The sequence below is a fragment of the Pinus tabuliformis genome, chromosome 9 (assembly GCF_031772625.1).
Source record: "Pinus tabuliformis cultivar Carrire ecotype Pingquan chromosome 9, CPIR1, whole genome shotgun sequence".
NCBI classification, from domain to species: domain Eukaryota; kingdom Viridiplantae; phylum Streptophyta; class Pinopsida; order Pinales; family Pinaceae; genus Pinus; species Pinus tabuliformis.
This window is the reverse complement of record NC_142307.1, coordinates 1167884333-1168172690: the sequence shown is the minus strand read 5'-3', so window position 1 is coordinate 1168172690 and position 288358 is coordinate 1167884333. Positions and strand designations below refer to the sequence as shown.

The 288358-nt window shown below is 37.4% G+C and overlaps 1 protein-coding gene across 1 annotated transcript; it reads right to left on the bottom strand.

The window, feature by feature from the left end:
* Window positions 1-88967: 88967 nt before the first annotated feature.
* CCT (RNA polymerase II transcription mediator) lies at window positions 88968-242810 on the bottom strand. Its single transcript, XM_089440468.1, is given in 14 exon segments — window positions 88968-89464; window positions 89667-89985; window positions 115127-115536; window positions 115538-117725; window positions 121019-123534; window positions 123698-124045; window positions 124169-124318; window positions 167321-167428; window positions 167607-167660; window positions 188075-188167; window positions 196799-196904; window positions 238723-238782; window positions 240513-240682; window positions 241766-242810. Coding segments are annotated over 13 exon segments (6921 nt in total). The 5' UTR covers window positions 240641-240682; window positions 241766-242810; the 3' UTR covers window positions 88968-89023.
* Between the last annotated feature and the right edge of the window lie 45548 nt (window positions 242811-288358).

Genomic DNA, 288358 nt, shown 5'->3' with positions numbered 1-288358 from the left:
CTACGAAATCGATCAATTTCAGAGTATCTTATCAAGTGGAAGAACTTATCCGCTGAAGATTCCACATGGGAGGATGAGAATTTTATGCAGAAGTATCCAGAACTACTCAAGCGTTGAGGACAACACTTTTTTGAAGGAGAGGGGCATGTTGGGTCCCTATAATACTAGTGATTACCCTATTACTATTGTAGTTATACCCCTTATTTATATTGTTGTGCCCCTATTACCCCCATATTGTTATTTCTGTGCCCCATAGAATCTCTCTATTGTTATTTTGTGGCTTTATATTATTATTGTTAAGTCAGCTCGATTATATTGTGACTCCTTAGACTCCTATATATAGAAAGGAGGTTTTTTCATTTGTATCATCCAAGAATTGTTCATTTATGTAATGTAAAGGAGGTTGCCCCCTCGAAGAAGCTGAATTCTAAGGCGTTGATCTATCTTTTCTATCTTTTCTTGAGCTGGTTTCATAACGGGTGTACAATATTCCTAGGGTATACTTCCAGCTGAAACCTTTGAATACAGAAGATAATCAAGCTCCACACCCAACAATTTCCCACTTGGAGACTGATTATAGCAACTCCACCGCTGCTTCATTTGCTAGATAATGACTCCACTTTGGACCTGGTTGTTTCTCATCTTCTTCATCATACTTCAAGACCAATTGAAATTGAGCAGATTCTCGGTTTCTCCCTGTTTACAACTTTTGTTAACATATCTGCAGGATTCTAGCTAGTGTGTATCTTTTCCAGCTTCAACTATCCATCTTCCCATGCTGACTGTATGAAATGGTACTTGAGTTGTATATGTTTAGTCTTGGAATGAAATGCAGAGTTCTTTGCAAGATGTATGGCACTCTGACTGTCACTGTATAACCTGTCCAACTCCTGCTTCTTGCCCAATTCATCCAAAAACCTTTGTAACCAAATCATTTCTTTACTAGCCTCTGTAGTAGCAACATACTCTGCTTCTGTTGTTGAAAGTGCAAAAACACTTTGGATTTTTGAAACCAACTGACAGCTATTCCACCTACAGAAAACACATACCCTGTTGTGCTCCTCCTGTTATCTCTATCACCTGCCATATCTGCATCAACATATCCCTGTAGAGCAATGTTTGAACCACCAAAGCATAATTCTTGATTTGCGGTACCTCTCAAATACCTGAGAATCCACTTCACTGCCATCCAATGTTCTTTTCTTGGATTGTTCATGTACCTGCTTACAACTCCCACTGCATGTGCAATATCAGGCCTTGTGCAGACCATTGCATACATTAAGCTTCCAACTGCTGATGCATATGGAAATTTAGACATATGAGCCATTTCTTCCTGAGTCTTGGGACACACCTCCTTACTTAATTTAAAATGGCTAGCCAAAGGCATACTAACTTGTTTTGCATTCTGCATATTAAACCTTTTCAACACCTTTTCTATGTACTCACATTGAGACAATGTTAATTTGCGATTCTTCCTGTCTCTAGTTATTCTCATACCAAGGATTTGTTTTGCAGCACCCAAATCCTTCATTACAAATGAGTTTGATAATTTCCTTTAGAGCACATTTATTTCCTGCATGTTAGAACCTGCAACAAGCATGTCATCTACATACAATAACAATATAATATAGCTACCATCATTTTGCCTTTTGAGGTAAACACAATGATCAGAGTGACATCTAGTATAACCTTGTTCAAATATAAACCTGTCGAATTTTAGATACCACTGCGTTGGAGCCTGTTTTAAGCCATACAAGCTCTTCTTCAACCTGCACACTAGTTTCTCCTTCCCTTTTACCTCATATCCTTGTGGTTGCTGCATATATATCTCTTCCTCCAAATCCCCATGGAGAAAGGTTGTCTTTACATCTAACTGCTCAAGATGCAAATCTTCAACTGCTACTAGACTTAAAATAGTTCTGATTGAAATCATGTTAACAACAGGAGAAAATATTTCATCAAAATCAATACCTTTCTTCTGTGCAAATCCCTTCACCACAAGTCTAGCTTTGTACCTCTGTTTTCCTCCATCTTCTTCCTTCAGCCTGTAAACCCATTTATTCTGCAATGTTGTTTTACCTGCAGGAAACCTGACTAAGTCCCAAGTCTGGTTATGTGCTAAGGAGTCCATCTCTTCTTTCATGGCTTGCTCCCTCTTCTTCCTAGTTTCTACCTACATTGCTTCTTCATAACATTCTGGTTCACCAGAATCAGTCAACAATACATAATATAATGAAGGAGAGTATCGTTCAGGGGGTCTACTTATCCTGGTAGATCTTCTAACACCACTTTCAGGTGTTTGAAGTGCTTGTTGTTGTTGTGGTTGTTGTTCTGGCTGTTGATCATTATGATTTTCAAGCACTATCACTTTTCCTGTGATATCGTCAAGCACTGTGTATTCTCCGTTTTCTTTTTCTTGTTTCTTTTCCTGCAACTGATTCTTATACAAGACCTTTTCATTGAATATTACATCTCTGCTCCTAATGATTTTGTGATTTTCATAATCATATAAGCGATAACCAAAATCATTAACACCATATCCAATAAAGGTACATTTCTTTGATTTTTCCTCATGCTTTCTTCTATTTTCTTTGTTAATGTGGACAAAAGCTTCACAACCAAAAGTCTTTAAAAATGAGTAGTTTACCTTTTTACCTGTCAATTCCTCCTCTAGAATACCACCATCTAAGGAACTTGAAGGCCCTTTGTTTATTAGATAAACAACAGTATCTACAGCATCTGCCCAAAATTGTAAAGGAAATCATGCATGCAATCTCATGCACCTTGCACGCTCCATGATTGTCTTGTTCATCCTTTCTGACACACCATTTTCTTGTGGTGTTCCTGGAACTGTCTTCTCTCTGCAAATTTCATTCTCTGAACAGTACTTATCAAACTCTTTTCTGCAATATTCACCTCCATTATCTAATCTGAGACACTTCAACCTTTTCCCTGTCTCATTTTCAACCAAATATTTCCATTTCTTGAAAGTATCAAATATATCAGATTTTCGAATACAATAAATCCAAGTTTTACTGGTTGCATCATCAATAAAAGTAACATAATAACGAGAGCCACCAAGAGATGATACCTGAGCAGGTCCCCATACATCTGTACGCACAAGCTCTAATTTTTCGCTCTTCTTTTCTTTCCCAACTCTAAGGAATCTGACTCTCTTCTGTTTTCCAAAAACACAATTCTCACTGAATTTTAAATCAACATGCTTCAAACCTGGCAACAAATTTCTTGAGTGAAGAATTTGCATCCCCTTCTCACTCATGTGCCCGAGTCTATGATGCCACAATGTTGTATCTTCTCCTGTAGATGTTAAAGCATTAATAGAATTAGAAATACCATTGCATAAATACAATGTACCAACCTGTTGTGGTAAAAACACAACCCCCCCATTATTGATGTGTTCACTTCAATAATGGGGACCCTTTCTATTAAAATTTTGGCTAAACACCTTTTTGGATTTTTATTTAGTTGATTGCCCTACACTTTTGTTAATTTTTCGTTTTCTTCGGATTCTTGTTTTGATTGCTTTGTTAAAATCGATTTTTTATAAGCTTCCCATTGACGCTTGTTTCGCCTCATTTGGTCAACCAGTTTGAAAATAGTACTCCTTTGAAGTCTCGTCATTTATCTAGCCTAGGTTAAAATGCATAAAATGTAGAATATTGCAATTTGTAAATAAATTAGCTCAATAATGCATTTATTTTAAATATTAACCCCTAGTTAGTTTTTACTAACATTTTTATTTTATTTTTTACTTATACAGCCAAATTATAAAGCATCGGGATTTATAAAATTCACTTCAATTTCCGAATCAAATCCTAATCTTGAAAACCCAAACATTCAAGTGGTTGTAGTTTATTTTTATTATTTTTATTTATTTTTCAAGTGGCTGTAGTTTTATTTTTATTTTCATTAAAATGGCTATAGTTTAGAAACTTAAATTCAAAAAAAAAAATAAAACCAAAATAAAATTTCTGTTTAAAATTAAATTTTAAATTAATTAATATATTAAATATAATTAATTAAATTAAATTGAAATTTAAAACAAAAAAAACATATAATAAAATTGTTTTGATCGCGTCGGGACTTTTGATCGGGTCGGAAGTTTTATTAGACATATTTTAAAAACCCCGATACATACATACCCCCACCGATAAACATAACTCAGAAGGCATCACATCGGGGCTTTTCAATGCATGCATCATTTAAAGACCCCGAGCACCACACTTCCCCGATTGCGAAAAGGCATTGAGGCATTTCAAGGTACATGGCAAGATAGTTTGATTTAATATTAAAAGAATTTTTTATTACCCAATCAGGAGATCGGATCCGAAGCTTTTCAATATGCCAAAGTTTGTGAACCCCCATATCCCCGATTCCCTGATTGCGAAAAGTCAAAGGGGAAAGGGGCATTAACCAAGTTTTTAAAAAATTCATGTTTTGTTTCAACTCATTCGTATGAAAGAGTTAAAAGGAAATGGGCTAATGGGGTAATATTAATATAATATGATAAATAATATTTAATATTAAAATTAATATTTTATAATAATAAATTTTATATTAATTAATTTAATTAAGATATAAATTTTAATTAAATTAATTAAATTAAAATTTAATTATTATTAATTAGTTATAAATAGTTAATTAATTAGTTAGATTAATTAATAATGTTTTATTAATTAATTAGTTTAGTTCATAATTAATAATTAAATTAGAATTCTAATTTAAAATTAGATTTTTAATTAAAATTTTGATTTTTAGCCCAACAACAGAATTTCCAGATTCATGCCAGATTTGACCCATCAACTTTGGAGGCTCATAGATTGAGTTATACTTGGCCAAATGAGGCCCAGGACGGCTCATTGGAAAGAGAAAATCAAGGAGAACATTTTGGAGGAGGTTTCACTAACAGATTTAATCATTTATTGGGTCAAAAATCAGGCAGAAGATCAAGCTCCGGATTTTGAAAACAAAATCAATTTTCTGAGTTATTTTCTTCATTTTCATTTGTCCAAAACCTCTTCTAATTACATATCCATTGGTTAATCATATCTCTGGCCAATTAAACCATCCCAGGCATCAAGAGAAAGCTTATATTTTATTTTCAATTATTTATTTAAATAGAATCTGATTGGATTTAATTTAAATGCCAGCAATGCCATGTTGATTTTATTGTTGCATTTTAATTTATTTTGATTTCTTTTTGCCGGAAAACAGTGGAAGAAATATGGAGAAAAAGATTTCAATCAATGAGAATGCTCCAGCAATTGAAGACCAGAATTTTGAGCAAATAAAATTGGATTTAGCAGATTTCTCGTCAACAAACTCTTCTCTCAAGAATTCCTTCACAAATAGTATAAGCAATAGATTACAAAATGGAATCGGAGCTGCTATTCTCTGCAATACTAGACTTCTAAAAGCACTACTGTAATAGGAATTTAGAGTTGTAGGAGAGATGAGAGAAAATCTCAGATCTAGGGATTATTGAGGATTTTTCCTTTGTATCTTGAATTATGTATGAGGGGCAGAGTTTTCACTATTGTGGCTTTAGCTTTGAAGGCAGAAGTTCAAGCAATGTAAAGGACTGTTGGAGACCAAGATCAGAGAAATGGATGCAATAAATTGGTATTTTTAATACTACTATTTCAAATATCAGTTTCATTTTTATGGTAACAGGAATGTCTCATTTTATTCATGTTTGTGCACTATTGTCAATATGGGTAATTTGTCTCAATCTTGTTATTAGGTATCTCTGTTCTTATGAATTAAAATCTAATTTCTGAGTAACTATTTACTCAGAAATCTGTCTTATAAAACTGATTTATTGAATGGTAATGTGTTGTGAACTATTTCCACATATCATTATTCAATTATTGGATTTACTGATTTGATAATTAATATCATTTTTATGAACTACTTCTTGAATGTTGTTGGTTTATTATTTCAGTTAAGAGGTCTCAATGGGATGTGTTTTGGTAACTATAATATCAGTTAATTGATTTACTTCATTAACTTGATATTCATTATAAACAAGACATATTTAAATCTCAATACTTTAATTATCTTGCTCTTAGTTGGGTTAGATCTATATCTGCCTAATTAAGATAGGATTTAGATTAGTTTCTTTTGCTTGCATCATAGAATAAGCTTGCATTTAGAGTAAATTCTACATTCTTTTAAGTCCTCTCCTTAAAGAGGCAAAACTTTAGTTGTGGCTTGGCTGAACCCAAATCAGCTTAAGGGTCATTCTCTTGCCTGATCAGCAAGAAGAAGTGATCTGATATCCTTGTCTATTGGTAGGTAAAGATACATCATAAACCAATAGCAATAGGGAGAAGGTAACTGGACCTAGTTTAACCAGTCGAAGCCACCACACCAAACGGAAAAGGAGTTGCTTTAAGGTCCGGACCGGGTGGTTATCCCCCATTGTTGTTGCAGCGATTTTCGAAGCATCAACATTTTTGGCGCTAGAAGCAGGGCGTGAGACTTTTTGTCTGTTGGAGTCTATTCAATTTTAATATTTTATTTATTGTGATGGCTCCTCTTAAACTTCCAATTTGGAGTTGTATCCATGGACGGGAATCTTCCAATACTCCACCCGAAGTGGTAAGACTCTTGTCTCAGGTAAAGTTCAATGGTAAGAGAAATTCTTCTGCTTTTAACCATGTCTTTCAATTTATTCAAAATGTTTCAAATTACGATTTTCAAGGAATTGATGAAGGCATTTTATGTAGAATTTTTACTCTCACATTTGCGGCAAAAGCCAGAAGCTGGTGTAGAACTTTTCTAGTTGCTTCATTCCATAGCTGAGATCAATTTGTTACAATTTTCATTTGTAAATTTGATGGCTATAATTATGAACAAGTATGTGAAGAAATTGAATATCTACGAAGGTTTGAAAATGAGTCTGTTAATGATTTTAATATTCGATTTCATTTGAATTGCTTAAGATTTAAAGACGAAGATAAACCTAAGGAATAAGAATCATTAGATTGGTTTGAATATATTTATTCTCTTCCACCCATTCCCAATCCATATGAAATTAATTCAAGTTTTGTTTCATCCCCTTCTAATATAAATGAGAATCCCAATATGGATGTGCAAATAAATTGTGATGAAGTGGTTTCACAAAGCTTGAAAAATATTTCTATTCAAATGCAAGAAGACAACAACAACAATTTTGGAGAAAAAGCCGCCTTGAAATCTGATAGCTACTTTGAAGTATATTCGGAAAATCAAATCGCAAATCAGCAAGTACAACCAGCAATCAAAATGCAAACTGTTGTACAAATTTCTGAATTTCTCCATGATGAACAAATGCCAAAATCAGAGAAGCGAAGCAGCATTCTTCAAGAAAGCATACGCACACAAAGGAATGATCAGCAATCTGAAATTTACAATGAGCATAATGCACAAGAGTTCTCAAACAGAGACAGTTTTAAATGCATTGTTTCAGGTTCACATTTTTCCCTTTATCCTGATATTTTCAATGATGGTAATATTTTTCCTCTTGGTATTAATGATATTTTAGAAATTAAAGAGGATAATTTAAATGAATTACCATTAAATTTTTATCAAGATAAAGAAACAATAATTGATCATTCTTTTGCCGCTAATGAACATGAAATTTTTGTTCCTCCTTGTTTTGGTATATTGGATGAAATCGAAGGGAATTCCAGGCAATCTTGTGAAGTCATTTATGATGATTACTCTGACATTGAGGATGTTGATTTTTATTCTTCTCAAGAGAATCCTCATGATAAAATTCAAATAACATCTGAGGATGAAGAACGCTTCAATGTAGGAATTATCTCAACTATTCCTCATTTTAGAGCAGAAAATTATCTTCATGATTTCACCATTCAAGAAATCATTCCAATTTATGATTCATATGAGGATCAAACTCTCATTCCTATTCATAATCATAATTCATTTTCTATTTCACAAGTTGGAATTCGAAATTACCCAAATTTCATAATTCTAGCCAATCCTTGTGAAAGAGAAATTATTTCAAAACAATCCCAATTGCTCTGTAACATTAGTTGTACAAATAGTGATTTCATTTTAGTTTTTCTTTCACAACTATTTTGTTTAAACTTAGATTTATTTTCTGATTTTATTTTGCAAAATTTTCACACTTTTCGCTGGCATATTGAACACCTTACTATCAAACACTCAATTGATGCATTGCCCGATTGGGAAATTGAAGTTTCATATTATAATCATGAACATCAAAAGATATCAATATTTCAATTTCAATCAATGCTAATGTTTCATCAAAAGCTTCTATTTTTTCAAAGGCAATGTCAACAAGAGAATGTATTTTTGCAATCTAGTCAGCAATTCAATTCAATTAATAACTTTCCATTTCATTTAAAAGATTTCCATCCATTTTTCATTAATTCATTTGAAAAATATTTGGAAATTTTTCTCTCAAAGGAAATGGTTAATAGCTTAACATTTGTACATAACACTAACAATTTTTTCCAGGCCTTTGAATTTGAAAACTCATATCCACAATTCGGCCTGTCATCTCCTCTTTTGAACGTTTCCCAATCATTAATGGAAATCCATCCAGATTTCTATGATCCAATTGGTATTCAATTGGAAATGAAATTTCAAGAGACAGAGATTCTAAATAAGCTACTAACAATAACTGTACATTTTGATTTCATATTTAATTTTCTTAGTTTAATTAGATTTGTATTTTTATTACTAACATTTGAACTGTACATAAACACAGGAATAAAAATGAGAAAATGGCTACACTGGAAATATGAGTATACCTAGTCATTTTCATGTATATAGTTAGAATAGGAGTAGAATTAATTTAGTTAGCGTGTTTTATGTAGTTAATTTATTTGCAATAAAACAAAGCAATCAGCCTTCTCATACATGTTCAGTGGAAACATTTTTCCTTATCAGAAAATTTTAATTCTTGCTTTCCTTTTTGAAATTTCTTATAGCGATATCTCTACTCGGCCTATTTTGAATAATGTTTTGATTAAATTCAATTAAAGTTGCACTTGGTATCAATTGCCTCAAAGCCACTTTTCTTCATTTCGGGATTTCCTTCTAACATTTTCTTTTGGAATTTATATGATAAAGATTGAGGATATAAGAGCTTCATGATCTCATTATCCCATGAAATGTATGACTGATTATGATAAGCTCAATTCTGACTCAATCATTAGTAGTCAATCTAATCTTTCGCTGTAATCATATGAAATTCATATTCCTCGAAATTTGTTAAGGATGTCCATTCTGCTGTGTGCACACCTTCAAATCTGTTTTGATATTTTTCCACAATTAGTGGCTTTATCCCATTCTGATCTTTAGTTTATTATTTGATGCTACAAAACGCATCATATTCATTTACTAAAGGTATTATTGAACAGTCGCTATAACAATACGGATTCTTCTCAAGTTATTCAAAATAAGCAGAGATAATAAATTGTTGTTTCAATTCAAAAGGGGAGCCTATTTTTATATTTCTGGTAAATTTTATATTTCCTGAACATGAATAAACAGATTTTATTTAGGTTGATTGCACACTTAGATTTAGAATAAATAATGAGATGATTTTAAACGAAGAAAAAATTTTGATAAATCAAAGGAAGAATTTGAAGATTTATGAGGTAAAATCTGCAGACAATTTCCTTCCAGGTATGCATTTACAAGTTCGTCCTCATCTCTTATTAGTTTCTCTTTTCCTTAATTTATTTTTGATTCGTGTTCTATTTTATTTACAGGTTTTCATTTGTTTTCAAAAACTTGAAGTAAGCAGTAAACCCATTTCAAATTTGCAATAGGTTCAGGGAAATTTTACTTTTGATTCATTAGAATTTGAACATTCTTTAACTTTGTTTTTATTCACTTAGAAAACCCAATTGAAATTCTAGGAATATCATAAGACCATTCGCATCATAAGATTTCATCGGAAGTAGTTCTTAGCATTTCTTTTGATAACAAATTGTTCATAAAATACCTCCGATGTATTATCTTACTCATATGCCATATCGCATTTCGCATATCAGAGCTTTGCAGTTGAAGTATACTTCCATTATTGTGAATCGCCAATAATCGACTTTACCGATGTTGCGATAAACACATAATCCCGGACCCGATATGAAATTCAAATCAAATTCATAAAAAATATCGCGCCCGTTCAATCGCAATAATGGTAGGAGCATAACTTTAAAGCGGTCGTTGTTTTGAATCCGATACATTATTAAATTTTTATCATAAAGTTATCGGGTCCACTCTTCATCGCATATCGGCGTATCAAGAATTGTTACATCATGTGCTTAAGATTGCCAATTGCGTCGATTGCCGATCGCCGATTAGCCACGTCATTCATCGCATATCGGCATCGCAAGAATCATATTGTGTTACATCGGGTACCTAAAGTCTGCTCATCGCCGATTAGCAGTCGTCGATATCGCAATCGTCTCATCGCATTTTTATTTATGCTCATTTCATATCTCCGAATTTGCGATGTGCGATGTGGGAAGCACAGTGTAAATATGCCTCGACCCCCGATATAATATTTCTTTAATGATGCGATCGCTCCATCTCATAGCACAACTTCTCATCGCATATTTTCATATCGGCGATTCGCCATTGCAAACTTTGATGCGAGAACTTCTAATGCATGCCTCTAAGTCGTTAACATTTAATCAATATATGGCATAGCAATAAAATTGAAGTCTTGCAAATTAAACTTAAATCATGGTGAAGAAACATGTTGTGTGGATCATCCGATGAGGCGATGTGTTAAAGCGAGCTTGGGTAACCACTATGGGAAAAAGGCAATTGATGACAAATTTACAGGATACAAAAATCATTTCAATTTCTCATACATTTTAGTTTTAAATATATAATTCCATAATTAAAAATGGAATTCAAGACCTCTATCTTCATATTTAAATTTTATTATCTTGGATTTGGTCTTGATTTTGGACAATTTATCAAATCAGGGAGTTTATATGAAACTTATAATATTTTGAGGAATAGTCATTACTGCAAATTCTCATTCTCATCTCTGATGCATTTCTTTTAATTTCAATTTCCTTGAACACTAAGCATTCCATTTTTACATTTTACTACTTGCTTTAGTTTAAATAAAATAAACAATGATTTTGGGTTATAGGATTTTGGTTAGTTTGACTTCTTTATGTTTTTAATGATAATTAAAATAAGAAGTCAGTTAGTTTGGAGAAACTGATACCTTTCAGGTAAGATCAAAAGAAATTATCCAATGGTAAGATTCATGTACCCACTTTCATTAATTTCCATTTCGTTGCTTTAGTTTCAGTTTTGTTTTTCTAATATACAAATCTGTTTTGCAGCTCTTCATAAAAACTTTCAATCCTCTGCCGGATCATATTCTTGAAGTCCATACTCTTCTACTGGCTTTATTTCAAGAGGCAGCGATAATCCTCATTGAAACAGCCACACCAGGAAGTTTTTGAACCTTTAGTTTGTTTCTTTAAGCATTCCTTTTTAGAAAATGATTAAGATGATGCTTGGAAACAAGAAGATTCATATCAGATAGAAAGTATTCATTGTGGCTGAATTTTACAATCACTGTTATCTAAAAGCCTAAAGCATTCACAACTCTGCAAGGTATGTTTTTCTAAATCTCAACATAAGAAGGAATGATTACATGCTTATTTTCTTTTTCTTCATATTGTTGGAGACATTGGTATAAACATTCTTGTTTGAGTTTATCTTGCGAAACTTGGATTTTCCTTTCCATTTTTAGAGATTTCTTTGTTTTTATTTTTGTTCGTTGATTTCTTTTCTCATTTTAGCATAAGAATTCTTTTCCTTTGGATTTCAGTTTTGATTTTGGTGACTTTGTCATTATTTATATGGAAAGCCTATTTGTTACCTAACAATGGTCAGGATACGTGGAGAAAAATTGTTAATAGTCACCTATTGGCTTTTTCTTAAATCTCTTAGTAAAGTTTGATTTTCTTATTATAAAGGTAGACATACTTAAGGAAGAAATTACCAATTTAGAGAAGTTGGCAAAGTATCATAAAATCTGAAAATTTCTTTTTCATCAAATTGTAATCATTTTGAGATTTCAAAATTTTATTAGGATCTTTCAAAGTTTTATTATCAGTCAAGAAAAGTTATTTATAACCAAGTAAAGACACTTTACAGCAAAGCACCTTTAACTCTAAAATTGTCATTCTTAACTCTTACGGAGTCAATGATTCTCCCTGTCCCAAAAAGTCTTATTTTTCTAGAGCATAATCTAGAAATATATTTAAACTTAAAAGATAAGAGGTCTCATCGTGAGCCTGCTAACCATGATCATAGGAAAGAAATAGGCTGACATTACCAACATTGCTAAACAAACCAGGGTAATGGCTTATGATTGCAAACAATTATAAGACAAGGGGTCTCATCACGAGCCAGCTTGCTCAGTCCAATTATAACCAGTGAATGGCATTGTCAACTATCTGGCCACCAAACCAGGACAATGGCTTTTAAAGATTTATAATAAAAATAAAAAATAAACATATATATATGGATTTATTTCTAGATCAATAATTTTTAAAGAGATGGGATTCTGAATCATTGATGATTAAAAGGTAACCCTGTCGAAACTATAGATGTTTGCTGGCAGCAGTGGCTCTATCTATGACAAAGGAGTATATTTTAAAAGCTAAGTTGTAAAGTGACCCCTGCTTTATCTCTACAACTAATTAAGGACTGATAAAGAGTTTTGAAATATTTTAATGTATGAGGAATTTTAAGAAAAATTACAATAAGATGATTCTTGCTTTTATTCAAACTAATGAACTTAGTCAAGCATTTCAAGCATAATTTTCTCTTCTTTAATTATTTCTACTTTAATTTTAGGAAAATCTTATTCATATCAAACAGAGATAACTGGTTCTTCTCCCGTGTGTCGCCATTGTTGTGGTAAAAACACAACCCCCCCCATTATTGATGTGTTCACTTCAATAATGGGGACCCTTTCTATTAAAATTTTGGCTAAACACCTTTTTGGATTTTTATTTAGTTGATTGCCCTACACTTTTGTTAATTTTTCGTTTTCTTCGGATTCTTGTTTTGATTGCTTTGTTAAAATCAATTTTTTATAAGCTTCCCATTGACGCTTGTTTCGCCTCATTTGGTCAACCGGTTTGAAAATGGTACTCCTTTGAAGTCTCGTCATTTATCTAGCCTAGGTTAAAATGCATAAAATGTAGAATATTGCAATTTGTAAATAAATTAGCTCAATAATGCATTTATTTTAAATATTAACCCCTAGTTAGTTTTTACTAACATTTTTATTTTATTTTTTACTTATACAGCCAAATTATAAAGCATCGGGATTTATGAAATTCACTTCAATTTCTGAATCAAATCCTAATCTCGAAAACCCAAACATTCAAGTGGTTGTAGTTTATTTTTATTATTTTATTTATTTTTCAAGTGGCTGTAGTTTTATTTTTATTTTCATTAAAGTGGCTGTAGTTTAGAAACTTAAATTCAAAAAAAAAAAAAAACCAAAATAAAATTTATGTTTAAAATTAAATTTTAAATTAATTAATATATTAAATATAATTAATTTAATTAAATTGAAATTTAAAACAAAAAAAAACATATAATAAAATTGTTTTGATCGCGTCGGGACTTTTGATCGGGTCGGAAGTTTTATTAGACATATTTTAAAAACCCCGATACATACATACCCCCCGATCGCCGATAAACACAAGTCGGAAGGCATCGCATCGGGGCTTTTCAATGCATGCATCATTTAAGGACCCCGAGCACCACACTTCCCCAATTGCGAAAAGGCATTGAGGCATTTCAAGGTACATGGCAAGTTAATTTGATTTAATATTAAAAGAATTTTTTATTACCCGATCGGGAGATCGGATCGGAAGCTTTTCAATGTGCCAAAGTTTGTGAACCCCCATATCCCCGATTCCCCGATTGCGAAAAGTCAAAGGGGAAAGGGGCATTAACCAAGTTTTTAAAAATTCATGTTTTGTTTCAACTCATTCGTATGAAAGAGTTAAAAGGAAATGGGCTAATGGGGTAATATTAATATAATATGATAAATAATATTTAATATTAAAATTAATATTTTATAATAATAAATTTTATATTAATTAATTTAATTAATATATAAAATTTAATTAAATTAAAATTTAATTATTATTAATTAGTTATAAATAGTTAATTAATTAGTTAGATTAATTAATAATGTTTTATTAATTAATTAGTTTAGTTCATAATTAATAATTAAATTAGAATTCTAATTTAGAAATAGATTTTTAATTAATATTTTGATTTTTAGCCCAGCAACAGAATTTCCAGATTTGACCCATCAACTTTGGAGGCTCATAGATTGAGTTCTACTTGGCCAAATGAGGCCCAATACGGCTCATTGGAAAGAGAAAATCAAGGAGAACATTTTGGAGGAGGTTTCACTAACAGATTTAATCATTTATTAGGTCAAAAATCAGGCAGAAGATCAAACTCCGAATTTTGAAAACAAAATCAATTTTCTGAGTTATTTTCTTCATTTTCATTTGTCCAAAACCTCTTCTAATTACAGATCCATTGGTTAATCATATCTCTGGCCAATTAAACCATCCCAGGCATCAAGAGAAAGCTTATATTTTATTTTCAATTATTTATTTAAATAGAATCTGATTGGATTTGATTTAAATGCCAGCAATGCCATGTTGATTTTATTGTTGCATTTTAATTTATTTTGATTTCTTTTTGCAGGAAAACAGTGGAAGAAATATGGAGAAAAAGATTTCAATCAATGAGAATGCTCCAGCAATTAAAGATCATAATTTTGAGCAAGTAAAATTGGATTTAGCAGATTTCTCTTCAACAAACTCTTCTCTCAAGAATTCCTTCACAAATAGTATAAGTAATAGATTGCAAAATGGAATCGGGGCTGCTCTCCTCTGCAATACTAGACTTCTAAAAGCACTACTGTAATAAGAATTTAGAGTTGTAGGAGAGATGAGAGAAAATCTCAGATCTGGGGATTATTGAGGATTTTTCCTTTGTATCTTGAATTATGTATGAGGGGCAGAGTTTTCACTATTGTGGCTTTAGCTTTGAAGGCAGAAGTTCAAGCAATGTAAAGGACTGTTGGAGACCAAGATCAGAGAAATGGATGCAATAAATTGATATTTTTAATACTACTATTTCAAATATCAGTTTCATTTTTATGGTAACAGGAATGTCTCATTTTATTCATGTTTGTGCAATATTGTCAATATGGGTAATTTGTCTCATTCTTGTTATTAGGTATCTCTGTTCTTATGAATTAAAATCTGATTTCTGAGTAACTATTTACTTAGAAATCTGTCTTATAAAACTGATTTATTGAATGGTAATGTGTTGTGAACTATTTCCACATATCATTATTCAATTATTGGATTTACTGATTTGATAATTAATATCATTTTTATGAACTACTTCTTGAATGTTGTTGGTTTATTATTTCAGTTAAGAGGTCTCAATGGGATGTGTTTTGGTAACTATAATATCAGTTAATTGAACTACTTCATTAACTTGATATTCATTATAAACAAGACATATTTAAATCTCAATACTTTAATTATCTTGCTCTTAGTTGGGTTAGATCTATATCTGCCTAATTAAGATAGGATTTAGATTAGTTTCTTTTGCTTGCATCATAGAATAAGCTTGCATTTAGAGTAAATTCTACATTCTTTTAAGTCCTCTCCTTAAAGAGGCAAAACTTTAGTTGTGGCTTGGCTGAACCCAAATCAGCTTAAGGGTCATTCTCTTGCCTGATCAAGCAAGAAGAAGTGATCTGATATCCCTGTCTATTGGTAGGTAAAAATACATCATAAACCAATAGCAATAGGGAGAAGGTAATTGGACCTAGTTTAACCAGTCGGAGCCACCACACCAAACGGAAAAGGAGCTGCTTTAAGGTCCGGACCGGGTGGTTATCCCCCATTGTTGTTGCAGCGATTTTCGAGGCATCAACACAACCTTTCCTCCTTTGCTATTACCAAGGATCCTTTAGTGACCTTCCAGGTTTTATCTGTGAAAGTACTTATGCAACCTTCACCTCACAACTGCCCTCTTGAAATCAATTTTTTCTTCAAATCTGGAACACGCCTTACCTCCTTCAATAGCCACTGATTTCCATTTTGTTGTTTTATGAAAATTGTACCCATTCCAACGATTTTACGGGGTTTATCATCAACCAATCGAACCTGTCCAAAATCTCCTTGAACATAATCATGAAAATGTTTCCTATCAGGTGTGGCATGGAATGAGGCCCCTGAATCTACCACCCAGGCATCAATAATATTTTCTAATGAAAGAATCAAAGCATCTTGCAACACATCACCTGCTACATTCACTTCATGATTGTTTTCTTGTTGCGTGTCTCCTTCTTTTCCCTTCCAAGACTTGCAGTCTTTCTTCAGGTGTCCTTTCTTCCTGCATTTCCAGCACACTATCCCCGATCTGGACTTGGATCTGTGTTTTCTTGACTTACAGTGATATCCTGGGATCTTTCCTCTTTCCATTTTTCTTCCCCTAGTCTCTACAGTCAAAGCATTACTTGATGTCTTGTCGGAGCTTTTCCATCGCATTTCCTCACTAAGGATTGCACCAACAACATCATCAAACTTTAAAGTACTAGATCCAAAGACTGAGTTACTAACAACCATAACTAAACCATTCCAACTTTCTGGCAATGAGCACAGCAATAACAGAGCCCTAACTTCATCATCAAAATTTACCCCTACAGAACTTAACTGACTTGTAACTGTATTAAAATCATTTAAATGGTCTGCAACAGATCAACCTTTTGACATCTTCATATTAAATAAACGCTTCATAAGAAATACCTTATTTGAGGCCGAGGGTTTTTCATACAGTTTGGCCAACGCTAACATTAAACCATGTGTTGTCGTTTCCTTTGAAATATTAAACACTACCAATGCCTCTAGGTATGGCCGTATTGTTCCAAGTGCCTTTCTATCCAGAATATCCCATTCTGTGTCTTTCATACTCGTCGGCTTCTTTGTCTTTCCGCTCAATGGTAGGTATGAATCTCTCTGATACAGATAATCTTCCATATGCATCTTCCACAGCTGGTAGTTTTGGCCATTGAATTTTTCGACCCTAAACCTACCATCTTCTACCATTGCTCCCACTCGAACCAAGAACCCCTCTCTCCTGCGATTTTATCAGCCAAATAGACCTTCGGCTCTAATACCAGTTGTTAGAAAATTATATATTACGGAGCAATGGAACACATAAAATATTGCAGAAATATAAACACAGAAAACGCATAAAACAAGAGAAACACAGATATACATGTTTCACCCAGTTTGGGTTACATCCACGGAGAAACAACCAGTCCTTCCTTTTATATTATCCAGCAAAATAAAGAGATACAACCTACAGCAAATCCGTTGTAATACCCTCTTTGCTCTCAATCTCCTCTCTCTTCCTCACTCAAAATATAGATGTACATAGATGCAATACAATTCCCTCATATATAGTGAGGGGGTTGCCTTCTAGGGCGAAAAACCCTAAATTAAACATAACTTCTACCATCAGATCATCCGCCTAATGAACGGCCTAGATTGACTATAAATTACTAGATTTTTACAAGGCAATTTTACATCTATTTTTAGCTTCAAGGGCGCTGCCCCCGAACCCTCGCAGGGGGGGACAAGTCCCCCCCCCGCGTGGAGGGGTGTACAGTCTTCCTAGGGTATACATCCAGCTAAAACCTTTGAATACAGAAGATAATCAGGCTCCACACCCAACATGTCCAATATGCTTCTCATATCTAGGAGAAGATTGTTGAAGGAAATAAATTAATGCATCAAAAGAAGAGAAAGAGGACTCAACCATATATATTGAATTTCCTCTTCAAATCCATCAAGTAATTATTCTTCTCCTTGAATTCATCCATGATGTTTTTAGAAACAAGTTCCAAATATTGTTTCATCATATTAGCATTAATGTCCAACTCTTAACATGTTTACAATAATTCTCACAAGATGAAGAGACAAAAGTTTTTAATTTATCAATGTAATCCTCCAAATGACCTTTAATACTTATTAATTCACTTCTTGTACAAGGATTTGATTGAGGTGGTAGCATAGATTCTATTTGACTTTTCCTTTTTAACAAACTATTGAAGCAAGAGTTTATAATCATTCCTCAAGCCCTAATGTCAGAAAATTGTTTGAGATTCCCATTTTCAAGTGAAGCAACCCCTTGATTGAGTTCAATGCATATGTTCTATAATGAATCAACCTTATGAAGCTTGAAATTAATTTACTATACTGAAGAGGCATACTCATGAAGCTTTGTATCAATGAAATAACCTCATCATGAAGCTTCAAATTAGTATATTGCAATAAAGCAACTATGATTATGAAGGTTGGGTTTAGTGTCCTGCAAGAAAATTCAACATGAATTTTGGTATGAATATCTTGAAATGGTGTCCTTCTATTCCCTAAATTTATTTTGAGTGAGCATACCCAAAATAAATCGGGTATGGAATAATGGAATTTCCCCCATCCCTTCATATCCAAAAATTTTACATAATTATATGGAAGGAAGTTTTGCATCACCCTCGTTTCTCATAGTCAAGATAGTCATTATAGTTTTGATTTTGGATGTAAAGGGAGGGTTTGCATCACACCCTCCCTCTACATTGTGAAGTCATCAAAGATGCTTTTTATTTTAAAGTGGGATACCCATGTGAGGATGTTTAATAACTGTATTAGAGCCACAAGACCTAAAACAAAGAAAGTGGAAATTGAAGTGTTTTTGTAGTTCCAATAAACTTTTAATATAATTTATACATTCAATATTTTAATACTATAATAAATAGAACATTGCAACATTTGTCTTCTACACCCTATGGTTTGGGGGTTGTATGATTGTAATTTTGGAACATATAAATTATCAACCCTCCCTCATTGAAAATTAAGGGGGAGTTTTCCCTATATTTTGTTAATTTAAAACAAATTATCTTAAATTTTCATTTTTTTGTAAAATTATAGACAAAATTCCCATGGATGTGTGGTATTTATCTTTGCATTAACCTAGATAGATGTGTTCAAACCCATCAAATGGGTGAAAATGAGGTCCAATGCAAGTTTTTGGTTATTTTGAGAGCATTGAAATTCTTCTCATAGCATGAAAACATAAATGAAGAGCAGTGATATGCTATTATAACCAACATTTCAAAAAAATAAACTAAACTTTCCTTTAAATTTTATAAAATTAAGGTAAAATTTCTCTTGGATTTTATAGAATTAAGGAAATTAAAGGAGTTGAATTATTACTCATCCCTCCATTAAAAAATGTAGAACAATCCAAAAGAACCATAAAAAATGAATTGTTATACTAGTGCTACAAAGAAACAAAAACAAAAACTAGTCAACCAAAATGATGGGACTACTATATCACCTCCTAAAAATATAAAAAATGTTACTACATTGACATTGAAATAGTTTTAGAACACAACCCTTGAAAAAAATCAATGATAGTAGTATCATCATTTTTCAAAAAATGACAAAGCACACTCTTTTAAATGTTGAGAAACAGAGTGTAATGAAGTCTAGCACTTGATTTATCTTCTTGATAATTACTTGTGAATATTAGATGTCGTATTATTACTTCTTATATCTTCTTCATCAAGAAATTATACAAAGGTTCAATCTTTCAAGAAAATATAGAGATCACAAAGAGACAAGAGACACCAAAATGAGGTTGCTAGCCATGGAAAAATCCACAAGAAGAAAACCAAAAATCCTTCTCTTATAGAATCAAATCAAAATGAGAGATATCCAGGACCAAGGACAAAACCAAATTGTCACCAAGATACCAATTCCAATCGTCCTCCAAGTCACGTCCAAGGTCAAATTCAACGTTGGTCAAACTTCCTCAAAATTGGTCAAACTTCAAATTTTTGGACCCGCAACTAGGGTCGAATTTCAGCCTATGGTTACCTTTGAAACTTTGGCCTTCCACAAAAAAGCATACCTCTCACACGTGTGAACTGCAGTGATCAAAGATTTGGTCGACGAGGGAATATTCTTCTTGTTTTGACTTCATCTTCTCTCCCCTTTGACTAAACTTCTTCTTCTCCTTTGCTAGGTTCGGATGTATTTCTTGTTGTGCGATGTATGTATGTCCCAAGTAGTTCAAACCGTATCTTATATATAACTATCCAGGAGGGTCAAATAGGTGTCTTTTGGAGGACTATGTTGACTTGTCCAATGACGACTGACTTTGTCATCTTGTGGACTTATGCTCAACATAAATTCAAATTCTTTTTTCTTACAAATGTCCAAATGGGACATGACTCAAATATATTTTATTTTGACTCATAATAAATTATTTTTGGCTCTTTTTTCCTCTCTAATCATGAATAACATGCTTTGAAAAAAATATAATAAATACATCAATGTTAAAGTTACATTATGAAGACCAACTCTAGCTACAACTTCAACATTCCCTCTTAACTAGATAGGTATTAACAATGACTCAATAGGATAGTCTCAAGTTGAAATATTCATATAAGAAAGGATCCATATTGATAAGCATCACTGATGATAACATCATCATAACCAACATTGTCAAAATACCAAGGCCTTGATCAATAAGCTCTATCGCTCCACTAGATCATAGCATAATGTTGAGAGACATTCAATAGGACATCACCGCCTCTCCAAGGTGCATGATCCACCTAGGTTCACCAAAATATGTCCTCACAATACCATTTCCTAATCCATTTTCAAAATTCTTAACACAAGGAAATATCGGTCCCCCGACCATTTTTATACCAGATCAATGTACTTGACTCACATATGGTAGTCTTGGTCATAGTACATGTCTCAAGAATGTCAGTCCATGATGCTTATCCAATTCACCATTCTCCATATACTTGTTCATGTATCAGACTTATGGTTGTTAGTCCTAGCCATAATATATGACACATGGAGAATAAAGGTTTCCATCCTCACTCCCTCTCAAATAGGAAGGAGATATCCACAAGTCTAAGCTTGCCTCAAAAAATACTCATCCTTTCTGTTAGGAAGGAACTCCATTAATGCATCGACGACATGTTCATTAGTGAGACAGATATTGTAGCTTCACAGCTCCATTCTACATCATGTCATGAATCATAGTCTTCTTCAACCTTCTTGGTTCTCTGTGAATCTTCATATAACATGTCATCAAATAGTTTATCAAACATTTTATGGATCCAAGCTACTTCGCAACTGATTGTATATACTTCCATATATTGTTCCCTCACAATGAAATAGAATATTTCTTCATTATCTATCAAGAAATCATACCAAATCCCAAGTAAAACCAACCATTAGTAGTATTTGTATTCATCATTATCACTGCCAGCCCAATCAATGTGTTCTATATATCAAGGAACCAATCAGTTGTCGGTACATTGGTGTATCAACAACATTACAACTCTTAAACTTCTTGCTAAATGGTGATGTCATAGGTATATAATCTATCATTTGACCTTCTAGGGGATCTTGATCACAAGCTCCTCTTAGTTTTCTTCCAAACCTTGAGTAATAGTGCATCCATCCAATATATGTTAGATTATGCTTTCAACTCCCTCCGAAGACAATACCTATCATTCAATTTGATTCCAAAGTATGAGGTCTTCTTTAATCACGAGACTCATTTTTCATGTCTTTCAAGAATCAGGTCAAGGTTGAAACACTAAAGAATATGACCATAGCAGGGTTACCTAAGCCTAATTTCAACCCACAAACAAAAATGATGAATCTAGGATTTTGCAAAAAGTGGTGGGCTCTAGGTATAATGAGGTTTATAATAATTATGGATAGGTTTCAAGGGGGAAGGGTCTTCAAAGATAACTGCTAATGTTGAGATCATTGTGAAGAGGAAGAATTTGAAGCCTATATGTGTAAAACTAAAAGTAGAAGTATATGAAGCTCACAATGGGTCAAACAATAGTTATGGCACAGGGTCATTGTATTAGTTATGACATTGGTAAGTAAGTTCCATGGTACGTTGATCTCTAAAAATATACATTAGCACATTGATAAATAAGGTCTATAAACAAAAATGGTGTCATGCTCCAACATTATACCCTTTGTTGGAAAGGCATTGGATAACATTTGTGTTCTAGTGTGCTAAATATAAGGAAATGATACTAAGGGAGGAGTGGTACTAGGATAGTTCCATTCTATCATTGATACACTTCATACATTTCTTTGATCCAAAGCATGAAGGGTGTTCATACAAGTCTCCATGGAAGAAACTGCATTTTCTCATGTTGACATTGTGGTAAGAAAGGGTTTTCACTCTAATTAGAAATATGTTGGGGAGAACGTTTACCATAGATGAGAAACAAGATCTCTAAAGAGAAATTCCATGGCTAAAATATGTCTTGGGATGAGCCTAGGCGACATGCTACCAAATGGAATTTATATTCAAATAGGGAACAAGGCTTACAAGGAGGAGACAGAGTGTGATACAGGGAGTTTAAATTTTCTCAATGTTGAGACGGTAAAATATTATTGTATAGATAAATGTACAACAAAAATGAGATGATGATGCATTAGAATGGCAAGCCCATATAATTAACCTAGTAGGTACCTTTTCACTAACAACATGTCTTTTTCGCAAACTTGACCTTTCATTATTTATTATTTATCATTTGTCCTTAGAGTAATGGCAACGAAGGATGTTGTTGAAAAAAATTATCTCTCCCCCAAGAGGCATCCCCTTCTAATACGTTATTCCATTTAACCAAGATATTCTTAAATTATTTTGGAGCTTAATTTATTCTCTCTAGTGGTAATGATAGCTTCTAATTCTAATAAAAATATTCCTTCCTCATCCATTGTATAAAGTGTTGTTTGTTTGGTTTGATGTTTTCCCAACACTTCCTTGAAACAAGATACATGGAAAACATTGTGGATGTGGATTTTATCTAGAAAATCCAACTCATAGGTTCCTTGACAGATTTTCTTGATAACTTGATATAGTACATAAAACTTGGAAGCTATTTTGTGGTCAATTTAGTTGAAATGTGATATGTGGAGTTGTACCACAACTTTGCGATATGTAGCCATTGGAACCACATTTTCAAATTATATATTACAAAACAAAAGAGTTATGCTTCCAAACATTTATTTACAATTCAGGTTTGGTCATCTTGGGGATGCTAAGATCAACTCGTGCTAAGAGATGTTCCAACTTGTTTGAAGCATTCTTCCGAGAAATTTCTGGTAAATTTTTCATCTATGTTACTAGAAATGATATTTGAAAGTCTATGTAACTCATAAACATTTTTACAAAATAATTTGATAATTTGTTTTATTGAATTTGATTTCTTCGCTCTCATGATGTGTGCCTATATACTTAGTCTATCCACTTCCATGACAATTTTTTCCTTCCCATATGACATGGATAATTTGTTAATGAACTCCATTTATATGTATTCCCACTTTTGGTTTGGAATTAGTATGGGGTGGAGCAACCCTGGGGTAATAACATTTTAATTTTTGTTATTTTGGCATTGATCACATTCTACTACATAGTTCTAAATACTTGTATTTATCCTTTCAAGAAAATATTGACATGCATTATAGTGAGTCTTGAGAAAACCCAAGTGTCCCCTTTCTAGTGACTCATGGGACACCTTAAGAACCTTGGACTTATATTTTAATTTTGTACTTAAGTAAATTCTTCCTTTGTACCAGAGGATATCCTTCTTTCATTCGAAAATGGAATCTTAAAAAGAATTATTGATTATGTAACATGTTTTTGGATTATTTGCATAATCTCTTCAGATTTGATCTAACCATTATGTAAGTACAACCAAGAATACAAGTGGAAACAACTTTTCATCCTTTCATGAGAGAGCATCAATGGTTATATTGTCCTTACCCTTTTATGTAGGTTTTCCATATCAAAGGTGGCAATTTTTTCTATCCATTTTTGTTGTTCTATAGAAAGTGTCTTTTTTCTAGAGTAGACATTGGAGACTATTGTGATATGTATGTATCCAAAGTTTACTTCTAAGAAGATATTGTTTCCATTTGGCTAGGGAATCCATAATGGGGAGAATTTATTTGTCATAGGTAGATTTTAAACATTCCTTTTTATTGAGCTTCCAACTTTTGAGGGTTATAGGATGGACATCCTACATAAACATTGTTCCTATTTTGAAACCCAAAGCGTCAAATTCAATTACAAAAGGTTTTGAAAAAATAGGAATTGTTAAGAGAGGCGTTGAGAACATAATCTCCTTTAATACTTGGAATACTTTATCTTCCCATTGGAATGAATTATTTTCAAAAGGCTTGTTAAGGGAGTCGTTATGTGAATGAAATTTCGAATGAACCTTCCAGTATCCTATCAAAACCAAAAGTAACTTTAACATGGACATCTTAATTGGTTTGGGCTACTCTCTAATTGACTTAATTTTATTGGGATTTACCTTCACTCCTTTTGATATCACATGACCTAAATAGTCTACTCCTTTTCCAATATTACATTTTGATATGTTTACATAAAATTGGTTCTCTTATAAAAGAGATAGGACTTGTTCCAAGTGTTTCATATATTCATCACATGTTTTACTCATTAGAATTTTGAAATAAAAAATGGGCCTCAAAACAAAAAATGCACTAACAAAATTAACTTTAAAAGAACCAATAGGATTCAAGATGATGATGTCATCCCCGGGGGAAATATTTTGGAGGGAAAAGAAGAAAACTAGGTTTTTAATTGTATTTTCATTGTATCTCCCTATAGATTTACTAAAATGTTAAGTGTAGATACATGTTGGGTTTGAAATCCAATGAGTACCCACTCTGCATACTTCTGAGTAAACCCACATCATAAAAAATGAAAATACATGAAAAAAGTGTGTTCAATGTGATTTTTCCATGTATCTCAATTTTTTCAATGTGGGTCTACTCAAAAGTATGCAGATTGCATACTTGTTGGATGTGGAATTGAATCATGCATGCATCAGTTGTTTGCACTTGACATTTGAGTAAACCTACAAGGAGATAAGTCGTAATTACAATAAATAAAAAAAGTAATTTCCTTTCTTTTTCTTTAAAAATTCATAAATATTATTTTATTATTTTCATTAGGAGGCCCATTTTAGATGTCAAAACTCCCCTGGTGTATGGGAGAAAATGTACTTCATGCCTTCTGTATGGTCTTTCGGATAAGACATAACGCTGAGCTAGACCAGAGTGACAGGGATGAGTCTCCCGGGTTGTCCACGGCTCAACTTGAAGGGGCATGCTTCCCCAGTCTAGCACTTCAATCCATGGAGAGAGCTCTAAACCGAATCAATTCTAGCTCGCCACAAATGCATCTGAACTAGGCTTACTCCGGAGAGGGGCTATTAAGCCGTTATAGTCGTCCGCGACAGTCTCCAAAGGTCACACCTAACCGTGCGGGTGAACCGGAGCCCTTCCATCTGATATTCCCAAATCGATGCTCCTTATGGGGGAATCATTTACTAGGTATACGGATCAGATGGATGTTGGGGAGAGGGGGTTTGGGATCAATATTTAGAATCAAGCACGTGAATCCTTGTGGAAGGGTGACAAGGAGGGTTATCAGTATCCCCCGAGGGGAATCCGGTTAATGGGCAAGCCTGGAAAGGGAACTGATTGCCCAGAGAACCGAAAACACCTAAAAGGTCCATAGTCAGTGGATTGAGAATTCACTTTAGTCCATTCTGGCCAAGGAGCACCCGGCGAAATCTGAAGTACATAAAGGAGTGGCTCATCTCCTAGATGGCTTCTTAAACCCAATCCATGTATAGAGTGGCTTTCTCCGCTGGTGCTGATCCACCACTGCCAGTAGACAATCACCCGAAACAAACCTTCCCTGGGATAACAGTACTGCACCTTCCTTGCCTCGGGTAGGGGTTACACCGCTTACCTACTGACCCATCGGGGATTGCGACCGGAAACCAAGCAGTTTATTTCTTATACTGACAGGGGCTTGCCCATTACTTACACTGGACAGATAACCAATGATCAGTTTATTCACCTACCTGGTTCATTGAAGGAATTTGCATTCTTTTGACTCTAACGGAAACACTGTAATCAGCATAAAACCAAGGGGCAGTACAATCACTTTACTTATTCACCCAGGACTCCAATCCCGCCCAGAAAGAACATTCCATACTATTATACCAGCCAACCCCACGAATATGGAATAGAAGGCACTTCCCACAATCAAATACCCTGCCAATTCAACTATTTAGATATTCCCGAATGAATATTTCCGCATCTAAACATTCAAATATATACGGTCAATCGAGCCCATTCCTTCGTTCCCGATCTTGAACATGATAGTGGGCTCTAGATCACCTTATAAGCGAAACCAGATTAGCCCTAGCTAGTATTTCTCGTTGCTTTCTCCCTTCTCCAACCCTTTTGTATGATATGATATGATATGATTCAAGACTTAGCTAACTAATTGTTGCAGAGTCAGTTATCAGGTGTATCATGGTTCAGTCTTTCCATTGTGCGGCTGATTGATCAAGCTATTTGCCTTCAGTGTTGGTTTGGTCGGCCCCGAACCACACTAATGCCAAGAACCCCAGCATTACATTACTGGAATGTTGGGATTGATCTAACTGAAAATGACCTACTCTTTCTATCTATTCATCCGCCGCATCTATACTTAAAAGCGAAGCTAGGATCGAACCTTAACCTTAACCTTCAAGTAGATCCCAGAAAAGGTGTATTCAATTAGCCACCTGACGATGCAACTATATGAGTACGGGAAAGGCGATTCTGAAGCAAATCCTGAATCGGGTTAGCCCCGCGCAGTAACGATTGCACCTGGAATCTCGCTCTAATGACCTACTGTGGGTACTAAGTGCACTCCGATATCGAAAAGTGATTTTCTTTATTAGAATGAGATCCGTATTTATTTCGCCTATTCACCTTTATTGCTCAGGATGGACTGCCTTTGAAAGAAAATGATGTACATAGAGCGACTATTCCTCATTCTGTAGGGTGGCTAAGAACCTAACCTTTGACAAGGTCCAGTGAGTTCATTGGTGCAAGGCCGAAAGAAAAGCATTGGTTGTTCTTGGAGAACTGGAAGGCCTCTCAAAAACCAATTCAAGTTCAAGGAGAATTTGTGCACTCGCTGGGGACAGTATTATATGAGATGCTACAAAAAAGTGGGGCAGAAACAAACCGTTCATAGGCTGTAGTAGAAGAGAAAGCTATGATCCATGCGTGGTATTATCTCTAGACTAGACTGAACTCTGGACCAATCCTAATTCATGGTGATAATGGTGCCTAATTCATGGGGTTGGTTGCAGAACGAACATCTCGACCAAATCGGTTAAGATCGATCGTTTCTCGCTGGCATAGAAAGATTTGATTGTTAGGTCAAGAGATTTTCTTTGAGGTAAAGAGCTGGTAGGGGAGGAGGCGCCGGCTTAGAGGTCTCGGTCAGTGTGGCGTGACTATAGAATCCATCTTTCCTTCATTCATCTAAGTGGGCAAGAAAGCGAGTGAGTTTATCGCCATCTTCCATTTCACCGAGCGAACGTCTCTAAATGAGCTTAGTATCGGCGGAGAAGGAAGCATGAAGAAATCCCGCTCGAGAAACTTCGGGAGGTGATCACATATTCTGTGTTCGACTTCCAGATAAGCTGATGATCATTCCCAGTTGGTATAGTCTCGGGCCTTGTTTTTGTTTGTCTAAGTTCCGCTGCGAGTTTCGGAATATTCCGTCGTGCTAAGAGTTTACTAATTTTCAACCAGCGGATTCATGTGGGTATTCAAACTGGACATAACAGTTCTTCTAGTATTTCCCATCAATGTGACTACAGAATCCGAGCCAACAAGCGTCCGAGAAAGAATGATTTAGTGGCCAACTATTCCTCTTGGTCCACCAATTAAGGATTGGATCGAGAGCACTTTGCTGGTCCGGGCATAATGAGCGAATACTTTTTAGTAGTTGTGGTCTAATATCTCCGCTGATTGAGGCATCGAACCCACATATTAGCCCACGGAATCCTTGGTGCAAGATGGTTGAGCTAAGTGTTCCATGAATCCGCAGCAAACCAAAAAGGTTGGAGAATTGCCCCCCACCCAATAAGTAAATTGAACCGGCAGGGTGCGTAAGCACGCTCGACTGTTAAGGCCGCCATCGCCCCTACTCCTTTATAGGGGTCACTCACTCATTCCGATGCCCACCACCCAATAAGCATCAAGGAAAGCACACTCGACTGTCAAGGACCCGACAGGGGGCTCGACTGATAAGGAGAGGAAAGGCCGCTCGACCATGGCAAACAAGCCGGATTGGGATGGGCTTCATCTACACCGGTCAAATCAAAGTGTATTCTGGATCCTCCAATAGCTCCAGACGCAGAAAGGGCGGAGAACACTTTGAAATGGTGATAGACATCCCTAAAGGCATATGCAGGCAGCTATGACACATTCAAGCATCTATACTATGGAGGTAGCCGGAAGAGACAAAACAGTTGAAGGCACAGCAGCAGAAGGAATTCAATGAACAGCTTCAGGCTATTCACATCCCCCCTCTGAGCTCATTGGAGGGAGAACAGAGCAGGTCTGTATTAAGTGGCTTTTCTATAGATTTTGTAGACTGCTATCTCTACTAGCCGATGCATTACGGGACAAGGAGAAAATAGAAGATGTGGAAGATATTGGAAGAGAAAGAAGGGCACAGTCTTCTACCCCGTATTCTACCTTTACTAATTGAGTTAAGGGGCGCCCCTCTGCGGAAGGATACCTCCGAGTAACAGGAAGGCAGGACCTTTCTGTAAAAGAACTGCTGCTGATCCGCGATGCAAGGAAGGCCACGCCCCATGCATGCCGTTACCACAGCAGTGCTAATGTTGGAAGGCGTATTAATCTACGTGGGCGTTCTAAGATTCGCTTGCCTGCCGTATTGCCAGAGAGCACTTGCTTGAGGGTGCCTCGCTGGGATTTATTTAGGGTGCGTTAGCACGCTCGACTAATAAGGCCGCCATCGCCCCTACTCCTTTATAGGGGTCGCTCGACCAACGGGCCGCCATCGATTTCTTTAGGTTATTTCTTTAGTTAAGAAAGAAAGACTGGTAGGGGATTTCATTCATTAAGCAGGTGATATAGGGCAAGTAGTAGAGTTAGGAAAAACATCCATAAGTAAGGGGGGGAAAGGGTAAGAAGTCGTTGTATCATGTATGCTATGTCATGCCGAGTCTGTAGTTGTATTTCCCTAGGTGCATTCATTCAGTGGTATAGGGCTAGAAGGTCTAGGTCTTCCAATACATACATTGTAGTGATGGTGCATTCGCTGTATGTGATACTGTCTGTAAGCTGGCTTGCTGAATCACTAACTGGGCCTCTGTTGACTAGGGTGAAAGCAGTAATAAAGTGAAGAAAGTAAAGTAAGGATGTTGATTGATCCGGTCCTGAGAAGATGAAATAGCAGTACTTCCTAAGCTAAGCGATTTATTAAGGAATAGGGAGAAGCAGGTCGAGGTCGTATGGTAGTTCGTAAAAAAAAATAACACAAACTTCCTTAGGCAGGTTCGGAACACCTTATTCATGGTTGCCTGGAAGGTACAATTGGAAAGTTAGTTAATTCAAAGGGATTCACTTTGAATTTGTAGTGCCCCTCATGAGTTTGGAAAGAAATTTTTACAACATCTTCTAAACTTATTCTGAATTGGTAGTATCCTAACCTCAAACCTAGTTTTGAGAAATACCTAGGTCCATGAAGTTCATCCAACATGTCGTCTATGAAGAGAATAGGAAATTTGTTTTTTATTGTTATCTTATTCAACCCTCTATAATTTGTTCATAGTCTAAAGGATTGTCCTTTTTCTGAACTAGGACTACAGGAGTTGCATACAAACTTCTGATTTTTGTAATAATACCATGTCTCAATAGGTATTGAATTTTTTTTTCGATTTATGTTTTTTGGTTATGTGGATATCAATAGAACTTCATGTTGACATGTTTTAACCATGGGAAAACCTTGGAATAATTTTTCTTTTGTTTTTGAATTGACTTTTGAATCTCAAGTTATTTGACATTAACTAATTTTGAGGTAAGTGTTTCCATTCGGTGGCATTGTACCATGTATGGTGGTGATCCTTTTCAGATTAACTTCATCATTTGATTGCATAATACAATTTGATTTTGGGTTGGTTGGAATCCACATAACTTCTATATTTCCCATTGATATCTAAACTTTATAAAATATTCTTTATGGCTATCATAATAAGTACTTAGGGTTTGTAGTCATTGGACTCCTAAGACTATGTCTACTCCTCCCAAGGGTAGAATGTAAAACTCAAACTCTAAGTTATAATTTTGAATTTGTAACTTAACGTTGTGGCATTTACCCACACCTATGATTTTTTTTTCCATCTGCTACCATGGCCCTTATATTGGGTATTGGGTATACAAAAATATTTAATATCCTTGTGATATTTTTGTCAGCATGATTATGGGTACTTCCAATATCTAATAGGACCATAACATTGTTATTTTTTGTGTCCTTTTAGTTTAAATGTATGTGGTTGGCTATTTTTGTTATGGTTGATAGTGATACTTGTGATGCACTCTCATTATTTAAATATACAAAAAAAAGTTGAGGATCATCAAATTCTTCCTTATCTAATTCTTTTCACTTCACATTTATATAGATTTTTAGCGTTAGTTCCTTTGAGACATTTATGTCTAGGATCCCATTTTTCTCCGCAATGTTTTCATTTACATTCCTTTATTATTTAGGCTTCAAGATCAAGTTTTCCTTCTCCTCTTAAATGCAAAGTACATAGGATTTTACATATCTATACTCGCGGGGGGTTCCATCCTGAGTAGATCTTATCAAATCATCATAATGAGGATATTTTAAACTTTATTTTTATATATCCTTTGCCTTATGTATTGTTGTTTCCATAATTGTAATAATGTGTAGTTTTAGTTCGTTCTAAATGTTTGGTTTAATAACAATTATATAGAATTGAATCAGTGATTTTGTTGACAACGTAGGTACTCTTGTAAACAATGTTTCTGAGTCACAGGTGAACTCGTCCACATTTCCTTTTCTTTGTGATATCATGAGTTCTATGAAGTAGTTTTCCTCTTTGATATGTTGAAATATTTAAAAAATTAATTAATTAAATTTATCCTAATTTATTGAATAGTTTGTTTTCTTCCACCACATGTACCAATTATGTGTCTCCTTTGAGTTGCATGGATGGATATTTTATTTTTTCACCATTGTTATAAATACCATAGGTTTTAAAATACTTTTCTACCTTGTTAAAAAATATCACACCTTGTTTCTTACTTGTATCATGTGTCAAGGAAGGGATGGGTGGGGGAGGGAATGGACACAATCCCACCAGAAATAAATGTGAGGGATGTGGCCAACCCTCTCCCAAGGTCTTTATTGCAAACACAAGTGCAGGAGGTGGTAGATAAGGTTAATGGGTGCCCCATCCAGGATAGCCCATCATCACTTGTTTAGTCTACATACTGTGGCATTCATGCCAAGGTGTGGGAAGGGGGGGCTCAAGATGAGACCATGTGCGTCATTGCAGGTCTGGTGCATTGTTCTAGTTTATCATTTAAGGAGGTGAAGTGCCTACAACTAGGACAAAAATAAAATTTGGTGCGATTCAAGTTTGAATTCCCAAGATAATCTCTATTATGGCACTCCATTAATTATAGTTATGGTTGTAGGGTCTTGGTTTGGATTTTTGTTGCAAGGAAGCTATAGTTTAAGTTATAAATTAGTTGTTTGGTGTGTTGTCTCTCTATCTCTTAGCTATTTTTATTTTGAGAATGGATCCACTTTGGCTTTTCCATTGATAATTCACTCTCTCCCCTTAAGCACTCACGCTTAGCTCACTCCAGGGCTACCACTACAATTTGGTGTTGGTTTTCTCTCCTAGTCTAGAATCCCCACCATGCATGCCCTCTCATCCCCCCACCCTCTGCCTCTAAGTTCCTATTTTTTCATGTAATTGGTGGGTTGTTAGTCTATTAGAAACCTATCCACGATTTCTACTCCCTCCCCACCCCTATATCCTCCATCCTCATCATGTCTATCCTCTTTATTCCACACTTGTGGGTTTCCTTCTCACCCTCAAACTTTCCTCTCAAGTATCTACCCTATCATTTCCATTATAAATTCACATATCTGAGACTATAATTTGACCTCGACATTCTCTGGAATCCCAGCATGCTTAGACAAAGAACTAGATTGTGCTTGGGTGTTGCTTACTATAGAGAAATGAATTCCCATACACAAGAAAGAGCAGAGGCCTTGGCACAAAGACATAGATACCACACCCTGCCTCAAAATCAGGAAGAGATAGTTGAGGCAAAGCATGGCATCAGTATGGAGAGGTAATTTCTATCAGATACTAGGATTGCAAGTGAATTTGTTGAGTGGATACCATACATTAGACACACCAAGGGAAGAATTAATCAATACATGCACAGTATTGACATCTACTAGAACATGAAAATGTTTCTTGGGAGAATTCTCCTTAACATAAATGAATCTCATCAAGATATATTGATGTAGAGCATGGCATCTATGGAAAGGGAATTTCTATCAGATACTAAGATTGCAAGTGACTTTGTTGAGTGGATACCAGACATTGGGCACACCAAGGGAATACTTAATTAGTACATGCATAGTATTGACATCTACTGGAACACGAAAATGTTGCTTGGGAGAATTATCCTTAACATAAATGAAGCTCGTCAAGAGATCTTGATGATGCTAGATGAGTTGTAGATAATGTGACAATATTTGGATCAACATTTTTAAAGGATTGAAGGTTAGTTGGGCCTACCTCCCAATAATAAGATGCTTACCAGGGAGCAACAAAGAGCCCAATGTTGTCGAAGAATTGGAGTCTCCAAAATCATGTTGATGAATTTTGTCTACTCCATTACTTGTTACTTTTATGTTAGTTGTTTTAGTGATTTGGATAAGGTAGTTTTAGTTGGCCTCAAGCCTGATGAATTACATGTAATATTTTTATTTTCACAAATAGTTTGAATTTTTGAATGCTCAAAAAGTTTTCATTCTGCCACTGGTATGGTTTTCATAGTGGCAGGTTAGGGAAGAATGCAATGTATATTTTTTTTGGTATAAAATGAAATGAAGCTCTTTTACTAGTAAGAAAAAGGACACACCTTGTTTTTCATTGCCATCAAATTTTGATAATTCAATTTTTTCCCTTATCAGGTATGTAAAAACTGGTTGATTTGTATATGATGAGAATTGGTTAGGGATTACCATGCTATGAAGCGGTGTGTTCGCATGTGGATTTGAAGTAATTGAGTAGCTTCAAGGATTAGAAGTGCTTGGAGAATTTGGTTGTGGAGTTGTTTGGTTTTTAGAATTAACAAAGTTTTCCATCATTTCCATTAACTCAATGTGATTTTTACAGACATTGGAAGTTAGCATTGTTTGTTTCTCTAATAAAATATTGTGATTCTCAGTGACCAGGTCTCTTCTTGTAGAAAATCTTGACTCTAAATAATATATATCTCTAAATTGTCATGTGTGTCCTTCAATTCATTCTTAAGTTCTTAATACCTTGCATCCCTCTACTTTTATTTCTCTTCCATTTTCTCCAACTTTGAATTGATTCTTGTCATTCTCCTAGTCACACGTGAGGTACTTTTTTTATCATTTTTGGTTGAACTTTAATTACTAAACTTCCTCGTAATCTTCCTAAAATTTTTGAAATTGTATGGTTAAATTCCATTAATTGAATGTATGATTGTTTTAATCAAATTGTATGAAAATAAGAATATATGCAAACAACAAAAAGATATACAACAATGCACGGAAATTTGGTTAATTTAATTAAATCACATATATACAATGTTATTGTACGAACATGAATGTACGCAATTATAGAACCAGAAAGCTTCAGAGTCATACAACATTGTAATAAATTCATTTGATTTGTACGGCAAGTACTAATTAGCAGTTGAACGGATGGAAATTAATAACTCAACTCGTATGATAGTGGAATTTGGAAGATGTATAACTAGCAACATACGATCAAGAATTAATGGTTGTGTAATGGTGGGTGGTAGTTGTACGAAAAACTATGGGCAGTAGTCGTACAATTTTGACAATGATTTCAATTGGTTGGTGGATAACAACAATTATATAGCGAATGACTATAGGAAGTGGTTGTACAATTTGTATGGTGAATAATGGGTTAGAATGGCTCTAGGAGAGGGGCACCATTAGTCGAAAACCCCCCACTAGACCCCTCCAAACACCATGTAGACAGCCCAATTTGCGGTACGACATCTCACCATCACATGCATCCACGTGTTAGGAAGTTATGTTCATCAGTTCATGCATCTTGGGCGGGTTAGGGTTTCATTCGTCATTTGTTTTGAAGGGTTCTCAATTGCGTTGTGTTATTCTGCTCACTAACAGTTGAACATTTCGACCCCCTGGTACTTGCACGACCCTACTACAATTTTGGTCGCAACAATCATCATTCTTGGTGTTGCAGAGAATGGGTTATGAGGTGTGAAGATTCCTGGTTTGTGTCAGTGTTCAATTGTTATTTGTTGTTTTGTTTGGTTTACTAGGTTGGTTGTTCTTCCTTGTTACACTTCGACAACTGAGGTATTCATCTGTGTTTGACCCTATGGGGGATTTAGCTCAACTTGATCTTGGATATGGTTGTTCCATTCTCTGGATGGTTTATTTGTAGGTAAATCAACAATTTTCAAGAAATTTTGGAGGATTTTTATTTTATTTTTGTTTTCACAAGTTTAACCCCACGACAGTTCACTTGTATGTCTTGCAGCTCATTGTGTGTGAGTTGGAGTTGCAGCTAAGGGTATTGGATCTCCTAGGGTTCATGTCGTGTGCATGCATGGATGAAGCACAACAAATGACTCGAAGGTAGGATTTTAATCCTACCAGCTTCTCTATTTGTGTTTTTAATCACATTCAGCCAGATGGATTTTGGTTGCCTTCGACTCTTTTGCTTCTTGTGCCTTTGTGTTTATGCACTAATCAACTTATTTTTCCTATTTTTTTAAACACATTCGAATTTATGCACCAAATTCAAGACAGAGTTCAAATTTTTACATGTTCAAATTCAGGACAGAGTTTGAATTTTTTCTTGTTTCAAATTTTTGTTGGTTTAGGGTTTCAAATTTGTAATAGTGGTTTAAGGTTTCAATTTTGTAATTTTGGTTTAGGGTTTCAAATTTGTAATGGTTGCTTAGGGTTTTGTTGATTTAGGGTTTGAATTTTTTAATTGTGGTTTAGGGTTTTATTGGTTTAGGGCTTAAAATTTGTAATGGTGTCTAGGGTTTTGCTAGTTTAGGGTTTCAATTTTGTAATTGTGATTTAGGGTTATGCTGGTCTAAATTGTTTTTTCCAGATGCTCCCACATTTTCTACATGTCAATCCAAAAGAAGTAACTATGTAACAGTTTTTTGTAACTCTTTATGACTATTGAGTTGGTATAAATTTTTTTAAGATAAGGGAGGTATGGAATGGGCCTTGGTAAGGGGTCTTCTTACAAGATCAATGAGGTCTTCTTATTTTTTATTGATTATTTTTTATGTTTCTCATTCTTTGAATTCTTATGGTGCCCTCAAGTTCTTTATCTACTTCTATAGAAACATCAATTATATAAATAATAGGTAGGTTCATGCTTATTGAACTAACTGAAATTGTCGAATTAAGGAAGCCATGTTTCAAATGTCTTTGCCCCTAAAATTTAGACAAATAAAAGTCAGAAACTAAAGGCAATGGTCACTGTGTAAGATAGTTTCTTTACCGAGGTTATATTGTTGCCATTGCTCAAGTGTTTAGACTAGTGCATGAATATCCTTGTCATAGTTGTTGTAGCTAGATCTTGACATAGGAATAAGGCCTCTAACTGATATGTCATCATGTGTCTTCTATGTTTAATATAAATTGGTCTTTGGTAGTGTGGCTTCTACGTTGAAACTAATCCAAAAAGTGTGCTCCATGGACATAATAGAGAAAAGGTCCAATTCCTTCCTTAAATGCAGCAATAGCCTAAAAATTAACTTAATTTTACAATTCTCAGGTACATGTTTGATGTTTTTAATTTGTTAACTTAGGATTCTTTGATTGATTATTCTTTATGTTTCTAATTCTTTGAATTCTTAAGGTTCCCTCAAGTTCTTTATCTACTTCTATCGACACATAAATTATATAAATAATAGGTTTATTCTTATCCAACTAACTGAAATTGTTGAGTTAAGAAAGCCCCTTTCCAAATGTCTTTGCCCCTAAAATTTAGACAAAGAAAACTTAGAAAGTAAAGGCAATTGTCACTGTGTAAGATAGTTTCTTTACCAAGGGAATATTGTTTCCATTGCTCAAGTGTTTAGACCAGTGCATGAATATCCTTGTCATAGTTTTTGTAGTTGGATTTTGACATGGGAATAAGGCCTCTAACTGATATGACATCATGTGTCTTATATGATTAAGAACAACATCTATGTCATATAAATTGGTATTTGGTAGTGTAGCTTATACTTTGAAACCAATCTAAAAGGTGTGCTCCATGGCCATAACAGAGAAAAGGTCCAATTCCTTCCTCAAATGCAGCAATAGCCTAAAAATTAACTTAGTTTTACCATTCTTAGGTACATGTTTGATTTTTTTAATTTGTTAACTTAGGATTCTTTGATTGATTATTTTTTATGTTTCCCATTCTTTGAATTTGTAAGGTGCTCTAAAGTTATTTATCTACTTCTATAGACACATCAATTATATAAATAATAGGTTCATGCTTATCCAACTAACTGAAATTGTCAAATTAAGGAATCCCTTTTTTGAATGGCTTTGCCCCTAAAATTTAGACATATAAAACTCATAAACTAAAGGCAATGGTCATTGTGTAAGATATTTTCTTTACCAAGGGTATATTGTATCCATTTCTCAAGTGTTTAGACCAATGCGTGAATATCCTTGTCATATTTGTCGTAGTTGGATCTGGACATGGGAATAAGGCCTATAATTGATATGCTATCATGTTATTATTGTATTCAGGATTTTGTGATCCATAGCATGTGTCGCCTATGCTTAAGAAGAAAATTTATGTCATATAAATTGGTATTTGGTAGTGTGGCTTCTACTTTGAAACTAATCTGAAAGGTGTGCTCCATGGACAAAACAAAGAAAAAGGTCTAATTCCTTCCTTAAATGAAGCAATAGCCTAAAAATTAACCTAATACAGAAAGTGTCTTCAAAATTTCTTACCTAGACTATGGACCATGAACCATGAACTATTATATTGATGATGATGATGATGATAGTGGTTACCGTCCACTGAGACCAAATTGGTCTATCGAACCTATAATATTTTTAATTTTTAATTGTCTGGCTCCTCGTCTTTCTTGGCGAGATTGGTGTTGTAGCTCTCTTTTTTTTCTCTACGGTCTTCCAACTTCCTTTATCTTGCATCTCCTTCATCTCTTCTGGTTCTTGAGACAATGGTGTCTTAGCTTCGCGATCAATTGTGTTCGTTCTTTTGAAGATAGTCGGAGAAGAGGTTTGGTCTAGGAGATCTGCTTTGTTGTTAAATGAAGATTTATTTTGCACGATATTCGAATCCTCATAACTGTTGACACTTGAGGGGTTGTCGAGTGCACTTTTTTGTTGTTGGGCAGGGCTTTCTCCATGCTTGTCTTGAGAGTTGTTTCTGTCTTGCCCAATTTCTTGTGATTCAAAGTTTTCTCTAGAGTATTCTTCTTTGATGACAGTGTAGTGTTCTTTTTGTGCTCCTTCCCACCAAGTAGATCTGTGGTGGCTTTTTTTACCAAGATTTTTCTGGGAGGCTTTTGGGCAATTTTTGGCTAGATGGCCTATCTCAAAGCAGGATCGACATCGGAAGAGGACACTTTCATAATCGAGTTTCTGGTTCCACACATAATCTTTACTTGTTAGGTTTATTTCCGCTGGGAATCCGGCACTGAAGTCCATTTCCACACAAATGCGTGCATAGGTGGTTCTGGCATATTCCTCTGTTTCTGGACACCTGCAGTAAAATTTCCCAATTGCATTTCCAATGGCTTTTAGCGAGGAGAGATTCCAGAGATGCAAGGGTAGGCTTGGCAATCTCACCCAAACTGGTGTTGAGGTTATCACTGCTGTTGAGGGATCGAATGATGGGTTCCATGGCTTCATGAATAAGCATGATTTTTCCCAAAACCAAGGGCCAGAATCCATAATACATTGTCTGCTTTCAGGATTTTCAAAATCTACTATAAAGAAACCCCTAGCATAGGGGTAGATATTAATTTCATCAGAAATTACAGGCTTCCATACCTCCGAGATCCAATTGTGGAGCGATGTTAGTCGCGGCCAAAAACCATTGAACCGAAAAATTAGGGCACTTTCAAAAAACTTCAAAGCCTCATCGAGTGAGGCTTGGACCACCTGGACAGTGGGTGCTGGGGCTTCACTGACAATATGCGCAGGAGCTTGCCCTCCAGGAGCTGATGGCATTGAGCCAGCAGCTATTTTCGCGAAGCTGGGAGCCATATTTTACTTCCCTGTAGAACCCAGCCGTAGAGGAAAAAGGCAAAAGATTAGATCTAGATCTAGTCGGAAAAGATTAGATCTAGATCTAGCTATAGAGGATTAGAACCCAGCCGCAAAGAAATAGCCCAGAATATTAAATCTGCAATCACAAACAATATCAGAAACGAACTCGGGAACAAGACAACCCTAGCTGAATGCGAGATTCAAGTCAAAACGTAGTCGTCATGTGTGAAAGTCGACTGTTAAACTGCTCTGTCAACAATTCTTTTTTCGCTTCGCTATTAGCATGCAAAGAAACAATCGCCGAAAGAATTAGCCTGCGATTTGGTAGAGGCCCACGCGCAGAAGAAACCCTGGCCAGAAGTGCGCAGAAGAAACCCTGGCCAGCTGCGTTCACGGCCAGAAGCGCGCCATGCAACATATTGCATCCTTACAAAATCCACATTGCAATGTGGTTAACAAAATTAAGTCATCATTCCAAAAATCCACATTGTTGAACCTTTCTTTCCTCCCTCCCTTTCCTTGCCAATTGTTTTGAATGTTCCTTATCTTCCCTTTCTTTCTATCTTTCCAGCCTTTCCTTTGCTCGAGCTTCTGCTGCTGCAATCTTTGCAACTCTCTTTTCCTTGGCCAACTCCTCCTTTCTCTTTTTAGATTATTGAATTTCAATTTTTTTAATTCAGACTCAAATAATAAATTAATATAGTCTTCAGAGGTGAGCAACTATGAACTCCTTCCTAAACGAAGACAATTTGATGTTGAGTGCCTTGATGAGGCCTTCAGTCTCTCTATTGGTAGCTTTAGGAACGCACCAAGTATTTTCTACTTTGTTTTCACATGTCCATCAAGGCCTAACACTTTCCTTTCAACCTTTGGGATAACTAATTTCCCCCCATTGTTTTCTTCCTTTTGTACTTCATGTTGAACAGGCTCTTCTTCCAGTGATCCATTGTCCATAAAATAATGAACAAGTCCAATGTTCAACTTTGCTAGTTGTGAAGGAATGCCCATGCTTTCCTCATTGGTGGATGACACATTATGTGTGTTACTATTCATCATGGCCTTTGCCAACCATGATGGTGGGATTACTTGGGTTTGCATGCTCAATTGCTCATTTTTTAATCATCTTGCATTATCATTTGAAATAAAATTTTCGTTGTCATTCACATGATCAACTGTCACATATGGAATATCACATGCAGAATTGGTAGGTGGTTTAATGGGTGTGACAGCCTCCATGCTATTGATAATTGGTTTATGAATGAACTGTGTCTCACTCACATGTTCACCATCATTACAATACTAGAATTTCCCTTCAAAAAGGGCCATTATACCTTCAACAATAGCAACATCTTCTTTCCCATCCACCTGTTCTTGGGAATCAACATGGTCTTTTAAGTTCTCTTCTTATTGACCTTCCACATCAAATGCTTGGCTACAACTAGCATCATGCATAAGAGCATCAATATTCAGTGGCCATATACCAGTCTTCCTAAATCCATCCTTGATATTAGAAGGTGTGAGATCCCTTTTAAATGCTTTACTTGCAAGCTCATCTAGCTCAAACCTTTTTACCTCCACCCCTGGATTCTTTGCCATCCTTGAAGCTCTCTCGACCCTGAAATAGTTCTTGAAAGGCCCAAGTATGATGACATTAAGGGGTTACAATCATGTGAGTGGTATGAGCCTACAATGATAACAGGTCAATGCCCAAATTTTTGGCATCCTCAATTGTTTGCACAACCATGTGGATTCCATGGTCATCTAAAACTAGTACGTATTTGTTCTTAGATGAGATGCCACCTGGTATAGATGCAGCAAAGTGACAAAGCCAATTCAAGAATAGTTCATTTGTCATCCATGCATGGGGGTGTGTAGCCATGCATGCACTTGGTTCACAATCTTGTATATATTTTTTAGTTGAGTTTTACCTTTGAATGGATAAAATCTAGGGATTGAAGAACCAATTGCATTGACACAACAAAGAATAGTGATCCACTCCCTACTCTTAGGAAAAATATTAGGCACATTTCTACTCCCTCTCTTGGCAATTATACGCATACCATAATTCCTTCCTACCTATAAGCTTGTTTCTTCACATTTCCATATAAGGTTTAGGGCATATGAATGTTGCTCATATGTAGCAGAAAGAGTGTCATAGAACTTGGATACAATTGCAGGGCATATATTTAAATCTTTGTCTTTGACAAGGCCCTCAGTTGTATGTAACACAAGGTCTAGATTATTATTTTTAACCCATTCCACCATGATTTACCAAGAAACCCATATTTGACGAGGTTTGGCCTCCCTTGAAAAATTTGATCTACTATGGATTTAAGTTGTATCATCTCTAACCCATGTCCCAATTGGGCCATCTCCTTACACCACTCAACCACCTCGTCCTCCTTCTCTTCAGTCATAATTGTAACAGGTCCTCTACGCTTTGTATGAGTCAACCCATTTACCCAATAATGTATGTTAGAGGTAGCAATCCCATCTTTTCTTACATAGGAATGAATTGAATATCCCCTAAACTCTATGTCATCAATTGCAGCTAGCATATTTTCCTTTTTCCAACCACTTATGGCACTGATCTTTGTTGAGCTTACACCTTACATGGGGGTTGATGGTGACTATGTGGTTAATGGTGAGAGAGCATGATCTTCCACCACACTTTCATTCTCAATGACATTATTGGGAGCATTCACATCACACCCCCTGTCCTCATTTGATGAAATGGATCATAGTTGGGTCCCCCTGGTCCCTCACCTCCTCATGTTCCTTGTACGAGGTGCAATAGAAACTCTTGACATGGTTGCAACAACCTACAGATTTACCATGAAATTCTGATTAAAAAAATGTTGATTTTTCTCAGTAGATCACCAACCATTCATGCATTAAAAATTTCTCAGTGAAAATAAGGCTTATTGCATGGAGTTTGATGTAAATTTTTAAGGTACACAAGTATGATATGCCTAATCCAAAAACAAAATTGTTGATCTCAACATTCACCCAACTGGACCTACTAATCTAACCAAACAATAATCCCAATTCACTACTCATTATACCCTAATTGCTACAAGTTGAAAGAAACAAAACCCACTAGTCAATTACAGGTGCACAACTCTTGCAAATAAGTATAGAATGAATAATATCTCGTCAATGTAGTATTAGTAGAAAAGGTAATTTATTGGGCTTTGTAATCAATAGGAAACAACAAACAGTGCTTTAGCTATGTACTGTAACTTAAATCTAACATTTCCTTTTGTTGAATTCCAGGACTATGTGTGTGGTATGTCATGTGTCCCTAAACAATTCTGGGTTGCAAATAATTGAAAATTGTTTATCTCTGTGGTTAGATGATCAGATGATCAAATAAAAAAAATCCTAGTTTGCAGCTTGATCGCAGTTACTTCTTTGATAGGTAAAATTATAGGTGTGGCTTATAAATGAGGTGTATAAATAATAACATAACTTATACCAGAGAGAATACATCCTTATTAAAAAAAAAAAACAACAACAACAACATATTGATTTTGCTCAGTATTCTTTTTGTACTAGTGCATATTGTCTACAATGGTAATTGGTGAATAGTCTATGTGGAATTGGGCATGTAATTACATAGTTCTTGTCTTTCTTCCTGTGTTTTCTTCCTACAGTTAGGGTGTAGTCTTGATCTTATGCCCTCTTCTACATGAGAATAGGGAGACCTCAATATCAGAATGAGAATAGGAAGAGTGGCAGAGTAATAAGGATTCTTGGGTTCCCTGGGTTCTTGGTTATGTGTTTTAGCTATTCATTTTCTAGGTGCTTTTGCTGATAAAAAATTACCTCTAAGGTGTGTGAATTTTGTCTTTCAAAGAATGCATGATGTTAGAATTTGTCTATAAAGGAATATATTATGTAAATGTTATGGGAATGCTCCTATTTGTTTTGTCTTGTTTCTTCTTCCTACAGGTGATATATTATTATGTAATTTGTCAAGGTTCATCCATAAAATAAAATATAAGAGAAGAGAATATAATACTAGTTATAACACCTTATTGTGTTGCTTGTTCCTATAGGTGGGTTATTTGGGACTTCAACTACAACCTTTGGACCTAGAACGGCATATTGTCTACAATGGTAATTGGTGAACAGTCTATGTGGAATTGGGCATGTAATTACACAGTTCTTGTTTTTTATTCCTATGTTTTTTCTTCCTACAGTTAGGGTGTAGTATTGATCTTAATCCTTGTGTAAACATTATGGGAATGCTCCTATTTGTTTTTTCTTCTTTTTCTTCCTACAGGTGATATATTATTGTGTAATCTACCAAGGTTAATCCATAAAATATAATAGAAGATGGGAGAAAAGAAGACTAGTTATAGCACCTATTTGTGCTACATGTTCCTATAGGTGGGTTATTTGGGACTTCGACTGCAACTTTTGGACCTGGAGCTGTATATTGTCTGCAATGGTAATTGGTGAACATTCTATGTGGATCTCGTGCATCTCTAGTCTCTACACTAGGTGTTATAGACCTGTTACTTCAATGGATGAATCATATAAACAATAACAACAACAAAAGTAAACAAAATTAACAACAACAATATCAACATGATAACACTATTCAAGAAAATTAAACTTGATAACATTGTGCACATAATATGATTGTATGTCTCCAGTAGTTGATGAATAGAATGAATGTAACATTGTGGACACACTCTGATTGTATGTCTCCAACAACTGATGAGTAGAATGAATGTTTCAAATGCAAGTCAGTAAGGGTTGAGGTTGTTTTATAGCTTTCTAATGTAGAATTTGATTGGTAGGGAAGCTTGGCATGGATTTTCATCTCCCAAATTGAAATGTGTATTTTTTATTGATTTGTACATGATCAAATGGTTGATAAACTTTCATGATTGATCCTTGGGCTTTCTTGTGTTTAATCCCTGAATTGAAAGGGTTGGTGTCATTTATTGCATCCTGTGAATTAATTCTTGAATTGAATGGTGCCATTTATTTCCTTCATTAGGTTGAATGGTTGAACACACATGTAGATATGGTTGGCACACATTTCACCTGTTCTTGTGCAGGTATTACCCAGTGATGGGATGTGTTTCGCTAGTGGAAATCAATGGGTGTTTGTTTGATAGGATAGGTGTATTGCTGGATAGAATTTAATGGAATGTTTTGTAGTGCATTTTGACTTAATTGGTCATTCAAATATGGAGGTAGTTGGGATAGGATGTCTTGTCAACTTGTTATGTTAAAGGCCTAGTGTTTGAAATTCGTCGGTTCAATCAATATATGGGCCAATTTTGGACATAATTTAATAACTTATATAGCTTAATATTAACTATTTATGTGCAATTTTTTTATGTTTTATTATGATTTTTTTATGGATGTGTGGGACCAGTACTATAACAACTGTTGGTCCCTGCACAACAATAGAAGTCTTTCCCCTAATAACAAATAATATAGTAATTGTAAATTCACTCAATGTTGAGATAGTAAGATATTAATATATATAGAAACGTAGAGTAAAAATGAGATGGTGATGCATTACAATTAAAATCCCATATAAATAAGCTAGCAGATACCTTTTCACTAATATAATGTCTATTCATAAAATTGATATTTTATTATTTTATTATTACTATTATTTATTTTACTTTATTATTATTTATTATATTTTTTAATAACACAATATCTATAACATATTGATTATATAAGGATCTCATTTAGATGCTCCATATATCATCTCTATGTACTTCTCAAAAGAACCCATCCTAAGAAGAATACACCAGATGAGGAGACCATGAAAGAAGATATGGTGATAGAAGAACATATTTTCTTGCCACATGGAATATCCATGGACACAAGGAAGAGTACTCTCAATAGAAAAAGTAAGTCTATCTTTGCAAAAGCCACATACTCTATGGTTGAGAAAATCTTACAAGATATAGCCAGATCTAAGTGGAGTAGTCCCAATTTGAGAAAGAGGCATATATTTGATGTAAACAAGGGTGAGAAAATGATGATTGATTATAAAGATGTCAAGGAGGGTCTTCTAAAGCAAATAATAAAGAAATTATATTCAAAAGAACAAAAGAACAAAATTCATTAGCCCCTACCTCAGAAAAAGGTGGTTGAAAGTACTAATAGCATTATCACTCTTTATTCCTCTAATGAATAATTTGAAGGTTATTGAAAGTACTAATAGCATTACCACACTTTATTCCTCTAATGAATAATTTGTTCATTGTGGTAACAAAAAGTGCAAGCTTAGAACAATGAACAACGACGGTATAATGATGAAGTATGTGCAATAGAAAGTGGACTTGGTTAGGATCAAGGGTGGAAATCAAGGACGCATGGTAGGAAATATTTTCTCGATCAAGCTATGATGTAAAAACTGATGAAGTTTTATCAATAATATGGCAATACAAGCAGCGCTTAAAGAAACAAAGCCCATTTCAAAGGTTTAAAATTATTTTTATCTCATACAACATTAAGGGATAGAGAATTCCCATAAGAATCCTTCAAAAATATTGGTGCTTTTACATAACCCAAAAGCAATATTAATACAACAGCCTATTCACAACATAGTGACCTTAGAAAAAAGGCTTGTTGATGACTACTTTCCATGGTTGGAATTTTGAAGAAGTTAGCACCAAGGGGAGATTTAGAGGGTTGCTTTAGGGTGATATAAGACTCTTCAAGCAATAAATATCTCATTTCTTCCCTCTACAATATGCATTTTATTTTCTTTGGAGGTACGGAATTTTTATATTGTTATGAATGTGTAAATTGATAAAAACATTTATTTTCTCCATTGATACACTAAAATGAAACTTAATATATACATGCAATTTGGAGTATCAAAAATGAATAGGGCGATCAAGCACATATATTTTGGAACATAATAGAAGTTGGAACTAAACATTTCAAATAGTGATTAAGGAACCTCAAGGGACAAGCATAGCTAAGATAGTAAATACCACTGCATATATCAATACTTTTATTAATCCAGTAAAACATGTCTCTTGTCACTAAGATTTCAATTGTTGAATAATGGATGGTTGATTTATTTCAAAGCGAGAAGGGTCTTGACCCAAATGGATGGCCTATTGAAATCCATGGGGGATCCTTTTAGTTGTTGAGGAAATACTTTTTGATGGCAGTGGAGTCCTTTCCTATGTGGATTTATCTTCCTCATCATCTTTGTTTATGTTCCAAGCTATTTTTTATTTTCCTTTAATTTTCTTATTGGATAATTTCTTCCTGATGGAGTGGGGGGAATATTGGATAAAACATTATCTCACATGTGTGTGTGTAACACACACACATACACACGTGTGATATCACGTTTCATCCAATATTTGACCGCCCCCGCAAGAGGTGATTGATTATTTTACACACACGTGTGATATCATGTTTTACCCAATATTTCCCCCCACCCACTAGGAGGTGATTGATTCATTTCATAGGGACAAGAGCCTTGAACCAAATGGATAACCCATTGAAACATATGGGGGATTTTTTTGTCGTTGATGAAATTTTTTTTTATGGTAGTGGAGTCTAATTGTGTCTATGCCTTTATCTTCCATAGCATCCCTTTGTTTATGCTCTAAGTCATTATTGATTTTCCTTTTGTTTTTCTAATTGACCTTTTCTTCCTCATGGAGGTGGGGAAAAATATTAGGTAAACATGATATCATATGTGTGTATGTGTTTGAGTGAGAGAGAGATCATGCTTTACCTATTATTTCCCTTCACCCTTATTAAATCATGATTTACCCAATATTTACCCCCACTCAAACCATTATGTGAGTTGGTTGGGGAAAACATTGGGTGAAACATATATTCTTGGGTAATATATATATCCCTTGTCAATTGGGGCTATCCTAGTTGGTTGGGAGGAAGGAATGGAATCCTTCCCACCCAGGTTCAATAACCACAAGTGGCATGACAGATGTTGACAATATTGACAGTATACATACATTCCTCATGTGTAATATACATACTATATATATATATATATATATATATATATCCCTTATGTGAGGCGAGTTGGGAAAAAATATTGGCTAAAACATATATACTTGTGATATGTGTGTGTGTGTGTGTTATCCAATATTCCCTCCCCCATCCCACATTTTTTTCCAAAGAAAAATTCGTAATTTTCTTCAAACTGGAAATCAAACAACAAAATTACATTTTGCAGATGCTCGAAAGCATTCAATCAGGTCAGCTTTTCGACCGATGCACAAAAAGAGATAAACGAAAAATAAAAATTACATAAAATTGAAAGGGCTAAGTGTGATAAAAATCACTTATTTTCCCTTATTTTCCTCTTTTTCTCCACCTTTTGCCATACTCCTTGATTAGGAACAGTTGATACTATTTCCAGTTGGTTGCCTTCCACCTTCAAGGGAGCTTCTCTGTCTGAGTCTGAACTCTCAAATGTATGGGTTCGCTTTATGCCCCCTACTTTGTTTTGAATGGGTATGACTTCTTTATGATACTTTTCTACTATGATCTTTGTTTTTTCTACACCTTTTTCACTAGGAATCATTGTTTTGAACTAGTCCTCCATTTTGTCAGAGGGTCTTTAAGTGCCTTGCAGTTTCTCAACTCCTCCATCTAGTTGTGTTCTTTGTTGATTTTGTAGTTATGTGTTTTGATGGTTCTCCACTATTTCTTCGTCCTCATCTTCATAGCGATGTGGATCTAAATACTACCATCCCTTTATCTTTTGGGATTTTTTCTTTTTCATTCTTCTTATTTTTTTAGCTTGTGGGCATGTATTCTGCAAGTGCCCTATATGAAGACAAATACGACATATGAATGTTGTCTTTTCAAAATCCAATGGTCGAGTCCACTTGAAGTCTTTGTGAGTCAAATGAATGTGATCTGGTAGACATTTTCTAAGGTCTATCTCTACACAAATCTTGGAAAAGGTAAAAATATTTTTTTTTATTTCTTTCTGAATCCATCTTTAAAAACTTTCTCAATGAATTTCCAATGCCTTCTAGCACTTGATGGTGCCAGAAAGGTAGAGGGAGATTATGTACCCTCACCCATGCCGAAATTTTTGTAACCACTATTCATGTAGCGTCAAAACCTAGAAACCATGGAGTTAAGAAGAGTCGCGCTCTGCCTCAAAACCATGGTGCCTCATTTAGATAAAATTCCAAATATTTTTGTGTATTGAACTATACAACAAAAAATCCTTTGGAACACACATAAATATCACAATTTGGGGTCCAATTGGTGAATACACATTGATGTAGATCTTCTGACTTGGGACAGAAACCATTAAATCTACATATCACTTCTTTAGATTAGAGCACATTAAAAAGACCATTTACCTCTGGTATATTTACTGTCATGGTTAGTGCATGCTCCATTTGCTCAACAATATATATATATATATATATATATATATTTACTATCATGGTTGCTACATGCTCCATCTGCTCAACAATATATATATATATATATATATATATATATATATATATATATATATATATATATAGTGAGAAAACCTATCATAACTTAGTTGTCAAACCAATAGTGGGGACATCCATCACTCGCTGTTATCTACTAATGGAGGTTAACTCATCACTGCTATTCAAGGAAAACCATGCCACATGTAATTACTTGTTGGTGGTCCATAAGTGGGAAAGATTTCACTCATTCCAGATGCCTCTGCGTCTTAGGCCCTTAACTCATTTCCTTACGTCCAAGGAAGACGATCTCTTAGCCAAGCAGAAAAAATTTTAGGGCTTATATATATATATATATATATATATATATATATATATATATATATATATATATATGTTGAATTGTATAGCTTGGGAGATGCTCCACAAGCCTAGATCTAGGGTTTGTGAGAAGTTTGGTCACAAAAGATCTTTTGGGAAAAGAACATAAGTGGAGGGGTTATAGACCCAGATGGGGTTTAAAATTCTAAAAGAAAATTGAAAACAAAAATTAATTCCTAAGCCTAGAGGATTAAAACCCTAAAGTCTAGATGGTTCCTAAAAGGCTAGAGGAAGCTTATTTAAAGAGGCCTAAGGTTAGGCTAGGATTATCGAATGAGAGGAACTCATTTGATCAAGGAGGCCAAGAGAAGATGTAGTCTTAAGGGAGTCCTAGTTTGAGGGCTGAGTAGGGATGCTAAAGGGAGGTCGTAATCACCATAAAGAGGAAACACAAGAAGGGCGTGGGCATCTAGAGGAGTTGAATCAGCTAGAAGAAGGAGGCAGTTTTTGGTTATTGTCTTAAGTGTTGGATTGGCCAAGCTAGAAGGTATGTTTTTGGAAGAATGTAAGCACAATAAGAGCATGAAAAGGCCACCTCAGTTCAGATCTAGTAGAGAGGTTTGAGGCCCTACTATAGGTTGTTTAGATGGCCATTAGGCCTACTTTTTGGAGGGTCATTAATCTCGACCTACTGTAGAAAGAAGGTCGCATCTCCTAAATTGATTTAGAGGTAGAAAATTATGTGATCATGGCTCAAGATTGGCTAGAGTAACCCTAGTAGAAGGGGGGTGCAGAGATATGAGTATTAGGCCTAGTCTTTTGTCAAAGTTTGTGATCACATCTAGTGATTCTTGGCGTTCTTATGAGGGATCTAAGAAGGTAGAATTGTATGCTTCATGATGGTGAAGTTGTGAAGTAAAAGAGTTGGTCCTAAAGTACTTAGGATAGTAGATCTATCAAGCCCTAGTTTACAACAACATGAATCACAAGTGCAACTCGTCTAAGGTGGAGCGGCTTTGATATCTAGTCGTAGCCTCTAAGTGTTTATTTGAAGTTGAAGAAGAGTTTTTCTAGTGTCTCCTTCATGACTATATTACATCAAGCTAAGGAAGAGGGTTGGAGGACTAATTCTTGGCATTTTAGTGCATAGTTGAAGTGTTAAGTCTCATGCATAGGGTTGAGGGTTTCTGGGTTGTCGAGCCCCAGATTAGGGTTGGTATGTGGTCACAAGATGTTGGTACAACAACCCCAAGGTGGCCAAGTGATAGTGCATGAATAAGGTTGATAAAAGGAAGTGAAAACATAGTTGTTTAGGAAATTTAGGCCAAGTTTGGATGATTGTAGCAGTGGATATAGGTAGCCCTATCTAGGGCCAAAATTGTAGCCTTGATACATGCATAAGTTCAGGATTGGTGGGCAGAATGATTAGGGGAATTTTGAAGTCTAAAATGGGCCTCCTAAGGAAATTATAAAATAATAGTGGAAATAATAAAATAAGATTAGATTGCATCATCAAATTTTAGAGGGAAAAAAGAAAAAGCTATTTTTTCAACTCGTATTTTCAACTTATATCCCTATGGGTTTACTCAAATTTCGAGCGGAAATACTCGTTGGATGCAGAATTTGATTCCTTATCCAAGGAGTACCCATGTTGCATACTTTATATGGACCCTGCTACACAAAAAATGAGAAATAAATGAAAAATGTGATTTCAATCACGTTTTTTCATGTGTTTCTCATTTTTCTTGTAATAGGGTCCATCAAAAGTATTCAACATGGGCACTCCTTAGATGACGAATAAAATTTTGCATCCAACGAGTACTACTGCTTGAAATTTGAGTAAAACCTTCAGAAGATAAATTGAAAATATGAGTTGAAAAAGTAGTTTTATTATTTTTTACTCTTTTTACTTTTTTACTCCAAAAATGGTGAATCATCCCCCATGGTTGACATCATCATCTTGAATCCTATTGGTTATTATAAAGTTTATTTTGGTTGTACATTTTTCTTAGGAGGCCCATTTTAGACCTCAAAATTCCCGTAATGATGGCATCCTAAGTATGCAAATTATCCTTCTATGGTTGATGATTGTTGCTAGGTTGGTGGTCCATGTTTTGGACAATTGTTTGGCAATCCAAGTATAATGAGGAGCAACATTAGGTGGTTGTCACAAGAATCCCTAATTGCGGACTTGTGAAGGAAAATAGGTATGCTAGGAGTGGCAGAGGTATTAGCCTAAGGGTTGACTCTTTGAAGGACAAAACAAGGTAGGAAAGTGGGCTAGTGTATAATCTCTAGTTCACAGTGCAAGAGAAGGATATCTTTAGTGAGAGTGGGAAGCCTCCATTCCCAACTTGTCTTCATTGTAGCAGTAGAGGAAGGCAGAAGTGGGCAACCCAAAATTTGTTTAAAAATAGAGTTGTGAACAACTAACAGAAATCCCTATGTGTTGACATCCTTGGTGAAAAAAGGATTATCTAGAGGGAAGCATTGTTTGGAGACGTGTTCAATGACCTAAAGGACTTGTGATCATTGCCAAGAGGCAGATTGATGGACCAACAAGTCAGTTCATGGTGCATGAATCGAAAGGAGTTTAGGAGCACGCTACATTAATGAGTAGTTCAGTTGTATCTTGTTCAAGGTAGATTGGTTGTCAAAGGACTGACACCAAGCCCTCATTGTATTCTTGTATATGTATGATTGTAAAGGCCATGATCCCTGGTAAGGGAGCCTTAGAATATTGTATTGTAGTATGTTAACATAATGAAGAAGGGTTGAAATTTTTAAAAAATGTCATGTGCACTAGTTGATTAACTAATGTGTGTAAATTTCATTATGAAAAGTAAGATGGTTGTGGCATTAAAGTGTGTTTGAGTCAAAGATTCTAAGACCAAACCCAGATTCTCAAGTGTTGTGGAAATTCAACATGGTATCAGAGCTACTTTAAAGGTTCAATGGATCAGAATGTGCACAGTGGAAGTAGTGTGAGCTAGTGAAGATCGTGTAGACTCAAAGGGAGTCTAGCTTCAGAGGGAGAAACCCTATGGAAATTCAAGATTTGCAGGTTCTGATGAGGCAGACACACTACAAATACAGTGATCCATTCTACATGGTATACTACAATGATGGATGTCAGATGGGCTAGTGTCACCGGATACTTCCAAGTAGTGGAAGGACCTCCCTCGCTAAGAGGGATTGTTGAATTGTGTAGCTTGGGAGGTACTCCACAAGCCTATATTTGGGGTTTGTGAGAAATTTGGTCACAAAATACTTTGTGGGAAATGGAGGGGTCTTATACCCAAATGGGGTTTAAAATTCTAATATATATATATATATATATATATATATATATATATATCCTAAGCCTAAATAACTAAAACACTAAAGTCTAGAGGGTGTTGATAAGTAGTTGTCATTGATGTCAACCCAAGCAGCACTAAGAGATGCCCCACTTTTTTTTGAAAAATAGGACATGGTAATTCATGGAATCTCATGTTAGGATCAATCAAGATAAATTCTCCTCATTGAGACGTTTCTGGTGATATGTGGCACGCCACGTAGTTCTTCACAGTTTGAGAGATATTTGCGCTTGAAGTTGGAGACCCTAATTAATGGGCTAAAACCCCATGGGGTGGTGACATGGCATATTAGCATTGGTTAGTTTGATATTAACATCAAGTTTAAGGGTTTATCAAGATTTATGGAGAAAACACTTTGTGGAGGGCATCAAAAATGTTTTGCATCTACAAAGAGGTATCTCTCATCTATAGAAAATCCCAATTATTTACCAAAATCCTAGAGGCCTCTTACTTGAGTCTCAAGGTCAGTAAAAGTTAAAACATCAAGCCAAAAGTTATCCAATGGTAAACTATTGAAAGCCCTTTCTATTAAAAATATTGTCTATAAAAAGGAGCCTTACCATACCTATTGTGAATGTACTTTAACGTATGATCTTGTGAAGACAACTACTCAAAAATTTCTGACCACCCTTAAGCATCTAATGCAGAAATTATAGGAGGGTTAGGGTTCAGTTGGTTTTATGATTGGTGGTTCGTTTTATTGTAGTCTATCTTGATAAAGAAAGAGCGAAGGTTTTGTTTTGATGTTTGTTTTCATCAAGAATCTATTCAGCCAGAGGAAGACCAAAGATCTTACTTCATTTTGAATTAGTGAATATTATCTATGGCTCAGACTTGTAATTAGTATTCAACGGAGGCTTGGTATTAATTTTGGACCTCTATAGGCAATTTCAATCAAGGTTTATGCATTGCAAGGGTTTCACTTGCAAGAATAAGTCGTGTTTCAGGTCTTTGGCCCTCTTCTAGGGCACAAAATTTATGACAAGGAATAGACATTTGGATTAAGGACTTATTTTGTGTGTTTTTATTTGGGTTATGGGATTTGTTCGGGTATAAAATTTTTTTAGGTAGTTCAATACCTTATCCTTCACATCTGCGAGAATAAGAAAGGCACAAACATTAAAGGAGTATCCCTAATCTAGTGCAAGTTTTTCTAAAGTATCAGTAAATGAAATACCTTCAATATGGGCATCCTCTCTGAAGTTGAAATAGGCTCTGAATCAAGGAAGTCCTAGCCCAAGACTGTGGTTATTTTATTGTACAGTTTGATGACATGTTGAGCAATATATGTGTCATTACACAAAGCATTTGGAGCCCTTTGTTATACGTCGAGCACTTGAAGATTTCTATCAGATTGCAGTGGTATCTTTTGGCCCTCTTATAGGGCTTGATCCTGTACAAAACAAATTACCCAGTGTGGTCTTGATTAGTACATATTCTCTATTGTTGATCAACAGTAAGGATTAAGGACAATACATATATATACAACAAGTGAAGTCTATTTCAATTACACATCCAGATACTTAAATGACACAACAGTTATTATAGAAAAATCTTACAACACTTGTTGTATAAGCCATAATTGAATTCTAGACCAAAAAGCTCTCATCATCCAAGTAGCAGAAAAGTGTTTACAGCAGTGTTATCTATCAATTCAGTGCTACTTGTTGAAGCAAGGTTCTTGGAAGAAATACTATTTCATTATCAAGCATTCACTATAGGGACATCAAGCACAACATGAGAAGGATTGTAGCCTAGGTTGAATTGAGAAACACTCTTTTAAAAGGTATTGCAGTATCACTATAATATCAACACATGTCAAGTAGCATGGGAAGAATGAATCATCAGTCTCTACAACAGTAGAGGAAATATTTCATCATCTACTATAGCAACAATGGTAGAAAGTACACTTCCATCATGTACTACACAAGTAAGGAAATCAATGTTTAATCATTAGCAATTCATTGTATAAAGTCTTGTAAATTTTGTAAAAGGGTTGTACTATTTGTACAAGAAGTCATCTTGTTTGGTACAAGGGCTTGGTTTGTAGTTGGGACAAGGATTTAGGTCTTAGAGTTACTGGTCAGTCAAAGAAATATCGTTGTAGATCACTGTAAATTGGATCATTGTCCCTAGTATGGGAGTCCACGATTTTTTTTGTATTTAATTTTTTCAATTTTAGGGTTGTAGGGTGGTGGCAGGGTAGTGTTAGGGAGGTCGTTGAATCACCTTTAGGTGGGTGCTTGAAAACACTTTAGGGTGGTAGGGTGGTGCTAAGGAAAGTTGGTGCTTTCTAGGGTTTCAGTGCGTCTATTCAGTTGATTGTTGATCAAACCTAAGGCTTTGGGGTGTCCTTCCAGTGGATGCTAGAGAAGAATGATTTTCTAGAGTTCTAGGGAGTTGTATCTTTCTTTTCAGTTGCATCTGAAGATTTAAAGAACTCGTTAGAAACGCATTCAGTGGATTTTGACTTGGAGGGGGTTTTCCACCTAAAAATTCTTGTGTTCATTGTGTATTGTTCATTTAATGTTTTGAATACAACTAAAGAATAACTAATGCTCTGAACAAATTTGATAAAATGCTAATTTATAAGAAATATTGATTCACCCCCCCCCCCCTCAGTATTTCCAACAATTGGTATCAAAGTGGGTTCCTTCAAATAGAAATTTAAAAACTAGAAGGGGATCATGGAGTGGCATAAGCCAAAAATCCTTGTACTAAATGGAAATAACTATGCACTTTGGGTTGGAAAGATGAAGTCATATCTTCAAGCAAGGGTTTGATGTTTGGAATGTTGTGTTAGTTGAATACAAGGAGCCATCAACTAGTCCCTCAAATATTGATAAAAGAAAGGCTTTATGAAATCCAGGCTAAAGCTAAAAATTATCTCCAAAATGGTGTGATAGATTATGTATATGTGAAAATAATGCACTACAAATTAGCAAAAGAAAATTGGGACAGGATTCAAAATACATATGAAGGATACAAGAAGGTAAAGGAGGCCAAGCTCCAAACCCATCGAGGACAATTTGAGCAGCTGAGAATGAATGAAGAGGAAAACATTTCATCATTTTTCCTCTTATGTTGATGAAATAGTGAATTCTTTAGAAGCATTGGGAGAACCCATGGATAACAAGGTAGTTATTCAAAAAGTTCTAAGATCTCTTCTAGAAAGGTCGATGCTAAAGTATTTATGTTAAAGGAAAGGGATGATTTGGAAAAACTCTCCATGGACCAGTTACATGGAATACTAATGACATATGAAATGAGGAAAGAACCAGATGGTCCATCCAATCGAGAAGCAACATTCACAGCATCCAAGAAGACCAGGAAAAACAAACAAGAATCAAGACCAAGCTCCATTTTTTGTGAAGAAGAAGAAGAATACTCAGATGAAGAAATACTTTAACTTTGCAAGAAATATGAAAAATGGAACGGGTAGGTTCAAAGATAAACTTCCTTTTATGTGTTTTGATTGTGGTGAGATTGGTCACTTTGCAGCTAAATGTTCTCATAAAGGGAAGACAAGTCAAATAAGATTCAACAAGCAAGGCAAGAAGAAGATAGCTCCACATCTAAAGAAGGAAGTGACATTGGCAAAGAAAATAACACAAGAAGAGTGATATGTATGGCTAAAGACAATAGGAAAGAAACTACTGAACAAGAAAAAGAAGAAGATAAGTGGATGAAATCACATTTCAAAATGATATGATCAGAGTTGTAAAATATCTAAAGGCAGAAAGAGGAAACGTCAAAATTCTAGAAGACAAACTCAAGATAGAAAAAGAACATGCCAAGAGATTTTATGAAAAGAATGAAGAATCAAAGGAAGTCATTATCATCTTTAAATTACAATTGGAAGAAGCCAAAAAAATTGAAGAATCTCTTAGAAGAGAACTTGAAGATATCAACAAGGTAAGAGAAGAGTTAGAATCATAAATAGTTTACCTACAAAAGGAAGCAGAGAAAAGAGGAAGTGTTCAAAAAAACTTTGCAAATAGTTCTAGAGAATTAGATGAGCTTCTCAATAATAAAAGGGCATATAGTGACAAGACTGGTCTAGGCTACAAAGAAACATTCGAAAATGGTTTAATATCCTCCATGACAAAAAGAGTAAATGGACAAAAAACCTATGCAAAATCTACTAAAAGATCTATCAACAAGGAAACTTCCCAGCAGAACCAAAAGTTGTAACTAGGGAGAAACTGAGATTTTGATCAGTTTCAATTGGTATTCAAGTATGATGATGAAGATGAGAAACATCTAGGTCCAAAGTGGAAGCATTTTCCAGCAAATGAAGCAGTGGTGGAGTTGCTATAATCAGTCTCCAAGTGGGAGATTGTTGGGTGTGGAGCCTAATTGTCTAACTAATTCAGAGGTCTTGTTTCAGCCGAGTGTATACCCCAAGAGCATTATACACCCCTCCACACAGGGGGAGGGGATTATATCTAAAAATAGATGTAAAAAACCCTTGTAAAATATTGTAGTTATATAATCAATATGGGTCGTTCATTAAGCAAGGCAACCCCCAGTTTATATGAGAGAATTGTATTGTGAAGTTGTATCATTATTCTGAGCGAGAGAGAAAGAGAGGAGGCTTTGTGACAGTGAAGAGGAAATTACAACAAATATGATGTAGCCTTGTATCTCTTCATTTTTCTAGATAATATAAAAGGAAGGACTCGGTGTTTCTTCGTGGACGTCACCCAAATTGGGTGAACCACGTATATTTGTGTCTCTCTTGTTTTATGCATTTCTTTATGTGTTTCTGCAACATTTTGTGTATTTCATTTCTCTGTTAATTAATTTCTAACACAAGATATACAAAATCAACAAGAACTCCCTTGGAGAATGGTTCCACGAAGAATTTATCCTCCCATGTATCAACCCATGTTTCATGTTTTTTGTTATTCATGTGGAAATTTTGGACACAAATTTATAAATCGTAATGTTTATGGTTGGAACAAAAGCAACTTTGAAAGACCCTTTAGGAATGGTTATCCCAGAAGTTCACAGGAAAATTACAGGCAAAAGTAAGACATGTTTGATTACTTAAGAAATGAAGTAGAATGTTGTAAATGCAACAATTTTGGACATTTGGCTAAATATTGTAGGTTTACTTCTCCCCCAAGGGAATCACAACAAAATCAGAATGAACAAGTCTAGAAGAAGAAAACTGAAAGATGCACTCTTTCTTTAAAGGTTCAAAGCAAAAAGAATGTATGGTACATTCATAGTGGTTTCTCAACACATATGAATGGAGACAATAATAAGTTTATATCTTTGAAAGAAGGAAAGGATGGAACGATGCCTTCTGGAAATGATGGATCTGCAAATTTTATAGGAACAGGTACAGTCAAACTTGGAAACAAGGATGTTACAGTGAAATATGTACTTCTTATTGAAAATATGAATCATAGTCTGTTGAGTGTAATTCAAATGTGTGATCAAGGACACACATTACTCTTTGACTCAAAGAAATGATGGATTTGCAAATGCTATAGGAACAGGTACAATCATGCTTGGAAATAAGGATGTTATAGCAAAATATGTACTTCTTATTGAAAATATGAATCATAGTCTGTTGAGCGTAATTCAAATGTGTGATAAAGGACACATATTGCTCTTTGACTCAAAGAAATGTGAAATAAGAAGAGAGAAATCCAGCCAACTGGTGGCTACTGCGACGACAACTCCAAACGACATATACACATTAGATGAAGTTGTTAAAGGTTGTTTTTTTGAAAAATAAGACGAGAGTTGGCTTTGGCATAGATGGATGGGACATATAAACTTCGATAACCTTGTCATAATCAACAAAAAGGAAGTTTTGAGAGAAATGACAGTGATTTCAAAACCAACCAGCTTTATATGTAAACATTGCAGGCATGAAAAGCAGACAAGAGTTGCATTCAAGACAGGAATATTCCACATCAAAACCATTAGAATTGATATATATTGATCTGTGTGGATCAATGCAAGCTAAAGGACTGGATGGTGAGTTGTATTTCATGATAATGATTGATGATTATACCAATATGACAGCAGTTAACTTTTTAAAGAAAAAATATGAAGCATTTGAATGTTTTGAAAATGAAACTGACTTGAAGATTAGATGTTTGTAATCAAATAACGTTGGAGAATTCACATCCAAAAAATTTCAACATTTCTTTGAATAACATGGAATAAAAAGGTAGTTCTAAATAGCTAGGACACCACAACAAAATGGAGTTGTCGAAAGGAAGAATAGAATTGTAGAAGAAATGGCCAGAACCATGTTGAATGATTCAAAATTGGATAACAAATTATGGGTTCAGGCAGTTGATACAGTTGTGTACATATTGAACAAAGGATTACTTAGAAGCAATTGTGACAAGACCCCATATGAACTATGGAGAGAAAGACCAACAAATGTCAAACATTTCCGAGTATTTGGAGGCAAATGCTACATCAAAAGGTAAGAATAGAAAACAAAAAATTTTGATTCTTGAGTAGATGAAGGCATCCTTTTTGGCTATTCACACAAAATAAAAGCATATAGATGTTACAATCATAAACTCAATTGAATAGTTGAAAGTGTCAATGTACCATTTGATGAAGTTTGTAGATCAAAGAATGAGCAAGGAAACCCATCTTCAAACAAAATTGAGATGCGAGAGACTGAATTAGAAAAGCTTAAAGAGGAAGCCTCACAACAAGCACAATCAAATAAGGAAACAAATACCAACCACGAAGAGACAAGAGATGAATAGTAAGATGAACAACAAGCACCCTTGAAGACCCCTAAAAAATGGTATCAAAAGGATCATCCTTCAAATCATATCATTGGGGATATCAATGAAGGCATAGGAACCAGAAGCAACCGATAACTTTGTGCACCACAACGAGCCCATCTTTCTCTCTTGGCCTCATTTGGGTCAAAAATCTTTGAATAAGTTGGTCATGATGAACATTAGGTAGATATTATGAATGAATAATTCGATCAAATTGAGAAAAATGATACTTGGGAATTAGTTCTATAACCTAAGGATAAAAATGTCATTGGCACAAAATGGGTTTTCATAAACAAGTTAAATGAGGTTAGACGGGTTACCAAGAGAAAAGATAGATTGGTCTATAAAGGGTATGCACAAGTTGAAGGAATTGATTTCGAGCAGTCATTTTCTCTTGTTTCCATAATGGAAGCCATCGGGATGTTCTTGGCTTATGCATGTTCGAGGAAGATAAAAGTATATCAAATGGATGTGAAGTCATCCTTTCTAAATGGAGAGTTAGAAGAAGAGGTATGCATAGAACAACCTGAAGGATTTCTACTAACTAACAAGAAGGGTTATGTTTGTATGTTGAAGAAGGCATTATATGGTCTCAATTAGGCTCCTAGGGCTTGGTATGCACATCTTGATAAATACATGCATAAACAATGATTCAAGAGAGGAAGTGTTGATAGAAACCTTTATGTAAGAGTTGAACATGATAGCTTGACGATTATTGAAGTTTATGTAGATGATATAATCTTTGGGAGAAATGATGACATGTTAAGCAGGAAGTTTGAAGAAAATATGCAGAGTGAGTTTTAAATGTTATTACTTGGTGATTTGACATTTTTCTTAGGACTTCAGATATCTCAAGGAGATGATGGTATATTCATTTTTCAAGCCAAATATGTTAAGGAAATGTTGAATAGGTTTCAGATGGAAGATTGCAAACTAGTCAACATCCCAATGGTGAAAGGTTGCAAGTTGAGCATAGAAGACTCATCCAATGATGTGGATCATAGGATATATAGATCTATGATTGGCAATCTCCTATATGTAATAGCTTCCAGGTCATATGTGATGCAAGTGGTTAGACAGCTAGCACGATTCCAAGCAACACCAAAAGAATCCCATGTCATTGTAGTGAAAAGGATCTGTTAATATCTTAAGGGAACAACAAAATATGGATTACGGTATCCTAAAGGAAATGAATTAACCATTGCATCTTATACAGATGCAGAATGGGTAGAAAGTGTTGATGATCGAAAAATCACTAGTGGAACAACTTTCTATCTAGGTGGTTGTCTTGTTTCATGGTTAAGCAAGAAGAAATCTTCAATCTCCTTAACTACAGTAGAAGCGAAATAAATAGCAGTAGTTGTTTGTTGTACACATGTCTTCCAGATGAAACAAACCTTGCAGGATCTTCAAGAGAAGTTTGATGAACCCATTCCAATATTCTGCAATAACAACAACGCCATCAGTATCTCCAAGTATCCTGTGATGCATTCAAAAATGAAACACATTCTGATCAAGTACCATTTTGTTAGAGAACAAGTCTCAGATAAGAATATCGAAGTGGAATATATTGGGACAAAATAAAAAATCATTGACATCTTCACTAAACCATTGTAGCGTGAGACATTTGAGTATCTTCGCCAAGAAATTGGGATTCTCCCAAGTTCCCATTAGATTATTCTTTCATATAGTCAAGCAGATATGGGGAGCCAAGGCATGTTACAGGTCCACAGGAGCAAGAAGGTTGTCAAGGAGAGTCACCCTTTTCCATTGATGTCAAAGTGGGAGATACAACAGGTCAGGAAGCTTGGAAGCATGATGTCAGGTGGAGTCATGACCCCAGAGAGTAATGTGTTGCCAACAATGCCAAAGGGGGAGATTGTTGATAAGTGATTGTCATTGATTTCAACCCTTTTGTTGACAAATATGACATGGTAATTCATGGAATCTCGTGTTAGGATCATTCTATATAGGTTATCCTCGTCAATATGTTTTTGGTGATATGTGGCACGCCACGTATTTCTTCATGGTTTAAGAGATATTTGTGTTTGATGTTGGAGACCCTCATTAATGGGCTAAAACCCCATGGGGTGGTGACATGGTATCTTATCATTGGTTAGCTTGCTATTAACATCAATTTTAAGGGTTTTATCAAGATTTATGGAGCAAAATATTTGTGGAGGGTAGCAAAAATGTAGTGCATCTACAAAGAGGTATCTCTCATCTATAGAAAATCCCAATCTATTTACCAAAATCCTAGCAGCCTTCTCACTTGAGTCTCAAGGCAAGTAAAAGTTAAAACATCAAGCCAAAAGTTCTCCAATGGTCAACTATTGAAAGCCCCCTCTATTCGAAATATTATCTATAAAAAGGAGCCTTACCTTGCCTATTGTGAATGTACTTGAACATATGATCTTGTGAAGACAACTACTCCGAAATTTTCAGCCACCCTTGAGCATCTAACGCGGGAATTATAGGAGGGTTATGGTTCGACTAGTTTTATGATTAGTGGTTCGATTTAGTGCATTCAGTCTTGATAAAGGAAGAGTTAAGGTTCTGTTTTGATGTGTGTTTGCATCAAGAATCTATTTAGCCAGAGGAAGATCGAAGATCTTACTTCATTTTGGATCAATGAATATTATCTATGAATCAGATATGTAATTAGTATCCAATAGAGGCTTGTTATTATTTTTGGACCTTATAGGCAGTGTCAAACAAGGGTTGTGTGTCGCAATGTTTTTGCTTGCAAGAATAAGTAGTGTCACAGATCTTTGGACCTCTTCTAGGGCACAAAATTTATGATAGTGAACTGACATTTGGGTTTAGGACTTCTTTTGTGTGTTTTTTATTTGGGTTATGGAATTCGTTTGGGCATAAATTATTTGCAGGTAGGTCAAGACCTTCTCCTTCACATCTTCAACAAGAATAAAGGCACAAACACTACAGGAGTAGCCCTAATCTAGAGCAAGTTTGTCTAGAGTATCAGTGAAATGGAAGACCTTCAATTCGGGAGTCCTCTCTGAAATTGAAATAGGCTTTGAATCAGTGAAGTCCTAGCCCAAGACAACATTTATTTGATTGTACAGTTTAATGACATGTTGAGAAACATATGTGCCATTACACCAAGAATTTGCAACCTTTGTTTTACGTCAAGCACTTGAAGATATCGTCTAGATTATAGTGGTATCTTTCCACCCTCTTATAGGGCTTGATCATGTACAAAACAAATTACCTAGTGTGGTATTTATTAGTACATCTTCTCTATGGTTGATCAATATTAAGGATTAAGGATGATACATATATATAAAACAAGTGAATTTGATTTCAATTACACAGTCAGATACCTAAATGACACAACGATTATTCTAGAAGAATCCTACAACAGATATTGTATAAGCCAGAATTAAAGTCCAAACCAGCAAGTTTTCATCATCCAAGGAGAAAAAAAGTGTTTATAGTAGTGTTATCTATGAATTTAGTGCTACTTGTTGAATCAATGTTCTTAGAATAAATAGTATTTCATTATCAAGCATTCACTACAGTGACATCAAGCACTATATGAGAAGGATTGTAGCCTAGATTGAATTGAGAAACACCCTTCAGAAGTTATTGTGGTATCACTACAATATCAACACATGTCAAGCAGCATGGGCAGAACAAGTCATTAGCCTCTATAGCACTAAAGGAAAGATCGCATCATCTACTATAGCAGAAAGGGCAGAAAGTACAGTTCCATCATCTACTACAGAAGTAAGGTAGTCAATGTTTCATCATTACTGATTCATTGTATAAAGTCTTGTAAATTTTGTAAAAGGGTTGTATTATTTGTATAATAAGTCATTTTGCATTAGGGGAATTTTGAGGTCTAAAATGGGCCTCCTAAGGAAATTATAAAATAATAATGGAAATGATAAAATAAGATTAGATTACATCATCAAATTTTAGAAGGAAAAAAGAAAAAACTACTTTTTCAACTCATATTTTCAACATATCTCCCTAAGGGTTTACTCAAATTTCGAGTGGGAACACTCATTGGATGCATAATTTTATTCCTCATACAAAGAGTACCCATGTTGCATACTTTCGACGAACCCTGCTACACAAAAAATGATAAATACATGAAAAATGTGATTGCAAACACGATTTCAAGGACCTAGTTCATTGTGCAAGAGAAGAACGTCTTTAGTGAGAGTGGGCAACCTACATGCCCTTGACTTATATTCATTGTAGCATTATAGGAAGGAATAATTTGGCAACCCAAGATTTGTTCACAAATGGAATTGTGAGCAACTAGCTAACAGAAGTCCCTATGTGTTGACATCCTTGGTGGAAAAAGAAGAAGCTAGAGGGAAACATTGTTTGGATCTGTGTTCACTGACCTAAAGGACTTGTGATCATTAATAGAGGAAAATTAGTGGAGTTGAAGATTGGAAGCTAAAGGACCAACAAGTGTTTTCTGGATACATGGATCAAAAGGAACTGAGGAGGATTCTACATCAGCGAGTAGGTCAGTTATATCTTGTTCAAGGTAGATTGGTTGTCAAAGGACTGACATCGAGCCCTAGTTGTATTATTGTATTAGTGTGATTGTAAAGGGCCATGATCCCTAGTACGAGAGATTTAGACTATTGTATTTAGTGTGTTAATATAACGAAGGGTTGAAAATTTTAAAAAAATTCATGTGCACTAGTTGATTCACTGATCTATGTAAATTTTGTTGTGCCAAGTATGATGGTTGTGGCATTTAAGTGTGTTTGAGCCAGAGATTCTAAAACCAAACTGAGATTCTCAAGTGCCATGGAAATTAAACACACACACACACATATAGTAAGCCCAAAAATTACTTATGCTTGGCTAAGAGCTAGTCTTCCTCAGACGTAAGGAAACAAGTTAAGGGCCCAAGACCTAGAGGCATATGGAAGGGGTGAAATATTTCCCCCTTTACATACCACCAATGGATAATTACAAGTGGTGTGGTTTTCCTTAAATAACAATGATATTTTGCCCCTCTCCCACCCCAAAATTTGGTATTTTCATGTACATGTACTGGTAGAGAAGATGACAACATGCACATGCACATTGGATAAAACATGGTATCATGTGTGTGTATGATACCATATTTTACACAATGTGTGTGTTTGTGTGCATTTTCATCTTTTCTATTGGTACATGAACATATATATAACCACTGAAAATGCAAAAGTGGCCAATATATATCTTCACTCCAAAGAAAGCCTCCTCTTGGGTCTTTTTCCCCGAGACCTTATGAAGAGTTTTATTTTCAACATACATTTCCATAATGCATGCCTCCACCCAAATAAAAATGTGCAGATCTAGGACATGAATCATTGCCTTGGAAACTCCAATTATGGTTTGGTTCTTCCTCTCAAAAACCCCATTCTCTGGTTTTAAGGTACGATTAGCTCCCTCTTGATCCCTACCTCCTTGCAAAATTCTATTGTTGAAAATAGCAACAAAAAATGCTAAAAATAGAAGTGCCAAAAATAGAACTGCTATAAATAGTATTTCGGGATGCATTCCAATTTTAGTTAGTCCCTAAACTAAAATTGAGAATTTAAATTCGAATTTGATCTTAGCAGTTGTTTGTAAAATAATTAATTAATTCATATTGAGTTAATTAGTTGTAGGAAATCAAACATGAAATCTATGTGAAGACATGCAACAGTTTCTCCATTGATTGAGGAAGTTATCCCTTGATTAAAGGAGATCAGGATGAGTTGTACTTTGAGTTGTAATTAGTTAGCTCAATTATCTGAGTTAAGTTCAGTTAGATTAGTTCCAACAGTTTGTGGAACTGATTGTGAGTTCAGTTAGTTAATGCATGCATGCATGTAACTGCTGTACTTCAGATAACTGAATATTCTCTCAATAATTACTCATGCATGTTAGTTCAGACAGAGACCCAGTTGAGATCAGATGATGGGATAGTGTATTATCGACTGCAGGAATATTCCATGGAGGATATCTCTTACATGCAGAAGGAATTCATTCCTTGGAGATTGCGCAGTTACTTTTGAGTTTGATGAGTGTGTGATGAGGCCAATTCACACAGGTGGCAGCATTGCACCCCAAGAGAAACTGTGCAAGGAAATAGGAGGCTTGGAGGGCTGAGGGAAGGCATATGTTGTGTCTATTCAGTCTGTGAGCTATATTTTTGGATTGTACTGAGAGCAGGATAGCTTGTGAGATAATGCTTTGTGTAATCTGAACATATTTCCACTTGTATGATAATACAGAGATCAGGGTTTTTAACTGAGGCTTTCCCCAGAGTATTCTTTTGTGTTCATGTGTGTTTTCTTTCTCATTCTCAGTTATATGTGTTCTATTTGATCTTGCTCAAAATCGATTAAGCTTCCGCAAGTTTGTTGTAGAAGTAGATCTTGTATTTTGCTTTAGTATATTACATAATCTGTTGATTTATAGTGGGAATTTCTACATGGTATCAGAGCAAAGGTGATCAAAGCGAAGAACAGTATACAAAGAAGGGAGAAGTTCAAAATTTTAAGTTCCTGATTATAGAATTCGAATTCTTATCACATCTCAAATTTCACCAATGGCGTTCAACGGTTTAAGACTCGAGTATGCCCTTGATGGCAGCTCGAATTATATACCCTGGAAGGATCGCATGGAAGTAGTATTAGAGGACAACGGTCTAAAGGACTTCATTGATCAAGAAGTCCCCAAGCCAGCAATAGCTAATACTACAGAATTGGTGGAATGGAAGAAATGTGTGGCTAGAGCAAAGAGAATCCTTCTGGAGGGAGTTCGAGACCACATAGTCTCGAGTCTCCATGGGAAGGAGACATCGTTTTCAATGTGGAAAACATTGAAAGATCTATATCAGAACAGCAGTGATCAGAGGAAGCTGGCATTGAAAGACAAGCTTTGGAAAATCAAGTGTGAAAAGGGCAACACGATCTCTACATATCTGAACAAGCTCACCACCTGCAAGGATGATCTCGGAAGTGTAGGGATCACGACAGCCGATGATGACATGGTGAGTCTTGCTCTCTTCGGTCTTCCTAAGAGCTGGCATAGCTACTAAGACTTGGTTAATGGAAGAGAGAAACTACCAGATTGGGAATGACTTTGGTCGGATCTGATGCAGGAGGAGATAAGAAGAAGAACCAGAGATGGATCTTCATCAAAGCAAGATGATGAAGAAAATCTAGCCTTAGCGAGTAAGGCGAGGAAAGGGAAAGGGAAGGCATCCCATCCCAAATCCAGTTCTTCCCATGGTGGGAAGAAGTTTGACAAATTGAAAGTGCGATGCTTTCATTTTCATGAGGTGGGCCATTATGCTATGAATTGTCCATAGAAGAAATCCTCGAAGGGATCAGAAGGTGAGGCACTGGCCTCACAGTTCGAGTTGGATTTCTCTCTCATCGCATGCATGGTTTCATCCATGGTGGGATGTGTTTGGTGCCTGGACAGTGGAGCCTCTTTCCACATGTCCGGCGATAAGAATCTTTTCAATACCTTGGAGGAGAAGGATCTCCAGATACAGATCAAGATGGGCGATGATGGAAAGTATCGTGTCTCAGGTGAAGGTACGGTTGTGTTTCAGAGGGAGTATGGATCTCCTCTCACCCTGACTGATGTAAAGTATGTACCAGGTCTGAAGAAGAATCTTGTGTATGTCGCTATGCTAGAAGACAAAGGCTATGATGTAGTCTTTAGTAAAGGAAAGGTATTCCTGAGGCATATCGGTATTGGAAAAACCAAGAGGATTGGGATTCGAGTAAAGAATCTATACAAGCTATAGGTAGACAACTGTACTGCATTGAGTTCCAAAGTAGAGGTGGTGCAAAGCCAAGATGTTGGCGAGCTATGGCATAGAAGATTGGGCCACTTGCACCATGGGGCCTTGAAGATCATGCAGCAAATTTCTACCGGACTTCCCAAGGGAAAACTGGAGCAAACGGATACATGAAAAGGTTGTACCTGGGGTAAGTATTCGAAATCTTCCTTTCAGGATCGAGACAATAGAGCTGGAGTAATCCTGGAGCGAGTTCACACAGATGTTTGTGGACCATTCTCTACAGCCTCCACCGCTAAACAAAGGTACTATGTTATTTTTATTGATGATTTTTCTCTTAGATGTTGGATCTACTTTAAGCAAAATAAGGATCAGACCTTCTTGAGGTTTTGTGAGTTTAAAGCCTTGGCAGAGAAAGAATCTGGAAAGAAAATAAAAGCCTTGCGTAGCGACAATGGTGGAGAGTATGTCTCCCAACAATTTAAGGACTTCTGCGTTGCAGAAGGAATTAAACGGGAGTTGACGGCACCCCATAACCCACAGCAGAATGGGGTGGCCAAAAGGAAAAATAGATCGATTGTCGGAGTAGCTCAAGAAATGTTGCATGACCAAAGCCTACCACTTCATTTGTGGACTAAGGCATGCAATATAGCGGTATACTTGCATAACAAAAGCCTGCACCGTATACTAGGAATGAAGACACCTATGGAGGCCTTTTCCAGGAAGTGACCAGATGTGAGTCACTTCAGGATCTTTGGATCATTGGTTTATTGCCATGTGACCAAAGATGCCCGGAAGAAGCTAGATCCAACAACTGATTTGGGGATACTTTTGGGGTACACTAATACACCCGACAACTATTGTGTGTTCCTGCCTACCAATCAGAGGACAGTGATATGCAGAGATCTGAAGTTTGATGAGTAGAAATCCATGCGAATATCACTTGAGAGGGATTTCAAGTTGCATGCAGAGGAGGAACTTTCAGTTCTTAAGGAGGAGGAGCCTCAGATTGATGCGGAGCAGCCGCATGCAAAGGATTCGGGAGTGAAGACATCCACTCATGCTGAGTCTTCCAGAGATGGATGGAAATGCTCAAGGAAAGCTGACAAGTTGATTTGGATGCGCGAGAGAATGTGGGACAGCCATCTTCTCAGTGCAGACAGAGGAGGTCACCCGATCGGTACACTAGTTACATGGCCCTGGTTGGGGAGTGTGTAAAGTTCGAACCTTCTTCATTCGAGGAGGCAGTGCAGCAACTAGTCTAGGTTGATGCAATGGTAGAGGAGTACAACTCTATCATTCGGAACAGTGTGTGGGATGTTGTCCCAAGACCTCGGGACAAGTTAGTGGTGAGTTCCCAATGGCTTTACAAGGTAAAGCGGGCAGCTGATGGCAGTGTTGAGAAACATAAGGCAAGGTTTGTTGCTCGTGGTTTCTCACGGGCCGAGGGGATTAACTACGATGATACCTTTGCTCCTGTAGCAAGGTACTCATCTATCAAATCAATGTTGGCACTATCAGCTCAGATGGGTTGGAAGATCAATCAAATGGATGTGAAGACAACATTCCTCAATGGGAAGATTGAGGAATAGGTGTACATTGAGTAGCCGGAAGGTTTTGAGACCTTCGATTGTGAGTCGCATGTGTGCCAACTCAAGAGGGCTTTGTATGGGCTAAAGCAAGCACCTCGTGCTTGGTACACCAGGATCGACGGCTATTTCACCGGGATGGGCTTCACCGAGAGTGAAGTAGATGCGAACCTCTACCACATCATGGTAGAAGGTAAGCCATTGATCATTGTTTTTTATGTGGATGATCTAATTTTGACAGGTGATGATCAGTTGATCAAGTCTTGCAAGGAGGACCTTGCAAGAGAGTTCGAGATGAAAGACATGGGTCTTATGCACTACTTTCTAGGCATGGAAGTGTGGAAGAAATATGGGGAAGTATTTGTGTCTCAAGGCAAGCATGCTAATGAGATACTCAGGCGATTCCACATGGAGCAGTGCAAGCCCATGCAGACTCCTCTAGCTGGTAACTGGAGGAAGTAGGATGCTACTTCAGGTGAGGTAGTAGCTGCCACTGTTTATCGACAGTTTGTGGGTTCACTGATGTATCTAGTGAACACACGACTAGACTTATGCTTTGTGGTGAGCCAGCTGAGTCAAGCTATGGTTCAGCCTACCAAGTTGTTTTGGAAGGCAGCGAAGCATGTGTTGAGATACCTTAGAGGCACATCTTAGTATGAATTGTGGTACAGACGGACAAAGGGAGTGAAGCTTCAGGGCTTCATAGATGCAGATTGGGTAGAGAGTCCATCAGACCAGAAGAGCACTTCTAAAGGAATCTTCAACCTTGGTTCAACTGCAGTTTCCTGGTACAGTGGGAAACAGAGGTCAGTTTCACTTAGCTCAGGAGACGCTGAATACATGGCTGCCAGTCAAGCAGCATGCGAAGCAATTTGGATGCGGAAGATTCTAGTGGGATTTTTTGGTCAGAGGATGGATCCAATTGTGATCTACTGTGATAATCAGAGTTGTATCAAACCCTCTGAGAATCCTGTATTTCATGACAGGTCCAAGCACATCAATATCTGGTACCATCATCTTCAAGACTGTGTGGTGAAGAGGATCATGTTGTTGTTGTATGTTTCGACCGAGGAATAGGATGTGGATATTTTGACTAAGGCATTGTCAAAATGTAAGTTCGAGTTCCACAGAGACAAGATTGGAGTGACTGATAATCCCTTTCTTGTTGAGAAGGAGTGTTGAAAATAGCAACAAGAAATGCTAAAAATAGAAGTGCTATAAATAGCATTTCAGGATACATTCCAATTTTAGTTAGTCCCTAAACTAAAATTGAGAATTAAAATTCGAATTTGATCTTAGCAGTTATTTGTAAAAGAATTAATTAATTCATATTGAGTTAATTAGTTGTAGGAAATCAAACATGAAGTCTATGTGAAGACATGAAACAGTTTCTCCATTGATTGACGAAGTTATCCCTTGATTAAAGGAGATCAGGATGAGTTATACTTTGAGTTGTAATTAGTTAGCGCAGTTATCTGAGTCAAGTCCAGTTAGATTAGTTCCAACAGTTTGTGGAACTAATTGTGAGTTCAGTTAGTTAATGCATGCATGCATGTAACTGCTACACTTCAGATAACTGAATATTCTCTCATAAATAACTCATGCATATCAGTTCAGACAGAGACCCAGTTGAGATTAGATGATGGGACAGTGTACTATCAGTTGCAGGAATATTCCATGGAGGCTATCTCTTGCATGCAAAAGGAATTCATTCCTTGGAGATTGCACAGTTAGTTTTGAGTTTGATGAGTGTGTGATGAGGCCAATTCACACAGGTGGCAGCATTGCACCCCAAGAGAAACTGCGCAAGGAAATAGGAGGCTTGGAGGGTTGAGCGAAGGCATATGTTGTGTCTATTCAGTTTGTGAGCTGTATTGTTGGATTGTACTGAGAGCAAGATAGCTTGTGAGCTAATGCTTTGTGTAATCTGAACATATTTCCACTTGTATGATAATACAGAGATAGGGGTTTTTAGCAAAGGCTTTCCCCAGATTATTCTTCTGTGTTCATGTGCGATTGCTTTCTCATTCTCGGTTATATGTGTTCTATTTGATCTTGCTCAAAATCGATTAAGCTTTCGCAAGTTTGTTGTAGGAGTAGATCTTGTATTTTGCTTTAGTATATTGTATAATATGTTGATCTACAATGGGAATTTCTACATCTTTGAATTCATTGGACGTATACTCACCCCCATTATTCAACCTCAATACTTAGATATTCCTACATGTTTATTTTCCATGATAGCCTTAAACTCCAAAAATCGACTAAATACCTTGTTACCACTCAAACTAGTAGAGGTCCTAGGAGGGGATCTTACAGAGAAACTACTGAATCAAGTGGCAATATTGGAGCAATATCCCACTATCACTTCAGCGAAAGTTCCCTACTCTTTACAGACTTTCACCGGTGGGAGGTGACCCAATATAAGAGGAATCACAAGGATGTATAGATCAATGATGTGATGAAGGGTGATTCCCAAAGCCTATTCACAAGAGAGGCTCGGATAAATGGCTTACCTTTTTTAGAAGCAAGGTGATTGGCTCTCTAGGAAGGGCTACGAGGATATTTAAGCCTAAGTTTGAAGAATATCCTTTGACCATCCTAGACCTAAGAATCCTTAAGGATAAGTGGCTTATATGTGACCCTCGTAGAATTTGAGTTACAATGTTGCAGGACCACAATGAAACCAGGCGGACCCAAACTAGGCCAAGGATGTGGAGTTGATCAATAATAAAGAGGATTGACCTGGCTAGGGAAGAGAATAATATCAAAGGACTAATTTTACTTGGAATTTCAAATGTAATGATCCAAGTGAGGACACTAACCCAAGGCAACATAGGGAGAGGAAAAATCCTTGAGCTAGGGCTAGTGATATCTCGGGGTTCCACCATCGGATTGAGTTCAAACTTAGAGGACCCCAGGAGAAGACCCCAGCACAATTATGGACCAATTTTCAAGGTTTTTGAATCGGTACAAAATATTATACTTGATGACATAGGTGACCTACTAGGGTTAGGCCTAGAATGAGGAGAAAAGGTGAAGAAGATATATCGTTTAAGTGACCACCAAGGACTAGACCAGTGCCTTACCTTTAGGGAGAGATGGATTCAAGGTGATTTCAAAGTTTGGAGAACCTTTCACCCAATCAAGGAGACCTTAAGCATTAGAGGAAATTTCATCCAAGAAGTGCCCATGAAATTTTTGCGTACACAATATGTAAATCAATCAAAACCCTTTTAATTGTATTTTTATCTTATCTCCTTATAGGTTTACTCAAATTTCAAGTGTAGACACTCGTTGGATGCAAAATTAAATTCTGCATCCAACGAGTACGCATTATGCATACTTTTGAGAAGACTCACATTGACAAAAATTGAAAGTACATTAAAAAGACGTGTTTGAACGTGTTTTTTAAATATACCTTTAATTTTTATCAATGTGGGTCTTCTCAAAAGTATGCATAATGGGTACTCGTTAGATGTAGAATTTAATTTTGCATCTAACGAGTGTCTACACTTAAAATTTGAGTAAACCTATAAGGAGATAAGCCAAAAATATATTTAAAAAAAAAATAGTTTTTTTCTTTTCCCTCTAAAATTCATAACTCTTATTTTAGTATTTTCCTATTATTTTATTATTTTTTCTTAGGAGGCCACTTTTAGGCTAAAATTTCCTCTAATGCAACTTTGCATGGCATCTAGGGAATGAACTCAGTTGCAAAGGTATTTGTACTTCAATGTGCAAGATTCGATGACTTATCAAGGTAATATTAAATTTGTATACTTCTTGGAACATTCATTCACCATACAAGACATATGTAATATACGCAACACCTAAAAAGGTCCAAAATTTCATAATTTCACATTAATTCAGGGCAGTTTCAGATTTAGAGAGTGAAAATCTCATACATTATTCATGTGACAAGATAAATGTAAAGATAAACATGAAAAGGAGCATTTACATGTATAATGAGTATATCCAATCATCTATTCAAGACATAATTTGAAGCTCCAAGATCAAGAGATAGTAACCAAACATCAAAACTCATCCATGCAACCAAACTCATCCTCCAAAAGGGAATGTGAAAATCTCAAGAAGAGAAGATGATCAAATCCAAGTGATGATGGGAGGATTGAATGAACCTCTCATCTATTTATACAATCCAAAAGGGCATTTGAATATGTTGGACACCTAATCATCTATGGGTTGGTGTAGAATGTGAACAGCCATGAGAGTCCAAGAGACCTTGGGATGTGAAACCCAACGGTCACACGAATGTACTATATATGTATATCATTGTCAAATAATAGATGTACTCTCCTGCTTATCTTTAATATTATGTTGCTGCCATGTCTGTGTTTAACATGTTATCGAAGCCCTAGGTCTGCATATCTGAGTTTCTCTGCATGTCTGAGTTTCTTATGATTTGCATTTCTACAATCCTTTCCATAACGTCTATGTTCCTACTAGCATCCTCAATTTGAAGGTCAAAGGGAATACAAAACAATTTGGCGTTGTCTTAAATTCCACAATGGTGAATGAAGCATGGACGAGGATGAGGTAAAGGGCATACCATTTGCACCATTTGTGTCATAACCGTGAGATTTCTTCAACATGAACTCAAAGGGTTCCGTGTTAAGCTGTCGAAGAGAGGCGAGATTCAAACTTGGTTTGCGAGTGCCACCATAGCTTGATCAGAACTGCACAATCAGCCTGAGATGTTCCAGTAATCATGTTCTTGATAAAATCACGATGGCCAGGGGAATCAATCACAGTCCAGTAGAATTTAGTTGTCTCAAACTTCCATAGTGCAATATCAATTGCGATACCACGTTCACGTTCAGCCTTGAGCTTGTCAAGAACCCAAGCATACTTGAATGACCTCTTGTTCATCTCAACAACTTCTTTCTCAAAGCGTTCAGTCACACGCTTGTCAATTTGATATGGGTTTTCTCCTTTCCCATGATGAGCTAAATTCTCTTATAAAAACGGTTTCCTGAGTCTAGAGAATCAGAAGCACCACAGAACAGCTTCGCAACGGCGTAGAGAGCAGAGAGACTCACACAAGATGAAGAGGACAAAAGATTGATATCAAATCCATTGTTGTTTCTCGTTTCAAATTCGCATTCGAGGAGCTCATCCACGTTGTGGTTGCTGGTCAAACTAAATTACAATTCGATTGAGGGCATCAATTTGTGCCACCATAGCTTGACTCTTGCCATCACATCTAGAGCATCTGCAAATGCCTGAACTGCATACTGCTCCACTCCAGAAATCTTATCAGCGGTAGCTTATACAACATGTGAACATGAAATTTCTAAAGATCCACCACCATATATGATTGAACTATCACGAATCAAGTTCCGGGCAACACAAAGTGCATCATGAAGGCTTCGCTTTGTCTCTTCCATCATCATTTTGTTTCCACCACGAATAAAACTCTCACTGCCCTTGAATTTGCACACTGTTCTATGTATAACATCTGATCCTTAGTTGTGCCAAATGCTTTCTCCCTCACAAGTCTAGCCTTCGCTATCTTCTTAGGTGTCCATTCTTGAAATCATGGTACTATCTGTTGCCTCTCGAAGCATGTTGATGTTACACAATTTTTTATGTGTTTCCCTGCATTGTCATTGGCATTGAAAGTCTGGGGGGAATTTGTGGAGTGAGGATCTACACTGCAATTGGCATTGAATGTATGGATGAGTTTGGGATCCTTTCAAGAAGGAAAATTGATATGCGTGTGACTCATTCATGTATTGTTCAGTAGAGCGGTCTGGGTAGCCTTCAATTGACTTTCAGTCTTGTCAAATAACTGGTATTCATTTTTTAAATCTCCAATAGTTGGGGTTTGTCTAGCCTTGCTACAATGTCCACTAAGATTGTTGAGCCTTCATTTCTTTGTGAGACAATGGCTAGAATTGATGATACATTAGAGTTGTTAAATATCCTAATTCATTCCACTGTTGATGGAATGGTAAAAATTAGGTCTGATACACTTTCTGATATTAAAATTTGTCTGCAAAATGCACATGAGAAAATTGACTTTTTGCAGCTCGAATCTCAATTCCAGCAAGAAGAGCTACATCAAAATAGACATCATTTTGAACGTGTTTTTGTTCAGAACATTGAGACAGCCACCCATCAACAGCAAGTCAATATTGTTGAAGTTCATTCAGATTTAGTACCCAATGAAGCAACAGTTGTACATGTAGATGCAGAAGTGCAGTTTGCACTTTCCAAGCCCATCATCAGACCTTGGGAAGATCTTGTCCACAACAAGCATATAACAGGTCTTGGATATGATAAGGAGATGTCCTTTCATATTCCAAACTACTCAAAGCCCATCTAGTTTCAGAGTGTTGGATTCCTTCATGACAATTTACCTCCAGTTGTTCCAGACCCTATCCCTCTTCCACAACAACAAATTGTGAAATGTTAACACTATGACCGAGTTGTCCATTTGAAAGATCATTGTTCTGATCTTCATCCATGTAAGAATTGTCATAAAACCAGTGATTCTTCAAACAGGTGCTTCAAAAACAAACCTCTTGCAAGAACAAAGATTCATCTTCGATGGATCGCTTCTTGGAAATGGGCATCAACGGCCAAGAAGATATTCCAGTCTTATGTTAGAACTTGTTCTCGAGTATTGAACAGTCTTGCAGTTGAGATTTCTTCATCTTCTCACCTTGTATCTGACAGGGGGGGATTGATGGTCATCTACAAGCTTCAAAGCCACATCAAGCAAGCCTGAGCCACAACCTGCCACACCAGATTCAGAGTTGCATCCAGAGACAAAGTTGCCCCTGAGCATGCCTTCAGTTTGTGACACCTCTTCAAAGAATTGAGGACACTTCCTCTAGAATAAGACTTCAACATCTTGCCAGTTTTGGAAGAGTTCCAGGAATTGCATTAAGCATTATAAAGTTGTTGGTCATCCTTAAACCATCACAAGTTGAGACTTCCCTTTTCAGGTTGAGGTTCTCCCTTTTATGCGGGGTGAGACCTCCCTTTCATGGTTGAAGGTTTCCCTCTTCAAAACATCAAGAGCACTTCCTCTAGCAGAAGACCTGCGATTCATGCCAAACTTGGAAGAGTTCTGAGAACTGCACTAAGCATTCCAGTGTTGGTGGTCATCCTTAAACCACCGCCCTTTATACCAACATTTCAAAGAACACATTCAGCCTAGTGCTGCCATGCATTTTTGCACATTTTGTATTACAGCTCTCTTATTGGACTCATACATAACCCTTTGGATTAAGGGGGGGAATGTTGGACACCTAATCCTCTATGGGTTGGTGTAGAATGTGAACAGCGATGAGAGTCCAAGAGACCTTGGGATGTGTAACCCAACGGTCACACGAATGTACTATAAATGTGTATCATTGTCAAATAATAGATGTACTCTCCTGCTTATCTTTATATTCTGCTACTGCCATGTGTGTGTTTAACAGAATAGCCTAATTTAGCCCCAAATAATAAAATAATGTAAAACAATGATATGACTTAGTGACAAGCCCACCAAGATAGCTCCAAAATAGAAGTATAAGCCTCTCAAGAAGGCTAAATAGTAAGCATGATGAGTTGTTGGGCCATTAAGAAGGCCTAATGGAGTCCAAAGTTTTCCAAGTTGAGATAAAGGCTCCAAACATAGTTCCCAAGAGGTTGGCCCCTTGATATCAAGCAAGTCACATGTGGTGTCTTCAAGTGGGTGTGGGGGCATAATGACATCCTCATGGGTCTTCAAGTGGATTGATAATGTTTGTAAACCATTTGTAAGGGATAGAATGATGACATAAGCCCTCCTTTTGTCTCCCATGGTGAAACACATCCTCATCTGGGCCTTGGAATGTCTGCCAAGTGTATGGTACAAGTGTGAATACAGTTGGGCATGTTGATTCAGGTGCATCGTCCTCATCCAAAAGGTGGAACACGAGCAATCAATGAATGGTGTCGGAGATCCATGAAGTGCTCTCTTTTATGGTGGAGGCAAACACCAACAATGATACCATAAATGTTGCCTCAAAATCTAGTAGGTCTTGTGAGATGTGTCACAAGGAAATAACCAAACAAGTGGATTCATTGTCACCTTAGCAATCCACCTCCTGTTTTTTCATGGAATTTCACCACATGGGAGGCTTCCAAGTATAGATCACCTACAAGTATTCTAGGTTGATAAGATCAAGATTATGTTTAGATGCTTGATCAAGGAGCTTTTCACTTGGAACCACGAACAATTTTTGGTAATAAGGAACAACACACCTATGAAGAAGTCTAGGAAATAGGATTTTAAGCCTAGGGTTTCAAGATATAACTCCATATCAATACATCTAGCCATACAAGCACAAGGAAAAGGTTTGCCTTAAAAAATATGATCAATTAATGGGGTGACAAACCTTCAAATATCACTAAGATGAATCCTTGTATAGAAGTAGGGTTTTGTAAGACCTTAAATTACCTGAGGTTCATGACGTTGGCCCTTATGAGGCACTTTTACCATGCAATATGCTAGATTTTGAGTTTGTGAGGTATAACAAGGGGGGAGACTGCCAAATCAACTTCAATGTTGCAATACTTCAATCCATAGGTGAATTTTTCCTTAATTGTAACCCTAATAGCTTACCTTGAAGAGACAAAAATGGAAAAAGAAGGAAAAGATAAAGTTTTAAAGTTTTGTTATCATTAAGCGGGTTGCCAGTGCCTTTTTCCTGCCTTGGTGATGGAGTCCTGGGAAATTTAACCATCGAAATATCAAATATTTGGAGGGAGGAAGGGAGAAAACCCTAGTTTTCACTTCCTAACCGTAGCTATCATTTTATGAGGGGAGAAATTCACTAGAAAAAGGCTCTCTAGGAGGTTATCTAGATAGTTCAAGGATGTAATATTAATCATGCAATAATTACCAAGAATTTCATGTAAATATATGCATTTAGAAAAGGAAAATAGAAATGCTAGCAATATTCCATTACATGCATAGTCATAAAAGTTATTCAACAAAAATACTCACAATATATCTGAGAGAATGCCTTTTTTCAATCCCAAAATGACGTCTTTACAACAAAAACTAATCTCCAATCCACATAAGATCACATCTCCACAAGTAGTGAAGTACAAAGAGTAGGTTTAGGTTAAATATCTTGTAGAAAGGTCGAATTCCACAAATGTAATGATGAAAAAATGGTAAAGGTGATATGTTACTTATCTGATTTGTATCAACTCTAATTAATGACTAAAATCAACTACACAAGTTTGATCTTTGAGTATACATAAACAAAAATTAGATTACAATCCAACCCACTAGCTCAACAACAAAATATGCCAAAATAAACCCACACGTGTGAGTTGTAAGCTTCAAAAAGGGATGATGGCATGCCTTTCTAGAGCCCCAAATCCTCCATCAATTCAATGGAAGGGCTACAAAGGTCTCCAAACATCATGATCACCCTCCATGTGAGGAAAAATCCTCAAAGCAGCTCCATTTGTCCAAAATCCAGTTGTTGGTTTCCCATGCAGCATCCCCATGGGTTCCAAGTAGACAACGTGGTGCCCTCTCTCTCTAGAATTGGGGCTCCATCATGTGCAATAAGACCTCCTCAATCATCATGGGGTATGGACATCCTCATCTAGGTTATGGATCAAGGCATGCCCATCAAGCACTGTCAAGGGAAACTTGGTGGCATGCTAGGTCCATTGGTACATCATCCAAAAATCCTCCATGTCATGCAAGAGAAGATCAATGTTCTTCCATCTGGGAGTGATCTAGGATATCCACCCATTGCTCAAGTCATCAAAGTGTCCAACACTCTGCTATAAATGGACAATGTTGCATCTACCAAATCATCAAGCTCTTTGGGAGTGTAATATGGTATGCGCATCATGGGGGGTAGGGTGCCCTCAAGGAATTAACTACTCTAGACCACCTGGAAAAACCATCTCGAACCCAAGTGAAAGCAACCATTCATTAGAGACGAAGATCAAGGGCACCACACTCAAGGGCATAACAATACTTCAAACCAAGATCACCTTCAAATATCTAACTAGAACAAATCCTGTAAAAGTGTTCCCTACCTTGAATGGCTAAGTAGTCAACCATATTAGGTGCTTATATCCCCAAAGGGGAGGTGGTATTTCCAAGGTCAATCAATCCATATGTGTTTATGAAAGTATGTGGCAATGGGGGGAAAGGACTTTATGGCCAAGTGACATGTACAGTGGACTGGATAATGAGAGTCCACATCCTGAATGTATATATGTAATGGAAGGTGGAATCATGGAGACATGACTTACCCCTCTTGGCCTGCATTTTCAACCCCTATACTATGACTTTTACTTCTTTTCAATAATCCTTTTAATTGGTGCATAGCTCAAGGATTAAAGCTTGCTCTTTATGATGTAACATGTGTTTCACCCCTTAAGATGGGATGGCTCCTCACTCATTTGGGTTGGGACATGCAAGGGTTTCTTTTGATGGAAGGAGAATTAAGTGCTCAGGAAACAAGTGATGGCTAACGAGAGGGGGTAGAGCTCATGCTAGGCTTTTTCCAATGTGCTAAATTATGTCCCAACCATCTTTTGCATTGTGACTTTTTTTCTTCTTTCACTATGACCATCTTACGTATTTTCATTAATTTAGCTACATCAACCTCTAGAGAAATGTTTCCTAGCCCGACTCAAGGATGTGGATAAGAGTGTTGAATCCTAGTGATTCAATAATAGTTAAGCACGAAGAAAGGCGATGATATCAAAGGGAACAATGTGACATGTAAATGGTTAAATATGGAAAAGGGAAAATGGACACATTACTTTAATCCAAGTTTCCCAAGTAGTGCCCCTCCTATAACCCTAAGGCCTTAAGGGAGGTCCCACTAAACTAGGGGTAAAATTTAACCCCCGTCGTATGGTGAGAGAACAAGTATATAGTCAAGATCATTTGAACATCCAAATCACCCCTTTATCCATAATAAATGCCAAAAACATTAAGTAAAAGCACATGATTGCGGAATGATTAAAGTAAATGTTGAATGGTAACCCACCTTCATCCAAGAGGAATGCTAGATGGTGAGTGCTCTATGATTGGTGCAGATAGCAGATGAGATTGGCATATCATAATCAATGAGCAAGTGGGTAGGGTTGCTAACTAGTTGGTGTTGATTTGGGGTAGCATCGCATGTGCTCTAGCCACAAAATTTGGTAGAGAGGTTAAGGCACATGAGATCTCCAATACCCAGAAAGGGTTTGGGCAGATTGTAAACAGTTTGTGAGATATTAAAATAATTGGGACAGTGTGTTACAATGGTCCAAAATTCATGAATCAAGCCACATCTAATCTTAGTCGTTGATTAGGGACTTAATCTCGGTCATTGATTTTTCAACGAGAAAAGTATAAGAGGAAGCTTGAGGGTCACTTGGAGGACACACCAACAGATCAAGATTTCGACTTTCTGGCGCTGGGTTTGCTGAGAAAGTTGAGAGAGTGATTTTGAGTTGCAGTTGAGGGGCAGTGAAAAAAGAAGTCAGAACTGCCGTGAAAGCTGACGCAAAGGGAAGAAGCCGGAACTGCCGGGAAAGCTGACGCAAAGAGCAGAAGTTGAAACTACCGAGAACAGTGAGAATTGCCGGGAAAGCCAACAAAAAGCATAGAAGAGGCTGACACAGTCCCCAGAGGCCGATGTTGGGGTTTTTCGTGGGGAAACCTGGCGCTGAGGAGTCGCCGGACTATTGGTTTCAGCTGGAGCATCTATCTCCGAAGGAGAGGTATTACTGCTGAGATTTTTCTATGTTGGGTGAGCCAGATTTGGCACCCAAATTGTATTCTAAAACTGCTTAATAAATCAAACCCTCAAATCGTTGCACAGGTTTTCCCGCATTGGGTTTTTCCGGGGACATTAGTCCAAAAATAACAGTGTCATTTGTGTGCTTGTTTCTATTTCCTTCAATGGATGATCTGTAATGTGTTGATCATGTACTTGTGTTTATTTTCAGTGTTTGCATGGTAAATAACTTGTTAATTAATTAGAACAAGTAGGAAGGAATAAATCAGAAAGTACATGGAGGGTTTCTAACTGTTAGACTTAGAAACTTCAACAGTTGGTTGTCCAAGGTAGCAAAAAATGTTATCCTATAAGGTTACCCATTTTGGTGGGTAACTAGATTGAGGCATAGTGCCCAATCTTGTGATATGAAAAACATTTTATTTTGCTCAAGCCTTCTTCCTAATCAATGAATTCATCTCTCCACATACATTCTTGTTCACCTTCCCTTTGACATTTATTGCCTACATCATGTTGGAATTGTAACTAGGTTTGGTCTTCATAATGTAATTTTATCATTGATGTATTTGTTATACTTATTATATTTATTTTTGTCAAAACATTTTCTTCATGCTTAGAGTCAAAAGAAAATTTATTTGAGTCGTGTCCCATTTGGATATTTACAAGAAAAAGAATTTGAATATTTTGTTGAGTCATAAGCCCACAAGATAACCAAGTCGATCCTCCTTGGACAAGTCGGCCTAGCCCTCCAAGTGGCACCTATTCGACCCTCTTGGACAACTATATATAAGAGATACTTCTACCTACTTGGAGTTCATTCATTCGACCAACAAGAAGTACATATGAAGCCAACAAAGAAGTAGAAGACGACGAGTCGAAGGAGAGAGGAGACAAGTCAAAAACTGGAAAGAATACTCCCTCATTGAACAAAATTTTGACTTATGTAGCTCGCACATGTGAAAGGTCTAATTTCTATGGTAAAGGGCCAAAATTCAACCCTAGTTGTAAGACTAAAATTCTTAAGTTTGACTAAATTTGGAGCAGTTTGACTAAGCATTGACTTTAACTTTGGAGGTGACTTGGAGGAGGGTTTGACTTGATATCTTGGTGGAAATATGGTCTTGGTCTTGGCTTGGATATCTCTCATTTTGATCTAATTCTATAAGGAAATGATTGTTGGGTTTTCCCCTTGTGGGTTTTGCCCTGGCCTCTCACCTAATCTATGGTGTCTCTTAAGTCTTTGTGATTTTTATTTTTGAATAATTGTATGATTACTTGATGAAGAAGACAAAAGCAGTGATGAGAAGACATCTAATATTCACAAGTATTATCGAGAAGAGAAATTAAGTGACTAGACTATATTGCACTTGGTTTTCCAACACCTGGCAAAGGCAAAGTTCTCATCATCACCCTTTTGTCTGTGTTAGAGATCCTCATAAATATTCCCCTAGATGAAATCATCTTATAACATGTCAAACATTAGAAGCGTCTCTCATGCAACAATGCCCTTGACAAATGTAGTGCATGGCTTGGTGAAATTGTTTGGGACCATCATCACCATCTCTTCATTTGTCATAGCCTACACAATTGGTACCAACTCATCACGTACATGAGTGATCTTGGTGAGAAAGTTGGTCGCAATTTCTGATTTGGTCATCTTGATGGCTTCTGAGCTTTTCTCTCAATACTAACTCCCTATTGGCGTTAGCACTCTGATAAAGCTTTGTCAAAACTTCCCACATCTCCCTTGTTTTTTTCTTGGATAGGTGAATAAACACATGATCCTTCATCAAATCCAAGATAATTATCCTGGCTTTCATGTCCTTTTGTTTATGAGCAGTGAGTAGTCTAACCTTTGTACGCAGAGCGAGTTTGATATCAACAAACTCCCATATGACATTATCCATCAAAATTAATGTAACCCTCACCTTCCAAGGGATGAAGTTCGATGCATCCACCAACTTGTCCTCAAATCTCAAATCAATTTCAGCCATCTCAAAATTAGACACGTCCCTGAAAAAATTGCATACTTGAAATTTAGATTTGTACATTGCGATTGTTTATCTTAGTCGAAGTTGATCACTGGAGAAGAGCTATGAGAGGCATTATGCAAAACATATCCAACAAAACGAATTCAAAATTCAAACTCAAAATGTTCAAATACCTACATTCTATGGAGAGCACTAGTTCTAGAATTTCTACGTGTAGGAAACTAACCCGCATGGAAAGTTGACAAATTGGACTAATATCCATCTTGATGTTGACCCATGTATCAGTGCTAGAGATAGTTTCTAAGGGTCTGCTCACTTAATTAAGGAATTTTAATGTGACAGCTATGGCAAAGTTGGCAATGAGACTAATATCCATCTAGCAACCAATATCCACCCTGCTACAAAGCATTTAATGTTGTGGTAGGCAATATACAGCCCATAAAATTTGAATTAGTTTCAAATCTGATGGCTTGTATACCAACTGTTATAGCCTTAAATGTTGCATAAGAAGGTGGATAAGAGTTTCCATATCCATCTTGGTGTTGACCCAAGTATCGGCACTGGAGATACTTTCTAAAGGTTTGCTCACTTTTAAATTTTCAATATAACAGCGATGGAAAATGCAATATTGATGGATGTCATAAATTCTAGAGAGGTAGGTCGATGAAGGCGGCTAGCATAGGCTTAATGGATCATGATGTGAGTGGGATGCCATTTTTAACAAGCAACACCCAAATTTTTAATCCTTGAAGAGGTCTAATTGGCATGGTGAAAAAACCTATTGTGATGTCTCACTATGTTATTAGGGTGCTCGATGATGTTTATTGATCGCCATGCCCCATCATTCAATGGTGGTGGAATAAGGTATGAGGAATCAAGGATCCTCATAAAGCTCTTTCTATGAATGGAATTATCCAACAAGGCCTTTACATGTGGCATCTTAATAAAATGATCATTCTAGGATGTAAACCATGTGTAAAAGTGCCTTTGAAACTATCTCGTCTATGCTTGTTGGGCATCATTTTTCTATAAAGTGTGTTGAACTACAACAATAACATAAATTGGTGAGGTGGTACTCTGTGTTGGCAATAATCTGGAGGAGGTCATTGAGCCCTTTATCCCCCATATGCTTGTTGGGTGTTCATTTTTCTTTAGAAGTGTGTTGCACTACAACAATAATGTAAAATGGCGAGGTGGGCACATGTTTTGGTAATAATGTAGAGGAGGACATTATGTTCTCGTGAGAAGATAACAAGTTGATCATGAAGCTCTCCCATTAATTGTTCGCATGGCTCTGTGGTGCACAAGGAATGCAATAATTTTGATGATGCAATCACAACACCATTACAGTGTTTTCTATATCATCCAAATGAAGTAGTGAAGAAAGAAACATCCTCTTAAGCCCCTAGTTAGGTAGGGGAATTGTTGAATTTTATAGCTATAGTCGGTCTTCATAATGTAATTTTTTATATTTATTTTAATTGTGAGCATGTTCTTCATGCTCATTTCAAAAGATGAAAATTTGGACTTTAAAAATTAAACGTTTTGGCACTGTTGAATCCTAGTCGACCTCCTCCTAGTCAAGTCTACGCTAGTGTAAGGCGCAACTATTCGAATGACTAGATTTCTATATAAATGAAGCACTCGACCTCCCTCCAAGACAATTCGTTCTATTCAAGTAGTTTGAATTCTAAGGCAAGAACAAGCTTATGATGTGCAACATACTTTATGTTTTGGCACGTGACAAAGGCAATAAAGAACTAGCATCATCAAAGGTATTTCTTGATCTATTGTGTTCATGAAGGAAGCTTGCATCTGAGGCAAGAAGAACCTAGTTTGAGGCTAGATCGAAGGTTTGAGGTAAGCCAAAAAAGGGAAAATTATGAGGCAAGCAAAGGGTAGATTCTGAGGTCAACGAAATTTTCTAAGGCCAATGAAGTCATCTCTTTGTGATGAACTAGTTGCGAAGCGAGTTTCTTGGCCCAGTGGTTTGATTTGACTAGGAGGATGGACTAGGTAAATTCTAGTGTTTGACTTTGATGTCTCTCTCGTTGACTTGGTTCTATAATGAAAGGATTGTTGAGTGTTCCACCATGTCAGTTTTCCTAGGATAAATTTCTTGTTTGGTTGTCTCTTCATGTTATACTATTGTAGTTCTCTGTGTAATTAACTTATTATGCATAATAAATATAAGAAAAGATCAACCTAAAAGGATTATCATAAGAATCAATCATCATATTAGAGAACTACTTAAAAATTCAGCATGGTATCAGAGCTAGGGCATGAAAGACCAGCGCTAAAGAAGGATCTAATCCACTAAATCAGTTTAAAATTGTTGATCGAAGAAGTCATAAACACTAAGAAATTAGATTAAGTTCGAAGCCCTAACTGGAGATTAAATCCCTAGACCTTGAAAAGGTCATAATCATCAAAGAGATCAACTTCAGAAGAAAGGAGCCTCAGAAGGTCTAAGAGGTCGAACAATCACAGAATTATCCTCGGGCCAAAAACCAATAAAAGAAGTCTTAATCAGTAAGTCGAGAATCTTCATCTGAATTCTCAAAGAATATATTAAGTTACAGAGGGAAAAATAGCCTCAAAAGTTCACTACAGTAAGGTCGAAAAGGGGAAATCTCTATTAAAGATAAAGGCTAAAGGTTCACAAGTTCAATTAAAGAGATATCTACAATTTGTTCTGATTCAAAACTTGTTCTTGTGATTCGTTCTGAGAAACCTTTCTAAGCGAGCAATATAATTTTCACGAGATCTATCCATCTAACCTTTGAAGTATGGAAGTGACAAGTTTGCCAAAGAATTCAACCAAATCAAAAACATGTGATCTAGGTCGAGATGCATCACAAGGATCTAAGCTTTATCTCTTTGGAGGAAGAAGCCTAAAGAAACTTGAAGAAGCTTTTGTCTTTAAAAAAGATAGGTAACATTTTACCTCTTCATTTTTAATATCATTATAACATTTACAAGTGTGAATGTGCTCTCATGGTTCTCACTATCTAAATAGTAAATGACAATGCTTTCATGTTAGTGATGGTCAAATCAAATATGAGGACCGATATATACAAGGAAATCAAAAAGTTTGTTGTGAAAACAAGTATGTGGACTAAGACACTCAAAGAAACGAGAGAAGTAGTAAGTCTACCATCTTGAAAGGTATGTACCATCAAATTACTTTTCGATATCAAACTCCTTTGACAATGTTCTTGAATAAGTACCATGGTTTGGTATCAAAATAAGGAGAAATGGCTGCATTGTTCTACGAAGACATGTGGTCCTCTCACATGCTTTGGAACATTGGAGCCTAGGCGTTTTACATTGTATCGCAGAGCCAAGCCAACTCGGCCTCAAGCAAGTCAATAATGACATATTGTATCTTACTATCCGAAGGGAAAGAAATCTTGTAATAAGCTCCTTGAATAAGTTGTGGTCTATACTCAATATCTATACAATTAAGCCAATGATATTAGAGAGATACTTGTTGGTGTTCAACCTCCTAGTAAGGAGGCTTTTAGATTAGTACTTGTTTCTTTCAGAAGGTCAAACATGAATGAAACCAAAATGCGCTATCCAGGTCTCTATGCTTGGTAAAGGATTTATCTCTTATAGCTCATCTTGTTGGAGTAAGCTTGTTCTAGACTAGGCAAACTTAAAGAAAAATGAGTAATCTGTAGACCTTGGTCATGGGAATTGTATGAATCTAATTGACTTGCAAGAAGTGCAAGTGTTTGAGAGAATTGAAAATCTCGAAAATAGAGAAATTGTAGGGTTTTACACATTTCAACATCTAGGCTTTACAAAGCCTAGCAATCAATAAAGACGGAATAAGAAAAACCCCAAGATTGGATCAATGTTTCTGCTAAAATTAAAATCTTTAATCCACGCCAAAAAGGTATGACATCATGTTGATGTTGAAGAAAAGAATGATGAAGTTGCAAGATGGAAGCACGGAGACTAAAAATGAAGAGGGAACTCATCATTTGCTTGGTCATAATCATTCTTCCATGACCTCCTAGTGAGGATTGTAGGTCAATGGCAAGGATGCCTAGACTTTGGCAACAAATGGAAGAAGCGGAAGAATGAAGCAAAGCATTAAGACTTTCTAGAATTTCTACTTGAAGATATCGCACCACATAAGACACAAGTTCAAGAGGTTGTTTGAAGATGCCTTGATTGTGCCAAAGAGAAGTCAAGATCTAGCATTCAACAACAGATGACAACATGGAAGCAAGATTTGAGAAGGTTCTCCCAGAAAGAGGGAGGATCATGTCAAGACGCTTGCTTCAGTTGCAAGAGTTGCCTTTGGTTTTGGAAGAGCGTGAAAAGAAACCACATGATTGAAAAAGGCTTTGTACTTTGGGCTTGGTTGAATGGATCGAGGATGATCCTATATGATTTATCTCTGGCGAAAGCTTAAGGACTCGTGTCAAAGGAAGCAGTTGTAGAGAAAACACTGCCTCCAAAGGAAACAACCAGAAAGCCCTATTATGACCTCAGAAAGTTGACCTCATATTCGTTGATGATGGACTGATTACATGTTTTCAACAAGTCCAGGCAAAAACCATGATGACAGACATGGTGCAGAAGGGAGCAATAAAGCTGGAGTATATCTCCACTAATGAGCAAATAGCTGATATGCTAACAAAGCCTCTTTCTAAATGGAAGTGTGTACCATCTAAGACAAGCTTACACTTGTGCAGAATGCATCATGGATATAATTTATCCTTGTGTCAAGTACACTGACCGAAATTAGAGAGAATGGTTTGATAGATTATATAGCACCATTCACTTCTTCATTTTTGTGTCATGTACTTTGACCTGATTAGGGAGGTTATCCCTATGTCAAGTACATAGAACTGATTAGGAAGAATGGTTTGGCGAACTAACATTCTTCTAATGTCACTTTGACACTGGTTGGAGAATGATCTGGTAGAAAAGATTCTCCATGTCACTTTGACCTTGGTTTGAAGAATGGTTCGACAGACGATATTCTCCCTGTGTTGGTTAGGCCTTGGTTGGAGAATAATTCTAGAGGTCGCTCAAATCTCTTTCTAGAGTGAACAAGAGCCTCCCAAAATCATGCTCAGATCTCTTTTTAGATTGAGCTTGTTTTGGCATCTGGCCTGGGTTGACGTCGTTTGGAGTTACCTGGACAATGTGCACTAGTCGTGTGATGGTGAACAAGGACTAGTCTGGATACCATGAGATTGAAGCACCAACCAGATCATGTGGCTGGTTGATATTGATGTTGCACCATAGGTACTGAGTGGATGCCATGATTATTATAGGTCGAAAGGGTTGACCTAGATGCTTGAGATTATTGGTGATTATGATATTGATGATGATGCTTATCGTAATCTTGATCCTTATAGAATCTTTCAACTTGAAAACATTGTGACAAGTCATTATGAATATCTCCCTAATTAAGGAGTGTTGAATTTTGTAACTATGGCCAATCTTCATAATGTAAATTTATATATTTATTTTATTTCTGAGCATGTTCTTCGTGCTCATTTCAAAAGACGAAAATTTGAATTTTTGAAATTAAATGTCTGGCATAAAGAACTCGCATCATCTGAGGTATTTCTTGATCTGTTCTGTTCACGAATGAAACTTGCATCTGAGGCAAGAAGAGCCTACCCTGAGGCTAGATTGAAGGTCTAAGATAGCCAGCACAGGGCAGATTCTGAGGCGAGCGAAAATTCTTTTGAGGCCAGAAAAGTCGTCTCTCTGTGATGAAAAACTGATGTACAAGTTGTGAGCAAGTTTCTTGTGGCAGTTCTTTGATTTGACTAGGAGGATGGACCAGGTCAGTTCTAGTGTTTCACTTGGATGTCTCTCTCGTTGACTTGGTTCTATAAGGAAAGGATTGCTGGGTTTTTCCCTGTGTGGGTTTTCCCATGGTAATTTTTTTGTGTGGCTGTCTCTTCATGTTTTATTGTTGTAGTTGTGTGTAATTGTTTTATGATGCATAATAAAAATATAAGAAAAGATCAACCTAAAAGGATTATCATAAGAATCAATTATCAGATTAGAGAACTACTTAAAAATTCAACAGGAATTACATCTCGGTACAGTCATCGTCGGTGTTTCTTTGATGGATCTTCTTAGGAGAACCCAGGTAGGTGAAAACTGGGTCTTGAACGTCCTATTCATCAGGTGAAGCAGCAGCTGGGCAGATTCGATAAAATTTTTGTATTCCCATATTAAGAGTTGAATGTCATCCCTGATAGTCTGTCCCATCTGAGTGAATACTCATGTATGGCTATGAGGACATTGAGACACCGGACCCAGTGACTGACATCCCCGCCTGGTAGACAGCTATTTGTCAAGTAGTCCCTCTCTTTTATGCAGAGTTGAATATCCAGTGTTTAAATGAACTAATGACGAAGGGAGAATTGGCCACAACAATTATCCTAGTTTCATGAATGGAACTCGATTGACTCAACACTGTAGTTTTCAATTATTAGTACCTTATAAAGGTTTTTCCTTAGTGATGCTTATTGTCCAGGATACATTTTCTTCATTATGGTTAAAATGAATATTGATACATCCAGTTGAAATCGTGAAAAAGTGGACTACCCAATTTAATCATGAGCAGACGACAGGATACGACGAAGAGATGTTCGTTAAACAGTTCAGCTGTGTTATCATGATAATAGCATCTTTGCTGCATGATATTACATCGCTAATGATAAGCAAACTGACTAAGCATATTGGATCTTAGTATCATAGTTCGTGGAGCATGGATGCGCACTGAGCTATTTGGTTCATCAGCGAAGGATTAGTACAACATTCATAAAACCTTATACCATGGAGTACCAATGCAAGGAAATTTTGATATTTGAATAACGGACACCTTGGTGTGCATAACATCTTAATATTAGTTATGAATAAAATCAGTGCCAGAAGAAACTGATACCAAGGATATGGAGCCGTCAATTAAGTTCAACTGTGGTAGTATAAATCAATGCTTGAGAATCACATTTATGATTGATTACGAATTTTCACCTTAAGGATTATAAATTTGTTCCTGTAAAGATAAAGGTTATCAAGTTATTAACAGACGGTTCTTGCACAATTTAACCTTTACTAATAAATTATTATACACATTTTTCTGTCTTTGAAAAATGTACATTAGAACCTGCCACCGGTTTTTTCACATGATCAAAACCTAAACACATTAGCGAACAAATAATGATACATCCAGACAAGCATCATACCAGTAAAGTGATTAAGGCAAGTAATCAAAAACAAAAGAAAAGTCCAAAACGACAAAAAATGAAGCAAACTAAGTATTATTAAAAGCCTAGGGCAGCCTTGAGGCCCAACAATGAATCAAGTATCGTCATCTACAGCTCCAACATATGTAAGATCTGTCCTCCTTACTCTTACAGCCCCTTTAAGCCAATAGCACGCTTTTAAATTGGCATGATCTCCACTAACACCGCCCCCACCATTACTTGCACCCACTCCTGAACCTGTCCCATCTTCCAGCAATGTCCATGGATCAATTTCTATTTCTGGATCCTGATACAAAGTGGACTTACATTTTCCAATGGCATTGGCCATTCGGACAGAACCTTTTTGGGATATAGCTACAAGACCAGAAGAAAAACTACCAGAGTTTACAGAGCTCGATTGAGCTACTGGGGCCGCTGATGTAGTTACATTAGGAGCACAAGAAATTGTGGGACTGGATTGAGGGGGAAGCAGAGGCATGGCTGCTTGCAGTCGTATACGAACCATAGAAGGCAATTGCATTCGGTCTAATTCAGCCTGGTCACAGGAACACATGTATGTTAGCATTTGCTGTTCATAAATATCTTCAGTATTACTTCACCGCATCAAACAATTTAGTACAGTTAACTGTGTATAAAGAAAAGCCACACACCAATTACACAGGACCTGGTGACATTTACGTGTGATAATTGAACCTGAGAAAACATCTTTTCATGATTATGATAAGCCTGCAACAAACCTGCATTCGTTCTGCCAATTCGCGATCAAGGACCTCACGTGGAGATTTTGTGGTTACCTTTGGCTTCAACCAACTTGCCCAGGTGCTGCTCAGTAAAGCATGAAGGACACTCAGAATTCTGTCAAAGAGACCTTCCCCGGACATCCCTGCTGCTGACGCTGCAGACATCTCAGTATGTAATTCATACTCCTTTTTACTATGGGGATATTTCTGCAAACGAATACTAAAAGGATCCACAGCTTCTTGTACAACTCTTGTTCCCAAAAGACGGAGCAATACTGGAGCAAGTGACTGTCTCATGTTGCGTGCCAGTGAATCCCTGTTGATGTAAAATGTGTACTTAGCTATATTCATTAAGACACAATATAAATATGCATTGCGAGGTGTGAGACATTCCCCAATAGTATAGTGCTTCAACTTAGCATGCAAAGATAGACAGGAATTATACAAGCTTAAAAAGATTCCATGCAAGGAACACAAGAGACACTGCTTGACTAGGTTTACGTGAACTGGAAATTACTATTATATGCAGAATGCCTGGACATTAGTCTAATTTACCCATTTTCACAATCAGATTTTTTGTCATCTTTTAACCTCGGATGACAAATTTAAAGTTTTGGAACAAAGTCAATCCATTAGTCTTCCAGAATCACGTATTTCTGGGTTTGTGAAATCACAATTTCTTTAGATGGATGCAACTATTGGATTTTGTTCAAGTACAATCAAAAGCAGCACTTTCTACTCTAGCTCTGCATAAGAATATCCTATATATTTTACGAGTATAACCCTCCTCTTTTCAAGTTTCTCTCTTTTTTTGGCAGAAGAGAAATCATACTTGCATGGGTGCACACACATGCATAACTATGTATGCACATAGGATATGTAACATGCAACATATCTTATACATCTATAATGCATGTATGTACACACATGCATTCATCTGCATGTATAGTCTCATAGGCATGGCACATACATACATACTTCTGCATGTATATTCTCAAAGGCATGACACAGAAATCAAGATTCTAAATTCTCTCAAATAAATTTACAGAATCACTTCACTTCTAACACATGATGTTCGAAGAGCTCCATTAATTATAGCATAGCGTCTCATTGTGAGAAATATTCCCTCCTAGCTCCATCTTGTGTGTCTAGATTCATCCCCATTGACTATATTATAGTGTAAACTCATTGTGACAAATATTCCCTCGTAGTTCCATCTTCTGTGTCAAGATTCATCTCTAACATTTCATGATACAAAGCATACCAGTTGAGGGAAGCTCTGCATTTGTCTTCTCTGGAGTGACACTTTGCAAGGGCCTGGAGAATCTAGTATCCCTTCCTGTATGACTCTTCCAAAGATTGAAAGTGGCTAAAGCCACATCTTGCTCACAGTATTACAAAGCTTGGAGAGGAATAAGGTTAGTTTCTTTTGCTCAGGTGAGGTTGCCATAGTCCTTTGCTTACATCGACCTGGTTTCCAGACCTCCATGAATCTGCTCCAATTGACTACACATTTCTGCATGCATTGGCTTATCCCCAAGCATTGGTCCACTTCAGGTCTGCTCACATCAGATGTTAGAATTTTGGCACTAGACTCGTTCACACACACATCCCAAATTTGGTAACAGTATCATTTTAACTAATTAACTGAAACACACTGATGTGCCTAACCAGAAATAAATTTTATACAGCGGAACTTATAAAACCAGCAATTAGATCATGCACACTAACGTATTAGACACTTGTTTTGCCCATCCAACAGTTCATTAAACTCTTCTCAGAACCTACTTGGGCTCCAATACTGGGATAATGGCCCTCGAGTAAATTACATATACAACAATTACCCTGGATCTGATCCAGCAGATAGATCAAGCCCTACATCCATCCTCGAACTGGCTAATCTGGATCCCCTTTGCTGCTCTGTGTTCTTTCCTCGGACCGAGCACAACTGACTATCTCACACACAGAAAACCTGCAATATTACTCATGCAGATCTCTTGCTTATTTGAGAGAATCTCTCTCTCAATGTCTTGTGCCCCTGCCCGTCTCTGTGCTCTGTTTGCAACAACAGGCCCTCTTGAGCCTCTTGGCTGTCAACCATCCCGCTCGACCCTCTTGCTGTTAACAGGCCCTCTCAGCCCTCTCAGGCTTGTCCTCCACAAGATGCTCTTTTTCCAACCACAGCAGTCCCTCTCGGCCCTCCACAAGTATGAGGCCTATTCGGCCTTCTCCACCACAAGATGCTCCCTTGCCAACCTCCACAGGCCCTCTCGGTCCTCCACAGATCTGAGGCCTACTCAGTCTTCGCCGCAAGATACACTCTTGCTAATGATTTGCAAAACCTTTGTAAGTATTTCATCCTACCAAATATCGATTCAAGGCTTCATACTGTTAATTAAGCATGTGTGGGGCCTCTACAATCCAACATTATCATATATCATTTTTTAAATTAAAATGCATTAAGTCGTTCTGTATCACTTATCTACCATGAACATTAGTTATGATGACAAATTTTTCATGAGCTTGATTAGTTGCTTGGCATTCACGAAATCAAGAAATGCTCACAATGGCGAAGATGCGATATTGAAAACAGAAAAATGAATCAAATGGTTTCAATTGTCACTTCCAAGACTTGGCCCAAATAACCAAGTTTTCCCAAAAAAGTCACTCATCCCAATACTCCAATTCAGGTATGCTTAACCATGGAGTTCTCCTCCACAATTAAGCTCACTTAGCTTCTACCCCATATGAAAATCCTTACCAACTACAATGCCTCGTGAAAAATGTGTAACTAGGTTCGGTCTTCATTAGTATGAAATGTATTCTTGTAAATGTAAAATGAAAATGAAATTATTATTATTATTATTATTATTGAAGCAAGGATTTCATGCACAAGTTCTTTTATTTTATAGGTCAAGCACCCATTGAGTGCATCTAGGGTTTGTCCTAGGTATAACAGTGATTGTCATATTTGGAAGACCCTGTGGGCACATTGTAAATTGCAAAGAAAAAAATATTTTGTCTTGAAAGTATCAAAATACCTCCAAGATCAAGTCGGCCTAATGAGTTGTCAAGTCGGCCTACATGAAGAGCCACGTCCACCCTTGAGGAAGCCTATATATAAAAGGAACTCGTCCTCCATTTGAATCACTCACTCTCTCATCTCTTATGCGAAGAAGATAGAAGAAAAGGAAGTCCGAGAAGAAAGGGAGAAGAAGAGAAGGTTGAAAAATTCAAAGCATTTGGGCCTTTCTCTATTACTCTGGAAGTGCGAAGTTAGGGTTTCTGCGCTGGGATAGTTTGAGGTTCGATTTTGGAAGCAAGAGAGAAGGGAAGGCAAGCTAAGGTCTCTTAGAGCATCTTACTAGCCCTAGGACTCAAGTCAACGCAAGCGAAGTCAAGAGGATGGTTGTTAGAGGGAGATCAAAGTCTCCAAGAGAAGAAGCAGCAATTGCAACAGTTGTTGAGGAGCGGAATTTCGGATCTACTAGGAGGTCGAAGATATTGCAACAAGAGGTCATGGAAGACTTGATCTTGGAGGGTATTTTTTTGAGTCTAGGTCATGGTATTCGTCAATTGAAAGATATAAAAGATAAGAGATTTTCAGGTATTCCCCTCAAGAGGAGGGGTTTTGGCCCTGGCTTGCAGCCTATATACTGTGTCATTATTCTTAATGTTTTGGTAGTTGTTTGATGCATTGCACATTGGAATAATAACAAACAAAGCTAATAAGTAAAAGGTAACACAAACAGTTATTGCTCTATTGAATTCTCAAAATGGTATCGGAGCTTTGGTTCTCTAAGGGCATCATGAAGATCTCCTCTACAATGAAGAAGTTCATCAAGAAGATTGCAAGCCATCTCAAGAAAGGTATCAAGGAAGCATGGAGTCTCTTATTTACTTCAAGGAAGGCATCAATCAATGAAAGGGATGAAGGTCTCTTTTCGGCTCTCTCTGGTATATTCCAAGACGAAGACATCAGGGTAATTGATAGTGGTGCATTAAGGCACATGACTGGTCACTCCAACCAATTGAAGACCTTATGAAAAGAAAAATCCGCTTACTATGTGGAACTTGGAGACAACAAAAGTTATCCGGTGAAGGGCATTGGATCAACTTCCATAAAACTCGAGGATGGAAGCAACATCCACCTCAACAGCATTCTATTCGTTCCAGGTTTGCACAAAAATTTACTTTCTATTTCAAGTTTAGAAGATAAAGGAGATAGAGTAGCCTTCAATTGATGGAAAGGTAGTTGTTTGGGGAAAGGACTCAAGCAACGATCAAGCTAAAGTTATTGGAATCCGAGAAGGACGGCTTTACAGATTAGTATCTCCATGTAAACCAAGCCCTAGTTCACACTGAGATTAGTTCATGTGAACTTTCGCATTGAAGGTTTGCTCATCTACATTTCAAAAATCTTCCAACTTTAAATTCCATAGTAGATGGAATCCCAAATCTAAAGGAAGATCATGAAGGTGTCTACAAGGGATGTGAATTGGGTAAGAATACCAAGAGACTATTTGGAAGGAGTGCTTCATGATCAAAAGAAATCTTGGATCTTATTCACTCTAATGTATGTGACCCTATGACTCTGAAATCACTTGGAGGCCATCTATACTATGTCACATTCAAAGATGATCGATCATTCACGAAAGACCTGGGTTTACCTAATGAAAACCAAGGATGAAGTACTAATAAAATTTCAAGAATTCAAAGCCGAAGTGGACAACCTTACAAAAAGAAGAACTAGGTGGACAACAACCACAATAATTTTTTGTGGAAGCTAGCATCTTGATTACAACGAGTCACATTCTATACAATGATTTGCAATATATATTTCTTTGTGGTTTATATTATATTGTATGGCTCGCATTGCATCGCTTTCTTATGTCTGGTTGGTTCGCTATTATATCTCTATAATTCACAAATGAATCTATGGCTAGCACCTCGATAAAAACTTGGGAGGCATATGACAATTTCGATGACTTTTATATATATGACATCGTCATGGATTTATATGACAATAACAATGACGTGAATCTATATCACATTGACTTGGATTTGTATGTCTATGACAGTAATCTTAGATACAAGACATTGATCTAAATGCATGGCAGTGACCTTGATGAATGACATGGCAGTTATCTTGTATGGCGGTAACCTGGTTGTATAACAGTGACCTTGTTTGCATGACAGTGATCTTGATGGATGATCAATGACCGCGATGATAACATACTCTTCATGACAGTAATGACATGATGGAAAACAGATGTGACAATGTCTCTATGGAACATGTGATATTGTATATGACTGTGACTATCTTGGACTTGTTTTGTTCAGTTCACAAACGAAGTTGCGAACTGACCTGGGTTGGCCTTAGGTGGCCTAATGTGATTGATGTCTCATGATATTTGTACTTTGTATCTCAGTTAAACATTTTGATGAATATCTAATAGAAGAATACGGTTGGGTTTTCCCCCTTGTGGGGTTTTCCCTAGTCTTTGACCTAAATCTTGGTGTTTTCCCCCTTGTGGGGTTTTCCCTAGTCTCTATTTGTGCATGATTTTCTTTTGTAGTTCCTTAATGTTTTGTTGCATTATTCATGTTATTTTTCTCTCTACATAGTTGCTAATAATGATATGATGTTATGGGGTGAATGTAATATGGAAATGTTGAAAAAGTTCAAAATTCCAATTGTCTACAATAGAGAACAATCTAGCCTTAAAAACTAATAGGAAACATGCTCAACCAAAGAGAATCCAATTTATTATACATTGAGGACAAAGCATTCCTTAAGCAGGAGCCAATGTTATAAACATAATAAAATAATAATAGATAATGAAAGGTCAAATGACACGCCTCTCAATTTGAGGCTAATCAACGTGTATAAGTATATTGTCACGAGGCTCATCGTAATCATTATTCATCACTTTATACATTCAATATTTATGTTTCTTGGTATATCCAATTGAAACTTTAATTCAATCTTACCTTATGTTATATTAGTGCTTTCTCTTCATGGCCTCCCATACATCTTTAGGGAGGATGTTATGCATGAGGCCAACCCCATGTTAACGCTCTCAGTTCTTTATTTATGCTAGATCAACCATCCATTCAAGTTGGTTATCCACAAGCCAACTCTCACTTTTAGTTATTCTACCTATATTATATTTTGGCCATGGCCACTCTTTGTGAGGAGCTATGTATTTAGAAACCCACTCCATCTTATATTTGAGCTTCCTGCTAAGCTTCATTCTCTTAGTTACACCTTTGCTAAGTATCCAAAACGCACATACCTACTGAATTGAGCATGCCTTGTTAATTTTTAGGCTTTTTGAAAATATGGAGCTGGATCTTCTCATTTTTGCTTAAGCCACCACTAATATTATATAAGGTGGGTGCTCTAATATCCACTTTACCACAAGATGTTTCTTCCAACACCACTTCAAAACCATTTCAATACCACTTTCCTAATAGATCTGCAATATGGCAGAGACATGTCTTCCTGCCCTCTTCACTAGATGAGCAAGTTCATGATGATTCTTCCAATAGTTGACCAAATCACAGTTGCATGCTCAATATTTATACAAGTTGCTTCTTCTAGTGCTCCATCAAATTAGTAGTTCAGTAGTTCCACTCTCTCAATAGGTACATAGTGTGACAAAGGTATGTCTTTTTTCCCTCATCCAATGGATAAAAAGGTCATTAGCAAATTTATTTGGCAAATGCATAGTTTGGTCTCAACATCCCTTCATCTTATTGGGTTCATTGTTGTATTGAGTTGGGTCATCACAAACCTAGTCTCTCATCTTTCGGCTACAGTTGACTTTACATTGAATTAGGTATGCCCACTCACTTTCCCCTCTCATACTCATGCATCTTCAACAGTTCATTATTAGATGGTCATATCAATATCATGTATCTAAATATGTTGAGCAATTCAGAGGTGGCATATCCTCGAGAGTAGCACAGTGCTATGATGATCCACGCCTGTATTGAATTGTCATCCCATATCCACTCTCCTTTTTTCTCAGATACCATTGTATCTCTATTGAGCCAAACATGCCTACTCCTATATATTATCATCCTTCTTCACGTCGCCATTAAATTGGGGTGTTGCAACAACGATTTTCTTTACATGTCATTTTTGGCTAAGCACCCTCTTTACCATATCTTTTATATATTTGACTAGGTCAACCTAATCACCCTCTTGGGTGTCTACCCTTGTTTTATGGGTCCATAGCACCCTCTTGGAGGGACAACCCCCTTCTTCAAAGTGCAACTCACTTGATTCATAGTCATTAATATTTATCTCATTATATTGATTCACAATCATTAATTCTTTAGCCTACAAGCATGATTCTTTAGCCTATGGATTGTTGAAAAAACTATGAACAGCTAGATTAGATGATTTTTCTTACTTTGATAATTGTTTGTGATGTTTTTACTTAACTTGATTAGTTTCTTCTTTCACTTGATTATAGTTAGTGTTCTTATCATCAAACAACTACCAAAACAATAAAGAACAATGCGACAAGGGGACATAGGATGTAGGCGATCAGTCAGGGCCAAAACCTCTCCTGTTCAGACGAAATCCCACAAGAACTCTTCTCTTCTTATAGAACTTCAATTGACAAATTCCAAGACCTATGACCCTTGACCAAGACCCCTCAAAGACCAAGTCTAAATTTATCCTTCAAGTACTTTCACAACCCAAGTCAAACTTTCCTTCCAGTAGCTTCCAATTCACCTTTGACCAAAATTTCGGCCTGCAACTTTGATTGCAATTTTTACCTACAACTTTCAACCCTTGCTACAAAAACCCTCGGTGACACGTGAGAGAATTATCGTGATTTAGTCCTCCTCTCTCCTTCACTTCAGATGACTTTTCTTCCTTATCAATTTGCCTTGCAAGGGAGACTTCCTTTTGACCCAAAATCAGCTCTTGTTGATGACTGTAATTTTCATTCGCTACAACTTCAGAATGCCCTAGATCCTCTTCGCATGTGTGAGAGTGATGACCCAAAAAAAGCCCAAAATCATTTGATTTTCTTCTCTTTATGCTACATACTCCTGTGCTTGGATATGAGGCTTTTTCTTGTCTTCTTATCAAACTTTTGTGATCTGATTGGATGTCTTAGAATGAGGCTGAATGCTCCTATATATAGGCTTCTTGGCACATCTAGTAGGTCGACTTGTCAGTGTCCCTAGGTTGACTTGTCACTTGATAAGGTGGACTTGTCTGTTTGCACGTTGACAAGGTCTTGGATGGTCTTTTGACTCGAATAAATTTTCTTTGCAATATCTAACATGCCCAAAATGGTCTTCCATACATGACAATGACTTAATTGACTTGACTCAATCACAAGCCCTAGAAGCACTCAATAGGTACTTGACCTATAAATCAAATAGCCTTGAGCATTAATACCATGCCTCAAGAAATAACAATAACAAATTATTTTTCTCTTTACATAAAATCATGATTACATATGTCATTATAAAGACCAAACCTAGTTACATATTTTCACATGGGTATCATGTCATGTGTTTCTCTTGGTCATTGGCTCGTCTTCACGTCTCTTTATGATTGGCTTATGGTTCATGTTAAATTGGGATTTGTTGGTAGTTCCATATGACACTTCTCTCTCTTGACATGTCAACCAGCACCCCCACTCTCAACCAGTTACAATGTTGCTCCCTACAAATCAACACAAACCACCTGTTAAAATTGGCAACTAGGACCAAATTCCTCCTTAGGATATAGCTCATTTGATGGAGAAGATGATTACATTAAATTCCTGTTTTCGAGGGAACCAAAATTGATATAAAGATCATCTCATTTGGACAAGCAAAAGTGTGATTTTGAACGTATGACCACATGTGCAAATTGTACACGTCGGTCACATCATCATGTAGGCTCAAAAAGCCCAATGAATATGTCACTTCACCCTCAACGACTTGTATAAATACAAGTGACCTTTCACCTCATTTGGAATCTTCTTCACTCACACATTCTCTCTCTCATTGGTTTTTACTATATTGGGCATTCTTCTCTCTCACAAGTGTGGATCAAGAAGGACGAATTTCATAAGCTGAATTACAGCGCTGAAATTACAAAGTTCACTGTAGTTTGACTAGCGTTGACCAGTGTTGACAAGCACCTTATAGGCATCACTTCACTACGATCATTTGGGGATATTTTTGTCTCAGTAGACCGCAATTTTTGACAAATAAACCGAGGTTTTCTGAGCACTTTGACCACAAACCAAATTGCAGGTTGACTGCAGATTTCAGGGCAGTAGTTTGACCGAGTGTGATTGTTGACTTCATTGTTTTGGGCTAACTTTGACCTCCTAATCATGCTGAGTTTGATCGGGGAAGACTGAGCTGTTTTGAGGATATTATATTGTTGCTTTGACCAGCGTTGACTTTCTGGTTAGGGCCGAAGTTTCACTGCAAATAACTCTCTATCTGCTGAACATTTTGATATCCAAATTAGAAGAATTGATCAAAAGGTTTTCTCCATCTTGGGGTTTCCCCCTAGCATCTACCAAATCTGGTGCCCTCTTGTCTTAGCTTGTCTTCTGCATATTGTTTTATGTTCTATCTACTTTTATTGTCAATGTGATTAATGGTTAATGTGATTGCTACTGGAAATCTAAATTGGAAATTTTTATTAGGCTACTTAAGGAACATTGAAGTAATTGTGCTAAGCAGAGAACATACCATTGTTAACTAAATTCAACATGGTATCAGAGCCGAGGTGAAGACAAAAAGCCCAAGCAAGAGAGAGAAGAGCAATCACTAAGAAAGAGATGATGGACAAGAATATTGGTCTAGCTTCAATGGCTTCTACATCATATTTCAAATCTGAGGATATGCTCAAGGACAAATGCAACTATCATGCATGGAAGATGACTTTCGATTTGACTTTGGAAAAGAATGATGCTATGGACTATTTAAAGGGAAGAGTGGTGGAGCCTCCTTCAAATGCACTTGTTGCTGCAAAGACGAAATACAAGAAAGGTGAGGTCAAAGCTATAAGAATCATCATAGACTATTCAAAAGCGTTTTGTTGCTTATATTTCTGATTTTGAAACATCTACAGAGATGTATGATAAGTTTATTGGAATGTTCAAAGTGAACAATGCTAATCAAATCCTATCTCAAAAGTGGAGCCTCCTTCAAATGCACTTGCTACTGCAAAGACGAAATACAAGAAAGGTGAGGTCAAAGCTAAAAGAATCATCATAGACTCTATTCAAAAGCATTGTGTTGCTTATATTTCTGATTTTGAAACATCTACAGAGATGTATGATAAGTTTATTGGAATGTTCAAAGTGAACAATGCTAATCAAATCCTATCTCAAAAACAAGTTGAAGGATATCAATATGGACAAAGGGGAGTCTATCCAATCCTACTTCATGACGATTATAGAAATCAAGAATGATCTTCTATCTATTCGAGAAGTTCTTGCTGACAGGGAGCTCACTCTCATTACTCTTGGAGATCCTCACAAGAGCATGGGATGTGTTTAACACCATTGTTCTTAACAATGACAGGATTCCTAGTTTTGATGAATTATTGGCTACCAGATGCACACAAGAAGAGACGAGGATGATGGAGAGAGACAAGCCTTCAAATGGAAATGAACCCACTACCTTCTATGCTCATGCAAAGAGGAAGAACAATGTTGGTCCACAAAGACAACATCAAAGATTCAAGCATGGATAAAAAGAAGGAAGAATAGGAAGGTGCTACAATTGCAACAGGTTTGGCTACTATGCTAGAGATTGTGGTCACAAGAAGGATACTCCACGAGATAATGACAACAACAACAACAACCACAATAATTTCAAAGGCAATGGCAATCAAAGGAACAACAGGTTCAACAATAAAGGAAAGAGGAATGCTCCCGCTGCTTGATATGGTCATGGTCGACCTCCCAAAAGGACGAGAAACTCCAGGTATGAGGAAAGCAATGTTGTAGAAAAACATAAGGAATTTTAACTTATTTACGCCCTCACTACTACCTCTCCTCAGGATACTTTGGATCATTGGTTGATTGATAGTGGTGCCTCAAGGCACTTCACTGAGTACAAGAAGCCCCTCTCAAATCTAATTGAAAAGAAGTGTAATTTGGAGATCATACTTGGAGACAATGCCACCTATCCCGTGACAGGGATCGGGACTATCACTCCACTTAAAACAAGGTCAAACCCTTCATCTACAAAAAGTATTGCATGTACCCGATTTGAAAAACAACCTGGTGTCAATTTTTACGATAGAAGATAAAGGATTCAAGGTAGCATCATTGATGAAAATGTACGCATTTGGCAAAGAAACCCTAAAGATGCATTTACACTTCGATTTAGGGTTGAAGGTTTTGATGAGCCTGGGTATTGCAGCAAGAATGTTGCAACTTCCAGGGCTACCAACTTTACTTATCAACCCGGGGTTCATACAAACTTGGAGGTGACTGCGCTATATACACAAGTAGAAGTGAAGGTACTGTCTGTTGTCACTTGCTCATCTGGCAAGAGACCCCAAGGGTTCCAAGCCAGACTTCTATAGGGTCAAAAGAAGCTTGATTTGGATTGAAGGAGAGCAAACCTATTCTAGGGGAGAGCTATTCTACTGCAGAAATGAAGAAAGCAATCACGTAATGCTAAACTCACACCAGACCCTAGCTAACCAATTAAACAACTATACTGAGCATCAAAACTAGACTAAGAGGTAAACAATGGAAACTAAGCAGAGTCTTTGTCTAAGCGGAAGAAGCAGTTGGAGGTCAAATTGGTGAAAAGAGGACGTGAGGGAGCAACAGCGCCTAAGAATCGTTGGAATAAGCTGGTGAAAGGCAAATGGACGGCTGAGATCGGATCGCAAGAGGGTACGTAGGTAGATGGGCGAACAGGGTGAACTAACAGGATGAACGGCTGAGATTATATCATACGAGTGGAGTCAGGAGATGGACAGACAGGATTAATCGACAAATGGATGGCAGAGATTAGATCGCAGGCAAAAGAACCGTGCGGAAATGGTATCGGGTGATGCGATGGTCGTCAGATCAAGAGAGAGATCGACAGTGGAGATTGGAGCGCTTAAAGGAACGTGCAGAAATGAGGCAGCGGGTTTAGAGAGCAGTAAGTAGTATATCGCACGCCCTCAAAGATGTAAATGGTTTCCTAAAATTTTATGCGATTAGCCTCCCTAGGCGACACATAGCACAGGGAAACCGCTCATTTCGCGTGCCCTCGGGCGGATAACGATCAGACAGAAATCCACGTGATATCGCGCGAAGGTTGTCGGATCTAGCAAGGCAGATCTATGGTGGAGATTTGACCGAGGGGGTTGGTGAGCGGGTGTGCGATAGCCATCAAATCTGACAAAGCAGATCGACAGTTGGGGTTTAAAGTGCACAAAGTCAAACGCTACAAGTGAATTCGGGCGGTGATCGGTCAGTTTTGTTGTGTGAGGCGATCTACGGTTACAAACTATTTGAACGTGGATTAACAGCCTCTGCTTAGCTTTTCATGCTGAAGGAGAATGACAGGGATGTAAGGGAGATCAAATGACGGGAAGAGAGCAAAGGAGCAGATGACCATTAAAGGAACAGAGTGATATGAAATGAGCTCAGTGACTGTTAAACAACAAACTCCCTATGAAAACCAAAACCCTGTGTTTTTGAGGTTGTTGCAGGTTTCTTCTTCACATCATGGTCCCAGAGGGAGGAGGCGAGGCCGAGCCCCTGTGAGCAACCTTGTGGATCTTTTCTTTGCCAACCTATTGGTTGAATGAGAGTATAAATGGAAGCAAATTGAACCACAGCTAATCTACTCTGCACTACTGTAATGAGGCTGCAACTACTTAAACAAATAAACAGAAAACAGGAAGCTATGTCAGTGAATGCACAGGAAAGCCATAAATTTATGTTGAACTACCATAATGAAAATGCATCAACTTGAACAAATGAACAATCAAACAATGCATATATGCTACTATTGTAATGGAAATGAACCACTTCAACAGATGAACAGAAAGCTATGCTACTTAACAATACAATAAAGAGGAGCTTTGGCTGCTAGGGTCGAACCCTAACCCAAGAGCTTCAGCCTCTGAGTTAACTCAGCGCTGGCTCAAAACAAAACTCATCTTCATTATAAAAACATTGTATTACATCAAGAACTGTTACAGGTCTAGTTCTATAGTCAAAAGTTTGAATTCTTGCTAACTCTTGGTAACTGACTACTGATGACTAACTAAAAAAACTGAGGTCCTAAACCTCTCTACTTATAAAACTGAAGCCTCCAAAGACTTCCCTCAAAATTAGAGAGGTACAGCTCCCAACTTAATGATAAACTTGTGCTTTCACTTTCACTAGCTCGGTTGCCTTCTAGTAGGGAGGCTTGGCTCCCAACTCAAGATAAACTCATACTTTCACTTGCTTGGCTGTCTTATAGTACACCTGAATTGGCCGTGTGTACTTTTAGCTAACGGAGGAATATTTGAATGGAGGGGCAGTAAATGAGGAGTATTTACCTCCTGTAATTCCTCTCCCTTGTCCCATTCGAGCTTTTACCAAGGTCTTTTACCATAGTTCCTTGCTTTTATCTTTTATCCCTGCATTTTCCTTGCTTTTATATTTTATTTCTGCATTTCATGCACATTAGACCACAAAGCAAAATATCCAACTCTAACTCATCTCATAAGCAAAATATAATCAAAAGTATGCAATAAGTTGTGAGAATAGTTGGTTTGACTAAGCTAGGAGGTGAATTAAGGTCAATTAAGGCCCATATAATTACTCAATGATGAGGTTCATCAGGTTTCTATCAAGTTGGAGGAAATCCTTTAGGAGCTATGACTTGTGATACCTCTCTTCAATCTGAATTATGGCGATGAAGATTTGTCATCTTCATTACGAAGCCTTACTTGGGGTAAGGAAGATGGTCACATGTATGCCCGAGTTCAACATAAATCATAAAGGTGCTTGTCAAGGTTGTGCAGCTGGAAAAGCTTACAAGGGGACCATTTCCCTCAAGTGAAAGTCAAACTACTGACATTCTTTAATTGATCAATTTTGATCTATCTGGTATGTTGTCGATAACATCATTAGGAGGATACTTATACTGTGCAATTTTTGTGGATGACTTCTCTCGCAAAATGTGGATCTATTTCTTAAAGAAGAAGGACGAACTGTTCAAATGGTTTTGTTCTTTCAAAGCCTTGGTTGAAAATCAAATAGGGAAGAAGATCAAAATATTGAGGACTGCTAATAGAACCAAATATGAATCAAATGAATTCAATAATTTTTGTAGAGAGGCTGGTATTAAGAGGGAGACCACCACTCCATACACTCTTAAGCAGTGTTGCACGAAGCGCCCCCCCCCCCCCCCCCCCGGTTCCAAGCCACGAAGCGCGTCCCGTACGGAAGCGCCTAGGAAGCTTGGCCGGAAGCGCGTCCCGTACGGAAGCGCCTAGGAAGCTTGGCCGGAAGCGCGCTTCCGAAATTTTTAGACGCTTCCTGGAAATTTGGAAGCGTTGGCGCTTTCGAAGCGCGCTTCGTACGGCGCTTCCCAGACGCTTCCCAGGCGCTTCCCAGGCGCTTCCGTACGCTTCCAGAAAAGCTTCCGGAAAAGCATTTAGAAAATCGTTTTTTTTTTCAATTTTTTTTTAAATTTTAGGTGAGTTTGCTTGTTGGGGGTGGGTCCACCTTGGGTTAGGGTGACAAATGAAAGCAAAAAAAAATATAAATATAGCAGATGCTCCCTCATGGTAATGTTAAATTCTTAAAGTAAAAGTGACATTCTCCTTTATTTTTCATTTTCATCCTTTTACTTAAATTTTTAACATTACCATGAAATGACTCAGGATGTTTGAGAGTGGTTCCAGCCTCATTGGACTTCATATGGAGAAAATAGAATTTCATATCCTATTCAAAATTCAGCAGACTTAACAATTTTCAGGTATTCAGGATCAATGGGATTGTGGCATTTCATTAGATTATATCAAGTATGAAGGTATGAGATTAGCATTTAATCAAGAGCACCAAGCCCTATATGTACCCTGGCGTTGGTGGTGTTAATTGTTGAACTCCTTTGTCACGCGGCACGCCCTTAGCAAAAAATTACCTTTCAATCAAGTCAAAATCATCGATCAAACATGTTAAGCTTTTTCTACCATATTTTAAGTCTTGAATTAGGCAGTGTGATCAAAATTGGGCAATGTTGACTAATATCCCTAGACAATCGAGGTAGAGGCAAAGGCTAGACAAGAGGAGAAGAATCTAGATTCTAGATCATTAATGTACAATGGATGTTATATCTATCTTGATTTATGCAAAAATATACATGTTTTCATGTCTTCTACAATTAATTTGGTATTTGGGATGTTTGTTTTGAGTATAAATGCAAAAAAATATAAAAAAAAAATATATATATATATAGCAGACGCTTCCGCGGACGCTTCGCTTCCTAGATTTTTGGAAAATGACGCTTCGACGTCCCCGCTTCCAAAAAACGCTTCCTCTTCGCTCCCGCTTCGTGCAACATTGCTCTTAAGCAACATGGAGTTGCCAAAAGGAAGAATCGAACAATCATAGAAGCCACTCGTGCCATGCTTCATGACCAAGGCCAACCGAAGTTCTTATGGGGAGAAGCTCCCAACACTGTTGTATATGATCAAAATAGGAGTCAACATCATGCATTGGATTTCAAGACACCCGAAGAAGTCTTCTCTGGTAAGAAACCTGATGTTTCTCATTTTAGAATATTTGGTTGTCTCGTGTATTTTCATGTGACTAAAGAGAAAAGAAACAAGTTAGAAGCATCTAAGAAGAAAGCAACATTTGTGGGCTATAGTGAAACTTCGAAGGCATATAGAATCCATGTGCCTCATCAAAGAGAAGTGGAAATAAGCCATGATGTCACTTACAATGAATATTTTGCCCTTGGGAAAGCCAGAGATCTCCCTATCCCGTGGAAGGACAATGATGATGTTGCAGGAAAGCAAATCAATCTTTGACAGATGAACCGATGCCCGATGTTGAAGGCCCATTGGATCCCATTGATCCAACTCCTGGTGATCGCTCTACCTCAAGGAATGGACCTTTGTGGCTCAAAGATACTATTGAAGACATTGAAAGACATATTGCTCCAAGAGGGGCATTTCGTGAAAGTAAGAAATCGAACAAGTATGAAGGGTACTTAGCCGCTATGAGTACTATTGTTCAATCTGGGCCATATGTACGTTTGAAGCCACGAAACACCAAGTATGCACGGATGCAATGAATGAGGAGTACGAATCAATCATGAAGAATGATGTCTGGGATGTGGCTCCTAGACCCAAGGACAAGTCCGTTGTCACTTCTAAATCGCTTTACAAAATCAAACATGTCGATCATGGGAGTTCTGAAAAATACAAGGCCAGGTTCTTTGCTTAAGGCTTTTCTCAAAAGGAAGGAGAGGACTATGATGAGATATTTGCATCAGTTGCCTGATATACCACTATCTGATCCATTACTACCCTTGTTGCCCCTCAAGGATAGAGCCTACACCAAATGGATGTTAAGACTACTTTTTTGCATGGCTCGCTTAAGGAGGAAGTCTACGTAGAACAACCTGAGGGGTTCGAAGTACAAGATTGAAGAACATGCATGTCCAGGTTGAAGAAAGCCCTATATGGGTTGAAGCAAGGCCCCCAAGGCTTACTATGAGAGGAATGATAGCTATCATATGAAGTTGGGATTTACAATGAGCGAAGTTGATCATAACCTATATTTCAAGGTTGAAAAGGACATGCCTATCATTCTGGTCCTTTATCTAGATGATATCTTTTTGACAGGTGCAGACCCTCTCAATTAAAAATGCAAGAAATCAGTTGCTCTAAGCATCGCCAAGGCCAAATACATTGCAGCTAGTATGCCTTGTTGTGAAGTTGTTTCGTTGAGGAAGCTATTTAGTGAGCTATTTGAGCATGTTTTATATATTGTGAAAATTCCTAAACCCAGAATCCCTACTGCAGCAAACTAATGTTACTTCTCCTACTTGTTAAACCATACAAGTCATCTACTGTGTTCTATGGTAAATATCTAAGTAAATACAACTGCAGCATTCACTATTTAAAATAATATGTTGAAACAAGAAACTGAACATGAAAAATATACAACACAATGACAGTATTTTTGGACAAATGTCCCCGAAAAAAACCTAATGCGAGAAAACCAGTGCAGCAGCTCTTAGGGTTGTATTATTATGCAGTAGTAATTTCTGAATACAATCTCTAGATGCCTTCCCGGCAATCTAGTTACAGAGAATATCACTAACAAAGAGATTTGTGAGACTACCTCACACTATCAATGAAAGTCTTGGCTGATCCAGCCCTTGAATGAAGGGCCCCTAGCTACCTCTGCGCAGTGTCTGCATCAGCCCAACGTCACACTATCCAGGAACTGTCACTCTTCCCGACTAATCGATTTGCCTCTGAGATTCTGTCTTCTGCTCTCTCGGTCTCACACCCCGACTTCCATCTACAGAAATCGAACCCTCCAACAAAATTTTGGACTCCCTCAAGGCTTCTGCGTTGCCTCTACGCTACGCTACCTCTGTGTGGCTCTGCATCAGCCTCTCTAGCTCTGCGCTGCCTCTGTTGGATCTCTCTCTGCCTTCTCTACTGAGTATTCTCCAACCGCGAAAGGTTTCCCTTCGGATATTATCCCTTTCCCTCACTGCCCAAGATCACTATTGAAAATCTCTCCGACAGCTGCTCTGCTTTAAAAAATCGAACTTTTGATCTCCCCTCTGTGTGTTCTCCAAGTGCCCATCAAGCCTTCTCTTATAAGCCTCTCATTGATCAATCAGCAACCCAGGTTAGATTCTAGTCAATGGCTACGATCATATTGACTTCATCTTCGCCTTCTTCTAGAAGCTTCACCCACAGCTTAGATTAATACCCATTAATTATTTTAATTTCCTAAGTTTAGACTTAAGGTCCCGTTAAAATTAATTAATTATTTTAATAAAACTATCTCTGGGTGGAATTTCCCAAAATGATTTCTAGGTATTGTAGAATGCATGTGACTAAGCCGCCCTGCAAAATTTGAGACTTGGAGCACATTCGATGCTACCAGAAATCAACAGATACCATTGTGATCTACTACGACAATCAAAGTGGGATTCGCCTTTCAGAGACTCTTGTGTCCGACGACTGCTCCAAGCATATTGAAATCAAGTACCACTTTATCCGGGATATGCTAAAGAGGGGAGCAATAAGGCTCCAACACATCAGCACTGATGAGAAGGTCACAAACATCCTCACGAAGCCCTTCAAATTTTTGGCCTTCCAAGAGAAACTTGGAGTCGTGGAAAGACCCTCCTATGAGGGTCCCACTTGAGTTGGACACTGAGCTCTGGGAGCTCTTGGGGGCTTAGGGTACTTCTTGGAGCTACAAGCGACCATAGGGTGAGTGGTTCACCTTCCCCTATTGGTGCACTGTGTATAGGGTGAGTAGTTCACCTTCCCGTGTGATACCCCATGATGGTAGACGTGTGTAGGGCGAGTGGTTCACCTTCCCCTATGATTACGAACACATGTATGTAGGGTGAGTGGTTCACCTTCCCGTATGATTGACATATGCATAGGATGAGTGGTTCACCTTCTCCTATGGCATATGAGCAACATAAGTGGTTCACCTTCTCTTGCTAATGCCTCACCATACATCCTACCCATGTAGTTCGGGACTCATGGGAAGTACATCTCATCTGGCCAATGAGTTCGGAAACGTGGATAGGGAACATAGCACTACCGATGGACGCATCATGTACTATCGTACTCCCTATGTCTAGGATGCATCGTCTTCAACAACTTGATCTGGGAGCAATTGAGGTTCTACCTCTGGACTAACTTTTGTCGGTGGAGACTGGTAAGGCCTCGTGACTCACTCCAGCAATTCTCCTTCATTATTACATCATGGTTCAACAGAGCATAATAGATTAGATGACAGAGATTGTACATGACGACGGGATGGCATCATGGTCGACAACGATGATGGATGGATTTGCAAGTGGAATTCTACCTAGTTGAGAGGGAGTGATAAAATTAGCAACTAAGGCCAGAAACCGAGGTTTTCTGAGCACTTTGACCACAAAACAAATTGCAAGTTAACCACAAATTTCAGGACAACAGTTTGACCGAGCTTGACTATTGAATTCATCACTACTTTGAGCTTACTTTGACCTCTTGATTAGCCCAAGTTTGACTGGGGAAGACCGAGCTGTTTTGAGGACATTCTATTGCTGCTTTGACCAGCGTTGACTTTCTGGTTAGGGCCGAAGTTTAACTGTAGTTGACTGTAGAAATTGACAGGGTTGTTTTACCTTTGAATTGGGAAAGTCAATTTGACTATTTGTAATCTCTCTCTTTGTTGAACATTTTGATATAATAATAAGAAGAATTGATCAAAGGGTTTTCCCCATCTTGGGGTTTTTCCCTTCCATCCGCCAAATCTGGTGTCCTCTTGTCTTGGCTTGTCTTCTACATATTGTTTTATGTTCCATCTACTTTAATTGTCAATGTGATTAATGGTTAATGTGATTGCTATTGGAAATCTAAATTGGAAATCGCTATTGGTCTACTTAAGGAACATTGAAGTAATTGTGCTACGCATAGAACATACCATTGTTAACTAAATTCAACACCACCGCATTCCACAATCTAAGAGTACTTTCCAATTATGCCATCTTTAATAGATGAGAGTCTAGGGAGCCATTTATGTTCAAATTTCCAACATTCCACAAGAATCAAGGTAGGTTCCACTACTTGTTCCACAACATAAGGTGTCCCCTGTAATTTTTTTTTACTAACACAGTCACAAATGCATGGCATTGCCTATCCATGAGGGAGCTATCCATAGATAAGAGACTCTTGGTGAGCTCTCCTAACATTGTACTATGAAGCTCATAACTTCTTTTTTTGAGGCAATAAACAGTAGTAAGACTCCTCATTTCTTATAGCTAGTTAAGTGGCACATCAATGAGCTACCAATCTTCCTCCCCCTTACAACTAGATATCCCACATCTGGCAATTCTTTAAGCCAAACATACCTTGTACAAATCACTACCCACAAGATCTGATTGAGCTACCAAACATCTATTAGAATTTAGAACATCATTACACTTGACCTTTAATATTCATAGAGGCAACTCATTTTGCTCTAGAGTTACTCTGAGAATTTGTATATCCAATCCCCCTCAACCTTTAGTCCTCTCCATATGATGTCATCAATCATTTAGTTCTTTCACAAACACAATTAGACATTGTGATTTCTCTTCTCCCTCTTTGACAACTACTTTTATTCCCAATGATGAAGCAAATATTTGGCTAGAGCTTATTGTCTCTTAGGGTTTTCCTCATCTACTTTACTTATATCTTGTTACTCACATTTTGTTGATGTTTGTATCTCTTCTTTTATTATTAAGCTTTTAGAATCTAGGAATGTTCTATACATTTCCATGGGCCCTTGAGTGTTAATTGTACTCTCTAGTCTCATTAAACTTTTTCTCGGTGATTTGTGGTCATTAATAAAATTTTTTGTTATGAATATAATTCATAACAAGTAAATAAATAAAACAAATATAAATATTATATAATCAAATATTAATTAGGTTAAATAGTCATTAAGTTGAGTGAAAAGGCACGTCTAAAAGACATGCCATTCACGAAAGGACACCTACTTAGGTATATAAATGTAGGTCCTCATTGTAACATTCATCGCTTGTACATTTTATATATGTTAATAAATTATTATTACAAAATACCTTTGTGTATTTTTACATTCAAGTCTCCAAGCTATCAGTTTTCTTGCTTTAGTATCGGTTTTTATGTTTCAATGGTATCAAAGCCATGGAACAAAATATAATCATGCGGGTCTTTGAACATTGTTCGCTGCACAATGTGCTATTATGTTCACATCCTGATTGCGTTGAACAGTTCAGTAAAATTCAAGAAGCATTTCAGCGACTAGAAAAATCATGTGCGGAAGTTACAACATGTCTAAAGAAAAGTTATGCAAAGGAAGACGATAGCAATTGTCAACAAACCAAACAAGGTGAAGCAGAAAAAGAAGTTTATATGGATACCCAACTTGCAGAGTCTGATGAAGATGATATGGAAGAAGCTGATGATGCCCCTAATGCAACAGGTGAAATTGTGGCAATTAAATCTCAAAACGTTCACAGTCAAAATGATATGCTATATGATTCAGAAGGTATCTTCAATCCGCATGCAGCCAAGTCAGAGAAAAAACAGAGTAAAAAAGATGGGAAAATGCTTGTGAAAGTTTGAAATGGAGCTAGGAATGATGATTATGATTTTGCAATTGACTATAAAATGCAATTTACTGCTCCGCAGATAGATGTTGAGTCACATAAAGATGATGATGATCGCAACTATAAACATAGAAGGAGAGTCACTCAGTCTCAATCTTTTAACTGAGATGGTGAAGAGGATGATGAGACGAGACCTATCACAAAGCGGGGTAGGATTTCAAATAAGACCCTGTCATTGCAGGAAGGTGAGGCACAATTTTTAGATCGCTGCAGGGAATATACCCCATTACAAACAGAAAGTCTGTTGAGAAAACGTACAGAAGGTCTTTCGTCTGTCCCCAATTCTCGGCCCTCCATTAGAGACGATCAAATCATGTCCTTGGATAAACCGCTGCAGAAGTTGCTAGCGACTGTTTTTTTGTTTGCTTCTAATGATATTAAGGGAAAGGAGGTTGTTGTTATTTATCTACGAAATCCATTATCTATTGAAAGTAACACTTCAATTGATGCAGTCATCCATCCCGGTGCAGTTCCTCTGCTTGTCGATATTCTGTGGAGGGACAAGGTACCTCAGCTCCAGTTCGAAGCAATAAGATATCGGCTTCCAACACCTCTTGCTCCGTTCTGCCATCACCCGAAGCCAAATCAGAGGCTCTCGTTCTACTACCATCACAATGCGACAACTCCTCGGATGAATTGGGCATTTCCACGGTGGCCATTGCATAACATGGACACTGTGAATGATCTCGCAGGAGTTTTAGGGTTTGGTCAAATGAGATTTACATTCATCCGTCGTCAAAACGTCGTGCCCTCCGGTCGAACGGTCAAAGGGTGTGACGTCGATACATCGTGGTCAAACTACATGTGCCGTCATGCAAAAGTCTGCCGAGCAAACGAGTTGCAAAGCCACGGCACATAGTTGTGACAAGAATTGGGTCATTGGTAACTACCGAGTGGGCAGACACAGAACGTGACAGGGGCAATGTGCAACACATACCCTCCTTAAGGCGAGCCTTCTACATCTGCAGAAGCATTTTTCTTTTTAAGTTTTTGTGGGAACTTAGAGCAGTGCCTACAACTCCCCCACATCTGCACCAGTTAGCAGCGTTGTCAGTCTTCTTAGCACGTAGACAATCGTAGGCACGGTGCTGGATGCGTGGTTGTGTTGCGTGGGTTACGTTGCAGGAGCCGTTGAAGACTGAGACGTCTAGCCACGGTCAACGATCAACCAACCTGATTGACGACTCTACAAGCCTTTCCACACACGATAACTGTTGTTGTCGTTTTCGACCACCAGATGAGAGCATAGATTATCTCTAAGAAAATGATACATGAGATCAGTTGAAGACATGTTGCTTCAGCTGATTCTCCAAGGTGACTCCTTCACCTATCATCACGATGCATCTCATCATCAAGCTGCACCTCATCGTGTTGCACCATGCTGCACCCATCATCACAATGCTGGACCTTATGACTGTTGCACCCATCATCACAACGTTGGACCGTATGCCTATTACACCTAATGTTGTACTGTTGTCCCATGTGTCATGATTGAACCATGCTGTCCATGTTAGTTGTCCCATTGCTTGTTTGTTGTCCCTTGCATGCTGCTTGTACCATTGCATGCTTGGTGTACTTGTTGCTAAGTACCATATAGTTGTCCCAATGTTAGTTTGTTGTCCCTTTCATGCGGTTGTACCATTGTGCCACTGCTGCACAATGTCATGGTTGTCCCGTTGTGCTTTGCCATACCATAACAGCACCATGAATTTGCTGCACTAAATACTAGTTGTCCCATGTTGTACCATTGTACCATTGCTGTCCCGTTGTGCATTATATACCATTGACCATTGTTGTACCATATTTCACCAAGTTGCCTTTTTTGTCCCATTGCTTATCATTGCAGCACCATGTAGCATTGTTGTCCCACTACTGCCGCATACTTCTTGCTATCCATACTGCTGCACCATACATCTTGTTGTCCATACATCTCGCTACCCATACTACTGCACCATTGCTACACCATACATCTTGTTGTCCACACTGTTGCACCATACATCTTGCTGTCATATACTATGTTGTCTATAATGTTACAGCATTCATCATAAGACTTGGATGTATCATTCATGACTATGATTCAATCCAAACAGTGGATAGAGCATCCTTATTTAGAACAGCGTTAAGGATAGCTGAAGGTGTGGCTTCTTTATCTCAGTGTTTACGTGTGACAGCATTCCTTCCATGACAGCGATGGTATTCCTTTCATGACTGCGTATAGGATAAGGGATTTTCCTTTCATGACAGCAAGGGCATTCCATGTGTAGAGCACTTCTTCTAGGACAGCGTTTAGGTGCCATCTCCAATAGGCAGCGTAGCAACTAGGTTTAGGGCATCTCTTCTCCTTAGACCTGCGGCTAGGGTTTCTCCCTTCATTTCCATGGTTGAATATTATTACTTCTTCATAGGACACTGTTAGGGCTTCTCCATAGGGCAGCATTACGACTTCTCCATAGGGCAGCGTTTGGGCTTGCTGTTAGCCCTCCTTCACCGTGTCAGATCTCCCTTTACTCCTGCGTTTAGGGCTTCTTCATTAGGGCAGTGTAGAGCCTAGAGCACTCCCTCTAGATTAGGGCAACATTATCCCTTAGGATCTCTCCTCCTACTAAAACCCAAAGACAAGTAGAGAGAAAGAGATCCCAAGTGTCTTGAAATGACTTGAAGGCCACCTCTATTTATACTAAAACGTTGAGAGTGGGGTTTATTTGGTTACTAGCCGACCTTAACGAATTGTCCCATAACACAAATAAATTCATATCTCCATGAATACTTATCGGAATCGGATGATCTTTAGATCAATCCTACACCTCTCGATGAGAGGGATCCAAGAAAAATATCAGCTGCCATTAATAAGATGACCCACATGGAGTTTGGCCCTAGTTGCCAATTTTAACAATATCAAATCTCTTTGAAAATCCATTAATTACACCATTATACCACCATGATTATCTTAATTTTATCACATTCTTCTCGACTCATCTCAAAATTACTTCTCTAAAATTGTAAAGGGCATACCTTCCTCAATGCCCAGTTGAACAATCCTACAATTTTTCAATATCCATTCCTTATACTAATATAATAAGGTAATAGCTCATGAGGTGTAGACCAGTTGGTTTGGGTGGGGTAATATAATAAGGTAATAGCTCATGAGGTGTGGACCAGTTGGTTTCACTGGGGTTTAGTTCCCACCAGATCTCAGGTTCAAACCTTATGGGGAGGAGTTGAGGATGGAAGCCACTTTTCAGGGAATTAAACTATCCCAAAGGGCATCCATTTTCGACCAAGCTTCGCACAATCCTTGTGATAGCATACCACTAATGGGTAGATCGTTCTTCCATCCAAATAGACGGACTTGGTGGATAATCCTTCCATCCAAATAGATGGGCTGTCCCCAACCTAGGCTCAGCCTAGTTACAAATAAATAAATAAAACACACACACAAACACCTATACCACTGCTTCTGGCTCTAAACATGAGCGCATTTGTCGTCATTACAATTTCAGTGCTGTTGACTAACCAAGTGAAGGTCTTCCATGCTTGAGCTCCAACCCTGGTTTGTCGAAATTAAGCCTTGCTTGCCCAGCAACAACTCCAGACTCACTTCAAAACTGATGGGTACTCGGTTTATAATCAACTGATTCATAGAAGTTATATGTAAGCAGCTGGTCGAGAAGGCCCAAGCCACAGAAAGAACAAAGTTGCCTAATATGCATGAAGTTTTTTCTGAGCCCTTGGCTTCATTCTTGAAAATTTAGAGGATTACAACTATATTGAAAACTGTCCAATGTTTTTCAATCCAACAAATACTTCAGCATAGTAATGGTTTCAATGAATAAACAAATTATTTGTCTGCATATTAAGCTACATTGGAATGGAAAGTCAGCAAATAAGATACATAGTCAATTCAGCTCATATTTCCTTTTTTCCAACATCTTCAAAATACTCAACATTTGAATTGAACATAAATATTATACTCTTCAAATATGAACACTTCTCAGTAAAGAAGATTTAACTAGAATTCTAGCCCATACATTTTAGAATGACGAAAAGTATCCATGCAAAAGAAATACCTGTCCACATGAATGATTCGAAGTAGTGGCAAAAGAAACTGCAATCTCAACCACATGGAAGCTTGCAGTGCTGCTGCAGAGGGTGGTGGATCAGACACTCCTGTCAATCTTCGTCCCAACCCTGGGCTACCACCTCTGAGCCCCTTACGTGAAACATGGCCTTTGATTCCGGTACCATCAGCTACAACAGTAGCCCCAGATATTGACTTCCCAGCATATCGGATAGGCATATTTATATGTTGTTCAAGAGTAGCCATTTGCTTAACTAACTCCATCGCAAAGGTACTGCGCATTTCACTGGAGCTTCTGGCTAGACATGGCAACACCAAGTCTGCAAGGCCTTTCTCTATTGCAAAATATTGACACTGGAAGCAGCCTTCCACATCAAAATCATTGAGTGAAGTATAATATGGTCTTATCCTTCTTACAGTCTAAACCTTCCTCTGCGACTTCCCCTTCCTCAGGAGATGTGGCTTCAGTCTTTTTCTTGTTCACTTCAGTTACACGCTGTGAAGATGACCAACCCCAGGGACTCATGTGGGAACTTTTAACAGAGAAACCTCCTTGATGAGCCATGCTATCAAGTGACTGCCTAAGAGACTTTCGTCCTAGAACCCCATCAAGAACCCACTTGACATGTAATATTAGATAATCCTCTAATGAAATCCCCAGCATATGCACAACTTCTGAGTACAGAGCAGCAGCATCAGGCCTAACAAGTAATCTAGTAAGAACAATTTCTGTAAAGGTTTTTTCAGATTCAGACAGCTGATCAACACCCAGTGTAAAAGCTTGCAACGCATCAACTGCAGAAATATGCTGGTTCCCAATCTTCTCGATGAGAACTTGTTCATTGAGAAGCAACCTAAGCTCAACCCATTGCCAGTGAAGTTTTGCAGGCTGTAGATTATCCAGAACATCGACGAGTTGGTCTACCAAAAATTTTCCATCTGCAACAGTACCCTTGAGATCTCCATGTCCATGAATCCAATTTCCTTCATACTGTAAAGAAACAGATGGTGGCAGCTGAGAATCAAGAATTGCATGTAAGAATAATCGCCCAGGAAGAGGTAAAAGGGCCTTCAATTTCGAATGTATATCCAACCCCTGCATTTCCAGTGTGGCTGCAAATCCAGAAAGAATTGGATCACAAGCAAGGTGATGGTACAAAGCATGAGTATCTCGCAAGCAAACATCTCGAATTGGCTCATGCTTAATAGCTTCAGCTACAGCTGATAACAATGCCTGTTGAAGTTGAGTATCTTCACGGTATCCCATATTTATACATGAAAAATTATGCATCCAAACAACCATGGAAAATATTGAATAAGTTGGGGGCAAAATGCTGTTCAGAGGTAGCATATGCTGCATTCGAGCAAGTGCCAATACATTTGATTCACCCAGAAGATTGGCCACTAGACCATCAGACACTGTTTTGCAACTGCTAATGAGAACACTAAACCAATACAAGTATACTTCAATTGAACTATCAGCTTTCAAAGAATTGCCTGCTCCGCCTACACGAGAAAGACCATTGGAAACGGAACGGCTGTTCTTAAAAAATTGTGAAGCTTCCAGACCGTCCCTAATCCTCAGGAGTGCCACCATTCTTTCTAGACTTGAAATTCCATGAACAACTGCCCCCACAACCAATGCTGCAACAGCTGCTGCAGTTTTTGTGGCCTTTCCCAAATATCCTTTAGTAGAGTTGCTTAGTATCTCATTTGCCATAGTTGAACTAGGATCCGGTGTCTCTGGAGAAAGCTGGAACTGACTACGAGGTGCCTTTCCAGGGGCAAAGGCAGCAGCAATAGCAGATGATGCTTCTGTAGCAAGGGTAATTTCCACAATACGGTTTTGGCACTCACCCATGGCCTCCTTGAGCAACCGAAGACAATAGATATGAATTTGTACAACTCGACGAGCACATTTAATCGAAGACAACTTTGAAAGAGAAGGCGAACCAGGATAGGCATTGTTTGGAGCAGAATCAAGCATACTCACAACAGCTGGCCCTACACTCCCAACAACTGTTGCAACAGTACCAGCCACCACTATAGATGCATCACCTTGATGGTTTGTTCGAATCAGCTCAATCAGATCAAATATAGTATGCTGGGCCATCTGATACCCATCGTCCCATTTCTCAGTCCTGTAATTCAACATAGAAACTAAATGTTCTCTTTCTTTGCTGAAGATCTGGTTTACCGCTTTATTAATATGTCTCTGAACCGTTTCTTTCAAGTTTGGAGCTATTCTTGGTAACCTTCCACTTAATCTTTGCCGCAGCTGTTCATCACAATCTTCAGCACTACCAGTACCAGACACCCCTACCAACCCAAATGTTGATTCACCTTCACTCGTTTTATAAGCCTCCAATTCAGCAATTAGTCTCTGGTCGGAAGATACTTTAAAAAATTTCTCCCAACCAATCACACTTGACAGTCCACCATATTTTTTGAGTAAATTTCGAACATAAACTATAGCTGGGCAGGCAGATCTTCCACCTGGTATAGCAGCCATAACAACTGCAGCCCGATTCATAACAACTGATAGGGCTTCTGGAAGAAGATTTGCAGCCCTGAGAAAATTCTCATACCTGGAAAAGACAATTTGTTAGACATTTTTGAAGGGCCAGCTATTTAATCAGTTTTGTGGACGCAAATTCAGGATCACTTGAAGCTAACCAACTTTGTACTGAAAAAAGTGTATATGATAAATGTGAAAAGAAATTTGCTACAAACAATCAACCTTTACAATAAGCCAAGCTAAGTACATCAGATAGCTCTTAAACACATATGATCTGAAGATAAAAGCAATGATAATGTCTAACTAATACAAATATAGTAGTATAGAAACAAATGGCATTTGGAAACGATTAATCAGATTATTGTCTGATCTAAATAGTCGGATGCTCAAGATGATATATTTCAGCAAGGGAAGGTTTAAAGAAGATGGCAAATTTGACTGAAGCACAATGAGAGAGTTATAGAAGATGTGCAGGTGATTCTTGCTAAGACACTGATGTATTGTGTCAAATTGTCAGGTAGAGACCACTATAACTCATCCAGTCTCACTCTTATTTAAGTACATGCCAAAACGTCAGTTTTTCAAGATGTAAAACCATTTAAAGCATGCATGTTCTCTATTCTTTTCAAAATGATTCTATAGCCGGTTAATCCAAATTAGATTACTATATAATTTTTCTTCTGTTTTGAAACATTCTGGAGAAGAAAATTCAAGCCATTAACTTGTCTAGCTCATTTTAGGTGCAGATACTACTTCATCGATTAGAGCTCGTGAAACCGGTCCGAAGAGCAATTCGGTCAGATTCTGTACAAGAATGTTAGGCCTACTACAAGCTGGCATAGGCTTGACCACCACAATACCAAGTGGACGACATGTCATTCTCCGTCACTCACAAATGTGCAGCTGTGTGGAAATTCAATAACATTCCAGAGGGTCCAAATCCTAACAGTAACCGAAGTTGTGGCATGCAAAAATCCTAACCCTATCTAACAGTGACACTAGACAAATATCATGATGTCATACACTAAACCGCAAGGAAAAAAAGTGGTTGCATTCCTATTGAATCAATTTTAATATTCCATATATGGGCAGAGGAAAGGAGTTTGAGTTTTAGGAATAACGGAGTAAGTAGTAAACCATGTAGCAGCAATCAGGGGCACAGTACCCACTGTCACTCCATAGTGAGTCCATCTTTCTTTGCATCCTACATTTTATATCTGAGAAGAAAAGAGCAAGACACACTCTTCATCTTCTTTATGCGTTTTACCACCATGGGTTTCCCAGGGTACATTTTTTGTTCCTTGTATTTATGGTGTGCTCTTTTATTGTTGTAGCTCCTGTCTTACATTCTCCGCTCATTTTACTATTTTTGGTGTTATGCTTATGATATTACATTAAGTAGACATTTCATAATAGGGAATAATCTCATTATATTTTTCAGTAGCATTTAAGATCTGTTGTGACAATCTGTCTAGTTAAATCCAATGAAGCTCACAAATCATATAGTTATCAACCCGGTATTTTGGGGGGTTTTCTTAGGATATTGCATGATCCAAGAATCAGCACAAAGAAACAAGCTGTCAAGTACAAGTGCCTGACCTTTTTGGGGAGTTTGACAACTCTAAGCAAATTCTAACATCAGAACATCCCAGTCTCTACTTAAGTGGAGGTGAAAGTGGACATCAAGCCCTATCTTGCTGATATCAATGCCTTGAAGTTGAATCAATAGTTGCCAGAGATGGAAGTATGTTGCGCATAGCATAGGAAAAAAGCGGACGTTATCGATTGCCCCATAGGAGTTAGAGAACCATGACGAACTTTGGTGGGTAAGCTATCCACAGACCACTCAATTGGAAGCTGATTGAACCATAACTAAGTGCTAGGTGTTTAAAACCCTCACCTAGTCCCAGTTTTCCCCTTTTGGTTACAAAGCGGACCAATAGTTCTGTTGACACTACTTCCAATACAAGCACTGCAAGACTGTGCAAGAGAAAATAAGCCATCCTATTTGGAATATCTCTCAAGAGCCTGGTGATATTCCTCAAGTATGTGACTTCTCTCCACAGTTATTTAAAAAAGCGAGTGATGCTCTTTAAACCTAATACCACTGATAGAGCTTGTGTGCAAGCAAGCACAATATCTAGAGATGGACAACAAAAAACGACAATCAAGTGGTTCCAGAAAGAAAGACCAGAAAGGCAATTACAAGGAAGAAAAGAAGAACTTGAAAGGGTAAGAACAACACAGCTGCCACAGAACGTAAATGAAAGAATCCAACCAACCACTATAACCATTGCGATAATGATGATCATATTGAGGCCGTGAAAGTTGGGAAATGTATAACACATCAATAATGATGTTTATGAAAATTATCAAGCTTTAGCATTCAAGGTTCTTATAGATCATGTTCCTATTTAGTTTACTGCTAAAGAAGTCATTGTCAGTGAAAACAGAATTCTGTTCAACTTATTTTGGGCTGGTGAAGATTTCAACATTCATCGTGTTGATATTATTCACTAATAAAAACACATTGAGACCATGGATGAGACATCTAAATCATCAAACTACACTGCCCACAGTGGAGGGTTTAGCACATAATTTCTCACACGGGCTACTTGCTAGATCTTTTCACACTGGTTGTAAGCAATCTACGAATGACTACAGTAAAAATCCAGCATCCGCAATGATCTCATGTACATACTGCAATGCATCAAAAGGCACAAGTCACTTGTGGTATGTCAAGACTCAAAACTGCAGTAATAATCATCAGTGTAAAAATTTCCTGGTTTACCCCATCAGGGGAGTTTACTTAACCAATTATAAGGAATGAGACAGAATATATGTTTCAGAGAGCTGCACGGGTGCAATGTTAGCATTCCCGTGCAGCAGCAAGGATAAACAGCCCCAAGCCTGAACATAAATTTCCCTTCCCTGCAGAGCAATGCTCAATGGATTCAACTCAAAATTTAATGCATTCCTGCAGGAAAAACCCAATAAAGCAGGTAGAAAATAACACCATAAAAGCCCTAACAAGGTTAGAACATGTTATTCCAAACCCCCAGTAATCCAAGAAATGCCAACTCTCCCCAGCATTAGAACTTAACTCAGCTTTCTGAACTTTCATAAAGCTACCAAGGCATTAATCTATTTTGCCCACTAAATATTTCCGCATGGTTCTTTTATATGACACTTTATGGTTCTTATTCAACGTATAGTTCCAAACATGACTAGATGTGAATCCAATTGACACTGAATGTGAGATTGAAGCATCCCAAACACAGTTTCTACAGCAGTTATATGGAGCGCATTATCATTTCAACAAGAATGCAACATTAAAACAAAACTCTAGAATTAAGTTTATACCTCTGAAGGCATGACAAGATAAGACCCTCCCCTACTTCACAAGCATCCCCTTCTTTATTCCCAGAAGGAACAGGTATACTTCTTCCACCATGACTAGGAAGACTCGCAACAGGAACAGCAGCCTTTGGAACAAGCCAAAGTAAAAAATTCACTACTGACCGCATGTCCATCGAAATATCCAAGATATATAAAATAACCGCCATCTCATCTTCAGTTAAATGCCACCGTACAGCTCCTCGCTCATCAGATGCAGTTGAAAGTGTTCCTACAGATGCAGCCTGGCCTGAAGATTGACAATGCTTGATTGAAACTTTTTCTCTCCCTTCAATGAGTTGCTTCACAGCACTGCGCATCCAGCTGGCAATTGACCATTGCTCAACCAACCGTAACCTTTTCATTGCTTTCCCTATTCCATACAAATCACTTGCATGTTGCACTTTGTTCCCATCTTTTATTCGAGATGAGGCTTCTCCTCCTTGGCTAGGTTTATGATGTGGACAATTTACCTTACTATCACATATGTGACTGGATGACGCACCTTGGCTATTCTCAATCCTAGAAGCAGCCAGCTGTGCCAAGCTTTGTGTTTTCCTAACAGTTTTTTGCCTCCCTCTTGCTGTTTGCTTTGCTGGTTTCAATGGCTGTTCAACTTTGACTGCATCAGATGCTTTAGGTCCCTTTCTGACCCACCAAGTTTCTTCATCATCTAATGGAATAAATGTGGGTGACTTCAAAAACAAACCCTTCTCCTCAGTTATCCTTTGCCTCTTGCTTCTCCCACATTCCTCACAGCCAGGTGTTCCATCTCCTTTGTCAGCTTTACCTACTAGTAGTCCCAATGGTCTCTTGACTTTTCCTTGAACTAAACCTGACCTCATAACTGATGATTTCCCACTGGATGCCACAAAAGATTCAGGAAAGTGCAAAATTTGCGAGATTGCATGTTTAAGTTCAGCAACCTGCTGCATCTTCCGCTTTTCACGTTTATTATTTCTGAATTCTATATCATTAGCTGCTTCTGACTTTCGCTTCTTCTCAAAGGTGGAAGAAGCATCCCCATCCAGGTTATTGGCTATACCACTCACTATTAGATTTTGTCCTGACTTCCGGTGTTCTCCTTCATTTCCCAGATGCTTGATCTTCCTGTCTAAAAACCCATGGAGTGCAAAACGGCGTTCATTAGAGTAGATTCTGATCAATTCAAAAAACATAGGATCTGATTCAGTTTTAACATCTTCTAGAACATGGAATACAGATGGGGCTGGCAGCTGCTCTAGGATGCTCCTGTGCCGATTGGATCTATCAATATCCACATTGTTTTCTCTTTTGTCCATTATTCCACTGATTATCAGTTGCCTGGCATAAACATGGGGCTGAAAGACACCAGAACGTATGAGTTCCAAGAGAAGCACTTGAAGATGCTTGAATCCTTCACCCTTTTGCAATTCATGTTGATCAAGCCAAGCAACAACAGCATCATGTAGAGGGCTCTGACCCTGAAAAGCAACAGAGGGATATGGACATCCAGTAAAGAACTCATTCTGAGAATTTTGTGATATATTTCTTAACATCTCAACCTTTGGCATTGCATCCCTGCTTGTAAATTCGTCATCTAAACATGTATTTGGACCATCAGATACAACACCACTGCCAGACACATCTCCTTTGTCAGAAAGTAACTTCTTTCGAATTGCTTCCAACTTTATTTTCATGACTGAAACTGCCATATAAACACGGGAGAAGTCCCTTTTGCCAGTAATTTTTCCACCTACAGGCAGAGAGACTCGGCAACTTCTGAAATCACATGTTGCCCACTCACAAAGGAAAAATACAGCATAAACTTCTGAAGCTTCTAGTGCACCCATAAATCTCAAGCTTGATCTTATGCAAGGACTAATTTCAGACAGCCAACCATCTGGAATATTTTCCCCAGTGAAAGACTCTTCAAAAACACAATGATAAGCACTTATCACATCTCCTGATATCAGAGCTTTATCCAGGGCCTGCACAACTTTGCCCTGATTGTTGCGAAGAAGCACAGGATTGACAGCTTTTGAAAGATTAGCAGCTCGTTTCTGAATGGAGGATACCAAGTCTGCTATAGACAACTCACGGTCAGTAACCTGCCTTTCAATGGAACTATTCATATCCATTTTGTTTGAAATATCCACATCTGAATCCTTTTCCACATCTCGAGTTGCCATCAAAGAAGAAATGTGTCTTTTCAAAACAGATGGACAGACACAAGATGGTAAAGGGAAGCAATCAAGAGAAACAAAAGTATCTGGTACAACAACAATCAAGTAGCAAAGTAACTCAGACAAAAAAATAACAATGGATGCTTCACGAGGATGGTCCTTTGAGTCTGGGACAGGACCAGCAGGAGACAGTTCCCTTAACCGACGGACACTTATGTCAACAAACATCCGTACATTTGATTGCGAAAGTGCAATGCTATCAATAAATTCAAATACAATGGGAAGAAGCAACTCTAGTGCTTCCAGCGACTCCTTTTTCTGCAAATAATAAAAAAAACATTTATGATTTTATCAGATACATTGCACATACACATTATGGAAACTACAGAAAGACAATTTTTTGCACTTAACTCTCATGATTTTGACAGAAGGGAGGACGAAAAACTAGAAAACCTTCAAAAAAAAATATAAAAATAAAAACCTGTAACTGAGAAAGAACCCAATCAATGACTTGAGGACGTTGTAGTAACCCTTCTGCATAATGCCAATGTAGGATTCGCACCATATAACACCATTTAGTATACAAGGAAGGCTCCTCACTGTCAGTAGCTGTTTGGGAAGAGTCAACTCCTTGATGCTGACCAGAGACACCCAAGAGCATTTGTGGGCTCTCTCTATTGTATAGTGTTGAAACAGTGCCATCATTTTGACAAGATTCATCTAGAATGCATTGGAGATAGTCTATAACATCCTTTGTCCACAACTCCACACGTTTTGCCTGTGTCTTGTCTTGGCCTCCTGCAGAAATTCCAACTGACAGAGGACGAACCTGTAACATAACACAAGATATGCTCAGAAAAAATCACGACTTTCTTCACAGAAAAAGTAAAAGATGGTGGAGACCATCGTATCTGCTAAAAACTCTATTCTCTGAAACAGAAGTGATAAGAACCTGATGAAGATATGTAATTTTAATGAACCATGTTGCCCGTAACAGTGGAACATTGTGCTTAATAAGTGCTTCAAAAAGTGTTTTCTTCCTATATCCATGTGGAGCATGTTCAGCTAAAGAACGCAATCCCTTATGTGGTTGTGAAAGATCCTGTCAAATATGAACAAACCAGTAGAAAAACAATATTTAGTGTATCAAAGACCTCACAAACTGTTGCCTGCCTATATTGCTTGACCTTTGCACAGAATTTATGAAGTAGAAAATTTCAGATAATATATAGTAATAAACTATTGATTTTTTCCTGAAAAGGCTTCCTATATTACAGTAATCAACACAAGCATACAAATGAATCTACATAAGACTGCTAAGGATTGACACAGACCCTACATAATCAATTTTAAACATTAAAAATCTAAACTTAATATACTATTGAGTTTAGCTCATCGACTAGCTTAATTTCTTGCAAAATAACAAATACAAATACATATTGCAGCAAGTGAACTCTAATAATATGTAAAATAAATTGTTTCCATGTGACTAACTAGTTTCCAAAAAGTACAAAAGAAGCATCAGTAATGAGAAAAACCGAATATACAATGAATATAAGCATTTGGATATATTTTGTGGCTTCCATAGCTGCATATCAAAAGGTGATTGCTCCATCCTTCTAGAGAAGATACCAGTGACAAAGACTGGGGAAAGTTCAAGGTTAAACTCCTTGACAAATGGCAGAAAAGAACATTTTACACTTTGTTGTCTAAACACTGGAGGAGAAGATATGAATATTATGGCATTATGGAGCCTTGAAGGATTCCCTCTTAACGATAAATTGATCAATGATGTATAGCCCTCTCCTTCCCAAATCCTTTTCAAAATAGGGTTTTCTTAAAATATAAGCTTGAGACGAAAGGAACTATCCCAATCATCACCATTAAAAAGTGGAAAATAAAAATACATCCCCATTCTCGCATTAGATGATTGTAGTGCACCCTTTTGCAGAGCATGGAGACCTTCCCCTTACTGACATCATGATAATGATGGATGATGTTACACTTATGATCAAACATCGCACATGATTATGATGGTGCAATTGTTTGAACCGAATTAGGAGATTTGATGATGAGCTGGCACCTTTTGATAATGTGACATGACCCTACAATCGACTTTTGCTTGATGCATTGCACCTTTTTCGGGAGGTAACAAGAATGAAACTCAACATTCATAATTGAGTTGAACAAAAAAATTCATGATGCATGAAAATGACTACACATGAAAGAAAAGGAGGACGAAGAAAAATGATAGATAATGACATGAAAATGTAGTAGGCAAAAATCTGAAGGACAGCAATAGGAATGAAACTCGTACTCATTAGAGTTGAGCAGTGAATACACAAAGCATGATAATGAGTAGACAAGATTGAAAATGGTTGGTTTCTTCCCAGTGAACACATCTTCAGGAGTTTTGTTACCCGGTGCCCTGTGGGGACTTCGATTTTGTATGTATACAGTTGTCTTTGTAGCTTCACCCCACAGAAATTTCGGTAAATCTTGATCATGTAACATTGTTTTTACACTTTCCTCAATGGATCCATTCTTTCATTCTGAAACTCCATGTTGTTCAGGATTATATGGGACTATCAGCTCCCTCTTAATCCCATACTCCTTACAGAAAGCAATGATTTCCTTATATCTGTATTCTCCTCCATTGTCTGATCTTAATATCTTGATTCTTCTTTCTGTAAGGTTCTCTACTTCAGCTTTGAATTCTTGAAATTTGGTAAATACTTCATCCTTGGATTTTATTAAGTAAACCCAAGTTTTTCTTGAATGGTCATCTATAAATGTGACATAATATAGATCACCTCCAAGAGATTTAGGAGTCATAAAACGACAGACATCAAAATGAATAAGATCCAAGATTTCTTTTGAAAGTGAAGCACTACTTCCAAATGGTCTTTTGGTGTTCTCACCCAATGCACATCCCATGCACACTCCTTCGTGATCTTCTTTCAATTTGAGGATTCCATCTACTATTGAATTTAGGGTTGGAAGGATTTTGAAATGGAGACCACTGAATCTACGCCAAAGTTCACATGGGCTGATTTCAGTGTGAACTAAAGCCTGAGCAGGAGGAGATAGCAACCTGTAAAGTCTTCCTTCATGAATCCAAATTACTCTAGCATTTTCTATGCATGAGTTTTCAACCCATATTACAACTTTTCCATCAATGAAAGCCACTCTATCACCTTTATCTTCTAAACTTAAAATTGAGATTAGTTTCTTATGCAAACCTAGAACAAATGGTATGTTGTTGAGATGAATGTTGCACCCATTCTCTAGCTCTATCGAGGTTGATCCTATTCCCCACACGGGATAGTTCTTATTATCTCCAAGTTCTATGGAATAAGAAGACCTTCCTTTTGATAGTGTCTTTAGTTGCTTGTGATGACAAGTCATATGCCTTGATGCTCCAGTGTCGATCACCCAAATGCTTTCATCTTCAAATGTGCCTATGAGTGTTGATAAGAGTCCTTCATCTTTTGTCTTGGTTACTTCTTTCTTTGGAGTAAATAGGAGATTCCATACTTCTTTGATGCCTTTCTTTAGATGGCTTGCTACCTCTGAACACCTCTTGAGAAACTTTTTCAATGTTGTAGAGATCTTCATGATGCCCCTAGCCAACCTTAGCTCTGAAAACATGTTGAGAAATCTTAAGGGCAATGATTACAGTGATTTCTATTTCTTTAATAAGTGCTTGTGATGTCTTTTTACTTATCTTAATTATTACCTACACAGACACTTATTATTACTATGTTTTGTGTGTCATCTACCAAAAACAAGAAGAACAAGAACATTGAATATAAGCTGCAAGGCGGGGCCAAAAACTCTCCACTTGAGAGGAAAACCCGAAAATGTATTCTCTTCCTTATAGATTCTTGAATTGACGAATTCCAAGACCTTTAGACCAAGACCAGTACCCTCCAAGACCAAGTCCAACCTTTTTTGATGATGTGCTTTCCTTGTCCAAGTCAAACCCAGTCAAATCTCTTCTAGTAACACAACTTCGACCTCTAGCTACGGAATTTCCACCTCCACTGCAGATCTGAAATTTTCGGCCCACTTGCAGTTGTTGCTGCCACACGTGTAAGCTTCTTTTAGCATCCTAGGACTTCCTTAAACCTTCGCTTGGCTTTCTCTGACTTCTGGATCTTGATGATGGCTTCTTGTGACCTTCACTTGACCTTCTTGCCTTCTCTTCTCCAAGATCTAACTTGTAGAGGAAAACCCTAGATCTGCTGCAAAAACCCTATCCTTCCTTCGCACATGCAAGAGAGAATTAGCCCAAAACCAAGTCTTCTTCGTCATCTTCCTTCGTTGCCTTCTTCTTTCTTGGCTTGAATGAGTGATATATGAATGTGCTCCAAGCAGGTCGAGTTTCCTCCTTTATATAGGCTTCTCAAAGATGGACGTAGCTTCGCAAATTAGGCCGACTTGCTAGCTGCCAAGTTGACTTGATCTTGGAGGGTATTTTGAAACTTTCAAGGACAAAAATAATTTTCTTTACAAGTTACAAAGTGCCCGAAGGGGTCTTCATCTTATGACAATGACTCTTTTGACTTCTTGACCTAGGACAAACCCTAGAAGCACTCAATGGATGCTTGACCTGTAAAATAAAAGAACTTGAGCATGAAACCCATGTTCCAAAATTAATAATAATAATTTTCTTTCATTTTACAATTTAGCTGAATCTAAAGTACATTTCATATTTATGAAGACTGAACCTACTTACACATTTTTCAACAAGGAGCAGTCAAGCTCCAATATATTTCTATAGAGTAGTTGGCAGACATTTTCACCAAGCCCTTGGTGAAGGGCAAGTTTGTCTAGCTTTGAGACAAGCTTAGACAAGCTTGAGTGGTGGATAATACCTTCCTTGCTCAGCAGAAGTTTTAGTGTTTGTAGCTCAAACAGTGATTTCCATCAAGGTGTCTACTTATCGAAGTTGTCATTAAAAGTATCCTATGCTTTTCAGAAGTTCACTTTAATAATTAAATAATAAAGTGAACGTTTTTAATTAAAGTTACTTTTAATTAATAAAGGGACTTAAGTGGGTCACTTAATAATTTGATTAAAAGAGAGCCATTGATCTTGCAATTAGATCTCACCCGTTGAATATTAGGTTTCTCGCTCATGTCAAAGTTACAAAAGACATGTTGAGAAATCTAGGGCAGCTACATTAGTGTGATTTCTCTTTACTTTGAGAACTACTTGTGATGTTCTTTACTTCAATTTGATATACTTGTAGTTAACTTCTTCTTTACTTGATTATTATAGTGTTCTTATCATCAAACAGCTACCGAACTATGAAGATCAAATAGAACAAGAGGACACAAGATATAGGCTGCTAGCCAAGGCCAAAACCTCTCCCTTGAGAGGAAAACCCACAAGAATTTTTCTCTTCCTATAGAATCTTCAAATGATGAATTCCAAGATTTAAAGACCCAAGACAAAGACCCCTCCAAGACAAAGTCAACCTCTCTAGTTTGATGAGCTTGTCCTTCATAAAGTCAACCCAAGTAAAACTTGCTTCAACCTTCATATTTCGGCCCTTACTTCAGATTTTTCGCCACTGCTTCAAGTCTGTAATTTTCGGCCTCTAGTGCAAAAACCTTAACTTGCATGATTGGGAAAAGATGGTGAAAGTATCCTTTTCCCTCTTTCGCTTGAATTGCCTATTCCTCATTAGAAACTCGACTTGCAAACTTTATCCCTTTGACACTAAATTCAACTCCTTGATGTGACTGCAATTCGGTCTTGCTGCAACTAAAAAGTTGCCCTAATTCTTTCACACGTGTGAGAGGTTTGACCAAAAATTCAGTGTTTCAAATTTCAGTTTTCTTCTTTTGTTCTCCTTCTTTTCTTGTTTTTCTCCTTGAATCCAATTTGATTTTCTCCCTTGACCAGATACCTTTGATGTATCTTCAAATGGGGTCGAGTACCTCTTATATATAGTAGGCTTCTAGAGAGCCCTAATTAGGCCGACTTGTTCTTGGAGGGACTTTATGACTCAAATATGACTTACATAAATTTTGTTGACCTGATACAAAATGACCAATAGGGTCTTTTACACATTACAATGACTCTTTGACAACTTCCTAGAAGCACACAATGGGTGCTTGACCTAAAACAAATCAACCTAGAGCATGAAAACCATGCTAAAAATAATAATAATAACTTTTCTTTCTCTTTTACATCAAATACAAAAATCATAAGACATTATGAAGACCGAACCAAGTTACATATTTCAACAAGACAAAGAGGGAAAAGGACATAAACACAGAAAGCATCCATTTCAGCAATCACATCATTGAAGGGGAAAATCAAAGATCTGATTTTTAGTTGTTGGTGAGGATTTCAACAGTTGTTCAGCAAGGAGAAGCCATCCAATCAACAACAAAGAAAAGAACAACCATACAGTGATCTATATGGATTTCATACCATCGTACAAATTTATGTACATCTGTATGGATTGGAGGGCAGACTGCTTTAATTTTCGTTCAAACTGACATTTTCAGGTTTGTTGTTCACTTTATTAATTTCTCAAAGCCATTTTCACTATAAGGGAGCTCTTGTAGTTTCTAAATGCAATTTTTAATGATGAACTGATCTAGAAGAGAAAAAATAAATAGTGCATTGTGCGTGATTGCTTTTCTCATATTCTGTTGCATGCAAGAGTTGATAATTCCAACAAGAAACTAGACCTGATATGTTTGCTTAGAAAAATGGCTTTAGGATAAGTTAACAAAATTGGCCTTTGGAAATCGGCACTGCCGAAGAAACTCGACCCTTGGAAAGTTCAACCTCCCTCACCAGCGGTTTGACCCCTCTCATTTCCCTCGTATGGTGCACTTTCGCACTTGAGAAATTCATCGTCTAGATATTTCAGTCCTCTTCTTAACTAACCCGACCTTTCTCACACCTACCTTCGCCTTCCCTGAAATTTTCTCTGGAAATTCCAAATTGCAATTCTTCTCACTTTCTTCAATCTAATCATCCCTCTTGCTCTTGAGAAAATCACTTCCTCAACATAATGTGTTGTTAAACACACACATGGAATGCGAACAAGATATGAAAAATAATCGTAAGAGTCATGTACTATTCACAATATATACATTTATAATGCATTGTTATGACCATTGGATTCATATTCCAAGGTCTCTTGGATTCCCTTTGACTATTCAACTTACACACCATAACCCTTAGCGGATTAGGCGTCCAACACCCCCCCCCCCCTCCAAATCTAAATGGGTATATACGAGTCCAAGAAGAGAGACATAATACAAAAGTGGCAACCAAAAATGCGCTCCCTAAAAAGATGGCATAAGATGGGAGAACTCAAGGTCTCAACCAGCAATGGTTTAAGGATCACCACCAACACTAGAACGCTTAGTGTTGGTTCCTGGAACTCTTTTAAATCTGGCTAGAAGTTGAAGTCTTCTGCTAGAGCAAGTGCTCCCAATTTTTGTGAAAAGGGAGACCCTTGGGTCTCAACCTGGAACGCTTAGTGTGATTCCGAGAACTCTTCCACGTTTGGTTGATTCCCATAACTCTTCCAAAGTTGGCAAGAAGTTGAAGACTTCTGCTAGAGGAAGTGCTCCTTAGTGCTATGAAGAGGGAGACCATCAACCTTGAAAAGGGAGGTCCTCAACTTGCGAAAAAAAGGGAGAACCTGAGCCTGAAAAGGGATGTCTCAACCTGCAGTTGTTTAAGGAAAGCCACCCTCACGGGTTTCTCTGTCTTTGGCTACAACTCTGAATATGGGTATAGTTGTCTCTGGATGTAAGTTGAGGCAGCAAGTTCAAGTTGTGGCTCAAGCTCGCTTGAATTATCTTTGAAACTTGTAGATGACCATCAATTCCCCCTGTCAGATACAAGTGAGAAAATGAAGAGATCTCAGCTGCAAGACTTTCCAATATTTGAGAACAAATCTTGTGGTATGATTTAGATATCTTCTTGGTTGTTGAAGCCCATTGCCAAGAAGCAATCGATCCAAGATGAATCTTTGTTCCTGCAAGAGGCCTGTTTCTGAAGCATTTGTTTGAATGATGATTGTGTTGACCACAATGCTCACACGAATGAAGATCAAAACAATGATCTTTCACATGGCCAACTCTATCGCAATGTTGGCATTTGACAATCTATGGTTGATTTGGAAGAGGGGCAAGATCTCGGAACAAGCGAAGATGAACTACCATGAAGAAACCCAACACTTTGATATTTGATTGGCTTCGTATAGTCTGGAATATGAAAGGACACATCCTTGTCATACCCAAGACATGTTCTTTGTTTATTGCTGACAAGCTCTTTCCAAGGTCTGATGATGGACTTGGGAAGTGGAACCTAAACTTCTGCATCTTTAGGTAAAACTACTCTTAAGATGGGCTCATTGATTTAATCAAATTCTAGTTGTTGATGGGAGTCAACTTCAAACTGAAAAAGGGGATTGTTCTGAACAAAAACAAGTTCAAAATGATGTCTACGTTGTTGTAGTTCATCTTGTTGTAGTTGCGAATCGAGTTGCAAAAATTCAATGTTTCTTGTACATGTTGTAGACAAATTCTAATGTCGGGAAGAGTGTCTTTACTGATGTTTATAATCTCATCTACAGTGGAATGTATTAGTGCTAAATTTAGGTTAGCATGTTCTTTGCTTTGGACTTCAGTGATCCATATAGCCCGATTTCAATTCAATTCATTTCCATTAGCAATTACATAAGACATTATTACATTGTTAGTTACTGAAGAAAGAACATAGATGATAAATGCAGGAGACAAGTCAAAACAAGAGAACACATGAAATTGGCTCAAGCCAGGTAAAACCCCAAGATGGAGAAAACCCTTGATCAAATCTTCTTATTATCAATTTGTCAAATGTTCAATAGAGAGATGGAGAGAAAAGAGTACAATAATTTAAAGTCAAAACAACCTTGCCAATCTGATCTAATATCACAGCCCTTAGATAGATAGATGGCCCATTAAAAAATTGCAATCCTAGCATGAGCTAGAGACTTACGACTGAAGAGGATTGATCTGGTTAGTGATTCTTGTGAATCACAAATGTCCCTTCTAACTTAATCATAACTCCTCTTAACTGCAGCTTTGCTTGACAAGAAAGGTGTTACCCTTCACTGGACCTTAGGGCTAAACTATGACCAAATTAACTTCAGACCTATGGCTCATCTTGAAGCAACAGTGTTCTAAAAGGTTGCTGACTTCCTCCCTAGTCTCTGAATCAACTTACAACAAAATACAAAATCAAGACAACCTGTATACACTACTGGGCCACACTACAGTTCACTGATCTACTACAATAAAGAGTTTTTACCATTGTACCAAGGGCTACACCCTTTGTCCAGCCTGCGGCCCAAAACAAGAGATAAATAACACTTAAAACAAGCACATAATTGCCCACACTTGCCTCATAAATCTCGGCCCAGAACCTCCAAGGGATCTACATCAAAATTGTCAAGGCAATCCTCCCCAAACTCGTCTTTCTAGTCTACCTCAGTCCTGCATCATTTCAGAGGTAGATTCAAATTCAAAAACCCCTTTTTCCTTATCCAAATTTGATGATCTTGAGGTCCATTTTGGTCCTCTCGAAAAGAGGAATTCAGTGTCATACTTATCTTCTTCAAAAGCCCTGCCCATAGTGGAATTTGGCCCTAGTTGCCAATTTAAAACTCTCTCAACTAAGGAGAATTCCCCCTGTCAATCCACCAATCATAATGTCATACTGTCATCATGAACCATCTTTGCATCTCGCTTCAACTCTGTTGAACAGTAATATAGATAATGAAGAAGAATCGATCGAGAGTGAGTCACAAGACCTTGCCACTCTTCACTAACAAAAGTCAGTCCACATAACCAGGGATCGAACCCCAATCGGACTTGATCCCAAGTGATCAAGTTGATTGAAAATCATGCATCCTAGACATAGGGAGTACGACAGTACATGATGCATCCATCGGTAATGTTATGGTCCCTAAACACTTTTCCCAACTCATTGGCCAGATGAGAGGTACTTCCCACGTGTCCTAGACTACATGGGTAGGATTATGTTAGAGAAATAGTTGGGAAAGAATAAATCACATCATGCTCCAACCACACGTAGGGAAAAAATGTACCACATCCTACAGTCACATGTCATAACCATCGTAGGGAAAGGATAAACCACATCCTACATGCATGCAACCCACCGAGAGTAGGGAAAGAATGAACCACGTCCTACATGCATGCCAACCAACAATCGTTGGAACGATCATACATGTGGGGAAAGGATGAAGCATGTCCCACTAACATGTCAACCATTGATCCTAGGGAATTAGCATCCTACATGTGGTGAAAGGATGAGCCATGTCCCACTGACATGTTCACATGTGACAACAAGCAAATGCCTATATGCATCTCACTGGGATATCCGCAAGAGAAGGTGAACCATTCATCCTACTCATATGCCATAGGAGAAATTGAACCACTCATCCTGTGCATATCTCATCAATCGTAGGGGAAGGTGAACCACTCACCCTACATACATGACAATTGCCATAAGATGAACCACTCACCCTATGTGCCATATATCATCATCACGAGGGAAGGTGAACCACTCACCCTATGGTTGCTCATAGCATCAAGAAGTACCCAAGGCCCCCAAGAGCTCCAAGAGCTCAATGTTTAACTGAGACCCTCTTAATAAGGTTTATCCATGACTTCCAACCTCTTCTTGAAAGAAGATCTTACCAAGAGTCTATGTAAGGATGATAGTAATCTGCTCATCCAATCAATAATGATGAAGCTTGGTAGCTCTACAATGTACTATATCTTCATACGCCATACTTATTGCTATATACATTTAGCATCAATAGTGCTTCCAAAGTAACTGAATCAAGAGATATAGCACTTGATGTGCTCTTTCCATTCATCACTGCCAACCGAGCCAGCATCGAAATATTCATGGAATCTTAGATTCCAGCAATGTACCTCAGATTATAGATAATAGAATCACAGAGATATTTCAATAAGCATCTTTCCAATATATGAGGCTCATAGGTTGATTTAGAGTCTTCATATCAAGGCATATGATTGATCAGGTGTTCATCAAGAACACCAAGGATCCCACAAGATATACATATATAGACCAGCAGCTTCTCCATCTCATCAGACCTTTAAGTGCAGGGATGCATCAAGGCTAAGTCTTCCATCTTGACTTTTAAAGTCAACTCCCTCTTACATTAATAAACGAGAGGGTCATTAATTCATCATCATCAATAGTTGTATCTTTACAATCCAATCAGCATGGCTTGTCCATAACTCCCTCTGAATATAAGGAAAGTGACCATGCCAAAACATAATCACTTAGCCACCGGTAATCAGTCCCTTTTCCTTAGGTCCATATGTCAAAGTCATCAACCATAATCTGCTACAATGACTTGCCTTTGTCAACAAACATTGGGCAGGAAGAGTCTTCAGGACATACTCTCGGGAATTCTATGGCTTCCTCTGAAGCCTTGCTTCATGTGATGAGATTTTCATGTGAGACTTTACACAAGGCACCTGCAATAGCAAAATTCCAGGAAGCTTGCCTCAGAACAGAGAGAAAACTTTGAAGAATCATCATGGTCATTCAACCAGAAGAAATAGCTGCATTATCCTCCTTTGCTAGATCACCGTGACCAACGAATTAAATTACCCAATTCATGATTCAGGCATCTATATCTATAAGATCATTTTTCCAGGATGCCAAGAACAGGGTCAAAGCCACCTCTGATTTCTTGCTTATCAGGGCTAATATAAGGAACTGCTCCAAGGAGCCATGCACTTCTTTTCCCAGCGCCGGGTTTCTAAAGGTACCAACATGAGCTTCCATTGCTTCAGCTGCTAGATAATGAATGACTGCTAAAAATCTTTACTGCAGATGCTACCACCATTGTTACAAATGTCCATAGTCGTTGCTCCTCCATTTCTCCTGCACTTCACTGCCTAAAACAATAACCCTGTGTTGATTGATCAACTCATCAAGCTCTCTTAGACATTAAAGTCGGAGTTACTGTCTTATTGATTATTGTCATCATCGCTCTCAGTGGTGCCTCTAATGTCTTTGATCAAGTTAATGCATCTGAAGCAACCAGTCGTCTATTCTCTGATTTGTATGCGTCAAAGAGAATTACACCTTAAGAGTGATGATGCCTTTTGTTCTTGAAGTTTCTAGCTATTAGCAGTGAGCCACAAGGTTTAGGCTTGTTGATGCTTTTAGGATCCCTTCAGGTTGCTGGCCTTGTTCTGCAAACTACTCATTCAATATCATGCCAGAAAACTCTGGAAGATCTTTGTGCCTAGCGAAACTATATGATCTTCATAACTTCCTTATTGCAGGAATTCTTCAGTTAGGCCCACAGGTGGATTATCATGAACACTTTAGGATTAGAGTCATACAAAAGGTTATTATCACAATCGTGATGTGTCAAAATGATAGTCTTAAGCAACTGTTGTAGGGCAATGATGAATTTGCTCCTCCCTTACCACTGTGAAAGGATGCTTGACCTATACTGCTATTGTAGTAACACTGCAAATATTGATGAAGCCCTATCACAGCTATAATATTGCAACTATCATTTAAGTCTCTTCACTGTAAAGGTTGTATCAAGGATACATATACAGACATGGTGATGAGCCTTCAATTTTGCCTTCTACCAAAAGTGCACTATAGCTTTCTTCAGGAAATGCTTGTTCAAATTTTAGGCGAATGCCAAGAAAATGACTTCAACAAGTCTCTTACTTTTCTTGTGGGCAGATACTGCAACAAGTATATATATGAGCAACAACTGCATAGAATGAAGACAAATGAAAGGAAGACTTTTATCACAAAAGAGGCAGGGCCAAGAGTACTGCTTGGATCTGAATCACTTCACTTTCCACGCTGCTTTTCAATCAAAAATACTGCCATGAAGACCGAGCTTGGAGAATGCCTTTCAATGGCCTGAACCTTCAAGCTCTTTTCAGAATTGGTGCCCTAAACTCTTTGCTACCCAGACAATACAAAAGACTTGTCACAGATCCTTCACAAATACACAAGAATTATGGCATATATATAGTCTTGCAATGAACCTTCAAACGTTGAGTTAGATCAAGAGACTTGTAACGATCCTTCAAGATTTGTAGTATATTCTCGGATCCAAACCCACAGATTAGTCACAAACTTCATTCTTCACCTTGTAGAATAGTAGCCCATAAACAAAAGAATTATACCGTGAATTTGGTCTTTAGGTCTGCAAAACATAAAAAAAACGTCAGTGTTCTGTAATTGATGCCCTAATGAGGGCTTGTCAATGAGACTTATTTCTTCTACCTCAACGATGACCATAACCCAATTGGATTGCTTGATTTTCTTCAGTCATGGGATATACAGGAGGATGTCCTCAAAATTCTCAGTTCTTTACCAGCAAGAAAAAGGAATACTCCTCAGCAAAATACAAGGCCGTAGAATATACAACTCCTTGGTCCAAAAGAAAAACAAAGGAAAAGTTTTGGTATGAGTTGGAACCCCAGGACTGCAAATATTTACAGAGAATTGTATTCTCTGTCTTAGGACCATTCACTTTGATCAGAATACCCTGAAATAACGCACTTGGACCTTGACATATAATAGGAACTTGGTTCTAGGTATGCTACGGTGAAATTGACCTTCTCCTCTCTGAAACTCTGAGAAACCATAAATTTGTTACTTCAACTGTGGCTATTTCCATACATATTCTTCAAGAGAATGAGCTCTAAATCAGACCTTATGTTGACTCGGCCTGGTACAAGGTTTCCTTGATTTCTGATTCACACCAGATACAAAACAAAGGAATCCATCCTTCTATTGTTGATCAACAAACTTCTCTTAGTGATGCTTTCTCTTTCACTCTTCCTTGGGCTTCTCTTCAACTTGGCCCTGATTCCATGCTAAATTTAGATTAACATGTTCTTTGCTTAGGACAGTTACTTCAATGATCCATATGACCTGATTTCAACTCAATTCATTTCCATTAGCAATCACATGAGACATTATTACATTGACAGTAACTGAAGAAAGAACATAGATGATAAATGCAGGAGACAAGTTAAAACAAGAGAACACATGAAATCGGCTCAAGCCAGGGAAAAACCCCAAGATGGGCAAAACCCTTGATAAAATCTTCTTATTATCAATTTATCAAATGTTTAGCAGAGAGAGAGAGAGAAAATAGTACAATAACAGGCTTTCCAATTTGATCTAACATCACAGCCCTTAGAAAGATAGATAGCCCATTTAAAAACTGCAATCCTGACATGAGCTTGAGACATACTACCGAAGAGGGTTGATCTGGTTAGGGCTGCTTGCAAATCACAGATGTCCCTTCTAACTGCATCAGAACTCCTCCTCTTAACTGTGGCTTTGCTTGACAAGAAAGGTGTTACCCTTCGCTGGCCCTTAGGGATAAACTATGACCAAATTAACTTCAGACCTATGGTTCATCTTGAAGCAACAGTCTTCCAAAAGGTTGTGGCCTTCCTCCTTTGGTCTCTAAATCAACTTGCATGAAAATACAAAATCAAGACACCTTGTATACCCTCCTGGACCACACTACAGCTCACTGATCAAGTACAATAAAGAGTTCTGACCACTGTTCCAAGGGTTACACCATCTGTCCAGGCTGCGGTGTACTCCTTGTGCCTGTAGTTTAGAGAGAAGACCCAACACTAGGCCTCTCAGCCCTCCAACAAGTAACTCCAACCTTGTTGTAGCTACAGCAAGCTCTGCAGCCCAAAACAAGAGATAAATAACACTTAAAACAAGCACAGAATTGCCCGCACTTGCCTCAGAAATCTCAACCCAGGTCCTCCAAGGGATCTGCATCAAAACCGTCTAGACAACCCTCCCCAAACTCGTCTTTCTACTCTGCCTCAGTCCTGCATTATTTCAGAGGTAGATATCTAGATGTGATTTACTCTTTTTGATATCTCAAATGAGGTTGGAGGACAGCTCTATATATACAAATTGGCGAGGGTTACAAGACATGTCGTTTGGGCTCATGTGGAGGTGAGGCCAACCTTGATAATTTGCATGAGGGGCATAAATTCAAGAACCCATTTCTCCTTATCCAAATTTGATGATATTGAGGCCGATTTTGGTCCTCTCAAAAAGAGGAATTCAATGCCATACTTATCTTCTTCAAAAGACCCGCCCAAAGTGGAAATTGGCCCTAGTTGCCAATTTTAACAATTAGAGTATGCAACAGTTCTAATACATCATCAAGTTTGGCCATTTTCTGTGCAAAAATAGAGACTCAACATTTTAGCAGGACTAGACAAATCCTAGCTTATTGAAGCTTCCAAATATAAAAATATCAGTTGTTTAGCAAATTATCATACAATGTAATCTCACACACTTTAAATATTCCACTGCTGCCCGACCATAAAGTCATTTCTTTGCAGTCAATACAATATGCCTCGGTTACAATAACTCACTTTTTATGTTAAGTAACACTGCCATACAACTTTGTCTTTTAAAAAAATCATCTAAAAACAATTAAAATAACCCAAAATGGATGATTGAGGCTCATGGCAACATAGAACACATAGTTCAAGGCACATATAAATGGATAGACTTCAAAGCTCAACGTACTCGGATTCAGTGTAGCACACATAATTCAACACATGCATCTGACTGTAATTCAACGTGTGGACTCGACCATATGTAAATCAACACATACATGAATCAACGCTGGAGCTTTGGCCATAAAAAATTTCAATGCACAAACCAATCTACCAACCCAGCATACCATACCAACATTCAATATATCAGCGCTCATTTCAGCAATACATACCAACGATTCCTCAAATAGGCAACATAGTTCACGGTCTTCAATGGACGGTTTTTTTTGTTAATTATCAACGGGTGGTTGCACCTCCATCCCAACATATAATTCAAATAAATACAACCAATACACCACCAACGCACCATACGCAAGCTTGGGTTTGACGCTCAACCTCAAACATCACGACGTCATGATTGTTGCTCCAACAATTTGAACGTGACACCTTGTCTTGCAGCCACACCAATCTCTCGTAATCCTTCTTAAGGGCAGCCAAATCCACAGGTACCTCAGCGTTTAACGTGCTAATGTTAACAATCACTATTTTTTTTAACCTTGATCCATCGCCATCGCTTGTCCAACTATTCAAACGCTTTAGCTTTTCTATTAAATATTTAATGGTTCCCTCGAGCTCTTACCCGACAAGGAAAGGGTGGTGCTTGTTAGAAGTCCACAACTAAAATCAGAACTTGGATGCCTTGCTTGTCTTGGTAGTTGAGGATATTAGAGAAGTAATGCAACAAAAGTGTGTGTAGGTTGAGACGCCAATGGAAACAGGAGGCTTGGAGAATTCAATTTCAGGCTTGTAATGGCAACAATGATATCCGAGGGGGTTCTGACGAAGTTCTCACAAAAGGAAAAATGTCTCCGTCGGACCTATTGAAGCAGGTGCGACTTTATATAACAATCTAAGGGTCGTTGCCTATCAATAGGGCTCCAGGTATCTCGATTTCAAAAGCAAGAAGCGCATAGCCAGCGGTCTGAAGGAGGATAGGAGGGGACTACCTCAACAAAGAAAACAACGGTGTTTTCAAACAGTCAAGAAGAAAACAACATTAATTTCTTTTTCTACGAGTGAACAGTAAAATGTTCATACTATAGCAGCCATTGTCTAAACAGTGAGAATTCCAAAGTCAACGAATGGAGGGCTATTTTTCAGAAGAGCGATTGAGATCAATGACACAGAAAACGTTCTTTCAGTAATGGACAAATGCTAGGGCAGTGGATGGCAGGGAGAAGAAGGCAGGGCTACAACAACAACAGGGCTACAGGACCTCAAAAGGACAAGTCTAATGGGCTAGAAAATGGCAGACCAACAAAGATATATAATTGGGCTAGGCCACAAAACCAGTGGCTGACAACAATTGGGCAGGGTAGGAATACGCCTCCAGCTCTGATACCATGTTGAACACACACATGGAACGTGAACAAGATATGAAACATAATCGTGAGAGGCATTTACTATTCACAAGATATACATTTATAATACATTGTTATGACTGTTGGATTTATATTCCAAGGTTTGTAGGACTCACTTTGATTGTACAACTCCCACACCATGACCCTTAGCAGATTAGGTGTCCAACATGTGTCTTCACATCTCCCTTAGGATTATTTTAGAATTTCATTAGGCCAAAATCCCTAACCCTTATCTCTTAAGAGATCAAATGGCTAAGATGAAATCTTAAGCCTCACTTTAGATCAATAGTTGAGATTATATCCAAGTCACTTAAATAATTGAATTATTCATCTTTAGAACTTTGGCCTAATAGTCTACCATAATTAATTATATTACTTATTGTACTTTCCTAAGTTAACATTATGAAAGATATCATAAAACCACATACTCTACAAAGCAACCACCTAAAGAGGCAATCAAATATCTTTTACATGCTAACAAACCAAGCCAATGTACAAGACCATTTGAGGCTACTAAATCAGCATGTGTGTTTGAGAGAGAAAGAGAAAGAGAGACAAAGGAAATTGAACTGGCCATAAAACATTTGGGAATACAAGACACATATTTCATAGGAATTTTGAGGGCATTAAAAATGCAAGTACCTCTTCAAAACATTCCATTATGGAAACAGCACTCCAACAACCCTTTTCCAATTCCATTTCCACATGCTCAACACCCCTCTCACCACAAATGGTGATCCCAAAGTCAGATCAATATCCTCAATAGTCCTCTAGTAACCCAACCATTCCTCTTTTATTCTTGTCGATTTCTAGCTTTGAATCAAATGACCATAGCCCTTATAATTGCAATGGACATGCCACATAATTTACATCATATTTATGTGCATTACCCATTTCTGCTTTTGCAAGAAATCCAGGTCTTATATCTCAAATAAGAAAACAATGTACATCAAGAGGTAACTTTTACACAAACTCCTACCAACATGCATGTTCACAAATTACAACCAAATAGGCATCCAATATCATGTACATTGGTCTAATTAGTGGGTTTAACAATACGAAAGTCATAGATAGAGAATAAATTAATCTCTTATTGCTCAAATGGACAAATAGTTCATCCTTTTCTTAGCAACCCCAAGAGTTAGCTCAATACATGTAACCATCCAACCAAGGGATGTTGCCAAGGGGCAATACGTAACAAATTTGAATCTAGTCAAATCCCTTGGGGTTACAAGCCACTATTAGTCATATTGGTTAAGCACCCCCCCTAGCCTGAATATTTTGAAGAAGACGGTGTTAATCCACGAGGTTTCCAAAAGAGGCATCTTATGAACAAGAGAGTGCAAAGGAGAGAGAGAAAACATCTTATCACATTATTCCTCCATCTTTAAATCCAATGAGAAAATGAAATAACCATAATTCTCTAGAGACAAAGAATTGGTGGAATTATTGGTGTAATATGTACATATGGCCATGTTTGACATACATATGTATACCTATAATCATGGATAAGGTCATACTTTATTCTTTTGTTGTATTACCATCTATGGCTAATGCCATATTTTATTCTTTTGATGTGTTATTATGCATTACCATGTGTATTACCTGAGATGATACCCTACCTACTTAAGTATTATAAATATACCACTCAAGAATCATAGTAAATCATCTTGTGATCCACCTTGATCAGTCTTTATCCTAAGTCACTATTCTCTAGTAAGGTGACCTGTGCCTAAGCACACCTATATCTTTGTCAGTTCCTATCATCCATTGGTTAGTTTCTCTCTTGTGATTGATGACTCTCTCTATACTACACATATAATCACCTCAACTACTACTTGCACTATGGCATATTTTTTATCTACAAAGCATGGTACTTTAAAGCTTTGTTATTTTCTCCTTTATTGGAGGATTTTGGGTTTTCTGTTTGGTTTCATTCAATGGGCTAGGTTTGTGTTCTTGTCCCCTAGACTCCTTTTGGATATTAACTTGGTTTCTAGTCCTGTGGAATCTATTTTACTGACCATTTGACTTTAGGGATAGTATTTCATGGAAAACCCTGGTTTTGGTTGTGTGGTCTTGCCCCCTCATCCACATATATACCCCCCTTTCCACTCATTATAACCCCATTCATGATTTCTCCCACCTGGGTCCACATAGGATAACTCTCCCCTTCCCCTGCCCACACCTCAAGTCAGGCCTGGAATGATGCCTCGAAGGTTGATGCAGCTGAAAAGAAAAGAAAAAGCATAATTGGCCACATTCAACAGAGAAATGTACCACAAAATGCAAAATATGGTGCGAACAATCACATTCAACAAAGAAATGTACCACAAAAGGCAAAAGATGGTCCGGACAAACACATTCAACACGTGGGCAAAATCCAATACATAAGCACCCATCATCATGACCATCACCCTAGTTCCTACAAGTTCTAGGGGCCCCCTTCATCATATAGGAACCCATGACTGTCCCAACCCCGAATGGGCAATCAATGAACCACTCTACCTTAAAAGGGGGTATCAATTGCTATATTGACCACATCATGCTCTTACCCTTTGTGCCACGTGCAGTGAAATGAAGAAAAATCATAATAAAGCAAAAGGCATATAAAGAAGGGTGGAAAAATCAAAGTCGAAGCACCTCATGTACCACAATTTCTACCTCATATACATTATATACCTAAGTGTGGGCTTCTCTTCTACTAGCTACCCTTGTACCCAGCATGTGGCCCAAGGTTGCCCCTTCTCATTCCCTACTCCATTCACCTCTTTATCACATGCCACTACCTTTTAAAGGATGTAGCTTGGACATATTATCCCCTTTAAAGGTAGAAACCACCTAATAGGATACTTGGTTAACCACATTTGGAGTTTGGAGACATTAGCACTTGCCAAAGCCCATTATGGAAGGGCAAGCCATTATGAAGTCCCCATTTGTGGTCCATGGTTTGTAAGCTCTTTTACTCGATTTCCTTGATGACTTCTTGTACTTGAAGGCTAGGGGACGCATTGGATCTTCTGCGGGATTGCAAATGGCCTCCATCTTGGGTTTGGTCTCCCTATATGGGTTCCTAACCCTCTTGAGGGCTACATTGGCACATGTAGTGTGTGTGTTGAGAGCCATGGGCCTCCATAGCAGTAGACAGCACTCCATGGATCCCCAGGGATTGGCTCGAGATCTACCTATTGGACAAGGAAGATGCACCTGGTTCACCTTTGCCCAACCAACGCCACAGATGTACCATGCACTTGGAAGTTGACCCAGAACTTGTAGGATGATGTGGCATCACCTAGACCATCATTTGAGCCCATACAAATTGTCTACAAGCATCTTCCACTCATTTGGAAACCCATGAGGTTATTATCGTGCCCCCCACACCCACTGGGAGCACCACAAGTTTATTGTTCGGAGAACAAGGGTCACCCCCTTGTCCATCACTTTTGAGAGCCCTATTCTTCACTATGGCACCTATGGACCTCATCAGGCCTCTTGGAGGGCCCTACAACATGTATTGTTTATCATTTGACCTCTTGAGAGGCTTATTATTTCATTTATGAGCTAGTTTGGTGGGCCTCTCACCAAAAGTTAGTTGATTAGCACATTATTTTATTGGGGCTTACGTAGGCCTAAGAGACTAATTCAAACTCCTAATTAGTGTATAAATACAAGTGAAATGAGTTCATTTTCTCATCATCAATTTGGTTTGGATCATTCTACTCTTTAGAGAATTTTGCACATTTTCTAGGATGCTGAATTGGAGCATGGATGAATTTTGATGTTTAGATTGGAGTATTTTATCCTGGAGCTTCTTTATTGTCAAATTGTCAATGGTTGGATATGTTCTATTACATGTAAGTACACACATTTAATGTTATTCTTGATTTACCTTTGTCATATGCATTGAATGGAATTTTCGCTATACTAGGGTTAACTGTTGCATTGCATAATTGCAAAATTATGGAATTCTTGTTTCTATATAGCATCTCTCAATGTTTGGGCCATGTATATGAATGAAATCTCCTAGGGATAATTCCACCGGTGAATTGATCTTGATAAGTCATCTCTTTTTTCCAAGCGGAGTATAAAACCTTTGAGGTCTCTTCTTCTTGCCCTAAAGGCCAAGTGAAGTAGTCATTAAGGCCTCCTTGACCGAAATACGAGTTCCTTTCTCATCATTCCCATAGACCCCATTCTCCCCAAGGGATTAGGCACTGGTCCACCAATAGGTGATCACTCAAAGAACATTTTTATCCACCTTTCCCTTTCTCTTTTAGGTCTAGCCAAGTTGGGTCACCTACGGCATCACTTTCCCGACAAAATAGCCCAAGAAAAAGTTTGATCTCCTAGCCTCTACTGCGTTGGTGTGTCCTCAAGACCTCCTCTAATCTTGAAGCCATTCTGACGGTGGAGTTGTGAGATAACCTAGAGTTGTGAGATAACCTAAGCCCTAGATCTAAGATCAAACTTTGCCCTGGTATTCCCTAGGCTAGCACCTCATAGGATCAACCTGATACTTTTAATTGAAAATTCTTGCTTTGATCCTTTCCCCTTCCTTGTCTAGGTTAAGAACATCATTGGTTGCTAGATTCTCTCCCCTTAACCTAGGTTGTGTCCCCTTGCACCCGTGTTGTAGCATACCTTTGAAAGGTCAATTCTTCAAGAACCATTCGGGAAGTCAAGTTCAATAAGGATTTTAGGATTGAGACACTCCTTTACAAGGCATATCCCTCTAACCTAACCCTCGAATCCTCCCCTCCTTATCCTAGAAATCTTTATCCCTTGCTTGAAGAGCAAGTAAGCTCCATTTTTTACCCCCTTCTAGGAAAAGGATCATCAGGATCACTTCACATCCATTTGTTGATTCATCCTTCACAAGTGACTTCCATATACCCGATCTCCTCCCATCAGTGAAAGTCCGTAAAGAGTAGGGAGTCTTAGCTGAGGTGACAGCGGGTTAAGTCTCCATTGTTGCCCTTGGACTAGCAGTTGTCCCCTTTAGGAATCCCCTTTAGGCCCCCTGCTAGTTTGAGTTGTAACAGAGACCAAACAAGAGCAAGTCGAAGCAAAATGGGGGAGTCTAATTTTGGAGTCTACTCTTTCTTCTCTTCATTATTTTATCTCTCTTGGAGAACCGCACATGTGAAGAAAGAAGACAAATTTGAGCAAGCCGCATTGTCCAAAGTTAACTAAGCTACAGACCAACTTGACTAAGTTGTTGATCGAGTGTTTAACTAATTCTGGAGGCCACACGTGCAAATTTGACCACAGTTTCCCCAACCACAATTCGCACGTGCGAACTGTTGACCACAAGGATTTAACCTCAGACCGCAAATTTAACAATAGCTGATCACAAGCCAAGTTAGACCAGGTCGAGTTGACCAACAATGAATTTTTTTGGTTGGTTTCACCAGCGTTGACGAGTAGATGTTTTGACCAAGTTTGACTGGTATTTGGCTTGGATTATTGGCACAGATTTCTAAACAAATCGTTGATTTGTAAGCCTTGTTGAAGAATCATTTCTCTTAACAAAATTGTTGGGTTTACTTCCAAGGTTGGGTTTCCCAAGGTAAAATTAGTGTCTCTATTGTGCATTGTGCACGGTTGTCTTTATGTGATCTTTATTGTTTCCATTGCATTTACTATTGATATTTTCTTAAGTGTAATTATTCAATGATAGCAATAGCATAAAATATTGGTTGAAAAACATTAGGAAGTAATTACCTGGCAGAAAAATGTATTCTATTGCGCTATCCTTGAATTTCAACAAGATGGAGCAAAAAAGATGCACCCAAACTTTAATATCAATGTTTTTAAGTAACTCGGGAAAACAATCAAATTGTGAATGGATTTTCTAATCAAGCAACCCCAATAAAAGAGGGGGTCATCGGCATCAAAAGAAAATATCATGATAATACCCATTCCTTAAACATATTAGCAATAGGACCAAGTCGCATGGCTAAATGCATGGCAACTATACCATATAGTTGGGGGGGGGGGGGGGGGGGTGTTTACGAGGATAGATTTAAGTCTCATTATAAAGACTTGTGAACTTGCACAATTATGTTCCTATATGGTTTCTTCTCCCATCATAGTAAGTGTTTAAAAAAACCTAGCAAGGTATGATTACTTTGTTGTGGTAGTATGATTGCTTGGCTAAGCATCTTTGAGCACTAGTGAACCCCCTTCTATGTCATCTTCAAAACCAAGTGAGTCTTAAACAACTGAATTTGAATCTTTGAGCCAAGAAGCTCATTCTACAACTCAGTACGAACGCGATGTGTAATTTCGTCTGTGCCCAACGTGGGTTGACATGTGTCCCTCTTAAAATAAAAATAAAATACTCTAAATAGAAAAGCAATGTCAGCTATAATAAAAAAACCAAAATGAATATGCCATGCATGTTTAGCTAGTTGTACCTAATATAATTTCATGTAAACTAATTAGCAGCAAGAAAAAAAGTGTGAGTACAATGTTTAAACTTTATACTTTTCAAAAATATTTCAATAAGAGATCTAAATAAACTATTTGAAGATCTATGTTAACTAATTGATGTCGATATCAATTGCATATATATCTATATATAGAAAATAAGTTTTTATGGCTAAAACGTTTGAAGTGGTCTTAGTATTTTATAGTTTGGTCTTTTTTTTGGTATATGTTTTTTTCGAAATCCAAGAAATATTTTTTGGACTTACGACTTTAATTTATGTACTCTATCTAGCATTCAAAGCCAGCCAAAAAAAAAAATTAAACAATGAAAAATTACACATTGTATTTTCAACTCTGAAGGAAGTTTGCCCCTGAAAAAATTTGATCCCTCTCAACTCATGTTAGAATCGTGCTTATAATGGTATAATAGGTTATTTGTTTAGTGTTTATGTATTATCTTCCAAGTGCTTCTCTATTTCTCGGTCTCAATTTAATGTAAATTTGGCTAGAGTTATGTTCAAGAAAAACCACATTGTTTTTACAAACAAAAGGTAGAGTGCTTTCTATGTGTTTTGGGGTTGAAGGTATAGTGTTCTAAGAAGACTACAGGTTATGTTGGTTTCTCTAGTCACTTTTTGGGTAGAGCACTGCCTACTCTGCACTCGATGAATTTGTCCAACACTCTAGCTAGTAACGATGGTAGGTACATTATTCTATCTTCTTAATGGCATGAAGGGATCTGCAAGGAATCTGCGCAGCGTAGTGATCTAACGACTTTCAGGCTACGTAACCTGATATATGGATTCGGGATTCGCAGGAAACGAGGATTCAAGTGTCGGATTCAGACACATTGACCCCCTGGAACAGGACACATTAGGATACGTTATATATTATTATTATTATTAAAAATTAGATATTTCTTACACAAATTCTCATTCATGATACAAATTCATTGATTTCAAACATAGATCTTCATCTAGATGTAAGTTTCATTGTTTACAAAAGAAGTTAGTAACATTATAGCTTGCATAGTACATACAAAATCCAAATACATGACACATAAATGATAAATCATAAATCAATGAATCATAAATTCTAAATTCATGAATGATAAATCATAATACATATTCAATTCATCAATGATCCAATAGGAGAAAGACAAGATAGTAAGATAAAGAAACTGACAATTGTAGTTTTCTCATTAAGTCATGAAAATCAAAATGTGTTACATAGGTAATGCAATTCCAATGGCAAATAGAAATAGAAAATACAAAACAACTACAAGTATACAAGCCTCAAGGCAGTAGGTAGCCCATGATTCATGAGTCATCAATCCTCATACTACATAGTCATCTTCAGAATCAGCATCATTGTCCTCATCATCATGGTCACCACTGCTCTCCTCTGCATCCTCCTCCTCCCCTATATCCATAGTCGCCTCTGCATCTGCTGATGTGGAGGATGACCCCTCTACAATATCACCATCATCAAATCTAACAGGCTCTAGCACGGATCATTGAGATCCATGTTGGCCAATGCCAACTCAACACTACTGTCTAGACCCATATCACCAGGAAAGACATCCCACATCTTTGCCTTTCCCTTCAACCACTCTTCCCTCTCCCTGTAAATAAGACGAAGGTTGGTGTGCACATACACCATTGTCTCTGCCTTCGACTCCTCAACCCTAATCTTCTTAACACTATACAAATTCCCATATATGCTCCAATTCCTCTAGCAACAAGAGGATGAAGTCACCTAAGAGAGGAGCCTCATGGCTAACTGCTGAAGAGGAGAGCTTGTTGCCCCATGATTTGCCCACCAAGAATAGGGCTTCTTAGGCCCCATGTCTCTAATCACATCATATCCTGCAAATCGACCAGTGCCAGTGGAAAACCCTGCAAACGCATCCTCCACCTCATCAAGCAATGCTCTATCCTGAAAAACCCGCCGGAATGCATCTTTCCTCCCCTGTGAGATTTCACCATCCATGTGAGGAGGGAATCTGCAAGAAGGTCCACCATTCAACCACTCATGGTTGTAGTATTTTGGGTTCAATAAGTGAGCCAAACAATGTAAAGGTGTGCAATTCTTGTCCCATCTGCTAACAAGAATATCCTGTATAGTACCACCGAAAGCCTCTATTGATGTCTCATACTCGGGGAACTCACTATGTAGAATAATGCTCCTCATAGACTCAATCATGGAATCCCATCCCTCATAAACCTCTCCTAGGACGGGTTTGTCTATATCTGCAAATCGAAACAAAGAAATGATAGGGTCCATGATCTAAATAATTAGATCTACCCTCTCCCACCAAGCATCATCTAGTATTGTGTCCTTCACTCTTTTAGAGGCTAGTTGATCTATCTTTCTCCAAAAATACCAAAACTTAGAAATAACCATGGCCCCAAGAGCAGTCTTGACCTACCTCAACCTCTTCACCATGATGAATGAAGAGGAAAATCGTGTATCAACAATCTTCAACAATGGTAGATTGTTGTACTCCTTGTAGATAGTGAAGGCATTTGTATGATTTTGCACAAAGTTACGATATGTCGTGCAACCTCAATAATGTTACCAGTCCAAAGCACATCAAAAGCAATGGATTTCAGTGCTAAGTTCAATGAATGGACAATGCAAGGTGTCCAAAACACTTGTGGATATTTAGCTTCCCCAATCATGCCAGCAACCTTGCAAATAGGTGCATTATCTGTAATGATTTTCACACAAGAATCAACACCTACATCTTCAATAACTTTAATAAACAACTCACGCATAAATTGTGCATCCTTTGTATTCTCCAAGTGTATCCACTGCTTTCCAAAAAACTGGACCATTCAAGGAAGACACCATGAATTTGATGAGTGGGTGTCGCGCTGGATCTGTCCATCCATCAGAACAATGCTAACCCCAGATGTTGGCCATGATGTTTTAATAGGCTCAAGCATTTTTTGCACCTCTTTTTTTTCCTTCTTCAACAATGTGGTTCTAATATTTTCTGAACTAGGAGGCACATACCATGATGTAGACCCATGAGTTAGAGCTCGGCACATCTCAATAAATAAAAGTGAGTGTGCAACATTAAAGGATATGAAGTTTTGATAGAAAAAGAAGGCAATGGTGAGATCAAGCTCTTCTCGTTTCTGTTTCTGAAAAACCGTGTCCACTGGACCAAGTGAAATTGCCTTTCTTTTTGTTGCTTGTTCCCCAACAGAAATCTCAAATGGAAATTTCGTGGTGCCTTTGCTCAAAAATGGAAGGGGATCATCATTCTTGGTTTTTTAAATTTTGCAGCCACATTTGCCATACCAACAATGAACTCTTTTTCCATTTCGTTCCTCTTTTGTAAAGGAACTTGTGTACAAGCTCCAACTCCACAACCTGGTAAAGCCAACAAACGACCTTTCACAGGAAAATATGTGCTTGTGAAAGTATTGTGGCAAAAGTTGCATCTCAAATTCACATTCCCTCCTCCCTTCCCCTTGATGCTTCGCCCATCCTCTCTTGTGGCATATTTCCACAAGAGATATTTCTCAATGTTACCTTTAGCAGGAAGTCTTCCCTCAACATTATTTGCAAAAGATTGATGATATTGGGGGAGGAGGGGCATTTCCAATGGGGACATTCTTCCCCTTCCTTTGCCCCCAACCTGCTATCCTTGATTGAGCCATGAATATTGTAAAAAGAATAAACAAAACATGCACAAATTTGTAAAAGAAATGCATATACAAACTACTGTAATACAAATGCAAAAAAATAGAGAGGAAATGCACTTACATGTTGCTTGAATCTCCTTGAAAACGCTCCAAACCCTTGGCTCCTTGCTCCAAACTTCTAACAACAAACCCACAGCTCCCTTCTTGCAAAAGGAATAAAACAAAATGATAAAGAAAATCAGGAAGAGTGCCCTTTTATTGGCCCGGGGGTTCCTTTTTGTCGGATTTTTGTCAAATTATCATGGGCTACAATGAATTGAAGGAAATTAAGGGTGTGTTAGAAATCATGAAGAGTCCATTCAGGCAACGAGAACATCAATCTTTTTAGCTACAACCAAAATTCATAAAGTTGACCAAGAAGTCGTCACTCAGGTTGCAACAATTATGAGCTCTTTTGTCCAACATAACCAACAAATAACTATCCTTGAAGTTGATGCAATATGCTTCAAAACATGGATATCAATTTGTGCAAGTGAGACCAATCTAGGGCCTCAAATCAAGTTGTATTCCGTAAATTCAAACTATGAATAAACACATGAACTTGAGATTGTGCAACGGCGAGCAAATACGTGTAAATAGCAAAACCAGAAACAGACCCAATCAAATCAATAATGGAACAAGCGACCTATCAACATGCATTTTGTTAAGTAGTTATGTTTTATAAAATTCCTATTATACTAGGCATAATATGTAGAATTTATACCACTGTTATGAAGCTAATTTATATAAAAATAAATATAAACAAATGTAAATAATCAAAATGGTCAATTAAATATTCATTAGTTAAATGAAAAGGCATGTCTAAAGGACATGGCCATTCATGAAAGGGCACTTGCCTAGGTATATAAACAGGCCCTCATTGTAACATTCATCATCTTTGTATATGTCATATTATTAATAAAATATTATTTATAAATACCCTTGTGTATTTTATATTAAAAGCACAAACACTCTTAAGTTTTGTCGCTTCGGTAATATCAAAGCCAAGCCTTTGAACATTATCTGTTGCACAATATGCCATTAAGTTTACGTCCTGAATTCATTGAGCAATTACGTGAAATTCTAGAATCGATTTAGCAATTAAAAAAATCATGTGCAGAAATTATAGCACGTCTAAAGGAAGAATACATTGGCATGAAAGGGACTAACATTAAAGAATGCTCGAACCAAGGAAATGTTGTTGAACATGTTCCTCAAGGTGACATAGATAAGATTGTTTTAGAGGATAACAAAACTAATGTTGCAAGCCTGGAAATCGTGGGTTCTGATCTAGTTAAGTAAAATTCCAATTCAGTTGATTTGCAGCAGACAAGGGGTAATGAAGAACAAAATTACAAGGATCTTAATGAAGCGGGGATTGATCAAGGGACTCCTGAAACTAACAGCAATGGAGATACCAAATCGTGTGAACTTGATGATGGCCCAAGGAATTTAGAGCATGTGAAACTAATTCTATCGAAAACAAGGCAGTTGCTTTTATTACCAATGACAATCCTACACTGGTATCATATGTGGATGATAATGAGAGACTCCAATTCAATATAAAGAGAACCACAAAGGTGGGAGCAAGAATGGTGACAGTAACACCAAAGCAACCAATTCATGAGGAAGAACAAGACAACATCAATGCATATAGTTCATTCAATATAAATGATCCCATATAGTTACTTTGGTCCTTTTGTTGTTCTCAAGTCAAAGAAGTCAGTGATGGGCGCCAATTTACATTGGCACATGCAGTTCTTGGTGCATCATCTAAAACATTAGAAAACGATAACAACCATAATTCAAACCATAACAACCATAACCCAAATAAAGAGAAGAATTTTGAAGAGGTTTGAATAGGAATGGCCACAGAACCACTAGGGCAAGCAATGCCAAAGAAAGAAAGAGAAAACAACAGTGTGCGTAACCCATACGCAGCAAACACAGATTTAATAACCGGACTTAGTCCCATTTATCATCTACGATCTTTGAAAAAATTATATTGCCCTTTCCTAGAAATGGTGTCGTCTCCTCTATATGGAAATTTGAAGGAATTTAAACTTCGTAATGGCAGTTATTGCAAGGAATTGGAGTGCTTGCCAATTCCCGTTGAAGTGTTGCCTCAATTGGCTAAGTTCATAGTCCATGCGTGTGAATTCCATGAACGACCTTTTGAAAAGAATGAAGGGGGAATACAATTGAGTGGGGAAGGAACATCAAGCAATGTTAGCTCTTCCATTGATATGTCCAGGCTTCCAACACATCAAACTGTACAAACCCAAAATATCAGAGGTATCATTTGCTGTATCGAATCGCTTCTGAAACATAAAAACTGATAGCTTGTAGGCTTGAATGTAAAAATACACGAGAGATATTTGAAACAATAATTTATTAATATATAAAACTATATATGTGATGAATGTTACAATGAGGACCCGCATATATATACCTAAGCAGTCGTCCTTTCGTGAAAGGGCATGTCTTTTAGACATGTCTTTTCACTTAACTTAATGACCATTTAACATAATCAACATTTAATTATTTAATATTTACATTTATTTAATTTATTTACTTGTTATAAATTATATTCATAACATAGCCCCTTCCTTGAGAAGCTTTGTCTTCAAAGCTTTAATGTTGTCGATTTTCTTCACTTAATGTATGTCACTCGATATTTTCTTCACTTAGTGTTTGTCACTCAATGTATATAATCTAGCAAGCGTCTCGTTTTTAAAACTCTAATTTTTTTTATAACTCTACTTTTTTTTAATTATACATTTTTTTAAATTATATATATATATATATATTAATAAATTTTTTAAATAATGTTTTTTAATTAAATTATATAATTATCAACTATATATATATATATATATATATATATATATATATATTTATAATATATATATATATATATATATATAAAATATGTAATTATATAATTTATACATCCATTTTATAAACCATTGTCCTCACCAAATCGATGTCGTTCACTAAATCAATGCCATTCAATAGTCACACTGCCTCGTTGACCATTTTATGCGACCATTTACGGATTCGTGACAGGCACCCCGAATCAGCCGTCAACTACCATGTCACGGAGTTGTTCATCACATAGCCCAAAGATGTCGCTTAGCGTACTGTAACTTCACCCTGCGGAGCCAAGGACGTCATCAAGCCAATCGATGTATCGACCACACCGGTTGACCCCTCATACGGGCACATTGTTTGATAGCAGGGATGAGACAGATTTTTTTTATTTATATCGTATATCGGTTGGCAGAAAGGTGTCGTGTTCTTGCCCAAGGAATTCTATAATGCTCTCAGCTGACTAAAATTTCAAATGAAGATCAGTCTTTTCAGATTCATTTTGATTTGCCAGCCTGTGACTGAGGTCACGTATAAGACCCTCCAAGCTTTTTTGCAGAAAACTTGTCAGTCTCTCTGCCTTTGCTGGGTCAGTAGCCAAGTTCTCATACTCAGCCACAAGATGTCCTAAAACCTCTAGCACTTGCTCTAATGTTTCTTCTCGTAAAGCCCACTCCTGAGGTGGTTTTGACTTATTAAATGCATTTGTGTATACTTGAATAGATGACTCGTATGCTCTCCGGCATTCACACTCCTCAACACTCTGCCAAGAAGTGAGAATTGTTGGCACAGCTCCAGCGTTCAGAGCATCTAGAAATGATTGTATCAACCCTATAAAGAAAGGACCATTCATCACTGTTGATCCAACTTGCTTTGACTTTGTGTATTCAATAATAAACTTTGTTAATGCATCAAGACCCTCATGAAATTCCGGACGTACTTTCTCTATACCAATCTGATCAAGTCGTTGAAGATCATGCTCCTCATTTACAGGGCGCACAATTGTGAAATATTCCCGCACAGGAAACATGGCCTGGATAGATTCACGGATCTCATTCTTTGAAGCAATATCGTTTTTGCTTCCCTCCATTGGCTTCAATGCAAGTTCTAAATAATCTTACGGTGTTATTCTTTTCCCATCTTCATGTAATTCGAAATAAAAATCCCATAAAAGCCACTGAAAGGTAGGAGAATAATGTCCTAAATCTTCAGCAGTAGTTTGATTCTCTGATGCCCTAACTCGAATATGCTTTGTCATTTTTGTAATAAGAGACAACTGATCTAGAGCACCTTCAGCAATGGCCCCCATCTAATTATAAATAAACATGCTTGACAACAAGACTGCCAAGAAAAATAATTGTGTATTATACGTACGAGTTTGATCATATGCATCTTTTCTTTTAGCATCCAGAAGCTTCTCATGTCCAGCACTAGATAGTAATTTTCCATCAGGAGAAAAGTGGCAACAAACAACTTTACTAGCGCTGGCCCGGATGCAACTGAGCTCCGAAAATGAAAACGCTTTGCTAACATTTATACATCGGCCTATTATATCCCTAGCATCTGTTTCATCATGAGATGGAAATGACTCCACATTATCATGCAAGGACCCCTCTTCCACAAAGCAATCTATATAAGCTAGAGGATCAAATGGTGAAGCAAGGGCCCCAGATTCGTCAGATCCATACATTATCAACATCTTGGATGAGCTGCCACTTTTCTGCAATGCACTAGCCATGGACATTACATCTCCAGGGGTATGAGTAGATGGAGTCGGAGGTGCAGAACATGGTGATGGACTAGTAGTATTTGCAGTTCCTGATCTATTAGCTAGACCAAAAGATGACCCACACTGCTTTCTTTTTCTTCCATTTTGACCCTTAGATGCAGCTTGATCATTTCCACGAAAAGAGTTTGACATACTCCCCTCAACTGAAACACCAACAACAACAAGTTTCTCTTAATGTTGTTGTTGATGGCTAGTAACCTGGGACTGCTGGTTTAACAAAGTGTGTTGTTGAAGTTGTTGTTGTTGTTGTTGTTGTTGTTCATTTTCTTGTCTCCCAAGATAGTCCTTGTCCACCTCATCTTTATCTGAATCATCATCTTGATCTACATAATCTTCATCAGAATCATCATCTAGATCATTTTCCTTTCGACAAGCTTTAACTTCTGCAAATGATTTTTCTAAACGCTGAAATGCTTCTTGAATTTTATTAAACTGTTCAACGCATTCAGGACGTGAACGTAATGGCACATTGTGCTGCGAACAACGTTCAAAGACTTGCATCATTATATAGTCCGCCATGGCTCTGATACCACTAAAGCATAAAAACTGATAGCTTGTAGGCTTGAATGTAAAAATACACGAGGTATTTGAAATAACAATTTCTTAATATATAAAATTGTATAAGTGATGAATGTTACAATAAGGACCCGCATATATATACCTAAGCAGGTGTCCTTTCGTGAATGGGCATGTCTTTTAGACATGCCTTTTCACTTAACTTAATGACTATTTAACATAATCAATATTTAATTATTTAATATTTACATTTATTTTATGTATTTACTTGTTATAAATTATATTCATAACAGCTTCCAACAACAATCGTCTTTTCTTGTTACACCCATCGTGTCCCTACACCCAGTGGTTTACTATTCGAGCTCTTTGTTGTCAACATCCTTAACTACGACTCTGCATATGTTGCTTCATGTCTGTACCACTGTTTTCCCTGTCGCATTCGGTTCATCACTTGTTGTCCGACCATCCCTTTCCTTCATGTCATCCACGTCTGCCAACTAACGTTAACCTCCGTTGTTTTTTTTGTGAACCCTCGATCGGCACCGAACCATCACAATTGTTTTTCTTAATTGGTCATAACCTTTGTAAAAGGTAAATCATACCTATTGAAATACAAAAAAAAATCAACTCTATAATTACACATAATATATATATATATATATATATATATATATCAATTATATAATTAATTAACTTTAGAAAAGAAAAAAAGAAAAAAAAAAGAAGAAAGAATAATAAGAAAAGAGGGAATAGAAAAACTCTAGTTTCAAAACAATGTTACCTAAAAATAAATAAATAAAACAGAAAAATTAATACATGTTGAAGTCCCAGTGACGAAGTACATGTGTCAAGATGACAAATGCAAGGTGAAGAAAATTATCAGCAACAAAGCTTTGAGAACAAAGCTTTTGAAGAAAGGGGCAACGTTATGAACATAATTTATATACAAAAAAATTTAAACAAATGTAAATAATCATAATGATCAATTAAATATCCATTACTTAAATGAGAAGGCATGTCTAAAAGTCATGACCATTCATGAAAGATCACCTACCTAGGTATATAAGCGGGCCCTCATTATAACATTCGTCATCTTTGTACATTTCATATTATTAATAAAATATTATTTATAAGTACCCTCGTGTATTTTATATTAAAAGCACAAACACTCTTAACTTTTATCGCTTCAACCACTCGCAAACTATTGGGCAATTTTTCGTTTACTTTTTTTCACAAAACAAAATATTTTCAAGAGTTTTACCACTGCTAGCACACTCCAAACCCTAGCTATAAAGTTCTTAGTATACTAGATGTATTCAGTAGAATTTATACCACTTCGAAGTGATGGACAATTTATCCTTTTTTGAACAAAAAAAAATATCCTCAAGGTTTCTAGAATTCTTTCCACTCTACAAACCCTAGATAGCACAGCTAAGCACTCAAGTCGAGGCTCTTGGGTCTTGGGAAGCTTATAGTTTGGAGGTTTGCCTTGGGGGCGTGAAAACACCCCTTCTATCAAAGGAGGTTGACAGATTTGGAGACTACTCTCAGTAGCCATCCCTCTTATCCAATCCCACTTCACGTGGATTACTGGTAATGAGAAGATAAACACTTGGCATAACAACATCCTCGAAAATAAATCTTTGAGAAATATTCTAGCCCTTTTCCCGCTTAGAAATTGATTATCTAGAGAAGGAAAATGCTTGCTCTTTGACTTTTCAACCGGTCCACAAATGGTGCATGAGAGAGCCAAAACTTGTCCTTTGTGCCTCCAGTCTTGAGGAATCTTATTCTAGGCTTTCTCTTCACATTAAAAGGTTACACCCGCAATTCATTAAATGCAGAAGATTCTAAAAGCTAGGGAAAATTTTGTACATAATCAAGTTGGGCTATGAACAACAAGTATTGTCACAAGGGCCTCCTCTACACTTCAAGATATGGTCTCGCAATTTGCACTTGTATGGAATCTCTAAAATATTTTTTTTGTAGGACATTCACACACAAAAAAAGTCATATAGAAGAAAACTTAGCCAAAAGGGCAAAGAGGGACCGTCTAGATGTGAACTTTGTCAAAAGAAAAATGAAAGCATATTTCATATGTTTTTAGAATGTGAAATTACAAGGAATGTTTGACACCATCTCCTTCAAGGCCTATTACACTAGGTGATCTAGCCGAAATCCCTAACAAAATGGTTCGAGACTTGGCACCAAACCTACACAAGCTCACTCAACAATAAGCCAATCTTGAAAATGGTATGGGTGCCACTTCCAAGATACATTTGCTGTAAAATATGGTTAGCACACAATAGAGCTATATTTCAAAACTCCCAAACCAAGACAGAGGTAGTTGCAAAAAGACCCAAAGTCTAGCTAGTCAAACACATCAGGAACAAAAGCCCAAAACTACAAAATCCCCATTGGATCCTTTTGAAACACCAAACTCCCTCGCATAACCCAGAAGGAGCCAATGGCAACTATCTCTTTCAAATGAAGAGATTCAAAAATTGGATTAAAACCAAGGCTCATTTAATCTCCATTTTGATGGAGTCTCAAAACAAAACCCTAGGGTGGCAAGGGGTTGATCTTTAGCCCATGAGGACAAATGGAAGCATCATATTCATGTAGTTGTGGCACAACATCAAACAACCAGGTTGAGTCGTATGCGTTGTTACATGGCTTCAATTTAGTTAAGAATTGTCAAATTGATACACTTACAACAATTGGAGACTCAAATAATATAATTTACCATCTCAATCTAGGCACTAATCCATGAGATCCAAAGTTGCAACTTATATATAAGACGATCAAGCTATAAAAATAAAATCCTTTCCTAATCACTGGATATTCCATGTCCTTCGTGAATTCAACACAGAAGCAAATACGCTGGGAAATCTAGCCATCAAGCAACCCCCTAGAACCTTAAGCATCCATGGAACCAAGCAAACAAGTTTGATACCATGACAGTCAATCAAGCAGCACATGGACACTTGTAGTCTCGCAAGATGGCAAGGAATGAATTAGGATTGATGGGATTCGCGGGGTATCGAGTCATCATGGTTTATTTACGGTGTCTTTGCTCTGTAGTATTACCACCCTTCTCAACTATGGGGATTGCTCTATACTGCCTACTCCCCTCCTAGGCACAAGCAATATGGCATATCAAGGATGGGAAATATATGGAGATAATACAGAAATATAGCACAGACATCACCCTGCATTCATGGCATTCATTGGGACTCTACATCATCCCAGTGTAAGAATGTATCACTACGACAAACAAACGTTGAAAACGAGGATAATTTAGTAATACCAGTTGCCCTTTCTATCCTTTTCTCATTGATCTCTCTTAGATTGTTAATGGGACGAAAAGTGATCTCCAAAGGTTCCCTCTTCTCCCCTAAGTCAAAGTTGGCAATGGGAATCATGTTGGATTATTTAGCTTCACTCTTTAGTAAGCATAGTAACACGAGGTGGAAAAGGGACAAAGGCAATAACAGAGAGGGATGAGGTGGCAGATCTACAACAACAGTGCATGAGACTCCTTTTGTGTACCAACAAGTCGATTAGTGAGATAACAACAACCATGGAGATACTTATTGAGCATCGGACTATGTTTCAGAGGAAAGCAAACAAAATTAATGCAATGAGGAATCAGTTGGAAGAGTTGTAGGTAGCATTACAACCCCCCTATCTTCAACAAGCTCAGCTTATTCGAAAATTAAAGACTACTCCTCCCCCGAAACTCAATTTGACTCAAATGTTCCTACTCTTGAGGACATTATGGACAATGAAAGGACACTACTGATGATAAAATTTGCTAATTGTTAGTTATGAAAGCAAGTTGTTGCAAGATTGGAGATGTATTTACTAAAAAATTTACATTCATGACTCCATGTATTTTTGGTTTTTTGTTAGGGGTAGGCAAATATGATAAAAGCAAGCCATCGTAGGAAGGTTATGAGATGAACAAAGTTTTCTCACTCACAAAATATTCAGAATATTTGGAACCTCAAAGCATATTGATGAAAAGGCTTGATATATTTTTTTCTGCCTTGTAATGCGTTCACATCTTTCCCAATTTTTGAAACAATCATCTTCGATGATATAAGACAATATGAACCTCTAAGTGATAATCAAAATTGTGGAATTGAAAAAATATCTTGCCATCCCAATTTGATCTTCTGGGGAACGTTGTGCTTATAGGTTTTCAAAGATGAATTATTATCATGAGATTTGATGGTATTGCTATCAATATTCTTTTAAGGACACGAAAAGTATTTCCCTTGTGTGTCATGTTGATACATTGACTACTTGATATACTTGCTCTTATGATGTGGATGTCGTAAGGAGTTCTTGTGACATTATTATCCCTGGTCATGATTTTGGCAATTTCTTGATTTACTTTAGATGTATGATTTTCTTCATGCAATATTGTTGCTTGTGTAATTGTCGGATCTTCACTTGGAATTTTTGTTGTTTAAACTACAGCATCCGAGTATGTATTCACTTCAAATCGATTGGGATCTTTCTAAATCGTGATACTATCTCAATCAATATTTGTTCCCTTTTCTTCAACTTGGATTGTTGATTCTGGAATCTGAAGACTTTGATGTCTCTTCCATCATTGGTTCCTTTCATATGTTTTCCAATGATTTCTTATCATTTTTTCGTTTTTTAATTTGCATAAGTAGATTTTGATTTTGTTATCGAAGATGTCAAAGTTCCTTAACTTCTAGTTCATAGATTTTGTTTTTTATGTTTTGATACTCATGTTTCTCATTTTTAATGTTTTAATTTCATCTAACAGCTTTTGATTAAGGCCTTTTAAGCGAGAAATTTCTTCGTCCTTCTCTCACTGGCCTACATTGAGTTTCTTCTAAAGATTTTCTTTTTATTATTCTAATTTCTGCTTCATAGTCTTGGCCTTCTTGACTTGTATTAAAATTTTATCACTGTAAACTTTTAAACGAGAAATTTTTTCATTTTTATCCATGACAAGTTCATTAAATTCTTTTGCATCTTTGATATTGACATTGACTTCCCGGATTAAGTACATTCAAGTCCTTGGATGAAGGTACCATCAAATCTAACTCCATTGTAATGTCTTGAAGAGTTACATTCTCCAAGTTATAGGGAAATGTTGAAAACCTTTTCTCAATGTTTAATACGAAGGAACCCTGTATTCTTGTTAAAATTGGCAACTAGGGCCAAACTCCATGTGGGTCATCTTATTTATGGCAATTGATATTTTTCTTGGATCCCTCTCATCAAGAGGTGTAAGATTGATCTAAAGATCATCTGATTCCGAAAAGTATTCATCAAGTTATGAATTTATTTGTGTTATGGGACAATTCGTCAAGGCCGGCCAGCAACCAAATATCCCCATGTGCTCAACGTTTTAGTATAAAAGGAGATGACTTGACAATCATTTCACACACACTTCTCTCTTGATTTCTCTCCACTTGTCTTGGGTTTTAGTGTGAGAGAAATCTAGGAGAAGAAGCCCTAAACGTTGGAGGAAAGAAGCCTAAGCATGGAGGCCATAACGCAGTCCTAGCACCCTAGCCTATGACAGCTCTACGCACAACCTAGAGGACGCAGTCATGAAGGGATGCCCTAATCCTCCACGTTGTCCTAGCCACAGTCAAGATGAAGATATACGTTGTCCTAAACATACCAAGGGTGACCTAGATGCAGGCCTATGGTGCCCTAGACGCAGAGCTGATGTGGCTGGAAAAGTAGTATTGTTTTAGGGCCTGTTTCATGGTGAAGGAGGGTTGAGTTCCCTTGCTAGAAGAGCCGCAACCATAACACAGTTTTCAGGGCACTTTGGAGGGGTGCAGATCCATGGAAAGGCAGCCGCAACCCTACATAGTCTTGCTATAGGATGTCGCTATAAATTACAGGCAAGCCGAAGCACAAACAAGGGCTAGGGCAGCCCAGAATTGAAGCAGCCACCCTCCACCCCTAAAAGAAGGGCAGCCGCATTTCTTGGGAGTATTTTTGGGCACAAAAGGAAGGTTGGTTAAGGATTGTTGTGTGCCCTAACCAGAGCTAGTTTGCTGCAACCAAACAGACCTCCATTGTGAGCTAGTACATACATATTTGGAGCAGCATTTGTATGGTGTGTTGGCACCTAGATAAGTGGGACAACAAGCTATCATAGGAGCAGCAATGGATGACTAACAATGGGACAGCAGTATGGAAAACATGGAATGTCTATGCCCTAACCAGTCATAGTATAAACAGCAGTTATGACATGGCACAATTGATGGGATAGCAACAATACAATTGGGACATCAACTATGTCATGGCACAATTGGGATAGCCGCTGCGATGGGACAGCAGCAATAGCCAACTAGGACAACAGTACAATAAGAAAGATGCACGGGCAGCATGATAGCAACGATGGCATGACAGCAGCAATGTTACAATGATGGCATGGTACAACAATGTAACAAAGGCATGCTAACAATGAACCAGCAACGTGGTAAGCTAGGTGCAGCAAGCACATGGTGACAAGCATGGTGCAACAAGCACATGGGACAGTATGGAAAACATGGTGCAGCATTGGCACATGATGGTACATGATGCAGTACAGCGATGGATACAGTCGTGATTGATGAAGCATGATGAGATGCAGCGTAGTGATGATTGGTGCAGCACGATGCAGCACAGTGAGGTGCAGCACTATGATGGGCAATGGAGTCACCTTGGAGAATCAGTTGAAGATACATGTCTTCAACTAAGTTCAGCTATCTCATGTATCATCTTCTTAGAGATGATCTATGCTCTTATTTAGAGAAGTCAAAGTGTTGACTTATGTTGTAAATGTACTCTCTCTCTCTCTCTCTCTCTCTCTCTCTCTCTCTCTCTCTCTCTGTGTTGAACTATTGAAGAACATATAAGAAGAATTGATCAAGGGTTTCCCCACATTGGGGTTTTTCCCTCGCTCGTGCCACATCTTGTGTCCTCTTGTCTTGGCTTGTCTTCTGCAATTTATGTTTATGTTCTATCTACAGTTTACTTTAATGCTAATGTGATTGCTAATTTGGAAAATATATTGAGCTAACTATGAAAATTGAAATAAATTGCTCTAAACATACAACATACCTAAAATTAACATGGTATCAAAGCTAAGGTGAAGACAAAGCCCAAGCAAGAGTGAATGAACAATCACCAAAAATAGTTGGGAAAGGACAACATGATCAGTAAATTCCTCATCCCTCTTCAAATTCACCAACGGTGAAGTCGAAGCAGAGAACATTATCAGAATGGCGCAGCAGAAGCTTCTGATGGCCTACCTTAAAGATCACTTCATTAGGAAGTATGGATCTAAGGGTAGAAGGAAAGGCAGATACCTTGGTTGTAATAAGTCCGGCCATTATGCGAAGGAGTGTCTAAATGATAGGGACACATCACTTAATGATAACAATCATTCCAGCGACATCTTCAATGATCGGAGGAATGATAGGTAATGCAAGTCATCAAGGAAATAGCCGAACTTCAAAGAAAGCAAGGAATCCTAGGTATGAAGAACCAAATGTTGTTTCTAATAAGATAAAGAAGCGTTATCTTATATTGGCCCTCTACTTCAGACTCTTTGGGAATCTGGCTTATTGATTATAGTGCTTCAAGGCACTTCATCGGATAGAAGGGCGCTCTCTCTAATTTGGTAGAGATGGAAACAATCGTGGGATTATACTTGGAGTTGATGCCACCTATCCTGGAAAGGGTGTAGGGAATGTTACCCCTCAATTGTATGAAGGTAACTCGATTCATTTACAAGAATCTCTTTTATGTACCTGATCGCAGAAGTACCTGGTGTCCATTTCGGCAATGGAAGTCAAAGGTTTCAGGGTGGCATTCATCGATGGAAGGGTACTTGTTTGAAAATAAAATTTTCCAAGATGCTTTTACTCATGGGTTTAGGGTTGGCAATTTGTATCAAGTTGCAGGAAGTCCCTTGGGGACGATGTCAGTTGACACATCTCATCCGTAGCACCGGAGGTCTACTTTATGGGGTCTTCACCGATGCAGGTTAGGTGGTGACAGGGATGCCTAAATTCAAAAACAGCATGAAGGTACATGTCTGAGATGTACCGAAGGAAAATCTTACAAAGGGACCATTCCCGTCATGTAGCAGGTCCACAAGTTTGGAACAATCCGAGGGGTTTGAGATTCATGATCAGGAATCTCATGTGTGCAGGTGGAAGAAAGCCCTCTATGGCTTGACGCAAAACACCCCGAGCTTAGTATGAGAGGATTGATAGATGTCTGATGAAGTTTAGATTCACGAGGAGTGAAGTCGATCCAAACCATTGCTTGAAGGTTGTGGATGATAGACCTCTCATACCGGCACCTTGTAAGGACGACCTCTTTCTAACAGGTGCAAACCCTCTCATTTGTAGAAGTAAGAGGGAGTTGGATTCTGGATTTGGAATAATGAACTGCAAGCCCATGACTACCTCGATGGAGCTTAACTTTCAGAAGTTATGTGGTAGTGATGCCAGACCAAATTTGGGAAATGCCTCTGAGTTCCATAAACTCATTCGCATTGATGTTCTTGGTGAACTTCCTTTCGGATATATGTTTTGCAGATAGCATGATGAGCTCATATATAGTTAAGCCTCACTGGATTGGTGCCAAGAATCTTCCAAGATATCTTCAGGGCACAATCTCTCATGGATTGTGATACACTGTCAGAAATGTGAAGTTGCATGACTATTCGAATGTTGACTGGGCAAGCAGTGTGGGGGATCACAAGAGCACTTCTGGGTGTTGGTTCTCTTTGGGTTCTGCTCGATATCCTGGATGAGCAGGAAGCAGAAGATGGTTGCTATAAGCACCGCTCAAATCGAATACATAACTATGAGTATGAACTCGTGTGAGATTCCCTGGTTGTGGAAGCTTTTTAATAAGTTGTTTGCACACATGATGGATACCACCGTGATCCTCTGTGTCAACCAGGGGGGGATTCAATTGTTGAGGAATCTCGTATTATAGACGTCAGATACTACCTTATCTGGGATATGGTATACGTCGATGAGCGAGGGGGCTCCATCGCATTGAGATTGATGTACAGGTCGCAAACATTCTGTCAAAGCCCCGGGGAAAGGTCAAACTATTGACTTTCCTGAACGACTTGGAGTCGTTGAGAGACCCTCTTATGAGGATCTTGCATGATGCACGCATCGAGCTCTAGGACCTCCAAGGGGCTTGGGGTACTTCTTGGAGCAACAAGCGACCATAAGGCGACTCACCCTCCCCTAATGGTGCGCTGTGTACAAGGTGAATGGTTCAGCCTTCCCCCTATGAAACCCCGTGGTGACTTAGGGACAGGATGAGTGGTTCTCCTGTCGAGGCATCCTACCCATGCAGTCTGAGACTCATGGGAAGTACCTCTCATCTGGCCAATGAGCAGGGAAATGCGGTTAAGGACCATAGTAGTACTATCGATGGACACATTGTTGTATCTACCGTACTCCCTGTGCTAGGATAACATCCATTGATCTGGGATCAATGAAACTGACCTAGGATCAGTATGAGTGGTTTGAGACACTCTCTTGTGATATTGATCTGGGATCAATGAAACTGACCTTGGGTCGGTAAGAGTGACATAACTCACTCTCTTTTGGAACTGATCTGGGATCAGTAAGAGTGGTATGACACACTCTCTTTATATGGAACTAACTTCGGGTCAGTGGAGAATGGTATGAGACATTCTAGATCAATTCTTCTTCTTCATAGTTTAGCAAAGCAGTGCAGGGCACTGATGACAAAGATAGTACAGTCTGGCAGATGGATCAGCCAATAGGGTTCTCCCTATTTGAGAGGGAGTGTTAAATTTGGAAACTAGGGCCAAACTCCATGTGGGTCATCTTATTTATGGCAACTGATATTTTTCTATTGTAAATGTACTCTCTCTCTCTCTCTCTCTCTCTCTCTCTCTCTCTCTCTGCTGAACTATTGAAAAACATATAAGATGAGTTGATCAAGGGTTGTTCCACATTGGGGTTTGTCCCTGGCTCGTGCCACATCTTATGTCCTCTTGTCTTCTGCGATTTATGTTTATGTTCTATCTGCAGTTTACTTTAATGCTGATGTGATTGCTAATCTGGAAAAGATATTGAGCTAACTGTGAAAATTGAAATAAATTGCTCTAAGCATAGGACATACCTAAAATTAACAATTCCAAACCATGGCAAACAAAGAATTATGTTGATCTATTTTTCATACATAGTTTTAACACCAAATTGAGATATAAAATTCATAATCATTAATTGTCACTTCCAAGTCCTCAATCTCATAATGTTCCTTGCAGAATATATATTCCTTTTCACCAATATTTGATTTTGGAATTGATAATTGATTTGTAATATAATTATAAATGTTTCCCCTTGGTTAGTAAAGGCTTATGCAACTATGGAGATGTCATGGTACTCCGATAGTTAGTCAAAGAAAGCCCTTTGGCTCAGTTATACACTGGTTTTATTACTCAGCTAATGTACTACTACTGTGTGTTTAAGCCAGAGTCTTGTAAATAAATAAAATTCTCCAGTTCTTGTTTTCCACAACAACAAAATAAAAAAATTCCAATAGCATGTTGTATAGTCATTTCCTCATGAGCCATAACTTGTGTGCCATCATTTTATAATTTTTTTGTTAGAATTTAAAAAAACCCAGCACCTGGTATTCGGTTCCTAGCAATTGTTAACTAAACAAATACACGACCAAATTCCTAACACATAAGAAAATATAGAAACAAACAAACAAAAAAGAAGCATATATATATATATATATATAGTGGAAGTAAAAATTCGATCTAAATCACATGCACATAAACAGACTTATGCCCAAAAATTCAGTTCTTCATTAATAAATTAATCACAGAACTTACTTGGGCTCTCGTCCTAGGATAATGGCCTAACGGAGAAAATACAAATTACAAAACTCTGGATCTAATCCAGTAGATCTGCTCTCTCCCACAGATCAGGATCTCCAGCCTCTCTACACTCTCTCAAACCCAGCACGCCCTCACTGAGATGTCGCTCTCAATCTTGTGTTATTGTTGTGTCTTCTCCTTTACATTGAGCCAAAACCCTAACCCTTATCTCAAGGTGACTAACAGCCAAGATTAGATCTCGCCTTACTTGAGATCGACAACTACTATTAAAACTTAATCACTAAAGTAAATAATTTACTTTATCTAAGTTTTCAGTTTAGCTCAATAAGCCAACACATAATTATGTGCTTTTTTCCATGTTAAACTTTGGCTAAGCTACATCAACAAATATTCTAAGGTGACAAGTGGGCGATTTCTATATTCCTAGACACGAGTCCCGTACAGAAATACGTACCCGAGCTACAAAATTCAACATTTTTAATGGTACTCTATAGCCAGATTTTGCAGATGATATGTTCTGGAAGTGAACTTCCTCTGGTCTGTTACAGTTCTAATTAAGATTTTAGATGATTCGACTTAGTTCATTGGTGTATATAATAACCAGTTCCATCAACAAACTTTTGGCCATCAACAGTTCATTGGTGTGGATAATAACCACTTCCATTAACAAAGTTGTTGTCATCCATGAACAGCTTCTTTTTCCATTGACAGCACACTCAGTTTTATTTTATATAAAAGACGAAAACCTAATAATGATTGATACAGTTGCTCATTATCTGCCAGTTTCGTGCAACACTTTCAATATCTTATAGCCTATAAAACAAATGAAAAACATCACAAGAGTGGCAAACCTCAATCCACTTCTTTTTGGGATCATCCTTGTACGTCTGCAGCTCTGGAAACAAACCAGATTTTCCTAATAGTGATCCTGACAAAGGCACGCCATAAACTTGTCCAGCCTGTTATACAACAACAAAAATCACTGTTCAATCAAAGAATACAACAAGAGAATAGTAACCCACTTTTAAAAAGAAAATTAACAAGAGATGAGAAACCCAGCAAAAAAAGAATCTCAACAATTTTAGCAGGAACAAAATGTTGATAGAAGATCGACAAAAAGATTCTTCTTAAATCTACCTTGCGCTTTTGCACCCGAGCATCATTGATAGCCCTAAGCCGCTTCCGAATTGACTAGAAAATAAAGTAAAACATAAATAAGAAAAACTTCCATGAAAAAATGTTAGAATAAAAATGATCAGATACAACAATCTAATCTACTGTCTCTAGATATTCCATTCATCTTATCCTGGAAATAGGTTGTCCTCACAAGACAAAGATGATCTTTGAAACCACAACAAAGTAATAACTCGTTTTTTTTAAATCCATTGTTTAAGTTTCTGCTAAACCAAAAGCTTGTATTTTTTGAAGACATAAAATTATCTCGTTAACCTTTAAATCGATTCAAGAGTGCTTCTAACTTTCAATCTCAACAGCAACAGGTTGCTATATCCTATAACTCAGTTGTCAAAAACATTAATGATGCATTTCATAAAAATACCATCAAAAAAAAGGTCAGTCAATCCATGCCCTCTTTGTGAATGACCTATACAACTACAGCTCAAGCAAATTCAACATAACTATGCAATTCAACTACAAATTCTAGTGCAAAAACATTGTCAATAGCTAAGAATCTTATCTCCAAAATATAGATAGACAATAAAGAGGCCCGTAGGAGTGAAGAAACATCAATAACAACCAAAAAAAGGAGCGAAACTACATCCAACTTATTTCGACTATACCCAAATATTAAGGTTTCAACAACTTATGTGTAAATTCAACTACGACCAAATATTAAGATTTCAGTATCCTATGTGTAAATGGAAGCAAAAAGTCATCTTAAATATCAATGTTCAGAGGGATGAGTTCAGCATGAAAATAGCATCCTCTCTGCAGTCATTCAATCAGTACAAAAACAAATTCTATCAGTTTCATGTGACCAAAGACTGAGGTTTAGATACCCTATGTTTTACCTGGGACTGAGGGATCATCAACAGATGCCAATGTTGGGAGTGATGATATCAGCACACAAATAACATCCTTTCTCCATCCAATTCAGCACAAAGATAATAACAGTTTCTGTTTTTAGTGCGAAAATTACAGTTTATAGCAATTTATCTTTCAATTTATGTAGTTGACATAGTGGCATTATTCTTCGCATTTCAATTGTAACTTCTACAGGTCATTAAAGCCCTCCTAAATAAAGCCATAGGTAAGATTGCCTGATAACATCATTGACATCCTGTTGCTAGATGATCATGTCTGTGCATAGTATCACACACTCCTTGCTAGTATCCAACCAGACATAATCTTCATATGGGTAGCATTACATCATTGACATCCTAATGCTAGATGATCATATCTGTGCATAGTATCGCACAATCCTTGCTAGTATCCAACCAGACATAATCTTCATATGGGTAGCATTCTGTTTCAACCTTCAAGGTTGTCAGATGATGGTAAATGATCTCAAGAACCTGATGGTGTAGAAACACATACATTCCATTAATATGAAGAGAGAAATTAAATTACATCCAGGTAACCACAAGCGGTTAGTGAGAGTAATATTTTCAGGCATGTTGAAAATGGCAGTCAGAAAAACAAACGAAAATCATTTGACCCAGAAAGCTTTGCCAAGAAAAATGCATAGTAATTTACAAACAAATTATATGCTGTAATTATTCTTCCAAATTTATAAATGTTCATAGCTTCCAAACATTATAATTCAATTATCTGAGATGCAATGTAAAAAGAGTTCACACAATGCATTCACAACTATTTATTTCTATTATAAAAATACTTCATAACTTATAAACACTATGACTAGGCTATGACAGTCATGTTGCAATCATGAGGACTGCCTAGTAAACAAGGCTACAACGAGAATGTATCCCAGTTCTCCTGTAGCCTATGCCATTGCATATCCACAGCAGGTAAGAGAAAATGTGTGCTGAATTAATGGTACTAATTTAGACGTCTAACTTTATTTTATTTTTATTGTGTGTTATCAGATGCACCACTCAGTGTGCATGATCTGCGGATCAAATACATATTCGAATTTCAATCCTCATCCACTGGGATCTGTCTGGGGAGTTTATCCCTAGAAAGAATGAAATGGATCCTGAGCCCATAAAACAATTTTCAAACAGACCCAGAAACTTCCTGTGCTTTTTTGACCTACCTATCCCCATAAAAAATCAATATTTTAATGAAAAAACTCCAAAACACTAAGCACATAAAGGCTAAAACCCTAAACCTGATTCCCAGTAGAGGTCTGATCCAATGTTATCAAAACTGAACCGGTGATCAAACCAAAAAACCTTGTTTTAAAGAAAAACATATATAATCATGTGCATCCATGTGAATCCAAACCATTTACGCACAAATATGCCAAGGTTCTCATTTACATAGCATGTAAGGGTGCACATAACCAAAATAGAATTGAGTGCAATCCATCTCTGAACCGAAAATTAGGCTCTAGCTGGCCTCTAGCATCCAAGAAAAATCATGCTACAACAAATGCCTACATATCATCAAAATCATTGCCTATATTGGGGTCTTCATCATCAATATAACCATTTAGGCATTAAAATAAGATAGAAAAAGCATAGCATGTCATGCCAAGATTTTGTTTGAGTGATGTTTACAATTTTAATCGATTCATGATGCAGTAGTTCAACAACCAATGCCACTAACGTCAAAGTACATAGAGGGCTTGGCGCTCTTTATTAAATACTAGTTCCATAAGCTCGTACATGACAAAATCCATGAATATTAGGCTAGCCTAGGGATGAATTAGAAGTGGGCCAACCAACTGAAAAAATCTTTTTAAAAAAAAAGCAAATTTTTTATGCTGGCATGCATAGGTACAAACTGCACGGAACCGATCCTGTACCGACCTATTCCGGTTCGGACTAGTTTTGGGCCAAAAGCGTCCGGACCGACTGGTTCCTGTCCGGCTCTGATAACACTGATCTGATCTACCTTTACATCAAGATTTTCTCTCAAGGTCTGATCTATCAAGGCCTACTCGATGAAGGGCCACTCTCAAACTTCGCTCTATCATTATGGCCAAGGTCTGCTATCAAGGTCTGATCTATCTCTATGGTCTAGGTCTGCTATCAAATCTGACCTACCATTTGTCTACCTATCATCTGCAAAATCTAGCTATAGAGAACCTAACACCAAGAGTATATTTGACCACAAATGGTGTAACTCCCTAGGGCCTCCTATTCCTCTAGCCTCCTCACAAGATAGATAGATATATATATATATAGGGGCAACTTAACTGGTGATTGCTTTGTCATGAAGTATTTTACATATATAATACTTCATGACAAAGCAATTACCAGTTAAGTTGCCCCTATATATATATATATATATATATATATATATATATACTGTCTCCTAAATTTTCTGGGGCCACATTTCCATTCCCCCATACCCTGCAACTTAGTTCAAAAACTATATATTTTGATTTTCTTCTACTTTCTGTATCTCTGCCATCTCCAGATTATGGCTTATTAAACATCTACTGGATCCAGATCCATATCCATATCCGGATCCAGATCCTGGTAACATGGTTTTCTCTCTAATGATACCACAGGGGTGGGCCTTTTGGTCAACACCTATTGATTACAATGAAAGAACAACAGAGACATCCAGACTGTAATAAATTAAAGCTAGGTTTCTATGTAGATAGAAGGCAATGGATTCGAAGCAAAAAAGGTTTAAAAATGACTTTGCAAAATTGCTGGCAAGGATATCTCAAATAAGTCTATCAATGTCCACAAATGACCAAAGAACAGTTCAATGGGGCTAGAGAATATAGGAAGTTAAATTTTGGATATGGTTGTGCTGTGATCACTCCTAAATGCTAAAATATGAAGACATACCTGGAAGCAGTGTTATCATAACCAGACTGCACCGCATTGAAACGACAAGTCCAACCATTTTCATGTGAAAACCAATCCAAACCGGTGTCACGGACTGGAAAAGGCAGTTTCTGTACCGAATCAGCCTTTTTTTTCACTGAACCAGCCAGTTTTGTACAATGCTACCAAGGACCCTTTGAATGCAATTTTTTTAAGCAATAATCTATAAGTGCGGAAGCCTAGTATTTAAACATATCTACCTACTAATGCAATGGACTTAATGGTAATGTTAAATTCTTTAAGTAAAAGGATGAATATGAAAGATGAAAAATGAAAAAGAATAAAAGGATTAAAATTGACTCAAGGATGTTTGAGTGTAGTTTTGACCTTACTTCAAGTCTCAACTACAAGAAGCAAGGAAACAAGCACAAGGAGCTGAAAAGACCATGGAAGCATTGGAAATCATAGAAGGACAGGTTGATGAAGCAGGAAAGGAAAGAAACACCTTGATCTGTCGGCTGAAAGCAAAGAACGAAGAAATCTTCAAATTAAAATCTAACATCAAGCTTCTCAAGGCTGAAACATGTAAAGCTACAAGGATCAAGGAAGAAATGGAGAGCATTCAAGCAAAGAATGAAGAAATCTTGAAAATGAAGTCAGATATCATCTCCCTTAAAATAGAAACAGATGAAGCTATTCGTATCAAGGAAGAAACTGAGGAACAACTTGCTAAGAAGAATAGTGAGTGTGAAATATTGGAAGAAGAGATTGTCTTCCTCAGGACAAAGGTTGAAAGGATGAACAAAATCTTGAAGAGCTCTCAAGCCTTGGATGACATGCTCAGCTATCACAGATGTCCATCTGATAAATCAGGTCTCAGGTATGCAGGTGAACCCTCAAACAAGAATGAAAATGCTTTAAACAAAAGAGATGTGAATAAGCCAGAAATAAATGATGATGCTCCCAGTTCCAGCGAAGGCAAGGAGAAAAATCAAGGGTACAATAGAAGAAATCCTGCTCCAAGAAGAAATGTAGATGATGTCAAAGATGCAAGAGGCAATGGTTATCATCAAAGGATCTCAAGGCAGAAAGGCTTCAGAAGTACATCAAGGAAACCTCTATCTCCCAGGTACCAAAGTTCATTTTTTGCTTATGGTTATTCTTGTACAAACTTTGGTCACATGGAAAAACACTGTAAAGCATATCATAAAGATAGATGTTATGGTCCCCAACCATCTCATAGAGTTAGATATTATGGTCCCCAACAATCTCCAAGAAACAATTTTGCAGGAAGAAAATAAGAATTCTTATTCATGAACAATGTAGAATGCTTCAAGTGTCATAGCATTGGTCATATGGCACGTGACTGTAACTAGACTTGGGCTCTTACACAAGCTAGAACCATGCAAAAGAAGAAAGTTACACAAGTATGGAGAAGGAAGGAAAAACAATCCTAGATTCCCTTGAGCTCTCCAGCCAACAGCATATGTCATTGGCCTGAATTTTGACAATCTAAGCATTTTATAAGAAGACTCTGCCAAAAGAGATGATGCATACAGCTAGGGGGAGCCCGTGATTCTTGATCATTATTGTTAAAGCTATTAGTGAAGGGTCCTTATGAAATCCTTGTTGAGATATATTAACAATCATTCTTTGATGAAGATCATGTCTCAGCAGTATTCCATTGAAGAAAAAGATCCGACAGATACATCTAGAATGAAGATTGAAATAAGAGAAGCTGGCAGCATATACCAAAACTGAAGCATTGCATGAAGATGCAAATCAGCAATTGGATTTAAAAGACAGGCATAGACTGGATATCTGAATCTGCTGGGAAATAACTCGCAGAGATGTGTGCAAGAACACAAGGACAAGATGGAAAGAAAGACAATCTCAGTGGCATTTTTCTCTAGATTCAGACTATGAAGGTCTCTTAATTCTGCCTGTGGAGACAGAAATATGAATTGAAGCATAAACGCCTGGACTTGGACACTTGGTGTATAGCTATTTGAAATTTGATTGTAAGCATTGAAGTAGAGCATCTTTAAGCATTGCTGAAGTCATGATAAAGCAGTTCTGAGACATGAAGAGGGAATAATGTGCAAATTGATGATAAAGGATCAATCCTTCTATCTTGAATAAAAAGAAGAAGAGCACTATGACAGGGGGAGTCACACACCCATGAAGATCTACCATTCATGAAGCACAGAAACAGTTTGATAAGGGGAGTCCCAGAGCACTCCTTTGCCATTGATGTCAAAGGGGCAGAAAAAAGAATATTGCCATCAATAACAAAGGGGGAGATTGTTGACCTAGGTTGTCATTGATGTGAATATAGCAATATTCTAGATACTAATATGGCAATATCCTAGATACTAGAAGCCAAGGGGAAGCCGAGCAAATCCATGAAGAGACAGGAGCAAGGCCATCAGGATAGCGAAGCCATAAGCAAGAGGAGTTACCAAAGGAGGCAGATCAAAGCATATCACAGGATATCAGAGCAAGAGAGGCATTCATATATGCAAGGAGGTCTTTATATCAATGCACGACACATAGGAGCAGACGGAGCCAAGAGGAGCCAAGAGGAACTAACAGAGCACAAAGCAGACAGAGCCACCAGAGGCGCTGACAGAGCCACCAGAGGAGCTAACAAAGCATAGAGCAGACAGAGCCATTGGAGGAGCAAATAGAGCACAGAACAGTCAAAGCCATTGGAGGAAGCAAACAGAGCCATCGGGAGGATTATAGTGTATATGCAGGCGGAATACACCATCGGGAGCAAAACTCAGATATATATATATATATATATATGTATGTATGTATGTATGTATGTATATATATATATGTATGTATGTATATATATGCATGCATTTAAACAGCGTTCGGGGACCATATATGCCAAAGGAATACACTATCGGGAGCACATATCATATATATGCCACAACCTCATGTATCAGCGGCAAAAACATATATATACGTGCATTCACACTATCGAAGGCAGAAAGACTTGTATATATATGTATTTACCCATCAGCGGCAAAAAAACATAGTTATATGGCATTTAACACTATCGGAGCGCAAACAGAGGCCAAAGCATATATATATATATGGCAAACACACTATTGGCGGAGAATTTTATATATATATATATCGGCATATATATGTATATCGGCGATAGCGCTAATCGGTGGTTCAGCTATGCGCCATCACCCCAAACCCCCGATTTTGATGCATATCTGCAGACCCGATGCAACATTATAGTTGGTTCAATGCAATATCGTATCCACAGGAGGATCGGCCCGTCGGTCATTAGCGATGTCATGGGGTCTATGTATAAAGGACCCCCGAAAGCCTCGTTTGCCGATTGTGATTGCCAGACCAGACCTGATGCAACATTATAGATGGGCTTAATACAATATCGCGTCCAATGGAGGATCGGCCGTCGGCCATCGGCTATGTCGATGTATAAAGGACCCCCAGAAGCCTTGAGCCCTAATTGCGACTTGTGTAGCGGATCCGATACAGTATAGATGCGGGTGTACAATTTCTTGAAGTCTGCCCTTTAGCCATTTTGCATGTTTTTCCTGTGTAAATGAATTTTTGGCTTGCACGGCGTTTGGAGGTAGAAATACACTACGGAATGCTCCCGATAGTTTAGGAGGCTGAACTAATGTCGATGGCGATTGCGATCAGGACGTGGTAGGTCCGTTAAATGAAACAATCCCTGTGTATGCCTGCTATCATGAGAAAACATGAGCGTTGTTATAGTTTTTTGAATATGTGTCATGTGAGCACGAATAGACAGAGGAAACCGACAGCCGGGAAGCTGAAGAAGCAAGCGAGCACAGAGGAAATGACAGCGACCGAGGAGGAAGCTGATAGGATAAGCAAGCATTGAGGAAGCTAAAGCACTAGCAAAGAGAGGAAACTAGGAGAAAGAGGCATGGGGAATGAATAAAACAAGTAAAACAGAGAACAGGAAGATTGTTGAATGTTGTTGAATGTTGTTGAAGGCTAATAAACGTTGTGGAAAATAAGCTGGAGGAGACAGACGCAACGAAAGGATCCAGCAGAACAAAAAAGAGGGTCGAAGGGCCAACAGGACAGCAGACAGTCGAAGGGGACAAGTAACCAGCAGAGAACATAAGCTTGAAAAGAAAGTTGTTCATTATGCAGAGCTTAGTGCAGCTAACAGTAGACTGACTAAAGCTGTGTGAAGACATTATCAGAAGTCATAAAGGGTACTGGACACTGTGTGTGGGCAGTATGAAGAATTGGGAAGACTACTTCATAAGAAGACTGGTTGTGATTGATGTTGTAGCTTGGAGACTGCAGTGAAGCTATAATCAAACAGAACTCAATAGAGAAGAGTTTTGAGAGCAGAACATTACTATCAAATGAACATTGACAAGATTGGGTCAGAACCCTTGAGGCTGGTGCCTCGGAAGTAAGTAGGATTGGAGTCCTTGGGGCTGGTGCCTCAGAAGCAAGAAGGATAGGAGTCCTTGGGGCTGGTGCCTCAAAAGTAAGAAGGATTGGAGTCCTTGGTGTTGATGCCTCAGAAGTAGGAAGGATTGGAGTCCTTGGGGTTGATGCCTCAGAAGTAGGAAGGATTGGAGTCCTTGGGGTTGATGTCTCAGAAGTAGGAAGGATAGGTGTCTTTGGGACTGGTGTCTCAGGAACTGGAAAGGATTGAAGTCCTTGGGAGTTGGTGCTATAAGTCCAAGATTAGTGTCTTTGCGAAATAGAGTTGGAGCTCTTGACGTTGGAGCCTCACAAAAGTCCAAGTTGGTGCTTGGCAACCGATTGCAACCATGTATATATTGTATCTATTTTACTGCAAAGATTATATTGATAAAAGCATTTATTCTTGTTGTTCATCTTGTGTTTTGAACATATATGTTTTAACTAGTAAAAAAATAGTCGGAAAAAGAAATACTGATTCACCCCCCCCCCCTCACTATTTCCAACAATCTCCATGAAAGAACAAGCAGTCGAAGCATTAATGAGTATTTTTTAGACAAGCTTTGGCTTGTGGTTATTCATTCTTGTTTGAGAGGGAGTGAGGATCTCCTCCCTGGTTGAGAGGGAGTGAGGGTGTACACCGTATTCTCCATGTGTCATGCACTATGGTCAGGAATAACAGCTGTAAGCCTGGTGAAGGCACTTGTAGGGAGAATGGTGGATTGGATAAGCATCTGGGATCGATATTCTTTGAGGATTTGTATCCAAGACAAGAATAGTCACAAGGATCGATATTGTTTGAAGATGGGTATCTAGGATAAGAATAGCCCTGCAAGGACATACCTGGTGAACATCCAGATGGAGTATGTGCTTAGAGAGGCGATGGGTGTCCCATTTTATGCCTCTCATCATTGTGCTCTGATCTAGTCGAGAGATAGAGCTTGTTGGTCAAGGCCTTGCTATGTTTGACAATGTTAGTTATGATAATGCTCATCACTTTGAATCCCTTGCGATAATATTTCAAATTGAAAGTATTTTGTTGTGTCATTATGAATACCTCCCTAGTTAAGAGGGAGTGTTGAAAGATGTAACTATGGTCGGTCTTCATAATGTAAATTTTCATGATTAATAAATTGATTATCTTTACTAGGATGCTCTTTTTCATGGTAAGATTTATTTATTTTTCAGGCATGGCTTTCATGCTCAAGTCAGATTATTATTTTATTCAAGCGTGTTCTTCATAATCATTATCATTTGTATTGGTCATATTCAAAGGCTTATTCATGCCTAGAAAAAGAATTTTCAAAAGATGTAATTTGGTTCAAATTCACCTCAAGAAGCCAAGTCAGCTCTGCCCAAGAAGAGACACATATTTGACCCCCTCTTGACAAGTATAAATAAAGGTCAAGACGAGTTCATTTGGAGACCAATTCATAGAATCTCATCTTCTATTCTTCTACATCAAATCGAGAAAAAGAGTGATGTCAAGGAGAGAAAGAAGAGGCCCAAATCTGATCTTTCTTGAGCTCGCATGTGTAGAAATTCTCAAGGACAAGTTTGTTGTTCGTATGTTGAAGTTTGTTCTTGTTGTTGGACTTATTACTAGACTTGTTGTTGTAACTTGTTGATGGAAGGATATCTTAAGGAGGCTTGAAATGGCATCTTGATGGTTTGGGTCTTGTCTTGGTCTTGGGTCTTGGATATCTCACTTTGATCTGATTCTATAAGAAGAGGATTTCTTGGGTTTTCCCCCTTGTGGGGTTTTTCCCTGGCATGGAGCCTAATTTCTTATGTTCTTTGTCTCTTGTGATCTTCATGTTTTGTACATTTTTGGTAATTGCTTGATAAAAAACATAAATTTAATAAGGAGCCAACAAACATTCACAAGTAATTGTCGTGTAAGAGAAATCAACCCTAATCTACACGCATCTTGATTTCTCAACATGTACGACAGTGATCTTAATATAAATACTGTTGTAATAGGTAATTTTTAAGCAGTGAGGCATCCAAAGGGTTAATAATAGACATTTTATGACCCTAGAAATTAGGAGGCAATGGCAACAATAAACTTTATTCATTGATGAAATTCCTTTGCAACTATAAGGACTTAGAAGTAGTAGAAATGTGTGTTTTATGGAGAAAGTTAATGTCATTGCATGAAACTTTAGACCAACGAAGGGCCTTCCCTTAAAGAGCAAATTACATTATTTTGAGAGTTGGATGCAAGAGATTCTAACATTATTCTATCAGTTGGATGAAAGACATTAAATTTTCAAATTATTTATTGAAGATGAAGGATGCTCTAAATAGTTGTTTGTTAATGATAGAGTCAAACGAAGAAGATATGGTATTTATTACCCAAAAATTTTGGCCTAATATTTTGAATATTCTGTTACAACGAGCTTACTTTTGATAAAAAGTCAAGCTAGTTGTTGCAGAAGAAGAGGCGTGAGCAGTGGTTGAAAAACAATGGAAAAGCCTTCCTACCATGTTCAAAGACAGGCAAGTAGAAACACAACAATAATAATGCAATGAAGGTAAAACCAATACAAGTAAGATTGGTAGAACATTTAGAGAGAGAATGTAGGAAGAGGTTGTGGGAAATAAACCACAACAAATATCAACCAAGCATAAGTGATGGAGCATGATGAGGAATATGTATAACCATTTGTTACTTCTCAAGAGGAAGATTAGTCTTTGATCAACTAGTGTTTTCATTTCAAAGCATCAAAATATGACTTACAATAGACATTGGTATGTGGAATTAATCGCCAACAAATCAAATTCAAAACCAATATTGGGTGATTGCACACAATGGCATGCTGAAAATCATGGTAATTTGTAAGACATTTTTCTAAGAATATTCTTTACATAATGGGTTCCAAACAAATTATTTTGAACTAGTCAAAGATAGAACATGGATGCAATATTTGAATGTCAGAATTGCTTTGTCAACAATAAGAGAAATAGTAAGTACTTTGCATCAAGGATTAAGAAACATGGGTTATACAAACTTGTGGATGAAAATCTGACATAATCACATGCCTTAGTGACTACCATTGATAAAAACCCCACTTCAATGTTGCATCAAAGGTATGGAAACATTAATCTTCAATATCTTTATGTCAAAGACGTGCAACACAGTACATGACTTCCCGCTTGTACAACAAAAGGAAGGCATATGTGTCTTGTTTCACTAGAAAGCAACACAATAGCACATTTCAACAATGTTCCACCAAGGTTCCGAGACGAGGGGGGGAGGATACGCGAGAGCGGCCTATGCAAAAGCTCCCCACCAATTTTTAGAAAACGTGGGGGGACGTCAGGGTCTTAAAAACTTATAAATATAAAATATAATTTATAAATTGAGTCCACTATGACAATTGGGTTTGAATTGAAAAGCTACAAAGCATGATCATTGATATGAATATCATTATCTAATATCATATAAATTTAAAATTCTAATTTATAGTCATACATCATACATTATGATTAAAGTTTAAACCATATTGATGTTCCACTTCCTACTATGAACATTGAATACTGAACAGTGAATATTGACATAAAATTATAAAAGTTGAGTCTGAAACATCATATATCAAGAGTCAAAATTTTCTAGAATTATAAAAGACTAAAGTCAAGTCTAATACATCAAGAGTCAAAATTTTATAGAGTCAAAATAACATAAGAACATCAACATATCAAAAGATAAACGAGCATAATTTTGCTCAAGCCTCAAGGTAATGTCCTGCTAGTCTCTGCATCCAACTGCTGCATGAATAAATCAGGATCAACCATATCACCATCTAAATCTGAATCACTAGCATTATCAAACATGCTAAGTGGCACACCAACCAACCCCATCTGTCTCTCATCAAATCTCTCCTCCATATCTACCTATGTATCATCCTCTGGATGAACATCCCATCATGTTGTTGGTCCCTTCAAATACTCAGGTGTCTTCCTATGCTCAAGACATAGGGCACTGTGCACAGCAACTAACTTCTCCGCTCTTTTAGAGGTAAACTTGTTCCTCTTGATAGAGTGGATGAAGCTATATTTGGACCAATTCCTCTATGCTGCAAAGGAGCTAGGAATGTCTTGCGAATGGAGTGAGGGGCCAGGGCGAATAATGAATTAAATTTATTAAAAAAAGGATTGAAACCCTAAAGTATTAAAGCTAATGTTAAATTTTAATTATAACCAAAAGTTTATTTAAAAAAATCGGGCCCCTTGACCCCCCATGTCCCCCTCGTCCCCCCATGACCCCTCACGACCCCCTTTTCGGAAACGACCCCCTAGCACGTCCCCATGTGTACCCTGTTTTTTGGGAGCGTGGGGAAACAACCCCTTCTCGTCCCCAAGTCCCCAGAGCGCAGGGAACAAAAGAAACTAGACCCCAAGGGGGGGGGAGCCCCCATGGAACACTGCATTTCAAGAAGCAAAGGTTGGATCTAGTTCATTATGTTATTTCTGAAACAAATCAGTCAACCCCAATTTCTAGGATATATTTTTTCTTTTTGTTGATGATTTCTCTGGGATGATTGCACATTTGTTACTTTAAAGCTTACAAGGAACTAGTATAAAATAAAACAAGTAGAAAAATTTACAATGCATGAGTAGAAAACAAAAACAAGTAGAAAAATTAAGACAAAGGCAAGTAGTGGCACGAAGAAAGAAAGCCCAGTTGAGGCAAAGCTACTCAAAGTAAGATAATATTTAGAGATTTGAGATGCTATTATTGTGGTAATATTGGAGATACAAAGTAAGAGCGTAGGAAGAGCTTGTGGGGCATATAAACCACAAATATAAACCTACCGAAAAGCAACCATTCATAGTGGAGCATCAAGATAAACATGTGTGTGCATTTGTTACTTCTTACAAGGGAGGCGAGTCTTTGTCTAATTGTTTCAATTAAGGAGCATCAAAGCATACAATTAACAATATAAGTTTGTTTACATTATTTATTAAGGACAACTCAAATTTACAAACACAATTTTGTTGGGTGGCAGCAACCCAAGTCACCATGTTCAGCGAACAAAATCCTTGAAGTTCAATGTGCACCGAACTTTAACTCCTGTCGAATTTATTCATTTTAGTTCATTGAACATCAAGGTGAACACAAACCGGAGCCGAACTCCAACACAAACAAAATAAAAATTTAAAAAAATAAAGGAAAAATACGCGTTAAAATCAATTAAGTTCAGCTTCATGTTCGTGTAAATCTGAGTCATTGATAATTAGAATAAAAATCAAAAATCAAAACCCTAAATCTACTCCACTCTCGCCCCTTGCGTCCACATGTTCCATTCTCAACCCCTGTATCCTGACAGGCACAACGTCACAACGACAAAAAACGTGCTACGCAAGTTGACTTAGCATGCAAATGTGATTCATGGAAAATGCAAATGTAAATAGCCTACAACATCAGCCCTCTATGCTAGTGTTTGTTTTCAATTCAGCGAATGTATATCCTCAGCTTCTCTTTGAGGGCCATCTTCCGTTACTCGAAAGAATTTTGGTAGGCTTGACTAAGGCATTCACATGTACTTAATTGTATCTTAAAATCTTTACCTGCAAGTTGTAACATGAGGGACTATATGATCCCGAACTCCATTCAAGATAATCCTCTTGGTCTTTGAGATCTGCCTTTGGAAGAGTGTTAATTGTAGGTATGTTCTATGCTAGGAGCAATTTACTTCAATTTTTCATTTTAGCCCAATGACAATATTCAGATTAGCAATCACATCAGCATGATAGTAAAGTGCAGATAGAACATAAATATAAACATCAGAAAACAAGCCAAGACAAGAGGACACAAGATGTGGCACGAGCGAGGGACAAACCCCAATGTGGGGAAACCCTTGATCAATTCTTCTTATATTCTTCAATAGTTACAGCAGAGAGAGATAGTACAAATACATTTGAAGTCAACACTTTGACTTGCCAAAATGAGAGATCTGACATCAAAGACCTTCACCATGAAGATGACACAATGCAGCAGATGATAGGCCTAGAGCAGCTCAACCAAATACCCAAAATATTGAAGCTTTCCTTCTATAATGCTCTTCCTCCTTTGCTGCTTCACTGATCATGTCAAGGTTGCCCATCTGCCAATTTGTGTAAGTTGAAAGGACTAAAGCATATCTTGGCAGACCTGATCTCTAGTTAGGGGACAAGATCTGAGAGCTACTGCACTCTAAACATACTTCACAGTTCACCTATTTACTGAGGATAGCCTTCACACTGATCTCCAATGATACGCTGCCTAATAGGGTTTGTGTGTAGCACTTAAAGAGGCCTCCAACTGCTGGCTATGGCCTGCAGCCTAGCCCAGCAGTTGACTGTAACCTTATCCCTTCATACAGTGACCCAATCAGACTTTATGCATCAGCCCCATAGCTCCTTCCTATTGGATACTTCTGCCCAGCATATCATACCCAAACAATACGGAAATGGCCATGCTGTCACCTACAGCAATGTGGCATTATCCCAGCGGCTAGGTGACTATGTAAGGCCTCCTTCTGGACAGCAACCAGTTGTACTACCTGTGACCATCCTCCTGTAGTTGCGGATCACCCTCTAGTTGTCAAACAGTGTGTAAGGGCTTCTTAGAACAGTCACCCTTAACTGTGGATTGAGGCCTCTAATGACAGCATGTTTAAGGCACCTTAGTATAGCGTATAAGTGCTTCTTTGAATCACCCTTCACTGCAGATTGCGGTCACCTCTTGACCTAAATCAGATCCTTTAGGACCGTGTATTGAGTCTCTTTCTTGTTGCGGATTAGGAGTTCATTTAGGCTCCCTTTGACTGTTTTTAGCTGTGTATAGAAAACTGTGGTTATGGCTTTTATGGAGCTTCCCTTGAGAGCGTATAGAGGCTCCCTTTGAGAGCGTATGGAAGCCTCCTTGCTGCGTAGAAGAGCCTTCTTTTTGGGACAGCGAAGGAGCCTCTCTTCACTGAGATTTAATCTCTTGAGGACAGTATATAAGGACCACGTCTAGGGCACGTTTTACAGCAGCTAGGGCTCCTTCAAGGCTGTGGCTATGACTTTTCCTTTAAGACTGCGTTTAGGGCTAGGGAATCTCCTTTAGGGCAACATATAGGTCCCTTCCATGGCTGTGATTTGATCTTCATTAGGGCAGCATATACTCCTTTAGATCTCTCCTACCACCAAAACCCAAACAAGTGGAGAGAGATCACAAGAGATGTGTCTGCAAATGACTTGAAGGCCATCTCTATTTATAATGCAACATTGAGGATAAGATGGGGTAAACTGGTTGCTGGCTGACCTTGACGAATTGTCACGTAACACAAACTAAATTCATATTTCCATGAATACATGTCGGAATTGGATAATCTTTAGATCAATCCTACACCTCTCAACGAGGAGAATCCAAGAAAAATATCAACTGCCATAAATAAGAAGACCCACATGGAGTTTGACCCTAGTTGCTAATTTTAACAAAGTGCCTCAACTTGTTGGAATCTGAAGGCTCTACAACACCTTTCTCAATGAATTCGTTCAACCAAAACTTGTCCAGCAAGAACAATATTCAGACCTTCCAAACACAAAAGTTTGAAGAGCCATCCATTCTATCCTACTCCCACAGTCTTAATCCTGTGTGAGTTGTCATCTTTAACACAAAAGTTTGAAGAGCCATCCATTCTATCCTGCTCTCGCAGTCCTAATCCTGTCTGAGTTGTCATCTTTAAGACTATGTGTTGATCGATTCTTGTTCACAGCTATGATACCATGTAGAATTTCCACGAAATTCTAATCTGTTAATGTGAAGAATCTAAAAACAATTTTCTTTTCAAATAGAGACAAAATTCCTCTACCAAATAGCAACGAAATAGAACATATATAATTGCTCAAATTCACACAACAATTTTCTAGGGAACCCAATCAGGAAAAACCCTCGCTTGCTTCAGAATTTTATTGAAGAAACTGAGTAATAGATCTAATAGAAATAGAAGCTAGTTTCAATCTGAAAATACAATTATTCTCCTGCATATCCTAGTCCTAAAACCCCTGCTTGATAGTTGATTTGCTTCCTCCTTATATGCGCACTAGAGGCTTTGATTTCCTAGCACAAATCCTTAGGAAATAACCTCATATTTCCTAGCACTGGCTAAGCTCCTATTAAATAGGGAATTTTCCTATTTCTATTTGCACTCCAAAGAGAAATTGCTCTCCACAATAACTCGCACAAGAAGAAAACCCTTGGCTCGTTCCTTCCACAAGCTCTCGTGATCACAAACTCATGCTCAAGAATAATGAATGCAAAGTGTGTGTTCGATCTCCTTTGAAGCACACTTTGATCTGGCTATTGTTAGTGAGTTTCTAAATTAGGAAATCGAATTGGTGCTTTTCTACTTAACAAAAGTCAATACAACTAGTTTACTGGATCCTCCTAAAATTTAGGTGGCTAACTCCACTTGAACATTCAATTCCCAATTTAACTCACACTAAGAGGACAGATAACTCGGTCCTCCACAAACTCACTCTAGTCAAACTGCTTCTTGAACTCGTCCACATCACTGGAACTCGTACATGATTAAGAAGATCACTAAATCAATTCGTTGAATTAAGGCACAAATCAAGGAATCCATTCCTTCGCTACTTTTCAACAATTGCCTAACTAGTTGCCTTCTCCTTGTTGAAATACTATTAAAATCCTCACCAATGGCTAAAAATCAGATCTCTGATTTTCTGCTTCTCACATGACTTGCGAAATGAATGTTTTGTGTGCCTTTGTCCTTTTCCCTCTCTTTCTTTTATAGCTTTTAATTGAGCCAAAAACCTAATCTTCAACAATTGATATCTAACCTTGAGATCAATGGCTCTCTTTCAATTAAATTATTAAGTGACCCATTTTAGTCCGTTTATTAATTAAAAATCATTTTAATAAAAGAATGTTCAGTTTATTAATTAATTAATAAGGTGACCTTCTTAAAAGACATATGATACTTTTAGTGACTATTTGCATAAGTAGACACCCTCACAGAAATACATGTCTTAGCTACAAATACTAACATAGATCCACCCAAAGTTCGTTCATCTGTCACTCTAATGACGTGTGGTCTGTGAACTAGTCCAACAAATTTGAAATGGCCTCGAAGAGATGGATCAACATCCCAAGCGAGGAAGGTTGAAGGGACACCTAAAGTCTCATAACTCTATGATTTTAAAATATTCCGAGGTATAATGGACACTCACTACTCCAATCTAACTAGGCAACATAATGGAATGAGGCGATCCTCCTAGAGGACACCTAGCAAGACAAGAAGTGAAAGAACTAAGATCTATGGCTAAGTATCTTCTTAATAAAGAGGACTAGGAATCTCTAGTAACAATACCAAAATAAAATAAAGAGAGAGAAAGAGAGAGAGAGAGAGAGAGAGAGAGATCTTCTTGAGTCCATATAAAGACAGTAATAGCATCATGTAATCTTGTGATATAAGGGGCACTTGAAAATGAGGTGCATCTCTGTCTCTAGCTCTTATAAATGACACAATTAGAAGACCCTATCTAGCCACAAGATATGGTGATCATCTCCATCCAAATTCTAAGAGAGTCCACCTAAGGCTAGCCTAAGGGGTCCTTGGTCATTGCACTAAGTTTCTTTGTGTATAGGTGATGAACAATGATGCCATCCTACAACTCCAAGAAGTGCTCTATATAAAAGGCCATCTTTGGGCCTAATCTCTCTATAGGTGACGACCAAGTAACCCAAATATACAATCTATTTGATGCCCTTTGTAATCGCCCAATTCAATTCTTGTCTACCAGGAAAGGCATGGCCTAGTGCATCACGAGGGTACCTAAATGGAGAAAGGCACTCTAAGCCTTAAGGTGATACTCAACTACTAGTGAAGCCAAAAGGCCTTAAGTACCAACCTTGTGCACAACATATATGGAAATCTAAAGCAAGTTCCTCTAAGGAACAATGTACTAATTGGGGGTTCTCACTATCCCAAATGCAAAGCCCTTTGTGTATTTTTTCATCAACAAAACACAAATCCACTAGGCCATAGATAGACATTTGTATATAAGCATATCCAATCTATAAAACTTGTGTAGAGATATTCTACTAGGGAAATACATGTATTAGCATTTTAATATATATATGACCCATTCATTTTTTGACACAAAAAGTCTTAAGCAATTATTACTTTTACCCCAGTCATAGACAACTTTTGAAAACACTAAATAAAAACCCGAAATGTTGTGTCATTTGCAATTAGCCCACATTGTGAGTTATTAGGCTGTCTAACCACGAAAAGTTGGACTGCCAATAAACCAATCTCTCCGATATGACTTTATTTAAGTTAGTCTAGTAAGCCTAGCTACTAGGAGTCTAGAAGGAGCAGGAGGAAGAGGACCATTGTAATTGAATATCACTATCATAAATTTGGGAATACGCCTTGCTAAAGAATACATACAATTTAAAAACAATGGCTTTAGCAATGAAAAAGAAGCATGTCTAGTAACCTAGAAAAATCCCGGATGCGAGTGTATAGACAGGCTTTAAATTTGATGGGACAGGGGTGGGGCAAGGTGGGACGACACCTGCCTACCCAGTACAGAACGGATAATCGGCTTCTGAACGAAGGATCTCGGCATTTGAGAAGTGCACGGTTCATTTGCTTTATTTCAAGTGGCTCTGGATCTCCCATCTTGTCCTCTGCTCTGGTTAATGCCTCCGCACGCACCGGCTTGCCTCAGACCTCGGCTCTCTTCAATGCAACAGTAATGGCAGGTGCTTCTCGATGCGTGAAAGGGGAAGATAAATTAAGGCTCAGCCATGGGCTTGTTGTGGAGCCACTTTCGTCGATTCACTCGCATTACTATCTAGTTGCTGGCCTCAGCTCTGGTTTCTGTCTGTATGGTGTTGGCTTCGTCATCCCTGCTGCCTCTCGTGGCTTGAAAGGGGAGGTTAATCTGGAGCTATGCTCTGGTCTTTTTGGGGAACCACCTCCGTTAATCCTTTGGTTTTTCTCTTGGGCCTCTGGCCTTCGCTTTGACGTTTATCTGATTTGCTTTGGACCTGTCATTGCTGCTGTTGTCTCCCCTATGCCTCGTCTGCGCCATAGAATGCAGTGTCGCAGGGGCCATCCTCAGCACGCGCCTTCCAGCCCTTCCTCCGATTCACCCTCCCTTTCCAGTGATTTCTTTGTCGACCACTACCCTCGCACCCGCAGTGGGAAAGGGCGTCTTCATGCTTCCAACCACAAACCTGTGCCTTCTCCCTCGTCTGGCTCCGCGCTTTTCACCTTCAACTGCTCTCTGAACCGCCCAAGGATTACCGCTCACATTTTGGTGATCTTCCATGAGGAAGCCCAGTCGGGGGAGTCTAGCTCTCATCTGGAGGGCCTTGGCTCTGTCACTACTCCGACTTTGAACCTCCAGATGGGGATTGGCAGCACGTCTTTGCAGGCTCCGGATGCTCAAGCTCGCAGTGCTCATGATGTTGTGATGGCACCGGTTGATCCTGGTCCTTCCGAATCTGAAGCTGCTCTTGCAAGGGATCTGCCTGATACTGGTTGGTGCCGTATAGTTGAAGAGCCTCCAGATGATTAGTTTGCTCACTGTTGCCTTGTTATCGTGCCCTGCGGCCCATACAATTGGGCAAGTTTATGTTCAAACTGCTATGTGGAATTTTTGCTTATTTTTGAATTTCTATAAACTCTGCAATATCAAGAAGATCATAACTTGTTCCCCTGCGTGGGTTCTGATATCTGGTTCAAGACTGAGTTCCCTATCATTGGGCAGTCTCCTTACATGCTTATCTTGACAACTCTGCCTTTCTTCAGGGCAGTGTTTTTGACTACGGTCACATTGTAATTTTACCCCCTTTCTGTTAATAGATTAATCTTATTTAGACAAATAATTAAATAAAAGAACAAAAAAAAACTGGAAAAATATTTGTATCTAATTATTAACTGAAACTTAAATACCTTACAAAATTTCACAAATACATGATTTTGAATTAAATGAATAACCAGCAGAGTTGCAAAATAGCACTTAAACAATCACTATAAGCTGGAAAATATGATATAGAAAAAAACCATGGACATCCACAATATACCATTATAAGCAACTAAAACGTATGCAACTCTGATACATGTTGAAACAATTGTATTATTGTTCATACTACACTTCCAAACTACCAGTGAAACAAATACTTTTAAAAGGATATACCTCTTTGTAGCGATTAATAAGGTTTGGCGACCAAGGAATATTTGTGGCAAGTGACGTATTTGTGGTAAGTGTTAAAATTGTCTCTTTAGTTTCCTGAAACACAAGTGACAACAAAAAGAAAGTTTCAGAATGATTAGAAAGCTCAAATCAATCAGCACAGTTATACTTGTTAATCAACTTTCCCAGTCAGACTGCTAACTTTTAATGACTGTGATGAACTTAACATTAGGCAAGATGTTGACAGCACAGACAGAGCCATACACATGAAAGATTTTACCCTTGTTTCCATGTGTTATCAACATAAAGAAAGATTCACAGTAATTATAAAGCTCAAATCAATAAGCACAGCTATACTTGTTAATAAACCTGCCCAGTCAGACTGCTAACTTTTAATGCCTGTGATGAACTTAAACATAGATGACAGCACAGACATAGCCACATGCATGAAAGATTTTATCCTCGCCTCCATATATGTTATCAACATAAACTATCCCATATTAACTAATCAGAGGCTTAACCACTGTCACATGGTTCGGGTTTGAGTTAGGGTTCGGCAATGATTAGGTTCGGTTTGAGTTCGAATGTTTTGATGAGGTTCGCCATTAGGTTCGTCTATATATATATATATATATATATAATGAATTATAGGATAAAATAGTAAGAAATCAACATCAGTAAACATCAAAAATTCTATCACGGACATGGAAACTACAAGGATAAATTACGAGCTTGAGTTGTGACATGAAGTTATGAGTTTTGATCTATGGACTTGGTCAATGGCTATGAGGTTCGATGAGGTTCGCCGAACCTCAAATTTTTTTTTAAGGTTCGCCAAAATTCGAACCTCAAGGTTAAAGTTCGACGAACCTTGTGACATAGGGCTTAACTAAAAGAATTGTGAGAACAAGTGAATAAGATCACTTTTGGATGAATTTGTTTTTACCTAGGCTACCTCAAAAGCAGAAAAAACTCTGAAGTTTACAGTTTGGTCCAGAATCAGACTTGACAATTTCAAGGACTTTATTCAACACAAAAATATCACTTTAAAAAGTATCGATATAAAAACATATATGTGTGTTCCCAGAAATCACATCCAAAACAATGAAAATCCAATAATAAATATTCAATTAGGTAATAAATTTAAACACAAAATTACAAATGCATCCAAGATGAAGGAGAATTTTTCTTTTATATTGTACACAAAACAATCCACAATAATAACTGAACGAGTCCACAATGTGAAATCAGACATGAATTTTATCCGAGTTGGCAACCAAGTTAGACATCGTCATACATAGAAAACAATTGTCTCATGCTCATAACTGCTAGAGCTATGAAGGACTTGCTATATTAATGAACTTCAAGAAACCTCACTTCTCCAAAAATACCTCTTGACAAATATCTGGGCATGAATAGAAAAATAGTTACACCTTCATTCTATTTTGCTCTGCGTTTCTTTTCTGATCTGGCTGCAGGGAAGAATCTTCCAAGGCGTGTGTGTTTTAACTTTTACCTCTATTTTTCATATTTTCTTTCTTAATTCTGTAGAATCCAAACTGAGACAAAGCCATAAAACTTAAATGCAATATTAAAGGAGCAGGACAATAGTAACCCCTAGATAATTTCGGAAAACACTACCAGAAATGTTTTAAGAAATTTCTTGCATGTTCTTGCGAAGTCCCATTGTCGTAATGTTTTACTGCAGCGAAACGACGCACATTTTCTAAAGAGTGGCCTTTAAGACAGATTAATTAGATTAGTTGGACACCAAACTGCCTGCTAACTAGTAAAGGCTCAAAAGTATGCTCGACTCATGATAGAGAGAGAAATGTTAAACAATACAAAAATCTTGATAAATGAATAAAAACAGTTGATGGACATAGAGGTCATCTAACAGTAGCAGAAGCTAAAATAGTCGAAAATGAGGTCATCTAAGATTACATAAAACTATGTCCATTCAATAAGATTGTGACGTGAATTTTTACATGTACTGAAATTGGATAAGCGATGAAAACCAATCGAACAATGAGCAAACTTGAAAATTAATTTTTTCAAGATACCAATCAAAGGCTTGCTACTGTGATTAATAAATTATTTATAAATGATGTCAATCCTCTTGAGAAATTAAAATTGCATGCATGCAAAGGCTCCAAACTTCAAAAAAAAGAAACTAGAAAGCCCATCCTTGAACCGTGTGTGCGTAATGATGTGTAATGAACCTGAGTGGTTCATGTAACAAATATCCAAATAAATAAGACAACAATGAGAAATCCACATAGGATAGATATAGTGTAATGAATATGTAAATGATTGACTGGTGATTTACAAATAGCATAGATCGATTGTTTATTACAGTACATGTACTATGGGCTAGCTAGCATAGGCTAGCAACCCCTTTCCATTCAGCAATTTGCCAGCTTGAAGTAACAAGATAATCAAATAGTTTGTTCTTCCTTGTTGGCATTGCATGCTTTATTATACATTTGACTGTTTCGATCTAAATGGACTTCTAATCAAGACAAGCCCCTTGATGCTGTCAGAAATTACATATGCTTGTTAGCATCTCAATGGATTAATTAAACTGCCCAGGAATTGCCAAAATCACGAATGCCAAAGACAAACAAGACAAAGGCATGTAATTTATAGAAGCCGGGCTCCTTACTCTATGAGTCTGAAAGATACCTTACTATATGAGTGTGAAAGATACCTCTGTGCACTTGCAAAGTAAAATGCAAGTCTAGAATAATGTCTATATACCAGCGTAGATCCATCTTAACTCTGGATCTATTAATGTCCACGGGGCGTAGAATAGACAGTGATGGGGTGTACTCTTAAAGCACTCCGTGATGTGAAGGTCAACCGTTCAAAACTCCGTGGGCAAAAATCCAGGCATGTTAAGGGTTGGTGTGGCCCAGACCGGGTGCAATCCCCAGGTGATTTTGATGGTTTAAATGCCCCTAGGTCACAGTTCCTCAAGCCAAAAGTTAAGTGTGCAGTCATCCCACCACTCACACAATTTGCAAACAAAAACACACTTTGGTCCTTGGATCTGTTAAGCTTGGAGAGGGGTCAAAAAGTGCAAATCACGCCACATTTTAAAGAATCCTGAATTAAGATGAATCTATCTACAGTAGTGTGTGTTTGTGTGTGTAAATTAATGATTAGTATTTTTTAATTAAGGATTGATGTTAAAATACTTAGTTGTTATTACTATTCGATTATTTTTATAAATGTCGTGTGTCAGCTCAACATTGAGCACAGACTAACACATCCCCCTCATACTATGCTGTATAATGCAGTAGAACGAACCTCACATCCCTTGGTGCAATGAACACAATTTCCAAGTCCCATCATGAATATCAGACAAATTAATAATGCTCACATCATACTAATATGTACACATCATATAACTCGGTTTAAATTTAGATCTCGAAAATGCTTTTATATTATAAAACATTCCCCATAATATATTTATATATTTGTACATTCAGGTCTGTATATAATCGATATCAGAATACGCTACCAATTTGCATCAAAAGAAAATAACCTGACAAGATTTACTGCTAATTACCTAAATTACCGGATCCGGTGGTCGAGGGCCCAGGATCCACGGATCCGTGTATCCGATCTGGGTCTGGGTCCGGATCCGGATCCGGCTAGAACCGGCCAAAATACATTATGGTGGAAAATCCCTGAATTTTGGAAACGTATCCCAACACCCAGAAACGGATCCCAATGAGAGAGCCAGATCCTTCAAACAAAATTGCCGGATTTCAAAAAATAAAAACGAGTCTTTAAAATTTAGGTTTTGTGATTTGTCTTTATGCTTTGTCTTTGTCGTTATGCTTTGTCTTTGTCAGCCACAACATTGAGGCAGTGAAGCTGCAGCAGAGGAACTTGGTGGTTTGTAACTTGGCAGCTGCAACGGTGAAGGCAGTGGGCAGTGAGCAGGAAACAGTCAGAGCAGGTGACATAACAGCGAACAGTGAAGCTTGAGCCTTGTCGACTGTCGACCCCACACTGCACAGGTGGCAGAAACATCCAGTCCTCCAGCATTCTCCTGCTCCAGCGTTTTAACTTTTCCTCTCGACCCCACACTGCACACTGCACAGCAGCCTCAACCACAGCTACAGAGTCCGGACAGTGTCGACCCTTTAAAAAAAATTACAGGGCCAGAATTTCCAACTTTCACTACAAATAATACAGGGACCTGTGACAGGGACAGAGCGAGGGTGAAAGCACTGAACAGTGAAAGGTTAGTTTCCGCATTATATAATAAAGATTTTCACTGCAGTAGAAATCCACAGTGCGCTTTTTGGTGTCCATTAAACATTTTTCTAATTTTTTAAGTTTCGATTTTATGTATTTTAAATTTTAAATTACTGATATTAAATTATAATTTAAATTATAATATATAATATCTGTATCCTCATGGATATCTTTATATTCCAAGTCTTCTGGAGTAATTAATCTGTAGAAGGAACTTTGTTCGCTTCACTTTGCTGCTCCACCAATCTATGTTTCATAAATGTTAATTCTGTAGTTCCTTTTCTCCTATTTATTAAGTCATGTGGAGCTGCATTCAGTCTTGTAACTCTGAACCTGTCCATGGTCAACATTTAGCATCGTTTTCAATTCTGTAATTTGACAATGCACGATCTCTGACTGGTCAATAACAACAGAGCAGCCAGGAATACATGACAATTCAGAGATCTATAAGATGATTGTTTGTCCAATTCATGAATCTTAGACCTTGGAAAACATATCATGTCAAAATCCAGTTGCCTCAACCAAGATTATGTGCAAGACTTTGAAGCTAGGTCACCTGACACGGGGATTCGGGATTCGTAGGATACGGGGATTCGAGAGTCGGATTCGGACACATTGACCCCCCGGAACAGGACACGTAGGATTTGTTATATATTATTTTATTAAAATATATATATATATATATATATATAAAAAAATTAGATATTTCTTACACAAATTCTAATTAATGATACAAATTCATTGATTTCAAACATAGATCTTCATCTATAGCATGCATAGTACATACAAAATTCAAATACATGTCAGTGGTCACATAAATCATGATTCATAAATGAAAGACAACTTACAACTACAAGATAGTAACATAAAGACACTGACAGCTGTAGTTTCTCATTAAGTCATCATTAAGGCTCATCTCATCATTTAATTGACTGTTATATACTTGCCAATAAACTGCAGCAGTCTGATCTCTTGTTCACAGTGGACTAACATTGGTATATCTTAAAATCTGGTGCATTCATTAGTCCTTCAATGGTTTTCTCGTGACATGTTGAAAATATATTGGACAGCAGATTGCATTGATTCTTGAAGATAGCCTTGTTGGATTACTATTTGTCCCTCTCTCATTTCTTCACTAGTTGAATTGCACATTTCTTCTCTCTTGCATTTCATTACATGATTAGCTTATCCTATTGATTGTGCTTAAGAAATCTTGAAGACTTCTCTTGTTCTACTTGATAATCTGGTAAGTAAGAGAGAAATCCTAATAAAGCACACATAGACAACAGGGAAGTATTGCTATCACCGTTTTATTATTTGAAATCCTGATTGACAAATGGTATTTGGTTAAATTAGATACAAGCACTTTTCACATTTGCAGTTTCATTAAAGCAGATCCTAATTGTGATCTCCTCTTGCATTTCTCTCTTGATAGCTTGTTGTATCTCATCCATCCTTGTCATCTCTCATTGATTCGTGAGCTTTTGTAATTCACTTGCAGGTTGCATGTGTCTTATACTTATCAGTTATCACTGATTCTTGTCTTATAATATTTGTTTAAAGTGATGAGATCAGCCTTAATGTCCTGCAGAATCGGGACACGTTGTGTCCTAACGGGATTCACGACATGTCCCCTTTTGGGATTCGAATCCCCAGCGAATCGTGTCCGATTTGCAGGATTCGGACACGTGGCCCCTATATAACGAATCCGGTCACTTAGCTTTGAAGCAATCAAGAAACTTCACACATAGTTGCAAAACATGAGATCCTTTGAGGTGACATGGGTTTACATGCCACTGAAGAAGTCCTAAGAAGGCAGTGACTTCAGAAGACTGGTGTCATGATGTTCTCATGGGTTGCAACATACCAAAATAAGCTGCAATGACTTGCTACCAAGGATGTGCTTATCGTAGAAATGTCATGGCAATTTTAAGCAACACGTCATTGGTGAGCACATGGCAACAGAGAATTGTTCCACAAATTATACCACAACCACCACATATAGAAGAGAGGAGTGGCAAGAATGTGATTTTCCCTAAATAAGAGATTGGTAAAACGTGCATACAGGTCGAGCAAGAATAGAATACCCAAGAAAAGAACAAACAGATACAACCATGCGACTCAAGTCACCATAACTAGTAAAACAACACATAATGATTTAAGGTGGTTCAAGGGTAGATTTCTCCCCACGAAAAGAACTAGATAACACCAATTCAGATGCAAATATCTTGACAAAAATAGGAACGGATCAAACTGAGTCAACAATAAGTTGGTGCTTCTATAGCTTTGGGGATCAACATATGTAACATATGTAAAAAGGCACACTTCGAAACAAGAAGCCAGAAAAGGAAGAGACCATAAAAGATGATACAAAGCAGGTGGATCACAAATCAGGACCTCTAACAACAGAGACCTGGAGAAGATAATGAAGAAAGAACGCTAGCGATAGACACCTCCCACATACTGATAAATAGGGTGGAACAAGCAGAGACAATTGAAGGCCAGAGACCCAAAGTACACAATGTGGATGGTTGGCATACTTGCACAGCATGTAGACAAAATATATGTGATCGTGTAGGCATAAGTATGGACACAGGAATAGACATGGTGGCAGGATAGTATCTTACACCACCCAGTCTGGAAAATCAGATGCTCCTTAAATAATGGGTTGATATATGCAGCATAGTCAGTCGCCAATGAAATCTTAAACTTGCTTACTGGTCTTGGACTTTGGACTTCAGCCACACTTCACAATTATTTTTATATTACAATTCTTACTGTGGTAAGTTTTGCTATCCTGTTTTAACTGGTGATTTAAAATTTATGTGTCAGGACATCCCCCCACCCTTTTTTTACTCTCTCTGCCTTTCTTTATTTTTCTTTTTCTTCTTTTTTGTGGGGATGAGGTGAGGATGTGGCGCCTGTAAGTCTGTAATCTGCTAATATTTATGAATACTGAAAACATCAATTTCAAGAAAAGATGAAAGACGAGACATTCTAACATACCCAATGTACCAAGAGAGAATATAAAGCAGCATTTAAACTTAACAAGGATGCAACATTACCAAGAGAGAAAAGATGACAACTTCGAAATTTAAAAGGTGCGCAAAATAATCAAATACTGAGCCTCAAATTCAATTGGTTGCTTTGCACACTCCATATAAACTTACCAATGCTTACAAAACCAATTACCAAAGATTCATAAAGGGTGTATTAATCAGAAAATCAGTATGATTATGAATGGCCACCTGCCAATTACTTGCTTTAATACAGAGGTGAGAATGCAGTTTACTTTGTCATGGACCAAAGAAATCACCAATGATTTAATAAATTTTCAGCCATGTATTATTCAAAAATAACAATTGCATTGAGATAACATCTTCTCAAGCTTCTCACTAGGGTTAGTTTAGTTGGTTGGGAGAATGTTGCTATACTCCCCACCTGGGTTCAATTCCTGCATGTGACATGTTGAGCTCATAATAAGTATCTCACATAGTGGCTTCAAGCCTTGTTGTCTAAGCAGTTCCTCAAGAACCGAAACATGTATATTCCTTATATATGGAATATAAAGATGTTTTGGAACAAGTATATATTTAATAAACAGGAAACGATAAAGAAACAAGAAAACATTTTATAAAGCTTAGTCTTAAGGGTTAGCTCAGTTGATAGATGCTCATGTGCTATGTCAAGAAAGGTTGCAGGATCAAATCTCATCGGGTCCTATGTTGTCACCAGCCACCTAGGCAGTCCCCAGTTGATACACAATCCAACCAGAAATTCCCGGGATGGAGGAGAGTGCAGCAAGGGCTGGCATGCTATGCTACTAACACCCCCATTCTTCATTTGAATGTGTCAAGGTAGGGTGAGATTATTTTCTCAGAAAATAAAAACATTTTCCCCAGCTTGCAAAGGAACTTTATATAGCTCAGGATGTAACTCTAAAACAATTAGAATTAACAATATATTGGCTAGCGATTCCAATTCATTAAATTAAAAAACATACATTGGATGGCTAAGACTTCACTTTAAAACTGACATTGCAAAATATATATTCACCGCAATTTAAACAAGTGTTACCTACTTTAAGCAAAAACCAAGTGCCCATGTGTGCTGCACATGGAATGTTTTACTCATAATATTCAAGGACATTACGCTTAAGAGCTTACTTTCTCCTGACATTGGTAATTCCAGAACAAACATGGTCTAAAACGTAATACATGCAGGGTGCAATAACTAAAACCAAATAAAGTAATCGAAAAGGGCAAAAGTTACCGATCAAATGCATGCTAGACACTTGAGTTGTAACAAGGGGAAAAACTACCTTTCTCTAGATATCCATCATCTCTTGCTCATATCATCTAATATCTTGCCAAAAAATAGAGCATGTATACATTCCACATTTGCTACTCTTGATACATTTTCAAACAATTTATGAAGTTAACCATTGAAACAAACCTCAATGCCTTCAATTGCCTCCTTGTATCCATTTTGAACAGCTTCACGAGTTAACGTCTCCTCAGGACAATTTGGGATTGGAGGATAAAAATCAGGCGGCCCAAGCCTAAAAAAGCAAATACAATTAGCAGAAGAAAAACGACAGCACTAACTTTATCAAACTTCTAACCAATCTACTACAAAAAACTTACCCTTTAATTTGCAGGACAAAAGAAATTACTAGACAGTTTTAAAATATCTCACACAAATCAATGTTGAAAACACCAAGAAACACTTAAACACTTTGAGGTTATGTCAGTTACTTGGATAACATAGCAACCATGGGACCAAGAGAAAATAAATTGTCACAGTCCAGGAGTCATAGAAAGCAGAGAAAGGGTTGGTCAAATGAATGACCAACAGCATCTCTAAGCCAAGTACAAAAAATCATTTTCTTAGAGATCACAAGCCAAAAACTGATTTGCTCAAAAAAAATTGATGATTTTAGAAGTAGAGAAAATCTTCCACATCCCTCACTCCAAGGAAACTAAGACAAAAGACTTTTGGTATCTTTGTAATGTATTGGAAATGTTATATAACTTTTGGACTCATTGCAATGAGAATCAATGCACATCTCGATTCTCAACATAGAAAAATAGATATGCATGTCTTCAAATACATTTAGTACCAAACCGCTCTCATGAAATCAAAAATTCAAACTATATGAAAAATACAGATTTCTGTGTTGTAGAATGGGGGAGGGATTATTTGGAATGCAAAGTTGGGGTTTTCAGGCTCTGCACGTTGCCCTTTTTTATTTTAAGATTTGTGTTTTCTATACAATCAGAGATTAAAAAATAAAAAATAAATTTGAAAACAATTAAAAACCAAAAAAAAAAAAAGTGGTGTGGTCAGCTTAACATTCTCAGCTGGCCAAAAACAGATCATCCAGCATTTCCAAACTGAAAATCGGTGCCCAAGAAGAACTGGCACTGATCCTGTCAAACCCAAATCCAGATCCACAGAAATGTGGAACCCACAGGTAGATCTCATAACATAGCAAGCGTTAGTTTGATGAGCATATTTTTTTATAAGTGGACCTCTAACTTAACTTTATGTTGTGTTTTCTTATTGGTGGAATGGATTATGAACGAGCAGCATTCTATGTGAATATGTAGCGGAAGTATAACACAATCTTAGGTCATTCTATTATAGGGAAGTATGCAATCTAATCTAATACTACAGTGGAGACAAAAAAGATAGGTAACAAGAAGTTTGTGCTTGGTCTTTGCTTATTGATTAATTGTGTTTCCCCAATATGGTTGAAAGGCAATAACGAGGATGAGTTCCCTCTAGCATAGCCTACTACAAGCCCAAAAGCAAGCATGAAAAATCATTGCCAATTCACTGATCATCACACCCTGTAAGGCCACTTGTGCATAAAGATGACAGAGCAAGAATACCTACACAATATCGTCGCCTATAAGACCATTCATGCATGAAGGATTAGCAACAATGAACAATTTTCTTAACTATAAATACCACTTAGTATGTGAATGAGACAACAATTACTCTATATTTTCTTGAGGGAACCATATTCCAATCCTTGGTGGTAGAGGATGTCCTGACTCCTAAGTGCAAAAAGAATCACAACCCAACTTCACTCGCCTTTTGATGTTGGCAATCTATGAAGTCTAACAAGAGAGTTTCTTAATCCCAATCTGTTAAAATTGGCAACTAGGGCCAAATTCCACTTTTGACAGCTCATTTGATGAAGATAATTATTGCATAGAATTCCTCCTTTCGAGAAGACCACAATTGACCTAAAGATCACTAAATTTGGACAACGAGAAATGTGTTTTTGAAGTGAAGCCCACACATGTGCAAACTGTCAAGGTTGGCTACACCATCATGTAGGCTCATGAAGCCCGAGAGACGTGTCTTTTCACCCACATGGATTCATATAAATAAGAGTGACCTCCAACCTCATTTGGCACCTAATCAACTCAACATATTCTTCTCTCTCATCCGATTGGTTCATACACCTCATTGGGCAGATATTCCTCTCACACATGTGGCAGAAAGGAGGAAGAATTTCAGATCTGATGCAGGGTTTGATCAGCGTTGACCAAGGGCTGTTTGACTGATTTTGACTGCAATTTCCTTGGGATTCTTTCTGTTTCTCTAGGCCACATTGAAGTGCACAAATATCGAGGAAGTCCGGGCACTTTGACCGCAGGCTTCTCCTATGCATTTACCAGGTTTCACTGCTCAAAAGTGGACTGTTTCTACTGCTGCTGTTTGACCAGCTAAGGAGGCCGAGTTGGATGAACCTTGACCGAGCTGCTAAGGGACTGTTTTGACCCTTGACAGTTGACTTGTTAGGGTACACTCTGCTGCTAATTTGACCGCTGTTGACGAGGGACAGAATTGCAGATTTGACAGGGCTGTTTTAGACAAGTCAATTTTGACTTTGACTCTATAATTGTACTCTCTCTCTCTGCTCAACATTTGATATTTACAATAAGAAGAATTGATCAAAGGGTTTTCCCCATCTTGGGATTTTTCCCTGGCAGTCGCCAAATACTGGTGTTCTCTTGTCTTGGCTTGTCTTTTGCATTTATTGTTTATGTTCTATCTACAGTTACTATCAATATGATTTAATAGTTTATGTGATTGATATTGGAATCTAAATTGGAAATTGTCATTGGGCTGATAAAAGGACAATGAAGTAAATGTTGCAAGCATAGAACATACCATTGTTATCTAAAATTAACCTGGTATCAGAGCCCAGGTGAAGACAAAGCCGAAGCATGAGAGAAAAGCAATCACTAAGAGATCTGTCGGTCAAAAATCATTGGACAAGTGGCAATGGCTTCTACGTCTTACTTCAGGACTTAGGACAAGCTCAATGACAAATCTGACCATCATGCATGGAAAATGACTTTGGACATGACTTTGGAGGCGCATGAAGTGTTGGACTATGTACAGGGAAAAGTGGTGGAGCCTCCTTCAAATGCACCGGATGCTGGCTAAGAAGAAGTATAGAAAATGTGAGGTCAAAGCAAAGAAAATTTTGATTGACTCTATTCAAAAGCATTTGGTTGCCTATATTTCTGATTTGGGAACTTCTAAGGAAATATATGACAAACTGGTTGGGATGTTCAAAGTGAACAATGCAAGTCAAATCCTCTTTCTCAAGAACAAGTTGAAGGATATAAGGGGAGTCTATCCAATCCTACTTCTTAAGAATAACTCAAATCAAGAATGACCTTATATTTATTGGAGAAGTCATTGCTGACAGGGAACTCACTCTCATTGCACTTGGAGGTCTTTCAAGACCATGGGATGTATTTAACATCACCATTCTCAACAACGATGGGATACCACGTTTTGATGAATTATTGGCTAGATGCACTCAAGAGGAAACAAGGATGATGGAGAGAGACAACTCGTCAAATGGAAATGAACCAACTGCCTTCTTTGCTCATGCAAAAAGAAAGAATAATGTTGGTCCAAGGAGACAGGGTCAAGGATCTAAGAAGGGATTCAAAGAAGGAAGAAAAGGAAGGTGCTATAATTGCAACAAGTTCGGCCACTATGCTAGAGAGTGTCCTCACAAGAAGAATCCTCCAAGGGATGATGACAACAACAACAACAACAATTTCAAAGGCAATGGCAATCAAAGGAACAACAGGTTCAACAACAAAGGAAAGAGGAATGCTCCCACTGCTTGAAATGGAAATGGTCAACCTCCCAAAAGGACAAGAAATGCCAGGTATGATGAAAGTAATGTTGTAGAAAAACAAGATGAGTTTTATCTTATTTCCGCTCTATTTATTGCCTCTCTTCCGAATACTTTGGATCATTGGTTGATTGATAGTGGAGCCTCAAGGCACTTCACTGGATACAAAGAGGCCCTCTCAAATTTGGTTAAGAAGAAGATTAATTTAGAAATCATACTTGGAGATAATCCCAACTACCCCATGAAAGGGATGGTACAGTCACTCTTCACTTGAATCAAGGTCAAACAATTCATCTACAAGATGTATTGTATGTACCCAATTTGAAGAAGAACCTAGTATCTATTTCTACAATGGAAGACAAAGGCTGCGAGATAGCATTCATTGATGGAAAGGCACGTCTTTGGTAAAGAACCCTAAAGACGCATTTACACTTGGATTTAGGATTGATGGTCTCTATCAAGTTGGTGGAAGTCCTTTGGGAGCTTTGGCAAGCAATACTTCTGCTCAATCTGAGCTATGGCACCAGAGATTTGCCCACTTACATTACAAAGCCTTACCAAGGGTAAGTAAGATGGTCACAATGATGCCTGACTTTAATATGAACCATGAAGGAGTTTGTCAAGGTTGTGCAGCTGGGAAACATACACAGGTTTCATTCCCTTCTAGTGAAAGTACGACAACCAGTATTCTTCAAATGATCAATTATAAACTATTTAGTGCCTTACCTGTAACCTCATTGGGAGGATACATGTACTACGCAATATTTGTGGACGACTACTCACGCAAAACATGGATCTATTTCTTGAAAAGGAAGGATGAAGTGTTCAAATGGTTCTATTCTTTCAAAGCATTGACGGAGAATCAAACAAGGAAGAAGATCAAGACGTTGGGGACCAACAATTGAACCAAATATGAATCAAATGAGTTCAATGACTTTTTGCAGACAAGTTGGCATTAAGAGGGAGACAAATGTTCCATACACTCCTCGGTAGAATGGCATTGTTGAAAGAAAGAATCAAACAATTACGGAAGCCACCCATGCCATGATCTATGATCAAGGTCTACTGAAGTTTTTATGAGGAGAAGTTGCCAGCATTGTCGTATATGTTCAAAATAGTAGCCCAAATGAATCTTTGGAGTTCAAGACACAGAGGAAGTCTTCACTAGCAAGAAACCTAATGTTTCTCGTTTTAGAAACTTTGGTTGCCCAATATACTTTCATGTGCCTAAAGAGAAAAGGAATAAGTTGGAAGCTTCTAGGTACAAAGGTATATTCGTAGGCTACAGTGAAAATTCAAAAGCATATAGAATCTATGTACCTAGTCAAAGAGATGTGGAAGTAACCTGTGATTTTACCTTTAATGAAGGCACTGCCTTGGGAAAGCCAAAAATCTCCCCATCTCAAGAAAGGACGATGATGATGCTACCAAAAAACAAGATGAACCTTTGACGTATGAGCCTATGGCAGATGTTGATGGCCTGATGGATCCTATTGATCCACCTCATGGTCACTCTGCTACCTCAAGAAAACGACCAACATGGCTCAAAGGTACTCTCGAAGATGCTGAAAGACAAACTGCTCCAGGAGGGAATTTCGCGAAAGTAAGAAGTCAAACAAACAAGTATCAAGGGTACTTGGCCGCCATGAGTACTATTATTCAAGCTAAACCCTGCACGTTCGAAGAAGTCTTAAAACACCAAATATGGAAGGATGCGATGAATGAGGAATATGAATCAATTATGAAGAATGATGTTTAGGACGTAGTGCCTAGACCTAAGGACAAGTTCGTGGTCATCCCAAAATGGCTTTACAAAATTAAACACGGAGCTGATGGAAGTGTTGAAAAATATAAGGCTAGGTTTATGGCTCCCGAATTCTCTTAAAAGGAAGGAGTGTACTATGGTGAAATATTTGCACTAGTTGCCCGATATACCACTATCTGATCTATTATTGCTCCCATTGCCAATCAAGGATGGAACCTACATCAAATGGACTTTAAGACCGCTTTTTTGCATGGCTCGCTTAAGGAGGAAGTCTACTTGGAACAACCTAAGGGGTTTGAAGTTCAAGATAGAAGAACACATGTCTACCAGCTGAAGAAAGCCCTCTATGGATTGAAGCAAGCCCCTAGGGCTTGGTACAAAAGAATTGACAATTATCTTATGAAGTTGGGATTTACAAGGAGCTACGTTGATCCTAACCTATACTTCAAGGTTGAAAAGGACATGCCTCTTATTTTGGTCCTTTATGTTGATGATCTCTTTCTAACAAGTGCAAACCCTCTCATTTATTAATGCAAGAGGGACTTGACTTTTGAGTTCGAGAGGAAGGACCTAGGACTGATGCATTACTTCCTAGGCCTGGAGGTATGGCAAAATCTAGGTAAGATTTTCCTTTCTCAAGGAAAATACATTATGAAGCTGCTAGAGAGATGTGGGATGGTGGCATGCAAGTCTGTGTCTACCCCAATGGAACTCAACTTCAAGAATCTATGTCGAAGTGTTGTTGGGCCCGAATTGGCAAACCCCGATGGAACTCAACTTCAAGAATCTATGTGGAAGTGTTGTTGGGCCCGAATTGGCAAACGCTTCCGAGTATAAACAACTTGTGGGGGCCCTGATGTGCTTGGTAAATTCTCGTCCAGACATATGCTTCGTTATAAATACTTTGTGTCAATTTATTGTTGAGGCTCCTCACATACATTGGATTGTTTGCCAAGAATCTCTTGAGATATCTCAGTGGCACAATCAACTACGGGCTGAGAATCGAGATTCACTGCCAAGAATTTGAGGCTACATGGATATTTTGATATTTACTGGGCTAACAGTGTCGCCGATAGAAAGAACATGTCAAGATGTTGCTTCTCATTGGGATCTGCTTCGATTTCTTAGATGAGCATGAAGTGGAAATCGGTTGTTCTAAGCACCACCGAGGCTGAATACATTACAGCTAATATGGCATGTTGTGAAGCTATTTGGTTGAGGAAGCTCTTCAATGAATTGTTTGAGCACGTGTTGGATACCGAAATTATCTATTGCGATAACCAGAGTGGGATTTGCCTTTCAGAGAATCCCGTGTTCCAAGAACGCTCTAAGCACATTGATGTCACTTACCACTTTATTTGGGATATGGTACAACGGGGAGTAATAAGGCTCCAACACATGACGAATGATGAGCAGATTGTTGACATCCCCTTACGAACCCCTTGGGGAAGATGAAATTCTTAAGACCTCTCTCTCGTGGAGATGAGAGTTTTGAGATTGCAATAGCCTTGTGATAAGGAATTGGTATGTACATTAATGCGAGTATTGGGATTGCAATAGTTTTGATATTGCATATTAATGAAGTTTCCAACTGTACATTACAAACTCGATTGGAATTCAAAAAGTCAAAGGTTGTTTCTTGTTGTATTTAAGGTTGTAAATAAGTTATACATAGTAATATTGTCCTAGTGTACTGAAACTTATCAAACGCTTGGGTATATTTTCTCTTGGATTGCCTTCACGTTTGGGGTTGTTTAGTATTTTAATTTTTGTCTGCCACCGATGTTTTGGTTGAATTTCACAACCGCCCTTTGAAATTCCTCTTGTGAATTAAAGCCTTGTTTGCAGAAATTTCAACAAGAACCTCCCTTCATTGAAGACTCAGCATGTCTTTCCATTACCAAGAAAACACATTGCTTGTTTAGATTCATTTGACATGGTTATCCCTTGGCATCTACATTGCATGTTACAACAATTGAGGCCTTGGGCTATTTTATCTACAACAATCAAAAAGCATATAAATTTGAAAATGGATTTGGGCCCCTTAACAAGATATATTTTTTCATGACTCATTCCTTAAATGTTTTCCAAGACTAATAATCTTGGGATAGCACTACAAATGTCTCCAGATCTTCTATGTAACTTCTAGGTCTAATATTCAATGGGCTAAAACATAATGTTATCAACAAACCCAAAGACAACTTTCTAGTTCACTAGAGGAGCATCGGTAGGATGTCTCGACAAGAGAAGGATAAACCACTCATCATGCCTACATGTCGCCAAGGGGTATCACGGGGGAAGGTTGAACCATTCATCCTGCCTACATGTCGCCAACGGGTATCACAGAGGAAGGCTGAACCACTCATCCTACCTACATGTCGCCAAGGGGTATCACAGGGGAAGGTTGAACCACTCACCATGTGGTTGCACACCGCTCCAAGAAGTACCCCAAGCCTCACAGAGCTCCCAGAGCTCAATGTCCATCTCATACAAGACCCTTATAAGAGGGTACCACTAGGGGAAGGCTGAACCACTCACCCTATGGTTGCAAGCCGCTCCAAGAAGTACCCCAAACCTCGCAGAGCTCCCAGAGCTCAATGTCCATCTCATGCAGGACCCTTATAAGAGGGTCTCTCCTCGGCTCCAAGTCGTTCTTGGAAGGCCAACAATTTGACCTTCCCTAGGGACTTTGTCAAAATATCGGCGACCTGCTAATCAATCCCAATGTGATGGAGCCTTACTGCTCCGCGTTGTACCATGTGCCGGATAAAGTGGTACCTGATATCTATATGCTTAGAGCAATCATGAAACACGGGATTCTCAAATAATCAGATCCCAATCTGGTTGTCATAGAGGATCACGATGGTATCCAGCGCATGTCCAAACAACTCCCTTAAGAGCTTCCTCAACCAGACAGCTTCACAAAAGGCCATACTAGCAGTTATGTATTCAGCCTCGGCGGTGCTCAAGGCACCGATTTATGGTTCCTACTCATTCAGGATATCGAAGCAGAACCCAAAGAAAAACAGCATCCAAAAGTGCTCTTGGGATCCGCCATACTGCCAGCCCAATCAGCATCAAAATAACCATGCAACCTCACATTTTCGACAGTGCATCTTAGTCCATGAGTGATTGCGCCCCGAAGATATCTCGGAAGATTCTTGGCGGAAATCGAATGTATATGATATGGTTCAACCATGTATTGGCTCAATGTATTAACTGCAAAACATATGTCTGGACGGGAGTTCACCAAGAACATCAATGCTCCTATGAGTTGACGATACTCAAAAGAATTTCAATTTAGGTCTAACAGCACTACCACATAACTTCTTAAATTTAAGTTCCATCGAGGTAGTAACAGGCTTACAGTTCACCATCCCAAATATTTCCCATATCTTCACAAAATATTTTCCTTGAGATAGAAAAATTTCACCTGGCTTTTGCCAGACCTCCAACCCTAGGAAGTAGTGCACCGGTCCTAGGTCCTTCATCTCAAATTCAAAATCCAACTCCCTCTTACATTTGTGAATGAGAGGGTTTGCACCTGTCAGAAAGAGGTCGTCCACATAAATTACCAGAATGAGAGGTTTATCATTTTCAACCTTAAAGTAAAGGTTCAGATCGACTTCACTTCTAGTGAATCCCAACTTCATCAGATAGCTATCGAGCCTCTCATACCAAGCCTGGGGTGCTTACTTCAACCTGCATACATGAAATTCTCGATCATGAACCTCAAACCCCTCGGGTTGTTCCACACAGACTTCCTCTTTGATCGAACCATGCAAGAAAGCGGTCTTGACATACATCTGATGTAGGTTCCATCCTTGCGAGGCAGCAAGGGCTATGATCGAGCGAATGGTGGTGTATCGAGGAACGGGTGCAAATATTTCATCATAATCTACACCTTCCTTTTAAGAGAAGCCTCGGGCAACAAAGCGAGCCTTGAACTTTTCTATACTTCCATCAACTCCATGCTTGATTTTGTAGAGCCACTTGGAGATAACAACTGATTTGTCCTGGCGTCAAGGGAACACATCCCAGACATCATTCTTCATAATTGACTCGTATTGTTCATTCATAGCATCCTTCCATACTTGTTGCTTCACGGCTTCTTCCAATGATGAAGGCTCATTTTGAGTGATAGTGCTCATGGTAGTCAAATATCCTTGATACATGTTCGGCTTCTTGCTTTCACAGAAAATGCCCCTTGGTGCAATGTGTCTCTCGGCATCTTCGAGTCTCCCTAAGCCATGAGGGTCTCCTTTTGGAGGAGGAAGGCTCATGAGGAGTAGGATCAATAGGATCCATAGGTCCATCAACATCAGGCATCGTTTCTTCCTCTTTTTCACCCTGATTTCCCATGTTAGCTTCTTTGTCTTTCCTTAGGATGGGAAGATTGTTCATCTTCCTGAGGAACATATCTTCATCGAAGGTGACATCATGACTTATCTCAACTTCCTTTTGACCAGCCACATAAATTCTATATCTCTTAGAATTTTCACTATAGCCCACAAAGATTCCTTTCTGAGCAAATGCACCCAATTTGCTTCTTTTCTCTTTCAGCACATGAAAATATACGAGGCTTCCAAAAATTCTAAAATGTGAGACATCGGGTTTCTTACCAATAAACATTTCTTTAGGAATCTTGGAGTCCAATGCTTGATGAGGGCATCGATTTTGAACATACACAACAGTATTTGCAGCTTCGACCCATTGAAACTTTGGAAGGCCTTGATCATGAAGCATGGCACGAATAGCTTCTACAATAGAGCGATTCTTCCTTTCAGCCACACCATTCTGCTCAAGAGTGTATGGCGTTGTAGTCTCCCTCTTAATGCCAGCTTCTCTGCAATAATCTTGTAATTCATTGGATTCGTACTCAGTCCCGTTATCAGTCCTCAATATCTTGATTTTCTTCTCGAATTCGTTTTCGATCAAGCCTTTGAAGTGTCGAAACCAGGTGAACACTTCATCATCCTCCTTCAAGAAGTAGACCCAAGTCTTGCGAGAAAATCATCCACAAAGGTGAGATAATATAAGTATCCTCCCAAAGAGTTTACGGGCATCATACCAGTTATGTCAGAGTGGATCAATTGAAATATGTATGTGGTCTTTCTATTACTTGAGGGGAATGGCCCCCTTGTAAGTTTTCCTTCGACACATCCCGCACATACACCTTCATGCTCTACTTTAAACTCAGGCATACCTGCCACCTTGTATCTCACATCGGGTAGGGCCTTATAATGAAGATGGGCGAACCTTGGGTGCCATAGTTCAGATTGTAGAGATGTGTTGCAAGACATGGCTCCCAATGGACTTCTTCCAACTTGATATAAAGTGCCAACCCTAATCCCAAGAGTAAAAGCATCTTTAAAATTTCTTTTCCAAACATGTACCTTTCCATCCACAAAAGCCACCTTGAATCCTTTATCTTCCATTGTCAAAATGGACACCAGGTTTTTCTTGATGTTGGGTACATATAGTACTTCTTGCAAATGAATAATGTTACCTTGATTCAATTGAAGGGTAACATTCCCTACTCCCTTCACAGGATAGGTGGCATCGTCTCCAAGGATGATCTCCAAGTTTGTCTCCTTTTCTATCATATTAGAGAGGGATTCCTTGTATCCAATGAAGGGACTTAAGGCACCACTATCAATCAGCCAATTTCCCAAAGTGTCCAGAGGAGAGGCAGTGGAGAGGGCCGATATAAGATAGTACTCTTTTTGCTTATTGTTAACAACATTTGATTCTTCAGCCCTAGAGTTCCTTGATTTCTTGGAGGGTCGCCCATTTCCTTGATGTCCTGCATTCCTTTTTCCCTTGCCATTGGACCTGCCATTCCTATGATCGTTGTTGTTGAAGTTGCCCCTGGAATGATTGTGATCATCATCATGCGATATGTCCCTTCTATTTGGACACTCCCTTGCATAGTGGCCAAACTTATTGCAAACAAAGAATCTTCCCTTCCTTCCATTTTTCAATCTCGGTCTTCCTTGACTTTGCTTCTCTGAACCTGCATTGTTCTTCCTCTTGGCATGAGCGGAGAATGCAGTGGGGTTGCTTCTATTAGAAGGAATTTCTTGCTCCGCCATTCTTGTTTCTTCTTGGGTGCATCTCGACATCAATTCTTCAAGCCCTCGAATTCAATATTGTTGAGTATAGTGGTTCTAAATACATACCACTCAGGCGGGAGTCCTCTGAGGGTGGTGAGAGTAAGTTCTCTGTCAGGAATGACTTCTCCAATCGAGAGTAGATCATTCTTGATCTCAGTAATCCTCAAGAAATAGAATTGAATGTCCTTGCCCTTGCCCTTCTTAATATCCGTCAACTTATTCTTGAGAAATAGAATTTGATTAGCATTACTAACCTTGAACATGCTGACCAACTTGTCGTAGATCTCCTAGCAGGTCTTCAATTCGAAGATATAGCCCACCAGATGCTTGTCAATGGAATCCCTGATAATCTTCTTGGCTTTGACTTCAGCCATATTGTACTTGGTCTTCGAAGCCGGTGCATTTGAAGGAGGCTCAAGGATTTTACCCTGCACATAATCCATCACTTCTTTTTCTTCCAAGGTCAAATCAAGAGACATCTTCCATCCATGATAGTCAGATTTATCATGGAGCTTGTCTTCAGTGGGGAAGTAAGATGAGGAACCCATTGAACCTTTTGTCCTTGTCCAACTGTCTTTGGTGATTGCTCTTTCATTGCTGCTTAGGCTGTATCTTCACCACAGCTCTAATACCATGTTAATTTTATTCAACAATGGTATGTTCTATGCTTAAGAGCAATTTTACTTCAATTTCTTTATTAGCCCAATATCAATATCCAGTTTAGCAATCACATCAACATGATAGTAAAATGCATATAGAACATAAATATAAATAGTAAAAGACAAGCCAAGACAAGAGGACACAAGATGTGGCACCAATCAAGGGACAAACCCCAATGTGGAAACCCTTGATCAATTCTTCTTATAGTCTTCAATAGTTTAACAGAGAGAGAGATATTACAATTTACAAATCTGATAATTTATAACAGCAACAAAAAGCCCTAACAAGAAAAGTCAACGTTGGTCAACAGGGCAGATTTGACGCTCAACAAATCGATCAACTTCAGTCAACTTTGGCCTCCAAACAGCAAGATGAATCAGCCCTCAAAACAGTTGAACATTAGCCCAATCAAAATCTGGTCAAACGGTCAACTTGCAGTCAGTCCTAGCTACACTCAACGTTGATCAAAGTCAACGGATTGCCTCGATTTCTGTGCCTATAAATGCAGCTTGCTGGGACAGAATTTCTCCACCAAAAATCGCATTCAAAGAGGTCAACGCATGGTCAAATTGTCCTTGAAATTCGGTCAACACAGTCAACGCCCTGAACAAAAAAATTGTCCTTCCCTTCGCACATGTGGAGAGAGAGACTGCCCAGAAATCCGTACCCAACCAATGAGGAGAGAGAGAGGTGTGAAGATGAGTGTGTCCAAATGAGGCTAAGGCATCATGTATTTACAGCAAATGTTGAGGATGAATAGTCGTCACTGTTGGGCTTTCAAGCCTACAAGTTCATTGGCCAACCTTGACAATTTGTCCATAATCAAAATAAATTCATAATAGTCGTCACTGTTGGGCTTTCAAGCCTACAAGTTCATTGGCCAACGTTGACAATTTGTCCATAATCAAAATAAATTCATAACTTCAATTGTACATGTCAGAATCGGATGATCTCTAGATCAATCCTACACCTCTCAGAGAGAGGAATCCAAGAAAAATATCAGTGTCATAAATAAGATCACCCATGTGGAGTTTGGCCCTAGTTGCCAATTTTAACAAATCATGATTCAAATTCATTAACATTAGACAATGATTATGATAACACATAATCACAAAGAAACATGAAATCGAAAACCATTCATCACTAGGCAAGCCTCAATAATCAAAATATTAAATAGAGTACATTTGAAAAAATCTTGATACCATTTACTAGTACCTAATCATTGAATCAACCAAAAGTTAAAATACAACATGGCACTTAGTCAGTTCTCAGACTAGTGCATCCACATCATCATGTAGATCCTCAAACAAGCTCCTAGGTAGTCATCACTCTCCAACATAAACTCCTTGTCTACAATTGTCATGGACATCTTCTTGTGTTTCCTCAACCATACATGCAACATCATTTGTGTATCGGTCCCATTTCTCATAAGGAGCATCCCCATACCTTAGGTACTTTAGTTCATTGAAACTATTTGTTTTATGAACGATAACGAAGTTCTTTGCCTTCTTCAATCCCAATTATATTATTTTCACTAAATAGATGAACAACTAAGAACTCCAATTCCTCTCAAAAGGCAATGCACTGCTACTTCTAAGAGTAGTATCTTTATTGTGAACCCACTGCCATTTTATTGTATCCTTGTTAACAAGAATATCTTTCAAAAAATCATGTGAACCAACACACTCACCCACATGAAAATTGGGCATACTAGTTGTGTATGTTGAATGCATCCTCTATAGATTCTTAACAATAGTCAAGAATCTATTTGACACCTATTTTTCTCGACTTAACTTAGAGTCAACTTATCTACCTCCAACCTAACTTATCTTATTCTTATTTTAGACTCAACAAAGGTTCAACTAGCCAAGGACTTGACAAGACTTAATGGCGCAACAAAGACTTGGTAAATACACAACCATAATTTACAAACAAACAAAAAACTCACAATATAGAAATTTTGTGCAAAAAAAAGACATGGCATGCTTTGGCAAGTGTTACGATTATGGTGAGATAGGGGCAAATATAGTTAGTTTGATGGCAAGTACACAGACCAAATAAGACTTAGCATTTGTCAAATCAAACTACAATAAGTCTAAGGAATCAGTACCATTCGCAAGTGTCATAATTGTGGTAATCCAATCAAGTTTGCTAATGTACTTGAGTACATTATTCATGGAATGCACAATGTATGGTGTTCAAAAATATCCATATGTTCTTTTTAAACTATCAACTTGTTCATTTTCCAACAAGGTTGCATCAATGATGACTTGGGCAACATTCAACGGCCCAAATTCCATAACGACCTCACATAATTGGCCCTTGATGCCTTAGACAAAGAAATTCTCGACCACCAATACAAGCAAGAGGAGATTCAATCTCAAGAATTTACTTTCAAGCAAGAAAAAAAGACACATATAATGGCCTCACAACATTGGTCCTCGAAGAAGTTTATGTTTTTTTCTCTTTCCCACGAATGATGCCTTAAACAAAGAAATTCTAGACCTCCAAAACAAGCAAGAGGAGATTCAATCTCAACAAGTGACCTTCAAGGAAGGAACCAAGACATATTAACTCATGGTAATAAATTGGTCAAGGAACAGTCATACCCAAGATTATACATACTAGGTGAATCTTCATAGCCAAATGTAGAGATGGGGGGTCTCCCTTCCCCTTCCCCTTTCCCTAACCCCCAATAGGTAGGCAGGATGTTTCTCCAGGAAACTACAGATCTCTGAAAACTCAACCTTTAGAGGACTTGGTTTGGATCCCGACTCCACACTTTTCCTTTGCTTCAAGTCCATGAGGGACTAGCTTCAAACCCTCCAAGCGAGGAAAAAGTTGTTCTCCTTTCCCAACAAATCTACCAAGGTGAGTATCTCACCAAATTTTGAAGACCAAAATTCTCCAAGGAACAAATTGTAGCAACACGACAAGTAAAAGGGAAGTCATTAACGATCTCAAGGGAATCATTCAACTCTTCCCCCTTCTTGTGTGGTCCCATCTTCGATATGCCAGGGTCCAAATGTAACCCAACCAAGAGAGGCAATAGGGCATAAGCATTTAATTGGGAAGCTTAAATGGCAACAAAGTGTTTGATCATCACTAGGCATAAATTTTATGATCTTACTTGTCGAATATCCTCTTTACTATCAACAGCCATCCACAACCTATACAAATGCTCTCGATCACTATTGGTTATCACTATTTTTTCATTTGCACGTAGGAGATTTGAAGATATCTTTTTTACCCAAGGATTCTCCTCACTCTCAAATGAGTTTCCTAAATTCCACAGATTTAGATTAGAAGATCGACTCCTCTCCATACAATCCATATTACAATTTGTTACTCCTCCCCAATGTCTTTTGAATTTGCCATCCAACATGGTTCAGTTTGGTAGCCCTACCTAGATATATTAGCATCATTCAATTTTTGGAAATTTGAGAGGTCATTCTATTAGAGAATTTATCACTTGTAATAAAGATCTCCAAATTCTTCTACATGGTTAGTCGAAAGATGTGCTTTGTTTGTAGCAATTAGAACCAGATTAAGTGGGATGTCATTGAACCGCTAATGAGGACTTTAACACTTGTAATAGAGATCTCCAAATTCCTCTCTATGGGTGGTCAAAAAATGTGCTTTGTTTGTAGGCAATTAGATCCAGATACAGTAGGACTGCAACGACCAAAAAGTCGCATACGCAGCAGAAATATTTAAAATACTTTGTAGACAAAGACGTCCTTCGTAGGACGATAATTGTAAATTGTATATTTTAAGAAGAATTGATGTAGGATGAGTACAATTAAAAATGAGGGTCTACTTATATACCCTAGGCAGGTGCCCTTCCACGAAGGGTCATGTCTCTAAGACATGCCTTTTCATTACTAACTAACTAACTAACCATTAATTAATTACTTATTATTTATTATTATATTTATATTTATTATCTATTCTTATCTATATTTACATAATTTATGTTCATAACATTGCCTTCCCCTTCAAAAAACTTTGTCCTCAAAAGCTCGTTGATGAAAGGGCTTTATCTCTTTTTCCGCTACGAATGTCTTCTACTTGATCTCTTTTTCTGTTACAAATGCCTTCTCGTCTCGGAACAGTCATCTTTGCTGATACAAGTTGATATGATCCTCCATGTGATGAACAAAATTGTCGCACTGCGAAGGATCGAACCATCCTAAATTAATCTTTTGTCGAATCTTGCAGTGACTGGAAACTTGTGATGAATTGTCATCACATGAATGGATTGCACTGACATTAGTATTCTTCGGAACATCAAGCTGTTGTTTCTGTTCTAAATACGTAGCTTGATTGAGTTGTCTACTCTCGTGATTCGGATGTCGATAAGGAATTCTAGTGACTTCATTTTCCCATATCTTGTTTGCATCATTTTCTTGTTTTATTTGAGTACCTAATTTCCTTTGGCTATGGAAGTTGCATGGTTAATTTCTGGATCTTCACTTGAATATTTTGTTGCTAGTACTGCAACTTCTAAGTACATCTTTAGTTCATCTAGTTTGTCCTCTTCTTGAGTTGTGATATTGATTGGATCGGTATTAGTTCCCTTATCTTCAACTTGGACTGTTACGTCTAGAGACTTCAATACTTCTTGAGTAAGTTGCTCTAACTTGTCTTTTAATGACTTCTTGTCATTCTTAAGCTTTCTAATTTACGTCAGTTTATGATCCTTGAGCCGAGAACCTTCTTCATTTTTGTGAGTAGTGACCTTGTCAACTTCTCTTTGCATATTTTGTAGAACTTTTTTACCTTCTTGAAAAATTATTTTTGAACTATCTTGTATGTCTTCTAACGTGACTGAATCTGACTTCAAAGTAACATCCTGTAGCATTATTTTTTTCTTTTTGTGGGAAAATGTCAAAAACTTCTTTTCTGTACTCAAGATGAAGGAACCTAGGGTTTCCATCCATGGTGAACCTAGAGGAATGTCACCTTGATTGCTCCATAGTGTTTGAACTAAGAATTGTGAAATAAATGTATAATCTTCAATGTTTAACTGAATTAGACTCCATTTCGCGTTTATCGAGTGAACTTGGTTTTGATAATATATTCGCCCACCTCCCTTTTATGATAAAATAATATAATATATATAACTTTATATATTTAAATAAATAATATATATAATTAAATAATAATTATATTGTAATTATAAAATATAGTTCAATTTATTTATCAACTATATTGTGGTGAATTTTTATGAAGTCGTATGTATCAAACGATACAACTTTTGGATGCCCACGTGAGAACGGCAGAGAAATACGGTGTTCAACAGAACCGTGATAGAGAGCATAATCGAAACACTCGATGAGGAACGACAGAATAATGACAGCGGACAAGCTATACGCGGCAGGAAAAAGACACAGACATTTTGGCGGAAGACGCAAATGGACGAAGATAGAGATGACGGACTAGTTGGCTCGTCCTGCGATAGAGGGTGGTTGTCGGTTGGTTGGCTCGTACTGCAGTGGCCAATGGTTGTCGATCGGTTGGCTCGTTCTGCAGTGGCCAGTGGTTGTCAATCGGTTGACATGCCAAACAGTGGCTCACAACTCGAGTGGCAGTGCTTCTACGGTGGGGCGGCAGTAGCTAGTCATTACAACAAATAAGCTTGATCACGACGAGCATTCACTATAAGGTTCAAAACTTCAAGCTACCATAAGTTTGTATGCCTATAAGCATTATCCCCTTACCAATTCGAGTCGACAGTGGAGACACAAGCTTTACGGTTTACAGTGAAGAACCAAAGGAGACAGTCGAGTTTGGTGGGTTGCAGAAGGTTCAGCGACGGCACAGGGTATCCGATGGTTTCATGCAACAGGAAGAAATGGCAGCCAAGGTATTCAGATGACAGAAGATGGTGATGCAACTATGTCGTGTCTCTGTTCAACAGTGGTGACTGCTGGGTGCTATCGAACAGCGATTGCCTGCTTTGTATATCTATATATATATATATATATATATATAGAATTATTTTAAAATATATATATTTTTTTTATTTTTAATTTTACCATATAATATATATATTCTAATTGTTTTTTCATTTGCCCTTCTTTTTATTAAAAAATATTTTTTTGACAATGTTTTTTCTTTTCTTTTATATTGATTTTTTTTAATTTAATTTTTATATAAACCAAAAAAAAAATTAGATGGCAAAAGACCTAGTAGCGACTAGCAGAACGGAGAACCTCCCACTTTGTGGCGAAACGCTCGAGTCTTGACGGCAACAATGTTGACGGAGTTTGATGGCTAAAAGTCGGCATCAGATGTGGCTTTGATACCAATGTAACGACCAAAAAGTCATATACGCAGGGGAAATATTTAAAATACTTCGTAGACAACGAAATCCATCATGGGATGGTAATTGTAAATTGTATATTGTATAAATAATTCATGTAGGACGAATACAATTGAAAATGAGGGCCTACTTATATACCCTAGGCAGGTGCCCTTCCACGAACGGTCATGTCTCTAAGACATGCCTTATCATTACTAACTAACTAACCATTAGTTAAATACTTATTATTATATTTATATTTATTATCTATTTTTATCTATTTTTACATAATTTATGTTCATAACAAGGATGTCACAAACTGTTGAGAAATGTAACTAGTGTCGGTCTTCATAATTGATTAATGTTGTAATGTATTTGTCAAGAGAAAAAGAAATTTTATTGTAAAAGAAAAATTGACTTATTAAAGCATGGTTTCAAGCTTGGGTCATTTTTCAATAGGTCAAAGCCTCCATTATAGGTTTCTAGGTCAATGTCTTGAGTCATTGTCATTATCATTATATTCTAGACCCTTTTTGGGCTCTCATTATGTCAAGGAAAGTAATTTATTTCAATCATGTAAATTCCTCCACCATGAAGTCGGCCTCAAGCACTTAAATTCGACCTCAAGTAGTTGCCAAGTCGGCCTCAAGCACTTAAATTCGACCTCAAGTAGTTGCCAAGTCAGCCTCTTTGAAGGGTCAGGTCCTCACACAAGAAGACAATATATATAACGGAGCATTCGACCTTGTGATGAAGCACCAACAATCATCCATTTGATCTGTTAAAAGAGGAGTACGAAGAAGCTTATAAAGAAGAGAAAAGAAATAAATAAAGAAGACCGAAATTTGTAGATTGATAGCAGGGACTGAAGTTTAGTACAAGCCTAAGGTTTTGATGATGTCGAAGGTACAAAATGACAGAAAGTCGAGACTCTTGTTCATCCATATTCTTGAAGAAGTTTGATGCTCATTTGTGAAGAAATGAACCAGAAGATGATTTATCTCTTGGGCTCACTTGATGGATGGAGAAAGGTCTAGGTCAAGGATTTAGGATTGTCTCAACTTAGTTTGATTCTACTGAAGGAAGAGTTTGACTAGGTTTTCCTCTTCATAGGGGTCTTGCCCTGGCTTGGAGCCTATCTCTAGTGTCTTTGTGATCTTCTTGTTTAGCATTTCTCTTGATGATAAAAAGAATATAATAATGATGATGGAAAACTAATATAATCACAAAAACTTGTCAAAAGTATTTGAGAAATCAAGAGAATAAAATCAATTCATTTATTGTCGTAGATTTCTCAACGCAAACCTCTAATGATGATATAAGATTTATTACAATGTATAGCATGCACCTCCTACAACTTGGACAATCACATGAAGTACATATCTGGTATAACCTCTCTGACTTCCCAAACTCTTGCTCTTCTTCACATACCTCCCCATGAGGTGCGGGGGGGGGGGGGGGGGTTGTCGAGCACGCAATGAGGTAACCTATGATATGTCCAATCAAGGTCAACTCTCCTCTCCTCAACAAACCACTATACAATAGCCTCCTAAGTCATTGACCATGCCCTTCTTTCCCTCTCCCTCTTGGTTGGCCCCCTATCCCTACCACATCACCCAAGCCCACCCTGAACAATTATCCTCTCCAATGAGGGGCACACTCAAAACTTCTCATCCCATATTTATCATATGTTACTCACCTTCTCCCCTTTCTCATCTCTTGGGTTAGCCTCCTCTAAAAATACTTGCCTTTCCTCAACCATTTGGAAGATGTTACCCACCATTTTGTTAGGTACTTAAATTCATACAGGGTTTTTGATCAATGGTTCAAAGCTTAAGGTCAATGTTGTTTATATCTCTATCTAAGAAAAGAGAGATTGTATTTACAATGTCAATGAACATCACAATTTCCCTGGCCTCAATGATTGTTAAAGGGGAGGTTGCAATTGCTTTTGGAAATCGAACAGCAGACAAAGGATCCAAGCTCGTTAGAGTTATTACATAGACTACAAGCAAGCACAATGATGATCTGATTTACCAGTACATAAAAGCAAACTGAATATCATTGCAGTTTACAATTGGAACCCCACTTCCTGTTGAGAAATTTAGGGCAACTAGATTATGTGATTTCTCTTAAGTTTGATAACTGCTTGTGATGTATTTTACTCAACTTAATTAACTTCTTCATCTCTTCACTGTAGTTAGTGTTCTTATCATCAAACAGCTACCAAAACAATAAAGAACAATGAGATGAGAGGCCACAACATATAGGTGATCAGCCAGGGCCGAAACTTCTCCTATTGAGAGGAAAACCCACAAGAACTCTTCTCTTCTTATAAACCTTCAATTGACGAATTCCAAGACCTATGACCCATGACCAAGAGCCCTCCAAGACTAAGTCAAACTTTTTCCTTGAAGCACTTTCACAACCCAAGTCAAACTTGCCTTCCAACAGCTTCCAATTCACCTTTGACCAAAGTTTCGTACCTGCGAATTTGACCTGCTTTTTTTGGCCCCTGTTGTAAAAACCTAGGTGACACGTGTGAGAGAATTATGGCGATTTAGTCCTCCTCTTTCCTTCGCTTGAGATGATTTCTCCTCCTTATCAATTCGGCTTGCAAGGGAGACTTCCTTTTGACCCAAAACTTGTCTCTTGTTGATGACTGCAATTTTGATTCGCTGCAACTTCAAAATGCCCTAGCTCCTCTTCACACGTGTGAGAGTGATGACCCAAAAACAATCCAAAACCATTCGATTTTCTTCTCTTTATGCTTCCTCCTTCTTCACTTGAATTTGAGGCTTCTTCTCTTCTTCTTATCGAACTTTTGTGATCTCCTTGGATGATGAGGTCAAATCCTTTATATAGGCTTCTTGTCACATCTTGTACGTTGACTTGTCACTTGATAAGACTGACTTGTTGTTTGTACATTCAACAAAGTCTTGGAAGGCCTTTGATTCTATTTTGACTCAAATAAATTTTTCTTCACAATATGTAACATGCCCAAATGGGTCTTCCATACATGACAATGACTCAATTGACTTGTAGACTCGATGACAAGCCCTAGAAGCATTCAATGGGTGCTTGACCTAAAAACAAAATCCTTGAGCATGAAACCCATGCATCTAGAATAACAATAATAAATTTACTTTTCTATTTACAACATTTAAAATCACGATTACATATGTCAATTTGAAGACCAAACCTAGTTACATATAAATTTTTCTTCACAATATGTAACATGCCCAAATGGGTCTTCCATACATGACAATGACTCAATTGACTTGTAAACTCGATGACAAGCCCTAGAAGCATTCAATGGGTGCTTGACCTAAAAAGAAAATCCTTGAGCATGAAACCCATGCATCTTGAATAACAATAATAAATTTATTTTTCTATTTACAACAATTAAAATCACGATTACATATGTTAGTTTGAAGACCGAACCTAGTTACATATTTCAACACTCCCTCTTAATTAGGGAGCTATTCATAATTGATACAAGGTACTTGGACATCCTTAAACTAAAAAATTCTCATAAGAAAATTCGAATTGGTAAGCCATCTCATAAGCTACTTCCTTTTAGCTTATGCCAGAGCATCTCATCATACCGACCAACATTGTCACATAACAAGGCCTTGACTAACAACTCTATCGCTCCACAAGATCAAAGCACAATGTGGGCAAGACCAATGATTGATAGACACCATCACCATTGTCTCTCAAGGCACATACCCCACTCGGGTCTTTGCAGGGTATGTCCTTTTAGGATAATTCCTATCTTGGAATAACACATCTTCAAGGAATTTCCTCTTCGACTACTCTTACATCTTGGATTCTCTATCACATCCTCAAAGAGTATCGAAACCGATCTCAGATGCTTACTCAATCCTCCATTCTTTCTTCACAATATGAAGACAAGAATGATGTATCTATCTCTCCCTCTCAACTAGGGAGGATATACTCATTCCTATAAAAGGAATATACCCAAGCTACCTCTTATCCAAGGACTTGTCGATCGAATCTCCCTCTTAACCAAGGACTTGTTACCAACTGCAGCTATCTTAACCTAGGGATGGGGGGCCAACCGCAGCTATCTTCAGTTGCTCACAGGGCTCCTCCTTTCGATGCCATGAATTTCATTTTCTTCATTTTGGAGCCTTCCTCTTCTAGGTTTTCTTCGTAGGGCATCGGTCATCCATCACTTTCCTTCACAAACCATATTAGTCATGTCATCCTTCTCTTCATTAGAAAGTAATCTTCCATTCCACATTTGGCTTTTCTTCATCCGGTGTTATGTAAAAATTTAGTTAATTTCAGGTTTATTATTTAATTTAGGTTTAGTTAGGCGAAAGGGCACGATCATAAGATCATGCCCTTTCCTAAAGGGTGTCCATGGCAGTATTTAAGCCAGGAAACCCCATTATAAAAGACATCATCTGTCTATTCATTTATTTATAAAGTATATATATAAGTTAATTAATTATTAAAAGTTATATGTATAAAATTTATTTTAGATAAAAAAAAAAAAGAGGGAAAACCCTTAAACTGGCAGATAAATACACGCCTCCGCAAACCCGCTCAATGTCGACAATGACAATGGCGGATTTCCAGAAAAGGTTGTTGGATGCAGAGCAAAAGATAAATAACAACCACGACGAGGTCAGTAAAAGATTAAATGAAGTCGAGAGCAAGCTGGGGGAGCAAGCGGACAAAATCAAAAATCTTGAAGATACGACAAATCGAATAGAGATAAAAATGAAAAGTCAACATGTCCAAACAGAAGTAAACTTCAAAGAGGTCTTAACAATGCTAAAAGTTCTGTGTAAAAGGTCAAATTGTACGCCCGAACAACTACTGAAAGAAGGTGAAGAGAATCAAGAACACGTCTCGTCGGATTCAACTAAGTCCACAGACTCTCATGACAAGGTTGAATCCCCAAAAAAATCAGCGACACCCCACCAAGAAGCAAGTAACACAGTCTTTACAAACAAGCAAATCTGGGATAACTTTACCAATCAACACCCTTTTTTCGCTCAACCAGTGGCAACATACCAGCGAAGGGCAAAGGTCGAGATGCCTAAATTCGATGGAAACGAAAAAAACAATGTTGTATGGATAAATAAAGCAGAAGAATACTTTGAGATATATGACATCACTGACGATGACGAAAAGCTCAGACATGCATCCATGAAAATGGAGGGAGAAGCATATAACTGGTATATGTGGTGGAAAAAGACAACACATGTCATTAGCTGGAGGAAATTTAAAGATGCATTCTTCAAAAGATTCCAAGGTGTAAAGGAAGAAGAATTCTTTTCAAAACTCATCAAATTACGACAAAAAGGAAGTGTGGATGAATACACTCAAGAATGGGAGACCTTAGTAACACGAGTACCTGGGTTATCAGAATCTCGTCTAATTCAGTCATACATCTCGGGACTCAAAACCCATTTACAAGCAGAACTTGAGATGCATGATATTACATCTATAGAAGAAGCAAGACGAAAAGCAAAAACAGCCGAAAAGAAATCCGAACCAATATTTTGGTCAACAGCGGAAAAAGCTTATGCAAGACGAAGGATACCCCAGTATGTGGACTCAAATAATACAAGATATGTTCCACCACATCGTCATGAAGATGAAAAATCTAATGTGGAAATGCAAAGGATAAAAGAGGGTAAATGTAAACGCTGTGGTGAGAAGTGGGACCCCAAACATAGATGTGCTAAAGGAAAAGAACCAAAGAACCTATATAATTGTGAAGCAACCAATGATTCAAACAGTGAAGATTATGACGTAGAAGACACATAAGATGCCCCAGAATTCTCACCAGAATTAGATGATGGAAGTATTCCACAAGTATCATTATCAGCTATGACAGGTATATCACAACCTCAGACTTTAAAGTTAAAAGGACACATAAAGAAGAACAACGTAGTGGTTCTCGTCGACTCTGGAAGCACACACAATTTTCTAGATGCAACCGTGGCAAAGAGACTCAATATATTCTCATTTCCCTTACCAAACATGAAAGTGATGATAGCTAACGGTAAAAAGATTGAAAAGGTGGGAAAATGCCATAAGGTTAAATTGCAGATTCAAGACTTCAGTTTAGAGTCTCCGTTTTTCACAGTACCGTTAGGAGGAGTAGATGTAGTCTTAGGTATCCAATGGCTACAAACTTTAGGTACTTATGCTGCCAACCATCAAGTACAATTTATAAAATTCAAATGGGGAGGTCAGAAGTACAAACTACATGGATTCCAAGCACCAGAAAATCATGTTGTATCATCATCTCAGATGATGAAGCTGAGTCGAAGAAGAGCACCTGCTTATGCAATACAATGTCACCAATTAGAAATGTTATCTGCAAATATGACCAGAGAAGAATCACCAGAGATTCAAGACCTACCTATGAAGATGCCGCCTAATATAGAAATTGAGCATAGAACAGAAGTTAAAACAGAGTCAAACCCCATCAACATCAAGCCATACCGATATCCACATCTCCAAAAAGCGGGAATTGAGAGATTAATCCAAGATCTTTTAAAGTGTGTGACTTTGATCATCTTGGAGTATCTGATCAAGTGGAAGGACTTACCCGAAGAAGACGCTTTCTGGGAGAATGAATCATTCTTCAACAACATCCGTCGTTACATATGCTTTGAGGACAAAGCATTCTTTCGAGAGGAAGGCAATGTTATGTAAAAATTTAGTTAATTTCAGGTTTATTATTTAATTTAGGTTTAGTTAGGCGAAAGGGCACGATCATAAGATCATGCCCTTTCCTAAAGGGTGTCCATGGCAGTATTTAAGCCAGGAAACCCCATTGTAAAAGACATCATCTGTCTATTCATTTATTTATAAAGTATTTTTATATATATTTCTGTTATCCCGAAGTTTTCTGTTTCATCCGGCTACCTTTTTCAAGTCATGTTACTTTAAGGATCTTCCATCCATTCTCGATTGTAGGTGATATCTACAACTCTCTTTTGGTAGCCCTGTTTTAACCCAACCAAATGTTGTTCAAAAATCAAAATGAACATCAAATCAAAGTTACCTATTAGGATGGCCTTTCATCATGACATCCACTTGCTTGCAACATCAACATCTTGCATATTCATAAACACATCTCCAAGGCATTCAATGTCAAGGGTCTCCTTTCTTTACAGACTTTATCAGAGTCTTCATACCTTCTCCATGGAGATGTCCTAGCCAATTTTTAGTCATTGGATGTTGATCACTTATCTTATCTTATGTGACCATAGTTGCATTTCTCATGAACTCCTCTTCCTTTCTTCACATATTGTTCCCGTGAACTTCTATACATGGTTCCTTCATCTTTGTCAACCACCTCATATTCCATATGAGGACATATTATGTTGATTTCATCTTGTAAATATGTGAACTAGTTCAAGACCTATGCCTTCACGCATATCTTACCAAAGGAAGAGATTCTTCTTCTTTGATCATGCTCATAAGATAGATCATTCACCAATGTTATATGCAACTATATCATGACATGACTTAATTTATCAAACATATACATACCTCTTTTCTTCTATTGGTCATCTAGATTTCCTTCGGCAACTTCCTTTCCTTGATTGAAAGCACTTCAACCATCTTGACATACTACACTCCTTTGTCACCATACCATCATCCTTCTAAACAATGGATCCCACACAAGGTGGAATGATCAGCAAGACACTTGCTTTTTCCAAATAGAGGTGAACCTTCTAATGAAGATTCCAATAGAGGATTATGATTATCCTCATCCTGCAAATGCTCCTTTCTAATAAGGATGATGTATGATGAATTCCTTTTATCTTCTATCATGTTAGATTTCATGCTTTCAATGAAGTTACCCAAAGCTACTTCCTTTCTATGATGACTACGACATCCATGTAGACTTCTACTTCAGCTATCCTTTCAAGCTTCTTTAATGAAGTCATGAGCTATTGTTTCAATCATATGATTCAACTATGATGTCATCTCCTAATATGATGCATGCTATTGTACTTGTTTCTTGTACGTAGTTCTTGACTACAAAAACTACGCCGAGAAACCAACTTGACCAATCTTTAGGTTCAAGCTGGCCCTTGAACCAAAGGAGGCTCCATCAAATGTTACGAGGCCTTTTTAACGTTGTTCATTGTCACTGGACAGCAACATTTGGAGCACAATGGCCAGATCTATGATTTATTGTGGGTGGTTGTTGATGATTACACAATCTCTATCCATGAATAAATCCCTCTCTTGCAGAGTCCTTAGTCAATGTGTCAGCATCCAGTTTGACAGAATGTCATGACTTTTAGAGAATTTGACATAAGAATATAAGAGAATAAATGATAATTAAGTAGTCATATTGAATACTTAATCAACCAAATATAGTGGATGTGTGTAGAAGATTTCTACAGCCAAACAGAACACATTCAAGAGATGACAGAAAGAAACAATTAAAATATGTAGAGGAATTAACCAAGACAAACAGTTTAGTTAATTAGTCTCTTTAAATGATTATAAATTTGTAGGGGATTTTCGAGAGATTGACACTCAATCTATTCTTACCCAAATCTCCCATGTTACCTAGAACATGTGCAGAAATAAAGTATGAAAGCACTGGAAAGACATACAAGAAAAACAAATTCTGTCAAAAACTGAAGCTGGAATACTTCAATTAGGAATTTTGTAATAAAAGTTTTACAAAGCAACAGGGTTTTGGCATCAAAAGCCAACCCCTTGAACATTACAATGAAACAAAATATATAACATTACATTAAGCTGACTATGTCTAGCTTTTTGGAATAAAAATATGAACAACAAACTAAAAATAAAAAGAATCTCTAAAAAACTGCAAGAAATTTGGAGTTGTTTGCAAGTCTTTTGCCTTGAACTCTTGAGCTGCTTAAACTGTCTGCTGAAAAACTGCACTTTGATCCCAGTTTGTTGATATTTTGTTGCTAGGTCTCCTTTGAATGTTGATCTCTGCCTCTAAATCTGAAATAAGAATGATGGCGGATCTTCCTCCTCCTTCAAATGCTAAAATCATGTCTATAATCTGGTTGACTGATCTTTTTTTTGCTAGGTGTCCTCTAAATCCCAATGTTTGAATTGACCAATGATTTTATGTCACTTTTTAAAGTGCTTCACCATTGTCGTAAAATATGCGGGAATAAATGTTTTCCAAATATTTTGCTTAAACCTGCAAATTCATATTTCTCTATCTTCATGAATTCCATAAATGAAATCTCAAAATATTTCCTCTAATAATTTCATCCCATAAATCCATCCATTGTTTGAAATCCATGTCTTGTTTTGAAATCTATGTCTTGTTTTGCCCTGAATTTATATATTTATGAATAAATAAAATTCATAAACATATTTCATAAAACCATCAACTGATTTCCTTCCCATGGTTTTGAAAACCATGTGTTGTTTTGCCATGATTGGTAAAATATCTCTTAGTTTCCCTTTTTTACTCCTGTAAAATATTTGGATAAGAATTTATCCAAATCTTATGTTCACATACATTTTCTCTTCATAATTTTCTTTCCTCCTTATCTCTGTAAAATTGTTATTGGTTCTGCTCCCATGGTTTTGATTTTAAAAATAATTAAAACTATTTTTCAATTTCAATGTTATGTGCATAATCTATATAAAGTTTTTCAAAATCAAAACTTTCTTTTAAATATTCTTTTGTGCCAACATACAGGAAAATAAATGAACATCACTGACTTTTCCTCCTGGTCAATTTTTCGCTTGAATTTCATTTTTACCTCTGTATAATTATCCCATAAGGAAGAAATCTCTTTCTAGCATTGGAAACTTCATCCTCCTCTTTACTTCATTTTAATCAGCCTCCCCTTACCTCAATTTTTCACCTAGACGACTGTAAAAATGCTTCATCCATTACCTCATTGACTTCCCACCTTAAATTTTTAAATTTAAACCAATGTAAAAATGGTTTTACAACAGTCTTTCGGGGTGGGGGTAGTTGGTAAATGGTTTTTTTTTTTTGGGTGGGTGGGTGGGGGTGGGGGGGGGGGGGGAAGGGTTGGGGGGGTTCCGAAATGAGAGGAGGACAGGTGTAAAAAGCAGCAAAGGTGAAATGACTTACGACGGGGTTAGGTTAAAAGTCGAAAAGGCAGCCCGCCCCCAAAAACCATTGATTTGACATTTCACAAATCTCGATGCATTTAGATTAGTGTGGTTTAATAATTAAGTGTCGGGAGGGGACACAAATTTAATTTGACTTTTTGACTTGGCTGACGTATATAATATGATAATAAATGTGGTTCCTATAGTTTAGAGATTGGGTTTGCTATTTTTAAACTAAGTTTTAGTATTTCAAATAAATAATTTTATAAAAAATTGACTTATATATATTTCATTAAATTTCATTTCATTTAAAATAAAAACTATTAAAAATAACTCGGAGACATTTATAAAAACCTCATACACTTCATGCTTTAGCAATGGAAAGGGTTAGATGGAATGATATTTAAAGGAAGGTATTTGTCAAGGTAAGGATAAAATTGAAGGAAGGTGGCAAATAAATTTTTAAAAATTTTGTAACTTCCAGGGTGTCAAAATAAGTTACAACACATCCCATCATCCTTATAATGCTTTCTATCTGACAGTAATCCTTTAACCACGGTAGAGGTCTTTTCACCTCCTACTTTTCCTTGCTATATATCTATGAGATCTTGATAGTGAAGATCTATCCCTTCTTTCTTGGATATCTTCTCATCAGGTTCTTCTACTTCTTCAGTGTTAGGGGCTTCAATTCTTTCTTTCCTTTTCTTGTTGTCCTTTTTGAGTTTCGGACAATCTCTCTTGAAATGCACATATTCCTGACAGCCATAGCATTGGATCTTTGACATATCGGTCTTCTTCTTTTTCTGAGGACCAAACTTCCCAAACTTTCCTTTTCTCCTATCCATGGCAGCAAATGCTTGAACTTGTTCACTTGGTCCTACATCGCTTTTTGCTTTCAACTTGGTTTCTTCAATCTCACACAGTGACCAGAGGTCACTGAATGGGGTAGCTTCCTTCTTTCCATAGATGCTTGACATAAAGTTGCCCCATTCATCAGCCAGTGCATTGAGCACCACAATGGTCATCTCTCTGTCGGACATTATTTCCCCCAACTCTTGCAGTTGGTCTCAAACTTGTGACACCCTCATAAGATATGAGGCTATCCTTTCTTCCTTTGATACCTTCATCTTATATAGCTCAGTTCGCAAATATATCACTTCCCTTGCAATGCTTACGGAGAACAATTCTACCAGCTTATCATAGATGTCTTTTGACTTCTCCAATTTTGATACATAAGGGATGAGAGAATCCTTGATTGATTCTATAAGATTCTTTGAGCCCTCATCTCCCCCTTCATATACTTCGCTAGAGCTTGAGATTCTTCTTTTGGTGGTTCGACGACTCAACCCTTAACATGTCCAATGACTTCATTTTCTATGAGGATCAAATTTGTCCTCTTCTTTCATGCAAGGAAATTTGACAACCCAGCCAATTTATTGCTCTCCTTGCAGAATGAAGTCATTTTGATAGTAAATTCAATCATAGATATAAGGATACTTACTTATCAAGTGAAGATGCTTCCTAATAATGATATCAACTTGATGCCTTCCTGCATTTTGATGATTGTTGATTATGATAGCTTCCTTGAAGATGACAATGCTACTTAGAGATGTCCTTCTTCAAATATGCTTGTGATGTGATCCTTTCTTCAAAGAGAGTGAGATCACCTTGATTCTCTTGATGATGACGACAACACTTCTTCCTACTTCCTTTTGATGTAGATTGTTGAAAAGTGTAACTAGGTTCAGTCTTCTTAATGACATGTCAATATGATTTTATGTAATGAGATGTAAATAAGAAAAATAAATTTATTATATTGATTTGCTTCATGGGTTTCATGAGCAAGGGATTTTGTTTTGAGTCAAGACTCCCATTGAGAGTCTTTAGGATTTATTTGTCATCTAGTCATAAAATGTTAGAGTCATTAACATGTAATGAAGTCACATTACACTTTGTAAAAGAGTCAATCTTGAACATGTAAAGTATCCTCCAAGACCTTGTCCCCTACCCTCTTCAAGTCAGCCTACAACAATGGGAGAAATTGTTAGATGAAGTTGGCCTAACCTCAAGTGAACATGTCAGCCTAAAGGACATTGTGTGGAGGTGTATAAATAGCCCAACTCAGCCTCACTTGAAGACACACAATTCAATCAAGCAACTCGACTTGACTTGGATAAGCAGAGGTGCGAAGGTGAAGGGAAACGGAAGTGCGAAGGTGAAGGAAAATAGGAGTGAGAAGGTGTCTAAGAGAAGTACGAGGAAAGAGGCTTCAAGGAAGTGCGAAGAAGAGGGAAGAAGTTTTCTTCTGGGGCATGGGAAGATAGGATTCTTCTGGGTAAGCAAAGGAGGTTTCTTCTGGGCAGCACGAATATAGGATTCTTCTAGGCAAGAGAAGGAGGTTTCTTCTGGGGAGTGCGAAGACAAGATTCTTCTAGGCAAGCAAAGGAGGATTCTTCTCATATCTACGAAGGAGAGATTCTTCTGGGTATAACAAAAGAAGGTTTCCTCTGCGGCAACAGAATTCTTCTAGGTGACCGAGATCTAGAGACTGAGTTTTCTTTAGAGACCAGTGAAAGCCTAGAGAAGTCAAGAAGAAACAAGTGAAGGATAGAGACCAAGTTTCTCTAGAAGGAGCTGAGGAGAAGCAATTCGAGATCAAGCAAGGAGTCGAGAAAAGAAGAGGCAGAGCATCAAGGTTAGTGACAAGGTTCTTGGGAGGACACTAGAGTCAAGAGTCTGTGTCATGGTATTGGTACTTATCAATTGAAGATCTAGAAGAAGAATTTTGGTCGGGTTTTCCTCTCAAGAAGCGAGAGGTTTTGGCCCTGACTAACAAGCCTAAATACTGTCGCTTGTCTTTTATTGTGCATATTGGTAATTGTCTTGATGAGAAGAACACATTAATAAGCTAACAAAGAGAAGACAATAAATTAAGAAGGAAAAGTATATCACAAGCACTTATCAAGCAAAGAAATTGTTGACTTTGAATATCCTAGATTTCTCAACATGTTATCAGAGCTTAGGCGCTAAAGACAAGAAGGGGCAGTCAAAAGCAAGTAGACATACAAGAATCAAACTTCAAAGAAAGGCATCAAAGCAAGTCGAAGGTTATCAATGCAAAATGATCAAGATCTACATCAAAGAAACCCTAGATCAAAGAATATACTCTAGCGAGAATCTTGAAGTTATCTTCAAGAAGGAAGCAGGAAGAAGACTAAAACCATAGCGGCACTTCAAGAATACTATCACTCATACTTCACCAAGGAAGTGGAAGCTCTTCAAATCTAAGAAATGTTAGATCTAAAGATAATCTTCTCTCTATTGAAGCAAATATCTCCTAGAAGGCAGTCTTCCCTCACCGAAGTAAGAATCTTCTTAAAGATTAGAAGTAAGAAACATAAAGTTCGTCATCAATTTGAAGATTCGATCTTCACAAGTAAGTACCTATCTATTATAATCCAATCAACTAAAAATGACTTCATGTTTCAAGGAGAACCAAAAGTTGGTTGGAATATCAAACTTCCTTGTATGGAAAAGAAGGATAGGCATTGTCCTCGAAGTAAATGAAGTCATTGATCATGTCCATGGAAAGGTCTCTAAGCCATCCGAAGAACAGGCATTATCTGAATACATGGAAAGGGATCTCAAGGCTCAAAAGATTTTTGAGGAGTCTAACAAAGATCCACTCACTTCCTATGTAGCCGAGCTGCAGACATCTAAATAAATATATGATAAGTTGGGAGAACTTTTCTCTAAAAGCACGATAGAAAAGATCATATCACTTAGATCACATCTACACAAATTGAAGGGGTCAAACGATGAAGGGATATCGTCATGTCTCTCAAAGGCATCTCAAATAAAAGGTCAATTAAAAGCTCAAAGGAGAGATGGTATCTGATAACGAAAATATCACTATTATTCGAAACACATTGACTGATGAACGAGGTAACCTCATATCCACTAGGGAAGAGGACGTTATCCCATTCTCAGATTATGGTCTCTTTGCAGGGCAGAGGAAGATAGGATGAAGAAACAAAGTGACAAAAGATCAGACAAGAGGGAACAATTAGTGACAAGAAGAAAAGGAAAGTTTTGAAAGTTTGGAAGTCCAAAGAAAAAGAAAAAAGGACATGGCTAAGGAAAGATGCTATGATTGTCAAAATCTTGGGCACTATAGAAAAGGCTGTCCTAAACGTAAGAGGGACAGGGAAGAAGACTATTCTACTAAGGAAGTGAAAGAACCTGAGACAAAGAAACTTAAGAAGGAAGAAGCAAAAAGATCTCTATTATGCCTGAGATGATCTTCTTCACTAGAAGGTACTTTTCACTTGTAATTTATGGATAGGAAGCAGTGAAAATAAGATAGGATGCATCAAATTAGAAAGTAGCATCATGATAGAAGCATTAGAAGTAAGAGATCACAACATGGGAAGTAGAAAGTATGTCTGGTACAAATTCTACCAATTACAAAGAATAGGAAGCTCTTAGGAAACCTCATTGATACTTATAAAAAGGAAGTAGAGGTCATCATCGACTAGGATCATCATGGTCAATAAGGAAACATTTGTCGAGTGAGGATATGAAAGATCCTCAAGTCTCTCTAACAAAATCCTCATCAAAGGATTCACCGATCTAGAAAGGAAGCAAATGTTTCATCAGGAATTCCAACTCATGGGATTCAAGGAATGATGGTATGATGCAGTATTCCACAGGGTCTCGTCCCCCCACCTAGGGGCTAAGTTTCTTAGCTCTTTCGCGCTAGGGGACTTGGGGACGAGAGGGGGTCATTTCCCCACGCTCCCAAAAAACAGGGTTCGCAAGGAAGCTTGAAAGGGGTTGTTTCCTCCATTTTTGGGGTCGTTTCCTAGGCAAAAGGTGTCTTAAGGGGTCTTAAGGTGTCGTTTCCATAGAAAAATTCGCAAATTTTTATTATGAAACAAAGAAATCATAATTTTTAATATTTGTTGACCCACCGGGAAGGGTTTACGTTATGTTCATTTCACATTTCATTTTTTGCTTGCTCCTTCATTGAACTAAACACTGCCGCCATCACCAAGCAACCTTCTATCTGCTCCTTCGTTGAACGAAACACTACTGTTGTCGCTAAGCAACCTTCTGTCTGCGCCTTCGTTGAACGGATTACCTTGAGAAATTGTGCTCATCTATATTTTGATATATTTTTATGTTATTTTCACTCTATAAAATTAAAAATTTTGACTCTTGATGTATCAGACTTGACTTTTATAATTTTATTTCAATATTCAATATTCAATGTTCATAGTTGGAAGTGGAACATCAATATGGTTTAAAGTTTAAATGTTTATACATTTATAATTGTATAATTTATTTTCATTGTGCATTGTTAGTAAGTTAGTAGACTAGTAGTTGCACTGTACAATTACAAACTTACATGTATGATGTATGACTATAATTTATATGATAATGACATCAATGATCATGCTTTTCGTTTTAAATTTGTTTCAGTTATATGATTCATCGATTTATATTTTATATTTGTAAGTTTTTAAGACCCCAACGTTCCCCCACATTTCCTAGAAATTGGTGGGGAGTTTCTGCATAGGTCGCTCCTGCATATGCCTACTCCCTTGCCTCCTCGTCCCAAAAACTTGGTGGAACATTGGTATGATGACATAACAAGAAATTAAGGCTAAAGGATGAAGTTCCTTCATTCAAATGAAGCTGCTACAGGAAGTCTAGATGACCAAAAGGAAAAATTAGGTATGCCTGCTTACATAGATTATTATGAAAATCATGTCATATGGTTGCAGATAATTTGGATCACTATTTTCATCTTGGAAAATATGATCAAGAGAAGAAGGGATCTCCTCCTCCCAAAGATTGCAGAAAACATAAGTCACACTAAATGAAATCAACATAATATGTTCTCATATGAATCATGAAGGAGCTGACTACAATCAAGGAACTCTGATTGATAGTTCCTGGGAATGAAATGTGTGAAGAAAGATAGGAAGAGATTGTGCTAATATGCAACAAAGGTAGAAGGGATTCAACATCCGAAGTCCAAGAAGATTTGACTAGAAGATCTCCTGGAAGGATGTGAATACTCTAATGGAAGTCGGAAAAACATAGAGACCCTTGACAATGGATATCAGTGGAAGATGTGTCAATCTGCATGCAGGATGTTGATACCTACAGGAAGATGGCATGGTAAAAGACCATCACAAAGGTAATTTTGATTTAAAGTGTTCATTTATTATTTTTGAACTAATATCTAGATGGGCTTATGTAGGACTAACAAAGGGAAATTTGTGGATGACTTCCAAGCAGACCATATAGAAGGATGTAATGTCCTTCCGAAAAATATGGCATGAAAGCAGAATGACATCAAGCAAAGCCACATGGAAAATTTGATGGATCACTTTCTAATGAGTTGAGGACATGACTAACTCTTGGATAAAAGTGATGGATGATTTGTGCCCTATGTAGAAGTTCCCAAAAGATAAAGACTCCTTGACGAAGAAGAAATTCATGATATCGAAGGAAGGAGCTCTTCAAGCAGTTGATTGTTCCAGAATCTCCACATGAGGAGTTGCGGTAGGTCCCCAGTTGAGAGGAAGCCTAAAAAGAAGTTTCTTACTTGGAATAAACTTGGAAAATTCCTAAGCAAGGAGCTTAGGTACATTCCTTTGTGATAGGAATGAGTACCTTCCTTTGTGATAGGAATGAGTAAATTCCTTTAATGGAATATGTCCTCCTGGTTTGAAAAGCAGAGATAGACATGTTGTTCTGGTCTTCATCTAAGAAGACAAAATGGAGGGTTGTCTAATCATTTGGCATTCAATGCTCTTTGAGGATGAGATAGGGCATCCAATAGTAAGAGCAGTCATGGAGGACCGATACTCTTTGTGGCTCTGGGGAGTCCAATATAAGAATAGTACTCATGGAACATTTCCTGCGAGAACTTGGGTGGGGTATGTTTTGAGAGAGACAATGATGAGTGTGTTTATAAATCATTGTTCTTGCCAGCATTGAGCTCAAATCTTGTGGAGAGATGGAGTTGTTGGTCAAGGCCTTGCTATGTAACAATGTTGGTTGATATGATGCTATACAAATGAGTTACAAATCTAAATTCTTCTTATGAGAGATTCTTCAGATTGAGAAAGTCCAAGTACCATTATGAATACCTCCCTAGTTAAGAGGGAGTGTTGAAAAAAGTAACTAGGTTCGGTCTTCATAATGACATGTACATATGATTTTATGTAATGAGATGTAAATAGGAAAAATAGATTTATTATAATGACTTGCTTCAAGGGTTTCATGAGCAAGGGATTTTGTTTTGAGTCAAGACTTCCATTGAGAGTCTTTGGGATTTATTTGTCATCTAGTCATAAAATGTCAAAGTCATTGTCATGTAATGAAGTCATGTTACACTTTGTAAAAGAGTCAATCTTGTCTATGTAAAAAATCCTCCAAGACCTTGTCACCTATCCTCTTTAAGTCGGCCTACAACAATGGGAGAAACTACTAGATGAAATCAACCTAACCTCAAGTGAACATGTCGGCCTAAAGGACATGTGTTGAGGTGTATAAATAGCCCAACTCAGCCTCACTTGAAGACACACAATTCAATCAAGCAACTCGACTTGACTTCGATAAGCAAAAGTGCGAAGGTGAAGGAAAACAGAAGTGCAAAGGAGTCTAAGAGAAGTACGAAGAAAGAGTCTTCAAGGAAGTGCGAAGAAGAGGGAAGAAGGTTTCGTCTGGGCAATATGGAGATAGGATTCTTTTGGGCTGGGCAGTACGAAGATAGGATTCTTCTGGGCAAGCGAAGGAGGTTTCTTCTTGGCGGTGCGGAGATAAGAATCCTTTGGGCAAGCGAAGGAGGTTTCTTTTGGGTAATGCAAAGATACGAATCTTCTGGGCAAGCGAAGGAGGTTTCTTCTAGGTAGTGCAAAGATAGGATTCTTCTGGGCAAGCGAAGGAGGTTTCTTCTAGGCAGTGCGAAGATAGGATTCTTTTGGGCAAGCAAAGGAGGATTCTTCTGGGATCTACAAAGGAGAGATTCTTTTGGATATAACAAAAGGAGGTTTCTTCTGGGGCAGCAGAATTCTTCTAGGTGACCGAGATCTAGAGACCGAGTTTTCTTTAGAGATTAATGAAAGCCTAGAGAAGTCGAGAAGAAGCAAGTGAAGGATAGAGACCAAGTTTCTCTAGAAGAAGTTGAAAAGGAGCAGTTCGAGATTAAGCAGGGAGTAGAGAAAAGAAGAGGCAAAGCATCAAGGTTAGTGACAAGGTTCTCGGGAGGATACTAGAGTCAAGGGTCTATGTCATGGTCTTGGTACTTATCAATTGAAGATCTAGAAGAAGAATTTTGATCGGGTTTTCCTCTCAAGAGGTGAGAGGTTTTGGCCCTGGCTGACAAGCCTACATACTGTCACTTATCTTTTATTGTGCATATTTGTAATTGTTTTCATGAGAAGAACACATTAATAAACTAACAAAGAGAAGACTATAAATTAAGAAGGAAAAGTATATCACAAGCAATTATAAAGCAAAGAAATTATTAACTTTGAATGCCATAGATTCCTCAACAGAGACCTCAAGGTGCTTCAATGTGTCTTCCTTCTTTATTTGAAGAGGGGTGGGGTCCGTGAGGTCGTCTTTTCCTTGTGATGATGATTGTAAAATGTGTGAGCTTCCCAAGAATGCTTCAAGTATTGAACCCTTCTTTGAATGAGCTAGGGTTCTAAGGTCTTCTTTATTATTCCTTAGTTCCTCTTGTGCTCGACTCTTGTGTATTCTTTCTTTATGATTCGATCTTAATAGTCCTTCCTCAAACTGTCTTTCCTTGTTTTTTCACCTTAGCTCTGAATCCATGTTGAGAAATCTAGGGCAACTAGATTAGGTGATTTCTCCTACTTTGATAACTGCTTGCGATGTATTTTACTTAACTTAATTAACTTCTTCTTCAATTGATTATAGCTAGTGTTCTTACCATCAAAAATCTACCAAAACAATAAAGAACAATGAGACAAGAGTACACAAGATATAGGCAATCATACAGGACCAAAACCTCTCCTGTTGAGAGGAAAACCCACAAGAACTCCTCTTCTTATAGGCCTTCAATTGATGAATTCCAAGACCTATGACCCTTGACCAAGATCCCTCTAAGAACATGTCAAACTTTTTCCTTGAAGCATTTTCACAACCCAAGTTAAACTTGCCTTCCAGCAGCGTCCAATTCAACTTTGAACAAAATTTTGTACCTCAATTTCTACTTGCAATTTTCGGCCCCTGCTACAGAAACCCTAGGTGACACGTGTGAGATAATTATGGTGATTTAGTCCTCCTCCTTCCTTTGCTTGAGATGACTTCTACTCCTTATCAATTCGACTTGCAAGGGAGACTTCCTTTTGACCCAAAACTCAGCTGGTATTGATGACTACAATTTTGATTTGTTGCAACTTCAAAATGCCCTAGCTCCCCTTCGTAGGTGTGAGAGTGATGACCCAAAAACAGTGCAAAACCATTCGATTTTCTTCTCTTTATGCTTCCTCCTCCTTCGGTTGGATACGAGGCTTCTTCTTGTCTTCTTATCACATCTTGTAGGTTGACTTGTCACTTAATAAGGTTGTCTTGTTTTTAGAACATTTGACAAGGTCTTGGAAGGTCTTTGACTCTATTTTGACTGAAATAAAATTTTCTTTACAATATGTAACATGCCCAAATGGGTCTTCCATACATGACAATGACTCAATTGACTTGTAGACTCAATGACAAGCCCTAGAAGCACTCAATGTGTGCTTGATCTAAAAAATAAATTTTCCTTGAGCATGACACCCATGCCTCAAGAATAACAATAATAAATTTATTTTTCTCTTTACAACAATTAAAGTCATGATTACACATGTCATTATGAAGATCGAACCTAGTTACATATTTCAACACTTCCATCTTCAAAAATTACTCCACTTGCTTGGCATCTCAATGTTTTCACCTAAAGTGGTTGTAGGGTATGGAAAAGAGGAGACCAATTTTAACTCTCCCAAAGATGAAAAAGAAGGTTGTAAGGTATCATATATGTGATCATTAAATAGCTTATGCTTATATTGCCCCCTTTATTCTCCCCTTAGCTCGATCATCTTAGACCTCAGCAATCAACCAAACCCAACTTCATTGTTCATTTTCACTCATGCTCCTCTCCCCTAGCAACCTCTGCAAAGTTGAAAGCCTCTGCACCAATGATAAAAGACATCAGTGCAACATAAAAAGGACATCTTCTAGGTGGAGGACCCAGCCAAAAAGCAGACCTAGGTGCCCCCACTTGTTTTACATCCTTTAATGTCTACATAAGCCATCTTGACTTCCTCATTAAACTTGAGGATAATAATCCCTCTCCCTCTAAAGTAGGATCTTACTGATCTCAACAAGATTGATTTATCCTCTAGTTCAAGCTTTAGATGAGATCATGAGACACCTCCTCACCTTCCACAATCCTTGTAGAAGTCTCCTAGGAACTTGAGGACCATCCATCTTCATCACACTTCACAACCCTACCTACCATTTTATTTTATCACACTAAAGTTTAAACCTTAGATGTTTTTTTGTACCCCCTTTATTCTTGCTTTCTTACAAAATGCATTCAAGTCTTTGGAGATTTACTCTCCTACATTCAAAAACTATTTTAGTTGTTTGATTCTCCACGAGATTTTTAAACATTCAATATTAGTTCTCTTCTCATTAGGCACATGAAAATAAACAACACATTCAAAAGCATAAAGATGAGATACTTGTAGTTTCTCGCTAATAGAGGCTTCCTCTAGTGTCATATCCTTTAAAGTCCTATGAAAACATCAATTTAAAATGCACATAGTGACATTACATGCCTATGCCCAAAAAAACATGGGATAATCCCATCATTGATCATAGTCAGTTGTCTCAATCATAGATTGATTTTGCCTCTTTGCAACCCCATTCCACTACATCTTGTAAGGCACTATCAACACCTCCTTTATTCTTGATTTTTGACAAAATGCATTGAAGACTTTAGAGATGTCCTTTCCTACATTGCCAAAAATTGTTTGACTTGTTTAATTCTCCACGAGATTTTTGAACTCTTGAAACATGAAACATGATAAACATTACTTATCAAAGAAATCGATGGCATAGTCCCACATACACTTTATAGAGGAATCATCAATAAATGAGACATAATAAATATTACTTGTCAAAGAAGTTGATGACATAGGTCCACATATATCTAAATGAAATAGATCACAAATATCTCTTGGCTTATGCTCAGTTCTTGAAAAAGTTCATAGCTCTTGGACACTCCTAACTTCTAAATCTTTAGTCCAACAATCCTTGCACTATGTCCTTCAAAAGTGGTCGTGCTCCATAGTGCAAGTGACCAAATCTCTTATGCCAAAGTCGTGCATTAAAGCACCTTTTTTCACCAAATCCACAAGTAACCTACAAAGGCCACCTTCTCTCACACTTTTGACCATGATTCAACTATTCCTAGTTTTGATATACTATGACTTGCTTATCATCAAACTAAGCCACGCACTTGAGATCTTTCATGGTCAAAACCAAAGAAGATTCCCAATTAAACCAACAACAAAACATCATTCAACACAATTACATCACCTAATGGCATGCAAAATTAGACAAATCCTATTCTAGTAACTAGATATGTGGCCTCATTGCCCAAAACCACTCTTACGTCAAGCTCTTTCTCTTAACATCTCTCAAAATTCTTGTTGCATGTCATATTTTTGGATTCTCCTCTATCCACATAGCACCCTGCACCAAATATCAAGTTGGTGCAAAGGGACCAAAGTTGTGGAACCATGAATTAAGGAATAAAAAGAGTTGGAAAATGTCACATTGGTGTTTTGGATCTATAAGGCTATGTCATTAAGGAGGCAAATTGGAGTAACAATGATGTCAATTTGTCCCATGTCCCACACCTTATGCCTTTTGTCGTTGGTCTTCTCATTACCATTGCCACATTGGCCCATAACAGTAAGAATTGATGAATCAAGGCACATATCACAAATATGTGCTGTAATAGAGTCTATTTATCTTTGAAACCTACTTTCTTTCATATAGTATGAGGTGAGCTTCTTACTGCTTGTGTGGTTATCATATTTCCAAGTCAATCAATAATGAATAACTTTCTTAGTGATTCACACATAGCATGTGGTTGTTGCTCCCAAAAGAGCTTCAATGCAAAGCTCTAAGAATACAAACAATTCTAATATTTGTTATTATTTAAATAATAAGCATATTGTTAACTATGCTTCCAAGGATGACTCAATTCACTCAATGACCTCTCAACCTATACTAAGAAGCCAATCTCTAGCTTGAATGCCAACCCATCGACTCTAAAAGATTTCACACTAACTACAAATTGCTTATTCTTTCCCTTATTATCCTTCTCAAGACACTAAGATGTATAGTGGCCAATCTTGTCGCACTTGAACCATTTCATAACATTCAAGTCTTTCTTCACATGTTTTGATGAACACGAATGTTCCTTGTGGACCCCTTTTTGGGTCCACCCTTCTTTCCTCATTTCCTCAACTCACAAAGTAGAGCTCAGCTCAGGGTTTACATCTCCCTCTCACAAGCAGCAATCCTCCCATACATCAATCTAGATAATCGCAAATGCACAACTCTAACAAAATGTCGTAATTTTGCATCCGCATGATCCACAGATATGATTCAAAGAATTTGTCCTACAACTAAAAACAGAAAAATTAAAGACACCAATTAAAGTTTCAAATCTATGTCTATATGTATGTATGCATGTACATATACATAAATACATGTAATTGTGTGTGCACGCCAATTAAAGTTTCAAATCTATGTCTATGTGTATGTATGCATGTACGTATACATATATGCATGTGTAATTGTGTGTGCAAGCGCGTGTGTATAGCGCACACACACAAACACCTACAAGGGGGAAAAGGATATATATCCTCTACTAGAATGTCTACATCAATTATTTCCAACAAAAATACAGCACAATTAGAGATAGAAATTACATGAATTTTTGGGTACCAATTATCAATCGATTACAAATTAACAGTATGCAATCAACTATCACATATTAACTTTACTAAGAATCAAATTTAGTTTATAAAATAAGGCAATACCATTGGACCATTGTTTGAAGAAATGTCATTATAATTAACAAAATGCATCATGTTCAAAAATAACATCAAAATATGACACCCACAACCACTAAAGTAGTTCTATTACCGTGAATTCAAGAACTCCCGATCACACTTCGGCTTATATGGCGCCAACTGCACTGGACGCCTACAAAAAAAAAAAAGAGATAACTCTTTATAATCAACCAAATAAATAATGGTACAACAATGAGATAAATAACAATATAATAAAAGTATTGATGGGTATTAAAAAAGGACTCAAAGGTCTAAGGGAAACCTTTCAAAAAAATGCTTCCCCTTATGATTATACTTCATTGTCAATTGGAAATGAACTAATACCAAGTAAAACATTCCATCTACATACAACTCCAAAATAAAGTAAGAAACAACCCATTGATAAAGATGCAATATAACTTCTTCGATGCCCACTACTTTAGCCACAATCAACTTGTTCCCTCTAGACTATAATAAAATCATTTCCACATATTTATCAAAATCAACTTAACAAGCAAGTCTAGCCTACCAAACATTGGTCAATAAACAAAGGCACTTTAAAGCTACGCATTACCTTTAAGTAGCCTTCGATCCTATTTAACAAAAGACATTATGATGTTATACATATTTCTTTGAAATGTAGTTAAGCACCTTATTAATTCCAGCATCTTCTTTATGAACTTTAAACAATAAAACCTCAATATATTGCATTTGTTCACAGAGCATTCTTCACCACAAAAATGGATTACATACACAAACAAAATTAACATTATTGAAAAACATGGTCAACCAAGCACTAAAATATTAGCCTTCATTATTGTATGTAAGAATGATTAGGTCAATACATATCCAAACTCACAAGAATTGCAATACTTGCAATTATTTTCATCATTGTATTTTCATCCAATGATAACAACTAAAAACATAAAGAACCTCCCACTCTAACACATATTTGTCATAAATCATCTCTTTTGACTTCATTAATCTATTGAGAGGCATAACAAATGAAACATAAGAATCTTAACTCAAAATGTGATACCTTGCCCTGCATTTTTTATATATAAGAACTTTCTGAAATGAAATAATTTCTTTTGACTTCATTAATACATTGAGACACATAACAAATGAAGCATAAAAATCTTTGCACAAAATGTGATACCTTGCCATATTTTTGACTAGCTTGCTTTAATTGTGGCAAGAAATAACCTCACCACTCATGCTTTTAAGGGCTTGTTCAGATTCCCCATTTAATTGCAATTGCAGTACCCTGTGGTTTCTTCTATGTTTGGCCTTTTACAACTTTGTCCAATTCAACCAAACTATGGCTTTCTATGATTTTCTGTCATTAGTCCTATAGTAAAGTTTAGCATTCTTTGTGATGACTCTAGACCAATAGCTCAGTTGTGTCCCTTACTATTTAAGGGCTTATTCAGATTCCCCATTTAATTATGATTGCAGTAACCTGTGGTTTCTTCTATGTTTGGCCTTCTACAACTTCATCCAATTCGACCAACCTATGACTTTCTATGATTTTCTGTCGTTAGTCATATAGTAAAGTTTAGCATTATATGTGATGACTCTAGCCCAATAGCTCAGTTGTGTCCCTTACTAACTACTTTAAAAATTCGTATCAGATTTATAAAGTAAGGGAGTAACCTCAATCATTCTTTATAGCATATTTTATGTTCTTGCTCTAAAAGTTTGAGTTGAGCAAGACTGGCTATTATTATGCTTGAACCCATCAAACATTATAGCTTGTTCAGTGTTTCATTCCTTAGAATTTCCATTTCCATTGGTTAGGACAACAAGAGGAAAACTGTTATGACAACAATAGTTCCGTTGTTAGATTAAGCCTAGCAATATTTGTCACACAAAAACAATTACCTAGAGGATAATGGAATGTTTGAAGATGAGTATGACAAGTCTGATCTAGTTGTGTCTCTTGCACCTCCGCCGCCAAGCGTACTACTGCCAACTCCACTACCGCAGCTGGCAGCAGAATATCTGTGCATTTCTCCTTAATAAATCCGGCATACTGCCTCCCACACTAATGCCTGTATAAAAGACTCCACACATGTTTAAGAGTATCAGATAACCACAACATGCAGATGCAAACAAATTACTCTTCCAAGAAGGTTGGTGCATCCATTATGTAATCCAACCACAGAATTTTCCAGTTCAATAAAATTACAGTCAGGAAGAAAAAGGCAAAAGGGAAGAGAGTAGTGTTTAATGGCTAGAATCCCATTAATTTACACTGTTGAACTAACTGCCAATAACAGCAACATCGATAAATTCTGTCTAACAAATCAGGACAACCTTACCCCCACTATCATGGGCAAATTTTTAAAAACAGATGTCTTCCACAAGACATGTTAGCATATGGACCAACTTCCACATATGTAAGTTAAAATGAGCTGGGATATTCAAAAATTGATCATATCACAGCAACCGTAAATAAATCCTGTTCAGATTAATATCAACTATAATTGCTACATTATACCAGGTTTTGTACTATATTAGAATAGATTCCAGGGAATAGAACTTTATCTCGACTTTAACTCCTGCTAAAACTTGCTATCTTGATTTATTTTTCCAGAATCGGATATATTAGGAGGCGATATGACTAAGATTATTAAAGTAACTTAAAATGTTGATCTTGCAACAGCGTCCTTATGCTGATGTATCGGCAGATAGTTCAAGGGGATTCCATCTTCCTTGATAGAAGCTTTTAGGAAAGCACAGTGTAAATCCCCCTCTAAGCCGTATTTTAATTAACCAGCGTGTGAAAAGCGACCTTATTTCTGTTGAATTTATTCGAATTTTAGAGCACATGCATCTGAAGCTAAAAATATTAACTAAACGTAAAAATAATTGCCACGGAACTCAGATGAGAACCCATAAACCCAATACCCACGGAATCAAGTGATTAATTATATCCAATAGTAAGACGCAGTCACGAGTTACTGGAAATTATTTAACAAAAAAAACCTATTTTTTTAGATTCGCTCTTAAGATACGCTAGATATTCGAGCGAATTTCCACAATATTATTTAAAAGAACTACCAAAAAAAAACGTTGCAGCAGTTTGCCGATACACCTATCTAACAAATCGGGCACTCTGAGAAACAACATACCTCGTTCCTCCCATTGAATCCTCCCAAATACTACTGCCCACACCAGAACATGTTTCAATCAAGCCCGAATTTTGTTAAACCTCGTAAGTTTCAGAAACTCCTGGCTTCCAGAAATCTAATCTCGTCATGTTCACATGAACTCCCCTAAAGCTGAACAATTCCAAACAAACGCGAAAAGTTATGAAGCGCTGACCTTCCCTTAAGCGTCACAACTGAGAACGCGAAATTACACGAGTACAATAAATCACCCTCCACCTGTCAAATTCATGCCACCAAACCAAAAAGATGGCCACTCCGACGCAACAGCGAGCGACTGAGTAAACCCGCGCCTGTCCGCCCGTAAGTTTCTTCTACCGAAATTTCCGTTTTCGAAGCAATTTTCCCCCTCAGGACGCACAAAACCTGCAAAGTTCGCCAACCGAGAGCGCAAAATCGGCTCGTCTAAGTCCTACGCACTGTTTCCTGCGAAAGAACCCCCACGCCAAACCCCGGCGTGCCCTGCCTCCACACTACTTTCGCCGCGAATTTAGAAAACCAGAACAAAACAAACCCTCCTCGCCGGGAAAATATGAACAACGCACGCAGAAAAAAAAACCCTGTTTCCTACCGCCTTTTCCCTGCTGCTCTGACCTCACCTGTCCCAAAATTCCTTCGCCAGTCTGAGCATCCGTTAGATCAGTCGATCGACAACGTCTAGGGTTCGAAATCGACTAGGGTTTGAAGGAAGCTGCATATGTTTGCGCAGCCTTGTCGTAAAAGCAAGGCATGGACGGAGCAATAAAAGACCTTACCTTCACCTGAAGCTAGCACGGTACATGACGCCGGATCCCGAGGAGCGCTTCAGGATACGAAACTCGAAGACTGAAGGTTTTATCCTTTCCCAACACACGCAATTTAAAAAAGAAATAAAATATTTCTGAGTTTATCGATCTTTGACCTGCGGATGATGCCTGCATAGGAGCCCCAGCCTCATGAATGAATCAATGAATGAGGGCGTTTATTTTAACATCTGATTTACAAAGAGAGACAAAATATTGAAAGTAAAGTGAGAGGGGAGAGAAAAAGTATGCGATGCGTGTTGGTATTTAAAATATTTGTGAGTACTGTGGTCATATTATAAAGTTTAGGTTCATTAAGTGGCAAACACATACAACAAACAAGACCCCGGTGTTTGAGGGGGGCCCTCCTCGTTTTCATTTCAATGGGGTTCATGATACGAACTTCGCTCCACTTTCACGATCTGCGCCACTTGGGAATAATGATATCAAGGCTTCAAGTTCGGAGTTGTGGCCGTGCGGTTTTCTTTTTTGATATTAGTTTAAAAATGGCAATGGTTGTTTGTGCCAATGTTCCCATGAACCTTAGTGCACTATTCCTCATAAATCCATATGAGGATGAGTGTTGAAGTTTGATGGCGAAAATATTGTATTATAATTAGTTGTTATTATAATAAAAAATGAGTCATCTAATCAGGTGGAGGAATTGCTTGGACAGTCAAAAGTGGTCGGAATCCGCGCAAAAAAGTTTCAAAAAATCTTGTAAAGACAGTTTTTGAATCATATTTTTGAGGGTGGAAATGGATTCAGCACTATCAAAAATGTCTAGAACACCTAAAATTTTGAAGTTTAACAATTATAACTTGGATTTACAAAAATCGTTGCGAGAGTTTCTCTAAATATAACCGGAATTTACAAACTTTCCGGACAACTCCTCCCCCTAGTTAGACTACGCAAATAAAAAATAATAATAACGTGTTATACCATAAGTGTAAATTATTTTCAAAAACATATTTATAATCCATTTATTTTTTTAATAATTTTCAAAAACATATATAATAATCCATTTTTATTTTCTAAAACATATATATAATAATCTATTTATTTTTAAAATATGATTGATTATTTATTTTCAATATCATTGTGTGGAATGATTTAGGTCATAAATATAATAAAATATATATATATATATATATATATATATATAATATTATTTTAAGTATATATATATAATATTATTTTAAGTTTATTAATAAATTCATGTTAATAATTAGATAATGCATTTGAAAATTATATATAGAAAATGATGTTTGGTGAGAATAGATTAATTGTATTGATTTTTTTGTTGTATGTTTGTTTTTTATGTTTTTTTTTAATTAGGTTGAGTCTAAGTTGAGGCCAGTGCCAATGTTGGATGGAAAAATCACTAGGATTGTGCAAAGCTCGGTTTGGGATAATTTAATTCCACTAAAGGTGGCTCCCATCCTGGATAATTTAATTCCACTAAAGGTGGCTCCCATCCTCAACCCCTACCGATGAGATTTGAACCTATGACTTGATGGGGACTAAACCCCACACAAACCAATTGGTCTACACCTCATGGGTTATGTATTTCTTTAACATGCTCGGTTTGGGATAATTTAATTCCACTAAAGGTGGCTCCCATCCTCAACCCCTACCCATGAGATTTGAACCTATGACTTGATGGGGACTAAACCCCACACAAACCAATTGGTCTACACCTCGTGGGTTATGTATTTCTTTAACATGTTATTATACAAATTGTCTTGTCATTCTGGAGAATGAGTATACAAAATAAGTTATTTAACGAGCCTTTTGAAATTATTCAGGCTCGGTCGAGTTTGAACGCCCTTTGGGATAATTTAATTTCACCAAAGGTGGCTCCCATCCTCAATGCCTCCCCATGAGATTTGAACCTATGACTTGATGGGGACTAAACCCCACACAAACCAATTGGTCTACACCTCATGGGTTATGTATTTCTTTAACATGTTATTATACAGATTGTTTTGTCATTCTGGAGAATGAGTATACAAAATAAGTTATTTAACGAGTCTTTTGTAATTACTTAGTCTCATTATTCTATGTTATCTCCATACCTATTCTCATACTTTTTTAAAAACTATTTTTCTAACTTTTTGTGGCCACATTGAAGTTTCTTAGCCTCAAAACACTAAAGAAACAATTGAAATCTATTTGCTTAAAAAGCCAAAGTGCATCCAATATCGGTGTCTCTCAAATGTGGTATTGGAGCCCAACTATGTTGAACATTAAGCAATCCACACATCTCTACAATCTTCCTTTTTTACTTTTTCATTGCTAGGGTTTAATTGGGTTTTACATAAGGTGAGCATTTCGTATATTCATTTGTACAACTAAGTTTGCATGTGCAATATGTTTTTTTGGCAATGTCAACAAGTATTTTGTTGAAGCTACAAATATGCTCAAGGTTCTCAAAGAAGGTAACATTTGCAACAAACTTTGTTTAATCTCAAGTAACGACACCCACTCTAATACCTCCATTAGCATTTAAAATTTTGTATGGATATGCCCACAGGAATCCTAAGAACGATTGTCATTGTGTCCTTTCAAGTTATCGGCCACCTATGTAGCAAGATAGATGGTGGAAATTTAATCCACCTTCCATTTAAAAAATATAGTGTAGAGATGCATCAAAAACTAACATGGTATTGACAACCCATTATTTACTTAAGCACAAGGGCTTGGTGAGGTTATTTCCTTAAAATATATAGTAGTGTAGACCATATTAACTCTAGATCTATCATGTAATGAGAGGAGGCATATCCCTACAGGTGCAAAATTTTACTTAAGTTTTTTGAAACTATCATTTATTTCTATCTTAAGGGACTTAATCACCTCCATGCATGATAGACCCAAAGTTAAAATGGATCTATGTTGGTTCTTTACATGTGTGTATGTGTGTGTCACCTCCATGTTAAGCATGGAAGGAATTGAGTGTATCCTAGGTGGTTGGGAGGATTTAACGATAACCTTCCCACCCAAGTTCAAGTCTCATTGACATGACTATGTATGATTATCCTGAAATACATGGATTGTCCTAAAATATGTTGTACTATGTACCTCTTACTTGAATTAAGTAGGAAGAGGGAAAACTACTTAAAAAAAAAAACATGGAAGAAATTACACATATTTATCAAGTTGCATAGCACATCATTAAAGTGTTTAAACAATAAGAATGTTTTTATGTGTTTAAGAGTGTTTTATGACTGTAGTTGAATTATTTTACTTAAAGTAGATGTAGAAATATTTCATTGATTGTTGATATTAAATTTTTCTATTATTATTAATATATTTTTTAAATGCTATATAAAAATTCATTATTAAACATTAAAAAACTACATATCTCCTTCATACTAGATTGTAAAAAAACATCTCTAAACATAATAAACCAGTTTAAAAGACATTATAATGTTCGTTATATTAGACTATCAAATATATTAATTAATATAAAATATAAATGATGATAACCAATCTAGATCCTTCTTAATTTTGGATCTACCAAATGTATCTTTAACTCAGAGAGATCAAATCTCTTTCACTCTAAAAAAAAATTGCATCTTAAATTTTTTTATCTCTTGATACTTAATAAATCTGAAATTAAAATAAATCCAAATTAATCTAATCATTAACTATAATTAATTATAATTAACATCCCAACAAACTAGACTTGAAATATCTCTCTAACGCAAAAAACCCTATGATTGAAAAATGTAGAAATTCTAAGAGTTCAAAATAGTTTGTTGCGTGTTGCAACCCAATAAATGATTCGAGTTTCGCAAAAATGTAAACATAAAAAACTTCAAACTAGTTTAATGCGTGTTCCAACACAATAACCGATTTAAGTTTGCGGTATTTGTGAGACAACAACAAAGTCAAATACAATTTGACTCCGACCACGATGAGGATTGTTCCATAAAGTTACTTCACCTAGCGTTATTTTGGTTCGAACCACGGTAAGGATTTATTCCATAGGGTTATTTTGATTCGAACCACGATACGGATTATTCCAGAGACTTATCACGAGCGTTATTGTCAATTCAGGTAAAATTGGCACAACCACATTAGTATACTATATGTTTCACATGTGGACCCACTTTGTACGACAAGGGGTTAGTTTGACGGGGCAATGAGGTGACACTGATTATAGGCGAGTATTTGATGTCAAGGGTGGTTTTAGCGAGTGTACTGACTTCTAGACTTCGAGCTCGAGCGCGTCCTGATTTGCTATATAAGGAGAAGGCTATTAATGTGATAAGTATATATGTCACTCCAGTCTTGTCAAGGTGGCTTTAATGAGTGTATTGTCACGTTAACTTTTAGACTTTGAGGCTTAAACATTAAACGCGTCTTGATTTGCTACATAAGGATAAGGAAGATCTGTTATACCGGGAATAAAATATTGAAATAAAAACAAGAATAAGTAAATAATTGTTAATTAGGTTTAGTTAGTAGTTATACTATTTACATGGTTCAAATTGGTACACCTCTCTAAATAAATTAAATAGTAGGTAAATGTTTACATAGAAATCTACAATAAACATTAAATTATTTATTTCATCACATTGTTAAAAAAACTAAACTAAATTTTAATTTTAATTTTAATTTTATATGGTATTAATTATAAAAATAATTGATATTATATATATATAAAATAAGATTTTTAATTATAGAGATTCATTTTTACTTTATCATTGATGTGAATGAGTTTTGTCACAGTACCATAGTTTATTAATACCACATATTCATAATATATTTTTTAATTGACCAAATTAATTAAAAGGGAAAAGGGACATAACTACCTTGGAGATAAATCTTAATCTTTAATTTGTAAAATACTATTCAAAATATTCTAAAATATTTTTTGGAAATTAAATCCTTACCATCTACCTAATAATTATTAATAATTAAAGTAAAACTGCTTCTGCTTAGCTAAGAGCTCGTCTTCCTCGGACGTAAGGAAACAGGTTAACGGCCCAAGACCCAGAGGCATCTGGCAGGAGTGAGAGCCTGCTCCCGATTACGGACCACCAGTAGGGTTATGCCAGGTGGCGTGGTTTTCCTATTTAACAGTGATGAGTCAAACTCAGCATTCGCGGATAGCAGCCAGAGATGGCTGTCCTCACTGTTGGTTTGACACCTGAGTTGATAGGTTTTACCACCTTCGGAAAAAAAAAAAAAAAAAAAACCAATAAGTTATCACCATATAAAATTATTTTTTTAAAAATTTCTAGTTATTTTAACTAACTAGTCTACCTTATATATATTTATATTTTGACCTTTTCCCCCTTAATTTTATTTTTCAACTAACTTTTATTATATATATATAGATATATATATATATAACTAACTACCATATATATATATATATATATATAAGTCAGGTCCTTAATTCTAACTAATTCTCATATAAGTCACTATTCTTATTAAACTAATAACAGAATCAATATATATAATTATTTCTTTTATTTAATCTAAATAACTCCTCTTAATTATCATTTTGACTTTTTGATTGCTGTCCCTAAGTCAAAATTAGTTGTTGGTTAAGATAGCCGTTGGAGGCTCTGCTCAGACTATTTAGCATGATCTGTTTCTTCAACTTGTCTTGACGATGAGCCACAACAAATGTCTCTCCTTATGTGATTTACGACGAAGTTCTACTTATAGATAGAAATCTTATTCGAGAATAGACAATATATCAATTTTTTTACATGTCAATATAAATCTCACTTTCTTTTATATTTTTAAACATGAAAATAAAATAATATGTAAAAATGTATACCACTAATAACAACAAGAATATGCCAATATAATATTAATTTACACATATCTTATAAATAAAATTCATAAAAATATATATAAAATAATTAAAATAATATAACTTACATTTAAATTATTCTTAATGGTTTTCTATCATTATACTATTATGCATAGGCATGTGTAATTTGTTTCAAAACCCTAACTTTATTATTTTTATTTTTTATGAGAAGGGAGGAGAATATCAAGGTATGAGGAAATTTTAGTGGCATAAGATATGTGATTGCAACAAGGTTGTGTAGCTAGTGTTCTTGCCACTTAGTTTGATTTAGTTAATAATTTAGTTTGTATTACTATGATGTAATTAGTTTTGGTCTAATGTTATTAGTTAAAAAAAAAAAAAATAATAATAATAATAATTCTTTTAACCGTTTGAAGAGCATTGTCCATATTCTATGTGGACGAGAGGGGCTGCAATGAATCTTAAATGGATTGAACTAGGAAGAAAGTTTATATCTAAGGGCTGCAATGAATCTTACATGGATTGAACTAGGAAGAAAGTTTATATCTAAATTTTAAAAGGTGAAGTAGGCCATTGATTGGTTTTTTTTCTTCTTTTTTTTAATGGTGGGAAAATTAATATAATTTAGTTTTCAAATTGGTAGTGAAGACAACTACCATTGGTTGTTAACTATGAATGCAGGTTGACTTATCACGGTTATTCAAGGAAAACCACCCCACCTAGAATAACTCAGTAGTGGTTCGTAAGGGGGCAAATTTTCACTCTTTCCAAATGTCTCTGAGTCTTGAGTTGTTAACGTGTTTCCTTACGTCCAAATAAAATGAGCTCTTAACCAAACAAAACAATTTTAGGGCATTGGTATGTTTATACAACCTTCACCATTTCTTTTCAGGGCATTAGCCTGTTTATACAACCTTCACCATTTCTTTTTCGCATACATATTTTAGAAAATTTTAATGTTTTGCACATTTCAAAAATTTTAACGTCTTGAAGTTGATATTGCACATGGTTTCTAAAACACACCTTTCCACATCATGCAAAATTTGTGTTCATTGTTTTGTATTATAATGTGTAATCTTAAATTCAATCGAGTGTACAAGTGTCAAGTTGTGCCAAAATATTCTACCAATTGAAAGGTACCATGAGTCCGCGATATAATAACTCAAGCATGTGAGATGGCAGATTTAGAAGGTACCATGAGTCGACGATATAATAAGATATCATAATGAATCAAACATTTGAGATGGCAAATTTAGAAGAATATGAGTACAATGATGACAAGATCAAATGCACGAATGACGGCGCAAACATAATTACACGATAAGAGGAAAACTATACGAACCAATCAAATTTTCAATAAATAACATTAATATGCTTTTAAAAATAGATTATTTTGGTTTTATAATGTAAACCTTATGTATTTTAGTTTAATTTTTGGTCCAAAGGGAGGTTAACTAATGGTCAACACAATACAGAGTGCATTATAACTACCAACGAAAAGATAATAAGATGGTACATAACTTCTCAATTAGATTTAGTATGAATAGTTGAGAAGATCATTATCTTTCTCTTTGAAGATCAATTCCCTTTAATGATGTGTTGAGTTTTTAATGAGCATATTATCCTATCAACCTTGAGCCCTAAAAATGTTGAGCCTTCGAGTGACGTTAAATACTATTTTCGAAATGAGGGGAAGTTTTTGGTGTGTTTCCTCAGGCTATGTCTTTTTTTTTAATTGTAACTTTTATTTATAAACAACAACCACAAATTAAAAATAACATTTTGAGCATGATATCAAAATGGTCATCGATGATGCCTTGAGGAGTAGATTAATTGGCAATAAGGTGCATTGTTAAGGCACTCTTTATGACATCGTTGACTCAAACCCCTGACTAGTGTTGTGTGTTGCATGAAAGCCCGTGTTTATACACTTAGTGATTATAGTGACAACAATTGGAATTGTCCTTGTGTCACATGAGTACAAACCTACCCTGTTGTTGATTTTATAAGTTCGCCAAAATAAATGGCCATCGATGATAATATTAAATAAAAGAAGGATGCCAACATATGAACCTAAAGATTTGTGCTTTAATATCTACTTTCAAATTACAAAATATTTTAATATAGATAAATTCCTTTTGAACCACCTATCTCATAATTATTACACATATAAAATTGTTAAATTTAGCAGTGTTGTAAAAAAGCAAAGGATATAACAACTGCGAGATAGATAATCTTGTTGAATAAAATGAGGCATATTAATGTTCAATTTATGTTATGGTTAATTTCTTTTTTTTAATGAATTACCTCTTAATTTGCATATTCCACATTAAATGGTTGATGTTTGTAATGGTGCAAAGAGACTTTATAGTCTTAATAGTAATGTCAAGATGTCATGAGGCATGCATATTTGAAATTTTTATTCTTATTGTTTAGACACTTGTGCTCAAAGGCCACAAAAAGGAAGGATAGGAATGTTGAGCAAACAATAAAAACAAGCACCAATCAACCATTATGTTAGTAAGGGGCATTACCTCTATGAATACCTCCATTGGTTTAAATATGTTGTCATAGTCCAGTCCTCACAACTAATGTGGGACATTGTAGCAATAATGCCAAAACACCATGAGATAAGCATATTATACTTTTATTATTACTCACACACACACAAAAATATAGGTGATGCAAAGAAGAGAGGGAGGGCTAAGCATGCAAGCACAATCTATGTTCGAAGGAGGGTCATTGTCTTTAAGGATGACCATTGTATTAGAAGAAGGGTCACCGCCTCTAAGTACGACCATTACATTAATAGAAGGGTCATTGCCTATATGGATGACCATTAGTTAGTAGGAAAGTCATTTTCTTTATGGATGACCATTATGTTAGTAGGAGGGTCATTGCCTTTATAGGCACCTTAGTAGCAATGAAAGGTTCAAGGCATTTTGAGGATTATATATTATTATGGACCAATCCTCAACAACCAATGTGGTATTGGAGGGAAGGATATTTAATAGTCATAACAATAATACCAAGATGCGACATCGTAGGCATAACTAACTTTATTTTCCATTCACATAAGTCACACAAATGATGAAGGGGGAGGTCAAGAACACAAGCATAATCATCTCATAACCAATCAACCATCATGTTAGTGAGAGAGTCACTACCTATGTGGATACCTTCATCAATGTAAGGATCATGATGTATTAGGGCTTATGTGTTGCCACATACTATAAGAACTCATAAATTAAAGGACCTTAAAAAATGATGACTCACGGGGTGATCATAATATAAAGGGGTTTTAAGTTAAAAGTTTATGGTGTTACCAATTGTTAGGGTGTGGGATGGTCACAATGGTAGAGGATAGTGAACAAAGTCCCAAACAAATAATTAAATACCCCTTTATTGGTTTTTTATCAGAGTTAAGAGTAAGAATACACTGAGTGGAAATAACCACAATAATGAAATTGGATTCCTACACGATGTTCATATTAGGATAAGATGGTAAAGCATTTATGAACTAACATAAACCTATTATATGGAATAGATCGCATAATTTGCTAAAATATTTGGGCAATTCCCAACTTCAGTATTTTATTAAGAAAATTGTTTGTAGAAGGGAGAAATGAACAACATGAAATGATATCCACCAAGTAACTACTTCCATCACCACTTCTTACCTCCCTTTCCTCATGGAGAAGGTGTTTTTATGACATTATAATGCAGGGGAATATGAAGAAATATAACAATTTGTATCCCATATGTTCACATCTAATTAATTTACAAGGGTCAAGGAAATAAGTGGCAAAATCAATAAATGACAGTGATGGTCGATCTTCTTTTATATGTGATTGTTCACCTTATGATTGTGTATCTAATTGGGTATGCACATGTGCCTTCTCTAAAACGTGTGCCAATAATTATTAGCACAAAGCCCCTACATGTCCACATACAAATAATTGTTATTCTTAAGTAAAGCACAACTACCACCATTATCTATGCATCAATGCTTAAGCAAGTTATTGAGGCTTAACAACATGTTTACACAAATCTTCACAACTTAGTTGATATCTATCTCAATTATGGATCAAACCTCTTCGTGTAAGAGTTGATGGCCCCCAACGATTGTCCAATTAGTTCAGAAAACTTAACTTGAATATGTTCTATGCTATACCACTTACTCCCTTTAGGTTATTGTACTTTTAGCCTAATTTGATAAAGTTCCGAGGTCTTTTGTTTGGTAACTTGCCTCTTGCTCTTTGAAACTACATATTTCTCTAACTATACTTCAACTTCTACAAGCAACTCTTCCTAAGAAAGTGTAATGAATTATTTTTTAGCATTACCATCTTGCATAGTTGGTTCATAAAGCTTTAGGTAGTTTGCATTGAACACTAGATGCATACCCATATATGCAAGTAAATCTAATTTGTTCACATTCTCTCCCATCTGCATTTTGTGTGGACCATATTTGCATGGTTTGATTTCATGTCTTTCTATCTAGATCATTCCTTTTGAACATAAATCCAAACTTAATCTCCTATTCTAAATTGATTATATATGTAGTGTTGATCATGTTAGGCCTTGTGCTAATACTAACTCTTGCATAATGTATCTTAAACTTTTTTAAGAATCTTTCAAATGTGATCTGTGATGAGCCTCAGAAATGGGTAATTATATGGGCTCATTCAGCCTCCTAATTTGACTTAATCCACCATTCTCATTAGTTTATTGCATGTTTTTTATTATATTTATGCTAATAGAGTGAATTGGGTTGGTCATTATGCCAACAAGTCTAATGTGTGCTTTATGCAGTTTTTTGGTCAATTTTGAGACAAAATCAAAGGTTTAATGAGCACTTGGCAGCCAAATTCGTGGAAGAACAAGGGAGAGGATTTGTAGGAAGGTGTCCCCTTCATTTATGAGCCCTTACCTCGAATTCTCCATCAAAAACTCAGAGCACAAGGGGCAGCCAAGCAAGTCAAGTAGGACTGTTGTTAACTGCAAGTTTTGGCAGCCGAGTCCCTAAAGTTTAGGAGGACTGTTGGGGTCCTCAATTTGTATAAATAAGAAGGCTTAGGGCCTCATTTCAGTTAGTCATTTTTTAGTCAGATTTTAGTTAGATTGTAGTTAGATTTTAGTCAGTAGGTTAGCACTTTAGTGCAGCTCTGTATCAGCACATTTTCGAGCTTTTTCTTGTAGACAGTTTTTGGGATGTAACTATTATTTCTTAGAAGGTTGTAGCTCTTGGGGTTGGGCCCAACCCAAGTGTCCAGTACCTCCTTTGTGTACTTTTATGTGTCTTTGCTGCATTCATAGAATAATTTCTGTTATTTAGGTTAAAATCTTGTTTTGTTATTCAGGTTGTTTTTGATGATTAAAATAGCATTTCATACTTCAAGTTGATTTAACAGTTTGGCAAAGGAAAAAGTCTGCGAAAAGGCCATCAAGCAATCCTTGATCTCAGCTCTCCCTCCTTGGGACCATGAGCTGAGACCAAGGCATACTTGCTGCCACAAAAACATTGTTTTTGCCTCTTCATGCAATTGCTAGTGTTAGATTTTTAGTTAGGAAAGTTGATACCAGTTGCACTTGCATGCTTAGATCTGTTCTCGCTTAGTGTTCATAATTATCTTACATGATTTTCTACCAATAAAGTTATGTTCATCATGATTGCTGGTTTCTAGGACAAATTAGGTCAAGATAGCTAGATCCTTGGTTTGCATAGTCATTGTTTGATTAGTTTTGAGAAATAGTGTGCAGATCACCTGTAATACATCCTTGCCTACCCTTCCTTCATCATACAACCTGCTCCAACCCTAACTTCCAAATCCCTTCCCTTCATTTGCCACACTTTTCCAACTTGACCTAATTCCCATATCTTTGTGAAACCTTGCTCCCTCCATCCTTGAACCAAATCCAACCACCTTCATCACTTCTTAGCTTCATTTACCAGGTCATAGACCCCTTCACATCCTCATCCATCCTCCATTTCCACTTTCCCACCATTTTTCCACCATTAACCCTCCAAAATCCTCTTTCGGATCTTCTTGTAGAACCCCTGCAGACTTCCTGTAGAAGTTCACTTGAGCAGTTTTTCGAGATCTGATCACTGTGAAACTCTCTGGAAGGGTGCTAAGGACCCCTTAGGCCCTCTTCTCACCTTTCCAACCTCCAGCAAGCACCTACTCCATTTCCTTTCACCAATCAACCTCTGCACAGTCAAAAACAATTAAAGCACATGCATAATAATTCTGACAACTTACTCAAAAATACAAAAAGATGTTTTTTCTCGATTTTGTTGTAGAAGTAGCTTAGTCATGTGCATTTTACCTTTCTAAAAGTCAATGGCATCCATTTCCACCGCTTTCATCTCTTTTCTTGCACCAGTAGGGTTAGTCGGTAAAACTAGGGTTTGCATTTCCTTTCAGCTTTCAGCTTCTTTCTGCAAGTAGGCTAGCCTCTTTTGAGTTAGCTTTTATCCATCACAGTTAAAAGCTTCTTCTAAGAGCTCATAGAAGTTGGCTTGAGCTCCTAGCGGACTTGTGCCAGCGGATCAAGTGACAGCCGCGACAAGAGCTAGTACTTGTGCATATAGCACCGTCGCTTCCAAGTTTGTTACGAACTACCGGGTTGATAAAAGTAAAGAAGGGAGCCCTAGGAGTTGCAGCATCATTGTTGCAATACTGGAGCCCACCAATCTGTAAACCTTATACTCTACCCATGTATAATGCCTTCCTTCATTGTTATGACTACAAATATTAGAGCCATAAAAACTCATGGGTCCTTTAGAAAAAACTAGAGGCAAACTTCAAAAGTTGAAGTGTTTATCATGCATGGAATCCTTAGTTTTTTTTTTTATGTTTGTGATTAAAATAGTGTAATAATTAAACTATGGTGTGTTTTACTACCTTTACTTGACCCTATTTTTTAGGATGGATGGTGGTATTCCTATTTAGCTCAATATCTTTCATTCTCCACAATGCTTGCCAAAAGTAGCTTAGAATCCTACTATCGCAATTAGAAGAAATTTACAGTGGTAATGCAAAATGCATCCATGCCTTTTAAAGAACATTATGTTGTGTATTGAATGGTACTTGTATCTTTGCATGATATTTCTTGAAATGGTCCACATCTACCATAAGATGGTTATTGCCTTTATTTGATGTCAGTAGACCTCTAATAAAAATCCATTGAAACAATATTCCCGTGATATATTTGAGAGAGTAACTGGAATGTACTTGTCTAGTATCAAGTTTGTTGGTTTGGACATACAACAAAGAGTGGAACTCCTTGTGAACTTTGTTACCATTTATTCCATCTTCAACCTTAAGAAATAACTTTGTATATTAAAATTTCTCTTCCATACTCCAAAATGTCTTGATAATTTGGAATGATACGCCTTGTGTATCAATGACAATGATTCTTTAGTAGGTGTGTAGGTAATTTTATACTCGTACAATATTTCATTCCTTAGTTTGTATTCTTGGAACCTTTCATTCAACGAGGTGCACATTGAGTTTTTCAGGGCTACATAAATGTGTCTGAAATCTAGATAATGTGCATAACCTTCTATAACAACATTAAAATCAAACTATAGACACTATACAACCACAAACACTTTAATACATAATCGTAATCATGTTAAATTGTTGCAAATGTGTAATCTAGTCCATGTAGCGTTCATTCTCATTTTTACTCAATGTGAGGATGGAAATCGAGAGGCTTGTGATCATTATGGATGATAGTCTCTCTTACAAGTAAATAATGTGTTCATCTATTTATAAAGGACACCATAAGATGCATCTCACAATAGTATGCAGAGTAATTCAATATTACACTTCAAAATACTTGAAGTAGTGTGTAACAAGTTTCCTTTGTTGCAACAATCCAACACCCATGGCATACTAAGAGGCATCCACCTCGATGTTAAAGGTTTATTAAACGCTAGCTAATGAAAGTTAGAGTAGTCATAATTATTTTCTCATTTTCTTCAAATTTTGGATGTCATGTTATAGCCCCCCAATCTATTTTCACATCGTTTTTGTTGCCTTTCAACCCCTAATGAGTATTTCACTTAATACATTATATATCAACATTAACCAAACCTAATAAACTCAAAACAATGGAGATTAGAGAGATTGCATTTGAAAATCCAAAGCCAACCCTTAATTTGACCAAATTTGACCATTAAAGGCATCACTCCACTTCCTATTTATTAAGCATGCAACTATGCAAGGTTCCTTCAATAGCCACGTGGTGCATGTAATAACATGATTTATGCAAGTTTGAAACTCATTGAGTGGTTGGTGAAATAAAACCCATACCATTTAATGATCCTCACTAAATTACAAAGAATAAGGCCATCTTAGAGTTGAATACAAGCAAATTAGTGATGCATGGGTTGATATTTGGCCCTAAGCTCCATTTTCCTCCATTATACCTCTATGAAAAATCTTTAAATGAGGAGCTTCTTTGTATATTTTCACAGGCTTTCTTTTAATAAGGTTATGTTGCCAAGATCATGCCAAAGTTTGAGAAGCCTCTCGCTTTCATTTACCATTTACAAGTTGCATTAGTCTTGTGTTGCCTAATTTCCCCCTCAAACTGCTCATTGCATGAGGGAAGTTTTTGCTAGATTTATTTCCATGGAAAAAATCACATTTTATATTCAAGAGAGAATATAGAACGCATTCTCCATATGTCAAAGAATATGATAAAATAAAAAGGGATTAACCAATAACCTCTTGAGTCCAATTATTTTTTTCCCATTGTCTATATGCCTATCATTTTTCATCATACACTTCAAAAGCTATTATTCACCTCCAAATGTTTAGTCATAGTCGTAGTCTTCCCAAGAAATTATAAAAAGACCAAAAGTACAAAAACTTAGGACGCTTTAGCCACGTATTAAAATATTTTTTTAAACCCCCAATTATTTAAGCACCTACCTGATCAAATATCAAGCCTAATTTCAATGAAGACTCCATTAAGAACTTTTTCCTAAAATGGAAACCCAAGATACTTATATATATATCTATATATATATATATATATATATATATATATATATATATATATATATATATATATATATATATATATATATATAGTTCGTCATGTCACTTGTGGGAATTGAACCTGAGAGGGGAGGATCCCATTCATTCCTCCCAACCACCCGAGATAACCCCAATTAATGACATTGTGTTTTATATATATGTGAGTAAAAGTGATCAATTCAAAATGTGTTTTGTTCTCTTTTGAGTGTATGGATAGAGGGTGAAGAGTAATATCTTGAATTGGTTGATCCTCATTCATCTAGTTAATCATGAGCAAATTTTAACCTTTTGAGCCCTTTTGTACTTGCCAACACCATTAATGATCTAAGAGCCCTAAGCCTAACATAATTATTAGATCCAATGCCCAAACATACCTTCAATTTATAATGGTTCCTCTCTAGAAATAAAAGTCCCTCTAAATTTCTCTTATGTTCATTTCCTTGATAGATCCCATTAAAGAAGCCACGGGGCAATGACTTGACCTAAAAGATTCCCAACTATCAAGTAATCCAATTTTTAGAATGTTTTCTTAGAACTTGAAAATGAATGGGTGGTTATATTTTCAAACAAAAGTGGATTATGAGTTAGTCTTATGCCCCAAAGTACAAGTTGTAGAATGGCTTTAAGTTCCTTGAGCTATTGCCTTTGGAACCAGATTTGTAAACAATGTTCTATATTGTCCCTATACCAAATATTTCCAAGACCATAAGTCTTGTTAATCTCCAACCATACTTGACAGGTGAAAGGACAAAATGTGTCCAAATGTAGGATTGTTTCTTCACAATTTCTACATAAAAATACAATAATTGGGCCCCTATACTAGTGTCTTTTGAAGTTGCTTCTCGGTCAATACTCTACTACTCAAAGCTAGCTACATGTATATGATAATTTTTTTGGGAGCTCGTATCTACCAAATTTTAGACTACCACCACTTTGAGTCCTTCATTCCCTTAGAATGCAATGCAATATAACCCAATTTGGTTAAATAGTCCCCATGAACCTTATTCATCGACCAACCCAAACATTTCACTTCCTACTTGATATGAATGTGGCCCCTTTTCAACTCCTCCAAATATGAATTCATAAATTTGATGAAGTTCCAAAGTCCTAGCTCATAGTAATCCCAAATGTCAAATATATTTAGGATATTGATAAACTATTTTATTTAAGGTGAATAGACCTTGATCATGTAAAAATTAAATCATCTCTTTTGGAAGAAAGATACTGGTCCCACATCCAACTCCAATATGATTAAGCCTTCCATTACCAACCTTATTTTCTTGCTATTTTATATTTTCTGATTTTAGGAATTCGTTTACAGCTAATTTATGCACAGGGTTAAAACCTTCATGATTGCAATGTAAATGAAGTATTATGTGCAGGGAGGTTTGATGTTCAAATCCCCTCGATTCACCTATGTGTGTGGAAGGGGAATATTATGCACCTAGAGTTTGTAGTGGTGGTGGTTAGAATCGACCCTGTGTCATGCGAGTTAAAAAAACTTATCACTCCTAATCTAGTCCAAGAGTGGTCCTAGAATGAGGTAATTTTACACAATTGGTTTTCTCTATGGACTTTCTCTATTGATAATATTTCTAATGCTTTTTCTATCTAAAGCGTTTACAACTAGATGAATATGTTTGAGGCCCTAACCCCCTCCACTCTTTAACTCAGCAGGAGTTTTCCATTTAATAAGATCATAAACTCCCTAATCCAAGTGTTGGATGGAGTAATTGACAAAATGGTTACTCAATATTTACTCTATCAATCAGGGGTGATAGATGTAGAGATACTACACAATCTGTGCAAAGATATGAACCAAAAAGACCTGTTAAGCTAAGGATCTGTCTATCTACCTAAGAAAATTTCACACATGACAACATCAAGGCTTGGATCACTTTGGTCTCCATTATAGAGTCAACTCCTAGACTACAAATGATTGGGGTACCTTCAGTGACAGACCTCTATTCAAAACAATTGAAAGATTCTAACTAAGGGACCATTGAGCCCCCAATGTTGCCTCCTCCCAGGTTGATTGACCTACTATCCTCTCAGGTCCAATGGAGAAAGGACTTGAGATTCAATGTGGATATTTACACACTTATGACAGGAAAGGAAACCTAGGTAGCGTTGTTTTTCCACACACTTCTAAAAGGCAGAGGTGACTGGTCCTAAATCCCCCCCCCGGGATCATATCATTATCAAGCACTCATTAGTGATTTGGTTAAAAAATGAACAAAACATCATATGCATAGCTTATACTGAAACCTTGCTTCAAATCACAACACTAAATGAGTTCCACAAAATATCAAAACATCTCACATAGATTACTTTTCAAAGAATGATAAATGAAGCATAAATAATACTAAAGTGCAGATCCAAAGCCTCACTTAGCATTGATAAAAGATTCATGCAAAGACTGAGCATTAAATCTAAGTCTACAGTTCATATGGATAATATTCTTTATGTGCAAACTAGGCATAACATTTGATTCACTTCCTTGTAACAATACACAAAGAGTTACAACTTAAATGGATTCTATAGTGCCACAAATAGCCTATACATGACCCATTCACTTGTCAGAGCATATATCAAAAAAGGGGGAATCTGGAACAAGCTATGCAACAAATCGAGATATGTAGATATGCTTGAGACAGCCTTTATATTTTGTAACAAGACTTGCAAGTCATAAATAAAAATGTTAAAAAAATATATATTGAATTCATATAATCCTCGATAACCAAAATCAATTAGAAATGATAAGCCATGATTTCAGATTTGCATCATATCAAACCAAGCATGCATCCTCAAACAAGATCGTGCGTTCAATATCTATCACTCAGAAAAAGAGGTGAGTACATAGATTTATAAGATCAAATTAAGACCCAAGATCAAATGTACCCCTAACAAATTGTAGGTTTTAACCCTGTACAAAAATTACCTGCATATGCATTCTAAAAACAGAAAATAAACAATGGCAAGAGCATAACACATAAAACAAATATACACAAAGATTTTCCCTTGGATCCCAAAACCGGGACTACTAGATTGATTTTTCATTATATTCCTTTCAATGTTATAATACATATATATACATTCTGAACCATCCATAAACCCCAATCCATTAACCTTGGATTAGAACATAACCGTAGTTCCCTTGACTGGATCTACAAAATACCATGGACCGAAAACCGTCGTGCCCAAAACCATGTGTGAAATCCATGCATAAAACCATGGGTAGGTCGCCCACCTAATATAGGATCTAAAAAAAAAATATCGGGCCGCTACCCCGGACCCCGTAGATGGGGGCTACCGCCCCCCCTCAAACACCCTGATAGGGGCCCTCTAAGCCACTGGCTACACTATTAGGGCTAGTCGTGAAAAGAATATAACATAACAACATTCTCCCACTTGTTTTTTTTCCCACACGAGAGTTTAGTCATTGATCCAATGCCCATTGTTTCTCTACACTAAGAGAACTTCTTAGTTCTCACATACTTTGTCAATGCATCTGAAGTATTCTTCAAAGTGTCCATCTTTACTAGAAACACATTTTTGTCTTATACCATATCCCTCATAAAGTGATACTGAACATCAATGTGCTTTGTCTTTGAATGATAAGCAGGGTTCTTTGCCAAGAAAATTGCACTTTGGTTGTCACAATCTATCCTTATATCTCGTTGTACTAACCCCATACTTGAACACAATCTCTACAACCAAACTGCTTCCTTGCTTGCATGAGTGGTTGTCATGTATTATGCCTATGTAATTGAAAGTGCCACTACAGATTGTCTCTTACTCATCCAGCTGACTGCACCTCCAAATAGGTTAAACACATATCCACTTGTAGATCTTCTCTGATCCAAATCTCCAGCCCAATCAACATCAACAAAGTCACAGATGTCCAAAACTTTGTCCAAACATAGTCTTCCTTGGTAGCACAAACCATAATCACTACTGTCCAATGCTCCTTCCCTGGTTTTGACATAAACGCAAATACCTGAAAACCCACTTCACCACTGTCCAATGCTCCTTCCCTGGTTTTGACATAAACTTGCTCAATACTCTCACTGCATGTTCAATGTCTGGTCTAGTACAGACCATTGCATACATCAGGCTACCGACTACACTTGCATATGGAACACGGGACATGTCGTCTTCCTCTTCTTGTGTCTTGGGACACTATTCAACAGATAACTTTACACCTACAGGAATAGGAACCTTCACTGGTTTACTATCCTGCATATTAAACCTCTGTAGTATTGTCTAGACATACTTCCTTTGGTTTAACCAGAGCTTCCTCTTTTACCGATCTCGTTTAATTTCCATGCCAAAAATATAGATTGTAGCACCAAGATATTTCATGTCAAATTTGGAGGACAATTTGGTCTTTAAATCCTGGATAATTTCTTTATCATTTCTAACCAGCAACATATCATCCACATACAAGACCAGATAAATAACACGGTCACCAATTAATTTAAAATACACACAGTGATCTGTTTTCTTATGTTGAAGCCAAGTCCCCGTATAAATGTATGAAATTTTTGATACCACATCCTTGGTGATTGTTTTAACCCATACAAAGACTTTTTTAACTTTCATACCAGTTCTTTCTTACCCTTCTCCGAAAATCCTTCAGGTTGCTTCATTTAGATCTCTTCTTCTAGATCCCCATGAAGAAATGTTGTCTTCACATCCATCTGTTCAACCTCAAAATCAAAAGCAACAACAACAAATAAAAGTAATCTAATAGAAGCTACCTTGGCACAAGGAGAGAAAATATCACCAAAATCAATTCTTGACTTGGGAATAACCTTTTGCTAGCAACTGAGCTTTGTATTTCTCCACCTTTCCTTCTGCATTCATCTTCTTCTTGAACACCCATTTGTTTCCAATGGGTTTCCTTCCAGCCAAAAACTCCACTAGATCCGAAGCCTCATTTTTGTGCAAAGATGCCATTTCATCAACGATGGCCTCTTTCCAGAGTTTTCCATCCTCTGAATCTGTTACTTCCTTCACAGTTCTGGGATCATCATCAGTAATAGATAAAGCAAAATTTGAACAGAAAGTAAATGGACTATACCTTTCTAGCTGCCTTCTTTCTCGAACTGATCTGCTCAAAACTGGAGTTTGTGGCTCTTCATCTTCTGATTCCTCTTCTGTTGTAGAGTCTGATTCTTCCTCCTTTAGCTCAAACTCTATCTTCTCAGGTTCCTTTGGTAGGACTTCATGTTTAATAACATTTTTCACCTCTATAAACCCCACATCTCGTTTGTACACAACCTTCTTTGTTACTGGGTTCCAAAGCTTATAACCTTTTAAACCATCCTTATATCCAATAAAGATGCACTTTTCAAATTTATTATGCAACTTTGTTCTTTTCTCCTTTGGAACATGTACATATGCATCATATCAAAATACCCTCAGATGTGAAAGAGAAGGTTTCTTACCAGTCCATACCTCTTGTGGAGTCTTATCCTCCAACGCTAATGAAGGTGATCTGTTGAATAGGTAACATGTAGTCTCCACCGCCTCTACCCACAATTCTTATCCTAACCCGACACCACTAAGCATGCTTCTTGCCCTTTCTATCAATGTTTTGTTCATTCTTTCTGCAACTCCATTTTTCTCAGGTGTGTATGGAGTAGTCTTTTTCCGTGCTATACCAAACTTCTTACAAAACTCTTCAAATTCCTTCTTGCAAAACTCTCCACCGTTATTTGTCATCAACACCTCTATCTTCTTCTCTATCTGGTTTTCCACTAGAGCCTTAAATTCTTTAAACTTATCAAAGACTTCAGATTTCTTTTTGAGGAAATATATCCATGTATTCCTTGAGAGGTCATATATAAATTATACATAGTACACTGACTTACCCAGTGATGGAAATGACACAGGTCCAAACACATCACTATGCACAAACTCTAATATATGTTTCGCTCTCTTACCACCAGAGGGGAAACTCACCCGATTCTGCTTCCCATATACACAATTCTCACAGAAATCAAAATCTAGAGAGCTATTAGACATACCTTCTACCATACCTTTACCATGAAGTATTTGAAGGCTCTTCTCTCCAATATGTCCAAGCCTTTCATGCCATAGCATGGTCTTTTCTCCAGAGAACACTAGATTTTCTGCTCCACTTTAAGCAACCACATAACTATTGCACCCATCAATAACAGTGCTACCTTACAACTTGTACAAAGTTCCAATCCAAACTCCCTGCATCAATACCAACGCTCCCTGAACCATCTTGGAAGTATCTTTCTCGGACATTGTTTTTACACCTGCATCATCCAAATTGCTTACAGAAATAAGATTTCTGGCTAATTCAAGAATATGTAGAACACTCGGAAGTGTTCTAATCCTTCCACCTTGCAACTTCAACTTGACTTTTCCGCGACCAATGATTCTATCCTTCCTCTCATTCCCTAAGAAGACATCACCACCATCATATTTCTCATGCTCATAGAACCACTCTCTATGGGGAGTGAAGTGAAAGGATGCACCTGAGTCAATCAACCATGCCTCGTGATCTACATGTGTACTTGAAGAAGAAACCAAGTACACATCCCCACCTTCATGTGAGGTGGTTTTTGCCTCTACAGAAGGAGCATCATCAGATCCCTTTCCTTTTTCAGTAGCTTTAGATTTGCAGTCCCTTTTATAGTGCCCTTCCTTTCTGCATTTCCAGTACACCTTTATAGGTTTTCCAGGAGATTTAGATCTCCCACTCGATGACTTATTTTTGTTTCTTGTTTTGGGACCATCCTATGTCTCCATATTTTTCCGTCTCATCTCTTCCGTCGGCAAGGATGAGACTATTTCATCAAACTGCAAGGTAGTTGCATTGCTACCTATTACAACAACCACGCTATCCCACAAATCTGGTAAAGAACACAACAAATTGATGCACTTATCTTCATCTGAAATTTTAATATCAACAGATAATAACTAGCTTACCATAATATTAAATGTGTTTAGATGCTCTGTCACCAAGTCTCCATCTTTCATCCTCGAGTTATACAACCTTTTCCGTAGGAACATTTTATTCACCAGAGACTTAGATTGGTACAAATTCCCTAACTTGTCCCACAAAGCCTTCACACAATCGTATTGTGCTTTTTGACTTCCGATCCAACTTCTTCCATTCTTCATCGGAAACTGTCGTCGGTTTGGTTGGATCTACCACGATCCACTAATCTATATCCACCAGTAGATCCTCCATCTTGAGTTTCCACAACTCAAAACTCTACCATTAAATTTCTTGATCTCTATATTTCCACTGCTCGCCATCTTCTTTCACCACAAGAATCGATCCTATAGATCTCCCACTAAACAAGGTCTACCATAGGCCCAAGCAAAACCCCTCAGTAGCAAAGGTGTCCCCTTAAAGCCAAAACAACTCTGATACCAAATGCAGGTTTTAACCTCGTACAGAAATTACTTGCATACGAATTCTAAAAACATAAAATAAGCAATGGCGAGAGCATAACACATAAAAATCAAATATACACAGAGATTTTCCCCTGGATCCTAAAACCGGGACTATCAGATTGATTTTTCATTATATTCCTTTCAATGTTACAATACATATATATACATGCTAAAGCATCCATAAACCCCAATCCATTAACCTTGGATTAGAACATAATCATAGTTCCCTTGACCGGATCTACAAAATACCATGGACTAAAAACCATCGCGCCCAAAACCGTGTGCGAAATCCATGCACAAAACCATAGATAGGTCTACCCACCTAATATAGGGTCCAAAAAAAAATTCTTCGGGTGCTGCCCCAGACCCCATAGAGGGGGGCTACCGCCCTCCCATGCCTGGTGCAACGAAGGGGATACCGGCCGCCCCCCACCCCGACTACACTATTGGGGCCTGTTGTGGAAAGAATATAACACAACCCAACACAGATCCACACACACTCAATCTTAGCATTCAAAGAACCAAAGAGAAATAAACAACCCAAGTGAGATCAACATACCACCATCAAACATTGAACATGTTAGCACCAAGTTTGTACCTTTCATAAAGGCTCACATGTTATGACTTTCAGTCAATTGTGTAAGGGATATAAGGGCCTATCATTTTTTTTTTGTAAATTGCTATATAAGCCTTGGAACATGTCAAAACAAGTTATTTCACCTACCCCTAAACTTTCCCTAAGTTTTTGCAATGAAATCAACCGATCGCAAGCCTACAATTGGCACTACGAAATATTTTTGTAGCGCTCACAAGAAAAATTAAAACTTAGTTTTTTTCAGGCCGCTAACCCTATCATTTCAAATGCCTAAGTGGTTTTTCACAAAGTTATATCCCTTTTTATCCTTGATGTGACATTTAGCACCATTTTGAAGCCCAGTACAAAAGTTTAAAATCAAACCCTTAAAACCCAAAGTTTGCCCTAAACGGTAATTTCCAACATTCCCAGAAAACCATTTGCAGTGTGCAGGAAGGTTGTGGAAGGGTTTACAATCCTCCCACTAGGAGGATTCAAGGTTGTGGAAGAATTTACAGTGTCATAGATTTTGCAAAATGGGAATATCGGGTCATGTAAAACAATTTGAACCAGATGGAATGTATTTTGAGGATTATCCATAAATGTTGTCACTGTTCTCAAACGCAGGTTGGGAATCAGTCTTCCATTGCTTCAATGGACATAACTTGAGTTGGTGTCATGAATTTATATATTCTTTTGATGGCAGCACAACATGAATAAGAACCCTATAATTTCCAGTCACTGAGGAATCATTGCAGAGGCCATGAGTTTACCTACTGAGGGCAAAAGATGGTTGAAAAAGCAGAGACTACAGAACGTAGACCGAAACTTTTTCTTGAAGGAGCATTGTCAAGATCAATACTGGAACGTAAGAGTCCCCCAAAATATGTTGAAGCCTGAATGGTCTAATGCTCTCAGGACTGTGAAACTCTTCTTCACCTATGAAGACATGAACTCTAAAGCTTATTTATATCACATGACGTTTTTGTGTCATTTAGGAGGTTTCAGAAAAATGAATTTACCTTATTTTATTCAGCAAAGTCTGCTAAAAATGTCACCAAAGCTAGAACCAGACCCAAGTTTTGACCTCATGACATGTGTCATAATGGATTGATAAGGATACTATACATTCATGAGTTAAACAAGCAGGTGGAACAACTAAGCCAAAGAAATATGAGAAACCCTGCACCCAGAAGGCAAAGGAGAGGTCAAACTAAAATTTATGTCAAAACCCTAGCTCAAGAAATAGAGGAAGAGCCTAATCATATCCCTATTGAAGAATATACTAAAAACCTTGTAAATGAACGAGGGGTTAGGGTCCATGAGAGGAGAACAAGAAGATTGTAACACCCTCCCCCACATTTACCCAAGTTAACCAGTCCACTAGGGTAAACATGTGGCTAGAGGCTACTATGATATGATTCAACTCCCCATGTATAGTTAAGGAAGTGGAATCGACAAAATACAACCAATATTACCTTCTACACATGTTACAGAACGTTAAGGATCTAACCAACCCTTCCATGTGACTAACCCTTGAGGTAACTTGACATTTTACTAGCCTAGAGCCTCAGGTGCTCCCATGACATGGGCATGCATGCGACTGGGACCCTCCAATCACTCCCACAACAAGGGCATCTTAGCTAGTGGGGACTTTTTCATCTAGTTCTAAGCCAACAACCTCAGATTTTGTGCCACTTTTTTAGGGCTAGGTCTCAACCCACTGCCCAGAACTTCATGAAACTTCCATAAATGAAAAATAACATCGAAACGATGATACTAATGCAAATACTTGAACACGGACTTAATCTGAACCCTACTAGCCATGACAGGAATTTCGTCAAACATGTCACAAATATGCGATTTACAAGTCATATCAACAGATCTAAGTATAGGGGTCTCATACTTATCTGAGAATCTCTAAAAAGCATTGATGCCTTATCACAATAGCTGCATTATCATCTATTAGGTCATATATTCGTTGTACATTCTTTTACTAATCAAAACATGATGAGAGCCATACATCGTCATTGTCATAAAACATACTCATAACCAACATATAACCAACATAAACAACAAGGGTATAACAACCATATAACCCACATATGAATTAGTACATTTACACATTAAATAGCAAAGAGAATAAGTTATTATTAATGAATGCATAAGCCAACCAGGGATGGGACTTCCACGAACCACATGACCATAGATTGGCTAAACCAAATCTTTCTTTCAACCAATCACCCCTATGCCATATTCCAAGCATGGATGTGGGACTCATAACCAAATTCAGCCAAGGCTTCCCGAGGCTACACCACCTCACCCTCATCAATAGAACCAGACTTTACTGCAATCCCCAATGGATCTCTAGGCCCTAAACAAGCATGGATGCCACCGGATTTCTCCACCTACATCGCGAGGATTTTTTTTTTGTCTCCTAGTCTCTAGGCTTTACCGTACATCCTGCCATACAACGATAGAGGATCGCCAGGCCTGATCAAGACTACACCCTTCAGGCTTTATCGTATATCCAACCATTCATTGGCCAAGGATTGATAGGCCTGATCAAGGGCATGCACCTCTAGGATTTACCGTATATCCTACCATTCACCGGTTGAGGATTTGTAGGCCCGTTGAGGCACACATTATCTAGCTTTACCACAATCCAAGTTCGGTTCAAGTATTACTAGGCCATGTGTTCTTTATTTCAAAGACGACCTCACTCAGTTTCGAAACCATCTGGAAATCCAGCTCAAACAAATACAAGAGAATCCATCACACCGTGGCTATCCGGAAATGAAGAGGCAAGGATGAAGAACATTGTCACACCTAGAAAATCCCATGCCAATGACAACAAGAGAACCAAATACACACATGCATGTACCATGCATGCCAAATCTAGAAAGTAAATCACACATGCAAATCGATACTTGAAAATAATCTCGTTGTCGCTGCTTGATCCTGCTCTTCCTTGATTTATCTTTGCTTTCCTTTGCCTTCTTAGTCATTCCTTTGATTTCCTTGATCCAATGATAGAGTGTTCCAAGAATGCTCTAAGTGTCCAAGAGTGTGAGAGGAGAGAATAGAGAGAGGGCTCCAAAACTAAACTGACAAAAGGTACCAAATGATTCTCAGAAGCCTTTTTATTAATTAGGTCTCTATTTTCTTCAATTTTCCATTATTTTAATTCATTTTCCTCCTCACATGCAACCTTTCACCTTTCACCTTACTTCTCTCCTAATTTGCATTATTTTCATAAATAAAATGCCAATTAATGCCTCATGTCTTTCCAAAGCCTTTGCCATTGCCTTTGCCAATTTTCTTTAGCCATAATAAACCAAATGAACACCCACACTAGGATGTTTTGCTCAACATTCAACTTGGAATACATGTCCCATGTCCGTGGTTATTATTTTTGCCTTTATTAACTTTATTTACATGGAATTTTGACTATGACTGTTACAAAGGCAACATAAGCAAATGCTAGAAGAAGAGGAGGCAAAGCATAAAACAACAAAAAGTGAAAAAGGGAAACAAAGTATGGAAACAGGGGATGAAGAAATAGAAACAAAGCCTAGGGTTTATAGTTGAAAACCCCATACTCATCCTACAAATAAATTAAGATTGATTTTAAAGGCAAAGATAAACAAAGGAGGTAGTGATTGTTGATGAAGAAGAAGAAATTGTGAAGATTTCAAAGAGTAGAAAGAAGGCCACCAAACAGAAGAAAACATAGTATGTAGGCAAAAAAGGGAAAGGAACCCTAGAAGCTACTTATTGTAGTGGCTACAACCACCCTCCAAAAATTTTCCCATGCTTCGTTTTGGAGCCTCCCTTATAAAAAATAACAACTCATCTTGCACTGATCCAGGTACTTGTGCTTTGATTGAGCCTCATCCTTTGCATCTTCACTTGTATTTGCTTACTTGGTTTACTGTCTAACCCACAAGCCAATCTCTTGACTTGGTCTTGATCCAGTTCCAGGCTTGCCTTAAAGAACTGCACAATCCTTGAGGGAAACTAGCCTTGCTCCTAGGAATTGCGCAGTCCAAGCTGACAATGAGCCTTCAATTCAAGAATTGCGCAACACTAGATGACAACCAACCATGAGCTTGGATACTGTGCAGAACATGAGAGGCATCCCAGAGTCACTTATCCCAAAAATTGTGCATAAGCCCTTCTACTCAAAAGTTTATAAGTGCATGAACTAGAGAATTGCCTGGTTCTTCCCAGAACTGCGCAATCTCTCTGGGCAATGCATGACAATTTTTTTCCGAAAAGGAAAAAAAATAAAAAGCAAAAAGCAAAAACCATCCCTAGGAAGTAGGGATATATAATTAGTTTCCTGAAGGTGGCACATTGCTATCCTTAGAGGTTTCTGCCAAGTTTCGCTTTGTCCTTGATATGAGGCATGTGCGTCATAGCTTCCAATTTGCTCAATTATATGTAATGGACGCCTTTGAAGCTCATTTGTACATTCTATCATAATGCTCTATCATTCAAGAGGAGATCAAGGAGCCTTCAAAGCATTGTTGTCACTTTTCCGAGTGAGTTTTGATTTTATTATCTTTTGTCGCTTTTTCTATCATTTTTTGTTGTTTAGCATTTGTGTGTGTTGTTTCACTGGTTTCTCTGAACGACTGTTGGCGTTTTAACTTGTTTTAGCTAGTAGAAGTGTTGTTTCAAGTTTTAGATTGCCTTTCTCAAGTGTCACATGCATTACCTTGTTTTTGCACCAATGGTTGCCGTTACAGTGACTCCCTTCACATGCTTCATTTTCCTTTAGTTTTATTGATTCCCGCACTTGTTTCACTTGCATGCATCATCACTTAGTCAAATATGCACTCAACATCACACCATCCTTCATATTTGCTTGCTTTCACACTCCCCTTGGGCATATCTGGGCCCCCCTTGCTCGAATCTCAATTTTCATTGCATGCAATGCGCAATCTGGGAGCTCAAGGCCTCTGCCTTGGCTTCTAGAATTGCGCATATGTTGTCTTGGTCAGGCTCCAACTGTGCATTGTGCAGTTCCCAGAGCCAACCTCCCAGCTTGGCCACTAAGACTGCACAATGCACAGTTCCCACAGTCAGTCAGTCAAAATTGTGCAATCCCTCTCATCAGATGCCCTCATTGTTGCTTGATCATGTTGTGAAGTTAGATTTGTAAGAGCTAATGTTTACTTGCCACGAGTGTCCTCTCTATCCCATAGGTACCACACTAATGAAGCACGTATTTCCAGCAAGAATTATACTATGGCACCAAAGAGAGTTGCTTCATGGAAGACCACTAAAAGCAGTATTGTGGAAGTAGTTGAGCAAGTGCCAGTTAACTTGCCAATATATGCGAACACTCAACTGCTCATAGAAAAAGAGTCAACATTAACATGGCAGCAAGTCCAACAACAATATCAGAAGACAAAAATCTAGTATAAGATTAGGGAAACAGGAAGTTACTGACATAATAGAGGGAGAACAAAGTTGTAGATTGAAAGTAGATTCAATCTTCACGCAGGCAGCTTTGGCAGCAAAAGCAAGGGAAGCAGAGGACATAGACAATAAAGTGGAGGAAGAGAGAAAAACAGAGCTCGTAGGTAGCAAAACTGAGATCGCAGGAAGCAGAACAAGAACCAAAGGAAGAATAGGTGATGAGGAGGAAAGAATAGGAGGAGAAGAAAAAAAAAGAAGAAGAACAAAGGCAATGCACGATGACGGAGGAAACAACGCCCATACAGGTCAAAGAGTTGGAACAACCAGAAGCAGAGGAGGACATTCATCATGAAAACGGTGAATGTGTCAGACACCAGGAAACATCCAAATGCCATTGCCTAGGCCATCTTGGCCTATGTAGGAGAAAAAATCTCAAATGTTCAGTACCTAACAACCGAGAATGGACAACTGGAAAATAACTTTCAGGCTACTAGGCAAGAGGCAGAATAACTTCGAGAGCAGAGTGCAGTTTCTGGAATGGGAGAGATGAGGAAAGTGATACTTGATGAAGCATCAACACTTGAGACTACCATGCAGAAGCTCTATGATGTATTTGTCATCATGCATAAAGTAGTTGTCCATGTGCATGGCCTATAGCAATGAAGTAAAGAGTATGTTCAAACTCTCAAGAACGTACATGTTTCCATCACCCATGTGCAAGAATGGACAATGCGGTACAAAGGGGCCTCGCTTCACTTAGATAAGAAGATGAAGGCATAGGCAGAGCTAGAGAAAACTAAAGTCTGGGTGTTGATCCAGAACTATGAGCATCTCGCCCCATTCATCAGCAACATACAAGCCTCATATGAACGGTTGTATAATAGTCTAGATGTCATGGTGAGAACGCACATGATCCCATCAATCGGTTCCTTCATTGAGGCTAGACCCAAGAACCAAGTTTGGCTAGTGATCAATGAGTACATGGAGCAACTAAGGTGAGTGGCCACCAAGGAAGACTTGGAGCTGAGCACACATAACATGCAGAAGTACATTGGTGGTCCGGTCCTGGTCAATGCCATGTTGTGCATGCTTCAGGATGAGTTGGTTATAGGTTCCAAGACCATATACTCGGATGTTATGGAGGCAAGAGTCCACTATCAAAAAGACACCATCAAGCAGTCTAGGGGCATCATCATATAGTACCAAGCTTGGCATCAATATGTGACCGAGAAGCACCAAGTGGATGTTGCCGAGTTGGTCTTTCCTCGAACTTCGAAGTCATAGTGTTTTGTCTTGTTAGGCTGTCTCTAGCCTATTTTTTCTTACATGGGTACATGTGGATAATGTAATATTATTTGTAAGTGAAATTCCAAGTATCATTAGTGGAATGTGAAAGATCATCATGTTATGTAATGAGTTATTTGTAAAGAAGTTAAAGAGTCATGAGGGTAGTCAAAGAGTCACAAAGAGGAATGTCAAGGGTCACCCTATCCTTTGTTATAAATAGAACCTCATAACTCATAGAACAAGTTTTTGGGAGACAAGCTTTTGGCTAGGCTTAGGCTTATAAAAATCTTGGGAGTATTGTAACGAGCCTTGGCTTCTCCAAAACATAGAGCGAGTATAATTCTCTGGAGGAGCAAGTGTTATTGATTGTAATGTTCCACTATTGGGGCTAGTGGTCGTCAATGGTGTATGTATGGATGGAACTTTCACTTATAATAATAATATCAGAGTTAAAACGCTTTCATGCATATGTTGTTATTGTGGTTTGACTATTCTGGTTTCTTTAGAAATGTATGTTGTTTAACTTACGCACTTGATTATGAACTACTTTGTATGCAATTGTATGAATCCCATTGAATGTGTGTTTTTGGATTAACCTGTCACTTTAATTTGTGGATTATTCTACATTTTATCTTGTAATGTCATTCCACTCGTGTGTTCCTTTCAAGCTGCGTACTACTACAAGATTCTAAGGGGTGCACTTCCTTTTCCTCTCTGTGCGTTAGAACCCCCATGCGTTGCACTTAACTCTCCGTAGGGTCACACATTTGCTCTCACCCAATGTTATATTACTTACCTCTACGTGCTACCGATGTCAAGGCATTACACTACCACCCACTGTTGGGACTCCTACTCCAAATTTTTTAAGGTGTAGTTGGGACGTCTTATCAGGGAGATCCCCTGAATGTTGGCTGGTCCAACACTGTCAACGCTAGCATAAGTATATAAAGAGGTAATAGAAGGATGATAAGAATCCAAGACAAGTTAAACCTCCTTGCTAAGGCTGCAGAAGTTATGGTAGAATTATCAGATTACCTCACTGGCAAAGCAATATATAAACCCTAATTTTGTTGAAAAACCCCCTAGTTTTACATTAGAATTTTGGCATACTCCAATTTATCTTTTTGATAGTGATTTTATCTTCAGTATATTATGTTAATATGCCATAAAGTTTTGTGAATGAATAAGAGCAAAGAATACGAGTCAACACAAGAGAAAATAACCTTAAAAGATGTAAATAATTACACAAGACACTTGCACTGTTTCATTAGATTTCACAGGTTCATGTATCAGTTTTGCTACCAAGGAGGAATACGAGTTACAGTTCCAAATATGAAGCCTGCAAGGGTGTGAATAGTTTCAGGCCTACACTTTAGCTATGACTCGTCCTTTTCCCATAAGAATAACAGAGGAGGATACATACAATAGTTTTTAGATGCTTTAACCAATGTTTAAATGGAAAATAGAGATCCGTATAGCTAGAAGGATAGGATTCTGATTATGTTTTGTAAATTAAACTCTCAAACAATGTAAATATTTTACAATTATGCTACCATACTTTATGGATCTTATATTTTATGTATTTTCCCTATTCTCCCTATATAATACATCAGAAAGGAGGAAAAAGGTTGGATTTTGGAAACAAAAATAGTCTTAGTTGTTGCGTGTGATCAATTTTTTGTTTACTAAGTACCAAGGGGACTAGGAGATTATGTTCATGATACATAGATTGTTGTGATGGTATGCTCAATTAGTTCTTCTACTGTGATAGTTTCCTTTTCTATGTGATATCATTTAGCTTCTATCTTTTGATGTTTAAACAAGGTTATGTGACAAAATCCATTAATTAATGCTCTAGTTCTTATGGTTTAAGCATTTGCACTATTTCTCTTAAAGCTTGTAGGATTCAAGTTTCATGCCCTGATATAGTGAATTGTTTCCTTTTTCTACTACCATTCATAAAATGTTTGACATGTCTACAATCTGCCATCTACCCTACCTCTGTACCTCTTGATTCATATTGTGAAGATATTCTATATCTGAAACTTGATTGGTTGAATCCATTTCCTAATAGATGACTTGTTTCATCCCAACCACCACACTTAAAATCCAAAAACCCTACTGAAGATCTAGCCATTGTTTGAAGACACAACCAGTTTTTAAGCTTAGTGATTAAATTTTCAAAGAGAACCCTCTCTGGATTGAAGGGGCTAGCCTTCAATCTACAAGCTTGGTTTGAAAAGGATACCTTAGGAATTCCTCTTTCACAACCAAGAGGATATTTATGAGTGCTAATAGAACCTTCAATCTACGAAACACACACATTGAAATAGAGCCAAACTTTCATATCTATGTTATACCCACACCGATCCAAACATTAAAACAAGAATGATAAAAAAAGGCAATGTGCTAAGTTGGTGGGCCCAAGCCAACCAACAACGTTGCTTCTCTAATAGATTAAATCACAAAGAGAGCTTAAAACAACAAGTGGTAAAACCTAGACACTCACATTTGTATTACAAAATCCATAATCTTTACATCATAAATCACACAACAGAGCTTGATCCAAATGGTCACCACATGGGATCATCCCACAACCATAGAACAATGACAAAACCTCTCCTTCAGTAAGTCCCCAACCTGGTTTTTACTCATGAATTTATACATGAAAGATCAAGGATGAATTGAAACCAATTTCCCCAAAAATGGTTTGTCAAACCATGATCACTTTACAAAATATTATCTTTGATACATTATGAGCTAAAGATATGATCTCACAGGGTTTATTTGGCATGAAATATTTTGAGAATAGGTTTATCTATTTGGTTGCTCGGTTTGGGGCATAGTTGGTTAATGGTGCAACCTGAAATTACAATTTGAAAGAACCAAAAATATCTCCCAATATGTGCACTTCCTCGAGAAAATTCATTGTAACATACCCCCCTCCTCATTCCCTACAAAACACTGGATAGGAGGAGGATAGATACTGTATTGGCCTAAGATCCAAGGTGTTTTTATGGAAATGGGATCTAAAAAATTTGATCTTTTCAACTTACTCAAAACCTTAGTTCAACATCACCATTGCGTTCGTCTTATTAAAGTGATTATGGTGATATACAATTTTACTTCAATTTGGCCTTCAAATCAAAGTATTTGACCATTAGAAAAAGCCATGTCATCAACCTAGCTAAGTGGAAACCATGTGGCTATACCGGCCTGGCTAGCCTCCCGATGCTACAGGGCAATTGCTTACTGGCTACTAACCTATTCATAGGTTTGGGTTCCACAACCCCACGCTATGCATTAAAATGCAAATCATATGAATTTATGTATATACTCTTATATATATATGTTACCTACCAGTCGACAGGTCATTATATGTCATCAAAATTCATGTTTCCCAGGCTCTATTACCCAACCCATTGCAATTGCACGTTTAACAGGTGGTCATACCCTCGTGTATGCCATCGCAAGCTAGGTTGGTGTCAGCCTGCTCCCCTCAACTTGCGTCTCTCTTGCACTCTCAGGGAATAAACTCTGATTGACGCGCCCTGGCGAGTCCACATTGTTTTGCTTCTGATTCATTCTCATTCCTATCGTGGAAACTTGATGCCGAGTCATCTCAACTCTCCGTTCAACACTGTGCAAGTCCTCCTTTAGAAAATAGACTCTAGGAACTGAAGGTTCCCATTGGCTGCCATTGAAATTCCTGTCCACTTTGGCCTGTTCTTAAACCTCCTAATGCTACAATAGGTCAACTTACATGGGAAATGGTTCCTCTACTGGCCAATGCACGACCTCCATGTCATCCCGACCTTTCCCGCACTATGGACCCGCCACACCATCCCAATCCTTGCCAACCCAGGTGTTTCTCTTAAGCAACCTCATGTGGCTTCTGGTATGTAACCCCTCCGGGCTTATGTCATCCTGAATTCTTTGCAAACCATTGATCTTCTCGTGCTCAATCTCAACCAAAAATTATACAAGCTTCACACTTAGTTATGTGATGTAGTCATATGGGCTAGCGACTTGGCCTTCAAGCCAACCTTCATGTAGCCCAATAAATCCTGTCGTGATCATGAATGAGGTTAAAGTGGCTAAGGAAAAGGATTTTCCACCTAAGCCATATGTGAAGGTTTATGACCATGACTCTACCAAGGTGGTCTTGCAAATGTTTAGATTCACGCCAAACCTCAAACATCGTCGTTAAAGCTATGTGAAGCATGCACTAGTGCTATCCCTCCTAAGCTACAACCAGAGTACCTCCTTCAAGTTATCCATGGATGAAATAGAAGACACAAAACAAGAAGTTTTCCATCCAAGCTAGGGACTTGTTCATTCATATTTGCAGAGTTTTATAGTCCCCCTGATGATCAATTCAACATACTAAAACCTGTAAGTGTGATTGGCATCACACAAAGGTATATACGTCCATAAGGAGCAAATCTCACTCATGCTCATGGCTTAGAGACAGAACCATGCCAAACCAGGCAACATAAACCTAAGTCATAAAAGCTCCTTTGAAGAGATCTCCTCCACAATAAGGAGAACAAGTCCTTCTTAACCCTAAGCATGGAGAAAGTAAAATACTGATTCAAAACTTGTCTCTCCATTATGGAAATCTCAAAGCAACATTCATACAAAATGGACAAATTAGCAGGCCAACGAGGAGAGAGGGATCTCCATACGCTACCCCAAAATGAATGCAGTGATGAAGCGAACTTATTACCAAAAACAAGTTCATGTCCTACCATTCATGGCGAAGTTTCCATACTGGTTACTATTAGAGAATAACTAATACACACACACACACACACACTAATAGAGTACGCATCTAGTTGAACACCGTGATTATACTAGCCATTCAAGAGGGATTTGTCACATTATTCAAGCACTTAGACAACATATAGAATATAACACCCAACATTGAGGAATTCAACATCGTCGTGTGCATAGCAAAAATGCAACATTACGTGACGTAAAGAAATGTAAGTCAAATCATTCAAGCCCTTGAAGCAGTGTCATCCACGTCACCGAACAAAAGGTTCACTCTGGCTTGAGCTCTGCTTATCATGGAAATATAAACCTAGAACCATAGTATACATTGTTGAATACATGGAGGAGACCACCATATAAGGTTACAGGTCAATAAGGATAAAAGAGGAGAAAATCCATAATATCACCACTTTGCAACATAAGCAACATAATCACCGTGCTGCAATAAGGATGAGTTTCCATATTGAATTATGATGTCCCCTAATAATAAAAAAATAAAAGATGAAAAAAATAGAAGTAAATAAATGATAAATAATAAATAAAAGATAATAATAATAAATAAATAAAATACTAAATAACAACACTATAGTCATATATATATATATATATAAGTAAACTATAAAAATAAGTAAAGTTAACAAAATTAAATTGAAACAAGAAAGAGTTAAACGAAGATAACTATAAAAATAGTAAAAATAAGTAAAGTTAACAAAAATAAATTAAAATAAGAAAGAATTAAACTAATAAAACTCTAAAGATAATAAAAATAATTAAAGTTATCAAAAAGTAAAAATAATAAAATAAGAAAGAATTTAATGAAGATAAATATTTAATTAAGTAAAACTTAAAATAAAGAGAAATAATAGTTGCATGTTGATGCATAGAATGTGTGCATGCAGACCCCTTTCCCATTGTTTGGTCTATTTAATAGATGATGATGAAGATGAGATTCATCATTTCATTCCCCCATTCTCTTAGGAGAAAAGTGTTGTGAGACAAAGGATTCTTTGGCAGTAGTACGTTGATTGAGGACTCGGGGGTGGCCAGCTGTAGAAAAATTATGTGCAGTTGAGTCTACAGTTGGGTGGATAGTCGTCCCCAAAACTTTGTTGTAGTTAGCGGGATTCAAATAGCATTCAACTCCGAAATTACAAGTTAGGAATATCATCGCTACAGGTAAGTTGCCTTTGCTTTTATTTCTAAAAAAATCTATGCTAATTAGTTGAATAGAAGTGTGTTGATTGTAAATCACATAATTGATCTAATTATTTGCATATTTTAATTTCGGGGTTGCTACATATGGTATCAGAGTAGGTTAGACTCTATGTGACTTCTGAGTAAAGTTTAATAAAAATGTTTAATTAATTTCTGAATTCAGATTTCTGTGATCCATATTATGTTAAGAAGAGTCTTTTCTATAGAAATCACATAGGAGAAAATTTCGAACCAGCTAGTGTGGTACATCATCATGTGATTTCTACCGAAAAGACTATTCTTAATAGTTAATTAAATTCATCAATAATTTTGCTTGTGATGACGGGGATAAATTTAATGAAAATAAATTTGAGAAATAAATACAATTTTTATATTTTTCTACAACAATTTTTATATAATTTATTAAATAAATATCATTATTTTTAAAATAATTATTATGAAAATTATTAAATAAATATCATTGTTTTTATGAGAGTAGATAAATAATATTTGGACGTATATACATACTCTACAATATAGTAACATGGATACTATATATATATATACATATACATATATAAAGAAACACAATTAATAAGATATATGCATATGTTATTAATTTCAAAATATAGTTTTTACATGTTAAATAAAAAAGTGAATTACTTTTCTTTTGAATTGAAATGATATATATATCTATATATATATTCAATTAAAAATTATTTTGGAAATAACTAAAATAAAAGTTAATTATAAATAATTAAAATTTATATTCTAACTTGTAAATTAATTATAGATAACTAAAGTTATATCTCAAACTGGAAACCAAAACCCAAAACTTAAAGAAAAGTTCTAGTTAATTTGTTATGACATACATAATTATTAATAATATAAATATTATGTATTTGTAAAAATAGAATAATGATGATATAATAACATTCTTACTGAGGTTTATATTTTGGTTAAGTTTATATATATATATATATTAAAAAAGAAGAAGTGGAAATAGATGGTTTTTGTAAAAGTAGTTGGGAGATTATTATATATATATATATATATTGTGATTTGAATTTTTTTTTTATACAAGTAGGTTGTAATATTTTATTGTATGAAGGTTTATAAAATAATTATAAGCGTTGTATTTGATTTAATAAGAAATTTAAGTGTAAATTAATAATTGATAAATAATTTATTTGAATATTAAAAAAAAAAAAATTAGAGAAGATGAAATAAAAGCAGAAAAGATGCAAGGATTGGGATCATATTTGATTACTTACATTGGAGAAGAAGCGAATAAACAAAATCCTGGTGATAATGATGTGGATTAGTTGGTTAAGTAAGATGGAATGATTGAAATTTTGGATTCATGGTGAATATTGATAGTTTGTTGGTTGACTTTTCTCTAAGGATGTAGCCTCTTGAAGAAGGAAAGAATGGTAATGAAATCCTAACTATGAACATTAGGAAGTGGTCATCCAATATGAAGTAACATTCGAGACTAATAATAGGCTAAATTTTCCAAGTTATATGTGCAAACTAGGTGTGGAAAATCATATTTGAGTGAATTAAGGTGGATTATATACAAATTGATTGTTTTGAAATTAATGTAATTCATGTGTATCTTAAAGAGGTTGTATTAAAAAATAACTATAGGAATTGCATTGTCACTAAGATCTTTATGTTTGCACTTCTTAAGAGGCACACCTTTTAGAGTGATGCATTGTGGAAACTTAACGAAATATGGGAAGGTTGAAGTGTTTTAAGTTTTTATATCCCAATGAGATGAGGACCAATCCACAACAAACTTTTCAAACTTATTTATGATGAAACTATGGGGTGATGATTACTATGACAACCTACTAGGAATGATGTAATTTGGAAGTGATAATTTAGTGATATAAATGAAAGGAGGTAATGTTTATCAATTATCATGTTTTCTTATCAAAGGGAAAATATTAGTACGATATACAATCCATAAAGAATTGAGAGTTTCATGTGGAAAGTATTTAAAGTGGATGTGGAATGTATTTAAAGTGCCTATAGAATAGAATTCAAGATGTTATGACTTTGTTTTGAGGATATTGATGAGTGGATTGAACAACATGATTGGTAAGGGTCATAGTGATGACCTACAAAATTTAAGTGTCAACATTGGAATTTGTGAATACTTGTAATTGGTGAGAAATGACAAGCGATAAACTAGGTGGATTAATGAGAAAACATTGAGCATGAAGCATAAGAACATATGTTGTTGGAAATTCTATAATGATACTTCAATAAGAATATGCACAAATTGACAAAAGAAGTGAGATCAAGTGGTATTGAGATGAGAATTTGATGAGATAAGTAGGTCTTTTGAAGATGTATAATGATAATTACACAAAAGATGGATAAGGGAAAAGGTTATTTAACGTATCGACGAGATTTGATCCCACAACCTCTCGTTAACAAATTCGACACCTTACAATTGTTGGATAAATTACTAGGGATCAATCAACCCTCATCCAAGTTGATTAAGAAAGGTAACAAACTTAAACAAAGATGACCTAGTGTATGTGTGTCATTAAGTAGAACAATACTAAAATGGATAAGCAAAATATGTATAGTGATCATGGAATTTTAACTTGATATTGATGATTTAAATGATTGTACAAACGATAATATATTAAAAATGAATTTCACTAAAATTTCCTTGGAGAAGGAAGCATATCTTATGAGAGATTAAGGCTCATTTGAAATTTAATGATATACTTAGATGAGTATACCTATGGTGTAAATGGTAAACTTCCTAATAAAAATAACAAGAAATGATTATGACATGACACTAATAGTACTAATGAGATACCATAGATCCTAGAGGGATGTTGAATAATCTTAATTCATAGTTAGTATTCATTGTTTATATTAGTAAATGAAATTAATTCATGATAATAATGCTTAAAGTTTATTGCTATTCTATATTTGATAAGTATTGACATGATTCTTGTATTAATGATGTTTCATGATGTGATGGTATGTGGTAAATGGATATAATTCACATGAGAGGTTAACGACATGTATGTGGTGCTTATTTATTTATTTGTTATGATAATGGTGTTGAATGCTCATGATGGGTATGATATGCCTAGAGATCATGATGTTATGATAAGATGGACATTGACATGTGGTTCATTATTATGTGATGTCATGATGCAAATATGTTGATGTTATAAGTTATGACGGTATTTTTTGATGTGAAGCATGTGGTAATCACATGCAAATTTTACGACATGCAAGAGCATGCAGTTCTTTACTATTTAGAATGTTGAGAATGTTGAGATAACATGGAAGAGGGGCGTATGAATTATTTCATTTGATACTATGATTATAATTAATGCATTAGTTACATGTTGAGGTGTGGTGACTGACAAGAACTCCACAAATGGGTCGAGAGGGCTAGTTTATTTGATGATCTTGTGGGAGCCCCTACATGTGAGGGAGAATATGTAACACCATATGGACTAGGGACATAATGAATACTACATATGCCAATGGTCCTTTGTCTTGTATAGCTCTTGATGGATAGCTCTTGAGGGGCTATGGGACCATTTTGAGGAGGCAAAGTGCTAGATATTATAGGCTAGGTGCCTGATAATGGATTGGGAGATCGAAGTGTAGTGGGGGTGTAAGGACTTCGATGCCTGGGGTTGTGCACCTTAATAGGTGTGGAGGGAGTGGGCTAACCTTAGGAGATGCCTAAAGTCATTGAGTACTGGGACCAGATGCCTGACTTGGGGCAGATGAGGTCTGAGCCAGGCGCGAGCCTTGGGGCCAACCTTGGGCTATGGTAGAGACCGATAAGGCTTATGCTTGGTTCCGAAAGTGGGAAAAAGGACAAAGATTCCTTGAGATTTCTCGAGTGTTGTAGAAACTTTCAATGCCTACTAGTTATACTAGTTCAGTAGAGGGTGTAGGGCAAACGTGAAGTAATAAATAAATAAATAAGTAAAATGTTAAAACTTAACTTCGGGACGAAGTTCCTTAAAGAGGGGGAGTGTGTAATGTCCCCTAATAAAAAAATAATAATAATAAACAACACAATATAATATAATATTAAAATATAAGTAAATAAATGATAAACAATAAAGAAAATATAATAATAGTAAATAATAATAATTAATGAAGAGAAAATAGTAATAATAAATAAATAAAATAGTAAATAACAATATTAGAGCTCTAAATAAATATATATAAAAGTAAACTATAAAAATAGTAAAAATAAGTAAAGTTAACAAAAGTAAATTAAAATAAGAAAGAGTTAAACTATGAGAACTATAAAAATAGTAAAAATAAGTAAAGTTATCAAAAAGTAAAAATGAATCAAATAAGAAAAAAATAATTTAAGAGAAATATAAAATTAAATAAAACTTAAAATAAAAAAATAAAAGTTGCATGTTGACGCATGGAATGTGTGCATGCAGACCCCTTTCCATTGTTTAGTTTATTTAATAGACGATGAAGAAGATAAGATTCATCATTTCCTTTCCGCATTCTCTGGGGAGAAAAATGTTGTGAGACAAAGGATTCCCTGATAGTAGTACGTTGATTGAAGGCTCGAGGCGGTCAGTTGTAGAAAGATTATGTGCAGCTGAGCCTGCGGTTGGGTGGAGAGTCGTCCCCAAAACACTGTTGCAGTTAGCGAGATTCAAATAACGTTCAACTCCGAAATTACAAGCAACGAATATCAACGCTACAGGTAAGTTGTCTTTGCTCCTATTTCTAAAAAAATCTATGCTAATTAGCTGAATAAAGGTGCGTTGATTGTAAATCACATAATTGATCTAATTAGTTGCATATTTTTGCACGCTACCCAATGCCTTTAAATAATAATACTACATATTAGTCAATACTATAAATAATAGTAATGCAAACATCTCATGCATTAAGACACCATCTCAATCGAGAAAGTAAACATATTTTATTGTGAGTAAAGAGAGTAAAAAGCACTTATCTTATGTTGGTTTTAACCCTATACAAAAATTACCTGCAGATGAATTCTATAAATAGAAAATAAACAATGATGAGAATATAAAACAAATACACATATATTTTCCCCTAGATCCCAAAACTGGGACTACTAGATTGATTTTTCATTATATTCCTTTCAATGCTACTATATATATATATATATATATATATATACATGCGGAAGTATTCATAAACCCCAATCCATTAACCCTGGATTAGATAATAACCATAGTTCCCTTGATTGGATCTACAAAATACCATGGGCAGAAAACCATCATGCCCAAAACGATGTGCAAAACCCATACACAAAACTATAGGTAGGTCCACCCACCTAATATAGGGTCCAAAAAAAATTTCCCAGGGCACTGCCCAAGACCCCATGTAGAGGAGCTACCACCCCCCTAAAACTCCTCGACAGGGGTAGTTTCATCCCCTTGTGACATCCTTGTTGTGCCCGACACAACAAACAAGGGGGGCTATCGCCCCTTCCAATGACCCCCCTCACGCATGTAACTAGTCGTGTAAAGAATATAACACACACCCACTATCTTAAACAATGCAGAAGTTGTAACAGCCTCCTCCCACATCTACCCAAGTAACTGGGGTAACACATGCGACCAGAGGCTACTATGATTGAATTCAACCTCATATGTGACCTTAAGGAAATGGAATCGACAGAAACACAACACACAAACCTTCCACATCAGCTACATGACCCTTGAGAACCATACCAACACTTCAGGCAACTTGCCCTTGGGTCCCACTGAAACTTCTGATCACTTGCCCTCTGGACGCTCTCATGCTATGGGCATGCCAACGTCTAGGGACCTCTGGATGCTCTCACAGGCCTGCATGCTAGCGTCCAAGGACCAATTTGTCCAATTCTGTGCCAGTGTCCCCAGGGTTTGAGCCACTTTTTCTAGCCCATGTCACAGCTCAAAATGGAATGATATCTTAAGAGCAGTAAAATAACAGGGAAATAATGAAGTAGAAGCAATTAGTTAAACAATCCCTTAACCAGACCCCTACTAGCCATGACATACATTTCGTCAAACATATCACAAACATGTAATCTACAGGTGTAAACAACAGGTTTAAGCATAGGGATCTCATACTTATCTGAGAGTCACTAAGAACCTTTGTTCCCTCATGTCATTTGCTACATTATCGTCTATTAGGTCATAGATACATTGTCCATTCATTTACAAGTAAAAACATGATGAGGGTCATACATAGTTGTTGTCATAAAACATATACATAACCAACATAGTAACAATAGAAATACCATAAATACATTAGTCATAGAATCCACCAGTACATTTACACATGAAAGCCAAGGGAATGAATTTCTCATCAATGAATGTAGAAACCAACCGGGGATGGGACTACCACTTTCCACCCAACCATAGATTGGTTGAGCCAAATCTCTCTTCAGCCAATTAACCCTGTGCCATATTCCAAGCATGAATGTGGGATTCATAACCAACCGAAAAGAACCGAACAAGCATGGATGCTATTGGAGTTCTCCGCCTACACCATGAGGAATTTTAGTGCCTCCTAGCCTCTCAAGCTTTACCGTAGTCCACAGTCCCATCTATGGATCACTAGGCCCTACACCGAGACCCACTATCCAGGCTTTACCATACATCTGATCCTGAGACTACTAGGCCCAATGAAGAGCAATCCACCTATTGGCTTTACTGTATATCCCGCCATTCACCGACAAGGATTCCCAGGCCCACCAAGGCACACAATCCTGGCTTTACCGTAACCCACAATCTGGATGAGGGGTTACTAGGCTATTGGCTTTACCGTGATCCACAGTTTGGTTCAAGGACCAATAGGCCATGTGTTTTTCATTTCAGAGATCCACCCCACTCAGCTTTGAATCCATCCGATAATCTAGCTCAACCGAAGAATGAGAACCCATCTCATCAAAGCTATCAGGAAATGGCAAGGGTAGGCTGAAAACATTGTCACACCTGGAAAAACCCATGCCATGAAAGAAAACAACCACATGCAATACCATGCATGCCAAATATAGCAAGGAAAATACCCATGCAAATTGATACCTGCAAAGAATCATGTGATAGATGCTTGATCCTACTCTTCCTTACTTGATCCTTTCTTCCTCTTACCTTCTTTTCTTTTCTTGATCCAATGCCAAGTGCTCCAAGAAAACTCTAAGTGTCCAAGAGTGAGTGAGTGAGAGAGAAAATAATGGAAGAGCTCCAAATTTGAACTGACCAAGCTCACCAACTGATCCTCATAAGCCTTTTTATTAACGCGGCCTCTATTTTCTTCATTTTCCTCCTCACATTCAACTTGTGACCTTCAATCCTCCTTTTCTCCTAATTTCTATTATTTTCATAAGTAAATGTGCCACAATGCCATTTTGCCTTTCCAAAGCCTTAGCCATTGCCTTTGCCAATTTCCTTTAGCCATAATAACTGAAATGAACACTCACTAGGATGTCTTGCCGACCATTCAGCTTGGAATATGCGTCCCATCAACCATGGTCTTATATATTTTTACATGGAGTTTTAACCAGGGTTGTTACAGAATCCTGCCCCTTGGGGGAACACCGTCCTCGGTGTTAAATGACACCTATAACGAACAAGACCACTGAAAACAAAACATACTGCCCATGGAGCTTTATAACATAGCTCGTTGCAGTATTTACAATGACCATCTGCTAAAACATGACAAACATACCATTTACTGGAGCTTTATAACACAGCTCATTACGGTATTTACAATAATAACCACATACACATTTTCTTCACCCAACAAATAATAATACTGTCAATGGATCTTTATAAATCCAACTCGATATAATATTTATAATAATACACACATATACACATCCAACAAATAAAAGGATATGATTCCTGCATCCGCAACAAGGGAATCCAGAGGCTCACACCTCCACCGTCAAAGTAATACCAGGATTCACCTCCTTCCAAAGAAGTCCAAAATCCACTACAAGGTCAAATCTGCATCCAATGTCTAGCGCAGCAACCTTGTGCCACTTGTCCTCTCAGTGAACAATTACCGACTCATTGTTCCAGGGCACACTCCCAATGTGCATATGATTCCATTTGGTAATGCTAATGACCAAAACAAATATATCCCCCAACCTTCCCTTCCCTGTTACAGAGTCCCTCGAGCAATCCAATCACCCCCTTCCGTGCAGTCAGACACCTTCCAATTTCTGTTGACACCCCCATCTCAGGTAGTCCATCCCTTGGCAAGGCTTCCTCACATCGGAATATACAAAAACCAAGGCATATCCTTGCCTTAAAACCATCATATCGATCATAGCATGCTCATGGAAATCAATGGACACCATTGGGTACCAGTGTCCCACATTGGCCCTGCTCCTAAAGTGCTTTACCAACATATTGCTACCTATTCCAGTTTATTTTGTTGTTTTTGCTAATGCTTGTTGTCAATTTCGACCACCCAACCGGGCATTTCATGCTTTCCTATACCAAGCACATAATTTCCATTAGATTAAAAATAAATTGAAATAACTTTAAATCATACCTCATTGATGGCCTGTCAACAAGGTACAGTTCCAATTTTGTTTGCTTTCTGTCACAACAAGTCAAACTAGCATCTTCGACCAAATCATAATGTATAAACATATCACATTATGTTAGCTCAAAACATAACCATGATAGAGATAAATCACATGTAACCATCATAAACCAAAATCATAGATCACATGTAATCATCATAAACCAGAATCATAAATCACATGCATAATAAAATTGGAATAAAATACTAATACTTATCCTTTAATAAATCCTTAACTTCTACCTTTGACCTTATTCCGTATGCACTCTGATCGGTTTCCACACCCGACAAACACCCAGTGCCTTCTTTGCAACCATGTGCACATACACATAATGTTCATCACACACATACAACCACATGCGGAATACAACACCATGCAATACATGCACCTACACTTGACATACAACACATACACCTACACTAGGCATACAACACAACACACACACACCTGCATCCAGTGTATGATAGAACACATACACCTACACCTGACATACAACACATACACCTACACTAGGCGTACAACAAAACACACACACCTGCATCCAGTGCATACCACCACACAATACATACACCTACACCTGATGTAAAACAGAATAGACATACATACATAGAGTACAACACAATGAATACACATGTCATGATGGCATGACTACACAATGCACATACATAATACCACATGTACACCAGTACTATATTTACAACAGGTACACAAAACCACATGCACAATATGTGCACAACATCACATGTACATGACACCACCTGCGCAACGCATACACAACGCTAGATGTACATCATACCACCTATACAATGTGTACACAATGCCATATGTACACAACACCACATGCACGACATGTACACGACACCACATGTACACAACACCATATGCATGACATGTACACAACACCACCTGCACACAACACCATATGTACAACATGTACATGGCACCATATGCTCACAACACCACTTGTACAATCATGCACACAACACCATATGTACATAGCACCATATGTACCACATGCACACAACACCATATGTACATAGCACCATATGTACAACATGCACACAACACCATATGTACATAGCACTGCATATACAACATGTACATAGCACCCTATGTACACAACACTGCATATCCAACATGCGCACAACACAATATGTACACAACACCACATATCCAACATGTACATAGCACCATCTATACCCAACACTGCATATGCAACATTCGCACAACACTATCTGTACCACCCTATACATAACATTGCATAAACAACATGTACACACATTATATATGCACAACACCACATGCAGACAACATCACAGATGCAACATGTAAAACATATACAACATATACACAACAATAATACCACACATCCAAAACCAAACTGTCTCTACCAAGCAACCTTGCTTCTAGTGTCTTATTCATGCTTGTCCCAACATGTCGTAGACCACACTACCTTCATTTCGTTGATGTATCCCTTAGCGTTACCTGTCATAACATAAGCATAGGAATAATATAATCACATAATATCAACTCATGACCACATGATACTAACCTCATATATTTTCATGACTACTCTTCCACTTGATTCCTTATAAACTAGGAACCTCTTCATGTCATTCACCTACGTA